At 38.1% G+C, this 222,077-nt stretch overlaps 10 protein-coding genes across 18 annotated transcripts; 1 reads left to right on the top strand and 9 right to left on the bottom strand.

Annotated features, from left to right (window-relative positions):
* Positions 1–2,941: 2,941 nt before the first annotated feature.
* On the bottom strand, positions 2,942–5,606 carry LOC137953669 (flavin-containing monooxygenase FMO GS-OX-like 9). Its single transcript, XM_068801131.1, has 7 exons — positions 4,978–5,606; positions 4,528–4,598; positions 4,203–4,361; positions 4,036–4,118; positions 3,787–3,922; positions 3,450–3,620; positions 2,942–3,364 (listed from the first exon to the last, which is right to left on the bottom strand). Exons 1-7 carry the CDS (start codon positions 5,528–5,530, stop codon positions 3,188–3,190), a joined length of 1,350 nt encoding a protein of 449 aa, XP_068657232.1. The 5' UTR covers positions 5,531–5,606; the 3' UTR covers positions 2,942–3,187.
* Positions 5,607–24,938: 19,332 nt separating this feature from the next.
* Positions 24,939–59,371, bottom strand: LOC137953403 (crossover junction endonuclease EME1B). The gene is made up of 11 exons (XM_068800789.1): positions 58,950–59,371; positions 50,666–51,060; positions 48,981–49,139; positions 45,790–45,943; positions 45,592–45,701; positions 36,573–36,748; positions 30,748–30,811; positions 30,529–30,647; positions 29,910–29,999; positions 25,468–25,582; positions 24,939–25,395 (listed from the first exon to the last, which is right to left on the bottom strand). The coding sequence occupies exons 1-11, from the start codon at positions 59,218–59,220 to the stop codon at positions 25,222–25,224; spliced, it is 1,827 nt and encodes a 608-aa protein (XP_068656890.1). The 5' UTR covers positions 59,221–59,371; the 3' UTR covers positions 24,939–25,221.
* A 6,130-nt stretch (positions 59,372–65,501) lies between these two features.
* Positions 65,502–91,606, bottom strand: LOC137952985 (nuclear pore complex protein NUP85). Its single transcript, XM_068800145.1, has 19 exons — positions 91,155–91,606; positions 90,752–90,854; positions 90,381–90,491; positions 90,192–90,275; positions 89,306–89,377; positions 89,159–89,215; positions 76,550–76,669; positions 76,263–76,463; positions 72,655–72,765; positions 72,496–72,533; positions 72,246–72,402; positions 72,014–72,115; positions 71,856–71,912; positions 70,587–70,733; positions 70,369–70,439; positions 70,088–70,175; positions 69,069–69,125; positions 65,901–66,121; positions 65,502–65,789 (listed from the first exon to the last, which is right to left on the bottom strand). The coding sequence occupies exons 1-18, from the start codon at positions 91,517–91,519 to the stop codon at positions 65,921–65,923; spliced, it is 2,142 nt and encodes a 713-aa protein (XP_068656246.1). The 5' UTR covers positions 91,520–91,606; the 3' UTR covers positions 65,502–65,789; positions 65,901–65,920.
* A 2,488-nt stretch (positions 91,607–94,094) lies between these two features.
* Positions 94,095–145,664, bottom strand: LOC137953189 (ATP-dependent DNA helicase SRS2-like protein At4g25120). Of its 3 annotated transcripts, none has more exons than XM_068800453.1 (30): positions 145,598–145,664; positions 145,332–145,513; positions 144,473–145,121; positions 144,330–144,371; positions 144,086–144,249; positions 143,425–143,626; positions 142,747–142,803; positions 142,486–142,591; positions 142,220–142,353; positions 142,037–142,111; positions 141,756–141,881; positions 141,529–141,660; positions 141,357–141,440; positions 134,327–134,440; positions 134,016–134,116; positions 124,586–124,652; positions 123,666–123,716; positions 116,896–116,973; positions 109,797–110,003; positions 109,681–109,719; positions 109,460–109,528; positions 109,281–109,367; positions 109,097–109,153; positions 106,279–106,463; positions 105,903–105,996; positions 102,872–102,922; positions 101,744–101,806; positions 101,489–101,548; positions 94,439–94,501; positions 94,095–94,324 (listed from the first exon to the last, which is right to left on the bottom strand). In XM_068800453.1, exons 2-30 carry the CDS (start codon positions 145,475–145,477, stop codon positions 94,235–94,237), a joined length of 3,393 nt encoding a protein of 1,130 aa, XP_068656554.1. In that variant the 5' UTR covers positions 145,478–145,513; positions 145,598–145,664; the 3' UTR covers positions 94,095–94,234. The 3 variants fall into 3 exon arrangements, with proteins under 3 accessions (XP_068656554.1, XP_068656555.1, XP_068656556.1); XM_068800454.1 differs by having other exon boundaries at positions 94,095–94,309; XM_068800455.1 differs by lacking the exon at positions 116,896–116,973.
* Positions 145,665–147,335: 1,671 nt separating this feature from the next.
* Positions 147,336–148,738, bottom strand: LOC137953850 (probable WRKY transcription factor 7). The gene is made up of 3 exons (XM_068801376.1): positions 147,975–148,738; positions 147,759–147,884; positions 147,336–147,641 (listed from the first exon to the last, which is right to left on the bottom strand). The coding sequence occupies exons 1-3, from the start codon at positions 148,568–148,570 to the stop codon at positions 147,482–147,484; spliced, it is 882 nt and encodes a 293-aa protein (XP_068657477.1). The 5' UTR covers positions 148,571–148,738; the 3' UTR covers positions 147,336–147,481.
* Positions 148,739–151,593: 2,855 nt separating this feature from the next.
* LOC137953849 (uncharacterized) lies at positions 151,594–166,921 on the bottom strand. 5 transcript variants are annotated; one of them, XM_068801373.1, is made up of 17 exons: positions 166,804–166,921; positions 166,224–166,286; positions 165,958–166,034; positions 156,230–156,528; positions 155,435–155,609; positions 154,539–154,622; positions 154,168–154,409; positions 153,837–154,065; positions 153,564–153,643; positions 153,401–153,485; positions 153,177–153,308; positions 152,832–152,945; positions 152,631–152,678; positions 152,409–152,493; positions 152,250–152,306; positions 151,982–152,170; positions 151,594–151,682 (listed from the first exon to the last, which is right to left on the bottom strand). In XM_068801373.1, exons 4-16 carry the CDS (start codon positions 156,454–156,456, stop codon positions 152,031–152,033), a joined length of 1,698 nt encoding a protein of 565 aa, XP_068657474.1. In that variant the 5' UTR covers positions 156,457–156,528; positions 165,958–166,034; positions 166,224–166,286; positions 166,804–166,921; the 3' UTR covers positions 151,594–151,682; positions 151,982–152,030. The 5 variants fall into 5 exon arrangements, 4 of the variants coding, with proteins under 4 accessions (XP_068657474.1, XP_068657473.1, XP_068657475.1 ...); XM_068801372.1 differs by having other exon boundaries at positions 156,230–156,478; XM_068801375.1 differs by lacking the exon at positions 151,594–151,682 and having other exon boundaries at positions 151,687–152,170; positions 156,230–156,478.
* Positions 166,922–176,282: 9,361 nt separating this feature from the next.
* On the bottom strand, positions 176,283–185,331 carry LOC137953261 (uncharacterized). Of its 2 annotated transcripts, none has more exons than XM_068800571.1 (4): positions 185,165–185,331; positions 184,661–184,758; positions 184,424–184,581; positions 176,283–177,218 (listed from the first exon to the last, which is right to left on the bottom strand). In XM_068800571.1, the coding sequence occupies exons 2-4, from the start codon at positions 184,733–184,735 to the stop codon at positions 177,122–177,124; spliced, it is 330 nt and encodes a 109-aa protein (XP_068656672.1). In that variant the 5' UTR covers positions 184,736–184,758; positions 185,165–185,331; the 3' UTR covers positions 176,283–177,121. The 2 variants fall into 2 exon arrangements, with proteins under 2 accessions (XP_068656672.1, XP_068656673.1); XM_068800572.1 differs by having other exon boundaries at positions 184,661–184,742.
* Positions 185,332–188,452: 3,121 nt separating this feature from the next.
* Positions 188,453–191,239, top strand: LOC137953800 (uncharacterized). The gene is made up of 5 exons (XM_068801313.1): positions 188,453–189,141; positions 189,256–189,313; positions 189,396–189,479; positions 189,616–189,751; positions 190,362–191,239. Exons 1-5 carry the CDS (start codon positions 188,559–188,561, stop codon positions 190,638–190,640), a joined length of 1,140 nt encoding a protein of 379 aa, XP_068657414.1. The 5' UTR covers positions 188,453–188,558; the 3' UTR covers positions 190,641–191,239.
* Positions 191,240–202,134: 10,895 nt separating this feature from the next.
* On the bottom strand, positions 202,135–208,378 carry LOC137953165 (homeotic protein knotted-1-like). Of its 2 annotated transcripts, none has more exons than XM_068800420.1 (6): positions 208,080–208,378; positions 207,562–207,990; positions 207,335–207,454; positions 207,071–207,206; positions 203,036–203,292; positions 202,135–202,878 (listed from the first exon to the last, which is right to left on the bottom strand). In XM_068800420.1, exons 2-6 carry the CDS (start codon positions 207,928–207,930, stop codon positions 202,675–202,677), a joined length of 1,086 nt encoding a protein of 361 aa, XP_068656521.1. In that variant the 5' UTR covers positions 207,931–207,990; positions 208,080–208,378; the 3' UTR covers positions 202,135–202,674. The 2 variants fall into 2 exon arrangements, with proteins under 2 accessions (XP_068656521.1, XP_068656523.1); XM_068800422.1 differs by having other exon boundaries at positions 207,562–207,981.
* Positions 208,379–214,006: 5,628 nt separating this feature from the next.
* LOC137953034 (probable serine/threonine-protein kinase At1g54610) lies at positions 214,007–222,071 on the bottom strand. The gene is made up of 7 exons (XM_068800218.1): positions 221,353–222,071; positions 220,502–220,786; positions 219,954–220,271; positions 216,401–216,622; positions 215,704–215,801; positions 215,236–215,335; positions 214,007–214,475 (listed from the first exon to the last, which is right to left on the bottom strand). Exons 1-7 carry the CDS (start codon positions 221,773–221,775, stop codon positions 214,116–214,118), a joined length of 1,806 nt encoding a protein of 601 aa, XP_068656319.1. The 5' UTR covers positions 221,776–222,071; the 3' UTR covers positions 214,007–214,115.
* Positions 222,072–222,077: the final 6 nt, after the last annotated feature.

Genomic DNA, 222,077 nt, shown 5'->3' with positions numbered 1-222,077 from the left:
ATTTGATCAAGCTTCTCATAGAATTCTTCTTGTTGATGAAGCAATTTTTTTTCTTGAAGTTGCACCAAGATAAGTTTTTTTCTTATGAGAGTATTGTTGATAGTTTTTTATCTCTAAAAGATGGTTTATGAGTGGATTTCTCTTCTAATCTAAATGAGATGTTGATGATTATATTCTTGGCTTTGAAAGTGGTTCGCCCATGGTGATTTTGCTCAGTTTTTATTCTCCATCCAAGCCCGATTGTGTTATTTCTCTTTTGCATATTAGGCTAATGTTTGTGACTAAAATTTGCATATGATTCAAGGTTCACTATATCTGTTATTGGTTTCCAAGTTTGCTATGATTTAAGCTTGTTTTTCTACCTTTTTTTGAGTTATTATATCAATTATCTGTTGTTCCTCTTGTTTCTTCCCAAAGAGCTCAGAAAAAGACTGTTTGAGAGGGTGCCAAGGAGATTTTTTTTTATAAGGTTGCTGGTATTTGCAATGTTTTTTTATCTTTCATTAGCTGTCTATCCTCTCTGGAAACTTACCTAAAATATTTTAGGAAAAAAGAGCAGAAAAAGATTTTATAATTAGAGAAGAAAAGTTTCCTTCTTGAAGCCAACCGAGAGTTGCTCTTTTAAGAAAAGAAAGTGCCACTGTTTTGGTTGATTTGGAGCTTTCCTTTATTAAAAGATTCAATGGTATTTCTTAATCAGTTTAAGGAAAGAAGAAGCAGAGATTGTGATATTTTTCACTTGCTAGGTGGCACATTTGACAAAGAAAGCAACCTTTTTGAAAGATTTGATTTGATTCGATTCAAGTTTAATTCCATATCTGATTTGATTTGAGATAATCTCTTAATTGATGAAGATTGTAATCCCCTCTAATTGGCATGTGCAACACGTGATTAGTATTCAATTCTTGTGTAAGTGCTTGTTTAAAACAAGATAATAACTTACCTATTCTCTTGTAGTTGAAGATCCTCTCTTATCCGATTTTGAGTTCATGTGTGATAAAAGTATGAGATCTACCTTCTATGATATAGCATGTGGACTTCTATTTGATAGAAGATTTATGATGTATACTATTTGAGTTCGAGTTGCTCCTCTCTACGCAAATTGATTTATATATTTGCCTAGGTTTGCTTCTGAAGCTACTTCTTGGATTGCAATATTGCGCATAAGAAGTTGTTTACTTGTTGATTATAATGGTTGAATACTATATGGAAAGCAAGAGTAATCTTCTTAAAATTATCACTATACCTTTTAGACGGTTACCTAATTATCTAACCAAACCAGCTCCATCAATTGATGAAGAAGATGGTTCTTATGTGAAATGGCTCAAAAATGACACCTTAGTCATTAGTTGGCTTATTAATAGCATGAAAGAGCATGTGGCCAACAATGTTGTTCACCTTAAAACTGCAAAAAAAATTTGGGACACATGTTAAGTTGTACACTAGTACAGAAAACTTACAGAATTTGTATGATGTGTTCCAAATCATGTTCAATACAAAGCAATGGGACAATCTCCATGAATACTGGGCTCCATTTAGATGACTGATTCAAGAGTTGAAGATTGTTCAACCCTACTCCACTAACATCTTATTTCAAGACAAGCAGTGGGAAACCTTAGTAGTTGCTATTTGTCCGTCAAACATCAAGCCATATTTTGAAGTGGATGAGACTCAACTTCTCAACTCCTATGCACCTCCATCATTTGTTGACATAAGTGAAAACATTACTTCGAATACCAGATCCTTCCTCCGCCTCTCATACTGATGTATCATCTGCTATGTACTCAAGAAATAGTAGTCGAGGACCTTGTCATGAGATCCTAAATTCAACATTATTTTTCGGAGAAGCCACTAGTTTTTAGACCCTTTGATCACACCTATTCAAATGACTTTGCACGGTATACTATTATTTAAAGCCTGCTATAGTGAAAAACAGAGCTCTCTTTGCATCCTTAGCCCTTTGTGATTTCAAATCATTTCAAAAGTGTCAAAATAAGGAAAAAATCTTTCAAAAGAGTTGAGTGCTTGAGTATATGCTTTTAAAATTCAATGTGTACTTGGTGTTTTTTGTGTTGAACTTTATTGTATTATTTTGAAATTGATCAGTTGATTTGAGTTAAATATTGTTATAGTTGTGAGTCTTTCATATTAGATCTTACTTTTAGGCCATTCTGCAACCTTTTAAATTCTCATTTGTAATTTTTACAAATCTCATTGAGCATATACTTGGAAATCTTTTATTTGACATTAAGCTGAGTTATTAATTATTATGGTAGAATCATCTAGAATGGGTCCACTTTTCTTATTCTTTATTATTATAGTATATTGAATCTCAATGTTGATATCCAAGGTACCGAGTTTAAAATCGGTATTAATGATATCAACTTTAGCAAAAAATAAAAAAAATTTGATGGAGATTGTGCCACATCGTCGATATGGTGCGAATGTGGTTGTCGATCGATGGTGTAGTGCAATGACCCTTTAGTTTTGTAAAAACCTTGTGTGGACCATAATTTTTTTTTAAAAAAAGTCATTAATTGAAAAAAGCCAAAAATATAATACATAAATGCTAAGTAGACTTGTGCATGATATGTCTATTTCTTTTTTGTCACCTAATTTTGTTGAGGCATATTTTTACATGACAACTCTTATCTGTGTTTCTCCTTTTCTTGCCAAATCGTTAACATGGCAACAAGTTTAGAGTTATTACAAGCATTTTGGTCAAACTTCTAGTTGTTGGCTTGAACAGCCATACAATTGAAATATGAACAATAAAAGTAGCCTAATGTAACTAAGTTATCCTAACAAGTTAAAAATTCCAAAAATCAAAGTAGACCCTTCCTAAGTTAGTCCCTTGGTCTAGGTCAGCTTATATAAAAGACTCAGAATCATGTCAAAACCTGGTTGACCAGAATGGATGATTGGATCATGTGCATGGGGATAACATATTAAACCGACAAAGAGAAGAAGAAGAAGAAGAAGAAAGAAATAACATATTAAACTGACATTCACATGAATTTCTACTTTGATTTACCAAATTCATCTTCCCGGAGTGATTCAGCTCTTATACCTTAATATGAATCAGCAATAGTGGCTTATAAGGTTTTCGCGAAGATAACTTAATAGGAGAAGAGAAGCCAAATAAGAAAAGAGAAGTAAAAGGGAGAATTGTTTCACGGCCTCGTGTTCAAAAGTGGTTGAAGTGAGGGCTCTCAAGAGCTTCTTGAAGCCACTCGTGATCGTCCCATGCCTCCCGGTAACTTTCGAGGTCGGCGTCTGCGTTCTTCAAAGTTGCCCACACAATCTCCTTCTTCCACTGCTCGATAGGTGGGTAGTCGCAGTACTCTCCATACTTGTTGCAGTACTGCAGCAGATATTATACATTAACTGAGCTTAGTTGAGAATCAGTATCTGGGAATGCAGTCAAAGGCGGAAGGAATGTAGATTACCTCAAAACTGGCAATTTCATGGGTCTTGTGCTTCGGTACGCCTGCTGCATCCATTGATTGATACAAGTCTTTGATGGACTTCATCATCTCATCCCATGATGGTAGAGCTCGTTTCTTGGAGAGTACTTGAGCAATCCATCTTGCTTGTACTTCAAAGAAAGAAAACAAGATCTGCTCTACGTATCATAGATTAGTTTAATTAGTTTTCTGGTTCATGGCCTACAAACCTCTTTCTGGATAAACTTGAGAATCTCTTTGGAAATGAATAGGATCCACCAACCAGGGGATCTCTCCCCTTGGGAAATGTTTCATGCAAGAAAAAGGAGCAAAAGTTTACCTTTCTGGGAATGCCTACAAAAGAAAGAGATGGGGCGAGTGATGGAGGGAAGGTGTGCTCGAACAAGGGTCCCACCCTATCATCATCCACCACAACTATTCCTTTGGTGTCAAGAAATGGGAATGTGTAGGAATACCTATCCAGCAAAGAAACAAAGCATTCAATCATATTCACTTTCTGACCAGTCGTTCGTAAGAATGTCGCAGAAGCAAACATTTTGTTTCAGAAAAAGATGTCGAGAGCAATTACCCTGTGCAATAAATAATGGTGTCAGCAGTGACCCAAGACCCATCGCTGAATGAAACGCGTCCATCTTCATGAAGACTCTCAATCTGCATTTTCATATTTATACTTTACTGTCAGTGTTCTTCACGTCTAATGCTCAGAAATCCATTTCCAAGGATGATTAAAGGCACCTGCGGATGAATGTGAAAGCTGGGAGTCTTTGAAATGATTTTCGATAAACCCTCAGATATTTCTGTGGACTTGGCGCTGAGGTGCACTTCTTTGGCCACACCAACAAGCTCCATTGATATGTCTTGCCCACTAAGAGAGTTGCCAACAACCACCACCATCTGCTTTCAGAGGACCAGTAACTCATCAGAATAGTTCACTTAGGCTTCTATCAATGTGAATAACTTTGATATCATAGCTTTTAATTCCTTGATAATATGATTTGCTTTGATATCTAAGTGTCATATGTTAAAGGGTATTTAATGTTATCACCATAGTTTGGCATACCTCACCCAAGAATGGTTCAGGGACCCTGTAAATGTGGCTGTGAAGTTGCTTCCTCGTCCATGTATCCATGCCTGTGCATTAGAAAAAGGAAATAAAATGAGATGGATAATCACTAAAGGGAAAGAAGATAAACGAGATACGAGAAAGAATATGGAACCGGGGATGAACATGAGAAGCTTCCTATATAGTATAGAACAAGAAAATGAATAATTTTCCGATGTTTTACATTCATCAATACAAGTATTCATAGGTTACGAAGAGATAAAGATTTTACATGATAAGTATTATCACTAAAAGAGTTAACATTGCTTTAGAGTTACAATTTGAGGCAATTTCAAATCTCTATCATATAGTTTTTATCTGTTTTTGTTTTCAACTGCTACAAAAATGCAAACCTGGATTGAATCTATAGACAGAGAGAGACGGAAGAACAGGAAAAAGTAGTAATACCTCTAATGATCGGGAATCTAGGCTCCGAATAATGACCGGTGGCGACAACAACAGCATCAAAAACCTCTTCTATCACCTTCCCACTCTTCTTCTCCACAGATCTGACTACCCATTTCAAATCTGAGCCGAATTCATCTGAATTCACCATGCCCACATACTCCACCTTTGTGTTAAACCTTATCAACTCCCTCAAACCAAACCAATCGCAGTAGTCCCGGAGGTACAAATACAGCTCCCTGTGCCCAGGGAACCTTCTCATGTCTCTACCCTTCTTGGCTCTAAAGGGGAAGTCACTGAACCCCATTATCTCCCTAGAGGAAGTGAGTCTGAGCGAGGCATAGACGCTGCTATGAACTTTGGTGGAGCTACCTTCCCCTAAAACCTCTTCAACCTCCGTCACTGGTTCATACAGCCACTGTCCTCCGACGTCGTTTCTATGCTCAAACACCACCACGGAATGACCTTCCTTCTTCAGCTCCCTGGCGCTTACCAGCCCGGACGGTCCTCCTCCGATGACACAGACATAACTGCATTGGCTTGTATCTGAAACCATGGAGGGCGGCTCTGTTCGCGACAAGTTGAAAAATCTTGTAGATAGATAAAAACGAGGAAGAACGGAAGGGCTTCTGTCAGTGGTGGAAGGAGCTGAACTAGCCATGGAAGCCACATGGCTAATATAGGTGGTTGAAGCCTTAAAGGAGCAGAACTGACCATGAAAGCCACATGCAAGAAAAGGAAATGATGTCTAACGAAGAAGGGAGACAGTTTCACAGCAAGGAGGCTCCACTCCAACTAGAAGATTACAAAACAAATTCCCATTTCCCATTTCCCATTTCCCATGATTGATAATATTGTATTATAACTGGTAATTCAGTAGCAATCACACTAATAGATTACAATCTAATCAATCATCAGTATAGCTTTCTTTGCACAATTATCAGTTAATTTTCTCTAATCCTGAGATTAAAACCTCATTTACCATCAATTAAGACGAACACAGTAACAGGGAGATCATCATTGAATATCATTGTACAGGGTAAAAGCTAGCAAAAAGAAAGATGGAGAAGAGTCCATGTCAGTGCATGTGATGACAGTGAAGGAAACGTATCCCTGTGAAGTGGGGTTTTGTTGTCTCCTTTGTTTCATTTTCTCTCAGAAATCCCCGTCTTTATAGTGCTATTATCTATTAACTGTTGGCGTGAGCTGTCTTCCAGAGGAGGAAGTCTTCCGTAAAATCAAAGGAGGATACGATCCCAGAGATCAGAGAAGAAAAACTGTAAATTCCCTCTCTATTTGTTGCCTTGGACACTAATTCTACCAAATACCCTTAGCTTAAACTGCAATTTGACAAAGTAAAATAAAGAAGTTTCGTCCCCACATTCGAATGTCCCTTCTTCAAGACATGAAAACATGCATGCAAAGATGAAGTAAAAGGACAAGAGACCAGCAATCATGTCTGTGGGGATTGTTACCATTTTCTTGCTTCTAAACCACAACTGTTGCAAATTGCACAGTTTTTATATGAAAAAGATTAGAACATGAGGGGCCTGAGATCTACACGCACTCATATTTCAAAGCATGGGGATATTATTTTAATGGTGAAACTACGTTAGATCTAAGCCTTATAATGTCTTCATGAGATTGGTTCGAGGAAGCTTGCACGTCAACTTTTCCGATTTTTTTTTTTTTTTTTTCACTTTTGGTTCTGTTCAAACGAAAAGGCCACAAAAGCCACCTTCTTAAAGCTTCAGTAACAATAACAAATGATGGTTTAAGACTTGATTCAAGGAGTTTTTAAGACAAAGAAGACTGGAAGGCTTCATTCTTGAGGCAGCGAATGAATTATTTTACTGCTTTACTAATAATTCAAGTAGAGCTAATTATACTTCATTGAGGATTTATAATAGGATGGAACCACGACCTGAGGCTAGCTCATGCTGTGTAGATAGATACTTTGGAGAACAACTGAAGCCAGCATCCAGAAGTACTTCAGAAGAGGCAATAATATTTTCTTCTACAGCAAGGCCTCTCAAGCTTAATTGCTCCCTAAGCTAAATACGTCCCATCTTCTCAGATTTTAATTATCAGCTTGCTGATTCGCACAATCAACTTTAATATTCTATGACACTGCACGACATTAGATTGTCTTGGTTTTTTTCTTTTTTGCTCTCTAGTCAAGTAGAATGGTTGTCTGCTTGAGATCATGTGTATGGCTTTTTGACCAAAAAAAGAAAAAAAATGAAGGAAAGAAAATGAAAGAAAGAAAGAAAGTAAGAAAGAAATGAAGGAAGATTACTAGTTGTGAGGGATTTTTTTTTTTCTTATTGAAACTAATAATCAAACAAGTGATATCATATCATATGTTTACCAATTCTTTCGATTTGATTCAACAAAAGAGTGTTTGTGAATGTCTCCGCGAGATTGCTATACTTTTGTTGACAAAAGCTCGGATTTCATCGTCAGAAGTCAAAACCTCTACAAGTGAAAATTCAAAATAGGATAGAGAGAAGTTTGAAACCTCTACTAGTGAAAGTTGAATTTTTCCAGAGTCGTTTGGACTTCTACCTGTGAAATTTGAATTTTTGACAAATGTTTGTATTTACTAAACTTTTTTTTCCATTATAAAAATTTTTAAAAATGCAAAGGTAATGTAAAAGTTACAAATGTTTAAATTGTAATTGAAAGTACATTTTTTTATTAAATAAAAAATAAATTGAGTTAACATTTGTGGAATGTAGATAAAAATGCAATTTAAAGTCTTATAAAGGTAGATCTTATGAGCATCTATCTCCTCATGCAAAAAATTCTCAAGGCAAGCATTCATCTTGGTGATCTAAGAGATCAGAAGCTCATATTGTTGTATGCTCTCTACATCTATCTTCCTCATTTGCATCAATTCAACCCAAGTCTCTTGTAGCTCCATTATTGTTTGGGTTAACTCTTTTATGATGGTTGGATTTCTTGAAGTTGAACCCCCAAGACCTAGGAGAAGGAAACTGAGCTTTGCCCATCCCCTACGTGTAGCCAAATTTGGTACCCAAAACCCGAGAGACAATCTCTACAAGGTCCACAAGACCTTGGGCATCAGTGACTTTGTTGCATATCTTGCTATGAAAATTGAACTATAGTTAATGTGCAACCCACCATCTTCTGAAGACCATTGTGTGTCTCAACCCAACTCATGCCTTCAAGTTTAACATAAAAGAATTAGTTTAACTATAGTCAGTATATACATAAAAGTATAAAAAATCCACATATTATCTAATGAAGAACATGCGCAAAGGACTTCTAACCACTAGATGTCCATTTGTTTTTGTCTCTAATGTTTTCAACCTTTAAAGGTATAATGTTGAAAACATTAGAGACAAATTTTTTTCCTGAAAATGCTCACCCATGAAACCCTAGATAGGGTTTTCTCCTCCCTTTAGTTCACCCTTGTATTTCTTGAACCAATTACGCATTTTGCATTGGTAAACCCAAAACACATCCCCCCATATGGCTAACACACATTGTCAAGAATTCTCATAATTTCATAGATCTACTTGAAATTTATCCTTTGCAAGACAAATACCAAGAAATATTAAGAATAAAATTAGCAATAAAGGCAAATGATATACGACAAAAAAAATACTTACCATGACTAAGGGGTGAAGGTATATGATTTGTGTACTCCTCAATTTTGAAGATACCAAAAAAAAAAAAAGCTTTGACTAATCCATGTCGTTATTTGGAAATAAAAAAAAAATCAGTCAATTTGCCGTGCTTCTTGGAGACACTAAGAACAAAATTGTGGTTACTTCCCTCATTGCCCAAAGACGCCAAACACGAGCTTCTATTGATCCTCATAATATCACAAAAAAACTACAACATGCTTTGGCTATTCCGTCAAGGTGTTGCAATGCATCAAGAACGAGAGAATTGAACTCTAGCAAAGAGATTGACTTTGACGTGAACAATAAGCAGACATAACTCTTGCAAATTATAGCGGTTGCATCGAATTTAGTGAATGATATCATATGTTAGGTCCTACAAGGATAGACCTCGAGGAGGAAGGAGGGTGAATACGTTTTATCAAATTTTAATGGCTATTTTAGCTTTAAACTTTTGTCATAATGCGCTCAAGCAAACAATATGATCAGGCAATCATTCAACCACGATGAACACCAAAATTTATAATGGGTCACAATCACTATTTCAGATTGCCACTCCACACTTAGGGATCTCTTACACTAAATGCTCCACTATAAGCAGTAGACCTCAAAGGTCCAATTTACAACACCTACCCAACACTTGACTTATGGCCAACAACAACTAGGTACAGGCACCAAGACACTTAAAGGAATTTTTTCAACGTTAGCAACAACAACTATCAATTAGCTTATCCAAGTCTTATTTGCTTTTATAGTTTAGCAAGGTTTACCTACTTTTCAATTAAAACCAAGACCTCTTAATAAACAAATATAACACTCAAAGGCTCAAATAACAGTACAACCATTCTCTATGATATAGCATAATAGTTAGCATCTCAAGTCAAATCTCAACTATGAATTTCAAAGTATGGCAGGATGAAATTAAGAAAACTCAATTCATAGAGTTTGAAAGCAATGGACTTGTAAAGCTGAGCTCAAAACTATTTGATTTCAAAATAAGCATTGTAGGTTCAAAAAAAAAAAAAAACCACTAAGCACAAATTTTATTTTAAATTTAAGAGCATATGTATTTAGTTCTTTTAAAAATACTATGTTTTTAAGGGACTAAACAATTGTCTTTAAAATCTCATGGCACAAGTACACTTTAGAGATTCAAAATTCATTGTAGCAGCCATCTCCTTCATTGCAAGGCATGAAATAACTTATATGGCCTTGACTAAAATAGTAAAAAAAATTCATTTGAGTCTTGTTTAACCCAAAAAATGACACTTTATCATTTTTTTTTAAAGTCAGTCCTCAATCTTTAAAGTCATGAAACAATACTGCAAATGCATGATATGAGCTACTAAACACAATGATAAATCACTTACAAGTTATCATTACTTGTGTTGGCCAAATTGACCAACTAAATGATCTTTACATAGTACAAGAAAATATCACTTTTCTCGATGAAACTTTTGCTAAGAAAGGCCTACTTTTTCACTGAGAAAAGTATTCTTGACAAAAAATTTCATTGAGAAATTTCATAAAAAATAACTCAAAGAAAAAGTAATTATTGACAAAAAATGAATTTCATTGAAAATAATTAACCAATCTCTGTGAAACTATTTCATCAAAAAATGTTTTATGGTAAATATTTTCATTAAGATTTTTTTTGAAAATATTTTGTATAAAAATTTTTAAAAATAATTCTCGACCACTTTCATTGAGAGTTTATATTAAAAGTTTTTTTGGTGAAAAACATCACCAATTTTTTTAAAATTTGACAATTTTTTTAAAATTTGACACATGGCATAGTTGCAATGGGCCTATGTGTAGTGCGACCAGTGCGTGACACCTTCATGCGGTGTGACCAACACGCCACTTGGAAATTTTGTCCCTTTCTAAGCTCTATAACTAGATTTTTTTAACATTGAGAACATCTCACGAAGAAAAAACAAAGACTCCTACGGGCAGTCATACTTTGAAATCAAATTCAGAGGTTGAAGTTGTAATTTGAAAATCATCATATGAAAGAGTTGAGTACTTCTTGTGCTTTTATTTTGAAATCTTATATGCTTAGTTTGAGTCTTGTGTCATTACTTTGAAATCATATAATTTGTTTTAGAAATTAGATTTGAAGTAGTTGTAAATTGATTTGAAGTTTTTTGAGGCATTTGTAGTGGTTGTTGCATATAATTGATTGATAGATGAATATTTTTCTAAATTCAAGTTTCATTACACTCATACTTTGAGATCTTTTAATTGAACTTGGCCTTGCAAATCTCAATACTCAAATTTGAATCCCTAACTAGTGTGCTTGAATTGAACGATCATATTTGAGTTGAGTTGCTTTAATTGTGTTGCCTGTTTGTAAAACCAATCCATTTTATTGAGCTTCAATTGTGATTTTTTTTTTTAATTAAGGGCCTTTGAGAAATTATTTACATTGAATAGGTACCTAGGTTTGGTTGCCTATTTGTAGTGCATGAATTGTGAAATCTATCTATTTATAGATATTATATTTGGGCTGAAGTTAAAGCAAGCAACCCTTGCTCATTTCCTTAGTAAGGCAAGACCATTTCCCCACCTCAAGTGAACTGAGAAAAGCCATTGGAGCTATGGGAAGAGGTTGGTAAACCTTGTTTGTTGTGTTTTAAACCATAAGTCCTTGTGTAAGCATGCATTGTTGAAAATCCAATTGTAAATCTAGGCCAATGTGTTTAGTGAGTTGGTACTATAAACCTCATGAGTGGGTCTAGTTTGAATTGCCCAATGTCCTGTTGAAAATCCCTTTATTTGGTAAAGGCTAGAAGCCTAGTGTACTACTACATACTAAGTGGGGGTGTCCTATGCTAAGTTGCCTATTGTGATCAATTAAAAGACAATAAGTTCATGTGTGAGTAACATTATAATTGGCTGTATAGGGTGATTTATGCTATAGGACAACCAAAACTTAGTGGAACTCCAAAGTGCAAAAACACTTCGGGAGTGGATTAGCAATCCGTAAAAGGATTGTGAACTACAATAAATGTTGTATTTACTTTTATTGGTTTCACGCTTAGTTTGATTATACATGTTTGTCCTTTGATTATAAAATCACATGTGCACATTGTATTAATTGAATAAATAATTATGCACATATGATTATGTTTAAAAAAATCAACAAACCAATTTATCCCCCCTCTAGGTTTTGTTCTTCACACGAACTAATAGTATTTGGATTTGACACCAGAACCCAAAGGGTCTTGGTTTAATTGATGAAATGAGCAAAAACTAGACCAAAAAGGTTAGGTACAATAAATTTAAATTAGACCAGACATTTTCTCTCTCTTTTTTTTACTACAAATAAATTTTATTTAGTTTAAGTTTAGTTAATTATATATTTTTTTCCATATTTTATGTTTATTTTATTTTGTAAATATTTGAATGGTTAACAAGAACCTGACTAAACATAAAGGGGTCGGATAGAGGTCTACATTTTTACACCCGTTTAGTAAATGAGTAGGCTTGAGGTCAACCTATTTAACAATAGATTTAAATTGACTAAACCCCAACATGAGAATTGCAACCTCTAGTTCCAAATCCAAGGGCATGTAGAAAATTAGGCTGCATTTTCAGGGTTATGTAGCCAAATAAGCTTTATAAGTATAAATGTATAACAAATATGGATGTTACCAAATAAACTCACTTAATTCCACAAAAACCCTCATTATCTTAGACTTTGAAGTTGATTAGAACCATCTTCAAAAGTTTAGTTTTCGACTTCAAGGCGCTAAGTTTTGTTAAATTGGATCGAGACCCACCCTATTACTTGTGAGTTTTTGGGTGCTTGAACTTTTTGTATAACTTATTATTGTCTATTTTGTCATACTGACTCTATGATTACGATTATCTTGATGTAATTTGACACTTTTCCATTCCCACTTTTATTGTTACTTTAAGAAAAACACTTAGTTATAAATCAAGTTACTCTTGTTGATGGGACGAATGGCTGAAATATTTTATCGATTCAAAAGAAAGGCTACTCACTGGTATTTCGGGTTAGGCATAGAAGTAGTACAACTTTTTTCTAATAGAACTTGCCAATTTGCACTCTATTTAATTTTTTTTTCCCTTTTTCTTTAAAATTTTTACTCATTGTTGTGATAGGTACTATTTTTTTTTTTATATTCAACAGGTCACAATATCTAACCAGAAACGGTATGTCGGTTACTAGTCTAAAATATTATCATTTATGAAGGATAAACCTAATCTACCACCTAATGTAAACTTACATAAACCAAGTCTTAGAGAACTATTAACATTAACTCAGTCTGCTTTGTGGTATCAAAGCTCCTATAAGTAAGCCTTAGTGTTTCATTGCAATAGTTTAATGAGGAAGAAGACCGGCTATATTTTTACTATAGAATCTGAGCATACTTTGTTTTTTTAAACAAATTCCTCATTTATTTCCGTTGGCAGAAAGTCGGGGATCGAGAGGGATCGAGAAGGGGGAAGAGAGTGGGCGGCGAGAGGATAAACAGAGGGGAACGGAGAAGATGGTTAGTGGGCCAACTACTTTAGTTGGACCTTAGTGGGCTAGATACTTGACTTGGACCTTCCCCTGCGCCCAACATAAAATCCTAATGTGAGCGGTGAGACGATAACGGTAAAGACTGAAAATGTCGATGTCTGCTTCAGTATCAGGAAAGAGTTTCGGCTTCCTCGGTCCTCCTCTGCATCCCCTTTGGAGACCGAGGAAGTTTCTCAGAAAATTCACGACCACATTGGCCAAAAAAGAGAGTTTCGACGAAAAGGTAGAGACCCAAAAGCCCTTCTTCCCTCTCAGACTATCCAAAGCCTTTCTGATTCAGTCTGCCGCTGCGCTCTTTGGACTGGGATTTATCGACGCAGGGTATCCCTTTTTTACTCGTATCTACAGATTCCAGAATTATAGAAGTATGACGGAGACGGAGTGGCTTCATTAGTTTTTTTTTTTAACCTGATTTCTTCTTGGTATTTTGTTTTACCGAAAATGATTTTGCATCTGGATAATTTAGTACTTTAAGGATTGACTGAGGAAGGCTCCTGAGGCCAACAATGTCGATATAGGCAGGACTCCTGAGGTCAGGAACTAAGACTTGATGTAATTCTAGCATCTTATTTGTAAACTATACACTTTAATGGATTGTCCTGCAGAATGAGAGTGGCCTGAAGTTCGTTTCCTAACCTTCTAGTATCAAGTTATTTTAATCTTATTGTCTTTCCTCTCTTTAATTGCCCGCCTCTGAAATTTTCATTTCTTTATGCAAGTAGTTAATTTCCAAAACAAAAAAAATGTAGACCCAGTTTGAATACCAATTTATCAAGATTTTGACACTTTCTTCTGTGAAATTTTTTCATATCTTCATGCATATGATTCTTCATTCTATCACACATTCTTTTGCCCATATGATTCTTCCATGATTCATAAATTGGAGATACCGGAGCTTTTGGTGTTTCCTACTAAATTTCTCAAAGAACACTTTATCTTTCCTAGGCATTTAACTGCTTTTGATCAAGTATGCGCTGATAAACTTAAAGTTTACCAACACGAAGGAGCTGACCAGCTGGTAACCTATCGAGATAGATATAGAATTCCTTTACAGAATTTAAATCAATTAACTGATTGATCTTTGTCTGTATTAATTCTGTTTATATGCACCTTATCTAACGCTTGACTCTGTGCAGTTATAGTGGAGACTGGAGTCGGATAGGTGTAATTTCAAAAGAGACTGAAGAGTTGCTGAAGACTGGAGCATACTTGGTAACACCTCTCTGTATCTTTCTCATTTTCTTTTTTTCGAAAGAAAAGGTGGATTAAAGAAAGATGGGTTTTGCTGTAAGTTTATGGTTTTGATTGTAAAACAATAAATCATCAAAACTTCTCTGTGAAATCCTGTGGAATTAATCAGCTACATACATCTACATTTTCTTGTTGTTGCAAGTTTCTAATGTTCAAATGAAATTGCAAATAGAGCTCAAATCTATTGCTTTGATTGAACCGAGATTAGCAGTAGCCTGTTGATATCAGCACTAAGCACTAATAAATAGTTTTTGTTTAACCTAATTGAAAAGAATTGTGAATGGGGCTTTTGTTTCAATGGGCAGACTAAGGTGTCAAGTATCGGATTCAAATCTCACCAGGTTTCAAGGATTTTCAAACTTCTTTAAAGTTAAAAACTCAAAGAACTTGAGGGTTACAGACTAATCTTGCATTTCTAGTTTGAGGATTTTGGTCAGGAGGATGAAGTAACGGGCATTGCAGAAATCCTATGTGATTTAAATCAGTGCACTTGGAATAATTGACACCATGGTTTGGTTACTTGGCAGGTCGACTCACAACTCGGGTGAGTCAACTGGATTTTTAGGGTATCGAGTTGAGTCGGCAGAGCGAAGGTGCCCTGCATACCCGAATCGCCCGAATCTCATTACTTGAACTGCCCTCGAAAATGCGATTTGGGCAATTCGGATATGTGAGCAGGGGCGAATGGCTGACTCGTTGCCCTGACTTGTCACCTCTCCCCTCTTTTCTGCCCTAAATGGTCAAACCCTAATTTCTCGCCCCCAAACCCTAAATTCCTGCTCCTTGTGTGGTTTCTGCATTGTATTTGCACCATATATGGCATATATATTTACAAAATTATAGATTAAAGCACTTGTACTATTTACTACATTACATATTAGCTACATTTATTTGAATTTGTTTAGCCGAATAAGTACTAATAAAATAATAATAATTATTACTAATATAGATATAAATAATTGCTAGTTAGAGCAATAATCTTTGATAATAACAGTTAATAACTTAATATTAGACAAATAATTATTGATAAAAATAGTTAATAATAATAAATAATTAAAATATCTATAATTTATAGAAATATATGAAGTATAATAATTAATAATTAATACTACTAATATAGATAAAAAATAATTATTAGTTATTAATTTATTTATAATTGATAATTTAGTGCATGATTATTGTAAATAGTTAATAATAGAATAGTGGATCAATAATTATTGATGACAATAATAATATTAGATCAATAATTATAATTGATTATAATTAATAATCATATGAAAATTTCTTCCTCTTAGGGAGGGGACCACTTACCCTAACTTAAACTTGTAAGTTTGGCCAATGTAATATGATAATTATTAAGTTATTACTTATTACAATTAATAGATTAATTATGAAAATATTATAAAATTTAAAATAATCTATTATATAAACAAAGAGGATTAGTCGATATTGTGGACCAAAAATTATGGACAATAATAGTTAATAATAATAATAATAACAAATAATTATAATAAATCTATAATTATTAACTTAATACTTATTACGTACTATTAATTTAATAGAAATTATTAAGTATGACAATTATTATTACATAATATTAGTAATATATATTTAAACACACTTACTAATTATTAATTTAATATTAATCAATAATTTAGAGAAATAATGATTGATAATAATAGTTAATAATAATAATACAAAGTAAATAACTAATATTATTAATGATTAATAATAGAAAGTTCTAAATTAAAAATGAATAATACGATGTTGACCATAGGTTGACTCCCTTTTTACTTTTGATGATAACAAAACTTAACAGAACGAAAAATTTGCAAATGAATTATTTCAAATATTTTACCTACAAAAGACATTCATTTCAAGGTCTAAAACTTCCAAATGAATCAAGCCTACTTAAGACCTCAAGCATTATAGAAAGTCTACTCTTGAAGAAGCACTATTGAAGAAGAAGACAAAGTGAAGACTAAAGTTTAGGATTCATTTATATATGTCAAAACTTAGTCCATGTAGAAGAGAGTTGTCCGAACTCCTTCGATTTGAGGTATAATGCTAAACATGGAGTTTTAGGTCATACATTGCCTTTAAACTTATCATACACATATTTTCAAACATTTTAGAGCATTTAGGATTATTCATTCTCATGTTTTTGATCAATCATCTAGAAATGCATAGGCCAAGTTTATAAAATATGATCGATCAACCTAAGTCAATTGCTCAATCATCTAGAACATGGTCAATTATGCTATAAAGCATAATCGATCATCTCACTTTGACTAATCAATCAATACTATCCAGACAAGTAAATTTTACATTGAATATCAATTATCCCACATGATCGATCGATCAGACAAAATCTTGCTAGTAAGGGACATAAAACATGCTCAATCATAGAAAGTTTATTGATTGATCATACTTACATTATACTGCTAGAGGAAAGTTTGATTGATCGATCATACCTTTGCAATGATCGATCAATTGAAAATATAAGATCCAACGGAAATATATTAATCGATCATACCATCGATCAATCAAAACTAACTTTTGCAAATAGGCAAAAAAAAGTTTGACTTAGGAAAATTATAAATACCCCATCGAACCTCACAAATTGAATTTGATGAGCATTTATTGGCAAATCTTCAAGACTTTATTTTCAAAGTGTTGCAAATACTTCTCAAAGTGCTCTTGAGTGAAAGAGAGTTATTCCCTTACAAAATATTCTCCACCTTTCCTTGCATTTGCATTAGACAAGCTCACATATTCACATTGTGCTGCAATGATTGGATACTTGGATCTCTCAAGGAGAAGGTATTCTCCAAGTAAAAGGGTGTAAGTGATTTTTACAGTTCTTCTGATTTTTCCTTTTGTGAAAGTTTCATCTAGGGCCTATTTATTGTAATCTAGATAGAAAGGGACTAGCTAGAGTTAAAATCTAGCCAATCTCTTGGGGAGATTGTATTTTTAAAAGCATGTACTTGAGCTACACATAGTTTAAAGAGAGTCATAATCACTTTGATATAAATTCTAGCTATTAGAGCTTGCATAGTAGAATCTCCCAAGCAAGGGTTCTTGACAATTAGGGGAACGTAGATAACAAAAAATCTTCTATCTCTCTAAGGTGTGTGATTAAATTTTACTTTGAAATTGCTTAATTGCATGTTTTAAATTCTACGCCTTAGTTAAAATTTTAACTTGTATATCTCAATTCACCCCCTCTTAAGAAGCCACATGGGCCAACAATTGGTGTCAGAGCAAACCAAACATTTAACTTGAGTCAATATCTTCTTGATTTTGAATCGATTAAATGACATCTCAAGATAAATTGCTCATTCCCAAAGGACAATTTGCCAACAATTATCCTTTGTTCAATGGAACAAACTATGGCTATTGGAAAGTAAGAATAGAATTCCTCCAATCCATGGATTAGGACATATGGCATGTGACCAAGAATGGTCTATTTGAGCCTCAAAAACTTGAAAATGGCATTCTAGTCATCAAGCAATTCATAGACTTAACTTAGCTCAAAACGAACTCTAAGGCCATTAACCTTTTGTTATGTGCCTTATGACCCAATGAGTTCAATCGGGTCTCTACATGCAAGACCACTAAGAAAATATGGGAAAAACTAGATGTCATGCATGAGGGAACTACTAGAGTCAAGAACTCTAGAATTAGTTTATTGATAGCCCAATATAATGAGTTTAAGATAAAGATGGGCAAATAAATAGTTGAGATGAATGCTAGGTTCACTCATATTATTAATGACTTGAATATCTTATGAGAAGAGATTTCCTTGAATAGGCAAAACAATAAGCTTCTCAAGGCACTTCCAACATTCATGAGAATGTGAATTTTATAAAAAAATGAGCTCAGAAGAGCTACTTGGAATCCTTCTCACATGTGAGAAGAAACCTCAAGAAGTTGAGGAAGAGCAGCCCAAAAGAAAGACCATTGTTCTTAAGGCCTTGAAAACATCTCTAGTGCAGAAAGCTCCGATGAGGGGAGTTTCATCACTAGACATTTATAAAGGATTTATAGGAAAAAGAAAAACTTTACGAAAGGCCAAAACAAAACTCAAAATGATTTTTTTATAGAAAAATTGATGTTTATTTTGAGTGTGAAAAATAGGGATGGCAAAAATGCCCAACCTTGAAGGAAGAACCTCATTTGCAAGCAAAGATCCCAAGAAGAAGAAGAAGAAGGAGGTCTTTATCTCAGCTTGGGATGTTATGGATGAAGAATCTAACCACTTGGAATAAGGAGAAAGTGATGTTGGACTCATGGCAATTGAAGATGATGATTAGTCTACATCTTCCAAAGAGGTAAATGACCCGGACTATGAAACTGAGCTTGAATAATTATTAGAAGGATCAATTCATAGTCTTAACAAATATAAGGAAAAATGCAATGTTCAATTACATGAAATTGCAAAGCTCAAGGAAGAGTTTAGTGTCTTGAAGGAAGCAAATGAGAGCCTTATCGCTAATGCTTCAAGGCAAAATGGATTGATAAACATGTTATCTTGTCATAGACTTGCATTTCAAATGAAGAGTTTAGACTTAGAACAACAAGTCAAAATTCTATCTCGAAAATCCACACCCAAGAGAAAAGTTGAGAAAAACCAAAAGAAACAAATCAAGAAGTTCTCTCCCATTCTTCAAATTTGATGCCACTATTGCAATGAGGTGAGTTACTTCGCCCACATCTACCAAGTTAAGAATGCAAATGACATCAAACAAACATGGGTACCCAAAATAACCGAAAGGGTTGTGATAACCCAAATAAATGGGCAAACAAATTTAGAAGCCCAAATCACCTAGTGCATCAAATGTTATCCCAAACTGACCCAACTTAAAATGGATCTCTAAGGGTAAAATTTTCATGATGTAGGTTTGTCTCTGAGCCAAGGCATCGAAGAATGTTTAGAATGGATACTAGTTGTTTGAGGCATATGACCGATGATAAGAAGAAGCTCGTTGAACTCTAACTTAAAGTGGTGGTCATGTAACATTTGGAGGGAATTGGTAAAATTGGTACCTCAACCTCTTTCATATCTGATGTATGCTATGTTGAAGGGTTGATGCATTATTTACTTAGCATTAGTCAATTTAGTGTCAAAGGTAACAAAATATCATTTGAAAAGGACAAGTGCTTAGTAAAGAACGAAAACGATGAACTAGTTCTAAAGGGACATAGAAATAGGAACGTCTATGTTGCTAATAAATTAGTCCTTGAACAAATTTGTAAAGAAAAACCTATTGAGAGGTCTACTGGATCAAAAATGGCAAGAGAGAGATCTATTGATGTTTTCCAACTCGGAAAACAACACAATTTCTTTCAAATCCAAGAATGTAGTTTCAACCTCTCGTCCTCTTCAACTAATCCACATGGATTTAGTTGAACTTACTCGAACCTTAAGCCTAATTGTGAAGTATCTCCCCTTAGTGGTGGTAAATGACTATTCAAGGTTTACATGGGTAGATTTTGTAACCCATAAGGATGATGCTTTTTTGGCCTTTGCCAAACTATGTGAAAATTTTCAAAAAGAGCAAGACTATAATATTGTCAAAATTAAGAGTGACCATGGAGGAGAATTTGAAAATTCATACTTCGAGGAACATTGCACAAAACATGGTATAGACCATACATTCTCAACTCCTCTAACTCCTCAACAAAATGGTGTTGTTGAGAGAAAAAAATAAAACCTTAATTGAAATGGGTAGAGCTATGCTTCATCCATACAACATACCATATAGGTTTTTGGTCGCTTCTCATAAACCAAGTTAGCATAAGGCCGCTTCTCAACAAAACTCCATATAAGTTATATATGGACACCATTCCCGACATTACGTCTATAGAACCATTGGGGTGCAAAGCATTCATATTGAAAGAACCAAGGAAAAACTAGCGAAGTTTGACTCTAGGGCTAATAGAGGAATTTTATTGGGTTATTACACCCATAGAAAAACATATGGAGTTTATAATAAGACATCTCTGAGAGTCAAGGAGTCGATACATGTTGAATTTAACGAATTTGATTTGCCAAATCCAACCCCAACCCCAATTTTTTATGACGAAGAGGGAAACCCCTTAAATTCGTCCCTGAGATCTCAACCTCAAGATCAAAATCTCGAAGAGAAATCAAATGACCCGGATAATCGGAAGAACCACCTAGCGAGCCAAAGAACTATAGGTTCATGGTTGATTATAACTTAGAACAAATCATTGGTAATCCTCAAAGCAAAATTGCAGCTAGAAGAACAACTTATGAAACCATGGCAAATAGTGCCTTCGTTTCTCAAATTGAGCCCAAAAACTTTTTTGAAGCAAAAAAAGATGACCTTTAGATCATCACAATGCAAGAAGAATTGTATCAATTTGAATGAAATAAAGTTTGGACTCTCTTACCCAGACCAAAAATTAACAAGTCATAGGAACTAAATGGGTCTTTAGGTACAAAGCAATTAAAGAAAATCAAGTAGTGAGAAACAAAGCTAGCTTAGTTGTCAACAGTTATAACCAAGAAGAAGGTATTGATTTCAAAAAACTTTTGTGCTCATGGCAAGACTAAAGGCAATTCGAATCCTTCTAGCCTATGCTAGTCACATGAAGTTTAAATTGTACCAAATGGACATAAATAGTTCATTCTTAAATGGGTACATTCAAGAAAAAATCTGTATTGAACAACTCGAAGGTTTTGAAGACTTGAACAAACTTGACCATGTATACAAATTACATGAAGCTTTATATGGGTTAAAGCAAGCTCCTAGAGGATGGTATGAAAGATTAAGCAAATTTTTAGAAAAGATTGGCCATAAGAGAGGTAGTGTAAATAAGACTCTATTTACAAAGAATCATGATCAAAACTTGATTATCATTCAAATTTATGTGGATGATATTATATTTGGTTCTTTAAACCCCTCTCAATGTCAAGAATTTTCTAGTGTGATAAAGAATGAGTTTGAAATGAGTTTAATGGGTGAACTCACATTCTTCCTTGGACTTCAAGTAATGCAAATCAATAATGGTACATTCATAAATCAGTCCATATTCACTAAGGGGTTGTTTAAAAGCTTTAACATTGAAAATCTTAAGACAATTAGCACACCCATAAGTTCTTCCTTGAAACTTGACTCGGACAACTCTAGTAGGGTCGTAGGTCAAAAATTATACTGAAGCATTACAGGATCCTTACTTTAAAAAGAATTTTTAGTTATCTACTTGGAACACCAAACTTAGGTTTTTGGTACTCAAACTCTCAGTCATTGATCTAATATGTTACTCCAATGCCAATTTTTCTGGATGCAAAATTGATAGAAAGAGTACGAGTGGTAGTTTCCATTAGGATTTGATCGATTCTCAAAGTTTTGAGAAGAACTAAGCATGAGCAACCTACATTGATCCACATATGCTAAGAAGTATAAGCTTAAAGAACACTTCCCACCTTAGTAGTGCCATATGAGTGAAGTAGAAATCAAAAGATTATATTTTTGTCACTCTGCATCGGTCATTGATTGATCCATGCATGTTGATTGATCGATCAACTTAAGTGATTGATTGATCAATCGACACAGAATGATCGATCATTCATGGTGAAAAATGAGAAGTTGAAGTGTTTGAAATGATTTTTAATCTAATCATTTCACTCAAAATCATTTCCAAACCCTATTCCAACGATTTCTCATAGCTCCAACACCCCATTTCCTCTTCCACTTCGATTTTTGAAGTGTTCCTCACTGAAATCTGAGGTTAAAACCCTCTATTTCACTAATTTTATGTCAAATTGAACTCTTCACCATGCTTAGAACAAAAGTGATGGCAAAGAAAAAAACCCCACCAGGGAGAGCGAAATATGTGAAGAAATGCTTAATTGGCACAAGCATTTCCACAATAGGCAACCAAGGAGTAATTATTTCTAAAGCTTTTCCTCTAAGAGCATAGGGGAGCCAATTAAGGACAATGTGACTTTTTTTAAGAGAGAAATTGAAGGGTTTGAGGACATGTTCTCACTCTATGAGGGACTTCTTGGAAGAGGAGATGAGTCAGTGTACCCACTACTTGTCAAAGTCTTCTACTACAACCTTGGGGTCCAAGAACTTGGGTCAAACAATTTGAAGATATCTTCTGACGTGAAGATGACTAGCATTGCCATTCTGTCCATGGAACAGAATGACCTCCTCGACACGACCTTCATGGGGATGACCCGGTACATCAAGGAGAACTAGCCAGTCAATCTTCTCTTTGATCACCCTCAAAACATTTAAGACGCTATCTTACTCATCTTCATGCAACAAGCAGGAGATTCTCACCCACGTCCTCAATTCGAGGAAGGAGACTTACTTGCGCCTCACCACCATCAATTTTTTTTGGATGTTGGTGATCACTCAGAAGATGAGACTCAATTTTGGATATTTTATGGCATGCCAAATGATGGACATAGCCTTGAGCTCGAGAGCGGATGGTCTTCCTTTTGCTCAAGAGATTACAACTATCCTCCGACGATGCGGAGTTGATCTTATCAATGAGGATTCAGTGGATATCATGAAGAAGATGTTCCTCGACAAGACATAAGTTTTAAAGTTTGGCTTCTCCAAATGGTGAGGTCAATGGGTGCAAAAGGACAATATTTAGAAAGAGTCACCACAAATTGTTTGCTCCAGAGATGAGATGAGTCCAAAACTTCAAGTAGAACAGTACGAGTTCGCAAAAAGAAAGAGAACAAGTGACACTCTAAAAGCCGCATCATCCTCCACCGACCGACTCATAGCTCTCGAGGTTGCAGTGGACAATGTCTGGGCCACCCAAGCAATGATTCTTGCCACATAAGAGCAGTTGAAGTCTTGCTAGATAGAGCTTAGAGCGTGTCAATAGTGAATTGAGAGCATGCACGAGATTAAATGCTATAACAAGAGAGTATGGAGTCTTAAATAATCATTTTGTAATTAATTCTAGGCCATTTTCTCCTAGTCTCCCAATTGGTAGTTTAGTCAATATGTCGTTGTAACATAAGCTTTTATAGCCGAAATCTTTCTTAATCTACTATCTATTTCTCATGGCTAACATACTCTCTTTAAACATATTAATAGAAGATTTTAAAAAATTTTAACGTTCTAAAATTGACCCTTTGAGGTGAAAATGTAACATTTTGTCTTTTTGTAAAACTTGTTGAAATCTCAATAAAAATTATGAGAAAATACTCAAAAAAATTCTTCAGCTTATGAATACATGATTAAGTAACTTACAATTTTTTAGACACATGGAAATTACATCAAAGCTTCAAAGATTGCTCTATGATAGTTCAAAGTTGACTTGTTCGATGAAGAAATGTGTCTTGATCAAGTTATTCAGCTTCTAAAGGCTTTCATTCAAATCTTGTTCAAACAATCTGATCTTGTTCAAGCACATCTTCACCTGAGGCTTCATCTCTACAAATATTGTTTGAACAAAAAACGTTGCTTGACCACTTTTTGTTTTTCCAAGTTGATTCCCTCTTTCTGTGCAAGACTTATTCAAATACTTTAAAAATGATCGATCGATTTTCTGCCAATAGATTTATGGTACTGAAAACTTTTTGTTGCCAAAACTTGCTTGAACAATGAATGTTGTTCAAACATCTTTTTTCTATTATGGAATCTATTCGAACAAAAAATCACAAAGTCTTTTCATAATTTAAAATATTTGTTTCAAATTTTTTCAAGACACATTAAGTTTCAAATATTTGTAATCATCAAAATCATACTAAAGAAAGTCTTGACACCAACATACATAACTCCAGCTAACCTACATTTCTCTTGATATGTATCAAAAAACAAGTATTGAATGTCTAACATCACACTAAATGTTCATTATCTCTTACTCGGAGGAAGCATGCTTTTTTACAAAAAAAATTTTTAGAACGGATGGCAATGACTTCCCTTCCAAGACACTGTACAAGTTCAAATTGGATCCACCCATCGATGGACAACTAAATGGAAATTTTGATGGCTCTTTGCAGAGCCACAATGGATCATCAAGAGTCGTCATTATAATATACAGCTTAGGCCACCTTTTAATTTGTATTTCGCGTACTGAAAGGCAGAACAAACCTTGCCAAACTGCAATGCTTTGCAATTATGTTTAATTGCTTTACATGTATTGCAAGCACAATGTGGCAATTCTACTAATTGCAAATGCTACGCATGGGAGCAGATTATAAGCTTCCTTCTATACAAACTTCGATTATAATCTTTATTGTTTCACCTCTCTCACTTTCTCTCTTTCATCAAGGATCTTGATTCAATAGAACCATGTAAACTTTAAATCAAGAGAAGACCCGAATTTTAATGTTCAGACTGTCTTTACAATTTAAAAATATAATATGAACCTCAGAACAAATCTTGCATATAACAATCGGTGGCATAATAGAACCACAACCATATTAGCAGATGCATGATTGCCGAAACTTCTCCAAGATCTTAATACTTTCATGTTCATATGCACATTGGCCAGTCTCTTTCATTAAAAACTTATGGGTCTCATAAACTTTGGGAGAGTATTTTTGTGCCTTCCATGCAATCACTTTTTTTTTTTCTTCATTACCATTGAAAACACAAAAAGCAGTATTTCAAGTTGAACCAAAGTTTTTCGCTGACTCCATTGATTGAGAACGTCATAATATACGAATGAGTGATGCAAGATAAGAAGTAAAGATACAGGAACCGGCAGTTTCAAGTGTGCCTGTACTGTCATGTCTCATTCTTGTGAGCTCAAGAAGAGCTCCTTCAAAGGGATATATCAGTTGTGAAAGAAGTCAGCTCCATCTTCAACATCGTCTGTAATGATGTTTCCAGATTGAGCCATGAGTATTCTGTAAATACGCTTGGAACAAATTTCACCCACTCTCCTTTCTTCCTGACCCAATGCACCTTCTGTTAGTAAATCCTTCAGCAAGAACTCCTTTTCATGGACCTGAAATAACATCAGAAGTGAATAGCTAGAAACTTGTAAAATTGTTTTAACTTTTTCCAAGTCTTTACTCACTGATTTTGAAGGATCCAAGTACGTATTCAAAAGAGATCGCATGGTTGGATACTTCCTCCAAATAGCAACCGCAAATCTTGGTTGCACCTTTGGGATTGCTATAAGAACTTTCAACCTTGCATCCAAACGGTCACTTATAAGAACAATGAGACGAGAGGATCTCTGATTAAAACAAGTATTTCATAGACCAGTATGAGAAACATAAAAAAAAAATGCTGTTAATTCATCAGAAGCCATGTTCTATGACAATGTGAAAATTATACACATTAGAATGGTGTATCTGTCATGACATAGAAAGTGCCCCGAATTCTTACAATTAAAAGAACCATAACGCATCAGATGGGCCAATAGATAGTTTCTTAAAACCTCTGGCTCCAAACTGAGTTGCGCACAGTGAAATAAGATCATCCAAAACCTCTTGCTACTATATCAGACTCAATGACGCATAGTGAAACAAGAAATCAGCCAATGCATGCTTTTGGTACATTCTATGTAAGAGTCTTGTTAAAATTGGGTTGGCTCCTCCAAAAAAAACTCTCCAAAGTTAGGAGGCCTCCCAAAACAACAAAAGAGTGGAAGCTTTTTACCTTCTTACATGTTTCTTTTATGAAGTACTAACATCAACTAATTCTAATAACTAGAACTTGGTTGTAAGACCAAATTGAACAGCATATGGAATGCACTTCTCTTCTTGACTTAGCAAATGAACACCGGGATATTGTAAATTCAGGATTTAGGAAATGCAATCTTTTCTTCGAGAAAAAAGAACACAAGGAGCCATCTAAAGTGCTTCACTTTCACTTTTGGAATTGAATTTTAAGTTTTATGGACTTTTGTGCAACTAGGGGCATTTTAGTTATTTTTTAAATCTTTTACTTAAGTCCTTAATTAAAGAGGGGTGCTCGTGCGTTTTTAGCACAGAACTCCAATGCAGAATTGCTGCTTTTCCCCTTCTCTCTTTTCTCTATTTTTCTCACTTATTTGTCTACCAAATCTCTTCTATTGTATAAATCTTCATGGTAACAGAGCGTTAGACGATCATCTTGGGGATCCTTTCCACAGATCTGAGTTCTCTTTTCAAGCCCTGTGGAGGCTGATCAAGAAATTTCTGGATTGGTAGGTTCAACTCGTTTTTTTTTTCTTTTCTTCCTGCTGCCCTAAAATGGCTTCTACCTGTGCAGCTCTTCCAGGGATTCCGTCAACCAATCTTTTACTGCATCATCATTGACTTTGCAATGGAATTGACTTCTCTTAAAGTGACAAGTTGATTTAGATATTGATTGCGAAGAAGTGATTGTTGTGTGTGCTGGAAGTGAAGTTGACACCCAATTTAAGATTTGTGGGGCCCACTTCACCTGTGCAAGACAAATTAGGGTGGAGGAAGTGTTCTTTAGGTTAATTACAGCCTAATTTGCAGTGAACTGTGATAGTATTGGAAAAATTTCATGAATAAGTCTAGCAAACAAGTTGCTGCCCTCAAACCTATTGAGAATTTAGATATAAAAAATTCTCAGCATGTTCAGATTACAACTATTAGACTCATTGATCCAATTATGTGAATTGGTCAAGTTCTATACTTATCTTTTTGAAGGCCAAGAGGATGGTTAAGTATATCAGAGATGATCCCCTTGTTCCCATGGATGATGATTGGGAGGTAGAAGATAACCAAGTCACATCTTCATTGGTAAACAACATGGAGTCACGATTCAGTGACCAGATTTTGAGCTGTGGCTTAGGCAAATAGATGTGGACCACATTGGCATCTATTTCATCTCATATCTATGAATTATAGGTGCAGTATTTTAATAAGCAGAGAGGTGACAAATCGGTCACGGATTATTTTACAGATTTGAGAGGTGTGCTTCAAAAGATTAGTACTTTTCACCCCTTCACTACCAATGCAGATGAATAGAGTTGTTTAAATAGACTATTTTAATAGAGTTGTTTGAGCAGAGGGAGCAGTGACTGGTAAGTTTGGGAAGGATATCAGAATGCTTGATGCTACTGCCCTTAATCTACAATCCTCAGTTGGTAGACCTGAATGAGAGGTAGAGGTTCCAGTGGTAGAGGTTGAGGGAGAGATTACTCCACTCGAGACCATGGTCGAGAAGAGAGAGGGGATCGAAAGTGCATTCATTGTGGACGCATAAACTACTTTTTTGACAAGTATTGGAAAAAATTCAGTAAGCCTGCAAGGGCAAACTCTACCGTGACTGAGAGTCCACCCTCTCTTTTGGTCTACATCATGAAGTCCTACAACATTTACTTCAGAGACTTGGTCAATTGGCCACTACATCTGCCACCTCTCCTACTGTTGAACCTGTTCCTTCTTCCTTAGCTAGTGCTACGATGGTAAGTACAGGTATGTCTGCACTGCATTCTCCTTCCAGGATTATTTAGAAGCCTCTGCTTATATTTCAGGTATGTCTTCTTTGTTTCAGTCTATTCATCTATCTCACTCATATCCTCATGTTACTTTAGCTGAAGGATCCACCTCACATATTCAAGGGGAGGGTACTATATTTACCACCCTCAGATGTCCCTCAATTGTGTTCTTTTTGTCCCAAACTTTCTCTCTTACCTTTTATCTGTGAGTCATATTACGAAGTCTTTAAATTGTCTAGTCACCTTTTCTCCTACTTGTGTTTTTTAGGACTTGCAGATGAAGATGGCGATTGGTTCCAGATGTGAAAATGGAGGACTCTGTTTGCTTGATGATGTTTTTGTTCCCAAGGCTGTAGCTCTCGCTACTATAGATTCTTCATACTTATGTCACCTTCGCTTGGGACATCCATCTCCAATTTAAGTAGCGTCAGCCTTTTCCATCTTCATCACCTGATATGTCTTTTGATTGTGAGTCTTGTCAATTGGGGAAGCATCGCCGATCTAGTTTTCCTATTAGTACTAGTTGTAGTTCCCATTTGTTTGTGAAAAATATGTGATTTGAGGAGAAAATAGAAGAGGAAAAAGAATTCTAGAAGAGGAGCAGCTTTGCTGCTTTGGAATCTGAGCCAAAAAGGCCCGTCCAGCTTCTTTATAATCAGGATTTAAGTGAAAATTTACAAAAGGACAAAAATGCCCCTCAATACTCAAAATTACATATCTCCTAAAATACATGTCTAAATTGAATGAATATTTAACTAGGGGTAAAATAAGACATTCTCTATCTAATAGATATACTATAAGAGAAAAATGTAATGTGGAAAATATGGGAAATGACCAAAATACGCGTGGACTTGTATTTTAATAGTTTGAGCTAGTTCATTCTGATGTATGGAGTCAATGTCAGATCCTTAGTCGATTTGGCTTTAAATACTTTGGTTCATTTATAGATGACTATAGTCGAGTCACTTGGATGTATCTCCTACTGAAGAAATCCGAAGTATTTGATGTATTTCAAAAGTTTTTTAATGAAATAAATGATCAGTTTGATGCCTGCGTTCACATTTTCCACACTGAAAATGGATTAGAGTATCTGAACCATAAATTTTCATCTTTCTATATTACTCATCAGACGTTTAGGGTTTATACACCCCCCAACAAAATAAAGTTGCAGAATAAAAAAACAAACATCCTTTGGCACCTTAATGTTACACATGAATGTTCCTAAGTCGTTTTGGATTGATGTTGTATTGACTCCATGTTACTTAATCAATCACATGCCATGATCTGTTTTGAGTGGTTAGGTTCCCTTACATGCTTTAATTGTAAGTTGTTTGATGTGGTGCCTTGTATTTTTGGCTGCACCTGTTTTGTGCATGTTTTTGGTAGTTTTTTAGATAAGTTGTCTCATCGATCTATTAAATGCGATTTTTGGGGATATTTGCGCAATCATAAAGGTTATAAATGTTATGATCCCATTCGATGGAAAACTTATGTGTCAGCCGATTTTACATTTTTTAGCACATTCCCTATTTTCCATCTACTATTGAGTGTCCATCCTTTCTTGGTCCTTCTACAGAGAATCCCGTTCCCATCGATGTACAATAACCTTGAAACCCTAAACCTTGATATGATACCATGTTGAAGTTTTAGGGTCTCATATTCTACTAGATTCTGGTAAAAAATAAAAGGAAGAGAAAAGCTTTTGTTTAAGACGTTAGATACTAGAGAGAAGAAAGAGAATGGAAGGCTGAGAGAAAGGAGTTAAGAGAGAGAGCAAAACACAAGAGAGGAAAAGAAGAGAATTAGCACGCATAATCTATAACTGCTCGGCCCCTAATGCTTTTATTAGGTTTCTGTCACATAATGATAAAACCACCCTTCACTTAATAACTTAAAGTAAGAGCTTTTGGACACTTAAACAACTTACAAAAAACACAGAATAAAAGAGACTCTTAACTTTTTGTTCTCTAGCATAAATGAATTGAAAGACAATTCTTTGAATCTTCATGGTTTCAAAATCTGTGCAAATCCAAAAGAAAAGAGGTGAAGTGACTCACCAAGTACTTTGTCTGATTAAGTGTTTGTCAATAAAATTCTTAGGAATAAAAGATCCATTAGCATTTACAGAAAGCTTAGTCAACTTTTTCCTGCAAATAAACAAAAATATTATCAGAAGGTTTAGTGCAGATAGGAAACAAGAAAATCCACACAATACTTACAATGAGGCATTATCAATAGCCACCTAATGATTCTTGGCAATCACATTTTCAATGAGATTGACCCAATTAAATTTGATTGACCCAAGAAGGCCTCTACCTCTCTTGATGAATATCATGATATCGCAATTTTCAGTCACATAAAATATACAATTGTTAACCAATTCATATTTAAGGCCATTAGTCTAGTATTAGAGCATACTAAGCCTAATTGTTGGCTTCTTGAACAGTCAGATCGGAAATATGATGGCCAGGGTTCCAATTGGCATCAGAATTAAAAACTTGGGTTTCTTTTCTTTTTTAATTGGATGCAATTGGACTGTTGAAATATGTATTGTGGGACATTTTGAATATTTCAAAAAGGAGCTTAACAAGTGAACGTAAAAGCATCTGATCATTCAGAATCTTATATGTTCGTGATCTCTAACATTCTAACAACAAATCAATTGAAAACATCCACCTGAAGTGACAAGTAGCAAGGGCACATGTTAAACCAACTACATGATCTGCAACTTCAGCTTCATCTACACACTGCCTCGAATGTACCCTCTCATAGTGAGTTGCTATTTTTGATAACACCTGGGAGATTGACAAACGTCAAAAACATCTATAGATTAAATAGTTCTATTTTAATCTTTCTAATCCCAAGTATACAAGATATTTTGCTTTAATTTCAAACCTCTTCAACTGGTGGCCGTCTCCAGCTGTTAAATTTTAATGGGTTTTTGTAGTGGATTTGTTCCCTGAAATGATGAAAAAGAATTTTTCAGAGAAACTATTGCTGGTTGTAAATTAATTAAAATGAACATAATAAGGGTTGGCAATAACAGTAATGTCAAGATATAGATAAGGGAAGAAAATGAAGGACAAACCAGCAGAAGGATTGAGTTAAGTAAAGAACAAGAATGAAGTTTCATGACATTGCTGCAAAGGAGAATGGGGTATGATAAGATTAATTTGACCCCTCCTCACTTACATTAAGAGTTCAAACAGACAATCACCATTATACCCTTCATTAAGATAACCATGCAGAAAAGCCCTAAATTTATTGAACTAAACTACCTACAAAATCAAACTTACTCTCCATTCCTACCATTGCTACTTAAGGTATATCTATTCTCTATATGACCTAGAGTGGTATATGGGTGATTGATTCTGATGCATCTATGCACATGTTGGGTATGTCCTCTCTTTTTTCATCTATGTCAATCTTCATCCTTTAAATCTGTCAGGGGATGCTTGTCGCTGATTTCATTGGCACAACAGAACCCTTCCCTTTCTCTCTTGGCCGATCTTTGTGCCCGATTTTGGCCCACCCAATACCAAGATTTGGCTTCGCTTCTTGCTAAATTGAGGCAAACCAGTTCTATCAAGGAGTATCAAGCAGAATTTGAATGCATTTTGAATCACAATCAATGGCCGAAGCATATCCAAGTTGGAAGCTTTATTGGGGACCTGAGGCCAGAACTGGCTGTTAAGGTAAGAGTATTTCAACCCAAATCGTTGGTCAAGGCCATCTACCATGCCTGAGTGCAAGAGGAAAAAATGGTGCTGCTAGGTCTTCATCCTCGAGGCTCGTACCCCAACCCACACCGTTGCATCCTCTGTTCATAAGCCTACAACCACAGATGTTGTCCCTATGCAGCCCTTCAAGAGACTCACTCTAGAGAACATGGAAAAAAGCCGTAGCATGGGACTGTATTTCAATTGTGATGAGAAGTTTGTACCCAAGAATAGGTGCAAACAATTTCAGATTGTTGGAGGACGATGACGAGGAGGTTGATTGTATGTCTCGTACTATGCTATTGGATAGTGAGGTCAAAGGGCATGTTGTGCGAATTTTGATTGACAGTGGCAGCACCCATAACTTATCTGTGGCAAAGTTGCCAAAAGATTGGCACTTCCACTCTTCAAGATTTTTGTCTTCACAATTATGGTTGGGGAAGGAACGAGAATTCAGTGTTCCTCTAAGGTTGTAGACGTGTCAATTATAATTCAAGACGCCAATGTGGTCGCAGATTTTTATGTCTTACCCATCAAAGGTGTCGCATTGTTCTTGGTATGCAGTGGCTACATACTCTAGAGGAAGTCAAGTGAAACTTTAACAAAATGACAATGGAGTTTTCTCAAGGACAATAATTCGTGAAATGGGATGCCAATTCTACCAGAGAATTACATTCTGTTTCTACGATTCCATCCAAGGAAGAGACAACCATCTTGCTACAATTGGTTGATCTTATGTTGCCTTCTACTATTGAGCTCCATCCCTAACCATCAGATGTCACTGTGCTTGACTCCTACTCCTACGTGCACGATAACTCCCAGTGGATTTACCTCTGAGCCGTGCCCAAGGCCGTTGGATTCCTATTCAGCCTAGGGTCTCTCCCCTCAGTACTCGGCCTTATAGGTATCTGTATCTTCAGAAGGAGGAAGTTGAACAATAAGTTCATCAAATGCTCCAGAATGGGATTATTTGGCCCAACTACAGTTCTTATTCCTCTTTTGTTTTGTTGGTGAAGAAGAAAGACAAAACTTGGCGGTTTTGCATGGACTATCAGGTCCTCGATGTTATTAATGTCAAAGATAAGTATGCCATTCTGATTATTGATGAGTTGTTCAATGAATTGCATGGCATGGTTATTTCTTCCAAATTAGATCTTCGTTTTGGGTATCATCAAATTCTTGTACCTACACAAGATGTGGAAAAGACTTCCTTCCACACCCATGACGGACATTATTAATTTCTTGTCAGGCCTTTTGGCTTGACCAAAGCTCCCGCCTCTTTTTAGTGCCTTATAAACTATCAGAGCTAGGTGGTTCCGTCCACCACTGATGGGGTAGGTACTTGGCTTTCCACACTTAACAGACCGGTCTTTTGGGTTGTATTGGCTGGACGTTTGACATGGTATCAAAGTTGGGCACCACGTTCTGCGTTCGAATCCCGGGTGAAGCGGTAGGGAACGGGAACGGTGGGTGTCAGAGCTAGGTGGTTTCGTCCACCACTAATGGGTTAGGTACTTGGCTTTCCGCACTTAACAGACCAATCTTTTGGGTTGTATTGGCTAGGCGTTTGACATAAACGACATTTTCTGGTACTATTTACAAAAATTTGTATTGGTGTTCTTCGATGATATTATGGTCTACAACCTCTCCTGGGAGGATCATTTGCGCCATCTACATGCCATCCTTCGAGCCCTCCACCAAACACTCCAAATGTGTATTTGCTGTCAAATCAATGCATTACTTGGATCATTTGATCTCCAAGGGGTTTTTGTAGAAGCTGATAAAATTCAAGCCATACAAGAGAGGCTGCGACCCACCGCTATAAAACAATTGAGGGGATTCTTAGGCTATTACCGCCGCTTCATCAAGAACTATGCCACCATTGCACTCCCACTTACCTTTCACTAAAAAAGGGGTATTCAATTGGACCGACGACACAACTCGTGCCTTTGATCAGCAAAAGTGCAAAGTGAGTTCCACTCCAATAGTTTCTCTCCCTAACTTTTCCAAACCATTTATTGTTGAGCTTATGCAACCAGTTCGAGAATAGGTGCTGTATTGATGCAGGCAGATGAGGCAATTGCCTTCTTTAGTCGTCCTCTTAAAAGAAGGATGTTGAATTGGTCCGCATACGTAAGGGAACTATATACTTTATAATTGTTTATAACAAAAGGAGTGGATAGTGAATCTGATGGGATATGATTTTAAAAGTGCTTATAAGAAAAGGGTGGAAAATAGAGCAGCAAATAGCATTTCCCAACGGTTGATTTTTCTTTAGCCATCTTACAAGAGGCCCCACTCCCTACTTTATTTGACGAGATTAAGGCAACTTATGAGGAGTATAATTGCTGAAGTTGCCAGTAATGGCAAGAGGAACGTCCACCCTTGCCGAGGTCTATCAGACCTTGAAGCTTTGGAAGCCAATCGCCTTTAGGAAGCCATACAGCCGACCATGATTCAGGCCAGCAGATCTAATAAGCTAATTTGGTGGCCAGATAAGAGTAGCTCTTTTTCAGTATTATCCGCCTATCTTGTTATTCAAGGTTGGCTCGCTCCAAGCTCTAGGCATGCAATGGAGTTCAACTAGTGTCTCAGTGCCCCCCAAAAGTAAAATTCTTCACGTGGAGCATCTGCCTCAACAAAATCTTCTCTATTGACAATCTCAAAAAGCGTGTCCAGCTTAGGGTGGACCCCATTTGTCCTTTTTGCCATGTCATTGAGGAAACTGTTAGCCACCTGCTCATCCTATGCCTTTTCTCGTGGGAGATCAGCTGAATTGGGTTACAATTCTGCTTTCCTACGGATCTGACCGCAGCCTGTCGGATGCTAGCAAGGACTACCGTCCCCGGTCTTGGGAGAATGATGATCTCGGCTTGCTCGGCTTTCATTCCTTGGGGTCTCTGGTTAGAGCGCAATCAAAGGAGATTCAGAGCCAAGTTCAATTCCCAAGAAAGAGTTGTTGATACTATCTCAAGAAATATTGCCACATGGCTCCACTCTCGGAAAAATTTCTCCCCCTTTTCGGGATCTTCTATCAAAGACAATTGGAGTTGTCTTGCCCAACTCTATATGTCTTCAAAGCCCCCAGTTATTTCTGAGTGGACCCCACTGCCTACCGGTGTCCTTAAATTAAACTTTGATAGTTCCACTTTCGGCAACCCTGGTTTAGCTGGTTTTGGCGGAGTCGTTCATCTCCTTCACCGGCCCACTAGATATTGCGGATTCCACGATAGTCGAGGTCCATAACCTGCTTAATGGGCTCCGTGTTTTCAGCGATCACTTCACCAAACCCATTCACTCGAGGGAGATTCTAAGGTGATGATCGGCTTGTGTGAGCATTCCTCAGCGCCTTTGTGGCGTCATTAGGACACGTTTTTTGAAATTATGGAAATTGTCAGCTTGTTTGACTGTTTTTTGTCTCACATATCGAGAGCAACAAATTTTGTGGCCAATGTTTTGGCCAAGCAGAGAGCTTCCTTGCAATCTCTTGTTGTTTGGGGATAACTCCTTTTTTTCTCTGGTTCTCGTAATAAAATCACCTTTCATCAAACAAAAAAAAACTCTCGTTGACCTTCCTTACCTATACCTGACCATGTGAGGGAAGACATATCCGTGGATTTCATCGAAGGGTTTCCTCCTTCAAAGGGTCAAATTATGATTTTTGTGATTGTGGATCATCTTAGCAACTATGCGCATTTTTGTGGTGTGAAGCACCCTTTTACAACCCGCACGATTGCTGAATCTATGTCAATCATGTGGCCAAACTCCATAGCATACCCCGCTTTATAGTCTCGGATAGAGATTAATTTTTCAGCTCCTTTTGGGGAGAATTTTTCCTTTTGCAAGGCAAAATGTCGAAGATGAGTACTACCTATCACCTCCAAACAGATGGTCAAACCAAGGTTGTGAACTACTACCTTGAAACTTATTTGCAAGAGTTTGCCAGAGAGAAACAACATACCTGGCTGTCATACCTTCCATAGGCTGAATTTTCGTATAACATCTTACCACTCATCTTTGCGCACAACCTTATTTTAAGTTGTATATGTCGGCCTCCTCCCACTCTTCTTTTGTATATTGCGGGTACTACCACTCTTGTAGATTTGGATGAAGTGCTCATAGACCATGACACTCTAAAGATTATCAAGCATCATCTTGTACTTGCCCATCAACACATGGTGCTTCAATATGACAAGAAGCATCGTTAAGCCAACTTCGCCGTTGGTGATCTGGGTTATCTAAAACTCCAAACCATACCGCAAACTCTTCTTAGCCATCCACTACAACCAGAAGCTGGCACCTCGCTTCTTTGGCCCATATCATGTGCTAAAATGCATCGACAAGGTCGCCTGTAAGTTGCAACTACCAGAAGGCCATGCCATACATCCCTCTTTCATGTTTCCTAGTTCAAACAACATTTGGGTATCGGAAAAGTCATTTCATCCACACTTCCAATTTTTGTTGTTGAACGACACTCCTATGCCCTTAGCCGTTCTCAAGAAACGGCGTATCTCCCACATGTCCCACCTCTACACTGAGCTCTTGATCCAGTGCGATTGTCAATCCCCCAATGACGCAACTTGGGAACTTGAAGATGATTCCAACCTTGAGGACAAAGTGGCTCACTCCTATGCCCATAGCCATTCTCAAGAAACGGCATATCCGCCACAGGTCCCACCTCTACACCGTGTTGTTGATCCAATGGGATCCGATGAAGCAACTTGGGAACTTGAAGATGAATCCAATCTTGAGGACAAGGTGACACTCAGGGTGCCTTGATACAACACAATTTTACAAAGGATGATCAATCATATAGAAAGTCCGTCCCTCTCTCTCTCAAAAAAAAAAAAAAGGGGATAGTGGAAAAGTGTAAATGATGGTAATTTTCAAGAAAAGCACATGAAACAAATTCACTATATCATTAAACTTATCAATATATAGTATTTTATAATAACTAACGGTCAGTAAAGTTGCAAGAAAAAGCAAAAAATACATGCTCACCTCTTATTAATATAGGCCATCAGTTTACTTGTAAGACAGCAAATAGTGTAAGATGGATAGCAACTTTGGACACGTGTAATTTGATCAAGAAGTGCATTATTATTGACAAGATCACAGAATTCTTCTGCAGCATATACAAGGAGTATATATTGAACTTCTAGCCCAGTGGACGAAGACTGTGAAAGTGCACTACCAGATCAGTTCCACGTTCAAGATACCTTAGTTATTATAAAAACCAATATGATGCCAAGAATAACAGAAATTTTGCAAATATTACGTATTGTAAAGCCTAGTTCATTTTAACCTACTCTCAAGGCAACAAACTTCACTAATTCGGTGATGGAAACAGCAAAATTGAATGAACACATGAAACCAGCTGGGCCATAAATGAACAAGCTTAAAACACAGTCAAATCATCGCATTCAATGTTGAAGACAGCCAAGATGATTAAGTGCAAATTGCCTGCTGCATCACATGTTGACAAAACTCCCGACATGTAAAACATACTACAACTAAACCCAGTCTCCTTTATAAGCCACAATCTCCTTTTGTCATTCCAATACTATCTATATAATAATATTTTTGTCTCTGAAAATACACATCCATTTTGCTACAGATGTGATTTAATAAATAAGAATCTATGACAATGACACTAAAATTTGCTTGGGTGAATGGTTGCTCAAGGGAAACTGCCTACACTCTCTGAGTCTTGACAGGGATGATTGTCCACATGTAGCTTATGCAATAGGTCATGAACAAGTAACTTTACAAAAAAATCAACAAGGGTGCAAGCTATGTGATCACTATTCATAGTTAGAATTACATTAATGGTTCTATGCTCTAAATCGATTCAAAGAAAAGATTTTGTATTAGCATCCCCTCCTTAAGGCATCTTAGACAAGCTCATTGATTCCTGTAGATGTCATTGTTGATGATGGCTTCTACACCGACAAATTATAAAAATAAAGCTTGTAGAAAAGGTGGAATAAAGAAACCCAACCACTCGATTTTTGTGTCAATCTGAGTAGGCCAACAGTCAGATCCCGCACAGTTCAGAACCAAGCCACAAACATTTGCATATAGCCTCAACCAATGCCTAGTGGCAAAAGAAACGGTCAAGCTTCAAGAGGATAGGCACTCTTTGCTCATTGGACCAAGTAAAACTTTTGACAGAAAAGTTAATCTCCTCCAATTCAAACCTTCCAATAGAATCAGCAAACTACGCATGGAGGAAGAGATTCTAGAAGCAGGGGGGACTTATCACTGCAAAATCTTATAGCATTAAAGTCACCAGCGAGAAGCTAAGGAATAGGTCACTGAGGAAGAAGGTCGGAGAGCTCTTTCCATAGAAAGTGACGTTCAAACACCAGCAAGGCCCCAAGTAAGCCAATACATCTGTCCCGCACTTTAATTCCGATAGAAAAAATGCCACTGATATGGTCCATTACATCAACTAAGGATGAGTTCCAAAGAAGGAAAATTCCGCTAGAAAAGCCAATAGCGTTAATAGCCAAACATTCCAAATTAGGGCATCCCCACAAGTCGTATACAATGGAGTCAAACAAGCTTTGACATTTAGTTTCTTGTAGAGGCCACGAACATTCCAGGAAATTATAATCATTTGTGTTCTTTTTTGTTAACTCCAGGGGAGGGCATATCACCCGGCAAATGCCCCTTGTAAGTCACTCCCATTTTTCGAAGAGTTCCATCATCAAATTTACTCTGCTCTGATTGTAATGCCGTGAAGAATTGTTGTGTGCGATCATCGGGCGGGGGGAAACAGAGTTCTCCCGTGAGAGGGAAGCCAAGGTTATCAGGGGCAACATCCATCGAGGTGGGGGTGCCCTGCTGGATTCCCCATGGTGGATCACTGCAGCGGCAGTGCTGATAAGTGGACAGGGGAATTGGTGAACGGCACCGACTGGGGTGAGAACTAGGTTCGCCTGCTGAGAGGAGTCTAGGTCAACTGGTGACCGAAGAGGTAGACTCGTAGTCAAAGTTCGGTGAGTGGAAATCAGAACTGGGGGGGTTGAATCGGTGTTGGGAGGGGGTCCATCGGACGGCTGCTGACAAGGTGAGCAAGTGTGACTGGCAGGATAGGGGTAATGGTTGGGTCGTGGGGAGGCCAGCTGCGAAAGGAGGAGACTCTGGGTTCTGGCTGGGATAAGGAGGAATTTTGCTGGTTAAATAAGAGCGGGAGAGTAGGCAGGGGCAGTTGATAGGGGTAATGGGGGAGGTGGGTTGGAAGTAAACTAGAGGGGATTTCTGGTTGGGGGGCCTCCAGGTGGGAGAAAAAGGAACTAAATAAAACTTTCTTATCTAGAACATAATAAAAACTAGGAAACTAATAAAAGAAAAAATATGCTAACTTTTCCTATACAGAAAGTTCCAAAATAGAGTATTTTCCTAAAACAACAACTTTCTAAAAATAGAAAAAAGTTGTATTTGAGACTTCTTCTTTCTTTTTTTTTTTTTTTTTGCTAAAGATGTATTTATATATATAGTTTTTTTGAAATGAGATGAGTAAGCTGTATTAAAAGAAAAAATAAAAAAGAAAGAATTACAATACTTTGCTAAACAAGGCCTCCTTCCACAACAAAGTGTTGGAGAGAGACGCCTAGTTTAGCCTGAGCATCAACTAAATGATTTGCAGATCTAGGAATATAATTCCATTTATAATTTAAAACAGAAGTTAAACTACATATATCGTAAAACATATCCCAATGCCGCCACGGAGGACGTTCATTATTTGCGCACCAATTGATAACAACTTTTGAGTCACCTTCAATACAAAAGGGCCCAGAAGTACGACTTTTGAAAATCCGAAGTCCGTTAAATAATCCGGCAAATTCAACAGTTATAGAGTCCGAATTTCCAATTGGCCCGACATAGGAAAAGAGAAGAACTTCATTTTCATCATGAACAACAGCCCCGAAACTTGCAGGGCCCGGACAACCATATGCGCTACCATCAAAGTTCAATTTAAAATGGCCAATAGGGGGGAGAGGACCAAATCGCCATACGAGGGGGACCTTGCAGGATAGGACATTCTGGCAATTATTCGCAAGTTTTCTCAGAAGTTTGATCCACGAAGATCACAGAATTCCTTACGCAATAAAATCCACGAAGTAACTTGACCGATAATTTTTTCAACCAATATTTCTCTCGAAATAAACTTTAGGTTGAATTTTCGATTATTCCTTTCTTTCCATAATGCCCATATAAGATGCCACACACAACAAGATATTAGTAATTTTTCGAGTTTTGGAAGGCTGGTATTTGTAATTGAGAGGATGGTTGAAGGGAGATTTTGAGAGGAATAAAATTGGAGATCGATTTTGTTTAAAAGGCTAGTCCACACAAAAAAGGCATACTCGCAATGTAGAAGGATGTGGGTGGTTGTCTCCATAGAAGTTTGGCAAATGGGGCAAAGAGGGTCTGGGACATGGGCACCTCTTTGAATTAGGGTGTCTGAAGTGAAGACTTTGTTCCAATATGCAGTCCAAATAAAAAATTTAGCACGTGGGGGAGCATGCAGAGTCCATGCAATGGCAGATGGATGGTTGATTTGTGGATGGTTGGTACAACTTAGGAAGCAATAAGCAGTAGAAGTTGAAAAATTACCTTTTGAGTTAGGCATCCAAATAAGAGTATCTGGCGAATTTTTTAGACTTACCGAAGAGAGCATGGTAATGAGGTCAGAAGCTACCAAGGCCTAAGAGTCCAACAATGATCTTCGGAGATTTAGGTTCCACCCTCTTGAATCAGTTCGCAGGTCCGAAATAGAAGCTTCAATATTTCTTGCCAAATTTGAAAACAAGTTGTGGCTGTTGTTGAATCTATGTGCACCAGTCCACCAATCGGTTCAAAATCTTGTAAACCCGTGCCCGAGTAACATTTTACAACAGATTTGAAAGCAGGTAATAACTTTACAATTTTTTTCCATACGGGAGACAACTTATTACAACGCCCACCCTCAATCCACCAACCCAACAATTTATTTTCTTTTGCCGCAACAAATTTTCTCCAAATTAATTTAGAAGATAAGTTAAACTTCCAAATCCATTTAAGTAACAAAGCTGAATTTGTAGTGACAGTATCCCAGATCCCAAGCCCACCAAAAGATTTTGATTTACATACCTCAGCCCATTTCACCAGAGAGTATTTCCTTTCCCCATTCGGTCCTCCCCACAAGAATTTTCTTTTGAGCAATTCAATTCTTTGGCAAACAGAGGCAAGACATCGATAAAGGGAAAGAAAATAGGAAGGAATTCCATGCATACAGAACCTAATGAAAACCAATTTACCAGCCTTGGATAAAAATCTTCCTCTCCAAGTGGCCAGACGTCCTTCCAAACGCTCAATAATGGGATACCAAGAGCTTTTGGAGGGTAATGTAGGCGATAAAGGCAATCCCAAATATGAACATGGAGGCATTGCAATTTTACATCCCAAGTATTGAGCCATGGAATTTAACACAGTAGGATCAATATTAAAGCCAGTAATTGAGGATTTTGACTAGCTAACTTTCTTACCAGAGGAGAGTTCAAATAAATTTAACATAGCTTTAATATGAGAAATTTCTGCTAACGTACCTTCGCCAAAGAGAATAGTATTGTCAGCATATTGAAACAGGGAGATATCTTGAGTTGGATCATCCAAGATTGATTTCAGCCACCCAGATTTTTTTGCAAGATGGACCATAGAGGCAAGATGTTCAGCAATGAGAGTGAGGATGAACAGAGACAAAGGGTCCCCTTGCCGAATACCTCTTGTGGCATTAAAATACCCACAAGGTTTACCATTAACTAACACAGAATATGATACATTCGAAATGCAGCTCCTCATCAAAAAATTCCAACGTGTCCCAAATCCCATTTATGAAATAGTTGGTTAACAAGTTTCCAGTTCACACGATCAAATGCTTTTTCAAAATCAAGTTTCAGGACAAATCTGGGCTTTTTCGAATTTTTGAATGAATCCAGTAGTTCATGTGCAGCCATGGCAGGATCAAGGATATTTCAGTCACGTATAAAGGCACTTTGACAAGGGTTGATGATCTTTGGAAGAAGGAATCTCAAACGATTGGCAAGAATTCGTCCAATGATTTTGTAAAAACTTTGGTGAGACTAATGGGCCGAAAATCTTGAGGTAAAGAAGAGTTAGCTTTTTTTGGAATAAGGGCTACAAAAGAAGCACACAAAGCCTTGTCAGTGATCCCCATTTGGTGAAAATTTCGAACAAAAGCAAAAACATCATTTTTTATGACCTCCCAAAATTTTTTATAGAACTCACCATTGAAGCCGTCTAGACCAAGGGCTTTATCTTTCGAGAGGCCAAGAGTAGCAGCCTCGATTTCCTAAGTACTCAATGGCCGTTCTAGGAAGTCGGCATCCGAAGAGGAAATACTGTTATAATCAAGTTGGTAAAGGGTAGGACGGTTGAAGCACTCCTCAGAGTAAAGATTTGTGAAAAACTTCACAAGAATGTTAGCCATCTCAAGGCTATCCGTGATCACCTGGTCCCCCTGACGGAGAGAGGTGATACAGTTAAACCTTCTTCTAACCGAGGCAATAGCATGGAAAAATTTAGTGTTTCCATCCCCCTCGGCCAGCCAACGAAATCTAGCTTGCTACTTCCAGTACATGATATCATTTCGGAAAATACTTGGCAGCTCAAGATTTAATTTATTTCAAAGAGACACATCAAGGGAAGAAAGGGACCTTTGTTCTTCGAGGAGATCCAACTCAGATAAGCGCCGGCAGATCCAATTTTTTTGAGAAACAGCAGCAGAGAGTTGGTTGAGAGACCATTGGCGGATTTTTGTCTTCAAAGCTTTGAGCTTCAAAGGGAGCGTCCAACCCGGGTTAGGGTGATGAGAGAGCTCTTGCCACCATCCAGCAAGATTGGAGGTGAAGCTGTCAGAGAGGATCCAAGAATTCTCGAATCGAAACAGAGATCTACCCCATGCAGGAGGATGGGTGTTGATTTGGATCGGCCAGTGATCAGACCCTATCTTGTTGAGAACTTGACCAGTAGAGTTGGGAAAATTTTGGAGCCATTCATTATTGGCAAGAAAACGATCTTGTTTGGAGATGACAGGGGGGTTCTGGCCATTTGACCATGTGAATTTTTTTCCAGAGAGGTATTTCGGACAATTCTAGATTGCACACGAGATCAGAGAAGGCTCGCATATTGGAGGCGGTTCGAATGGCAGGAGGGCTTTTTTCGGAATGTTGGAGGATGGCGTTGAAATCCCCAGCCAGGAGCCAGGGTAGGTCCCAGAGTTGGGTGAGGAGGAGGATTTCTTCCCAAAAAGATACACAAAGGCAGTAACGAGTTGGCCCATATATGCCAATAAGAGCCCAAGAAACCCCCAGAGAACGGTCTCGAAATTGAATTCCAATGGAAAAAAGACCAGGATGAGAAATAACAGCTTCAACAGATTTCGGGTTCCAGAGGACAAGAATACCTCCAGATTGCCCAACAGCATCAACTTTTGCCCATTCAGGGTGAGGATCTTACCATAATTCCCAGGCAACAAAATTATCAAAAGATTGTAGTTTGGTTTCAACCAAAATTACAATACTAGGCTTAGATTCAAAAAGGGTTACCTTGATGATTGCACGTTTAGAACGTGGTCCAATTCCTCTGACGTTCTAGGAAAGAACAATCATTTCGGGGCAGCTGGGGAGATATCCTCATCTAGGCTTAGGAGACTGTCATGGAAATATTTGCAGAATTCCCACGCTAATTTGGTAATTTCCTCGAACTCCTGCGGAGGAAACTCTTGCTCTTGCTCTTTGACGAATCGGATGAAGTCCATTTGGGGGTCAGTCTGAGCTATTTGAGCGAAGTTGGCCAAATAATCAGTTTTTGGAGGGGGAGCGGTAGACAAAGGGCTAGTCGGAATGTTAGGCTTTGGCAACAGGCGCTTTTCTTTTTTTTCTTTTTTTGTCTTCCTCCTTCTAGAGTAAGTGTGAGTGAACGGAGTAATGGGAGGTTTCTTCTTCAGACTTTTTTTGTGGGAGAATGGGACAGTTGAAGGGGGGATGGAGATGCAGTAAGGGATTCATGATTGCAGGCTGGATTTTTTGGGGAGTGTACGTTGTCAAGTCGAATGATAGTCGGTTAATTGAAAAGGGGCCTGACGGCCGGCGAATGGAAGGGGGGTGATGTGAAGATGGGTGCACTTTCCGAGGAAGGGGGGTTATCTCCTGTTTGGAAGAAAATTGCCAAATTTTTACCAACTTTCAAGTCAGCCGTCAAATGCTACATCGGGTGCGGAAAAGAAACTCTATTTTGGACGGATTGGTGGATAGGCTCAAGCTATTTGAAGGATAGTCATCAACGTCTTTATCAATTATCAAGATCTCATAACACGATGGTTTCTGACCATTGGCAGCCTTCGGGTGGCTGGAATCTACATTTAAGGCGAGCATTGAATGATTCTGAAGCACTGGAAGCCACTAGCCTGGTCAAATTGCTCTCAAAAGTGACATTAAAAAGCTCTACTGACACACTCATCTAGGTGCCAAACAAACAAGGTATGTTCTCCACTGCTTCTGCGTACCACCATATGATTTCATATCTGACTCCCCAAGCAGCACATCTTGCTGCCTTTGCATGGTCCCTACCTATTCCTCCTCGAGTTAAGTTCTTTATCTGGACGATATGCCGCAAGAAAATCTTAACCTCTAACGCTTTACAAAGACGTGGCATTAATGTTCCAAACCCAGAATGCCCGTTTTGTAATTCATCTCCTAAAATAGCAGATCACACGCTTCTGCACTGTGCATATGCTCATAAGATCTGGACCGAATTGATGGATAAAATCGGTATATCATACTGCCCATCTCAAGATTTACATAACACCATCCTAACTTTGGTTAGCTCTCGTCTCCCAAAATTGGGAAAAATTTTAATCTCTTGTTGTGTTGGACACATTGCATGGAATTTATGGAAAGAAAGAAATAATCGAAAATTCAATCAGGAAGCCCTCCCACGGAAAATTCTTTGTGATCAGATTATCGGTCAAGTAACCTCTTGGGTTCTCCAACGCAAAGAATTCTATAACTTGAAAGGGACAAACATGCGAGGAAATTGGCGAAATGTGGCAGGTATGTCTATTCCGACAAGAGCCCCTGAAATGGTTGAATAGTCCAACCCCCCTCCTGGGCACTTTAAACTAAATTTTGATGGAAGTGCTCTTGGATGTCCGGGACCGGCTGGTTTTGGCGGAGTTATTCACGATGAACAAGCCAATCTTATCTTCACATATGCGGGTCCAATTGGTGTATCTGAGTCTACTAGCGCGGAATTATATGGGCTATACAACAGTCTAAAACTTTTCAAGCAAAAAAAGGATGATGCTCTCTTAGTTGAAGGAGATTCTCAAGTCATTATCAACTGGTGCACAAAGCCATCCAAAACTCCTTGGCATCATTGGGAGTTATTTGAGGAAATCTATAAGTTAATTTTTGTCTTACATTGTACTTGGAAACATGTTCCAAGATCAGCTAATCACTTAGCCGATGCTCAAGCTAAAAAAGACGTTTCCCTCCAACACCTTGTTGTGGAGGAAATGTCTCTTTAGCTTTAAGGGTTGTAATCTTTTTTCTTCAGTAATACATTTACACTTACTTCTCAAAAAAAGTTTCCTAGTTTGAATAAATCTCTAATAGTGAAACATATTAGAACTCGTACAAGGAGTCTGCTTCACTATTATACTCAAATTACTATGAGATTCCCATTATTGACCACAAGTTCCACAAAAGAAGAAGAATATAGTATATACTACGACATTTTTGGGTAAGAACTCAATGACGATAACACATTCAAGGTGAAACCAGACTCAATATCAGCACATTTAAGTTGATAATAATCACCTATATTAAAAAACATTGATAAAGAAAACATTATATACATCTAAAAAGATGTCTAAGAAAATTGAAAAGAAATATGAGTTCAGATATGATGCCCTCACATTCTTTTTAAGGAAAATTTCAAATTCAAGTACCTGAAAAATTTGGTCAGGAACATGCATCTTCCACAAAACTGTCCTTTCAATTGGATTTGTAGTCACGCGGAAAGTGATACCTTTTTCAGCAAACCTAGTAAGGAGATAACCTTATAAAGAAAGTCAAGCAATCCATCAGCATACTAGCATATTCACAGGTACAATAGTGAAAGATAATCAAGCGAGAATTGAGTTTACCTCCAACAGATCCTGCTTCAACAACTTTTGTGTCAATCTCTGCTACTATAGATTCCAGTGCAAACTTCCCCTTTTCCCACTTTTCCTGTTCCTTCTGCAGTTTCTTCATTTTTGCTGCTTCAGCCTTTAGAGCTTCTCGTTGCAACATCTCTTGCTGCCACACAGAAAGTCATTTATTGAAGAGGTGGCAATGGGTACTGTCCGAATCGGGTCAACCTGATAGGTAAACTGGTTGACCCATGCCTGACTAATAATCAGGTCAGAAACACAGACAATAAAACATCTATATATATGAAAGGAAAAACAAAGATGTACCTTTTACCCAAAAAATATTTCACAGATTCATAATTTACACACTTGTGTTTCACTGTTCGCCACCATAACTCGAAAAGATGACATTGTTGTCGGAATGAGGTCAACGCTCTTGGCAACTTTCCTATAGATGAAATTATGTGTGCTGTCACTATCCAACAGCACCACCAACAGAGTCTTTTTTATGGCTCCCATCAATTCCAAAGTGGTTGGGTATAAGGTCCCTACCATAGCCTGAAGGGGCATCATGGAGAACGTAAAAGAGTGAACTTAGGGTTTTGGAGGGAGAGAGAGAGAGAGAGAGAGAGAGAGAAAGAAAGAAAAGAGGAGAAGATTCAAAGTTCTGGAACGACTCAGGTTGGGGGTCGAGCTCGACCACCCAGGTCTTTTATAGAGTTCTGAAATAAAAATTACAGAAATGCCACTTTTCACTTAAAAACACTTGTTCAAATTACACACTTGTTGAAATAAAAACCATTATATCTCCCCGCATACTTGTTCAAATTACATGAAAATTGGAAGTAAAGATAAAACTAAATACATAGAACAAGATAGTGTACCATTATAGTCTCTCCTCTTTTCGGCACTTTCCAGATGGTATTGGGGACACATTTGCGAAGAATTGGCAAGTTGCTTCTCTCTGTATATCTTGCCCATATCCTGTGGTGTATTTGGCAAGAGCGAAACAATTGGAGGTTTAATCTCATGCATTTGGCAAGAGCGAAACAATTGGAGGTTTAATCTCAAATTCAGCAACCTGGAAAGTACTATCTCTTGCACAATTGGAATGACCTCTAGCTGGTTGCATACTAGGAAGGAATTTGCCCCTCAAGCAGGAATATCCCTTCACTGGAATTGGAGTCTTCTGGCTCATATGGCGGGTTCTCAAAAGGTGCCAGCCATGGCCGAATGAGAGCCTCTCCCTTGCGACTGCATAAAGTTAAATTTTGATGGAAGTGCTTTGGGGTGCCCAGGACCAGCCGATGCAGGTAGAATCTTCATAAATCACAGAGGAGAGACTATTCTTTCATATGTAGGGCCGGATGGTATTGCTAACTCCAATACCACAGAAGTGACTACCCTTCTCCATGGATTGGAAATTTTCAAGGACCGTCTTCATGGAAAGCCGATGATTGAAGGGCATTCTAAAGTTGCCATTAGTTGGTGCTCCAGCACGGCCTCCCCCCTGTGGCGACAGTGGCCCACCATTTCTTCCATAGCAGACATTGTATATTCTATTTCTTGTACATGGAATCACATTCCTAGGTCAGCCACCCTTGTACGCTCGGTTGCGATCGGCAATGATGTGGCTCGATTTTTACAATCCATGAACACTGGTTTGAAGCCATTCGAACCCAAATACCTTTGTAACAATGATAATCACACGTTTGAAGAAACATGTGCTTGAGATTTTCAAGTTGAGCCAGCAATTAAAGTGGGAGCTAATCAAGTAATCAAGAGTGAAAATCAGCATTAGTCACCAATCCCACTCAAGGTTCTCCCAAACAAGATGGTCGGAGTAGAAGAAGAGGTCGTAATGGAAGTGGCCGGGGCAAAGGCCATGGAGAAAGGAAACGTGTCCATTGTGGATATACTAATTTCAAACTATAAAAAATTAATGAGAAAAGGAGGAAAGAGAAGGAAAAATAGAAGAGAAGAAGTGGAAGCAGCATTGAATAGAGCGGCAACCATTATGGTCTGGGATCAACCCTCAATTAACTTATATATCACTTATGAAAAAAGATACAGTGACAAATGTGCCCCTTTGCACGTAAACCTTGAAATCTCTCTAATTACACCACAAAATGAAACAAAAATTTAAACATATAATGTAAAAAAGAGAAATATGAAGATTGTAGAAACTGTTCAAATGTTGTGTAATTTGAATATGTATATTGGGAGATATAAGGGTTTAAATGAAATGTTAAGTAAATAGGGGCATATTTATAATTGTCATCATCTTCCAAGACCATCTCGTTGGGCCCCTCATCATTGAAGGAGATTCTAAGGTTGTCATCAATTGGTGTGCAAAAGGAATTCGCCCTCCCTAGAGACATTGGGACATTTATTTCAAAATTTGTAACATAATTTCTCTTCTAAATGGTACATGAACACACACCCCAAGATCTGTCAATCATTTGGCAGACTTATACGCTAAACGGGGATCTTCCTTCTAACACCTTTTTGTGAAGGTTGGCCCACCCCAATAGGTTGTATTTCTCTCTCTGATTTATTGAATATTCACACACTTTCCTTCAAAAAAAAAAGTGTTCATGGAGTTTATAGATTAACCCATTACCAAGAGCTCATTTTCAAATGGCATAGAATTATCTGAGATGTTTCAAGATAAATCTTGTGAGGATTTTCCATAAATTGACTCACTACACTGACTGAAAATGAGATATCTGACCTGATCATAGTTGCATAAATCAACTAACCAACTAGTGTAGTGTACACTGTCTTGTCTGTTACAAAGGGATTCCTTTCATCAAAAATATTATGACCCACAGCCATAGGTGTTTCTATTGGTTTAGCTCAATTGTGATTCGATTGTTTGACTAGATTATTGTGATTTGCTTGAGGCTGAGTTTCGTGCCCTTCGTACCCTTTAAGAAGAGTCCTAAAGTAAGCTTTAAAATTTTTTTGAAATGATGATGATTTTATTACGAAGGAAAGCAAAAGAGTACATTAAGGGAGGCCTCACCTAACAACAAGAAAGCTTTAAACTTTAAACATAGTTATTTATTACTACCCTCTAAAGTTTTCAAAATCAAAAAACTTTAAAACTCAATGATACTATTTTGCATGTTTTACAGGCCAATAGTATAGTAGTATATCAATTAAACAGTGTGGTAAACAAATTGAGAAAAAAAACTAACCTCTCTTTTATCTTTCTTTTCCATTCTTTGTTGTTCCTTTCTTGCTGCTTGCTCTACTTTTCGTCTTTTCTTCTCAATATTGATTGCTTTAGTCACATCTTTCTGCTTTGCTGCATCACCTAATTGCTCCACAATGACTTTTTCATGCATAGTCTGAACCTATTATAGAAGCATGAAAAAGATGAGATTAAAAGAGCCTTCTTTTGCGAACTCACACACCATAATTTTTTTATTTAAAGTTTGAACCCAAGACCTAGTACAAACCCTCCACATGGGCATTGAGCCAATGACTCAAATCCAATCCTTTGCCTAGATACACACCATATTTATAATCACAGTGCAAGATATGCAAAGCATATTCTTGAAATACAGCTAAAGTTGGACATGAAATCTGACTTCATGAACCACGATTAACATAAGAGTCCTTACTGAAGGATTTTTTTTCAAAAAAGAATTATATTGAGCAGAGGGAAGCCTGGGAGTAAAAACAGTTAAATAAACATGAAAAAAAAAAATGCTTAGATACCACTTGTCATCTTCCCATTTAACTTCTTCTCTTTTTATGAAATCTTCCCATTTAACTTAAACAACAAGAACAAAATGACATAAATGCCACGTCTATGATAGTAATCATCTCCCCGTATAACATGCCTTATTGAGACGGCAACTCATCAATGGTGACCTGAATCATTCATGATGGGTTGTTCAAATGTCAACGGGCTAATCCATGGGTCTCACAAGATGAAACAGGCCCCACATGAAGATACGGAAAATATGTTGACATTAAAGAGAAGGCAATGTACCTACGCTTTTAAGCATTTTTCATTATATATCTAAATCATGGTTTAATTAACTGAGGTAAAAGTGAAGAGAACACAGTAACATTTTTTTTCCTACCGGCTCATGACTAGCTACTTTACTACTGCAGGGGTTTAAATATCACTTTGGATGAGCCAAAAAGAGAAACACTGATCTATTAAATCTCAATAGAACAGCTTAATCTGGGTGTTATTAGTGGGAGGTGTTGAGTTCAAGACCCAGCCTTGATACTAATGTAACTTATCTTGCAACTTAGAATAAAAAAATAGTATACAAATTCACATGCTACCTACTGTAAAAGAACATTTCAGAAACCAATTATAACTATATAAATGCACACCATTCATAAAGTATAAGATCATTAGTGCTCATCACATAAATCAAGAAAAAGACGTACTAAAAACAAAAACAAAAAAAAACTGTAAAACTACGGATAAATAAATCTTCTAACAAAGGCAAATGCAAGTGCTAATTTTTCCCTAACCTATCGGAAAAGTTCTAACAAGCATTGGTTAAATTAGATAGTAGATTCATGGCACTAGCATTCATTGAAAATGTGGAAAAATATTGGAACACTTACATTCAAGTCACATCTAATGAAAAAAACATGATAAGTGGAGCTTTAGGGATCTAATGGGTTTGCTTATCTCCTCTATTAATCAACATGACAACAAAACTTTCCTATCTGAACACAGCAGAAGGGTCATTGCCAAATAAGAATCATGTCACCAGACACCTTTAGAAGAGGTTATGACATAGAGAAAAAGTTCCGTTAATTATAGGAAAGCAGACCATGGACCAAATGGCTTAGCAGTGTATCCAGATATATAACTTTTTCTTAGCTGGCTCAAGGAAGAAAAGATTACCATGGAAAGAGTCGTATCAAAGGAGCAGCTATTATGAGTTGGATTGTCCTCAATAATTTGAAGAACAGTTTGCTGGTTACTATCACCAAAACAAAGCTTGGACTTGGATTCTGCATCATTGTCACCATAGGAAACAGATTTGAGAATGCTGGAGGAAACTTTATTCTCTGCATCAGTCTTATGATCAGCAAACAAAAGAGAGTCCCAGTCATTAGTGCTTCTCTTTGCTTCTTTCTCCCCAAGCATCACTAACCCAATATAGTCATTTTGAGAACCCTTACTGAGAGAACTTGCCGAAGTAGAGAGGCTCACAGTATCATTTTCCTTTGAACAATCACGGTGAGAAGTACCTTCAGACTCATTATCAGACTCCAAACAAATCAGACCAGCAATTCCTGTCAAATAAAATACATGCCATAGCTCCAAACGTAAGTATATACTCCTTATATAAATATCATTAGATCAATTATAGTCTGCACACTCAACTAGAAACAATATACAAGAGCCTCAAAGAGGCAAGGTGCATCCCACACAAAATTATTGCCAATTGAGGCTACCTTAGAATTGAGAATTTGTTATGAGCTGATATGACAGAAGTATTTCTTGTTATCTCTTGAATCTTATCATAATAAAGAAGGAGATGCCAACATGGGCAGTTATGATCTAGAACCTGCTAATAACCACTCTTACAGTTACTTTCCACGATCACAAAAATCAAAAGCCACTCGGATTGATATACAACCAATGAAGAACACCTAAGAACTCTACTTTAGTGAAGAGAAATGGGCACAAATATGCTCTAAACACAGACCCATCAGGACTATGAATATTACCCACGAACCAGCAGGCCCTTGATCTGGCATGAGCAGATCTCCTTATTCAGCTTTAAAAATTTTGAATCTGCAAGAAAAAGGTGAAAACAAAAAAAAAAAAAAACTTCTATTTGGCATACAATAGGTTTGGAACAGCTATATTCTCTTTCATTAGATGAAATACATTTAACTTTGCTAATTGCATAAAACCCCTACGATATAAAAGAAGAAGAATCACTTAAAAATGACTGGACAAAAACATCCTTTTTACTTAAAACTCTTTCTACTTTTTTTTTTTTTATGAAAGTGCATATATTAATAACAAGAGGGGAAAATACAAACCTAGAGTGTTGGAGAGACACACCCTCCTTAGCTTGAGAGTCTGCTAGGTGATTAGCAGAGCGAGGAATGTGGTTCCATATACAGTTTAAACCAGAAAGTAAATTACAAATTTCATTGAACATATCCCAATGACGCAACGGGGGGTGACCATGGTTAGCACACCAATTGATGACTACTTTTGAATCGCCTTCAATAAAAAGGTGGCTAGAGATGTGGCTAGAAAAGACCTTGAGCCCATGCAAAAGGCCAGAGAGTTCTACAGTAGTAGAATCTGAGTTGCCGAGGGGACCTGCATATGAGAAGAGGAGATCGCCATTTCCATTGTGGATAACACCACCGAATCCTGCAGGACCCGGGCAGCCTAAAGCACTGCCATCAAAGTTGAGTTTTGTGTACCCAAGTAGAGGGGGGATTCATGTGGCCATAGTAGGGGGGCAAGAGGGCAGGGACATCCCAGCAAAAAATTGCCAATTTCCTCTAAAGTTAGAGTCACTGAATTTTTTGAATTCTTTTCTGTTTAAGAGCCAGACAGAGACTTCACTAGAGATTTGCTCAGTCAAAACCTCAATAGGACAAGATTTGAGTTTGAATTTCCTTCTATTGCGCTCTTTCCAGAGAGCTCAAATATTATGACCAATACAGCAAGATAAGATCATTTTCCCTAATTTTGGGAGCTTCGTACTGACTAGGGAGAGACAGTGTCAGCAATGTTTCCAAAGGCACAAAATTGAAGGTCAACTTTGTTTAAAAGGGAAGTCCAGACTAGGTAGGCAAACTAACATGAAAGAAGGACATGTGTTGCTGTTTCTGGGGTATTTATGCAAAAGGGGTAGTGAGGGTCCAAGACAGAGGTGCCCCGACGAATTAAAGCATCAGAGGTTAAGATTTTGTTTCTGCAGGCAGACCAAATGAAGAGCTTAGCACGTGGGGGGGCGAGCAGATCCCAGGCATACGAAGCAGGGTGTTTTGGGTGGGCTGAGAGGTTATTTAAGTATGTATAGGCAGAAGATGTGGAGAAAGACCCCTTGGGACAAGGAGTCCAGATTAGAGTATCATTGGAGGTATTTGGTTATCTGGTTGGAAGAGTGAGAAGGAGTTGGGATGCAAGGAAGGTTTCAGTATCAGTGAGATGTCTTCTAAGGTTTAGATTCCAGTCCCCATTTCTGACCAGCTATCCGAGATATTGATCTTTGAGTTACCTAAGAGGTCAAAGCTATTTTTTAGGGGGGATTAGCCAACCCACCAGTCATTCCAGAATTTTGATGTATTTCCATTTGCAATGTAACATGTTGTAGCCATTTTGAATTTGGGGAGGAGTTGAGCTATTTTTCTCCAAGCGGGTGAGAAAGAGCGAATTCGTCCTCCTTTTGTCCACTAGCCAAATGGGAGATTTGCCTTCTCCCTTACAAAAGCTCTCCAAATCAAATGATGATTCATATTAAATTTCCAAATCCATTTAAGCAACAAAGCAGAGTTTGTTGTGGATGTATCTCGGATTCCCAATCCACCTAATACTTTTAGCTTGTGAACCTCCTCCCATTTAACCAAATGACATTTTTTTCCATCGTTTGGACCGCCCCAAAGGAAACGTCTCTTTAGAAGCTCAATTATGTTTCTGATTGACGCTAGGCAATGGAACATAGACAAATAATAGTTAGGGATTCCTTGTAAACATGATTTGATGAGAGTTAACTTGTCTACTTTTGAGAGAAATTTCCCCCGCCAGGTGGCAAGTCTTAGAGGGGAGACGTGGGGTTAGAGGAAGCCCCAAATAGGTTCCAGAGGATGATTCAATACGGCAACCAAGATAGCTGGCCATAGAGTTGAGAAGACCAAGCTCAAAATTGTAACTAGATATAGAAATTTTCTCCCAGCTGATTTTGTCCAGATGAGATTTCAAATAAGCTCAGCAAAGCACTTAAATTATGAATTTGATTGAGGGTGCCATCACAGAAAAATATAGTGTCATCTGCATATTGGAGGAGGCTAATATCGAGAACAGGGTTAAGAGAGACAGGGCTTAGCCATTCAGATGTTTTAGCCAGACGGATCATTGCGGCTAATTGTTCTCCAATGAGAGTAAACAAAAGTGGGATAGGGGATCCCCCTACCTGAGTCCCCTAGAGCCTTTGAAGTATCCACAAGGTTTGCCATTTATTGGGACAGAGTAGGAGACGTTAGAGATATAGCTTCTCATCCAGAATCTCCAACCAATGGGGAAACCCATCTTATTGAGGAGGTGGTCAACTAATTTCCAATTAACTCTGTCAAAGGCTTTTTCAAAGTCAAGTTTGATAACCACTCTTGGGTTTGTTCAATTTCTTGTAGGAGTGAAGGATTTCATGGGCGGCCATAGATTGATAAGCTTCAAATAACCAACCAAAGGAGGAGATTGATGCAGTACATTAATGATGTTGAAGAATTAGCTCAATAGTACTTTTTTTTTATAAAAATGATAATATATAAAATAAGAGAAAAACAAGCTACATTAAAGCGGGCCTCCAATTACAACTAGAGATTGAAGGGAGGTCCCATGCTTAGCCGAACCATCAGCCAAAGAGTTGGTTGAGTGGGGAACATGGAACCAGTTACAAGTAAGGTTGGAGACGAGGTCAGCAATACAATGGTAAACGTGCCAATGCCGCCAAGGGGGAGTTGCAGTGGAAGAGCACCATTGGAAGAGCCGATTCCTTTCCCTTATCCAAGAAGCACACCTCTTTATTTAGCCACCGAGAACCTAAATGTTGTTGAAAAGAAAATATGGGAGTCTTATATAACTCTCACAGTAAGAAGTCTCATAGAGCCAGAATTAATATGGTGGAGTCTTACGAGAGTCTCATAGGAGAAGGTCTCATAGAAAAGTTTTTGTTAAGTGTTTCAGTTATGTTAGTTTTCTATTTATGTTCAATTGTTCTAGAACTTATCCTTTAGTATTTAAATTTTGGGTATAACTGGGATAAAAGCAATTTAATTGTAATTGGATTCTACTTGTTTCCCTATAATAAATAGAGGCTCATTGTACATAAATTACATCAAGTCAATAAAGTTTTTCACTTTTCCCGAAATTCAACATGGTATCAGAACAGGTTTTGTGAGTTGACTCGATCAACCCACAAAAATATTGTGATATTTTTCTGATCTATCATCTCTAGTAGTTTAGGTTTTTATTTTATCTTTTTTTCTTTCATTCCTGTTCTAGTACCCGTTGTTTTCTTGGCGTTCGCACCTCCATACTAAACTTTTCATATTGAAAATTATATATTGACGAAAAAATCTTGGAGTCTAATTTCAAACTCAAAAAGAAGTTTAGCAATCAGAGGTTTCTACAAAGAGAAATTGATATTTCAAGCAGCAAAGCTTAGACTGCAAGAGAGGTTTGAGCAACAACAAAAAACTTCAACTTTTTAGTTGTTTCATACCATCAAGAACGAGACTTTATATGGAGAATTATACATCAAAAGAAAGATTTATAAGTCTATTTTCTTACTTATCCAACCAATTCTCAATCTGAGTTTTCTCAAGGGAGATATCGATCTCGAAAGATTCAATAGACATGTTGGCCAAAGAAGAAAGAGTACTCAATTTGGCCAGATTAAAGAGTCCAAAATTTATCAAATTCTTTCTCTCAAAAGAAGTATATTTTATGAAGAAAAGTTATACTTGGAGAGAGAGGAATAATCACCGCTTCAATTGCAAATCTAGCACGATTGAGGAGGGCATTTGCACTACCACTGTCTAATTTCTACTTGGCTCCATATCCAGAGGGAATTTGACAACCTATACAATGTTCCTCTCCGCACTAACTAGAATGTGATTGCCAGGATGGCTGTCCCTTCTAGAGCGCCTGTGTTAGTGGAATGGTAGCCCCCCCTCCCCCAGATTCATTAAGCTCAATTTTGACGGTAGTGCCCTTGGTTGTCCTAGAATTGCGGATTATGGGGGTGAGTTTCGTATTGCGGATGGGACCGCTCTTCTATCCTACTCCAGACCTCTTGGTGTGACAGATTCCACAACTGTTGAGCTCTCCGGACTCCTACATGGTCTTATTCTCTTCCGAGGCCGTTTCAATGGCCCTCTCATCATTGAAGGAGACTCAAAGTTGTGATTGGATGGTTTTCTACACCTTGGGACCCTCTGTGGCAGCATTGGGATATTTTTTTGGACATTTCAGAAATTGTATCTTCTATCTCTTGTACTTGGTCAGTAAATTTTTTTGTTGATACTTGTGTTAAGAGATTTTTTTTTCATCAAAAAAAAAAAATCTCTTGTACTTGGTCTCATGTACCCGGATCAACAAATTCTGTTGTTGATACTTGTGTTAAGCTTGGAACTTCCCTGCAATCTCTTGTTGTAAGGGGAGCACTTCCTTAGTTCTGTTGTTGTTTTCCTTTGCTCTCAATAAAATCATCACTTTTTCAAAAAAAAAAAAAAAAAATTGCTTTGTTGTTAAAGTAAGAACATCGATCAAAATAAAACATGGAAATGTGGGATGAGGGAACTGGTTGGTCATCAGAATAATCACTAACACCATAAATCATGTAAAAGCAATCCTTCTCATAGGAGCTCAACAGTGCTCCCAAAACAATGCAAGAGATCAACATGTTTCTAACAATTCTACCAGATAGCAAGAAATAGTTTACGGATTTGACTGTTTAAGATCCTTAAGCTCCCACTTTGCATCTTCACAGACCAGATTCAAACTTAGAAGAAATGAGACGCAAGGTGAGTTAGACAGAGTAAAAGCAGGAGAGCAGTAGCCTGGGCTGCAAAAAAGACAATACTTGGACCAAGACGAACATGACAGCCTTACCAGCCTCTTAAGCTCAGCCTCAACATTCCACACCCACATAAATACAAGGAGACAAGGCTTTCATTGGAGACTTTCACGCAGAACAAAGACTTCATTCTTTCACTAGAAACAAGGAGATACAGTTATTGCCTTTTCTTAAGTGCGAACTAAGGAAGCAATGGTAGTGTTGCCTATGACAGCAGTTGGGCACGGACGCTGAAATCCAATATGAACTGAAACAGCCAAAAGGAGTGGAAAAGAGAGAAAGAGATGCTTTGGCTTTACCAATGGAAGTGCATGCATAGAGCAGTAGACCAAAATACCCCTAGACAATACTTCTCAATATTCTCCTTCCAACTAAGGAATATATATCAAATAGCCCAAGCTTGTCAAAAAATGCCTCAAATTCCTTTGTATCACGGGTCTTAATGAAGAATTCTTCAAGTTGATCAGTTAATCGAATTTATGAATTCACTATCTTCCCACTCATAAGAGCATTCTTGATAAAGTCGCAGTCTCCTTTAGTATGTTTGGCTCTCTTGCAAAACACTATGTTACAAGCAATAAAGATAATTGTTTGATTATCACATCCCATCACTATAAGTTATTCAACTATAAACCCAAATTTAAGAATAAGAGACTTAATCTACATAATTCACATACAATGTGGGTCATAGCTTAATAGTAGGCTTAATCATTAGACCAAACTACCACAATCTGTTTCTTGCTCTTCAAGCAACCACCTTACTTCTTATTGTTAGAAGATATAATTCGAGTTTATTTAATTTTCTTAACTATCTAGGAAAGTGTTTTCCTGTACAAACAAGATTCCTAGTATTTAAGGAACATCATGGTAAATTTGAATAGTATTAAATTTATATATAGGGAAGAAGGGTCTCTAAAACCTAATCTCTCAAAAACTTCCATTTTCTATAAATTTCATATGGTATCAAAGCAGATTATGGAGTACAATCCATGAGTTGGCTAGGTCAACTCACAAATTGTATTGTGTTCTTTAAGGTTTTTACTTGCATTATGTTCTCAAATAAGTTGTCCATTAGGTTCCAACAAATTAATCACAAAATTCCTCTTATTGCCAAAGTCACCTTCATCTTCTTAAACCAATCTCTCTTCCAATATTCTCTGAAGCTTAGTCCAAATTTGTCATATGGGTTCACCAAATGCCTATTACGCCAGTGTTCCACTTATCATCATCATGGACGAAGAAAGGAGTTGACCAGTTAATTCAATCAGAAACCTAATTTGAGAAAAAAGTAAAAATCGCTTCAAGGGATCTTCCAAACACAATGAATTTGAGAACCTTTGTGATTTTATTTTATTTTTAAATAGTGCTGAGTTATATTAACAATTTCAAAAGAGCAATATTACAAGGAGGGAAAACCGTCCCAAACAATGAGAGATTGTTGGGATGTTCCAAATTTAGCTAGCCTATCAACCAAGGAATTGGCTAATCTAGGAATGTGATTCCAATGTAAAAGAAATTGAGGATACAATGTCTACAATAAAGGAAATGATTGGCCAATGGCTCCAAGGAGGGGAAGCAGTTAGAGCAACAACTAATGATAACTTTAGAATCCCCTTCAATCAACAACTTTCTATGAAGAGGGTCCTTGAAAATTTTCAATTCATGATCAGGGCAATCACTTCAGCGGTGTTGGACTCAGTAATACAAATCGACCCCTTATAGGAAAGACCAGTCTCTCCTTTGTGGTTTCTGAAGACTCCCGCCGGCCCGGGGCATCCCAAAGCACTCCCATTGAAATTTAACTTAATGCAGTCGCTAGGGGGAGGCTCGCACAAGAGACAGTACTTTCCAGGTTGTTGAATTTGGAGGGCCTTTGTAATTGATTTCCTTTTAGTTAGAACTTAACATAAATGCAAACACTTAGTGGCAGATGGACAACATGGATGAAGACTTGCCCACGTCCAAGTAAATTACAGAGAAACAGAAGTACTGAAACAAACAATAGAGGATGAGATTAGAAGTAAGCCAAGGTGGACCAAACTGCATGAACTTATTCTACAACCACAATAGTTAGAAACTCGGACAATGGGACATTATAACGATTTATTTCATTCATTATGCTTAAATATCAACCTCCATACAGAATGAGGAAAATAATTAAATTTCAACGAAGAAATCCAAATGTTTCGAAAAATAACCCAGGATGTACCAGTAAATATCCAAAATCTTAATAAGCAAACTCCACAAGAAAAATCAACAACATAAGCTGTTAACATCAACACGACCACCACTCACAAGATTGCCTATTTTTTAACTAGGAGAAAACGACTGACTAAGCGAAGGATTATCATTTACCAGAGAATTTTTGCTCGGTACTGGTTCCAGGGGCAGCGCATCCAGTGGTGCATTTTACAAAAGATGAGTTGAGTTCTACCAGATTCGAGAGAGGCGTGTCTGAGACAAAAGAAGGCGTCGATTTGTAAGGAGTAAGGTCGTCGTCATCGATAATTAAAAGGGGGGCTTCTATGCATTCCACACTTTTCCTTTTCGGGCTTCCGGGCGACAAAAGAGTGACATCTTGATCTTCGCTAGACAGGACTCCTACAGGCCTAATTTCCGCCATCATAGAGCTACAATACCAGATACCGAACTAGGAAGCAGCGAGTTCGAAAAGCGCTAATTTTGTTCCTCGAGGTCGCTCGGGCACGCAGAATACTCGATTTCGAAATCCGCCGTACTGTCAAACGAGCGGGAATCGTTTTCATTATTCTCGTCGAATTTGTCTTATTTGATCTATCTACAGAGAAATGCTTAGCGCACTTGCTGCCGCATGAAAAATTTTCGCGTTTTTTTGTCAGATTTGATTTACCAACTGTCCACAAAAATATTTACAAAATTCCTGGCTCAATGTACCGTATCATCAGTCCATAACCACCGTCACTTCGAAAATGTGACATGGCAAAATTCCTATCAAATTTTTTAAGGTTTTTTTTTTAAGTTGTTGGTATCAGTCATACCGATTTCAAACTTGGTAACAAAGGATACTTTACTTCAACATTTATTTCAAACTCGATATTGATGATATCAAGTTTGAAATTTAATTTGAAACTCAATACAGGGATACAGACTTTCAAGTCGATATTGATGCAAATTTTAGGGCTCCATGTAAGGCGTGTGCTTCTAACGCATTGGAGTAAAAAATCCGTGTTTAAATAAGGATGGATGGATGATTGTTTGAGAGGAGGATTATTGGGTATACAACTAAAGTCTCACATTGACTAAAAGTGGGGAAGATCGTGGATATATAAGTGTGGACATTATCTCTATTGGTATGAGGTTTTTTTGTGTAAAGCCCAAGAGCAAATCCATGAGGGTTTAGGCCCAAAGTAGACAATATCATATCAATGTAGAGAAAGGTAGTATCCTTAGTCCTTACAGATTGCGTGTCGGTAATTTTTGTTGAAACTCAATAAAGGGAATACCAACACTAAAGGTGGATTTGTGGATATCGACGTTAAAGTTAGGTTTCATAATACCGAGTTTAAAATCTATTTTGCGCCTTTGGTGACACCGACTTTAAAGTCGGTAGTGTTGATATCGACTTCAATGTTTTTTCGGGTTTAGGCTTTTTAAAAATAACCACTTATCTTTTTCAAATGTGTTACTTATGCCCTCACAAGAAAATAAAATATATATCAAACTTTTAGTTCTTGTACCTAATACGCCATATAAAGAATCTTTTAATTCCTATTTAAAAAAATATTATGTAAAATCTATATGTAAAAACCCAATGATATAAATATAAAAGATAAAATATATTAATATAATTTCTAAGTAGCCAAATGAAGGAGTTTATATAGGGCAATTATATAAGATTTTATACTCATGAGTTGCAAAAAAACACTATAAAATCACAATTTTTGTATTGTCAAGCCATGTTAACCAATATTGATTTAGTCTATGCGAGTAATTGTTGGTTGTTATATGTCACCTTCTTACCTTGTCATTGGCAAAATTTAAAGAAAAAAATTTCTTATGTGAGCCCTATATTCACTCTTAAATATGACTATTGAAATGGTATTTTTCAAACTTTAGTTATCTTGGTAATGAAAATAAAATCATGCGATTGGAAAAGTATTTGTGCTCTCAATGACGACATATGTGGGTCCTACACAGCTGTTGAATGCAACAATGGAGATTGAGTTGCTCAACATGAAGTACTTTTGATCTCAAAGATGGATGAATAAGATTGTTTGTTAGGTAGACTTGAATTGTATCCATCGAAACCTATATATAGCCAAATCCATGCAATATTGAACTTGGTATTTCAAGTACAATGTCAATTTCACAAGAGTTGCAAATGTTCAAACACAAACACACATACCACACATATAGAATTTGCACTGTGTTGATAGTCAATGACTTAATTTTAAATGTCTTTGTTGAAATGTTAAACTTAGCTTTTCATTCAAACTATAAAAAATTTGGTGTTTAATTTCATAATAGAATCTCACACTCAATTATTTTTAAACCTACACATTTAGAGTTTGCTCTTATTCTCTATGACCCACATGCACATAATTATAAGTCAAAAGCTTCTCTTGTCTGTACATGATGCTATTATGTAGTATCCTAATTAAGTCTCACATATAAAGTTCTAAATATATACATGTTAAACATATAGGATTATTAACTATGAGAAATTACACTATAAGAAATATTTCAATTGAGTAATTGTCTTTATATGGTTCAAGGGGAAAAAAACTACAACTCATGTCATGCACGAGCCATTACATGACCAATAGGATTTCCACATCCTTGTGCACTTGGAGGTAAGCCTGCTACCGGTGGAGATGATAGAGGTGGTAGAGATCAAGCTGGAGCTGGTTGATTTGGAGCATCAAACAACCTTTCATGCAACAAAGCTTCATGTTGTCTAGTATAAATGTGTGGACGTACAGGTGACATTTGAAGGTGGAAAGAAGTTATTTGCTGATGGAGAGAACTCACTAACCAAATGATCTACCTCATATGGTGATTGTGGTGGTACCTCTGTCACTTGTCATGTCCTTGGTGTAAGTAAGTCAACATTCGGAATAGAGCTTTGAGGAGCGGGGTGGACTGTATAACATGGCTAACAAGTAAGACTCATGGTATGTCCCTATTTCATACATGTGTGACCCACTAGTTATGTGTTAATGTACATTTGTGAGTAGATGTTGAATTACTTTTAAGTGTCACATAGAAGAAAAACACATTAACAAAACTTATAGTTTGTACAATAAAAAAAACAACAAATAAACTTATTAACACTTCTTTTTTACCACTTCTAGGGTGATAAATTATTTCACATGTATTTGTAAGTGGTAACACTAGCCTACGAGTAATCTACAAGCACCATTGCATGTAGGCACTTGGTTGGTGATAGATGGGGCACTTGAAATAACTCTCTATGTCACTAATCCCATTGTCAAATAAAGTCTACATGATAAAGTCTCCAATCTACATGAGATCTACCTTGGAGGCTAACACATGATGTGCACTTAACATTCAGAGGGATATGCTGCCCTAATATAAACTGTAAGAGTACATGATTTGGAACATGCATTTCCACAATATTGAAGCACATTAATGGGACACTAGATAACCAAAGATCTCATCCCTTTGAGCATATACCCAACAACCTTTCTAACAACTCAATTGTGTAAGGTTGCCAAATAACCTACATGAAAAAGAAAAAAAACTATTAATCTCTAATAGATGTACAAAATGCATTGCCTAATAAAATCTCCAATGGTGTAATTCTACTCAATAGATGCAGAGAACACCTTGTAGATTTTTATTAATCTTCCTTTTTGCATTCCAACTAAAACTTTATAGTTGTTAGTACAAATGATTGGTCAATAAAAACTCAAATATCATCCAAACATGATGCTTTAAAGTTCTTAAGCTTTTCAATCCTCCGTAGGGTGAGGGCGTTTGATATGAAGGAGGAAGAAGAAGCTCAAAGATTCCTCTAAGTACCCAAACATTAATGATAACAATTATAAACAATTTAATCACTTTGCAATTATGTGGGTAAAATTTGGTTATGAGTTGAAAATATAAAAAAAGTCAACTCCATATCATAAGAGTCGAGCACATATGCAAGAAAATTCCAATCGAATTAAAAAATTCAATAATTATCAATTCAAGAAGTAAAAGGAGACAAGCACAATTCATAAGGAATCCAACACACTGTATTAGAGTCGAGCACAAAGTGAAAAAACAAGAAAAGGAGTCGAACACATGCACATGGAGTCGAGCCCAAGAAACAAAATTTCAATGCAACACAAAAAGGAGTCGGTCCCATAGGGAAGGCGTTGACTCATATAGCTAGCAACAAAGAATAAGGAGTCGAACCCTAGATACAATAAGTTTTGAATTATTTAAGGAGTCCCTTGCAGGAAAGAATAGTGTATAGGAGTTAACTACATCTAGAGTATTAGACATCAATTTAAAATTAGTAGAATTTAATAAGTGTTTTTTTCATAATTTGTATATTAGTTTTTCACTAATTGTTTTCACAAGAACTAGGAGCATGGCTGATTTTAAGCAACAACTAGTTTTTTGAACTAAGACTTTTTCCTATAAATACCTAAATCTTTTCTAGCCTAAAAATCCACTTCAACACAAAATTTTCAATGCACTCTTGTCATCTTTAGTGGTTTCTAAGTGTTGGATTTTGAAATTCAAGATTTGTAGTTTCCCACTCAAGGTTTAGTCCCATATTCTATGTTTCATTTTTGTATATGTTGAATACTTTTTACAATGATAGAAGCATTGATTACATTATGTATTTAAACTATTGTTTTCAAAATTAAACTTATATTTAGTTAGCATCACAAGAATTAATTTTGATATATATATATATATGGTACAAAAGTCGTTCATAATTTTCCTTCATGAACTGAGGAAGGAGAAAAATAGTTGTAAGAACTACTCCCAAAATATTTCATATTCATGCATATGAAATATAAGACTTCTAGTAGTATCCATAATATGTCTATTCTTCTATTCAACTATACCATTTTGTTGTGGAGTGTAAATACATGAGGTCTGATGTACTTTACCATGTGAAACAAAAAATTTCTAAAAAGACGAACTCAAATACTCTTTAACATTATCCAAACAAAGAGTAGATATGGAAAACCCAAACTGGTTTCTTAGTTCATTATAAAAATTTCAGAATGTATCAAAGACCGCACTTCTACATTTCAATAAATACCACCATGTTACTTGAGTGTAATCATCTATGAAAGTAAAAAAAAAAAAATAACAATGACCAAGTAGGATAAGACACTCTATGTTGTTTTCCCAACTGACAAACTCCACAGAGATGGCAATACCTTTTTTAATTTTTCTAAATGAGGATATCCAAGCCATAAATGTCATTCATAAGCCGAGGATGAACTATGGTAAGCAATTGGAGTCTCTTCCTTTCTCTCTTGAAAATAGTAAAGTCCACTCTTCTCTAGGCCTCATCCAATCTTTTCTTCTTGTAGAAGTCCTAAACTACAAACATATGAGAAAAGAAAAGGTGATTGATCAGTTCAAGCCTTGAATAAGCTCACTAATAGAAAGTAAATTAACCAAAAAATTAAGTATGTGTAACACATCGGAGAGAAACATAGAGGAAGTCATGATATTGCCTGTGCCTTTTACGAGGCAAGGAATTTTGTCAACTAACTTTGACTGAAGCCAGATGATCATTATGTGACACTTTTGTAAAGGAAGACAATTGACCAGACATATGTGTAGAATTCCTGAATCAATTACCCAAGATGATGAGGAGAAACTAAGTAAAGCCAACATGCTTGATTGAGTTAAAGTAGCCACATTGGATGTTGAATGGTGGGAGGTAGAAGTCTTGGATATAGATGAACCTTTTGACAAATAATTTTCAACAAACCTATGTAACTCATCTTTACTCATTGTCAAAACTTTTGAAGCATTATTAATACTCTATGCACCACTTGATTAGTCTAAGTTGGTTCCCAAAATTTTTCCCAACAATTCTTGAAGTAATGGTTTTTTTTCTACCATGCATACAAGGGACTCTTATCATTTCTAATCTCCTTATGTCTTTGAACCTTTGAGTTTATTTTTCTATTTCTTGAATATTTTTTCTACCATGATGCAAATTAGGGCAACGATAAATAACAAATCAAGACAAGAAGTAGAATCAAGAAAAAGAAATTTGAAGAGAAGAAAAGATAAGTTCCACAAGCAAAACCCCAAAACCTAGGGTCCCTCACTCGAGCTCCTTTTTTTTTTTTTTTTAATAAGTAAGAAGCTATTACATAATTATAAAAATGTCCGTAAGTCTCTCACTAAGAAGAAACACCACATATCATATGCTTGAATACAAACTTATAACTTTCTCTCATGTCTGACTATGTTTTCTGCAACCATATTTTAAAATCTCATATAAATGTTTTAGAAACAATAAATCCCTTAGTTTTGGCCTATTTCATGCTTAGAACTTAATTGCATGTATTACCAACAAGTATATTCAATCATCCAAAATGTAACAAACCTTCCAACATAATGCTCGATCATCCTTATAGTACAAGATCAATCATCTAGAATCCTACAAAGCAAGAATTATAATCCATGACAAGTCATCCTTTTATGAAGCCAAACAAATCTATAAAGCATAATCCCTCATTGCTTATAAAACATGATCAATCATTAAAATTTGCCAAACTTTATAAAATGTATAATCGATGGCAGAATTTGGCCAACAAGATAATGTTCCATGACCTTTTTTTTTCCTACACTTTCCGGTTGGCACAAACACTCACATGCTCTGTATACCAAGTATCAAATACCCACCTACAAGCCCCTTAAACGTTTCCAATCATTTTCTGGTAAATAAATTTTGATATTATAGATAACATTACAAATTCAACCTACATTTTCTGTCACGTTACGCCCTAATGATTCTCCAAGATTACAACCGCTAAATTGCTAAATATAACAAGAAAAATTAAGAGTGCAATCTAAGCGGGTTCAAGTGTGCATGTCTGCCTACAGCAACCATCAGTATGATAGTTCTGCAATCAAGAACACTATCTGAAAGAACAATGCTAGTGCTCATACAAGCTGTGCCTCTGGAATGCCAATGTCCAGATTCCAGCTAAAACAGTGATCCTGCAATACGAGTAGACTAAATGTTAGTTCAACATCTCATGAATCCAGTCAGGTTGATGTCCAAAGATGTCCCAGTTTGTAGAAGGGGAGAAATAGCATGTGAATACTTACAAGAGAAATAATTACAGGGTTCATGACTTGTCTTCAAGAATCGTGCGGCCAAGGTTTCTGGCAAGTGCCAACCTCACAGAACTTAGCGCATGAGGTGGCAACTTACTCTCGCAGAAATCAGGCCGAAGCCTTGCAAAGGACAACTCTTGTAGTTTGCTCAACAATAGGTTGGTTTCAGAGACATTAAGCAGAGGTTGATCTGGCCAATATAGCAACTTCAACTGCGCATGAAATGTAAATCATTTAGCAAGAGAAAAAAGCAGGTTTTACATAAACATGTCAGTCACTACTGGACTTATGGTGCTGTTTGAAAAGGAGTTTTAAAAAAGCATCCAGGCATTATTAGAGGAGATGAAATTTAAGATGCCTTCGAGACAGTATGTGCAGTCAAGTACAAGCATATGTAACACTCCAAATTTATAGCAAAGACAAGTATTTCCAAAAAGGCTGTACCTCTTGTTTATCAACCAATAGACATAGTACTAATTATTTACGACTTAGGCTAGATACAGGATATACCATAGACATTTGGAAAGTCAAACCAATAACAGACATCCATCCAATATTAATTGGTTTATACATCTGGAGAATGGTCTAAAACTTTACATTCTTTGAGACAAATTTGCAACCCACATTAGATTGGCAGCCACAAAGTTATCTTAAAAGTTGGATCTAGAGTAAGCATTCAATAATTTAAATTAGACTTTCGTTGATTATATCATGAAGAAATGGATTTTGATGGACAAAAAGTTGCACATCAGCAAGCAAATTCTCTACTTTTCTAAATGTGACAACAAAGGGCCTGAAGAGGAATTTGGTCTTTTTGCTTTGGGGTATTTGGGTACTATTTTATCCAGAAGGCGGTTCATACACTTTCCAACCAAAGGGACAGTAGAGGAGAACATGGGAGACACACTCATTAGCAAACCAGCAAAAGGAACTAGAGAAAGTAGGGCCCAACGGCAACCAAGGCAGGACCCCTGCTGAGCCTGAAGAGAAAAGGATAAAGACTCCTAGAGCGGCAGTGGACCAGTCCACCAATCACTCCAGAAATCAACATTCTGACCACTGTCAATGAAGAGGCTGACAACAGACTGGAATGTGGGGAGGTGAGGAAATAAACAGTGCCAGAGGGGGGAGAGTCTATGTCGAGGGTCACTCGATGTCCACCAGGGGGAGATGTTGTGGAGCTTGGCAGCAATCATATTTCTCCAAATAGTGGAAGGGAGGAGCTTTATATCTCCAAAAATTCATGTCTTTGATCGGGCAAATACAAAGACCACCAAGATGTTTTGGTTTGCAAACATCCTTGCAACCAACCAAATGGTATTTGAAATCGTCCTCAGCACCATGCCAAAGAAAAAAATTGTAGTAATAGTTGTGAGTCAATATATAGAGACCCACGAAAAACTTTATCTGGAGGTAGCACAGAAGATTTTGAGATACTTAAAAGGAGTTCCTGGCAAAGGCTTGTTGTATAAGTCTCATGGGCAAATGGATATTATGGCTACACTAGTACAAACTATGCATGAACAAAATTAGATATGATGTCAACCACTGGTTATTGCACTTTTATAGGAGATAATTTGATGAGTTGGATAAGTAATAAACAAAATGTGGTGGCTCAATCTAGCATAGAGGCTGAATACAGAACTATGGCATACAAGGCAAATTAACTTATTTAGGTGAAATCTGTACTTGGAGAATTCGTCTTTGACATTGAAGGCCGTATGGTTGTGAAGTGTGACAACTAGGAAAGTATCTTTATTGCAAAAAATCAAGTGTTCCGTGAGAACGAAACATATTAAAGAAGATTTCTATTTCATTTGAGATGCTATAATGAGTGGAAAGATTGTTACCCCTTATGTGGAGTCGTCATATCAGCTTAGAGATGTACTTGCAAAGGCTCTTGGGAAGTATAAGCTTATCAATTTTTGTAACAACCTGGAGCTTTTGGACATGTACCCTCCAACTTGAGGGGGAACGTTTGAAAATGTGGTGTTAAGGACATTTATGTTATTTTTCATTATGTATTTATGTTCCTCATAGGTCTTGAAGTATTCCCTGGTCTTGTTATATGTTGGGATGGAGTGTATAGTATATATAAATTTTCTATATCAATTTCTCTCTACCACTGATTGTAGAGGGCGAATCACAGGTGGTAATTACTGCATAAGGTGAGGTGACCCACATGAAGATTTGATCAACACTTTCTACAAATTGCAGATTTTTAGTGTGCACAAAGCACAAACTGTGGACTCATGTACAGTGCTCAGCAAATTCTTTAACCGATTCATTAGTTAAAGCTAAGAATTCTCATCATCACAACAGCTTGTTGTAAGCATATCCAGATGTTGCAATATCCTGTTTTTGTCTATTATTTTATTATTAAAATATTCACCACATTCAAAAGAAAAGTTTGCAACCTACAAAAGAGCTCCAATATGAATGGTATAGCAGCAGATGAATATTAATAAAATCCTAAAATTAGTGAATATAGTCGGACTAAGTGTCAGTTTATTCACAAACTGACTGTATGCGGTCAAAAACCATCTTGACTTGAGCAAAAAATTTGTTGATCACATGTGACCAAACCTAGAAAATTTGAGAACTCTCAAAACTTTCATATTCTTTATCATTCCAGACTTTGCAAGCCCATTTCAAGTGTTGAGTTGTGATTTTTAAAACAAATATTAGACATAGTTAATGTTGGGTCTGTGTCTATCCCAAAATAACTAGCAAAGTTAGGAGATCACTTCCCGAGAATCAAGCTCAGGATCTTTCAAATTTTGGACCAGTTAGAACTATCCTAATCAGGTAGCACGGTTAACTTTATCTAACATATAACTATATTATTGCCATGTCAGGTTCATATTTGTCCACAAAACTTAAAGTTGACAATTTAATCTTCCAAAATGCAATAATCTTCAGTTGCCAAAATACAAGTGATAACTAAAGAGACAACAGAAATCTTATCAGTTGTCTAGTCTTGATAATAGTAAACAATCGACAACAAAGATTCAGGTAATATATATATATATATATATATATATATATATCAATTCCCCCAAACTCCTTTGTCTTAAAGTGTGATAACACAGAGAACTTAGTCTTAGTTATTTTTTGAACTTCATAGTCACAAATGCGAAAAGGTCAGAAGTAACTTACAGAATCATGAAGGAGAGGCAGCCAAAAACGCTCTGGTGTTGATGGATTTTTCATAAGCTGAAAAGACAAAATTTCCATATCATTTACGAAGCTGTAAGATTATAACTGCAACAAAAGAGCCAAGATGGGGATTCTGCCATTGTCGCAGGGTGGTTTTCTACAGGCCGTTGGCCTCCTTGGCAGTTTTGGCGGTTGCATGATGAAGCTCTTGATTAATGTGATGGGCTCAGTTGCCGTGGTTACATACAGTGAAAAGTGCTAATGGCATTGCTGAAATGCTTGCTCAGAAGGGTGCTACATTTCATGGGATTGTTGAAAGTGTTATTTATCCTCTTGATCCTGGCTGATTTCTTTTTCTTTCTGTGGTTTTCATTTGTTTTTTTGACCACTTAGCTTGTGGTTTTGTAATTTATGTATTTGGCCTATTGGTTATGGGCTATTATCTTGTAGTCTCTGATTTTCCCTCTTAATATCATTCTCATTTTTTTTCAAAATAAATAAATAAATAAATATCCCTGGATGAATAAAACAAAGATCAAGAACAAATTTGTAAACCTTTAGGAAAAAATCAAAGTCCACATTCACTCCCAAATGAAGAAGAGAAAGTGAACTGATGATAAGCATATTGCATTGAAAGATTGATCTAAAAAAGAAACATGAATGATACTATTAGATTTGTTGCACTTGGCTGGTATGACTAGTCAAAATTAGAAGACCTCTTCCCAATAATAAGGACAGGATCTTCCAAGGCCAACTGACGTGAGATTATTCTCCTCGAACAATTTCCTTCTCTTACACAACTAGCCTAAGACATGACGCAAAACATACAGCTGCAGAAACCACCAATATTCCCTCTTCCTAGCCAACAAGTATAGAATCTTCCAATGTAGAAATATTCCCCCACAGCAACCTCTTCCACTCTTAAGCAACTCAAATGAAATACCAGTATGTACAACCACAAAACGGAAGGGCATTCACACACCAAAAGAACTATATTGACAGGTTTTAGAGGCAAATACCAGTATAAGGGATTCTGTCGCTTGTCTAGCAGCATTGGTCGCCTTTTCATCTCGAACCTGCTGTAAGGATTTCTTGAAATCCCTATACCTGTCAATAGTTCATAAAAAAATGAAGATCTTTTATTTTTTTTTCTTAATCTTTTTTTTTTTTTTTTTTTTTTTTTTTTTTTGTGGGGAGGGTGGGGGGCAATGGGAGTAAATGAAGCAAAATTTATATGCAAGAAATTTTTTTATTTTGAGATATGTGAAGACAAACAAAGTGAAAGGATTGAAGGTAATACTTGTAGAGAAAATCAAGACCGCCAGCGGTACCTGCTTCTGAACCCAATAACTCAATCAACCCTTCCCATTGCTGACAAGAGTGGGCAGACAAAACAAATCAGTCACTGTTGCCACGTTTAATTGAGGTGAATTAATCTTTATATCTTTCTTGACACAGGTAGAGATCTTCGTAAGATACTTAAAAGCCAGAGAAATTTTCATTTCAAGAAAGGAGGACCTTGAAACCGTCATCAGAAATTGACTTCCCAATAAAGTAAAACAACTGTTGAGCAATTCTACTAAGCCGATGACCGTCACGAGCTTGCTGAAGCCAGTATACTCCCGATCCTTTCCTGCCATGCTTCCAATGGTGAATACCAGCAATCTGTTTAAAAAGAAAAATAAACTGTGACAAAAGATTTAAGGAAATCTCTTTCCAGGATGACTGGCTTCCTCCACAGAGGCATGCATAAAAATGTTAAGACTTATATGACCAGTAAAATTTCAAAGAAAGACCTAAGCATTTGGCATTGCGATGGACATACACTAAACAATAAGAGACAAAAAGTAGCTGAAAAAGATGAAAAACTTTGAGAGAGAAAGAAAGAGAATGAAACGAGAAGAAGAGAGCTGAAGAACTCTGAATGAGCTGTTTTGCAATTTATTGAGTTTTTTTTTTTTGAAATGACAATTTATTGAGTTGGATCTGATGAATTACAAAAATGCCCCTACTTACATGAAATCACTTGTACCCTTATATCTTCCACTCTATACTTCCTATGAATATAAAAATTGGTACATAGACTAAATCAAATATGCAAAATATGATAACACGTCAATATAAAATAACTGATCATGTAAAATGACCAAAATGTCTTTGAGCTGATTTTACAACAGTAGCAATAGCCAATTATGATTCAACAATCTTGAGAATATGTCACAAAAAAATATAATATAATTTGATAGACAAGAATGAAGAAATAGGATCAATAGCATCAGTGGAAGGAGAAAACTAGTTCAAGTGCGTCAAAAAGAATAAAAGTAAGCGTGGAACTCAGAAGAACTGAGGACTGCAGTCCAAATCATAACAGTCATACTTGATAGGGTACCTTAAAAAGGAAAACATTATCATTACTTAGATAATTATAATCTAATAATATTTCATGTGGATATCAGAATTGACAGACAAATATACCTTTAACTAAATTAATAAAAACAAAGTACTTCAATTTTTTTTGCCAATAGTGGCTCCATGAGATTGCTCAAGCAATAACACTAAAGCAACTGACAGTGGTGTGAAATCAAAACAGAAGTATCCCAAGCCGGTTGCTCAAAAGAAAAAAAAATTAAATTGAAAATATTCTAATGGATAATAATGAGCTTGATTCATCCTTGCTCAATGTGTACTGGTATCTGATAGAACTCCACCACATCGTTGTTAAAAGTTGAGAAAGCAGGTACTAAGCATTGCTTACTCCCATCATGAGACAATGTTAGATTACTATACCTTCATTATGCTTGAGCTTATATCATCAAGATCATACAGGCGGCATATTTCCAGACTCTGCTTCAAGTGTATTAAAGGACGTAGTCTGTTAAACAGATCTTGAAACCAAATATCATCCAAAATCTGAGAGAAGAAAATGAATGATAACACAAATTCACCTTAAGTATCATCTGGTTATGCCATATGGGTTGCTTGCACAGTAAAATCTCCAACAAACCCAAACCATGCTTTGGACATGACAACAGATAAGCTGGAGCAATCTGATAAAAGGAATGACAATAGCAGAGTAGAACATAATTGCGTGAACATGATAAAGGCAAAACTTATCCAACTTAAAAACTTAACTATTGTAAGAAAGAGGACAGTCATAACAAAAAAAAAATCACTTACTTGCCACGTTAAAGCATGGGAAGATAGAACCTGTGCATAGACCAGTCGATGAAGCTCTTCTATGCTTATTCCTCCCAGATCATACCGCCCTTCATGTAAGACATCTTCAGCCTTGGTATTCTCTGCTGTCAACAACTCAACTGCATGCACCACCATCCTTATGGAGAAAAAAGAATGAATAAAACAGAAACAGATTTGGTCATGCAATAGATTTAGTAACCTCAGCTGTAAATAAAATTTAGTTGCTCACCATGGTCCAAATGCAATTGAGCACTCTGCCAAGACTACCTAATGAAATATAATTCAGACACCTCAGCCTAGCTAAATAATACGACAGTTAAAGATTCATAAATAAAATGCCAAATAAAGCCTTTATAATAAACCACATAACTTCAAATCCTTATCTCACCTCTGTATTGTCATTTAGGCTACCAAGAAGAAGACCCATCAACCCATGGGAACTGGGTATTTGTTTTAGCTGCATGCATTTTTTAGCTAATTCATGCATTCCTCCCAGACCCTACAGCAAGACCAGAAAGTGCAGGCCATAAACAAAACTGAATCAGAAAGGTTACAAGAAGGCAGGACATCATCAATTAATATCTAATGTCATCAAAACACAGAAAAATCATATTGTTTTCATTAAGGCTGGGGGTAAAAGACCATAACAATTATATATAAAAAAAATAGTTGGCTAAGGTCAGAATCTGGAGATTGTTAGAAATATATTCTTAGGGGTACTGATGTCATTTAACTTACGTAATTACGTACCTTATTAGTCTAGGAGTGTCATTGCTCTTATAGTTATGTGTCTGTTCTATTTAAGAAAATTTTGAGGCCTAAGAATCTATTGAAATACGTATAAAGGGTAGTTTGGTGATTCACTATTGACAAATGGCCCTCATAGGCTAGCAGTAAGCTTACTTTCATATTGGAGTTATGTGGTTCTTTTTCACATTTGATTATGATATGTATATAGCAAGTTATGATAGTTTATGTGTGGAGATGCGTTATTGTCACTTTGTTTGCTTATCACTTAAATGATTATATAATAGAAAAGGATAATAGAAAAGGAGACCGTTTTCTGATCCTAACAAGTGTAGGAAATAGCCACACTTTTCTTCTCTTTCTTCTTAACCTTGAAATTCTACTTGCTATCAGAGCATTGATCCAGTTGTTGCGAGTTTAAAGACTCACTTCCTACTTACTCTATGACTACTCCAGGAAGGGAAAATTCAGAATTCTCTACTGATTGAAGTTCAAGGTTAGATTTTTTTCTTTACTCTTTTGTGCCATAACCCTGGGGTTAATGGTTTGTATTGTCAATTGAACAAATTTAATAAAATATCTGTGCCTCTAGAGGCTTGTTATCTAGGTTTTCCCCGAATCCTAATCTGCCCAAGTCCCCACACCTATGCCTACTGCATGTGTCAGCAATCTGGTATACTGACGTAATCCATGTACTCAGTGATTCTTGCTGGTTTACAAGGAATTACACTTATTAAAAGGATATCTTAGAAGTGATTCAGTTAATAGTTTTGGGGCCCTAATTCTATCCATTGTGCAAGCAATATATTGTGGTTTTGGGTGTGTTTTTTATGCTGGTTGGTGTTATAGTGAGTTCCACTTGATTATTGTTTGGATTACTGGTTTTTTGGTGGTAGACTATGGCTGATTCAGGTGAAGTTATTACCCCAGCTGAGAAGTCTGGAAATTCCAAAAGAACTATTGTGATTACCATTGAGAAGTTGAATGGACAAAATTATCTGGGTTGGTCCAAGTCAGTCCAGATTTATATTAAGGCCAAGCAGAAAATTAAATACTTGAGGAATGACCCTTCGAAACCAATAACAGATGATTTGGAAGCAGAGGCCAATCAAATCATAATAAAGTTACTCAATAGCATAGAGTTTAATTTTTTTATTTATTTTTAAATGATACTGATTTTTATTAAGACAAAAGCTCAAAAGAGTAATTTACAAATGAGGGAATCCTTCCCATACAATGAGAGATTGTTGGGAAGTTCCAAATTTTGCCAATTTATCAGTCAAAGAGTTGGCTGATCTAGGAATGAGATTCCAATTACAATGCGTAAAAGATACAATGTCAGCAATACTATCAGTGATGGGCTAGTGGCGCCAAGGGGGAAGGTTGTCTTTGGAACACCAACTAATAACCGTCTTCGAGTCGCCTTCAATGATTAACTTGCCATGGAGACGATCCCTGAAGATTTGGAGGCCGAACAGCAGAGCACTAACTTCAGCAGTATTAGAATCGGCAATGCCCACCGGACCAGCATAAGAAAGAATGGGGTCTCCATTGTGCCCTCTGAATACACCACTTGCTCTTGCTGAACCAAGACATCCAATAGCACTACCATCAAAATTCAGTTTTATGCAGTTGTAAGGGGGAGGATCCCAGATAGCCATTCTAGGAGCTCTGCTAGGGCCAGACATGTGAGCGATCAAATTCCAATTTTCCTAAAGGGAAATCCCCGATAGAGTGGTAAAATCCTTCTTTGTATGAAGCCAACTCGAGATGAGGTTGATGGCATGAGAAGCCGTGTTGTCTGGGGTGCTAGCTTTGGAGTTAAATCTCCAGTTGTTCCGCTCGAGCCAAATGCACCATGGAACATGCGCTAGACAGGCCGAAAGAATTAACTTGCCTAGCCAAGGAAGGAGAATCCCTCGAACCATCTCAAAGGTGCCAAAGAGGTCCTGATGTAGCCCCAGTCGGAGCCCGAATTTCTGAAAGATCTTCATCCAAACTTGCCACGAAAATCCACAGTGTAAGAGGACATGCTGGACTGTCTCTTCGCACTCACCGCAAAGGGGACAAGAAAGATCGGGAGCAGTGAAGCCTCTTCTATGAAGGTTGTCTGAAGTAAGAATCTGTTCTCTGATGGCTGACCACACGAAGAATTTGATTTTGCTTGGTGCTGAGAGTTTCCAAGCCAGATTTGCCTTGTGCTCATGAGGACTGTAGTCTTACTTTCTGATATGAGAGTAAGCCGAAGTGACAGTGAATTGACCATTATTACTGGGCTTCCAAATCAGCTTATCAACTGAGTGCTCTCGGATAATAGTATTACTGAGTTTAGTACGCAGAGAGCAAAAAGCCAACGATTCCTCATCATTTAATCCCCGACGGAATGGAAGACTCCACGAGTGATCACTCCATGAATCAGCCACGGAGCAAGAGAGGTCGCTTGCCACCCTATGCAACCCCGAGAAGTCCTCTGAGAGAGATCGGGGGCCACACCATTCGTCCGACCAGAAGAGAAGGGTCCTTCCATTGCCTGTGTGAATGCGGTAGCATCTCTGAATACTGGAAGAAGCTTGAAAGCTGATTTCCATATCAGGGATAGGAGGTGAGCAGCGCCACCCTCTCTCCACCATGCACCCGAAAACTGAAGGTAGAATTTCACCATATTCTTCCATAACCCGTTATGGTTGTTGTTGATTTAGAGTTGAAATTTAGAAGTCAGGTTATGAATTGTGAGATAGCCGAGGAAATATGGACATCTCTAGAGTCTTTGTATGATCAAGAGAGCAATCTGCCTAGGATATATGAATTGTATGCCAAGTTTTTTGGCTTAAAGAAGGGAGGTAGACCAATGATTGATTATTTCAATGAGTTGCAAAGCATAGTACAGGAAATTGGGATTTATCACTCCTTTACCACTGATGACACTGAACTGTGGAAGCAGTAAGGACAGATCTATGTGGTGAAACTTATTGATGGTTTAGGCCCTAAATATAATGCCCATTGAAAGTGAAACAGAATAAGAGATACACTGACATTCTAACATTTATCATCTAATACACCAAATACAAAACTTCTCTCTGTGATAAGACTTAAAAGACTTCTATTTGAATGATGATTCTTTGACAATACAATCATCTATATCTCTATCAAGGACTTCAGATAAATCATCAGAAATCAGTCATCTATAACAGACAGTCAAAGAGTATTAAAACCTTAAAAACATGGGATTGAATGCCCTTTTGCACTAACCGTTGTAAAGGGCCTAATGTAAAGCAAGTGAGATATAAACAGCTCCATCCAATGGCAGGTTGCACTCATAAGATTGCTAGTATTGCCCAGCATAATCTGCAACAGACTCCTCAAGCCTTCCTTTGTGAGGTGGTGACCACATTGAACCCAAAATGCACTGCACTCCAGCTTAGCTATTTGGGCCCGCCACTTCTCCCATGCCTGTGAAATCACAAATATAAATGAGTTGCAAAACCAGAGATGAGCCACTGTTTAATAAAAGAACAATAAAATGGCCTATATCTAACCTTCATAAAATCTGGCTTGCTTCTAAAGCATTGGCCAAGATTTCCAGCTCGTAACTCTGGCCGCATACGCGGCATTGTTGACACAAGAACAGCAACTGCTTCTACAAGACCATTTTCTGTCTGCAGCACTAAATGAAATCAGCACAGCCTGAACTTTTTTTTTTTTTTTTTAGGAACTGAACCTGAACTTCTTATATACCCCAAGAATAACATCATGGAGAAGTCTGACATGAAAGAAAAGAAGTTCAACATTCATAAAAGAAACGTCTTGGTGCAAGCATGCAACTATATCATAAAATCAAGGAATCTTGCATCCACTTTAACTTTAGTATTAGATCTATACTGAGATTAAAAATTTCTCTCGTCATCTTCTTGATGTTTGAAAATCCAGTCCTCAGGATACATAGCTGGTCTTTTGTGGCCTTGCATGAATTTTGTTACTCTGTACATGCTTGCTTTATTGGGCTCCTTTGTTCTGATTTATAGAATCACTATAGAAATTGAAGATTAAGAAGTGGAAGAGAGAGGAAGAAGACAGAAGACAAAAGGAAGATGGGAGAAAGCAGTTCATACAACAGCATCAGTCGTAGGGCTTCGAATTCAACCCCAACCTTTTTTTTTTTTTTTGAGAATAGTGAGAATCTCATTGAGAGAGAGGAAGAATGAATACAAGTTACAGAAAGAAGAAATTTAAGAAGTAGGCTGCTTACAAAAAGGCCATAATAAAAAAAAAAGATAAAAAAACCTGTAGCCTAGAAAAAGAACACAATAATAAAAACTACTTATCCTACTGTTACTACATCCGTTAAAGATAATCACATGAAAAGACAGAAATACTCCTCATTCCTACACACCTTATAGCCAATGTTTTAAATATTGACATGTATCGGCCAGCATCGGCCGATATATGTCCGTTTCCATGGGAAAAAAATTGATATTAGAGGGAAGTTTAGGAAACTATCCAAGTTTCCTATTTCTTTGTTAAGTTTCCTTGTGTATCCTACAATATGTTCCAATATATGAGGAAACTTGACAGGATCAGGATTTGGAAACATGTAGATATTACTTACCCACTCTGATTTTAAGATTTCCATTTACAACTTTTTTTTTTTTTTTTGAGAAAAGGATAAATATATTACCAAAGAAAAACGAAACTAAATACAAAAATCAGTGGAGCAAACCCCCAAACAACAAGGATTTGGAGGGTTGCTCCCTATTTGGCAAGCACAACGGTTGCCGACTTGGCGAATCTCGGAAAGTGAGACCAAATACAACTAAAGTGGGAAGCAATATCCATAAACGCCAAGAAAACATCCCAGTGGCACCACGAGGGGGCGGAGGCACGATAACACCAGCCAATAACCACCTTGGAATCTCCAATGTGCAGAGGGTCCCCACATTTGTCCCTAAAAATACGAAGCCCATTAAGGAGACCATGTAATTCAGTTGTCGTTGAATCCGAAATCCCCAAGGGGCCCGCATAGGAGAAACACTAATTACCCGAGGAGTCAGTTATAACTCCACCGAAGTCGGCAATCCCAGGATTACCAAACGAAGAGCCATAAAAATTTAGCTTGAGGAGCCCGAGTCTTGATCGGGTCCATTCCTTCACAATAGAGGATTTGGTTCTAATATGTAATAGAGCCAAACAGTTCCAATTATCTCGTATAGAAGAGCCACGAAAGGGGAAAAAGCCTTCTTGGTAAGAGGAAATGTGCCTCGAGATACAATCAACAACTCTCTCCGAGGATTCACACTTAGCATTGAAGCATCTGCGGTTATGTTCATTGCACAAACCCCACTGAATGAAGGCAGTACAGGCAGATAGAATCAACTTTTCCATCCCGAGAAGAGTAGCATCAATGAACATTCTACTGAAAGCAATCAAATCCTCCGGCAGACAAAATTGGATTATGACCTTGTAAAGAATGGAGGTCCATACGAGCCACGAGAAGGAGCACTGCAGGAGGATATGGCTAGTCAATTCCTCCTCCGAATTGCAGAAAGGACAAAGGAGATAAATAGAGGGGTGGCCTCTCCATCTAAGCATATCTGTAGTGAGGATTTTATTGAGGCATGCACTCATAAAGAATTTCATTTTGGGTGGGGCGCAAAGCGCCATGTAAAAGTTACAGTGTGTTCCACTTGATGGGAGTGCCATCCTCTAATGTATTCGTAAGCAAAAACCACTAAGAAGACACCGCTCTTATCAGGCCACCAAATAAGCTTATCCAGCGATAGAGACCGCAATCGAAAAGATTGAATAGATTCCATCAGATGACATGCATCCAAGGCCTCAGTATCGAACAAACCCCTCCGAGAGTGGACGTTCCACCCACTGCCTTCAAAAGCCTCAACCACCGAAATCTCATGACGCAAAGAAAGCCGAAATAGATTGCTGAAAGAACTCTGGAAAAGCTCCATCCCCGCCGACCAATCTCCCCAGAATTTTAAGGACCGCCCATTACCCACATGGAATCTGATGGCTAAGGAGAAGGTCGGAAAAAGAAGGTAGAGGGATCTCCAAATCGGCGATAGGCATCTTCTGTTACCTCCTGAAATCCACCAAGGAGAGGAGCATCCAAGTTTGGCGATGACCATTTCCTTCCAGAGATTGGAAGAGATGGTGTTGAACTTCTAAATCCACTTCAAAAGCAATACCTGATTCATGTCCTTTGATTTTCAGATACCCAAACCCCCCAAATACTTAGGGATACAAACTTCATCCCAACATACCAGATGGTATTTAAAGGTATCACATGAGCCCCTCAAAAGGAACATTCTTTTGATTTTGTCCATGGCTTTACAAATGGAGGCAGGGCGTGGCAGGAATGATAGGAAGTAATTTGGAATATTGGGTAAGTCTACCTACTTTGCTAAGAAATCAACCTTTCCAAGTGGCAAGGCGAACTTCAAGCTTCTCTACCAACAAAGTCCAAAGGCCCTTATTGATGCACCCGTTGAATAGATGGAGCCCGAGGTAGGTGGTTGGAATGCTGGAGGCAGAACAGCCAAAAAGACTCGCCATATTAGAAAGCAGCTCAGAGTTAATGTTTTTTTTTTTAAATGATGCTGATTTTTATTAAGACAAAAGTTCAAAAGAGCAAATTACAAAGGAGGGAATCCTTCCCATATAATGAGAGACTACTGGGAAGTTCCGAATTTAGCCAATTTATCAACCAAAGAGTTGGCTGATCTAGGAATGAGATTCCAATTACAATGCAAAGATGATACAATGTCAACAATACTATCAGTGATGGGCCAGTGGTGCCAAAGGGGGAGGCTGTCTTTGGAACACCAACTAATAACCGTCTTCAAGTCGCCTTCAATGATTAACTTGCCATGGAGATGATCTCTGAAGATTTGGAGGCCGAACAGTAGAGCACTAACTTCAGCAGTATTAGAATCGGCAATGTCCACCGGACTAGCATAAGAAAGAATGGGGTCTCCATTGTGACCTCTGAATATACGACCTGCTCCTGCTAGACCAGGACATCCAATAGCACTACCATCAAAATTCAGCTTTATGCAGTCACAAGGGGGAGGATCCCAGATAGCCATTCTAGGAGCTCTGCTAGGGCCAGACATGTGAGTGATCAAATTCCAATTTTCCCGAAGGGAAACCCTTGAAAGAGTGGCAAAATCCTTCTTTGTATGAAGCTAGCTCGAGATGAGGCCGACGGCATGAGAAGCCGTGCTGTCTGGGGTACTAGTTTTGGAGTTGAATCTTCGGTTGTTCTGCTCAAGCCAAATGCACCATAGAACATGCACAAGATAGGCTGAAAGAATTAACTTGCCCAGCTGAGGAATGAGAATCCCTCGAACCATCTCAAAGGTCTCAAAGAGGTCCTAATGTAGCCCCAGTTGGAGCCCGATTTTCTGAAATATCTTCATCCAAACTTGCCACGAAAATCCAGTGTAATAGGACATGCTGGACTGTCTCTTCACACTCACCAGAAAGGGGACAAGAAAGATCGATGGCAGTGAAGCCTCTTCTGTGAAGGTTGTCTGAAGTAAGAATATGTTCCCTGATGGCTGACCACACGAAGAACTTGATTTTGCTTGGCGCTGAGAGTTTCCAAGCCAGATTTGCCTTATGCTCTTGAGGACTTAAGTCTTGCTTTCTGATATGAGAATAAGCCGAAGTGACAGTGAATCGGCCATTGTTACTGGGCTTCCAAATCATCTTATCAACTGAGTACTCCCGAATAATAGTACTGCTGAGTTTAGTAAGGAGAGAACAAAAAGCCAACGACTCCTCATCATATAATTCCCAACGAAACTGAAGACTCCACGAGTGATCACTCTATGAATCAGCCGCAGAGTAAGAGAGGTTGTTTGCCACCCTATGCTCGGAGTTAATGTTGAAACCCATCAAAGAAATTTTTCCCCAATTAACTTTCTGCCCAGATGCTAATTCAAAAAGACCCAAAACGGCTTTGATCCTTCTAGCTTCTTCCATGTTGCCAATCCCAAAGATGACATCGTCCGCATACTGGAGGATGGGAACATCAAAAGCTGGTAAGTGACTAGTAGGGGTCAGCCAGCCAAGCTCCATGGCTGAATCAAAAATGGAGGATAGGAATTCCTCCATAATGTTGAAAAGAAGTGGGGATAAAAGTCTCATTGTCTAAAAGCCCTCTAGTCCCTTCGAAATAACCGCATACTGTGTCATTGAGGATGAGCAAGTAGGTAGCCGAGCCCACACAACTCTTGATCCAAAATCTTCATTTCTCACCAAAACCCATACGATCCATCAGCTCGTCCAACAGGAGCCAGATTAATCAATCAAAGCTTTTTCCAAGTCAAGCTTGAGGGCAATTCTCGGATCATTAGAGCAGCTAAAGTGGTTGATGAGTTCATAAGCAGCCATAGTGGAATCGAGAATATTCCTACAATTGAGGAAAGCACCATGCCCCCAGTGTATGACAGTCGGAAAGAAAGCCTTGAGCCTATGTGTCAAAATTCTAGCAACAATCATGTACGTACTTGTGATGAGACTAATAGGCCAAAAATCTTCCGGTTTCTCAACATTGGTCTTTTTTGAGACCAACATGATGAACGAAGCCCCAATGCTACGAAATGTGATGAATTTCTCATAGAAGCCATGGATCATGGCAGTAATATCCTCCTTAATTATTGGCCAGAACCTTTTGAAGAAACCCCCATTGAAACCATTAGGGCCCAGGGCCCTATCACTTTCCATGCCTAACACCGCCCACTCGACTTCACCAGCGGGGAAAGGGGATTCCAAGAGGGATGCAAGTGCTAGAGAGAGGCCGGAGAAGTGAAGGTGCTGAATTTTATGTCGATTGAAACATTTCTCTAAATACAAGTCTGTGAAAAACTAAATCAACACATTAGTAATAGAGTTTCGATAATGTTACCTCATTATTGATACATAAAGAGGCATTTCGGTTGGATCTCCTTCTTACCGTAGCAAAGGCATGAAAAAACTTTGCATTTGCATCCTCATCTTTCAGTCATTTGAATCTAGCTCTTTGCTTCCACCGAATTCATTCTTGATGCAATATTAAATTCAAGTCGGTAGTGAGAGAAATGAGAGATGAAAATTCCGAAGGGGATAAATACCTTTATTCCTCAACCAAGTCTAGATCAGCAATCTGCGAGAGAAGAGAAGCCTTCTCGGCACCCAGCGAGGCACAAGCTCGAGGTCCACTCCTTAAGTTTTCCTTTTAGGAACCAGAGTTTCAGAGGAAAGGCCCACTCCATTCTACCATAGGTTCGGCCCTCTGACCACCAATCATTAATGAGAGGATCAAAAATTTTGTCCAGGACCCACGAATTCTCAAAACCGAAAAGAGAGGGTCCCCATCTACCAAAGGAAGTGGAGAGCAAAATAAGCTAGTGATTAGACACCACCTTATTGAGCACCCTTCCAGAAACGTTTTCAAATATTTGCAACCATTCCGAACAAGCAAGAAAACGGTCCAGCTTAGATAAAATTGGATGTTGCTAGCCATTTGACCAAGTATAGGTTTTCCCCAACAGAGGGATCTCGTCCAAACCGCAGCCATCGATGAAGTCCACAAAGCCCCTCATAGAGGAGGTGATGCAGGGAGTCAAAGGCTTCTTCTCGTTACAGAAGAGAATAGCGTTGAAATCCCCCACATAAAGCTAGGGTGAAACCCAGATCTGATTTAGCTCTGAGAACTCATCCAAAAAACAGCATCTCTCCCGATATCTCGGGGGACCATACACTCCATCCAAGCACCAAAGCCTACCAGAAGCGTGATCCCGAAGGCGGATGCCCAAGGAAAAGCAACCCTCCCTAACATCAAGAGCATCAAAACCAGCGGAATCCCAGGCATCAAAGATGCCACCGGAGTGGCCAATGGCATTAACAGCCGCCCACTTCATCGACGAACAACCCCATAACTCCCTTGCGATAGGATCAATCATCTTCTGACACTTTGTCTCTTGAAGCACCACAATTGAGGGTTAAATTGAGAGAAGAAATGGGAGATTACCCCACACTTCCAGTCAACACCAACTCTTCTAAGATTCCATGAGATTAAAATCATTTGTTACCCCTTTTCTGGACTCTCAGAGTGTTGTTGTCCCCCCGCAGCTGACTGCCATAAATTACTCCGATGAGACGCTCTAAGTTCATCATTTGTTGCCACGTCTCCTCATCGTATCTATGTTGCTTGGCTTGAAGCCCCTCCACAAGGTGGGACAACCTTTCATTTGGGGCAGGGAAGGAGATTTGGCTGAGGTTTGCCTCAGGTGGCTGTGGGGCAACAGTGCTGGATTCACTCCACAAAGTTTGACTATTCTGGTGGTGTCTTCTTCGCTGGTAGGTAACCAGAACAGGGGGTGAAACAGTATGAGGAAAAGGCGCAACTTCAGTTGTGGACTCCGATTAAGAGTGATCGATTCTTTTGGCCTCAACCGGTGATTGAAGTGGGGAGGTAGGCGGTGAAGCCATTTCTTCCATGAGAGGGGAAAAACCAGCAAGAATCCCAGCTTGTTTGGAGAATTGGGTTTGGCCGTGGGAGGGTGTAGGGATTTTCGGAGGGTTGTGCCAGCCAGGCGTTGAGAGAAGCGGAAACCAAAAAAGGGGAGAAAATAGACCCTTCCCCATTTTCAAGATCCTCATCCCGCTGGATTCGAAAGGGGCCAGCAGTCGAGGTCAGTGACAAAGGGAACCACACTGGGTTCTCTAGGGAAGGCTGTTGCGTGGCTTCGGGAGACGGGCTGGCAGAGAGGACTGCCTCGGTTGCGGGTCCATTAGCTGGAAATGGCATCACCAGCAGTCAAGGCCATCGACATAGGGAACCGAACTGGGTTCCCTAGGAAAGGCTGACGTGTGGCTTCGGGAGAAGGGCTGGCAGAGAGGATAGCCTCAGTTGCACGTCATTAGCTGGAAAGGCATCTGCCGAAAGGGGAAGAGACCTTTTCCCCTTATTCAGACCTCCTCCGTGCAAGGACCAAGATGTCTTGGCAGGTGAGGCAGGCAACATTGGGAGTTGTGTGGGGGCTTTTGAAATGGGGATGAGTGGGTGTAGGTGTTGCGTGGTGAGAGGGGTTGAAAAGAGGGGTCTGCAAAGGGTATGCAATAGGTTCATAGGATTTTTCTTATGTGGGTTGTATTTCGGGAGTCGGCCTGGCAGAGAGGGTGTCCTTGGTATCTGAAAAAGTTGTTGTGAAGGTAGATCGAGCAGAGCATGTCAGTTTAAGAAAAATCGAATTTGAAAACAAGTTTGGTAGGGAAGTTGAAGAGTCCGAATCAGTACCAAAGGTGCCAAGTTGGCCGAGCTGACTCGGCTATTCAATAACTTGGCCTAGGGATGAACCGATGGTCCTCTGTAATCAGCTCCCCGAAAGAGGCTTTGATCCAAATGAAGTCTGTTCCAAAAACAAGCTTTAGAAAAAGGCGTCCCAACCACCGAGAGGTTGGAACGACGAAAGCCATGGCTACGTCCAGCTTTCTTCTTCCAGTAGTATTGTTATGCACGCAATAACATTATTATTTTAGTTTTTTTATTTAATTTATTTAATTTATTTCAGTTTTAGACCACAAGGATATTTTTGGAATATTTTATTTATAGGGGTATTTTTGTAATATTTTATCTTAAACCCTAACATGGTGAACCCTATTTAAGGGGTATGAGTAATGAGAAAGACAAGCATTGAAGCATTGAGAATTAAGTTAAATCTAGAGTAAACAGGCTTGAGATCACCTTCTTGATCTCGAGGTTAGGGTTTTCCTCAAAAACCCACGTATTCTCTCATCCTCCATTGATCTTCGTCTTCCCCATGTCTTCCTACTATCCCTATAGTAATGCATGGCAGACCCGTAACCCGTGGCAGATCCAAGATCCTCCCAACGAATCCTTGTGTCAGATTCGGGACCGTAACAACTGGTATCAGAGCGGGAACACGATAAGCCAAGAAGATGAAATAGTGGCGATGCACAGAAATGGCGTGCAGCCTGGGTGAAGTATTTTTTATCAACGGAGCAACGAGAGGCAGTCGCTCGAGAAGAAGCTCTCTCGAACGGACAGAACGACCAATGGCCAGCAACATCAAAAATTTCATCTTCGTTACCGGCCGGAGTCCCTGTAGAAGAGGTGGGCGCTGTTTTAGACGAGCAAAAAGGCGTCAATTTCGGCGCCTCAACATTTCTGAAATCACACCTCCGAAATAGACGTCGATTTCGGCCTCAACATTTCCACAATCAGCCGGCGGGACCTCCGTTTTTGGGATCTCTGAAGGGTATTATGCCCCATCCTCAAGCAATCCTCATCTCATTGCTGCGGTAGACGCTCTCTCGGACGAACAGAAGACGCAAGAACTCAAAGAGTTCTCTGTATCTCCGGCGGCGGCAACATCCGACGGTGGGGATTCAGAAAATCGGGAATGGGAAAAGCTCCCTGCACTCTCGCAATCAGACGGAAAATCGGAGGGGAACAGGAGATTCTGTCGGCGCCGTAGGCGAAATTTCCGCAAGGGGTCTCTGTTCCGGGGGGCTGAGAAACATAGATTCACACGTTTCCGAGAGCCATCTGTCTCGGCAACTCTACCAGCGGCAATGCCCCAACGGGCTGCTCTTCGCCACCGGAGAAGCAGGAGATTCCGTCAGCAACATTTCCGCAGAAGACCCGTCGGCGACATTTTAGCAGAGGACCCGTTGGCGACATTCCAGCAGAAGACCTGTCAGCGACATTTCAGCAGAAGACCCATCAGCGACATTCCAGCAGAAGGCCCGTCGGCGAGATTTCAGCAGAAGACCAGTCGGCGACGCTTCCGCAATTACCGCCGCCCGCCCTGTTCGGGATTTGCTGCAGGAGGAAGAAGGGTCCGATTAAATTTTCCTTAGGAAAATTTAATCGGCGTAGTCCGCTGAGTCTCGCGCGGGACTGGGCGGACTGCACCGAGTCAACTCAGGCCAACTCGGTCATAGCCAACTTAAAAAAAAAAATTAAAAAAAAAAAAAAACCTAGAGGGCATGCTCCAGTTTTTGGGCATTTAGCGGGCGAACATAGCGATCGCGGATGCTACTTGGGCACAGGTGGAGACATCGGCATACAGACACTACTTCCGAGCTTGAGGACAAGCTCGTCTTCCAGGAGGGGTGTAATGTTATGCACGCAATAACATTATTATTTTAGTTGTTTTCTTTAATTTAATTTATTTATTTCAGTTTTAGGCCACATGGGTATTTTTGGAATATTTTATTTATAGGGGTATTTTTGTAATATTTTATCTTAAACCCTAATAGGGTGAACCCTATTTAAGGAGTATGAGTAATGAGAAAGACAAGTATTAAAGCATTGAGAATTAGGTTAAATCTAGCGTAAACAGGCTTGAGATCACCTTCTTGATCTCGAGGTTAGGGTTTTCCTCAAAAACCCATGTATTCTCTCATCTTCCATTGATCTTCGTCTTCCCCATGTCTTCCTACTATCCCTACAGTAATGCATGGTAAACCTGTAACCCGTGGCAGATCCAAGATCCTCCCAATGAATCCTTGTGTCAGATCCGGGACCGTAACACATATCCTCGGCCCACTTGATTGGCGTTCTAAAGGAGTGCACAATCCGACTCAGCACTTTGTCCAACCAAAGCTCCGCCAACAAACCCCAAATTTAGATCCATTGCCCAAGGGGGCTGCAGAGAAGGGTTTTCGACCATTTTGAGATCGAGACAATCTTGTCATGTTCCAGAATCGTGACTGAGAGTGCAGCCTCCACTTCCACTCGAGAATGAAGATATATCATCCATTTTTGGGGACTAAGCATAGAAATTTTGGGCCTATAGTCAATTTGAAGTCGATCGTGGATCCACAAGTCGAGGCCCACTTGATTAGTGTTTTGAAGGAGTGCGTGATCTGATTGAGCACTTCGTCTGACCAAAACTCCGCCGGCAAACCCCAAATCGAGATCCATTGCCTAAGGGGCTGCAGGAGGGTGATTTGGGGTCACCATATGTGAGTCTCCATGTCCCTGTGCGAGGGAGAGGATGCTACCGCGCAGAGCTTCCCAGCGGAAAGATGGACCGAAACTCTCTGGGAGGTAGATCAGGGCCATGATGAGGCTACCCCTGCTTTGAACAATCTTGCACTCCCGAAATCCATTTTTCCGGAACATCGAGAAAGAGAAAGAAATTGCCCCAACTTCTAGCTCCCGCAATCTTAGTGAGGCCGCGTTCGAATTCGTTGTGTCGCTGAAGCATCGGAGAAATTCCAAGACAGCAGCCATCGGAATCGAGATCTTCTCATCCCGTGTCTAATCGTGATTCGAATAACAGTCCAGTACCTTTCCGAGACCGGTTCCAGCGTTAGTTCCGTGCTTCTGAAATTTAGTGGTCTTTGAAAACATCCTCTTCTCCTTCCTTTCCACCTTTTGATTTCGAGCTGTCTTCCACTATCCATTCTCCTTCCTTTCCGCCTTTCGATTTCGAGCTGTCTTCCAAAGTCCATTCTCCTCCGTCGCATTTGTCGTTTCCCCATCGTCGTGCCCCAGCTGTGCCGCCAATGAAGCCTCCTTCTCTCCCACGGAAGAGACCATCTGGATTTTGTCGGAACAAAAGGGAGGTGGGCACACCTCCATTGTCGCAAACTGCTGGAGAACAACATCTTCACTCTCCCCATGGCAGCAAGAGATCTTGTAGGGATTTCCATCCTCTCGTCGCCCGGACTCTATCATCCTTTCCTCCTTCCATTTACAACTTCTTGAAATGAAGGCAGCAACTTCTGTTTTGTTCATGTTTTTTTTGAAATGGTGCTGAGATTTATTAGAAAGAAGAAAGAGTTACATCGGGGGGCTTGGTTAGCTAGCTATCGGCAAACGAGTTTGGCAACCTATAAACATGATACCAGCCCCTTTTAACCTTTATGACCTTGAGCTCCTCTTTTCTAGGAGGTGGAGCCACTTTCAAAAAAAATTCTATTTTTCTTACTTCTTTTCTTCCTATTCTTTGCTTCTTCTCTTCTTCCTTTCTTTTTCCTCCATTCTCTATTTTTCTTACTTCTTCTTTTCTTCCTATTCTTTGCTTCTTCTCTTCTTCCTTGCTTTTTCCTTGGAGTCAATTTTTAGGTCTCTATCAAATCCATAGACTACAAATTGTCATAGGAATTTGTAGGCATAACAATTTCACGAGTATCAGCCATTGTAACCACAAAGGTACTTAAGCAAGACAAGAAACAACTCAGAAACAATCCAAAAAATCAAAACAGCACAGACTCCTTATCGTTGCCTACATAGATGAGACAGACCCCACACAACTCAGAATTAGAACACAAACTTCATTTGATAGACAAAAGCAAACAATCAATCTCTAAAACACAGAAATTCAACTCAGATCAAGGAGAAGTGACCAAAGATAGATGATGGTAGGGAAGAGGAGAGATGAAGCAAGCAAAAAGAGCAAGCCTAGAATACTTGCACAGGCACAGGTTTAGACAAACAGCACCAAACAACCCCTAAGGGCGAAAAAAAAAAACTCCTGAGGCCGTTTGGTCTAGTGGTGTTCTCTTTACACCAGGTACGTCAGGTCGCGAGTTCAAATCGCACCACACCCCTCTAAAATAAAGGGCACAAAAAACATATCAAACCGTTCAACTGGCAGCAAAAGTCATCAACCATAGAGTTATGGCTTTGGAGAAATCGCAGATTGGTAGAAAGACTAGAAGTGGCTGAAACTCCTCTGCAGCAGAATCTCATTGCTCTTATACCATATAGAAGTTGAAGATTAAGAAGTGGAGAAGAGAGGAAGAAGAGAGAAGAAGAAAGGATGATGGGAGAAAGCTGCTTGTACAACAGCAGCAGTCATTGGGGTCAGAATTTGACCCCATCTGTCTTTTATTTAATCACTTAAAAATATAATTACATGAAAGGACAAAACTACCCCTCACTCCTAACAACTCATAAATTATCTGAATTAACAGAAATAGTACCACTCTGTGTCAAATAAAAGCATAAGGACATCTAACCTATGAGAGGAAACACATATAAAGTAAAAAGACCATAATTCCCCTGGATTTATATTTCAATAATCACCATTGTTAAAAGCAAATGACCTAGACAAACTACTTTGAGAAGAGTAATCTTATACATCAATTATTTATAGAACTTCACCAACCTCACGATTTCCTAGTTGATCCAGCTGATAAGACCCATGCAATCTTAATAGTTTCACCTGCACAAAGCACATGTCACATGTATGAATTTTCTTAAGTCCTCCAAAAAGTATTTGATGGAACACAAGAAGCAAGACACAATCTCTTACCACAATGTCATGCCAACCAACAGCTAATGCTGAAGATATACCATCCCAGTATGCCGCATCATTCTCGATGATCTGAGATAAATAAGCAAGGAGAAAATCAATTGCACTCAATATACAGACAACCATGAATAAGGATATAAAATGGTTTGTGGTCCCAGATAAACAAAACATTAGGTCAGCATATCAAGATTCAACAACCAACAAGTTGAGCAATACAGGACTAAAATGTATTTTAGGTTACATGTATAAAATTATCATTATGACCAGAACATAGATATTTTTTGTTTTAAAGAAATTGAAGAGCCTTTATTAAAAGAGTAGAAATAATATACAAAGGAGAGAGAGGACAGGCCTCAAGCCTCAGGATACAAGAGGAAGTTACCCATAGAAAAGTACTAACAGGTAATCCATTCATGGCTAAGCACTAAGAGAATGCAGCCACTTAATAAAAAGAAGACAACAAACATGTAGGACTAATCCAATGACACAGTACAGTTACTTGCAGAGCAGAAAATGAAGCACATTAAAATTCACTTTTACAATTTGGAGTATCAAACCCAATAACAAAAGGATTGCAGGAATCAGTGAGTTGCACATGAAATAAAATAGCCTGTTCAAGAAAAGAAGAATGAAAGAGTTGCATTAACTAAATGAACTTTCAGTACAACCGTCAAAGGGAATTTGAAGTTTGAGCGCCAAATTGCACTAGAAGCAAAACTTCTGGCATCCACCTCCTATGGTTATGAGTATACTGTTATACACAACAGCTTTTATAGAACAAAGTGCAAGACAATATTAAGAAGCTGCAGACTCTAAATGCTGACCAAAATTTAGGCTTTTGTTACTGCCACCAAACAGGAGGAGACAAAGAAGGTTAAATACTGACCTCTAAGTCAAAAAGTTTCTTCTGCAGGTCCACAAGCTTTGAGTGGACTGTTGCCTCAGACTTTGAAAGGAGACAATCATAGTCCTGTGAGAGTTATCTCAGCACTTATGATGAAATTAAAAAAGACATACACTGTATTGTTCTAAACATAATAAAGCAATGAATATAAGAAGGAGAAAGAGCATTTACAGCTAACCAATCAACCAGACGCTCATTAAGCCATGTTCGCAACTGTTTATCCACATAAAAAAATTCAATAAGTTCCCAGGCGGCCTTCAATGGATTTGGTTTCATAGCCACCTGGAATAGGAAAACACCTTTTGTAAGAACAATGCCATGAACTTTTCTTTTAGAAAAAATGAGAATGATCTTTTGTCAAACAAGATCAACCAGCATGCAGCATCCCTGTATCAGAAGGTAGTTGAGCTTCATTTATTTTCCACAATGGTTGCAAGAAATAAACCATAGAGCAAAAACAAGTTCACCACAAGATGGTTATCTCTTATGAAACATCCGCTGAAAAAGATAAAGATAAATGAAAACGTAAAAAATAACGCCACCTTTATCAGTGACTTTGGATCTTCAAGCACAGAGCTATGAGGTTGCTCCGGGATTCCAAGAAGAGCACTTATGAGTTTGCTGTACTCCAAAACGTGTTGCCACCTACATTGATTCGAGGAACAGTTATTTAAAGAAGTGAGAAAACAGTAACGAAAGTGAATCGCTGGTTGAAGATCTCAGATGTTACAGACAACAGGAAAGAATAGAAGAAAATTTTGCAATCAACATAAAAGGAAGAGCAATGCTATAGCTATGTTTAAGTACTAGTATCTTCTGTTTTGTCCGCAATGTCATAAACTCACTCTTCTCTGCGTTGATTCTGTAACATTTTTTTCCCTCAACCACATTAAGATGGATAGAATTACAGAGTCAACAATAGTAAAATCACTGATTTTGGTTTACCAGTCTTCTTGATAAGAGGACATTTTTGACAGCGCCAACATCGAATGTCTCCTGTTCTGCAGCATGGCAAAAGCCGGCAAAGAACTGTAAGCAACTCTCCGCGTCTGGGCATCGGTTACGTCATGGTCACCGGCATTGAGCTGGACTTCCACCACTTTCCCGCCGACATCGTCATCTACAGTAGATTCCTGCGACGTTTGGCGGAAATAGGTGACAGTGAGCAAGTTCCCTCGACACCAGGAGATGGAGAGGCGAGCGACAGGTGGTTTGAGACCGTGGCGGACAGGGTAGACTACGGATTGGCCTGTGGTTTGAGGTGACAATGGGACGATAGAGTCGGCTGGATCAATCATATGGGCGGGCATTTGGCCGGCGAGAGAATCGGCCAACCGGTGGTCCAGCCAGCAATGGAGTATTCGGGTGTTTGCGCAGTTAGGCGAGCATAGCGGGAACTGTGGAGTTTTCCTTTTCGTAAAGGCAGACGACGGGGGTGGGCAAGTCGGGTTCCGGATACGTATCGGGTACATATAAACCAGATACGTATCGGGTACATACAAACCAGATACGTAGCAGGCGTATCGGGTGATGTATCTGGTGTATGAGTGACGTATAGAGAAGATTTATTCACCCTAATTTAAGGTATAAAAGAGAGACAACTCACTTTTTAAGGGTAACTCAGAACAAATCACCACTTGGGTGAATAAAAAGACTTGACTCACACTAAATATCAGGTGCACTCCTATACTTTGCTCCAAAGTCATGTCAAAATAAAAAAAAAATGATAAATTGAAGAAATATTAGAGAAACACAAAGATTAGCACTTATAAAAGGTGACAATGCAACATTCATACTTCTAAAAAAGGAGGCACTCATCAAATAAATAGATTTATGAAAGTGACCGGTCTTGACAAAAAGAAAAGGATAAAACAAATTAGAAGACCTTTGAAATTTTCTTGAATGCATGAAATAAATTAAGAGGCAGGAAAAAGTTTACTACAATTAACCAAAAAATAGAAAATTCCGGGAAAATATCAATGACACATAATGGTAGTAAAGGGAATTGAATAAGAGAACTTGCTTAACCTAAAAGTTAATGACAACAAGTTAGTAAAATAAAATCGAAAAGTGTAAAAAAAACATGACAATTAGGCCTTTCTTCTTTTTTCCTTCTCTTTTGAAAGAACCACAAACCATAATTCACAGTTTAATGTAAAAGACAAGTTAATTTTATCAACAATTTTTTTCTTAAAGATGAAATTCTAAGGATTTTTCATCTTTATAGGAGTTAATTTATGGCATACAAACTGATAGTAATGGCATGAGAGAAAGCAAAAAAGAGTAAGCATGGCTACTATATGGTTCATGGAAAAAAAGATTTTGATAGAGAAGAAAAATCTACGATGTACATGCTTGCAAATTGATGAGACATACAATTAAAAAAAATTGGAGCGTATAATTTATGTATTCAAAGGATAAACAACGAGAATTGAAAACACATAGACTTATCGTTGAGGAAAGAACTTAAAATTCAAATTTCTCACAAGTAACTTACTTTTAGTATGACCTTTGAGTCTTTGGATATTAATATTTTTTCTCTAAAAATATTGAATTGAGAAACCATTTGTTAGCTTAGAAACTAGACTCATAGAGGTTTATTTCCAGATATAATTGTTCATAAAAATTCTCGTTCTTAATGGTATAAAACATATTGAAAAATGAAACTTTCAATTGTCACTCAAACTTTTCTTGCTGCTTGATTTTGCAGTTCAAATATTGATTTCTCTTTGTAGAAAGTGTCAAATTTCTTTTTGCATTGGAAAATAGATTCAAAAATCTTTCTTTAAATATATACTTTGTAATATGTAAAGTGTATTATGAAGGTACAAACTACAAAAAAACGTAATAAAATAGAAAAAGTAGAATACAAACCTATAAGGATCACATTATCTATATGAGTTAACCAAGTCAACTTATTCTGATACTATTTGCAAATCAACCATTTCAGATGCAGTTCCTTCAAGAGGCACAATCAAAAGGCCTATAAAGCTTCAACTTCACTTACCTTTTCTTCCACTGTTCTAGAAGTGTGTGACCACAAACCCTTCCCAACGATCTCTCTCTCAAAATCAAAATATTCATTTTTCATAAACTACCCATAACAATAAGGCAATCGAAAATAAAATATAAATGAAAACAATATGGGAACCATGGAAATTTTACGTGCTCTTTCATTAGTTGACAAGGCTATTATTAAAGCAATTTTCTCTCTCACATATCAGAAAATTCTCAAGATAGGGAATTACAACAGGGACTACTGGTCGTCATTGAAATTCCTCTAGTCTCGTTTCAATGTGGGGGGCAAAGTAATCCAACTTCGGTGATTTGGTCCTCTTGGCGGCATAAGATTTGTCAGCCGAGGTCTCCTCAGCAGCATATAGTTGCTTGACTTGGCCCATCTTCTCCTCAAATATAAAATAAAGAGGACTAGTAACAAAGCACACACACAACTGACAAGTCTTTGTAGGTGGAGCATTCGCTCGTAAGACTCAAGACAAATTCACTCTAAGCGAATAAATTTTTTAGTGGCAGCGAGAGAGATACTGCCATGAAAACCATAGTATCCTCATCTAATTGAGATGAAATCGGACCATAGGTTTTACTCACATTAACATACAAATAAACGGAATAACATATTTATATTTATATTTTATTTTGACGGGCAATAATATCACCTGAAGTCTGATGCAAGGACTTTTGTTTACACCCTTTACAGATGGACCTGAAGAACAACAAATCGTAATCGGGCAAAATGCAAATGAAAATTTGGATAAAGAAATTTACACATTAAGATTGTTTACTAGAAAGAGGGCAATATGTTCAAAGAAATTTCAATTTCAACATAAGAAAATATGATTTAATAGTTGAACATCCACGCACATAAGAAAGAGTAAGAATTTATAAGACCCACAAACACCACAACCAACAATTAAGCATGAAAAATCCCTCTTTTATTCCACAAATATTTAAATTATAAATTTATAGAGTAATCTATACAGTTATCTACATAAGTTTTAGGTTATTCACAAAGATTTGTACTGCTCAATTAGACGAGAAGCGTGAAGACGTGAAGTTGGGACAACAGTGCATCCCAGACCCTGGAGGAAAGCAATCTGCATGAGCATCACAGATAAGACAATGCATACAGAACAAAGCAGAGAAATGTAAGCAGCGTCAAATGATTTTATGGAAAACTCTCAAAACAGCTTTAAATCAGCTCACATTACCTGTTTGGATGTTGCTGCAGATGAGCTCATTGAACTCTCAATCCTCTGTTTCTGGAAATGCTCCTGAAAGATAAGAAAATGACCAACCCACTCATAATCTCATAGCTAGATTTCATTCTGAACTGATACTGAAATGTAAACAAGAAAAAGAACAAACTATTTTTTTCTCGCCTATCGTTTTCCTTAATGTAAATACGTAAGTGGATTCACCTCTAAATTCAAGTAATAGATTAAATCTTATTATAGGACAAACAACTTGCCTGCTTTTTTTCTTTAATATTTAATTATGGGTTATTATCTATGTTAAAATATCAGTTTATGGGTATTTTGATTATTTTATATATTATGTTTTTATTTTATATGATGTCTGTTAGGTAGGCAATATCTTCATATGCCTATGGTTCAATTTTCATTCGTTTTAGAAGTGTATTCTAGGATATATATATATATATATATATATATATATATATATATATATATATATATATATATATATATATATGTAAGTTTATACTTTGAGGGGCATTTTTGTCTTTTATGTAAAAATCACTTAAACCTTGACTAAAAGAAGAGGGGGCGTACTTTTTCATGCAAGCACTCTAAGGCAGCAGGTGCTACTCCTCTCCAGAGCTCTTCTTCACTTATGTCTTTTCTTTTCTCATCCAAATCACTGATTTTTCATGGTATCAGAGTGATAAAGCATTTCTTGGGCAGATTTCTATCATTTTTGTGGTTCTTCAATCTTCAGCAAGCTATTGGAGGATCTCCACAGATTTCTAGACTTGTAAGGTAAAAAAATAATTTTTTCTTTTTTATCTACCTGCCATTAGCCTCTTGGCTCATAGCTACTACTCCTAATTAAAAGATTATTGGGCTTTTGAGTCATTTAATGATCTCAATTTGAAGAATTTCTCCAATACTGCCAGCGTCACCCTCTACCTTGCTTGTGTCAATTGGATGCGTCACCCATATTTCATGAATTTCATGCAATTGAGTTGTTTATTCTTCAATTCCTGGTCTTGATTGCTGAGATTGATTGTTATTCATTGGAAATTGATTGGGATTACTATTGGATTGCCCCAAGCGGTTCAATTGTGAGACCCACTTAACAACGCATACATAGAATTTTGGGGAAAAGGTTCCCAATTGATTGGTTGATGCATTGTTACACTCAATTGAGGTAATTTGTGGTGTTTAATGGCTGAATCTAGCACGCAAGTTACTGTCTAGAGTATCAATGGGGGCTCCGATGTGAAATTCTCTCAACTTATTCAAATAACTACGAACCACTTGAATGGATTGAATTATGTCAACTGGTCACGGTCAGTTTTGAAGTATTTGAGGGCCAGAATGATGGCCGAATACATAACAAATGATCCCCCTATACCTATCACTGAGGATTGGTTAGCTGAAGTTAATTTAGTGATGACATGGTCAACAGTATGGAGTCACAATTTACTGAGTAAATTTTTGGTTGAAGTACTACTAAGACAATGTGGACTACCTTAGCATCTATTCTGTCTCCGAAAAGTAACTTTTCAAAAATCTGTGAGTGATATGTGAGATACTTTAACATAAGGCATGACACTAAATCAATGACAGATTACTTCACTGAGATGAGAGATGTACTACAAAAAATCAACACATTCCATCCATTTACTGCAAATGTTGAAGACATTCACAAGAAGGAAAATTAGATTCAAGTAGCCCAATTTCTAGACGGTTTGGGCTCTGAGAATGATGCCATTTAAGCACAACTACTGGCCAATGAAGATATTGTCACCCTAGATTAGGCCTTTAATAGGGTTCTTCGGGTTGAAGGTGCAATAGTGAGTAAAAATGACTTAGGTGGAAGTCTCTTAGATGCAACTGCTCTTAACCTCCAACTCTCTATTAGCATATTTGATGGTCAGTTTCATGGTGATAATAATAGAGATAGAGGTCGCTCCTTCTCTACCTATGGCCATGGTCAAAATGATAGAGGAGATCTGAAATGTGTTCACAAGGGTAGGTCAAACCATATTTCTAAAAAATGTTATGAGAAATTTGGTAAACCTGCCTAGGCCAACTCTATAATCATAGAAAAATACAACTCTACTCACACTGGCTCTTATGAAGAAATTCAGTAGTTAGTACAACGATTGGGCCAATTGATTACATCATCTATTACTTCTCCGACTATAGAGACTCATTCGTCCTGAGCAAGTGCCATCATGGTAAGTACATATATGACTGCATTGAATGTATTCCACTCTCCTTCCTAACTAATAGTCAAGAGCCTCTACCCACATGTCAGGTATGTCTTCCGTGCATTAGTCTATTAATCCTTCTTCTTCATATCAAAGAGTTACTTTGGTTGATGGGTCCACCTCTCCCATTCAGGGGGAAGGTACTGTTCACACTACCCCACAGATACCTTAGACTTTGTTCTATTTGTTCCCAAGTTTTCAATTAATCTCTTGTCTGTGAGTCACATTACAAAATCTTTAAATTGTTGCCTAACTTTTTATCCTACTACCTGTGTTTTCCAAGACTTATAGACGAAGAAGACGATTAGTTCCAAACATGAGAAGGGATGACTCTATATGCTGGATGATGTATCAGTTTCTCAAGTTGTGGGACCCTCTATTACAAATTCATCCTACTTATGGTATCTACTTTTGGGACATCCGCCACCAGTTAATCTGCATCAGTAGTTTCCTTCGTAGCCAGTAAATATCTCATTTGATTGCGAGTCTTGTCAGTTGGGAAAATGTCATCAGTCCAATTTCCTAGTTAGTTCTATTTGTAGCACCAAAATGTTGTGTTAATTCATTAAGATGTATGGGATCCATTTAATTTCATGTAATGGATAATTTTAGTCAAGTAACTTGGGTGCATCTCCGATGGGCGATCCAAAGTCTTTGATGTATTCCTAAATTTTTTAGCGAAATAAAAAATCAATTTGGTGCTTGTGTTCATGCTTTGTATTGATAATGGGTTGGAGTATCTTAATCATAAGTTTTCAACTTTTTGTGCCTCCCATAATATTAGCCATCATACCTCTTATCCTTACTCCTCAACAAAATTGGATAGTTGAACATAGAAACAAACGTCTTCTTGAGGCTACTCAAACATTATTACTACACATGAACATTCCTAAGACGTTTTGGGGGATGCTGTTTTAACTTCTTGTTTCCTAATTAATCACATGCCCTTCTCTGTTTTGAATGGGTAGGTTCTTTTCTAGGTTTTAAAACTGAATTGTAAACTATTTTATGATGTACCTCGTGTTTTTGGTTGTACTTGTTTTGTTCACATATTTGGAGCTTCAGTTGATAAGTTGTCACCTCAGTCAATAAAATATATCTTTCTAGGGTACTATTGTTGACAAAAAGGGTACAAATATGACCGTGTTCACCAAAAGACATGTGTTAGCTGATGGGCCTGTGCTTGTGCCTGAGCATACTCCATATTGAGTCCTCTAGTGAGATCCCTGTTTCTTCTATGCCTTCTTCAGATAGTTCAATTCCAGTTGCTGTTTTGGATGTCCCAACTCCATCAGGTTCCTCTTTGCCTCTTTGTGTTTATAGTAGCCATCCTTGTGCTCCTACAATGCCTCCAATAGATAACTCTACAGAGCTACCTTCTCATGCTCAATTGTTTTCTTCTTTGCCAGCATGTGCTGTTCTATCAGATTTGCACTTACTTATTAGTCTACGGAAATGTAAACGCTCTTGCACCTCCCATCCTATCTCTAAATATGTTTCTCATGACTTTTTATCTCATTCTTTTAAATCCTTCGCGCTGTCCTTGTCTACTTTTACTACACACCGTTAGTGCAGGAAGTTGTGTTCTCTAGAGTGGAAACGAGCTAGACTGATAAGATGAGTGTTTTTCTGTCTCGGGGAACTAGGCGTCTATGTGATCCTCCGACAATGGCCATTATTGTGGAGTGACGTTGGGTTTATACTATAAAATATAATGTTGATGGCTCTATTGAACGACACAAGGCCCAATTGGTAGCAAAGATATACGTAAACCTTTAGTGTTTATGTGTTTGAGGCACTCTTGTAGCCTGACTTACTTCGGTACATATGTTAATCTTTGTAGCTGCTAATAGAAGTTGGCCTTTTTTTCAGCTTGGTGTGAAAAATGTCTTCTTGTATGGAAATTTAAATGAAGAAGTTTATATGGAGCAACCTTGCTCAAGGGGAGATAGGGAAGGTAAGTAAGCTACAAAAGGTCATTTATGGGCTTAAACAGTCCCTGGGCATGGTTTGATAAATTTAGCACTATAGTAATGCAGTTTTGGTTCTACCAGAGCCAATGTAATTATTATATGTTCATACTCGGAAGACTGATGCAGTTATTTGGTGGTCTATGTAGGTGATATTGGACTGTCTGAGGATGATCTTGAAGGCATTACCGAAGTTAAACAATACTAGGCCACACATTTTCAAAAGAATGATTTGGGCCCCCTCAAGTACTTTTGTTGAAAAAACAAAAACAAGGGCATTTTGGTTGATTTTCTGTCATGCTTCGAATTTGCAGAGTCAGCATTAGAGAAAAATTCAATCCTCAAGTGATTATTAGGTTTGAAAATGAGACCTTTTCCTGATGCCCCCTTTAGATATTTCAAGATTCTCTGTATAGCCTCTAGGTGAATTTTACGTACATGCTCCATGAACTGACTCACCACACTCATTGCAAATAAAATATCTGGTCTAGTCATTGTAGCATTGATGAGTTTGCCTACTAGTCTTCGATACATTGTTTTATCTTTCAGTTATGGACTTTGATCATCATGAAGATCATAATCGCAAGTTTCACCGCCAAAAATCCATATTCTTGATGCATATCAGTGACATATTTCCCCTGAGTCAAAGTTATTCCTTCCTTGCTTCTTACAACCTCAATACCTAAAAAATATTTCAATTGACCCAGATCCTTAGTTTGAAAATGATTTTGCCAAATTGAATTTAACTTTTTCAATGCCTGATCTGTCACTCCCAAACAGGATGATATAATTGACATATACCAACAAGATAATAATTCTAGATGGTCGTTTCAGAATAAATAGTGAGTGATCACAATAGCTTACGAAATCCCAACGATATAACCACTTAACTAAATTTCTCAAACCATGCTCGCGGACTCTGTTTTCAACCATAAAGAGCCTTCTTGAGTCAACATACCTTATGTGTCTCCCCTTGAGCAACATACCCTAGAGGTTGCTCCATATAGACTTCCTCCTCAAAGTCAACATATGAGAAGGCATTTTTAATATCCAATTGGAACAAAGACCAACTTTGATGGACTGCAACAAAAATAAGTATACAAATAGAAGACAAGCAGGCAACCGGAGAAAAAGTTTCAAAAACATCTAAACCAAATGTTCGCATATACTTTTTGGCAACAAGACGAGCCTTGTATGGTTCAACAAATCCATCAGAGTTATATCTAACAGTATAGACCCACTGACATCCAACTCCAACAACACCCGGAGGTAGATCACATAACTCCTAAGTCCCCCTATCAATTAATGCTTCCATCTTAACATCCATTACTTTCTTCCAATGAGGAGTCAACAAAGCATCCTGTATTGAAGAAGGAATAGTGCAAGTGGAGATGGACAAAGCAAACTTACAATAATATCAGACAAAGAATTGAAGGAGACAAAATGAGATAGTTCATGGAAACTTCATAGAAAGTACACTTAGAAGCTGCTGAACGGATTTTAAAGTATTTGAAGGGTGCAATTGGAAAGGGTCTGTTGTATACTCAGAACAAACAGATTGATGTACTTGGACATTTTAATATTGATTATGTTAGGTATAAGATGGACAAACGGTCTACATCAGGCTACTGTTGTTTTGCTGGATGTAACTTGGTAAGCTGGAAAAGTAAAAAACAAATAGTCATGGCTAGATCTAGTGCAAAGGTCGAATATCGAGCAATGTCTCACACGGTTCATGAGCTTATGTGGATTATGTATGTTCTTCTTGAATTTGGTTTCTAGTTACCAGATCTTATAGTCATCAAGTGTGAAGGTCAAGCGACCATCTTCATTGCAAGCAACCCAATATTCCATGAGAGAATTAAACATATAGAGATTGATTACCATTTTATTAGAGATGCAGTTATGCGAGGAAAGGAGGTAACTCCATATGTGAAGTCTTTAGACCGGTTGTGAGATGTGTTTACAAGCCATTGAGAAGACTTGCACATGTATCCTTTTGTAACAAGTTGGGGTTATTCAATATCTACTCTCCAACTTGAAGGGGAGTATTAAAATATCAATTTATAGGTATTTTGGTCATTTCATATACTTTGTTTTTATCTTGTATGATGTCAGTTAGGTAGGCAATATCTTCATATGCCTATGGTTAATTTTTTATTCATTTTAGAGGTATATGCTAGAAGACATGTAAGTTTGTGTCTTGAGGGGCATTTTTCTGTCTTTTATGTAAAAATCACTTAAACCCTGATTAAAAGAGGGGGCGTGCTTTTTCAGTCACGCACTCCAAGGCAGCAGCTACTGCTCCTCTCTGAAGCTCTTCTTAACGTATTTCTCTTCTTGTCTCATCTAAATCTCTAATTTTTCATTCTAGTCATGAACAAATGTGAAGATTAAAAAACAATCACATTCTATAAAGTTAAAATTAAGAACAAGAAAGAGGGCAGAGAGCGAGATTGGAAACAGACAAAAGAGTTTGAGACTTGATAGGAAAGAAAAGGAAGGCATCAAACTGTTCCACTGGATCAGTTAATGTCTCTACTTATGGACACTGAAATACCTATCACAATAGAAATGGAAGGAGAGCTCAAACCTACTCAAACCAAGACTACATTCTACCAGTTAGCAAAGCGATTTAACTTCTTTTTAAATGACCTGACTTCATTAATTTAGAAATATATTTAAAAGAAACATAACTCTTCTATACATTCTACACATGCACACTCAGTAACTTTGACTTTAGAATACAAGTGTTAAAATATTGTAGGTCTTCATAATACCAACCAAAATCAAGACAAAGTAAGAAGGTTACAAGACAAGTGAAGCTTTACCTGTTTTTCTCTAATTAGGTGGGCACGCTTATCAGCAGGAATCTGCCCCCATCTCAGAACCTATCAAAAGAAAATTATCAGATGAAGGTATAAAAGCATAATAGCTAATTATAGGATACTATGAAATTCTCAGCTCTGCATAGCCATATTATGGAGCTTATTACTGTGGTATGCTAAATAATAGTAAAAAAAAAAAAAAGATAATATAACGTAATACTTAACAGAAACTGAACTATGCAAATACCAGTAACTTACATACTGAGCATATTGAAAAGCTTCATCGCAGTTCAAGGATCCCTTTAGTGCACGTAAAACACCCTAAGGTAACAAACAAGAAAATTAAAAGAACTCAAATATCTTGAAAGAATACAAAGACGGTTACCATGGACCGTTTTTTATTTTGTAATAAGCCATTCAATATACAGATAGGAATTTGGATCCTGAAAGAAGGAATAACGGTAATCTTCCATACTTAGAAAAATATGTGACTGTTGGACACAGGACCTCCACTACTAATAAACGTGATTTAAGTTAGGTCCAGTTTATTCCAAAATGACTAATTAAGTTTATATGTTTTTCGCAAACTATAACTTTCGTAAAATTATTCCTAATAACATTTTCCTTTACCACCAGACCTAACCAAACAGGCAATGGTATTGATATGTCATCAACATAAACAAGGCACAAACTAAGCCCCACAAAATAAGCATTGTGCTCTGGCACCGCATTAAAGTTAGGTATAATTCCACTCTAAAATGACTAGCCAATGTGAAAAAGTCTTTTCTGAACTAATACCCCAGGAGTTTTCCAAACTTAAACCTTTGTGGGATTAATCCTACTAAAACATATTGGACAGGGTTTGAAGCAAGTAAAAATAAACCTGAAAAATACAGGCATCACCAAACACAAAATAGAATAAAGAACAAGGAGCTGATACGTTGAGATCAGAGTGGCAAATAGGTTGATTGATGAATCATTTGAATAACAATAATATATGTAGTCAATAGTAAACATCTGACAGGATGGAACAAATAGCATTTCACACTACAGCTTTGTTATGAATTTACTCATCAATAACATGATGAAAACAGTAAAACCAAAAATGCCATTAATTCTAGTAGCAAAAAAAAAAAAAAAAGGCAAGTTAAAGAACAATATTCTCAAATAAGCATGTTGCATTACAAAACACTTGTCAGCAACCATAGGAGTCCAAATAAAACATAAAATTGAGCAAAAGCAAGAAAATTTATGCAACTAAAGACTCCAATTGTGTCTCCACCACCATGTAATGAATGATAGAAAGAAGATGAGCACAAAACACACTTTGGACTGAGAAATATCAGCAAAAAATATTGTTGAAATGTAATACAAACGCCATAATACCTTGTTTTTGCTTGTCTTCAGTCCAAGTCTTTCATCAATCACAAAGCCAACCTGAAGGTAAAGAGAAGCAAACCCAAGCATGAGCCCTGATTGGGTCCATAATTGCCCAAATTGGAATTGACAATGGGAAATGAAATGACAAAATGAAACATGAAATGCGACTAAAACATGTAGGAAGAGTAAAGGTAAGAAATGAACAGGAAAGGTTTGAGAAATGTGAAAGAAGCTGGTTTTGTGAAATCTAAGGCAAGTCTTATGAAGAGCAGGTCTTACAATTGGAGCAAGCTCAAAAAGAAGCTAGAATGAAGATGACGTGTACAAGAAGTTTCATAGTTGTGTTTTATGTCTCTTTATATTTAATTTAGCAAGTTCAATATGGGTGTAATTGGGATTTGGGAAGTTTAGTTTAATCTTGATTCTAATTGTAATAGTTATTATAGATAAAGTTTATGAGAGAGCAAACGTGCTTCTCTCGCTCCCTGTCTCAATTCACGTTCATGCTCCACCATCCTCACTCACACTTAAGTTTCTCTCACTGCTGTTTCATAAGAAACTTCATGAAAATTTAAGGAAGTGGGTACCAGTTTAGGAACTTGAATAAAAATGGATGAGAGTTGAAATGAAACTTGCTACATATTTGGTTACAAATGATATAGATAAAAAAATGATGTATTCATGTTGACTATAATCATCAAATAAAGTTAAATAATTCATTAGCAATAATATATTTTACTTTGTAAACAAAATTATTTAAAAAAAGCACTTTTAGTTTTTTCATTTTAACCTCCTATCATGAAGCAAGTATATGATGTAACAATCGAAGTCAACTCCTCTAAATTTAAGTAGCAGAAATTTAAAGGTCTCTTCCCATGCAATAAAGACAGATGTTTCTAAACCTAAATCCACACGGGTTTATATTCAATGCTTTGCCTCATATATGGATCCTCATTAGCTCCAACACAAGGATAGTTTTATATGGAGGTGACCTTACTAATTGTAATACCATATTATCATCATGAGAGCCACAAAAAAAAAAAAAAAAAAAACGAGAGATGAGTGAGAGAGAGAGGGAGCGACGGGATGCTGAAGGAAGACGTCATGAGAAAGCAAGACAGGAAAGGATTGAGAAAGGAAAAGAGGTATCAGGAGGATCCGTGTATCGAACTGGTAATCAAGGAAGGAGACGAAGCTCTACTCCAAACAATGAGGATCAATGAACCAGAGAGGAAAATCAGAAACGACATCAACAAAAAGAAAATGAGCTTTCATGTGTAGATGCAGATGCTATATGTGGACATCCAGAGAATGATGATAATTCCGATTGGCGAGTTGTACGTAACAACAAGAGATCAAGTTCTTCAATAGTGGAAGTTGCAAACAATTTTTTTGGGTACGATTCTTCATCCTTCAATATTCAAAGAGTCAATACTCGAAAAGGACCTATTATGAGGCTCACAGTGAGGAATGACATGAAAAGATCTTTTATTTCAATCCCAATGCATGCATGTCATTCTTTCACAAAGCAATTCGAAGTAGTCACGACTAAAAAATTTTCACAAAGGAGTTGTGGATTGACTCGGTTTTCTACTTCTCTGTTTTACAATATCGAGGAAGGGATTGTAAAATCACTGAAATTCGACAAAGTGTTATCATGGGATGTATTTATTTCCAAGAGTCTACCAATATTGGATTTGGATGGAAGACATTATTAGATCATCTCCATATCTTTGAACCTCCAAAATCAACAGAGAAAACATTTTCAAATCTAGGCCATCACTTTTCTCCTATGTTGTAGAAAGAGGTTCGTATCTCGAATGCTGCATTTGTGCAACCTGAACCTTCGAAAAACACTAGAAATATCTATTCCTGATCAAATTCTTGATGAAAATTGTGGAAAATTAGCATATTCTATTGTAGCTTAGGTTGATTGTGCTCTTGAGGAGGAATTCTAGATTTCAAGATGGTTTGTTGATCGTCTTCAATTACTATATGTTCCACATTTTTCATATTTAGGGAGTCACTCATGGCTAATCTCATTCCGAAGTTTAGAAGATAAAACATTCAGCTTTGGATATTCCTCTTGCTCAAGAACTCAAGGTTTCCCATCTTTACGTTTGGACTCCACCAAATGTTTCTAATGGCTAATGGATAAAAATCTATGGTCTTCCTCTAGAATATTAGCATGATGATACCTTTATTGCCATTGTAAATATTTTTGGCAAGCTTGAGAAGATAGATGAATCGACCCATATGCGGTATCGTCTAGATTATGCTCGGATATTAGTCATTCTAGAAAAATCATTAATTGAGAAAGAGATGGTGAAAATCTCCTCTAAAAATAGGTATGTTTGGATCCAGATTCTTTTTGAGAGCTTTAGAAGCAATAATTGTTAGCCAATAGGCTAAGATAACCAGGAAAAAGGGAAAAATTGGAATTTTTACCCTACCAGTCTAGAAATCTGGGAAAAATCTAAAAAGAGATTGCTGAAAATGGAGAGAAGATCAACAAAATCGAAAGAAACCTGCCCAAAACTTGCATTGTTACTTTGATACCATGAAAAAAAATGTAATTTGGGGAGAAAATAGAAGAGGAAAAAGAGTTCTGGAAGAGGAGCAACTTTGTTGCCTTGGAATGCGAACCAAAAAGGTCCTTCCAGCTTTTTTATAATCAGGGTTTAAGTAAAAGTTTACATAAGGACAAAAATGCCCCTCAATACTCAAAATTACATCTCCTAAAATACATGTATAAATTGAATGAAAATTTAACTAGAGATAAAATAAGACATTTTCTATCTAATCGCTATACTATAAGAGGAAAATGTAATGTGGAAAATAAAAATGACCAAAATATCCCTGGAATTGTATTTTAACAAGTCTAAATAAAAGGTCATCCTTAACACCTAAAAAATAGAGATCTATCTGCAGCAACTTCATATGCTTTCTTCACTCTCTCCTCTCTATTTCTCTCCCTTAATCACTTATTAAAAGAACTCAACAAGAATTTTATATTTCAAGTCAATGAATCCATGACCTTATCAAGTAATCGTTTAGGGTCCTGAAATGCTTGTTTTTTGGCCCATTGATGGAATATATGAGAAACCGTTGATCGATCATTAACACTAAACCTGCAAAAAGATGTGCATAAAGTAATCAGGAAGAAAGTAGGCAGATTTCAACTTTTTTATTTTTTATGAAAGTGTGTATATTGATAAACAAGGGGAAGAAAATACAAACCTAGCTTTGGGGGCCTGACTCCACAACAAAGTGTTGGAGAGACACACCCACAACAAAATGTTGGAAAATACGAACCTAGCTTCGGGGGCAGATTTCAACTTAATTTGTCTTAAATGATTTTATTCCATAAGCTAGTGAGACATCATGGATTCATAGGATGTATAATATTGTACCTCCTTAAGAACACATTTCCACTATTTGCCTCTGCGAGTTCCATTGAATCACTTGAAGCAATTTCATCAACTTTGATGTTGGCACCACATGCTACTATTGATGGTTCCTTTCTTGAAATTGAGTTAGGCGATTGAACAGCACAATTTGAAACACCAGCCTGATTCCCTCCCATGTACCTCACAGTCTTAAACCAGAACAAAAACTAAATAGTCAAAGGTGAATAATTCAAGAGCCTTTCATACAAAAAAATATAGTTTTGGCTGCCTTGAAAACCCTTAAAACTGACTTTAAACAGCATTTGTTTACTGTACCAAATGAATCAATACCCAATTCTCATTGAGACGGAGCAAGTACCAATCTCCAACAAAACTATTAAGAGTTATCCTCACATAATACTAAATAACTACAAGCTAAGCAATCAAAGAAAGTGCAAGTCCTGTATAAGATAACATGCCATGCATTATAAGTGCATTTTTTAATCATCCAGCTTGTTAAATTTGAGTCCAAGTCCATCCTAAAATGACCAGTTGAAGTTAGGCAGGTCTTCATTAACTAATAGCCAACGGGTATTTCTTGATATTAATTTATGTAGGATGAATCCTACTCACAGAACTCAAATCCTCCTCTTTGAGATACTGGTAGAAGACAGTAATGAAAGATTTAAATGAAATTTTAACAAGTAATAATAACATTGTTCATGTATGAGCTACAAATGTTTACAGGTGGACACACACCTGATGTGTCAAGGTTAAATGTAGAATCCTTTACTCCTTCACGGCCCATTGGGAATCTCCGATCTCCGACTCCACCATTGTAGAACTCTCCGGATTACTCAACGGGCTTCAAGTCTTCTAGGGTCATCTTGTGGGCCCCCTCCTTATTGAAGGCGACTCCAAGATTGTCATTGAGTAGTGCACAAAGGCAGACAATCCTCCTTGGCAGCATTGGGACATTTACGTTGAAGTATGTAATATAACTTCTCATTTGAATTGTACACATCCCTAGGTCTGCCAATCACTTGGCAGATTCTCAAGCTCAGCTGGGTGTTTCCCTCCAACACCTTGTTGTGGAGGAAGGCCCGCTTAGTTAAGTTTGTGTATATATATATATATATATATATTTTTTTTTTTTTTTTAAATGGTTAGTTTTGTATATTTCACTCCTTTTATAAAAGTTTTTACATCGTTCAAAAAAATAATAATAAATAAAAATAGTAATAGCTTATTTGAAATAGTTCACTCAAATGTATGGGGCCCCTAGTCTGTTTTCCACCTAGTATCTTTGGTCTCCAGTTTTTTGTTTCGTTTGTTGATTACTTTAATTGGTCGTCATGGGTGTATCTCCTTTTTTTGTTTTTGAAATGTTGATAATTTAATTTCAAAGAAAGAGAAGATACATCAAGAGAGACCTCCCCTAACAACGAGAGATTGAAGGGGGCCTAATTTAGCACACAAATCAGTAGCCGAATTAGCTGATCTAAGTACATGAGACCAAGTACAAGAAACGGTGGATACGATGTCCAAAATATCAAGAAAAATCTGCCAATGATGCCATGGGGGGAAGGATGAGGTGGAGCACCATCCAATGACAATCTTGGAGTCTCCCTCCACAATAAAAGAACCACTAAGCAGTTTTGAAAAATTCGCAAGCCATGAAGGAGACCGGAGAGCTCAGCAATGGTTGAGTCAACAATTCTGAAAGGGCCAGAGTAAGAGAGGATGGCAATGCCCCCTGGATAAAAAATCACCCCACCAAACCCGGGTTCCCAAAAGCGCTACCATCAAAGTTTTAACTTATAATATTCTGAGGGAGAAGGCTCCCCAATCAACAACTCGGTTGGGGGTAGTGGGGACAAACATTTGAGCAATAATCTTCCAATTGGTGCGGACTGGGGCACAAAAGAGGCAGGCAAACTCTTTCTGGGTGCAGATCCAGATAGATATGAGCCCAGTGGCAGTGAAGGAAACCTCAGCAGCAGAGCGGGAAGTATAGTCAAACCGTCTGGAGTTCCTTTCCTTCCAGAGGCTATCCCAATGGGTTAATTCCAGACCCTAATGGCTGCTCCAGTCTCCTCAATTTCTTCTCTTCTATTTTTCCTTCTCTTACCTTTATTTCTCCTTATTTTGTACATTTTTACAAAACTAATCATGAGTAAGAATGATCAAGCTATCCCAACTATCATAACCCAAGCCCTTGCTATTCTAACTACCACAAGTCATGCCCTCACAATCGCAGCTAGCATAAGTCAAACCCTCTAAAGTAATCATGAGCTAAAGAACAAGTTGACACACTAGCGTTGAATCACCCTAAAAAAGCATAATGCCTTTGCTACTTTCAGTATTCTAGCCCAAACAATGTCAAACATTGTGCCATTTATAGATTAAAAAGATAAAGAAAAGATAAACCGTGCAACTTCAACAATTTGTATCCTAAATGAAAGTAATTTTGTAGAAGTTTAGGAACCCCCATGTTTTTGGCCAATGCAGAATGATCTACGCACGAACCTCACTCACCCAAGTTACTAGCCTCAAACATGCAGCACACATAAAGGCCAGAAGCTAGTCCAATCCATCCCATGCAGAAGTTATTCCAATTCATCCCAAAATGACTAGACCAAGTTGAAAAGTATTTTTTCCAATACACTAAAGATCTTCCAAACCCATCTATTAATATTGAATATTAATCACCCACTAACAGCCACTGTCATGCACAGACAACTAGTCAAAAAGAGTATGAACTACAAAAAATTAGGGGTTTTAGAAGCAGTGCACCTGTGCTAAAACTAGACATAGTACAAGTACATGAAACAGTCAATACCTGGTGTTCAAGGAGATGACATGGGATTTCTTTCAGAAAACGTGATGGGAGTAGCAGCTGAAAAACAGATCACACAAAGCAAGATGAGCTGGAAGAGTAAAAGTCTTTCCTTTTCTTTCTTTTGTTTTCTTGTGTAATTAGGAAGAAGGGTAATTTGAAAACTAATCTTACAAGAAACCGTCACCTGCCAATATGAATCCAGAGTAACATACAAGATGAACAACCTTTTCCTAGCTCGAGTCATAGCCACATACATCAGCCGGCGCTCCTCCTATCATAGACTTTCAATAAGGCATCATAATGGTTATACTAAACTTGTATAAGAAAAGTATAAACCAGCAACTCATAGAAATGCAAACTGACCTCAAGATTGCTCCCACATTCCACGCCACCATTAAATTCATGCAGTAAAGGAATTTCAGTTTCATTTGCCTATCCTTAGAAGGAAAACCACATTAGGAACGAAACAAGAAGAACTAGCTAATTGCTGAGAGAGAACAGTGTTTATTACTCCCAGTTCCAGACAGATGCTTTATAGGGATCTTCCAACCATTTTAAAGGAATACATAACTGATACACCATACCTTCACAATGAAAACTGTGTCCCACTCTAAACCTTTGGACTGCAAACAAGGCAAATGATGAGTCTCATCAGCTTTAAAAAACTGAACAAACAATCTCCACGGTGATGAAAAAGAACCTGATGAATTGTGGTCAAGGTAACAGAATTTTCATTGTCACGTTTTCTGGCACGAAAGTTTTCATTCTCTCTTGCCAATACATAATCAATGAAAGCCTGAAGTACATCAATGCAACCCTCATTTAGTTCAAACTTTCTTGTTGCTTCTATAGACCCATAATGCATTGATAAGAAATCAGAGACATCCTCCAACAGGTACTGAAGAACCTGCATGGCATATCCAACACCCCTTATGTAAGATTTAATCCATGTGACTAGAACCAGTTTGACCATGTACAATTGTGTCAATTACGGAGAAAGAAGAGACAGTTTTGGGAGAATGGGTGCTGTTGCAAGAGAGAAGACAACTTGATTGGGGGTCAGCTTAGCACCTAATCTTCTCTATATTAACTATAATACAAGACCAATTACGAAAATTTCCCTCTTGTGAATTACAGATTTCGGCACTATTCTAAGCACAAAAGCACTACCCAAGGAGATAAGTAGGTACCCCAAGAGAGAGAGGGATGATTACCCAACTTACCCACAAGTAAAAGAACCAAATATCCCCTCAGGCCACATTATTCAAGGGAACATCAGGCCTTGATAATTAGATAACTATAAAGCTAAAAGATATCTGTTCAAAATACAGCCCTAACGGGCATTGGGTCATTTACGTAATGTAATTATTCCTCTCCTAAGTTGAGCTATAGGCCATTATGTATCGTGCTTATTATTTAACGAAGAATGTACTGTTTTCCATGTCTTAAAGACAGAGAGGCATTTGGAAGTATTTCTGTAATTTTTTTGTAAACTGACCTAGTTTTTTTTTTTTTTTTTTAAATGATGCTGATTTTTATTAAGACAAAAGCTCAAAAGAGCAATTTACAAAGGAGGGAAGCCTGTTACAAAGGAGGTAAAAATCTGATTTTTTGTTCATCTGAAGGAACTTCCATGTCAGATCCTCCTCACTTTTCATGATATAACCAATTGGTTAATGGCTGCCCGTGCTGTTTAATCTTTTTTCTAATATGTTTGTGTCCCTAAGTGAGTATTGAATCGACCTAGAGCATAAGTTTTTGGTGCAGACCTTCCAGGTCTTTATGGCTCTTTAAATTGATGCAACACTGATTGTACATGCTGCATGAATGAGAGTAGAGGTGTTGCTCTGTTGTTTTGACAGTGTTTAACCTAGTTCTTCATGCTGTTTGGATTGAAATTAGCCATTAGTTGAAGAAGATTGAAGTGATGTCAGCATTGATTGTCTGCGGTGCCATTACTCAATTGTTATTTGAATCAGGATTAATGGGTGCCAAACTAGTGGAGACTCATATGGAAGCTGATGTGAACTTGCATGATGAGCAGTCTTATCATAAGGGTGAAATAAATATAGGAGGCTTCTGGTAAGTTGATCTATGTCATAATGACCTGACTAGACATTTCCTCTGTAGTCAATGTTGTAAGTCAGTTGCAGAAAACCAACAGTTCATGTTATGAGTGGCCTAAGCAATGTTGAAAATGCTAGCTTTAGGAAATTTTAAAGATTACTTTATGAGGTTCAGCTGCTTCAAGGTTGTTGAGGTCGAGGATGCTCCTACCCCATCTAGGAGGAATGTCAAAGTGCCTAGCAGTTCTACAAGCCAAAGGAATGCATCCAAGGAGGTCAAGGGCAAGGGAGTGTCCAATGAAAGAAAAATATGCAAAATGGCACAAAGAATAGTCCTAGAGGTTAGCAGCACTTGAATGATGAGTATGAGGACTTGGTCAAGTTGCATGAAAAATGCCTCTAGTGTGAGGAGTACGTAGATGTTGAGAAATTGCATGATAGTTGCATTAGCTTTGAGAAGCATAAGACCTCGAAGGCCTCTCTTGAGAAAGAAAGTATCCTCTAAATAGAGATTTTAAAAATTCTCCTTGAGTTATATTCAATTCTACACAATGATCCAATCCCATAAGACAGCTCCTGATTTGAGCGGCCTAGGGTATGATGGGAATGCTAGCTTAAGAAATTTCAAAGATTATTTTTTGAAAACTAGTTCCACCAATGTTATTTTTTTTTTTTTTTTTGAAATGTTGCTGATTAGTTCCTCTAATGTTATTGATGTTGAGGATGTTCCTTCCCCTTCAAAAAAAGCTTATGAAGATGCCTAGTAGTTCTACCTCAAGGACACCAAAGCTATGGAATATCCAACAAAAATAAAAACGCAAGTGGGGACAATGACACAAAAAGTGTCCCCAAAGGCCCTAGAAATCAAGGAAACGTGAGTAGTATAGCTATAAGCAAGATGGTCACTTGCTCTTATTGTGGAAAGAGAGGCCATGCCAATAATGATTAGGTGCAGAAAAACAAATTGGCCAAAAAGTTTGGAAAAAAATGTGGCAAAGAACAAAGGATGAAGCTAACTTTAGAGAACCAAACACACAGGGTACCAGCAAACAACAGTTTTTGTGAATGCAGGTCAAAACTCAAGAAATATGTCTCAAAAGCTATGGGAAAGGAAGACATGATTCCCAGACAACGGTTATTTGAGGCATATGGTTAGGGACAAGAGCCTATTCATCCACTTAAAGCTCAAGGATGGATGGAGAAGGCTACATCAAAGGTATGAGTACTACAAGTATGTTCCTCTACCCTATTATATAAGACCTTGGACTATAGGTTTTCCAAATCAAATATGATTTTTATAGCAAAAGAAAAGGAAAGATGTGCTGAAAATGAATTATCTTGATAAGCAAAAGGTTGTGTATTTTGTGGCTAAAAAATGAAAGCACATCACTAGACATAGAAGACTAGAACATGTGGGCATGAAATTTTTTAAAAAGATTTCAAACCTTCAATTTTTTTTTTTTTTTTGAAATGGTGCTAAATTTTACGAAAACAAAAGCTCAAACGAGCAGATTATAAGGGGGGAAGCCTTTCCAAACAACGAAAGATTGCTAGGAGCTTCCGAATTTTTACAATTTATCAGCCAAGGAATTGGCTGATCTAGGAATGAAATTCCAATTACAAAGAATTGAGGACACAATGTCAACAATACAATCGATGATAGGCCAGTGGCGCCAAGGTGGAAAGTTATCTTTTGAACACCAACAAATGACAATCTTTGAGTCTCCATCAATAAGCAGCTTGCCATGGAGACAATCCTTAAAGATTTGGAGTCCATATAGAAGAGTACTCACTTCAGCTATATTTGAGTCAATCAATGCCCACCGGTCCAACATTAGAGAGAATAGAGTCTCCACAACTATCTCTGAAAACATCACCTGCTCCAACCGGCCCAGAACAACCTAAGGCACTGCCATCAAAATTGAGTTTGATGCAATCGTAAGGGGGAGGATCCCAGGTGGCCATAACCGGCATCCTGCGAGGGCCCGCCATATGAGGGATCAAGCTCCAATTTTCCCGAAGGAAACACCCAATAAAGAGGCAAATTCCTTCCTAGTATGTAACCAGCTGGAGATTAGGCTCACTGCATGCAAAATCGTATTGTCTAGGGTGCTAGCCTTGGAGTTGAATCTCCAATTATTTTGCTCAAGCCATAAGCACCAAGGGTTATGCGCAAGGCATGCCAAGAGAATTAGCTTGCCCAATCTAGGAAGGCGCATCCCCATAACCATCTCATAGATACCGAAGAGGTCCTGATGTAGCCCCATTTGGAGGCCAATCTTCTAAAAGATCTTCATCCAAACTTGCCAAGAAAACCCACAATGTAAGAGAACATGCTGCGTTGTCTCATCACTCACACCACAAAGGAGACAAGTACGATCCGGAGTGACAAAGTCTCTTTTGTGGAGGTTGTCAGAGGTAAGGATCTGGTCTCTAATGGTCGCCCACATGAAAATTTTGATTTTACTAGGCACTGAGAGCTTCCATGCAAGGTTTGCCTTGTGCTCAGGCATGCATGCAGTTATGATATGAGAGTAGGTGAAAGCAACTAAGAATCAACCATTTTTACTGGGCATCCATGTCGGTTTATAAACTGCATGCTCACAGATAGTAATGCTGCTAAGTCTGGAGAGCAGAGAGCAAAACTCTAAAGTTTCCTCATCATTAAGTCCCCGACATCAAACCTTTAATTTTTTTTTTAAATAATGTTGAATTTTATTAAGAGAGCACAAACGAGCAGATTGTTGAGAGGTTCCGAATTTTGCCAATTTATCAGCCAAAGAATTGGCTGATCTAGGAACGAGGTTCCAATTACAAATAATGGATGACAAAATATCAGTAATACAATCAGTGATTGGCCAGTGGCGCCAAGGGGGGAAGCTATTTTTTGAACACCAGCTGATGACAGTCTTTGAGTCTCCTTCGATAAGCAACTTGCCATGAAGCCACTCTTTAAAGATTTGGACGCCGAATAAAAGAGCACTCACTTCAACAATATTTGAATCAGCAATACCCACCGGCCCAACATAGGATAGAATAGGGTCTCCACTTCTGTCTCTGAAAACACCACCATCTCCAGCCGGCCCAGGACAGCCTAAAGCATTGCCATCAAAATTGAGTTTGATGCAATTGTAAGGGGGAAGATCCCAGGTGGCCATAACCGGATTCCTGCGGGGGCCCGCCATATGCGCGATCAAACCCCAATTTTCTCGAAGGGAAATGCCCGATAGATAGGCAAACTCCTTCCTAGTATGTAACCAACTCGAGATACAGCCCACTGCCTGAGAAGCTATATTATCTGAGGTGCTAGCCTTAGAGTTGAATCTCCAGTTATTTTGCTCGAGCCATAGGCACCATGGGACATGCGCAAGGCATGCCAAAAGAATTATCTTACCCAACCTAGGAAGGGGGATCCCCATAACCATCTCATAGGTGCCGAAAAGGTCCTGATGTAGCCCCATTTGTAGTCCAATCTTCTAAAATATCTTCATCCAGACTTGCCAAGAAAAATCACAATGTAAAAGAACATGTTGGACTGTCACGTCGCACACACCACAAGGGGACAAGTACGATCGGGGGCTATGTAACATCTTTTATGGAGGTTGTCAGAGGTGAGGATCTATTCCCTGATGGCCGTCCACACGAAGAATTTGATTTTACTAGGTGTTGAGAGCTTCCATTTCAGGTTTGCTTTGTGCTCATGCATGCTGTAATCTTGCTTTCTAATGTGAGAGTAGGCGGATGCAACTGGCCATTAATGTTGGCTTCCATGTCAGTTTATCAACTGCATGCTCACGAATAATAATGTTGTTGAGTCTGGAGAGGAGAGAGCAAAAAGCCAAAGTTTCCTCATCATTTAATCCTCGACGAAACGTGAGGCTCCATGAGCGATTTCTCCAAGAATCAGCCACTGAGCAAGAGAGGTCCCTCGCTGCCACCCTAGAGAGCCTGGGAAGTCCTAAGAGAGGGGGCGGGGGTTGCACCATTCATCCAACCAAAAGAGGAGGGTCCTTCCATTGCCTGTGTGCAAGGAAGTAGCATCTTTGAATATTAGGAGGAGTTTTTGAATTGATTTTCATATCGGGGATAGGAGGTGAGTAGCGCCATCCTCCCTCCACCAGGCACCCGAAGGTTGAAGATAGAACCTGACCATATCTCCCATAGGCTGTTATGCTTGATGTTGAAGTTCCAGATCCATTTGAGCATAAGGGCATTGTTCATCTCCTTCATAGGCCAAATGCCTAAACCACCCTGATTGTGGGGCATGCAAATATCCTTCCAACTCACCAAATGATATCTAATGGTGTCCTCTGATCCTTTCCAAAGAAAACGTCGATGGATGGCATCAATCCTGTTGCGAACGAAGGCCGGACAATGCATGAAGGATAATAAATAGTTTGGCAGATTGACGTCATCCGTCGACGTTTTCCAAACAAATAAGACATGAAGAGAGTGAGTCGCCCTGCAGTAAATAAAAACTTGCCCCTCCAAGTAGCTAGTCTCTTCTCAAATTTCTCAATAAGGGGGACCAAAGTTGCGCCGAAGGCCGAGAGTCAAAGAGTGGGAGTCCAAGATATGTAACTGGCAAATTTCCCACTGAGCACCCCAAATAGGCAGCCATTCCTTGAAGCACAGGTGAGTCGATATGATAGCCTAGGAAGGTGGTTTTCTTCCAGTTAATGTTTTGACCAGAAGCCAATTCAAATAGTCCCAATACAACACGCAGTTCTCGGATCTGATCCATAGTACCAACCCCAAAGTAAATGGTATCGTCTGCAAACTGAAGGATTGGCACATCAAAGGTTGCACAATCCGTCGTGGGGAGGAGCCAACCCAAGTTCTTGGCCGAATAGATCCAAGAGGATAGATATTCCTCTACCACATTGAAGAGCAAAGGGGAAAGGGGGTCTCCCTACCTGATTCTGCTGGATCCCTTAAAATACCCGCAGGTCGTTCCATTGAGAAGAATGGAGTAGCTTGTAGAGAAGATGCAACTTTGAATCCAGAAGCGCCATTTTTCCCTAAATCACATCTTCCCCAGGAGAGTGTCCAGAAACTTCCGATTAACTCTGTTAAAGGCTTTCTCAAAATCAAGCTTTAAGGATGAATCTGGGAAGCTTTAAAGTCTTATAATGGTGAATGAGCTCATGACATGACATGGTCGAATCTAATATATTTCTTCCCTTGATAAAAGCACTCTGGCCATGATGAATGGCAATAGGGAGAACCGCCCTGAGGCGATTGGCAAGAAGGCGCGCAAGCACCTTGTAGGCACTGGTGGTGAGTTTGATCGGCCGGAAGTCAGATGGAAGTTTTGCCACCTCGATGAGGGCAATAAACAAAGCTCTGATGTTCCTATATCTGATGCCATGCTGATAGAACGAGTGGACCATGCAGGCAATATCGTCTCAAATGAAGGGCCAACATCAACGATAGAATTCCCCGTTAAACCATCCGGGCCCGGAGCAATCAAACCTTTAATTTTGAAAATCAAGAATTATGTAGTTTTGGCATGAAGGGTAAAATTTGAAGAAAAAAAACTCATTTAAGCCCAAAAAGAATTTTCCACCAATAAGCAGCAACCACCAACGGACTGGGTTTTAAAATACTGCATAGAATTTGTCTTCTAGACTACATTGAAAATTATTTTGTCTTCTACATACCCAGCAAAAAAAATTAAAGGAGGCATACGAAAAACGTAGTATATTTATAACTTGATTGTCAAACACTTACAGATCTGAGGTCATCATCTTCATTCAATAACCTTCCCCCTTCTACATCAACAACTGCACGTTTTTCAAGAAGGTACTTCTGAAAAAATTCAGGCAAGTAGTGCAAAAAGCTATCTTAGTAAAGACATCCGATGCAGCCCAAGCCACGGTCTTTATAGATGATTGAAGACCAAAAAATAAAAATACTTTTAAAGAAAATAAGATAGATCTAAAAAATCAAGGGAAGTAATTAATGGGAGATTTGGCCGGACCAATTACAAGTGATCTGATTAAGATATTTAATAGAGATAATAGTACTTTTAAAGTCTATAACTTCAAAGGATTGCATTAAAGAAAGAAAAAGAGAGTTTGACAGTCTAGTCTGCTGGATTTCTAGAATGTGAGGCACTCATATTTACGGCAGCTTATTTCTTTCTTCCCTTTTAAACCATTCATGTCGATTAAAATTGTCAAGCTCCACACAGAAGTCATTTTAGATCAAATTTAAAATTTGTGATATCTGGTAGCTACATCAACAGTCATGACTTCATATGTGGAATTTTGTAATTAATTGGATGCACGTAAGGCCCTCAAAATTGGGATACACTAGTTATTGATGTAAGGCCTTCAAAATCACATTAGTCATTGTTTGTTAGTATAGACTGCTGTTTTGCAGAAATAATATTAACTATCAAAGACATGCTAGCTACATATCTTGGGCTCCCACTTTTTGATTCTCGGCCTTCGGCGTCACTATGGTCCCCCCTCATTGAGAAATTTTAAAAGAGGCTAGCCACTTGGAGGAGTAAACTTTTATCAATTGCGGGGCGTCTCACTCTCTTCAAGTCTTGTCTGGCTGGGCTGAGATATTATCTGTTATCATTCATGCACTGTCTGGCTTCCGTTTGCTTCAAAATTGATGTCATCCGTCGGCGATTTCTCTGGAGAAGTTCAGAAGACACCTTCAGATACCATTTGGTTAGTTGGAAGGATATTTGCATGCCTCATAATAGGGGAGGATTGGGCATCCGGCCTACAAGAGAAATGAAAAAAGCTCTTATGCTCAAATGGATTTTGAATTTCAACAACAAGCATAACAATTTATGGAGGAGGAATATGGTGAAATTCTACCTTCAGTTTTCGGGTGCCTAGTGGAATATGGTGAATTTCAAAATTGCGACAGACATTCCGAGGACCTCCGAAGAAGAAGAAGAGATCCCTGCTGAGTGGACCACGGTTAATAGAGGATCGTCACGACGATTACCACCAAGCGAGCCAACGTTGCTTCTCACAGCCCCCTTCCACCTCACTTTCAAACCTACTAGATTTTCGATCACTTGTGTGGCACTCGAGCCACTCCTTGCATTCATGTGACAATAAAGACTAGGTTGAAGAGGGACTTCATCATCATTTCGACAGCAGTGTGTGAGGCTTTCATGGAACATTTCTCGGAAGCCATCAGTCTCAACCCGGACACCTTGGTGTTTCTGCTTCCTTATTCGTGGATGATACACTTTATTTCGATGAGGGCACGCTCCATCAGGTCAAAAAGGTCAAAGCTTTGCTAGGATTATTCGAATTGTCTTTGGGTCAGAGAATAAACTAGAGAAAGACAACGATAATGGGCTATCACATTGACCTCGAAAAACTTCAGGCTACAGAGGATAACCCGGGTTGTACGCATACCTCCCTTCCTTCTGCTTATCTTTGTCTACCTCTCTTTAATCGGCGTCAAAAGAGCTTTTGGGAACCCTTAGTTGAGAAGACTGAGCAGCACATTAAAAATGGAGGGGAAGGCTACTTTCTAAAGCTGGGCAGCTCATCGTCCTCAATTCTTGCATTGTGGGGCTCCTGAATTATTATCAATCGTTTATGCCTTGTCATACCTCTATCTGCTAGCATATCCATGCAATCAAAAGGCGGTTTCTCTAGAGGGGATCCTGTGATACTTTCAAGTACCATATTGTGATCTGGACTAATGTTTGCTTGCCTAAAGCTAGGGGCGGGCTGGGGTTCGCCTTACAAAGGACATGAATACGGCGGTTCTCCCAAAATGGATTTGGAGGTTCAATTTTTCACCAAACTGCATTTGGAGACCTATGGTTGCTGAGAAACTAAAGTTGGGTGATTTTTGGTGGCTCTCGAGAGGAAGGAGCCAACTTTCGCCCATCTGGCAGTCCTTGTTCCTTCTCCTACCTCAGTTTCAATCCGCACTCAGATTCTTTGTTGGTAATGGCAAGAGGACACAATTTTGGAATGACTGGTGGGCGGGGAACGGGCCATTGTGCGATAATGTCAGCTCCCTTTTGCGGATCACTACACGTTGTGAGATCACTATTGTTGATGCTTAGGCTGGTTCCACTTGAAACTTTAATTTCTGGAGTGTTCTCAACAATTGCGAGTCATCTGATTTGTGTAGCCTCCCGGATGAAATAGATATGGTTAAAATCCAGAGGCACATTCAAGACAAAATTATTTGGATGCCCGTGAGGGATGGAAAATTCTCGGTCTCCTCCACTTTTCCTCACATCAAGGGCTGGCATGTGAATGTCTACTTCTTGGCGTCTATCCACCCCAACAAGATCTTGCTCTTCCTTTGGAGTGCTTGCCAAAACAGGATATTCACCTCTGACAATCTCAACAAGAGGGGCAATCCTCCATGCAGCCTTTGTCCCTTGGGCAACCGTGAAGATGAATGTGTCCCCCATCTCCTCCATTGCACCTTCACTCAGCAAGTATTGGCTTCCATCTTTCATCGCATCTGCCTTCAAATCTGTCTCCCTAGGGACCTCGCCACCATGTGTCGAATGCTTATGCGGACTGTGATCTCAAAGCTTGGGAAGCTTCTTCACTTTGCCTACATTGCGTATGTCCCTTGGTGTCATTGGATTCAAAGAAACAAGTGAAGGTTTAGCTGCAAGTTCGAAATCGTGGACAAAGTTATTATTCGCACTACCGTCTTGTCTCTTGCTCGCCTCATTTAAGAAAGGAATTCACATGTTTAACTGGTGTTCCCCTCCATATTATTTGGTGCATTGTGGCTCAAATGTCCGCCCCTTCCAAGGCCCCTCTCATGTAAGAATGGAAACCTCTCCCCATTGGTTCCTTTAAGCTCAACTTTGAAGGAGGCGCCTTGGGCAATCTGGAGATAGCTGGATTTGAGGGTGTCTTCTGTGGCTCAAGCGGCACTCCTATCATTACTTATGCAGTCCCTTAGGCATCTCGAACTCCACTTCTGCTGAGCTTCCTGTTCTCCTCCATGGCCTCACCACTTTTCAGGATCACCTCCACTGCCCATTGATCGTCGAAGGAGACTATAAAGTTGTCATTGGCTGGTGTGCCTCCACTAGGTGTCACTGAGATATTTTCCATGAGATTTTGGATATTTCTTCTATAATTTCTTGTTCTTGGAATCATGTCCCAAGATTAGCTAATTCTTATGCTGATAAGCTTGCTAAACATGGGGCCTCCCTCCAATCCCTTGCTGTTATGGGAGGGCCCCACAGATTTGTAATTCCTTTTGCTGAAATGTAAGCACACTCTTCTTCTTCAAAAAAGATCTAGTTAGGGGCTATTTTCTAGAATGAACTGTATGAGTTTCCTAATTTATTGGTTTGTATGGCTATAAAAGGCCTTCATATGCAACACAAAAATTAGCCTGTTACTAATTCATTAAAATTTTGGTTTTTGCTCTCTTGGATAAACTTATCCAATACATTTTTTTTTTGATAAAAGTGATAATGTATTAAACGAGAAAATGATTACAAAATTCGAGGGCCTCCAGAGACAACCATTGTGGGGAGAGAGGTCCCTTTTTTAGCAAGTCCATCTGCCAAAGAGTTGGCGGAACGGGGTACATGTGACCATGTACAAGTAAGGTTGGCAGCGAGGAGGCACCCCCCCCCCCCCCCCCAAAATTATAAAGAGAAAACTAGGGCAACCGCTTTACAAGAGTGAAATTTCCAAACTACCCTTAATGAAAGAACAGTCAATATATCGTGGAGAAAACCTTAATAGCGGCGCCCCCCAATTATAAAGAGAAAACTGGGGCAACCGCTTTACAAGAGTGATCCACGTACTGACTAAGCGTAAGGCATTGATTAGGCTCCACAACTTAACAATTTCGTCCTCTTAAGAGCATAGAGGACAGAGCCGACAAGGAGTGGCATTACCTCTTTTCCGAAGATTGTTAGCCGTGAGTATCTTACCATGGAGGGCACTCCACAAGAAGAATTGAATATTTGGAAGGACCAGAGTCTTCCAGGCAATAGAGCTGGATGTGAGGAAGTTAGGGTTCAAGCCTACCAGTGATGAGAAGATAGGCAAAGGAGACAGAGAAACTTCTATTGGGGTCGGCGCCCAGATGAGCTTATCCAGAGTAGTAGGCAGAATGTCAATATCTTGCAAGTCCGATAAAAGCTGAGAGGCAAGTATAGCCTCTAAATCATAAAGGCCCCATCAAAAAAGGCCAGCACCCAAGAGAGGTCCATAAATCAGCAACCATGGCATCTTGGAAGGAGCAAATGGGGAGGAGAGGAGCATAGGATCTGCCCAATTCCAAACCATTGCACCAGCGGTCAGACCAAAATCGAATAATTTCACCATTGCCAACATAAAAGTTCATCCCAGCACGAAAGCAAGTGATCAAAGGATAGAGAGAGCGCCAAAGAGGCACGAGGCGCCACTGGTCCCCTCCACTGACTCACCATCTTCTATCAAAACGAAGATTCCTAGCCACCAACAGAAGATTCCACTGACTCAAACCATTTTAAGAGGCAGATCAAATTCATATGTCTAGTTAGAGTAGACCAAGCTCCCCCGAAGCTTTGGGTTGACAGACATCCACCAATTTACAAGTTGGTACTTGAACACGTCTCTTGAGCCATGCCACAGGAATCTTCTACAGATCTGATCAATTCGGTTGCAGATTTCCACTGGGCAGCAGAAAAATGATAGGAAGATAGGAATTCCATCAATGGCACCCCGGAGGAGGGTAAGTTTCCCAACAGAAGATAGGAAACAACCCCTCCAAGTAGCCAATCATTGTTCCAGCTTCTCAATGACCGGGTTTCAGAGTTGCTTGAGTGGTTTTCCAATGAAGAGGGAGCCAATCTGACATCAGAGAAGATCGGCCATGCTCTGGAGGGTGTTTTCCTGAATATTGAAGCCAAATAAAGATGTTTTGCTCCAACTGACTTTCTGACCTGATGTCAGCTCAAAAAGACTGAGAAGGGATTTAATGCGCTGAGCCTCTTCAACAGTGCCAATGCCAAACAATATGGTATCATCCACAAATTGTAACAACGGTATGTCAAGGTCAACCTGAGAGGAGATCAGTTGGAGCCATCCAGCCGATTTAGCGGCACGAACTAACAGAGATAGGTATTCTGCCACTGAGTTGAAGAGTAAGGGAGAAGCTGCAAAAACCTACTTTCTGTCCTTATATTTTACCCATTAAATTTGAATTCATATTGTAGTTTTTTTGGTTGTTGCTGATATCTAGGTTAACCACATTCTAGAAGAAGCATTCATCTTGTCATTCCTTGATTCTAAACCATCATGTTGCATCACCAAGTCATACTAAAAGAACAATTTCAAATCAGGGACATGGGTCAGTCTACCTAGTTTGGTGTATGTGTATTTTGACTTTAGTGATGTAATGCTGCCCTTAAAAGGGGGTGATTTTTATGCTCTCGTTTGGTGGTTGTGGCTTAGTATGAGCTCTTATTGACCTAATCTAGGTTGTTTTTACTTGAAAGACATTATGTGGCTTTGATAGTTCCTACAAAGTGCATTCACATGTTTCCTACTTGGTGATTGTTACCACTAGTTTTGTGTTTGAAAACATATAGTGTCGGTTTCTAATTTTCTTATCTGTGTCATCTATATCTCTTCCAACCTTTCCTTGGGCTACACGTTCTAGTTAAGGTTGTTAAAGTCCTTGTCTTCACTAACTTTTTGTTCTGTGTTTTGTCTAATTGGATGTCTCAAGTGTTAAGTTGTGGAGCCTAATTAACACTCTACGCTGAGTTAGTACGAGGATCGACCTTTGGGGACTGGTATTATATTTCCCCTTGCCAGATCCATGATATATTGATTGTTGTTTTGTTAAGGAAGTTTGGGTATTTCATACTTGAGATCCAGTTGCCCTAATTTTCTCTTTATATTTGGGGGCACCACTATTAGGGTTTCATCATCCGAGGAGCATCAGGAGTTGCGGCCCGAGAGAGGTTAGAGAAAAACACCTATAAGTGTGCGCGATATCTATTGTAAACTATTTCATCTTTAGAGTGGATTACTGCAGCAGCGGAAGACAGGACGTAATCTCACCTTGAGGCGAACCTATATAAATCTTGTTTGTTCTCATGCTTACTTTTTTCTTTCTTCCGAGTTTATTATTATTGCTCTCGTTAGTTTGGAATTAGGGCGTCTAATTCTAAACATCGAGGTAGTCTGTTATTCATGGGATATGGAACAAATTAAATGTTGAAGGGATCAAAAGAGTTTCTTAAGTGAAACTTTCTAGAATTTCTAGTGCCAAGTCTTTTGAACTGCAAATTCAAACGCTGGGATTTCATTTTTCTGCTACATCTGCCTGAAAGGTCAACTATTTGCAATAAGAAAATTTTATTATACTTTTCATCAACTATCATCTTTTAGCAATACTATGAGAAAAGACACAAGTAACTTTGCTCTAGCAGAAAGGAGAAGCAAACAAACTGCACAAGTTTCAAGCTCACGCTTCCAATCAAATACTAAAATCTGCTTCACAGAGTGTAATAGAAAACAAACCTGATGCAGCATGTTTGTCACTGAGGTTACAACCTCTGAAATCGATTGTTCCTATAAACCAATAGGCATTACAAACTGTTTATAATTTTAACATGTAATTGCCACCCTTGAATAAATACAGAATAAATAAGTAACAAAAGGGTAAATGACTCACCCACAAGAAAACTGTTTACTACAAAAATCCCATGAAATATCAATAGAAGGACAACCCTTTTTTTTTTTAAATGGTGCTGAATTTTTGTTACAAAGGAAAGAGATTTACATCAGGGAGGGGGACCATTCCAAACAATGAGGGATTGTGAGATAATTCCTACTAACAATGAGAAAGAAGAAAAAACAAGAATGTTGGATGAACTAGCTACAAAAAACACTAGTTAAATGCTTAAAGTAATTCAAAATAGAAAATCATCACTTTTTTTTAATAATGATGTATAAACTATTAAAAAAGAGGGAGAAGAATACAAACCTAACTAAGTGGGCTTTCCTCCACAACAAGGTGTTGGAGTGAAAAATAGAAAAACATCACTGGATTGATATATAAGTTGAAATCTTGTTTAATTAAGGAAAGAAGAACAAATGTTTCAATAAACAAAAGAAGACCACAAAAAATAAACAATTCAACACAAGATTCAACATTAGACTTGGTGAAAACACATAGTGATACATGGAATCACATTCCTAGATCAGCCAATTCCTTGGCTGATAGGCTAGCTAAATTTAGAACATCCCAGCAAACTCTCATTGTTTGGGACGGTTCCCCCTCCTTGTAATCTTGCTCTTTTGAGCCTTTTAATATAACTCAGCACTATTTCAAAAAAAAAAAAAAAATAGTGATAATAGCCTAAGCCTCAACAAGATTTGCATTGAATAAAGAAGACAATAAAATTGCATAGCAACAGCAAGGTTTTCTATATTCTTACTCTCCGAACAAGCTTTGATATCATCTCTAGAGTAACTAAGACTTTACGTCCTTGACTAAGTTGGTTCCTGCACTCACATAAAAAAACTGCTTGAGATAGCATATTAAAGGAAATTTAGACGGAGGAAATAAGAGTGAAATGCAAATTATTTCTTGATTCATCCACATGTATGTAACAGATATCAACATTCAATAACAGATCATCTGTGAGGCGAGGCGATTTGGGCAAATTTTTTTCGCGTAACGCACATCGTGAGCGATCATATCGTGCGCCGAGCATTTTGAAATTGCTAATATGCGCCGAAAACCAAAATGCGAGAGAGAGCTCCCTCGACGGTCATCGTCCCCACGGCCGGCAATCGGACCACTCCCGACGGCCACCCACTCTAGAAGGGCCACCGAAAACATTTCCGACGCCAGTAGACGATGCTACAATGAGAAGAAAAGGAAGAAATGTCTCTCCACGGCGAGGAAGAAAAACTAACGGACGGTCGGATCCGTCCAACCACCCATCCGACGAGCCTTCTGAGGCTTCGACGGAGGACTACGAAGCTTGTTGGACAACGATCTCCTGACGAAAGAAGCGAAATAATCTTTTCTGCTTCAGCTACAAAAAATGCAGAGTTACCGTCGAGAGAGTCGTTCGGAAATCTGGTTTGGTGATCCGTATCTCCTCAGCCGACGGATCAAAACTTTCATTCATCTGCGTCCCAGTAGAAGCGATCCACAACTTTAGGCTTCAGTTCCAGAGAGCTACCACGGAAACTGAGAAATCCCGTGAACTCTGGTCACGAGACTCGATCTTCCTCTTCTCGGTGACTACCTTTAGTGGTCGCCGGGAATGTCGGGTCACCCACAGAAGAGGAACCTCCGTAATGGCCAGATTGTTCATCCCCGAGGCCACAAACTCGGGTTTTGGCTGGAATGAGCTAGTCGTAGCACTCCAGAGCCTCTCCTTGGCACTAGATCCAGCAGAAGCGCCAATCCTCCCCGTTGATGCCAGAGTAAGATTCATTCTCGTCCAAACATCCCCCGACGTCAACAAATCCAGCGTTCTTCACTGGCTGATTGACGAACTTCACCTCCCTTACACTCCCAGAATCTCCTATCTCGGTCCCCAAACTTGGCTTGTTCATTTTGGAACCCAGTAGGAGTCTTCTACGGTTGTTGCCCTCACACCCCACACCAGCTCAGGCATCATCGAGATCTCAAAGTGGCTCCCCTCGGCACCCTCCAACCAGTACGGCCAATGGGTCACTGTTACAAGGCTTCCTGTCGAGCTATGGCAAAACGCGGTCTTCTCAAGAGTCGTGTCTAAGTTTGGCTCATAATTGTTTTGGACCTGCTCACGGAGCACTGGCACCGTCTAGGTGAGGCCCAGATCCTCATCAATCCTCTTCACCCATGTGAAAGGCAATATTTCATATGTGTTATGGTGGATAAAGTGCGGTACTGGATCCGTATCAACATCACTGTGATGGATGATTTTAGAGATGTGGTCCCTTAAAGCACAATCAAGCCTCCGGAAATCACGCAACCAGTCAATACTCTAGGAATTGCATCTTGATTCAGTTTTCATTCAAGGCCATGGCAGGGATGTATCCATTTGGAACCTAGAATCTTCAGGTTTCTTTATTGTCACTTCGTATTACAAGGCCTTTACAAGCTCAAACGAAACTAGCAGATCCTAGATCTCTTACGTGGTGTGCTGCTCCGAAAATTCTTCATTCCTTGTAGTGTGCTGCTCATAGAAAAATATTAATTTGTGTTGAGCTAGAAAAAAGGAGTCAAGTGGTGATTGCTAAAGTTGAAAATTGTGTAGTGATAAGAGAATCATTGTGAGAAGAAAGAGAAAGATCTTTTTTGGATCGGGAGAGGCGATTTCGGCGAGAAAAATAACGTTACGCATTACGTGCGCTGGTCGACACGTATCGTGCGCTGTTAGCTACGAATGTGCTAATGTGCGCCGATTTTTGAAAATGATCAGAGACTTTTCTCTGGTCACCATCCCCGCGGCCGGTGACCGGAACCCTCGACGGCATACTTCCAGTAAAGAGGCAGACTCTTTCTCCGACGCCGATTGACGGTAGGAAGTTGACTTTCCGAGAAGACACAAAAATTCCGGACCAGAAGAAGGTCAATCCAGACGCTCGAAAACCCTGAACTTTCCCTCCGACGAGCCAACGAAACCTCCTACTGAAGGATTTGACGCCAGCTAGAAGACAATATCCCGGCGAAAAAAAAGGAATCCCCCTTTCCGTTTCAGTTACGGAAAACACAAAGTTACAATGGAGAAAGTCACCCGAAGCTCCGGATAGGTGATGCGCATCTCCTCTACCGTCGAATCGAAGATGTCCTTCATTTGTGTTCCAATAGAAGCCATTTCAAGCTTCATCCTTCAGTTCCAGCGAGTCACGAACGAAGCTAACCAAACCCGTGAACTTTGGACACAGGATTCGATTTTCTTCCTATCGGTGAGCTCCTTTCAGGGACAAACAGAGTGTCGTGTCGTCCATCGACGTGGCTCAACAGTGCTCGCGAAGATCTATATTCCCGAGGCCACCAACTCGGGATTTGGCTGGAAGGAGTTCGAAGAAGCCATCCGAAGCCTCTCACTGGCGCAAACTCTAATAGGGGAAGCCCCCAGATCTAGCGACACCACCCGAGCCTACCCCCCCCCCTTATAACCAAGCCCCACCAGCGACAAACCACTCCTTTAAGCTCATTTCTCCCCCCAACCAGCCCTCCCCTTCCTTCGAAATTCCCTAACCCCCTTAACCCAGCCCATATTCCTACACACTTTCCTTCAGAAAAATCCAAATCCATCCCAACTTACTCCATAAAGGGAGACAATCTCTGACCCGCTCTATCCTAGTCCACACCTCCTCCAGTATCGTCAAATCCAGCATCCTTTAATGGCTGGCTGATGAGCTTCACCTCCCCTACACACCCATAATTTCTTACCTCAACCCCCTTTCCTGGCTTGTTCACTTTGAAACCCAACAAGAGTCTTATGCGGCCCTTGCTCTCACATCCCACACCCCCTTGGGCATCATTGGGATATCAAAATGGCACCCCTCGACTCCTTCCAGTCAATTTGGGCAATGGGCTACAGTCCCCGGCCTCTCGACGGAACTATGGCACAATGAGGTCTTCACGAGCATCATCTCGGAGTTTGGTGACATAATTGCTCTGGACCCCCTTACTGAGCACTGGCATCGCCTTGATGACACCCGGATCCTCATCAATTCTATCCATCCTTACGAAGGACGATACTTCCGATGCATTATGGTGGACAATGCCCGATTCTGGATTTGTATCGAGTTGGCAGATATGCAAGATTCAGAAATGTGACCTCGAGTCCTACAACTAAATCCAGAGATTCTCCACAACCTGTCCACACATTAAGAGTAGCAACCCCGACCTCTTCTCCCCAGAAGAGGCGTCCTAAACCAGCTATTCTTACAGCTGGCGCTGACTCTATGCCTACTGCCTCCTTAGTTGTCCCCCCCTCCGGCCTGCCATACCACCCACCCACCAGTCCATCTCAACCCAACACAGATATTATCCCTGATAGAATCTATTCCAACCCCCAGATACCTATTGCTGCCATTCACCCTCCCACTCTACCCCCCGAAATAACTCCCCCCCCCCCCCCCCCCCCCCCCCCCCCATTAAAAACCCTGCAGGCCTCCCTATAACTCCATCCCACAGTCCTCACACCCCTCAAACCACCACCCAAATTATAAACTCTCCCCCTCCGCCACCTCCAAGATATTCCCACTCCAAAATTCCTCCTCCTCCACCCCTTGCCACCTACCAGCGCCAGAATAGAGGTCATCCGAGACAGCTTCTCCAGGAAGGTCCCAGTGCTACTACTAGATAGCCCTACAATCCAGAGATAGGGGACTTCATCCTTCCAGAAACAGGTGAAAGAGCTCAGAAGTATGTGGCTGCTCTTCAGATAGAACAGCAAAAATTCGACCCAGAAATTTGGGCATAGATAGTGGAACTTGCCAAGGTGATGGGTGTCATCTACACGGAGCCCCTCAAGAGAGATATACCTGTCTGAGATGTCCAAGAAGAAGACTAGTGATCAATGATCATTATCTCTTGGAATGTTCAAGGAATTGGATCCGTGCGTCGCCGTTCCGCAATTTGGGACCTCCTTGCCTCTACCAAGTCAAATGTTGCTATTTTTCAAGAAACCAAGGCGGCTTCTCTACCCCTTGGATATATCTGTGAGTTGTGGCCTCTTAAGGAGCCTGGATGGATTTCTGTGGATGCGATTGGATCGGTTGGTGGCATTCTGATTGTGAGGGACACTAATACCATTGAGGTGCTCGATCGTTGTTGTGACACTTACTCTCTCGGAACCAAATTAAGAGATAAAGGATCGGGGAACATTTGGGGCCTTGTGGGTGTGTAAGGTCCTACTAGACATCTCTTCTGGGATGACCTTGTGAGGACTTGTCAGAGGTAGCCCATTCCTCTGATGCTTGCGGGAGACTTCAATGTTACCCGCTTCTGCCATGAGAAATCCCCGTCCTCCCGGAGAATCACTACCTCCATGAGGCTATTTGCAGACTTTATTGGCAGTTGGGATCTTGATGAGGTTACCCTATCTGGGAAGACCTTCACTTGGTCAAACGACAGACAGACCCCCGTCCTCTCGAAGCTTGACCGCTTCTTAGCCAACAACGATTGGCTTCAATTATACAGCAATGCCATAGGCAAAGTCCTCAATAGGGTTGTTTCCGACCATTGGCTGATTATGGTAGATACCCACTTCGGCAATTACCCCCCCCCCCCCCCCCCCCCTTCAAATTCAACAATGCTTGGATGGCGGACCCCTCTTTTGACTCCTCTATCCAGTCCTTCTGGGAAAGGGTGGTGGTGGTGGGGCCGATCAGATGGAATTTCCCAGCCAAGCTCAAGATGCTGAAGCCGTTGTTGCGATCATGGGCCTCTGTGAGAAAGGCCTCTTCCTCAGTCGAGAGAGTTGTCGTCCTTTCTCAAATTTCCACTCTTGACTCTAAAGAGGAATCTATAAACCTTTCTTCGTCAGAAGTTACTCAGAGATACGCCCTCCAAGGGCAATGTAGTCCTTCGCTCATAGTGAACTCGTGCACTGGAAGCAGCGTGCAAGATTTAAATGGCTCGTTGAGGGGGATGCCAATACTAAATTCTTCCATAAAGTCACCTCTGCTCGGAGAAGAGCCAACCGCATCACCACGCTCAGTGTCAATGGTGAGAGTACCTCAAATCGTTCCCTTTTTTCAGACTCACTAGTGAACTTTTTTGCAAAATTATACTCTGATGGCCAGCTAGTTCGCCCGTTTTTTTGAAAGGGTTCATCTCCAGGCCATTCCCTCGACTGCAGCTAGACTCATTGAGCTCCCTTTCTCCAGTAAGGAAATTGAAAAAGCAGCATTGGGTCTTCCTTTGGATCGTGCTCCGGGCCCGGATGATTTCAATGGGGAATTCTATCGCCGATGTTGGCCTTTTATCAGAGACGATATTGCTTGCATGGTCAACTCGTTCTATCAGCATAGCATCAAATATAGGAGCATCGGAGCTTGGATTATTGGCCTCATCCCTAAAAAAGAAGGGGCAGAAATTCCCTCTGACTTTCGGCCAATCAGCCTCACCACTAGTGCCTACAAGGTGCTTGCGCGGTTCTTTGCCAATCGCCTCATGGCGGTACACCCTATTGCCATTCATCATGGCCAGAGTGCTTTTATCAAAGGAAGAAATATATTAGACTCAGCCATGGCATGTCACAAGCTCATCCACCATTTTAAGGCTTTAAAGCTTCCTAGATTCATCCTAAAGCTTGATTTTGAGAAAGCCTTTGACAGAGTTAACTGGAAGTTTTTGGACACTCTCTTGGGAAAGATGGGATTCGGGGAAAAATGACGTTTTTGGATTCAAAGTTGCATCTCCTTTGCAAGCTACTCCGTTCTTCTCAATGGAACGGCCTACGGCTATTTTAAGGGATCCAGGGGGATCAAACAGGGAGACCCCCTTTCCCCTTTGCTCTTCAATGTGGTAGCAGAATACCTATCATCTTTGATCTATTCGGCCAAAAATCTGGGTTGGCTCCTCCCCATGACAGACTATGCAGCCTTTGATGTGCCGATCCTTCAGTTTGCAGACAATACAATTTGCTTTGGGGTTGTTACTATGGATCAGATCTGAAAATTGCGTGTTGTACTGGAACTATTTGAAATGGCTTTTGGTCAGAATATTAACTGGAAGAAAACCACCCTTCTAGGCTATCATATCAACTCACCGGTGCTTCAGGGTATGGCCGACTATTTGGGGTGCTTAGTGGGAAATTTGTCAGCTACATATCTTGGACTACCACTCTTTAACTCTCAGCCTTCGGAGACGCTTTGGCCACCCCTCATTGAGAAATTTGAGAAGAGGCTAACTACTTGGAGGGGTAAACTTTTATCTACTGCTGGGCTACTCACTTTCCTCACGTCTTGTTTGACAGGACTGTCAAACTATTTATTGTCATTCATGCACTGTCCAGCCTTCGTTTGCAACAGGACTGACGCTATCTATCGACGTTTCCTCTAGAGAAGATCAGAGGACACCTTTAGATATCATTTGGTGAGTTGGAAGGATATTTGCATGCCCCGCAATCGGGGTGGTTTAGGCATTCGGTCTACAAAGGAGATGAACAATGCCCTTTTGCTAAAATGGATCTGGAACTTCAACATCAAGCATAACAGCCTATGGGGTGATATGGTCAGGTTCTATCTTCAACCTTCGGGTGCCTGGTGGAGGGAGGATGGCGCTACTCGCTTCCTATCACTGATATGGAAATCAATTCAAAAGCTCCTCCCAATATTCAGAGATGCAACTTCCTTTCACACAGGCAATGGAAGGACCCTCCTCTTTTGATCGGATGAATGGTACGGCCCCTCTCTGAGAATTTCTCGAGGCTCTCTAGGGTGGCGAGGGACCTCTCTTGCTCAGTGGCTGATTCTTGGATAGATCGCTCATGGAGTCTTACATTTCGCCGGGGATTAAATGATGAGGAAACTACGGTTTTTTGCTCTCTCCTCTCCAGACTCAGCAGCACTACTATTCGTGAGCATCCAGTTGATAAACTGACATGGAAGCCCAGCATTAATGGCCGATTCACAGTTACATCCACCTACTCTCACATTAGAAAACAAGATTACAGCATGCATGAGCACAAGGCAAACCTGGCATGGAAGCTCTCAGCGCCTAGTAAAATCAAATTCTTCGTGTGGACGGCCATCAAAGAACAGATCCTCACCTCTGACAACCTCCATAAAAGAGGTTACACAGCCCCCGATCGCACTTGTCCCCTTTGTGGTGTGTGCGACGAGACAGTCCAACATGTTCTCTTACATTGTGACTTTTCTTGGCAAGTCTGGATGAAGATATTTCAGAAGATTGGTCTCCAATTGGGCTACATTAGGACCTTTTCGGAACCATTGAGATGGTTATGGGGATATGCCTTCCTAAGTTGGGTAAGATAATTCTCTTGGCATGCCTTGTGCATGTCCCATGGTACATATGGCTAGAGCGAAACAACTGGAGATTCAACTCCAAGGCTAGCAACCCGGATAATATAGCTTCTGAGGCAGTGGGCCTTATCTCAAGTTGGCAACATTCTAGGAAGGAATTTGCTTCTCTATCGAGCGTCTCCCTTTGAGAAAATTGGGGCTTGATTGGGCACATAGCGGGCCCCTGTAGGAATCCGGTTATGGCCACCTGGGATCCTCCCCCTTACGACTACACAAAACTCAATTTTGATGGCAATGCTTGAGGTTGTCCTAGGCAGGTTGGAGCTGGTGGTGTTTTCAAAGACAGCAATGGAGACCCTATTCTATCCTATGCAGGGCCGGTGGGTATTTCTGATTCAAATACTGCTAAAGTGAGTGCTCTTCTATTCGGCCTCCAAATCTTTAAAGAGCGGCTTCATGGCAAGTTGATTATCGAAGGCGACTCAAAGACTGTCATCAGCTGGTGTTCAAAAGATAGCTCCCCTCCTTGGTGCCACTGGCCAATCACTGATTGAATTGCTGACATTGTGTCATCCATTCACTATAATTGGAACCTCGTTCCTAGATCAACCAATTCTTTGGCTGATAAATTGGCTAAATTCGGAACCGACCAACAATCTCTCATTGTTTGGGAAGGTTTCCCCTCTTATAATCTGCTCATTTGAGCTCTCATAATAAAATTCAGCATCATTTCAAAAAAAGAAAATTGTGTGGTGATGTAGAGGAAACAGCAAATCACCCTCTAATACGTTGTCCTTTCATCCACGAATTTGGAATTCTGTTTTGAAGAAGCTTGGAGTAGCTGGCTGGCTCCCTTCTTCGGTTGTAGACTTTGTTTTGCTAATGTCCTTTTTCTACTGAAGGAAGCTATTATGAGGTCAATTGCTGTTGCTTTGGCATGTACAGAAGAAGAGGAATGCAAGAACCGTTAAGAAGTCAGCATTTGGTTGGAGGTGTTATTGAGATGATCACTTGTTCAGTCCTTGCATGGCCCTCTGCTTTTGGGTTGTTTTCTCAGTATCCCAGTACAGTTATTAGGAAAAGTTGGTCAGATTTGATTCATTCTCGCACTTCTCCACTTCAATGATTCACAAAAATCCACCTCCACCTCCACCTGGTCATCATAAGTTGGATTTTGACAACAGCCCTCTCGGCAATCTGGGGCCCAGCAGGTAAAGAGGGTGTGATTCATGATCATGCTGTTTCGGTAAAGCAGTCCTTCTCAGGTCCTATTGGTAGAAGTGATTCAAGTAGAAGCCGAAATTAGAACTCCTATGGGCCTTAAGCTTTATATTCAGCATTTTGCTGGTCCTCTGATTATTGAAAGGACTCCTTTGTAGTTATTTCATGGCTTTCAGGTTCATCTATCCCTGCCTGGCGCCTTCGGCATATTTATGATGAAATCATTCATTTGGCATCAGGTATAGAAAGTTCCTCAGAATCATATCTTGCCAACAGCTAATGATCTTGCTGATGGGTTGGCTACTGCAGGTGTTTCAAGATCTTGTGATGCTATTGGGGATTCTTTCCCCTCGGCGCTTGAGGGGCTTCCTTTCGCCTGATTAATGTTGTATTCAGCTTATCATTTCTTTAATGAAAACTTCGCTATTTTCAGAATATAATATTGATAAGGATTTCCCCACTTTCATTGGCACCAAACCCACTATTCGACAAAGTAAAGAGTTCCAAGAAATCCAAATCCAAACACAAAAGCCCCATCAGCATAGACAGTCTGTTTCCGTCTCAAGTGTGCTTAACATAAACTGCTAAGAATATGAAACAATCAAACAAAGGCCATGAAACTTTAACTTTGATATAAATGAGGTTAAACAAATCAATTCAAAAAAAAAAAAAGAGGTTGAACAATGTTGCAAAAAAGACCTCTTAAAGGTGCCTGAGACCTTTGCACCAAAGATGTTAGAGGCGGCTGACACAAAGCTGCATTTCCCAGTAGTGGATATTTTATCAATGTAATCAATGACCTGCAACATTGTTCCCATCAGAATGGATGAAAATGATTAATGTAGCCCATCCAAAATGACTGGAATAAGATTTGAGAATGATGTGATGAATCACTGACCAAAAATCCAATCCACACATAAGCAAGAAAAGTGTTTATATAGAAGACAAATTAGAAATTAAGAAACAGACAAGCACAAAGCAGAATGCATGGCTAACAAAATAGCACAAACCCTTTTCTTTTCATCCTTTTCACAAGGTAATAGAGCCTTAAATGCCTGACGAAACGGGCCATCATCACAACAAGGTAATGCAGTTCTAAGCATGGCCATAATGGCTTTAATTACCTGTCAAAGTGCATGTAATTCTCAAATCAGTATCTTCATTATATTTGTCTGAAACAAATAAGATGAATTGCTCAAGAGAAGATAAATGTAAAAATAGTGGGAAATATAAAGTTGTAAAAGAGAGCGTATTTCAAGCTTCAGGAATTCCATTATCATAGTCAAGAGCAGATTCTTATTTAGTCAAGTCCATATCATTGGTTGAACCCCTTAGATATGAGTTTGGCCTTTGTACCTCTTAGAAGTAATTTTGTCATGTACTTCTTGGGCATTAGTACTTCGACCAGTTAAAGTTAGGTCCAAATCCATCCAAAAATAACTAGCCGAAGGTGGGATGCAATTTCTCAAGTCTTGACCATATGACTTTTCCTAATATTAATCATGTGGGAGTATTCCCAATAACACTTCCCATCACATGCTCCTCAAATAGACAATGGTGTTGAGGTGAATGACAGAAATAGGGTACAAACTAAACAAAGCACAAAATAGGGCGAACAAGGCAGACATCCTACTTTGCCACAATGTTAAAGTTAGGTCCAGGACCATACCAACATGCCTAACCGAACTTGGGTCTTTTCTTTACTAATAACCACATGATATTTTCTAATATTAACTAGTTAGATCCTACGTAGGTTAGACGAAAAAAAATGTTTGAGGAACTACTATAAAGTGGGAAAAAATTCTGACACTGAGAAGTGTTCAGAAAAATGATTAGGATATAAGATTAAGCAATAGGTTTCCTAAGTGACTAGTCATTTAGGAACAGAAATGGGTTCAACTCAACAGTAGTACCAAAGCAGGTTGTGTGTGTGGGCAGAGGCTCAGTGTGCACTCCCCAAGTTATTTGTGTTGTGTGGGCTCCATGAGGTGAGAACAAAGTTGTTTGAGTATTGTGGACACATCACATGCCCGTTATGTGTAAGTTTATATGTGAGGGGAAGTGTTAAGTGGGAAAATGTCCCACATTAAGAAGTGTTAAGAAAAATGATTGGGTTATAAGGTTGACAACCAAAGCAATCCTAACAGCCGGCAATCTTAGAAGGCATGGCAACACATCCATGTGCAGATTATACCCTTTTCTGCAATCAAAGCAATGAAACAGCCCCCACTTGCTAGCTTGTTTGGACCATCACCCTTCATCAGATTGGACTTCAATTCTGCATGCCTCGGGACCTTCTTAGTGCTGGCAGGTCCTTTTGGGCACCGCCTTGCCCAAGCTTGGGAGGATTTTACTCTTTACTTGCCTCGCCCATATTCCATGGGCCCTTTGAAAGAAGCAGAACAATCGGTGGTTCAATAAAAAATATTGCAATGCGAAGGAGGTCTCTAACATCATCATAGGTCATATCTTCTCATGGCTCCACACTAAGAAAGAGTTTACCAACCACCCAGGCACCTCCCTTCGCACAAATTGGCGCATCATTGCAAATATGGCTGCACCTCCTTGTCCTCCCGCTTGCATCCCTTGGAGACCCCCTTGGCCAGGATCAATAAAACTCAATTTCAATGGAAGTGCCCGTGGGAATCCAAGGATGGCTGGTTTTGGTAGAGTTTTCAGGGATGTGGATGGAAACACTCTCATCTCATATGCTGGTCCAATGGGGATTTCAGACTTGACTGCAACTGAACTTTTTGTTCACCTACAAGGCTCATCATTTTTCGTGATCACCTAATGGGCCCCCTCATCATTGGAGGTGACTCACCGGTGGTTATCAGCTGGTGCTCTTCTTTAATGACCCCGCCTTGGTGCCATTAGCCGATCTTCCACCACATATCTGTTGTTTCCCTTCTTCACTGATCGTGGATTCATATAGCTCATTCAACTAATTCCAAAGCTAACACTCTTGCCAAACAAAGAGTCTCCCTTCAATCCCTTGTTTAAAGGGTGGGCTCCTTTATCTGGCCTTGTATAGGTTGAGTAATAGGCCTTCAAAGTGGCTAGTTATCTTGGGATGGAATCGGGCTCAACCCAACAAACTACATTGGTAATTAGAAGAAACTCCTAGAAGATGGAGATGAGAATTGGTCAGCAAGAGAGAACATGTAATAGAGAGATAGACACAAGAGAAAACAAATAACATGAAAAAGAGTGAACTTTAGGATTTTGACGAAGGAGAGAGAGAAAAAAAAACCAAGTTCTAGAATGTCTCTGTGTGGGATCGAGTTTGACCCCCAAGACTTTTATAGTCCTAAAAACCAATTACAAAATTGCCCCTAGTCACTTAAAAACACTTAAACCCTTATATCTCCTTACATACTTGTTCAAATTACATGAAACTTGAACTAGAGATAAAAAAAAACACATAGAATAGGATAGTGTAGCTGCTGAACTTTGTAAAAAATTTAAAATGACGAAATTGCCCTTCAGTATATTTTCTAACACTACCCCTCAAGTTGGAGCATATATATCCATAAGGCCCAACTTACTGTAGAACACAATGAATTCACGTTTGCGTAGTACTTTAGTAAACATGTCTCCAATCTGATCACCAGATCACACGTAGGGGGTGATGACTTCATTTTTCATCACAGCATCTCAAATGAAGTGACAGTCAACTTCTATGTGTTTCGTCTGTTCATGAAACACAGGGTTTCCTGCAATGAATATGGCAACTTGATTGTCACAGTACATAGTCATTGGCCCTACCTATTTTAGTTTCAATTCTCTTACCACAGACCTCACCCACATTAGTTCACTGCCTATATGAGCCATGGCTCTATACTAAACTTCAACATTGGAATGAGTAACAACATTTTGTTACTTACTTTTCCAGCTAATCAAATTACCTCCAAGGAAGACACAGTATCCAATAGTTGATTTTCTGTCAAGTTTAGATCCAGTATAGTCAACATCTGAGAACGCCTCTATCTTCATGTGATTGTGAGGTTTAAAGAATAGTCCCTTTTCAGGTGTCCCTTTCAGATATCTCAAGATCCATTGGGCAGCTTCCAGATAAAACTTGTGTGGACACTCGATGAATTGACTAACAACACTTATAGCAAAGGATATGTCAGGACGGGTGACAATATCATATATGAGTTTTCCAACCAGTTGATGATACATTGTATTGTCTTAGAGTTCATCACTATGTTCATCATGAAAGTTGTGTCCAACCTCCATAGGAGTCTCCTCCGGTTTAGCCCCCAATAGTTCATGCTCATATAACATGTCGGTGACATACTTCCTCTAAGTCAGTACCAAACCTGCCTTGTTTTGAGCTGCTTCAATGCCGAGAAAGTATTTTAGAAAGCCCAAGTCTTTAGTCTAAAAGTGTTATGCCAATTGGGCTTTTGTCTTTATAATGCCTTGAACATCACTGTCAGATAAAATGATGTCGTCCACATATACTAGTATCACAACAATGCCAAACGACTTCTTCACAACAAATAGTGAATGGTCACAATGGCTTGACTAAACTTCTTAAACATACCCGAAGGCTTTGTTTGAGACCATACAGTCGGATACCTTATCATTCTCCCTCTGAGCAACATACCCAAGAGGTTACGCCATGTATACCTCCTTAGCCAAATCACTATACAAGAAAGCATTTTTAATATCCAATTGATACAATGGCCACCCCTGGCAAACAGCAACAAACATTACAATCTGAACCAAAGAGAGTCGTGCCATGGGAGAAAAAGTTTCAAAGACAACAATCCCATATGTTTGGGTGTAGCCTTTGGCAATCAGCCTAGCCTTGTACCTTTCAACAAAACCGTCAGGTTTATATTTCATTGTGTGTACCTATCTACAACCCCCAACCATGGCACCATCAGGTAGATCACGTAGCTGCCAAGTGCCTCCATCTCAACATCCATAACTTTCTTCCACTGAGGGGAGGAAAGACCATCCTGCACAGACGAAGGAACAGTATAGAAAGACAAGGACAAGGCAAATTGTTTGTACCAGTTAGAAAGAGACTCAAATGATACAAATTGAGACAATGGATAACATGTACTTTTCTAACACATTTCCGAAGAGCAATGGGCAGGTGTAGGTCGCTTACCTCAGGATTCGTAGACAAGGGGGTTCTTTGTCCAATGGGAGAGAGGGAACCGGTTCATCTTTATTAGCTTCCTGTCTATGATATACCTATAATGGCTTCTCTGCATTAGCATCAAGAAAAGGACTAGGGATATCATCCATAGGAATTGGAGCAACAACCTCAAGCATAGAGACAGGTGGGGGGACCTCAATGGGAAGACAAAGAGGACAAAGGAGTATCTTCAAAAAACATCACAACAACAGAGATAAACGTTTTCTTAGTAGACGGACAATAGCATTTATATTCTTTCTGTATACATGAGTAGCCCAAAAAAATACACTTGACAGCACAAGGTGACAACTTGTCTCTAGAAGCCCCAAATTCAGGTGCAAAACAAACATCCAAAGACTTGAAGTGTGACCAAAAACAAGGTGACCGATGGTAGTAATGTCTGGATAGGAATTTTTCATCAATAACAGAAGAAGGCATTCGATTAATAAGGAAAGAGGTAGTTAGGACAACATCGCCCCAATATGATTTTGGTACATGCATATGAAGAACCTTAGTATGAACCACCTCTAATAGATGGTGGTTTTTACTTTCAGCATGTCATTCTGTTGTGACCTTAAAACACATGAAGACTGGTGTATAATGTCATGATCTTTACAAAAGAAGTCTTAAGTTTTTTATTCATAAATTCAAGGTATTTATCAATGCAAAGTACACGTACAAAAGTATTCAACTGATTTTTTATTTCACTGTAAAAACATTTGAATATATCACATACTTCAAATTTCTCCCTATAAGAGATACACCCCAGTACATCAACTATAATCATCTATAAAAGACACAAAATACTTAAAACCAGAAATACTAAGCACTGGATGAGGCCCCCAAACATTGAAATGAACAATATCAAACGAGCAACTGATTCGTGTTAACTTGGAGAGAAGGATGTTCGACGATGCTTGCCCAACTAACACGAGTCACACTGGAAAGATAAACTTGACGGAAATGCAAGAAATAATTGAATCAACTTTGAAGGAGACAGGTGACTTAATCGTAGATGCCACTGTAGAAGAGAAACTGCAATGTGTAATGCTTGTGGAGAGTTTTGTGAATCGCCCTCCACAGTGTATAGTCCTCCACTCTCACGCGATGAACCAATCATCTTCCTCGTCATCAGATCCTAAAAAACTCAGTGTGAAGGATAGAAGGTTACACAACAATTCAGAGGAAATTTAGGGACAAAGAAAACTAGTTGCAATTACATAAAAGTGGGTGGGGTTAATGTACCCATTCCCCGTACTGGGGAAATGGATCCATCAACTAAGGTAACTTGTTTAATAGAAGTAGACTCCTTCAAATCAGAAAACAATGTGGACATACCTGACATGTGAGTGGACGCCTGGAGTCAAGAATCCAAGTGGCGGATGGACGCACATGAAAAGTTGACGTACCTAAATTGGTCAATGTGGTTGAAGGAGTGCAAGATTGAGTCACAAATGTTGATGAGGCAGCAGCATTTAAATATGCCATGCGCTGACTAAGCTATTGCATTTCATCAAAGGCGTCTATTACAACTTGTACAGGAGGTTCAATGGATGTGTCAGTACTCTCATGAACAAGAGAGTTGGCCCAAGCAAGTCTCCCAAACTACTTCCAGCATTTTTCAGAGAAGTAGTTTGTGCGGCCACAATGAATGCATTTTCTATTTGGCTTATTGTCACCTCTGCCTATTCCTCTTCCTTGAACATCTTTACCCTTTCCTTGATGTTTCCACTTCTGCCCTTAGATGATTCCAAGGAACTTTGAGAGTTTAGGGCTGATGTGGGGATGCTGGTCACATCAGAATTTCCAGGTGCTACTCTACATGCAACACTCGACTATATGCTGTGGAAAGTGATTGAACATCCTCTGATGGCAATAATTGAGCCCTAATAGAGTCAAATTCAGGTCCTAACACATCCAGGAACTTAGCAATGTGAATGTGTCCATTTTGTTTCCTCATTTTTCTTTCACTTGTGGGGATGGGATGGAAAACATTGATCTCCTGTAATATACCAACAAGCTCACTGTAGTATGCAATGACAGACCGCTAACCTCTCTTGAGGCTAAACATCTTGGCATATAATTCAAAAACACGAGACAAGTTACTCTCTTGTGCATAAACAGATTCTAAAGAATTCCACATTTCCTTAGCAATTCCACAATTCATAACCTGATTTCTCAAGTCAGGCTCAAGACCGTTATGTATCCAGGTCATAATCTGACTATCTTCAGCTTCCCAGTCTTCATTCAACGGGACAGTAGGGACTATTGTTGTTTCCCAACCATCCTAAAATGTTGTTTCCCAACCACTAATCATATAACTTTTCTTAACACTTACCTATGTGGGACTATTGCCACTAACAGAAAGCTTGAAAAAAATTGGTGCAAAACTGGCAAAAATGATGTTGCCCGCTACATGAGTAAAACGTCTCTTCGACAACATGGAACAATACAATTAAAAGTCGTTTTGTAGCCAATCAACCTGTAGAGAAAGCTAATTCTGCAATTTCAACACTTCCCAATTTGTTAAAGAAAAGAAATCCTCCTATATTTAGGATGACTTAATTTCCAATAATGTTAAATTGAAGATGACTTACTATATGTTTTAGTGAATTTTATTGGTTTTATGATTTTACTTATTATCTATTAAACCCTCAGCGGCTTACCTGCATATAATTGAGCAAGTAACCAGTGAATGATACACCACTTACAGATCCCAAAAGAAGTGGGTAGCTAAAAGGGTATCGAATAACAGGAACTGTTAAGGAATGAATTACTCTTACCCATGCCAACCACTACCACCTAAAGCCGTAATCAACACAAAAAAGTGCACAAGATTTAACCATACAAGCCACATATATAGAAGAAAGAAAATCTTCAACCTTCTTTCGGTAGAAGGCCACACCATGGACATTAAAAGGTATCTTTCTATCCCGAAAGGCTGTCTGGAAAGCTTTCCCAGAAACCTGCAGAATATTGAGTAAATGGTAACAAGCCAACATGAATGTAGATACAATTTAGATGTGCTAATATTTTGCGATTTAATGACCCTACCTGTCGCCTGTAAAGGACTGATATATTGCCAAAGGCACATTTGGTAGCTGAAACATCAGAAGTTAGTTCAATGATTTTGTCAACAACAAATGTGCACTGTGCTTCCTCATTATTGCATTCCTTAACAACAATCTGTACATGGTACAAAGCAAAATCACAGAGTTTTCAATCTTAAGAAACAAAATAACAAGCAGAGAAGTAGTAAATCATATCATTGATAAACGTACCTTACTACCCATGGAATTATCAGTAATAACTGCCTTTTGGTGACAACGTTTTACATTATGATGTATAAGAGATGATGCGGCCTCCACAATGCAGCGAGTTGAACGATAATTTTTAGTTAATCTGACCTAATTAATGACAGAAACAAGCAAAACCAAAAAGAAAAAGATAAATATGCAGAATAAATAAAGCAAGAAGAAACTGATTTGACTTCTGGAACATTGCAAGACAACAATCTCCCAGTTTGCAGCAATTTGAAAGTGCAAGAAGGAAGTAAGAAAACCTCTTTGTATGTAGGAAAATCCTTCCGAAATGAGTCAAATCCACAAATATTAGCCCCGTTGAAGCTGAAAATTGACTGCAGGAAGCACCCACTATATTTCAGGTCTTGAATACATGTGGCAATTGAACAAAGCAACTTGCTTTTGGGAAGGCGTAAAAAGGTAATGGAATACATTGAATTTACCTGGTCATCATCTCCAATGACTGTTATATGGTTATGTGATGCTAGAATCCTTAATAGGTTATACTGCATGCCACTTGTATCCTGAAATTCATCCACTACAATGGCTTTCCACTGATCCTGACACTCCTCATATACTGTGTTAAAAATATCACTAAATGGAGTTCTCATCATTTTTTAAAATAAATATATAAATAGATCTTCTTGAGGTTGTTATTTTTTGTTTAAAGATGCCAATGTAATGGTGACAGACATGAAGATAGACAAACCTTTGGAAAAGTTGGTCAATAACATTACAGAAGAACTTATAAAGTCATGGTAATCCAGGGCATTACATGACCTCAAAATGTTGTTATAATTTCCAAGAATTGAAGCCTGGAACACATTACGGCAGAAGTAATCATGTAAATTGCAGAGAGAGTAGTAAAAGTTGTCAGAATCTTCTCATTTATGACAACCTGTTTCCGAAAGGAAATCATATCCATCAAAATAAGGTACAAGAGGCAAAGTGGCAATAATATTCAGCTTACACTTATCTCATCGCCCACTTTTCTGAAATCTTCAGGAGTCTTTCCAGCTGCTTTAGCCTGAACAGAGAAAAGTTAATAAAATATGTTGTCAAACGATTTAAAGTAATTTGTCGAGCTGTATAATTAAAGGGTATATTGGTCATTCTTTATGCTCTGGTTTATATTTAGCTTAAGGGTAGTTTGGTCAAATAACTTGGCAGCATTTGTTTGAGTGTATAAGTGAAGGGTATTTCGGTAATTGTATGTGATCAAATCCAGAGCCCCACAATGTCAAGAAAAGAATGAGAATGGGAGGAGAAAGTGAGAGAGAAGAGAAGAGAATATAATTAGAGAGGAGAGAAGGAAGAAAAGAGAAGAGAAAATAAGGAGATCGAGCATAACTTCTTGTCACCATATCCATTAATTGATATATGATGTTACATTGAGATTATTTCCACTAGGACTCTGTATTACAGTTAAAACCCCAAGTTTCCAAGTATCCAAACTTCTTGATATACTTGAACAGTATGTTTAATCTCTTACGTGAAATACAGAGGTAGGGATTGACCAGACACTATTACAACTTGATGCGAGAACTGGTGCTGCTCGTTCTCTTCCTGTTTCTCCTATTTTCTTCTATTTTTGTTGCTGGATCCCAATTTACAGAAGTTAAATGAAGTAACACAGTCCTGAACTTACTTGCGTAACAAACTTCAGCCACTTCTTTGACTTGTCTTTGAAATTCTGAACATTTCCAATCATTCGACAAGAATCTTCAAGCTTGTATGGACCACAATTATGTTCACTCTTCTTCACATCCTCCATCAGACGAAGGGCCTCAATGACAGCTCGTCTCTGCTGTCCATGCCCATATATAAGAAAATCAGAAGTACGACCTAGCCTGCAGCATTTTCATCATCTAGCTTAGTTCTTGGACATTTGCATGACATGCACCAAAGAACATATGGTAACATCTAAAGAATGTAGCTTGTTATCTTTACTTTGTCCTTGAGGAAACAAAAGGAGAGCTCCATATTGTTGAAAGCATATATATGACACAGTTAACCAACAGTTCTTTATAAAATCTAGACTGATGCTTCATTGTGTATCTGAATGAATGAACCATATCAAAAATATGTAATTTTGACCTCATTCAACACAACATTGAACATGTTATGATACTTTGACAATTTTTCTTTCATGTAAGCTCTTCAATCACAACCCACATAATTCTCTTCCCTCATGGATTGCTTGTAAGAACAGATAACAAAAATGTCTACCTGAAAATGAATGACTAAAGAATTACTTCAACATATTACTTAATGATGTAGATGCAACTATAAATGAGAAGCCTCCGTACTTCTCAGCATGAGAACGGCAGAGTTGCAAACAGAACGAATGAAATGTGCTGATGATTAGTTCTTTAGCAATTGCTTTCCCTACAACTGATCCAATCCTTTCCTTCATCTCAGATGCACCAGCAGTTGTAAAGGTCATAGCAAGAATGCTGGCAGGACCAATACCCTAAAAAAATTATTCACCGGTAAGAAATTATTAAGAACAGAAATATAACATGAATATTGAGGAATCATTGGCGATAATACCTCTTTGAGCAATGTCAATATTCGCCCTACCATTGTTGAGGTCTGGAATAGAGTTTATAAAACAGAAAGTTTCGATCACCATACATGAACTAATCAGAGGGTAAAAGGAAGAAAAAAATTGTTTCATGATAACCAGAAATAACCTTTCCACTTCCAGGACCTGCAACAATCATTAGTGGGATAGAGATATCAGTACAAGCTGCCTCCTTCTGTTCCTCATTCAAGGACTGGATATAATTCAAGTACTCTTTAGACATGCAACCAACATCAGATTCTTGAGAAGAAGTTGAATTTCCTTGAGGTTTGACTACAGGTTCAGACCTTATTTCAACCTGGACCTTTATGTTAACAGTTTCCAATCTAGAATACTCTGTCCTCTCCTTAGGCGTGTTTTCCATTGAAAGATTGCTTGAAATATTTTGTGTTTCCTTCTTTGCAGTAGACTGCTGTTCACAAATGGCATCAATTTCTGTCAAGAGTGACTCATCAAAATCTTCTTCCACCAAACCAGGGTAATAAAACGATGTTGTGATTTTAGATTCTTCACATTCTTTTGGAAGCATGCCTACACGCTCTTTTGATGCTACTTCTGTCATCTCCAACCCAAATTGAACAGGCAAAGGACTGTCGGCTGTCCTAATTCGAGGACAAGATTTGTCATTGTAAGTGGACTCTATTACGCCTGCTTCGCTTGAAGATGGTGAACGCAAGTTCGTTTGGATCTCCCGAAGAGGAAACCTACTGATGGCCCACTTCGGGGCCCATGATCCCTCCATGTTTCCATCAGCGTTTCTGAAAGGAAAAGAAATATATACAAGATCTAAATACAAAACTGAATTGCATTATTTCATTTTTAACTCCGCCTAAGTACTTGAAGGAGAAACTGATCTTGCAGATCTTTGCGATAAATGTATTGAAATCAGAAATGATTAGCAATATAAAAGAAATCCGTCAAGTTAATGAAAATTAAATCAAATCCGAAAGATAGGGCAAAAAACGAACTTTGAAGGAACTCTAATAGTTTCGTAAGGTCTTTTGCCCGCAAGCAATGCCTTTGCAGCTCTGAAGTTCTTCGTTATTCGTGTACGCTGCTCATCCGTAAGGCCTTGAGAATCCGAATGAGACCCTGAGAAGACATTTTCCTTCATAGTATTAGCTAGAACATGAATACAGTCCTTAGCTATCTGCAAGAGAAAAACAAGATGAAAAAGAACAGCTTGAGATTCCGATCAACCATGAAGCAAGAATGGAGGTGAGATTGAACTTACTAGGATGCGAAAGGTCACGAGAGGCAATACACCATTGCACAAGGGAAACCCCGAAAAGCGGAGGAGGTTCTGGAGCGTTCCCGCTGCAAATTCAATTGAGCATACCCGCGAAGGAGTGGCAGCGGTAAAATCGTAATATTGGAGACTAAGTGGAGCCTTTTGCCCAAGAGGAGAGGTAAAATTCTAAGAACTGAAATTCGGTATTTAATGATATATATATATATATATATATTAAACATACTTTAATTATTAAAATTTAAGTTCAATTATTTAAATATATTTGTTAATTTAAATAGAAAATTAGGTTAAAATATTAAATAAATATTTATATAATTTAAATTGAAAATAGATTTCACTTTATTATAATTAAGATACCCACTTAATTACATATATTCATTTAATTAAATGTAATATATATATTCCAGTCTATTATAATTAAATAGCCATTTAATTTAATAAAATTTAATAATAATATTTTAGATTATTTTAAATAAGATTTTGCATATTATTTTAAAATATGGGCTCAAACTTTAATGTATTTCTCTTTATTTAAATTAACACATACATTTCACTTGAATTGAACAATAACGATAATTTTAATTTTAAATTTATAGAATTATTTCAAATAAATTGTAATATGATTATATATTACTTAGTTTATACTATTTAGATAATAATAATTCCAAATATTTTTAAATAAAACATTATTATTTTATTATTATAAATTATTTAAATTTATAATATTATTATAAAAATTATAATGTTTATTAATTTTACAATAATACTAATATATTAAATTTTTTTATTATATAATATTTAAATATCTTTTAATTACTAAAATATAGTAATCAATAATTTCAAGGGTTAAAAATTATTTCACTTTATTTAAATTTATAAAATAATTATTGTTGTTGTAATTATTTCACGTAAATATTTATAGAATTCATATTAAAATTTAGATATAATTTAATTTATAATATTTGTTAATTTTATACAATAATATATTATTATCTTTTTCTCTCTCCTTTCTTTATATTATCTCAAGGTCTCATTTCACAATCTCCTTCTTGATAGGGAAGAGTAAATAAAAAGATAAATAGTGATAGTTTGGAGACAACAATTTACATTGGAATACGGGGTAATTCACCCATCAAGAAATAGTTCCACAAATGTTATCTATGATTTACGAAAGTCATTTGGTGCAAAACATATAAAATAATTGAAATAACTGTTGATCATAATCAGATGGTTAAAATAACATTTTGCACCAAATAAGTTTTCGTTTTGGATAAGATGAATAAATGACTGAAATAATCGTTAATCAAACGGTTAAAGTAGTTATGGATCATGATTGAATGGTTGAGATAATGTTTTGCACCAAATGACTTTTCGGGCGAATTACTCTCACTTCTTAAGGTGAAATTGAATTTTTTAGGGTTTAAGGGGTCTTTGCAATGAATTTATTAAGGAGAAGATAGGGTGGGGTGTTGACGAAGACAGGGAAGGAAAGTCTAAAGTCCAGATGCACCGCCACTTTTGACTTCCCACCTCCAACTCCCTCCTTAATTACGAAATACAAAGCACACGTTATGCTTTTATTCGCATCGGAGACACGGAGGCATCGACAAATAACACGTGGCGCACTTAGCCTAATAAGAACTATTTAATGTTGAAAAATCAGAGGCAGAGAAGAGCGACGACATCCAAAATTTACAAAATTGCCCGAGTGGCTCCAAGCTGTCACAATAGATTCACATTGATTAAGATAAAGCCCAAAACGGAACGAAGCAAACAAAGGTTTCAAGTTCCGACTATCAACCGACAAATCTTTCAAGATAAAGGAATCCCCTAGTGAAAAAAGAAACCTTTTCGAGACTCACTGACTCAACACGAGTCGATGACGAGTCCCCCGCCTTCCGACACGCTGCGGCTGTGGTTGTGCTCGCCTTCGTAGGTGACGATCAGCATCGACGGATCGTCGGGTGCTCGTTCTACGTGTTTACGAGCTGGGCAACCTCTTACGCTTGAACATTTATAATAACCCCTGAAAAATGAATTTTCCAGCGATTAATTCAACCCCGATTTTGAACTCTTTTGGTTGAATCGATGTGAGCCCGATGCAAGAAACGGAGACGATGAATTTATGGAGGAGAAACGATACCTCGGATGTGGAGATCCTTTGATGGGTTTTTGCCCGTATTTTCTCCATGAGAACTCGTCCGGAGGAATATCAGCCATCTTCAAACTAATTGCGGGGACTCTTATCGTTCTCTTCACCTTCGATTTCCTACTCATCCAAAACAAATCCAAGTTAGGAATCAATCTAGCAAACGGGTACCTCCGATTAACAGATGAATGAAACAGACTAAGCATTCACCTTTTTTTTGAGCAATGGCAGCGGCTTCCGCTGGATGCACCGCCGCACTTGGCAGAAAAATCCTCCGATTTAGAGCTACACTTTCGCTTCAACGAAGAGCTCAACAGGGGAGGTCTTCCCGTCGAAAGATTCACAATCTGGAAAGCCGACTCCTCCGTGTCGCCGGTCAACGAGGACACGTGCGAGTTCGCCGCTGAAAGAGGCGGCGACGTGAAAGCCGGGGGCATCTCCTTGGGAGGAGGGATTCGCTGGATGGGAGTCGGACAGTAAACCTTACAAGGCATCTGCCGGGGCATTCCTCCCTCTTCTGCTTCCTGTAACGGTTCATTCACCTCATGGGAAGCAAGCGGGCCGCGCCGGAACCGTGCGTGGCCCGTCCTGGTCCGACCCAGCAACGAGATCATCTTCTTGAACTTGGTCACAGTATCCATCTCCATGGCCACCATCGCGTCCAACGTCGTCTGCTGCGAGAGCAACCTGAGGAGCTTCTCCATGCTCTGAATCCCGGCCGTCGCCGCTTCCTGCACGACACTCTCTTCCATCCCGGCCGTCTGATTCCCGCTCCTACAACCACCCATCATCAGATCTACCGCCATAAAACACCTCCTCTCTCTTCGACGACACTCACAACATGGATTACAAGCGAAGAGAAGAAGAGATTTCCTCGCAAAAGCAAAAGGTAAAGGGAAGAAAGAAAAGAGTGTGGAAGCGATGGTAAAAGGGATTCGAGTCAAAACTCTCTCGCTATACTAGGCATCGATGGACTGTCCTGTCGCTTCTGTCGACCTGCAGTCAAGAATCCGACCAATATATATTTGCCACGTGGATATTCATATCAAAGTCTAACGTCAGTTAGTTGACCCGAAGACCACAGAGCTTCTATTGGTACCGTTGGATGGTGGTATCCAGCTCGTCGGGTTTGACCTTCTGGCCGATGGGCCCTGGCCTTTAACGGAATTCGATGGGTCTATCAACCGGGAGTACTGGGTGGGAAGGTGGGAAGGTGGACTCCCTTATCAACTCAACCCTTCCAATGGCGGTCATAGATAAGCGACTCGTTACTCAGGCGAGTTGACCCAGATTTTAGAAGAGCCAAGTCGGCTCAGGGGGGCAAAAGCACCCCAATACCCGACCCACCCGTCGGATGGCAGAAGAGACGCCTGAGTTGACCCAGATTTTAGAAGAGCCAAGTCGGCTCAGGGGGGCAAAACCACCCCAATACCCGACCCACCCGTCGGATGGCAGAAGAGACGGTGAGACTAGGAGACGACTGCCCTCTACCGGCTGCAATAGACATCTTTATGAGTCACTGGCTAGAAAGGAAGGTGAGATGGAAGGATGGCAAGAAGTTTGTTGGAGGAGAGGTAATTGACGTTTTTCCATCTGCTATGGAAGGACATGGCTGACCATGGCTGACCATCGCAACAAGACATGGCGATAATCTCTGAGTCGGAATCGGAATCGGAATCGGAATCGGAGTCGGAAGCAGTGTTATGGTGCAGAACGGTGACAACGGCTCCGTCATCAGCATCCTTTGCAAGCTTTGGGACCAAACTCCGAAAGGCTCTGAACCGACAAACCTTTTTTTCTACCTTTCCACTTTTCCTAAGAGATTACTGTTACATTTTAGCTCTAGTTACGACTTCTATCTAGATTATAAGGTTATAAATGAATATTTCACAAATACATACAAGAAAGAGAAAATTTCCACCCTCATTTAGAGAAATATTTTTCCTTGCCTCCTCCTTTATAACACATTATGGAATGATCGAAGAACTTGCACTACGATGCATGCAAGTATGATTGAAAGAGAAGATTTTACGAAGATATGACTCTCTTTCTTTCTTTCTAAAGTAATTTTGGTGGGAATTTGTAAGGTAAAACTTTGTGACTTGAGAATATGTCAATTAATGCTTAATCACTTTTTTACTCACGGTTTGGTGGGGTAATTATAACTTCCCCAACTCAAACTAACTGTGATTTACCTATTGGCAAATATCAGACTACTGATTGATAGATGGACTGATTGAACCACTGGTCCAAAAAGTTAAGTTTAGAATACTCCCTTACAAATATTGATTGAATTTAAACGTATGTCTTTTATGCTTGAACTCGAGTTTTCTTGTTGCCTTCTTTCTTGTGGGTGTTTCTCAAAAATTGTTTTTCAATTTTCCTTGAGGTCTTGAGATGCTCTTAAAGGTTAAATATCTGAAATACTAGATTTGCAAGTTGTTAGCTCAATTAAGTTTTGTTATCATCAAAATCAATGTGGAAGTCAACCAACGGTTAACACTACTATCCCAAGAAAGTATTTGAGTAAACCAAGGTATTTTTTAACTTCTTAGTTAAAAAAAAGTTTAAATTTTACAATACTACACAAACCTCTTTACCATCCCTTGTTTATGGCACCTAACACCTTGATTTTCAAATCTATTATTTTATTGAGTTTCTCATAAAAAAAACTAAGTACAATGTAGCTTTTAATTTTAAACATTTGATTATACTTGTTTGATTTCATTTGAACTTGTGTCTTTTGAGTTTTAATTCACTCATTAGAGGTCACCAATCATCTCTCAGTCTTGATTTTCAAATTTACTATTTGATTGAGTTGTATTTACAAAAACCTAGTACTTAAAACTTATTTTCAAATCTCTGTTTGACTTGCTCAATTATGTACTAAACTTGGGCTATTTGACTTCATATCATCGATTAGAGTACAAAAAATCGTTCCAAAGTTTATAATTTTGAAGAGCGGATATGAAAGAAACTTATATGACTCTCACTTTAATAAGTCTCACAAAATTAGAATTAATATGATGGAGTCTTACAGGAGTCTCACAAAAGAGTATTAGTTAAAAGTGTTTTAGTTATACTAATATTCAATTATTCAATTATTCTATGACATATTTTAATCTTTTAAATCTAGGTATAATCGGAACAAAAATAGTTTAATTGTAATTAGATTCAACTCGTTTCCTCTATTATAAAAAAAAGTTCATATATTCACATTACATCGAGTCAATGAAATATTTCTCTTTTTTAAAAAATTCAACAAATTTCAACTCCGTCATTTTATTGAACTATTTTTTAAGGCTTTAATTTTCAAATTTTTGTATGGGTTTGCAAAAATGATTCAGAGTTTCAAACCTATCATATTTGCATTCCTTTGAGCTGCTCATCATATTTGTATGACACATTAGGTTTGGTTTGTATTTTATATTTTATTTTATATTGTATAAATTGTAATATCACCTTTGAAGAGGCATCTAGTGGGCTAGACATTATCAAAGCAAACATAGCTTGTGATTTGTTTTGGACGAGGTTAGTATATTCAAACATAGCTTGTGTAGGGCAGTTTTGGTACTGTAATAGCTACATACCCTTCAGTTTTTAGGCTTGTATAAGCTAACGTTGATACTGTTAAGTCCTTTGTGGGGTTTGATGTAATTGAAAATGGGTTTACAACTTAAGTTTAAGCTACAAACCACTATAAAAACCATTATATTTGATTGTAATTGCATAATTGATTGTGTTTAGTTGCATTTAAGTTTGAGCTTGTAGTTCTTGTTGAAAAATTCTTGAGAACTAAATTGAAAAAAGATTTTTCTAAACTCTGAGATCTGTGTACGAACCTATTCAGCCTGTCAAATCTTAACTTCCTTCCTCACTGGCCTTCGCAATAACAGCTACAAGCATCAACAGTACCTTCTGCTTCCAACAAATTTTTCAGATTGCTTATTAATCAAGACAGAAGAATGTTTATCATAATTAAACAACATGATGTCGTTGTTAACACTGGCTCATTGATACGACACGAGTCAATCCCGATCAAATTTACAACTGGGGAACAGATCCCAACTCTGCTTTCTGTTAGGGGTGATGGGCAGGAAAACAGATGAATTTTGAAATCCAGAAGAAGGTCCAGCCAAAATAATTTACTTAACAGACACACACACACACACACATAACACAGGAATCAACAAAAAAAGAAAAAGAAGAGGTTCTACTTGTTTTTGTATGCTTCAGCTATGGACAATTGCTGGTGAAGCAGTATGACTATCTACGTCGAGATTGAGGATATGGAGGTGGTCTGCCAGACTGGGGAGATGGCTCAGGGCTCTCAGCAACTTCATATTGTGTGGGCAGCAAGTTAAGAAAACTTCCTTGGGCAGGTTGTTGATCAAAAGTTGTTGTATCTGTGAGAAGCACATTAGGAGCATCATGTAAGCTTATGGACCTAGTGATTGGGGAAGGTAAATCAGTTCTCAATCATACCAAATAGTGATTTTATAGATGGTCGCTTTGGCTTGTTACTCTTTTTCTTCAACTCAGCTGTAGAAAAACAAGATCACAGATATGTCAAAAATGTCAGAACATGAAAATTAAAAAGCTTCCTAAATCCCTAAACTGTGAAATGATGTAAGGAGAGACAACCAATGCCAGGAATTTGATGATCATTGACTATTTCAAAGTTCTTGTATGTGTATCCCACAAAGTTTATGTCTTTCGATGAAAGCATCTGCAAGAATGAGCATGTTACCATATTACGCCCAACCATTATGTTTCCAGGACAAACGATCACTCGATAACAGAAATCGTGAATGTGCTAGGTCGGTGTAAGGAATAATCTGAGGGCTCAGAATATGAGAAACTCACCTTCCTCCATGGACCTGACTTAGATGAAGTTTGTATTGGAGGAGCAGACTGCATTGGAAACACTGGAGCATTTAATAAATATTGATCAATAAGAAACATAACAAGTTAAGACAATTTGAAGAGTAACAAATGCAGATAGACGTTACAATAATTAGCAAATTTAACAGACCAATTGCATTCCACCGGAAGAGCAAGAAATACCTCTTCAAACTTTTCAAAGTTTTGAGTATCCAGTTCATCATTGACTTCTGGAATAAAAGCAGCTTCCATCTGATATAGTTTATCCCACTGGATGCCTTTAAACCACGGATGCACCTAAAGACATTTTGATAATCAAACACTTTCACATGTCATTTGGGAAACTTAGTCAAATTTTAAAAAAATTCATTTAATTGTTTTATCTAAGGGGGCTACTTCACACCATTGTAGTCAACCAAGGAAGATCATTTTTTTAATTAGCATTTTATGCTTACGCTCATAAAAGCTGTTTTTAGCAACTGATAGAGCAGCTACCAATTTTTTAATTCATAAATGCACAAAGCAAACCTTGATTTCATGTGCTCCTTTAGTTCCAAGTCTCTGCTCTACATTGCACAACAGCCTACTGATAAGATCTTTCGCTTCAGCTGATAGTTTTGCTTCTTCGGGAAACTTCAAGTGAGTTCTCCAGTTCACAATCTAGATCATATTAAAAAAATATATATATGAAGTGATATGAACTGTGCTAGTAGAGCATTAATGCAGAGTGCTGACACGTATTCCAAAGATACCTTTCGGCAGGTCGACATGGGCTCTTCAGAATAAAAAGGTGGATAACCCACAAGCATCTCATACATGATAGCTCCAAGAGACCACCTGCAAGAAAAGGCCAACTTAGTCAATGGAATAGAACAAAGCAGCACCCGAATAAAAAGCGACGGAGACGTTACTAACCAGTCACATTCCATTCCATAACCTTTCTTTAGCAAAACTTCAGGAGCAATATAGTCAGGAGTCCCTACTGTTGAATAAGCCTGCAAAAGGAAGGAGATTAACAAAAAATTGTTTAAGAGTCCCCAGTACTGACAGAAATATTTGATTTTTAACCTACCTCATCGAAACCTTTTTTCTTTAATGTGAATCTACTTTTTACCAAAATAATGGCAATTGATATCCAAATAACTTAAGAAATGTGTCATACAAAAATCATATATAAAGCAAACTCACCAACATTCGCCTGTTCTTTTGCCAATGCAAAAGTTGTTCCTGCTGTGTACGCTTGGGTGCCGCTAAGCGCTTATCACTGTCTAATGAAGGTTTAAAATCTCTTCCCATGGCATTGTCAGGCTCACTAAGATTTGGAAAGTTACTACAATCCAAGGGCTTACACAATCCAAAATCTGAGAGCTTCATATGACCATAACGATCAAGTAACAGATTGTCAGGCTTGATATCCCTAAAAAGAAACCAGAATTTTCTAGTCAATGGAAATGCTAGATAGATACAACATTTTGTTTGATATTAAGTACACAAGATCACAAAGGAAAACGTGACATACCTGTGGATATAGTTATGCTTGTGAATAGATTCAATTGCCAATACTGTCTGCCCTACATAAAATCTAGCCTCATCTTCTGTTAAAGTATCTTTCCTCATAAGCAAGGTCATCATGTCCCCACCAGGAAGATATTCCATAATTAGATAGAGAAATTCCTCATCTTGGAAAGAGCAATAGAGTTTCACAATACAGTTACTGCCAACCTCAGCAAGGAGATTCCGTTCAGCTTTAACATGCTCCACCTAAATAAGATAAGCAGAAAACGGGCCTAAGGAACAAGCAACTCTTTAAAGAACGCATCCACTTAGTTTTTTTTGTTCCTTCATAAAGTTTGAAAAACAAAAAGGTAAAAAAGGGTCTCAGGATAACACCTGGCCTCGTCGAAGCATCTCTGCTTTCTTGAGTTTTTTCATTGCATAAACATGACCAGTGGTCTTCTCTCTACATAGCCTTACCTAAAAAAGAAAATGGGAACTGCAATCACATTTAATTAAAAGCAATTTGCAACTATCTAGGACTCTTAATGTATGGGAGTAAGCAGCGAGATGGATGTATTATGGGGTGTGTGTGTAATGAACCAAAATCTTGTGTGGCATTTTATAAGCACATGATGGACATTTTTGGTGTTTCTGATGAATTTGGGCAATAGCTACCCTATTCAAGGTGGGCAGCACCCCAAAGCTCTCTTTGAGGAGAGTTCCTCCTTTACCTGATATGAGATTGTTTTCAGTTGAAATAACTTCCGTAGAGTTCATGTGTTTCTACAGAGAACTACTGAAATTATAAAATTTACAAATTAATCCCTACATCACTACAAATACCCCCACTTTCCTAATGTATAGAGAAGAACACCTATATTCCCAATTACAAATTGTTAAAGTTCAAACAAAATCCATCCCAAAAATGACTAGCCTAATTAGGAAACCTCTTTCCCAACAAACAAATGCAAAATCTTTCTACTCATTCATCATGCAGGACTATTCTTTAACTCGCCCCTTCATAATTGAGCCCTCTTTGTGACTCCAGACGTGGACAGTTTGGATAAAGGCCCATGTATGAGTACTTGTTCTAATAACATGTTAAAGTTGGGTCTAGATTCAACCTAAAATGACTAGCTAAAGTGATGAATTTTTTTCTAACTAATAAACCCAAGATTTTTCTACTCATTAATCCATATGAGACTGTTCTTTAGCATATAAATACCATGTGTGTGTGTGTGTGTGTGTGTGAGAGAGAGAGAGAGAGAGAGAGAGAGAGAGAGAGAGACCTCTCCAAAGGCACCCCTTCCTATGATGGTCAACAATTCAAAGTCATCAACGCCCATTTTATGTCTTTGGAGGCGCATATATTCCGTCTCCTTTTTCTCCAAATATTTTAGGAGATTATTCTGCTCTTCCTCAGAAATTTCTGCATCAGCAAGTTTTCTCTCTAGGATCCACCGTCTAAAGTTATGCCAAATGAAAGTAAGAACGACAACAACATAGCCACCACAAGAAGTTTAAATGCTCTTTATACAAAGTGGTATAATACAAGATAATTCCAACAAAAGGACATGACTGGGAAAAAAAATAAAGTAGAACATGACCAAATAAAACAATTTGGATGCTATCCTAATCCACTTTTCATTTAGGAAAAATTAGCCTTGATTAGTTTGACTAGATTAATCTTCAGAATTAAATTAAGAGCTTACTCACACTTGGAAGATAACATTTCACAGGAACTGGATAGCATTTTTATTTTTTATTTTTTAAGTGAAGATGAGAGCTGGAAACCACAATAAAAAAATAGTATGTTCATGGTTAACTCAATTTAAATAATGCAAAAATTCATGCTTTTATTTCCCTACTTGACCACAGGTATATGAAATATTGAGCAAGAAAGAAATCTGGTGTACAAATACATGTCAAACAAGAATGAAAGAAATCTTGGCGCACTCATACATGTCAAACAAGAACTTCAAAGACAAATACTGGTATATAATAGAATTAGATAATGACATTGTAGTCTGCTATTCCTTAAACATAAAGAGTAATCAAGCACTTAGGAAGAAGGTCAGATCTACCTCTCTTTACGATCTTGCAAGCATTTCATCTGAGCCTTGTAATGGTTCTCAATGTATTGTTTGGCTGCAGCAACCTTTTGCTTAGTGATGTTTGAAGGTGCCTCATCACTGAGAGGAGGCTTCTGCCCATCTTTAACCTCATCTGCTTCGTTCTTCTTAGCAGGCCCAGATTTGAATTTTTCACCCCTAGCTTGGAATTTCTGAAACCAATTTCTTGCGGAATCCATTTCAGTATAACATCAACATTGCCTGCAATCCAATTTTATATGTAAACCCAATGTTGTGAACTGCGAAGAAAGCTGAAAAAAGAAAATACAAAATCTTATTAGATAGCATGATCTCACCAATCTATTGGTAGATGTCTCCAATTGGAGGCAGAACTAATTTAGATAACTGCTGAATTATATGAAAAAGGGTAGTTTCATTATTTCACATTTATCAGACTGTCCCTCTATGTTAGAAGTAAGTTTGTCTTGATGTAGTGTCATATGGTTCAAGTTGTAATTAGGAAGTTACAGTGAGTTTGTATAGAGGGGTATTTATGTACTTTTGCCTCATCATCACTTAAGTGTAAGAAGAGGTGTAAACTTCCAAACTTCTCAACGAGAGCTGAAGCTGCGTACTTTCCTCTCTCTCTCGTGCTCTCCTTTCTCTATTTTTTCTCTATTTCTTCTCAATTTTCTATGTTTACATTGTATCAGAGCATTAAGATCCACCCCAAAGGGTTTCCAGCAAGATTTTCTTCACTTCTAAGGGTGACTCAATAGGCTTTGCTCACATCAATCGATACCCTTGTAGCATATGTATAACATATTGCCTTTGTGTCAAAACAATCTCTGTGTTACTTGCTCCTTTTGGACTAATTCTAAGTTGGTTTGTGTGTGGATTGGTTCTTTGTAGTAAGACGAGGCTAATTCTAGTGAAGCTATTGCTCTAGTAAAAAATTCTGGAAATTTTGAATGCTAAGACACGATTCAGATCACCACAGAAAAGTTGAATGAACCAAATTATCTATGTTGGTCCAAATTTGTCCAAATGTATCCTAAAGCTAAAGAAAAACCAAGTATTTTAGGGATGACCCTCCTACTCCATGACTGATGACTAAAGATGGAAGATAACCAAGTTCTTACATGACTTGTAACAGCATGGAATTCTGATTATGAAGACAAGTTATGAATTGTGAGACAGCAAAGGAGATTCGGATTTGTATTGAGAATATCTATGATCAGGAAATCAAGCTATCAAGAGTTCATGAACTCTATGAAATTCTTTAGCTAAAAAGAGGGAATAGAATTTTGATTAATTATTTTAGTGAATTGCAAAGTGTACTAAATAATATTAGCATATACCATCCTTTTACAACAAATGAGGAGCTTTTGAAGCAATTCGAGTAAATTCATGTGACCAAGTTTCTTGATGGATTAGGTCCTGAATATGATGCAATTTAGGCCCAATTATTTGTCATTGATGATGTACCCTCATTGAAGAAGGCTTTTAACAAAGTGGTTCGAGTTGAGATAGTTGTGGCTCCATAGGGCAGCAAGGAAAATAAAGGGACAAAAGCTGCTGCCCCCAATATTCAATCCACACTGAGTTATTCAGAGGCACCCCGTGGATGTGGAGGAGGTAGTAGGGACGAGATCAAGATACTTCTAGCCGTGGTAGAGGTAGTGGTGATGGTAGAAGTGATAGAGGTATGTCTATTGTGGCACAGTAATCACTTCTCAGATACGTGTTGGGACAAGTTTGAAAAACCTACTTCGGCCTATTTTAGTGTTCCAAAAGGTGATGAGACTTCAATGGGCTATAGTAGGTATTATTCCTAGTGCTCTATATGAACTTCAGCAAATGGATCAAAGGATGGCACAGTTGACCTCGTCCACCACATCCATGAAGCTTAGTGATTCAACATCCTCCCTAGCTAAGTTACTTCAGATATTTCCACCTTTACCTTCTACTTTATCGTTTCAGTGCGAATCCTATCAACTCGAGAAGCATCATCGGGCATCATTTTCATCCAATCAAAGTCATAATATTAGTTTTTTAAGGTAGTCCATTCAAGTGTATGAGGTCCTTATCAGGTACCTAGTGTTTTGGTTACTATTATCATGTTTCCTTTAATTTAGTTAATCCATGATGTATCTCCTAATGGATAAATCTGAAATATTAGATTTTTTCTCAATTTTTATAGTGAAATAAAAAATCAGTTTGGTACATCTCCTAATGGATAAATCTGAAATATTAGATTTTTTTTCTCAATTTTTATAGTGAAATAAAAAATCAGTTTGGTACATCTCTTCATGTATTTCGCTCTGATAATGGGTTTGACTTATGAACTACATGTTTGATTCCTTTTGTCAAGCTAATAGTATTATTCCTCAACCTTCGTGTATATACCCCACAACAAAATGGGTAGTAGAAAGGAAAAATTGCCACTTGATTGAGGTTGCATAAACCAAGTTATTTCAAATGCAAGTTCCAAACTCTTATTAAGGTGACACTATCCTTATTGCTTGCTTTCTCATCAACAAGATGCCCTCTTTTACACTTGAAGGAAGAATTTCAGTATAAGTTCTTAGACCCAGCAATGAATTTTGAATTTTTTCCTATTTGCCTTCATGTTTTTGGATTTGCTTGTTTTGTTCATATTTTGATTTGTCACATGACAAGTCTCCAAGACCAGTTAAGTGTATCTTCCTTGGTTATTCTCGTATTAAAAAAGATACAAATGTTATTATGCTTCCACTAAAAAAACTTATATGTCCGGTTTTTTTTTTATGAAAGGATGTAAAATTCTTAAAAAAGAGGGAGAGAAATATACAAACTTGACTAAGCAGGCCTTCCTCCACAACAAGGTGTTGGAGAGAAACACCTCGCAAAGCTTGAGAATAGAAGGGGAGAGCACATGAGGCCCAACCAATGAGATTAATTGAGCCTAATTCTCCTCAAGTCATGTATTGCTGGCATTCCTAACTATGCTTTATCATTTATGCCTTGCCCATCTTCAGTATGCAAAGCCATAGATAAAATGAAAAGAAGATTCCTCTGGAGAGGATCAAGCGACTCTTTCAAATATCACTTGGTCAAATGGAATGAAGTATGCCTTCCTAAGAGATTGGGTGGATTAGGGATTCAGAAATCAAAAGAAATGAACAAAGCTCTATTGCTTAAATGGATTTGGAAGTTCAACACAAATTCTTCTAACCTTTGGAAGGATATGGTTCGTGCTAAGTTGGGTTGGAATCTATCATGGTGGATGTCTGGAAGAAACTGGAGAGGACTATCCTCAATATGGAGATCTATTTTTTTGCTTCTTCAGAATTTCTCAGCAGCCTGTAGATTTTTTGTCGAGCATGGCAGATCTCTTAAATTTTGGGATGACTGGTGGATAGGGCAGGAACCTTTACGGAATTCTTTTGGAACTCTTTTCCTTCTCTCCACTCAAAGGGAAATTTCAGTTGCAGATGCATTTGAGGGAGGGGGTGTGAACCTGCACCCTCGAAGGGGTCTATCAGACGCGGAGGCTATGGAAGCCAGCAGCCTTTTGGATTCATTGAATCATGTCAGAATTAAGCCTTCCAATGCAGACAAGCACATTTGGTGGCCTGACAAAAGCGGGAAATTCTCAGTTGCTTCGGCTTACAGATACATCAATGGTTGGGATCCGACGCAAAGTGAACATGATATCCACTTCGTCTGGAGACTGTGCCCCCCCTAAGGTAAAATTCTTCATGTGGAATGTTTGCCAAAGTAAAATCCTCACGGCTGATGTGCTCAGAAGAAGAGGTCACCCATCTATAGATCCACTATGTCCTTTCTGCCACAATGAAGCTGAATCCGCTAGCCATACTCTTCTCCAGTGTCATTACTCATGGAATGTGTGGACCTCTGTTTTATGCAAGTTGGAGATTCAATTCTGTATTGTTGCCGATTTGATAAGTTTCTGCAAGTCGATCGTTGGCTATCCCCTTCCTGGTCTCGACAAATTGATTATCTCAGCATGTGCTAGTTTTGTTCCATGGGAGCTTTGGAACGAACGAAATAGAAGGCGGTTTTATGCTAAAAGTGAGTCTAAGGCTAGAGTAGTCGATAGAGTGACAGGGCAAATATCCACCTGGCTACTAACTAAAAAGCCTTTTACCTCTTTTAAGGGCACTGCCATTCGAGACAACTGGAGCAATTTGGCGAAGATGCACATTGGAACCAAGGTCCAAGTTATGAAGGAATGGACTCCCCCGGAGAATGGTTACCTAAAATTGAATTTTGATGGCTCTTCTCTCGGCAATCCAGGGCTCGCTGGTTTTGGGGGGCGTGATTTCGGATTCAGCTGAAAATCAATGTTTTTCCTTTGCTGGTCCTTTAGGTATATTAGACTCTACGTTGGTAGAGTTACATGGCCTTCTTAATGGACTTCGGGTTTTCCAAGACAACTGCAGTGGGCCTATTCACATTGAAGGGAATTCCAAAGTTGTGATTGGTTGGTGCCAACACAATACCACTCCCCCATGGAGGCACTGGGACATATTCCAGGATATTGTATCATCTTTTTCATGTATTTGGTCTCACATTCCGAGATCTGCAAATTCGGCAACAGATGTGCTTGCCAAGGAGGGAGCTTCCCTGCAATCTTGTTGTAAGGGATTTGCTCCCTCCCCCTCTGTAAATATCTCTTGTTAATAGAAATACATCTTCATCCAAAATAAAATAAAATGAGATTAACTGAGCCAGAATGCCTAAATCTGATCAAAACACTAGTAAAACACCAAGGGGAGAGCACAAGAAGCCCAACCAATGAGAATAGAAGAATCTCCTTCAAGCACCAGCAGATTAAAGAGAGAACCATCATATAGTTCATGTCCTTGGATAACTCAGACAAAATCATGTCCAAATGACACATAACCATGTCCAAATGCCAAAAGAAACAAAGTAAATCAATAGGATTCTTCCCCAGCTGTCATGTAAGACATCCCCACCATCCACTGGCCCAGATTTGGCTCTTTTGCCATAAAAATTTAACTTAAGCCACACATAGTGAGGGGCAACAATATCCTAGAAAACTGCACCTAAGGGGATGGTGAAACTGAATTTTCATTAATGAGATTATCACCAGTCTTTCAGCTTCACATTGATCATAATTTAATCTTTAAAAAAAAAGGTTCATAATTCTAGCTCCAAAACAAGAATTAACTACAGGTATCAAATATAGAGATAAATCTGAATAATGCAAGTTGTCAAAACCTAGAATGCTCATTGTCATAGCTTAAAAACTCATTAAAATTAATGCAGAGATACACCCTTAAAAGTTCATGTCTACAATTGAGGGGGACTATGCACAATGAAAGAATATTCAATTCAAATATGTAGCTGGAAATCAAAATCATTTTGAATTAATAGGTCTTTTAACTATCTAAATTCTGAGAATAATGTAGGTTTTGAAAAACAAACAGGAAATCTACCAACAGGAACTGAAGAATATGACTTTCTAACATCTGTCTTGTAGGAGTTACCAACACAAAGACCACAATCTTTGCTAAGATAACAAAATATGTTTGAAATTATGCAAATTCCATCCACCATCCAGCTGTGGAGAGAGGTTTGTGGAGAGAAAATGAGCAAACAAAGCAATTACTACTACCTCTTGCGCAAGCAAGAAACTAGTGGCTCTCAAAATAAAAAGCAGTCCAGTGCAGATACATAATACTTGCGCAAACTTACCTCATTGCACATTGTTCAATATTTAAAACTATACTAAAACTCAGACATATGCCTTTAGTCATTAGACTTGGACAGAAATGTTTCCAGCAATAGTGCTTTATACCCAAGAAAGCCTATTTATTTCAGGTTCTAATCTTCTTTCACGATCATAAACAGAGTAAGAATGTCCAGTTTTGTTAATTAGCTGGTAAGAGTTTGTAGTTGAGCACAAAGTGAAAAAGATTACTGTCATATATAAATCAAAACATAATTAGACACCAGGAATGTGTTGAATTATGTGTTAAAGGGTATTATGGTCATTTCATTATGTTCGTATTTCCTCTCTAAGGTTGAGTGTTATGTTTTTGTTAGGGTAAAATTGGTCCAGTTTTTAGCACGATATACAGTGTATTATGGAGTGAACTAGTGTTTAGAGAGGAAGGATACTTTGGTGGATTTATAGTAATTGTGTTTAGAGAGGAAGGCACTTTGGTGTAAAGAGGATAAGGGATTGCATTCTGATCTCTAACAAGTGCTGCACAACTCCTGCAGCTCTCTCTCCCTTCTCTCTTCTTCTCTCTCACTCTACTCACTTGCACACATCAATCCCTAACTTCTGCATGATATCAAGCCATAAGGTCATACTACAGAGAAGTTTGAACTTCTTTATCTTCCTCTTTCAAGCCTGTGATTTCTCCATAAGGGAAACTTTCAATTTTTTTGCTGATTGGCCCCAAATGTTAGATCTTTCCCTCTTTTCTTGTGTCAAAACCTTTGGGTTGATGGCTTGTGCTGCAAATTAAGCAGCTTCATGTATTTATGTGCCTCAGAAGTATTGTTTAAGGTCTTCTCCTAAACCTGAGCCTATGCAACACGTTCTAAGTGCTGATACTGTTTGCATCATCATCCTATTGCATGCATCATCACCTAGTTGGCTGAGAATTGATCTCGGCTGAGATTTGTGTTGAGGTTTGAGTTACTTGCTGGTCCATTTTTCTGGTGTGTTATAGATTTGAGTTAATTGTGCTCTAATTGTGATACTGTGTGATGCCCACTAAATCTGTGCAGGCAAGAGTTTGCAACTGGTGTGATTATTTGAATTGTGGGATGTCCTTCCTACTAGATTTGTGCTGGTTAGAGTATCGTGTCGTCTAATGCCCAACTCTGGAGAGGTAGTTACACCTTCAAAGCCTTCTGAGAGTTTTGATATTAAGGTCTTGAATTCCATTCAGACTACTTCTGGGAATTAAATGGACAGAGCTATCTGAACTGATCTAGGTTTATTAAAAATGTTTCTTAAGGCCAAAAGGAAGGCAAAGTACCTCCAGGATGACCCCCTGTCTCCCATGACTAAAGATTGGCAAGCTTAAGATAGGAAATTTATGACCTTGTTAGTTAATAATATGGAGCATTAGATGAATAACCAAGTTATGAGCTGAAGAGAGTAATTTATCCAGATTATATGAGTTGTATGCCAAATACTTCAGTATGAATAGAGGTAATAGGACAGTCATTGAGTAGTTTAGCGAAATGAAAAGGGCTTTTCAAGAGATTAGTGTTTATCATCCCTCCACCAATGTAGAGTCTATGTAATATAGAAAGCCAACCATTAGACATTGTATCTTTGTTGGACAAAATTTAGATAGTCAAAAGAGTGTGGTGGCTCACTCAAGTGAGCAGGCAGAGTTCCGGGCAATGGTGCATACTGTTAACAAACTTCAATGGATGAGATTTGTTAAGAGTGAACATAGTTCTATCCCAAAATGACTAGCCACTTAGAAGCCCTACTGCCCAACCTTATAAACCAACAACACTAAACATTTATCAATGTGGAACTATTCCCACTAACAACAACCCCCCCTCATGTCTAGGCTTACACATACAGACAATGGGCTTGAAACGTGGACAACACAGATAAAGTACAAAATCATCAAGGCAAATATTGGGCCTAAGGCAAACGTGTTGCGCTGATAACATGTTAAGATTGAGCCCGTTTTACCACAAAACGACTAGCCACTTCAGAGGCCAATTGTTCAACCTTATAACTAACAACATTTTTTAACACTTACTATTATTGGACTATTCCCATTAACAAGATCTCTATTGACATTGGTTGTCCTACTAAGGGTCCTATTGTGATGAATTATGATAATCAAACAACCATCTTTATTGCAAGCAATCTAGTGTTCTATGATCAAATTAAACATTTTGAAGTGGACTACCATTTTGCTCGTGATGTTATGATGAGTTGTAGGTTACTCCGTATGTGAAATCTGTTGATTAGCTTGGAGAAGTTTCACTAAAAACATTGGAGAAGTGTGAGTTTGGTAAGTTTTATAACAAATTGATACTTCTTGATATTTACGTTCCATTTTGAAGAGGAGTGTTGAATTATGTGTTAAAGGGTATTTTGGTTATTTCATTATGTTTGTATTACCTCTTTAAGGTTAATAGAGTATTATGTTCTTGTTAGGGTTAAATTGGTCCATTTTTTTAGCAAGATATAGTGTGTATTTATGGAGTTTAGTGTATAGAGAAGAGGGGTAACTTTGGTCCTTCTATTTTAATTGGACTTAAGTGATTAATAAAGAGGGTTAGGGGTCAGGTTCAGACCCCTAGAGAGTGCTGTACAACTCGCACAGCTTTCTCTCCCTTCTCCGCTCTTCTCTTTCCCCTCTTCTCTATACACTAAACTCCATAAATACACATCAATCCCCAACTTCTACAAGATTCTTCAGTTATGCCTATGATTCTTGTAAAGATCCACCTGTACTTCTATATCTAACAATCGCCTAGAGCAATGCATGTTTCTTTATACAACAAAACCATAGTAATCTCGAGAACAGGCCACATGATCAAGATGAGGTAATAACAAGGCGACCATAGATTTAAATCAGGGTCAGTGTGGATAGTAATTTAAATAATGTATTAGAAGTAATGGAAGGTTACTGATAGCTTCAGGAAGGTTTGTCAAAAAATTTGAAGTTTCCCAATGGTCAAACTTCCGGTTGTACAACGATTTGCAGAAACATCATTGATGGGGACACTCCTTGTGTGCCACTGATTACACGAGTTTATACTTGAAGACACGGGACTACAACAAGACCCACCACGCTGTGGTTGAGGAGTGAAGCATTTAGGACATATTAGTTGTTATTTTATTTATTTATATTTTGTATTATCCTTAGAAGTAATTGTTTAATTTGTTCAGGGGTATTTTGTTTTTTAGGGGCATTTTTGCCATCAGGTGTATTTTGGTCATTTTGAAATATCCCAAGTCTTTTGTGTCTCTATTTAAACCTATGATGTTTGGAAATCAGGGCATTGAATGAAGTTTAAAATTTTCTCCCGACTGTTTATTTCCTTCCCTCTTCTTTCTTTCTTCCTCCTTTCTTCCACTTCTCCTTCTACTTTCTTTTTTCTCCTTCATGACAGCAGCACCCACATTGCACTCACAACGCTCGTCCCGCGTCAATCATGAGTTTAAGTTCTTGAATTACTACATCAGATCAAACTCCAGGGAATTATTAAATGATTTTGTCATTAATTTGCAGCCCCATAAAAGCCATTTGTTAAGGATTATAAAGTCAAACATAGAATGAACCTTCCTCTAATAAAGATAAGCCAATATCACGCTTTTATGGGTCATTAATCGCATCATTAATTATAGTCTTTAAAATTTTTGCTCCATCATCCAAACCCATAATATTTTATTAAATTACTAATTGGCAAAAGTTGCACTAAAAAGTTACACCCGGGTTGGTTATATCTTACAAAAGTGAAGAAAAGATAAAGGAACTAGTCATCAAATTGATCCAACTTCAAGCATGAGAAGAAAATGCATTAAGATTTAATTCCCAGAATGGGGAACTTAACTTGCCAAAAACGGCAACATATTATTACTCCCAAAAACGCAAAGCTATATTAACACTATATTGAAAGGTATAAATCAGCTCAGAGAATTCACCTTATGCTATTTAATGATATAACAAAAAAAAAAAAAAAAAGTGGAAGAAGTTGGACAAAATTAGTACCTTGAAACGAGCATCTCTGCCCAGAATTAACTGGTGTGTAGTAAAATAATATGATAATATCAACGATATCCACCAAGCTGCATAGAATACTGCTCAAATCAAAGGTAAATTCATTTCAATTAATAGAGAGAACAAAAAGTGCTCCACCAAAGAGAGGCATTTGTGTTTACGTAAATGAAGTCACACAACTGAATCCAAAACTGAGTTAGAAAAGCATCACAACAATGACACGAAATTAGGCATTCTTAAGATGAACAGGCTCAAACCTGCCAACGGAACAACTAGAATGGTTCCCTGGTTCCAGCAGGCAAAAACAAAGATTCTCACTCCTGGAAGAAATAAACAGAACCTTTAACTATACAATCAAAGGAAAAGAAATGCACGTAGTTAAACTAAAAAAAGTCCAAGAATAAAAATAACTGATAAAGTTTATGCTTTTAGAGTCACAATTGGAAAGTAGTCAAACTTGGCATCAGATCCAATATAACTCAATCCTGAAAAAAAGTCAGCAGAAAACGTCAACAAAATGAAATATAGAAACGGTCAACTCCATAAGATCTCCCATCGATACAACGGCCATAACAAAATTCTTAACCCAGTCCGATAAAATTCAATAAAGCCATAACAACAATTCTCGCCAACTCGAGCAAAATCAGAAAGGAAAAACCAAAGGAAACAAAAAAGTCGAAAGGTATCAGCTGCTAACGATCTACAAATCGACCTGTATCTTCACTAATCCTTTTTACGGCAAACTGTTACGTGGTGACTCAAAAACACAGAGTAAATCGGAAGAGAGAAGCCAAAATACCTTGGCGTAAATTTCTTACCTTGGCGTAAATTTCTTACCTTGGCGTAAATTTCAATCCCGAGGCGTTCTCTCTGAACCCGTTACAGCTTCGATCCACCTCTAGTTGACTACTAGAGACTGCTTGGGGGCAGGGGATGAGATGGTACTCTTTCCGTCTCCGGCCACTTTCATGTCGGACGTAAATGCCGTGTCCTACTTGGGCTATTTACACTCATTTTAAATGCAGAGAAGAAAATAGAAATAGTTGTCAAAATTTTCGATCTTTGCCACTCTATTAAAAAATTATTATATTTTTTTCTTTTCTATCACGCGTTCTATACCGCACAATGTTATTAAAAAGTCCAAACTACCCCGAAGTGATTTTTACTCAGCGTACTCGGAAATGAGTCAGAGACCGAGTAGAGACGGCGTCTTGGGTTAAGGGTTTCAACGGCGCCAGCTCTCGTACCTGTGGGATTTGGGGGTCATTTTCGCAATTCTCAGAGCCTTTTGATGGTTATCTTTTCATCCAGTGGGCCCACAATAGCTGCTGCACTGTGTGGCGAGTTTCACTCCCAGCTGGCCGGCAATTAGTTACTCCCGACGCGTTTTCTTGTTCTTACCCATCTCAGCCGTCCATCTGGCAAGAAAAAAGGTGCTAATTTTTTACTTTTTTATATTTCTTATTCTTGGCTGTGAGTGTGAGGGCGATGCTAACTAGAAACATTTCTCATTTAATTCATATAAATTAAATAATTTTATATGCATATATGTATAAATACATATTTATGATAATTTTTTTCTTATGAAAATTTTTATTTAGGTTTTTAGGCATACTTAATTTTCTGTGCATAATTTTGGTTGGCTTAAATATAAGGAATTAATAATTGGCATCAATTTAAGTCAATTATTTTGGTGTCATATTTTTGTTTACATTTGAATAATTGAGTAATACCATAACGTTCTTAATTATGTAAATGTCTAATGACATTAAGTTTAGTTACATAAAGTTAACGACATAAATTTTTTGATTAATTATGGAGATATAATAATTTAATCCCACAGGATAAATGTTATATTTAAGTAAATAATCAGGATGGAAAAGAAATATTTCAAAAAAAAATCTAATTGCCAACAAGACTAAAAAAAAAACTCATTTATGGACAAATTTTGATTCCATCATAGAGTGATATAAATCTCTTATGAAGCCTACATGAAAGATTATAATGACATGTTGATTTATTTGTTTGAATTTATTTATATGGGTAAATATTCAATATTTGGCTTCATTGCATGTTTAGTAAGCTTGTTGTTTATTTTGCAGTTGTTTAAACTTTATATGTTCCAATTTTTTATCTCTCTTATATTATTCCTCTTAAAGGAGACAATTATACTGTTTAGAAAGAGAAAATTCTCCTGTCAATGGGGTACATGAACCTTGACTTGACACTTCGAGTGGATGAACCTCTAAGGCCCAAGGAATCCAACACCCAAATTGTGACATTATTTTATGCAAAGTTTTAAATATAGGTTGGAACTCGAACCCCCCTCGATCTCGAGCTTAAAATTATTGGACTCAAGCTCGATTCCAATTTTAGGCTCGAGGCTGGACTTGGCTCAAACTCGAGTTCAAAGTATTTAAATCAAACCCATTTCGAACATATGCAAGTTTGACCTCTACTCGACTTGATGCCACCCCTGAGAAAGGGATTGTGCCGCCTCCCCCTTATCTCTTAAAATTTATTTTACAAAGAGGAGGGGGAGAGTGTTACCACCCCTCCCTTTTTTAATCATTAGATGGGAGACAAGGAAGGTGCTACCGCCCCTCCCCTTTTTAATCAATAGATGGGAGAGGGATCCTCCACCCCCGACTTTCTGGTTGCCCTGTTGTAACCCCTTCCCTTGATCAACCTTTTTTTAGTTTTTTAAATTTTATATGAAATGACATTAAAAAGTCATCACCAATTCAACTGGTGGCCAAACCCAGTTGAACCAGATTCAGTTACCTCTCCAAGTTACTGATCAAGTTAGGTTTAATAACATTGGTCCCTTCTAAGAAATATTGAAAATCTATTTCAAGTAAAAGAAATTAGGGAGCATCAGTGCACCTCTTTTAAATGGAAACGGGCAAATTGAGGGAGTTCATAATGCAAAAAAATTTGTTTGACAAGGGATACACAAATTTACTTCTCAATAGTCTTCATTGGTGTGCATACCTCACAAGGTGATGTTACTAAATTCGCATAGACCATTCCTCTCTACATTATCTCTTGAACTAGAAAATTGTCTCCATGCAACAACTACAATAGTAATTCAAGCCTATGGGTATGATTATGAGATTGGCGACAAAGAAGGCTCAAAAATACAACTACGGATGCGTCATAGGAAGGGTAGTTATTGTTCTTTTTCCCTTGGTCATGGGCACTCCTCACAACATGACTGACTGAGTCCAAGATGCATATAGCTTCAGTACTCACCTGTTGTCCTTGATTCATGATCTTTCAACTTAATTCTGATAGATATATCCATTGTTGCATGGTGCAAGATATCTATTGTTTTATAAAGGTCCATTTAGTTGTATCTTCAGGGCATGAAGGACAACTTAAGACATGCAAACAAGTTACAAATTTTTATTGGCCCAATAGGATGAAGGATGTAAAACACTTTGTCTCTTCTTGTGATACTTGTTAGTGTGTCGAGTACAACAATAACAACTGCTTCTTAGTCTAGACCAGGCATGGGAGGATCTATATATGGATTTTATTGATGGATTGCCACTATCAAAGGGATATCATATTATTTATGTTGTTGTAGGTAGACTCTTGAAATGTGCCCCTTTTGTCCCTTTGAAGCACCCTTATTCTATAAACCAACTGGTTGAAATATTCAAACATGACATTGTGTGCCTGCATGAGTACCTAGGAGGATGGTTTGTGAGAGATCTGGTCTTCCTTAATCTTGGAACAAATTCTTTATGATGCTAGGTATTGCATTACTCAAGTGTACTGCTTTTAGAAAAAATCCATTCATAGTCTAAAAAATTATAAGGAAAAATGCAATGCTCATAGATATAAGATTTCAAAGCTCATAAAAGAGCTCATTGCCTTGAAGGAACAAATGAAAGCTATATGGTTAATGCTTCAAGGAAAAGTGGGGTGATAGATAAACTATCATGTGATAAGCTTGTTTTTTAAAAGAAGAGCATTGAATTAGAACAACAAGTAAAAACTCTATCACAAAAATCCACACCAAGGAGGAAAATTAGGAAGAACAAGAAAAGACAAAACAAGAAGCTCACTCTCATTCCTCTCACCCGATGCCACTATTGCAATGAAGTGAGACACTATGCCCACATTTGCCAAATAAAAAATACAAAAGACATCAAACAATATTGGGTACCTAAAACAATCGAAAGGGTTATGGTAAACCACAAAACCTCGGGCAAACAAGTTTGGATGCCCAAATCACCTAGTGCTTGAATTATTATCTCAAAGGGAACCAACTTAAAATGGATCTCTAAGGGTTAAACTTCTTATGATATAGGTTTGTCTCCGAGCCAAGGCACAAAAAAATGTATAAATTTTAGATAGCGGGTGCTCGAGGCACATGACTGGTGATAAGGAGAATTTAGTATAACTCAAAACCAAAAGACAATGGTCATATAACATTTGGAGATAAAGCAAAGGTACCATCAAATGAATTGGTAAAATTGGTACCACAACCTCTTTGATATCTGACGTCTATTATGTAGAAGGGTTGATGTCTGTTTTACTTGGCATTAGTCAATTTTGTAACAAAGGTAACAGTCTCATTTTTAAAAGGACACATGTTTAGTAAAAAATAAAAATGGTGTACTAGTTCTAAAGGGCCATAGAAATATAAATATCTATGTTGTGAACATAGTTGATATACCCTCAACTAGCGTCATCTGTTTAGGTGAAAAAATTGATGAATCTTGGTTATGCCACAATAGGCTACGACACATACGAATAGATTCCTTGAACAAATTAGCTAAGAAAAACATAGTGAGAGGATTACTGGATAAAAAATTTGTGACAGAGAAACCTTGTGATGTTTTCCAACTTGGAAAATGACACAAAAGCCCCTTCAAATCAAAGAATGTAGTTTCAATCTCTTAACCTCTTCAACTAAACCACATAGACTTAGTTGGACCTACTTGAACCTTAAAGCCAAAATGGAAAGCATCTCACCTTACCATTGGTAAATGACTATCCTAGGTTCACATTAGTAGATTTCCTAGCACACAAGGATGATGTTTTTTCGGCCTTTGCAAAATTATGTGAAAAGGTCAAAAGGACCAAGACTATAACATTGTTAAGATTAAAAGTGACCATGGATGAGAATTTGAAAATTCATATTTCGAGGAATACTGCACGAAGCAGGGTATAGACCACATTCTTAGTTGTCAAACTCCTCAACAAAACAACATTGTTGAGAGAAAAGATAAAGCTTTAATTGAGATGTCATGGGTTATGCTACATGCATACAATTTGTCACATAAATTTTGGGCCGAAGTCATAAATATGACATGCTATATCATAAATTGAGTAAGCATAAGGCCTTTTCTCAACAAAACTCCTTATGAATTGTACACAAACACCCTTGCCAACATTACCTACTTTCGTACCTTTGGATGCAAAGTATTCATATTAAAATAACCAAAGGAAAATTTAGTGAAGTTTGACTTTGGGATTGATATAGTAATTTTCTTGGGTTATTCATCTCATAGAAAAACATAAAGAGTTTATAACAAGACATCCATGAGAGTTGAGGAGTTGGTACATGTTGAGTTTGACGAATCTGGTTCGCCAAATGCAACCCCAACTCCATTTTTTATGACGAAGAGAGAAACCCATTCGATTCATCCTTTTATGATGAAGAGAGAAACCCATTTGATTCATCCCCGAGATCTCAACCTCAAGATCAAAATCTTGAAGAGAACCCAAATGACCCAATAACCAAGAAGAGCAACCTATGGAGCCAAAGAACTATAGGTTCATGGTTGATCATCCCTTAGAACAAGTCATTTGTGATCCTCAAGACAAATTGTAACTAGAAGAACAACTAACAAAACTATGGTAAATAGTGCATTCGTTTATTAAATATAACTCAAAAGCTTTGTCGAAGCTAAAAAACATCACTTTTGGATCATGCCAATGCAAAAAGAACTAAACCAAATTGACAGAAACAAAGTTTGGACTCTAGTACCTACACCCTAAAATTAACAAGTTATAGAACAAAATGGGTTTTTGAGAACAAAGAAATGAGGAAAATTAGGTATTGAGAAAACAAAGCTAGGTTAGTTGCCAAAGAAGATAACAAAGAAGAACAAATTCATTTCAAAGAGGCTTACATACCTATGCCAAAACTTGAGGCAATTATAATCTTAATAGCCTATGCTTGTTACATGAAGTTCAAATTGTACCAAATGGATGTCAAGAGCGCATTCCTAAATGGGTACATTCAAGAGGAAATATATGTTGAACAACTTGAAGGATTTGAAGACATGAACAAGTTTTACAATGTATACAAATTGCATAAAGCATTATGTGGGTTTAAGCAAGTTCTTGGAGTTTGGTATAAAAGATTTGGTAAATTCTTAAAGAAGAAAGATTATAAGAGAGGTAACGTTGATAAGACTCTATTTGCTAAGAACCATGATTAAAGTTTAATTATCATTCAAATTTATGTGAATGATATCATACTTGGTTATAAAAACCCCTCTTAATGTCAAGAATTTGCTAGTGTAATGAAGAATAAATTTGAAATGAGTTTAATGGGTGAACTCACAGTATTCCTTGGACTTCAAGTAATGCAAACTAAAAACGGAATCCTTGTAAATCAGTCCAAATATACTAAAGGATTGCTTAAGAGATTCAACATTAAAAATCTTAAATCAATTAACACACCCATGAGTCCGTCCTTAAAGCTTGACTTGGTCAACTCAAGTAGGCCATTGATAAAAAAAAACTTTATAGAAGCATGATAGAATCCCTACTTTACCTATCAACCAATAAATTGGACATAATGTTTTTGGTATGTCTATGGACTAGATTTCAATTTGACCCTAAAGAATCTCACTTTGTGGTAGTGAAAATAATTTTCAGTTATCTATTAGGTCTTTGGTACTCAAACTCATCGGCTATTGATCTTGTAGGTTACTCCGATACTGATTTTTTCAGATGCAAAATCGACAAAAAGAGTACGAGTGGTAACTGCCAACTACTTGGAAATTTTATCGTCTCTAGGTTTTCCAAGAAACAACATTCAGTTGCCTTATCTACCACCGAGACTGAATACATGTCTTGTGGAGGTTGTTGTTCTCAACTTCTTGGATGAAACAACAACTAGATGATTATGGCTTAGATCAAAGTAAAATTCCAGTCTATTGTGACAATATGAGTGCCATATGTCTATTGTGAAATTCATAGAACTCAAACCTAAAGACGGTGGTCATGTAACTTTTAGAGACAATAACAAAGATACCATCAAAGCAATTAGTAAAATTGGTACCTCAACCTCTTCCATATACGATGTATATTAGGTTGAAGGGTTGATGCATGATTTACTTAGCATTAGTCAATTTTGTGATAAGGAAAAAAAATTATTTGAAAAGGACAAATGCTTAGTAAATAACGAAAATGATGAACTAGTTTTAGATGGACAAAGAAATAGGAACCTCTATGTTGTGAATAGAGTTAATCTACCCTCAACTAGTGTCATCTATTTGGGTGCAAAAATCAATGAATTTTGGTTATGGCATAAGAGACTAGGACATATAGGTATAGATTTCTTTAAAAAATAGCAAAGAAAAAACTAGTGAGACCTTGTTATGCTTGTCAACTTGGAAAACAACACAAAATTTCTTTCAAATAAAAAAAAAGTAGTTTCAACCTCTCCACCTCTTCAACTAATCCACATGGATTTAGTTGGACCTACTTGAACCTTTATCCTAAACAGGAAATGTCTCACCTAAGTGGTGGTAGATGACTATTATAGGTTCGCAGGGGTAAACTTCCTAGCTCATAAAGATGATGTTTTTCCGGCCTTTGCCAAACTATGTGAGAAAGTTAAAAAACAACAAGGATATAACATTGTCAAAATTAGGAAAGACCATGGAGGAGAATTTGACAATTCACACTTCTACGAATATTACACAAAATATGGTATAGATCATATATTCTCAACTCTTTGAACCCCTCAACAAAATGGTGTTGTTGAGAGAAGAAATAGACCCTTAATTGAGATGGCTAGAGCTATGCTACATGCATACAACATGCCAGATAGATTTTGGGCCAAAGCTGTAAACATCGCATGCTATATCATAAATCAAGAAAGTATAAGGTGTTGATTGTATGTTGACTCCCTTCTTGATTTTGATTATAACAAAACTTAATAAAGCTGACAATTATAAATTAAGTATTTCAGATACATTTCATTCAAGAGACATGCATTTCAAGGCCTAAAGCATCAAAACGAATCAAGCTTCTCAAACACCTCAAGAATCATGGAAAGTCAAATCTTGAAGAAACACCCTTGGAAAATGAAGACAAAGTGAAGATTAGAGTTTAGGATCTACTGAGATATATCAAAATCCAGCCTATGTAAAAGAGAGATATCCAACTCCTTCGATTTGAGGTACAATGTAAACTTGGAGCTTGAAGACATACTTTGCATTCATATATGTATGAAAATCATCGTATACATTCTTCAAGCATGTTAAAATCATTTAGGATCATTCATTCTCATGCTTTTAAAGTCAAATTAGTTGAACTAGCACTAGAATGATCAATAAACATCTGCCAATGATCGATCATCCATAAGTGCATAAGCCAAGATTATAAAGCATGATTGATCAACCTAAGTCGATTGATCGATCAAAACTGTCTAGGCAAGTAAAATTTACACTGATGATTGATTAACCTACATGATTGATCGATCATACAAAACTTTTCCAATCAGGGATATAAAACATGATCGATCATGGGAAGTTCACTAATCGATCATACTTGCAATACACTACTAGATGGAATTTTGATTGATCGATCATACCTTAGCATTGGTTGATCAACTTAAAATATCAAACCCAATGGGAACATATTGATCGATGGTATAAGACACATTTTGATAGAATTTATCGATTAATGTAAACACTGACTTTTGGAAACGGGTAAAAAATGGCTAGTTTGACTTGCATAATTTATAAATTCCCCATCAAACCTCTCATTGAGAAGTTAATGAACATTTATTATCATATTCATAAACATCTATTATCAAATCCTTGAATTGTTTTTCAAAGTGCTTTTGTGAAAAAGAGTGAGCCCATACTCTTGAAAATCCATCTCTCTTCTCAAAATCTCTCTTTTGTAGGCATTAGACGAACTCCTACATTTACATTGTTCTACAAAACTGGAGGCTTGGATATCTCAAGGAGAAGCTACTCTCTAAGTATCAAAAGATATAAGTTGTTTTATCCTTTTTTTGTATCTTTCTTTTGTGAAAGGTTCATCTAAAACCTATTGTAATCTAGACATGAAGGGCCTAGTTAGAACTAGAATTTAGCCAATCTCTTGGGGAGATTGATCGTAAAAAACGTGTATTTGAGTTACACCTGCCACTTCTCCAATTCTAAGTCAAGATGACTTGTTAATTCAGCTGCTTCATCATCCTCATTACAAAATTAGTTCCACAAACTTTAGAGAGAAATGAGGAAGAAGACTAAAGATAAAAGCCCCCTCCCTTGCATCTTTTCCCAAAATGATCTATACCATTCAATCCCCTTACCCAAGAATACATTAAAACTTTGTCCCCCCTAAATTAAAAGAGATCCTTGTATAACATTCAAAAGTTTCTTGAAGGTACCCTTTTCATAGACAAGGTACTAGGTTGTTCAGCCTCACACCTAGATTAATGAAAATTAGCAATCACATATAATCTTTGATGTAGTGATACAATGTCATGTTACCCATTTCACTGAAAACAGGTATTGGTGTATTGTTACTTATTTATTAGCCTAATTATTTAGTGGAGCAAAGAAATGTGCAAAGTGAAGGTTAAAAAAAAAATCCTTAAAAATGATAAAATACCAAATAATGTCAAAACTATAAAAAATTTAAGACATTAATTAAACATATATAAACTCTCATTAACTAATCAACCATGAACTAGACATCCAATTGTAACTCCTTTTTTGTACTAAACCGACACCACTGAAGTAACCATAAAGGCAGCTCGACTGGTGGCTGATATGACCAACCTCATTAAGTGCTTTTCTATCTCGTTTTTCTGTATATTTCATTAAGATTTTCACACTTTACCACTTCCGAAGTGGCATATAATTGGACGGGTAAAGTAACATCTCATATGACCCATAATCAACTGTAATTTCTATGACAGTGTCAATTGGAAAGTTATTGATGAACGACGACTTAAATGCCAATGGCGCACTTCACATCAAATCAGCCAGACCGGCGTCAATGTTTCACCAAACATCACATGCATGGTTGGTAGAAATTGGAAAAGAAAAAGCACCACGAATGTCAAGCACTCCAATATTATATAAACCTCATCACCTTTATCAGCAGTAAAAGGGAATCCTAATAATTGTGGAATTCTTTCACTGAACAAAAGAAACTAGATAATGATATCAACTGAGGCGGTTTTCCACAATGACGAGTGAATAAAGCAACCAAAACCCAGAGAGAAGAAGCATATATTTTGCCCGTGAATGGGTGCTGAAATGATGCAAAGAAATAACTGGAGAATCGATCTTTGTTTGAGATTTCAGCAAAAAAGAAGAATATTTCACCTCTTAGTCTTATTGCTGGCCAACCATGAAAGCTTTTCATCAAAGGAAACAATAACTTCTCAGAGTGGACAACTGGACCCACTTCTTACAGCTAGTTCCCTTTCCTACCAAGCCTACTTGGGCCTCTCCTTTTGAAAAGTGACAGGAATGGAATCCAAGGCATCTTCTATAATAACAAGCACAAATCATGAGGGAAACAAAGATTGAAATATACTGAGGGGCTTTCAGGCAAACATCCCCCGAGTCTACTGTCTAACAGAGCCATGAAGTTCTTGTTCCAGTGTCCCTGCTGTTCGTGTTTCTGCTTCATGAAGTCCAAGAAGAGCAAAGAAAAGGAGAAAGAAGCCAAGGGCGAATAAATGCAGGAGCTCTTACTTGGTCATTCTCATGCAGCTGTCATGTGTATGTTAGCATTTGAAAATGTCATTTCTTCTTTTGTTTTCCGAATGAATGTCAACTGTAAACATATTTCCCTTTGTCTAGTAATAAAATGGTCTGAGAGGCTATCCTTTTGATTTTCATTTGAGGAGGCTACAATGAGGCTGGTGCTAATTCTTCTTGCTTGATTCGTCTTGATCTTTGGCTGCCAATCCTATATCCTTCATTTGTGTTTCTACTGATACGAGGCCTGTTTGCGAGAGAAAGCTGCAGCAGAATTGAAATATCAGTTCGTAAGACAGATTTCCACAAGTTTGCAAGCTGTATAAATAATCCGCAGGCAGTATCAATTTTGTTCTGGTCCCCTTAGCATTATGGTTCTCAAAAGTATTAAACATATAACGCTTCAAATCCAAAAAATCTCTGTAGAAAGAACATGAGAAGGCAGGGGGGGCATCACCCAAAAAAAAAAAAAAAACTCCCATGTACTTGCCTTTCAAAGTGTTCACAAAGACCATGATAATGTCGCAGCTAAACTACATTGCAATGAGAGAAATTTTAGCTTCTTAAGAGCTGAACTTCCCACCATATAGCACTCAAACCCAAATTACTAAGCAGATGTAGAGGAACTATTCAATGCAAATATTTTTCATTCAATTCGACCAAATCCAACAAAGCAAATGTAGAACAGAAGCTGATTTCTTATTCTGCATAGCAAAGGGTTAGAAGTGTGTCATTTTCATTCTTTTCTTTTCCCCCTTTTTTCATGTACGTTTTTTTCCCCCCTTCAGATATGACAATTCCCAGTAGAGTTAGTGAAGACCCTACAATTATTTTCTCTAAAAGAATCTCTAAGAGACTGGGCAATGGGAAGAAAATTCAGACTAATAATGTGGTTTCCAATATCACCAATATGCCATTCGCAGAATAAAAATTATGCATTTAAAAGGCACATGTTCCAAATGCCCTTGATATGCCTTACTTGTCTGAAAACTATGCATTTCAGAACCACCTCTTCCATCATTTTCTAAAGTGAAAAAAACTTAAAATAATCATAATAGAATCTGAACAATATTTACTACACAGAAAACAAATGTGGCACAAGAAAGATCTGTCCTCTTCATTGGTAGAATCTCTTCTTACAATTTCTTTTTTGAGAATGTCTTCATAAAATTTCTTAAATGAACAGATAAACAATTTGCATCATAACTATTTGATTCTTGGCAAACTAAGGCATTGACAAATGCAACCACTAATGCTTCTAAGCCAAAGAGGATTTTGCATTCATGTTCAATACATAACCATGTGTAAAGACTTAGCAGACGATTGCTACATGGCTTAGAAGATATCTGACATTTAGTGAGGTCCAGGGAAGTAAACAGCTAACTCCATCCACACTACTATGATTTTGTACACATAGATAAAGCAAGCACAGACCCTAGGATAAGCAGGATTTGCAATAGGGAAAATGCACTCTGTTACAAGCTAATAAATGCATGAAGAATTAAATAGGTAAATATGAATCAAGTGGCAGGGCATTTAAGCAAAGGAGAGACTCCCTCATGCAGTGACTGCCACTGAGCAGCAGTACTGTCTTTATGATGTCAATTATATCCTTTGCATTTCTTATCCATAGCTAAGTGGTTTTTACCTACTAATCACTCAAATTGTAGTAGCTTGATGTCATTGACTGAAAATACTATCTCTGAAGCAAAGTAGACCAATGTAAACAATAAGCCATGGTTATTTAGCTAGAAGCCATAGCTATGAACATTTTCATGTTCAACTAACCAATGAGGGTGACAATCCTCACAAGGACAACTTAAATTCAAGACACATTCACTGAATTGGAAGTACAACATTGTTGATTCTATCCTTTAATAAACCAAATACAAGAGATTGCACTGCTAGCCTGGTTCTTTTACTGTTTTTTATTACAGCGAGAGAAAGTTTCATCATGAATGAGAAAGTTAAAAGTTGGCTCACAAAGAGGCCTACCAACAGAAATTAAGAGGAAAAAAGATTGTTGGGTGGGAAAAAGTCTCACATTGAAAAATGAGAATAAAGTTAATGGCTTATAAAGTTGAGCGATAAACCTCCTAAGTGGCTAGTCATTTTGGGATGGACCATGGGGGTAAAAAAGCAGGTGCTCCGACGTGGGCTTCCACCCCAAATTGTCCACATGTAGTAGGAGCCAGAAAAAAAATGGGCTCACACATGAGGGAAAATGTAGGAAAGAATTGTCCCATATGAAAAAATAAGTTTCAAACTGGGCTAGTCATTTTTGGATAGGCCTTGGGCCTAGCTTCACACAGTATCAAAGCAAGTTGTGTGCGTGGACTGAGGCCCAGTTTGTGCTCCCTAATCATTTGTGCGTTGTCATTAGATAGGAGCCTATGTATTGTGGGTGCCATGAAGTAGGAATTTTTGTGTTGTGGGCTCCATAAGTTTGTGTGCCTTGTTAGAGGGTTCGTGCACACGTTGCATGCCAGTTATATGTAAGCCTAGACCAAAAGGGGAGTGTTGAGTGGGAAAAATTCCCACATTGAAAAATGAGTAGAAAAATTAGTGGGTTATAAGGTTGAGCAAAATGCCTCCGGATGGGCCTTGGATCCAACCTCTAACATGGTAACATAACAAGTGCTCAAGCATGAGTCTCCACTCTAGATTGTCCACGTATAGTAGTAGCCATAAAAAAAAAGGCTCACACGTGAGGGGGGGAGGGGAGTGTTTGAATGAATTGTGCCACATGAAACAATGAGTTAAAAGATCTTGAGTTTATTAGTTGGGAAAGAGGGTTCCTAACTTGGCTAGTCATTTTGGGATGGGCCTTGGACCCAACGTCACAAAGATAAACAAAGAGAAAACATCAAAAACTGGTCAAATGCAAATCAAATAAAGATGAGAAATCTAATAATCAAACAAAGGGCATGAATAGCTTTGATTATTTTTATAATTTTAATATTAATTTGGTTTTTTAATTCTATTTCCAAGCCACTTGAAACTTTAAAATAATCATCATTCTAGTTCATGATTTTAACAATATGTTTCAGAAAATATTTGCAAGGGAACAGTTTCAAAAAGACAATTTCAAAGAGATCCTACAACATTTTCATTATTAAGATAACTATAAATCCATAATGAACATTGAAGCAATCATTGAACAAGAAAATAAAGTATATAAAGAACAATAACATTCTATAACAGAAAAATAAAGAAGATAAGAAGTTCATACCTCTACTTGAAAAATTTTAACAAAAAGACAAAGCTTTATGAAATAAATTCTGATGTTTCTTTATCTAGCCTTGTCTGGATTATTTTGTAAGTATCATCAATCATGTCTTTTCCTCATAATTTGCTAGAGAATTTTTTTATGAGCAAATGGGGGCTTTTAAATATTTAGATGTGCTTTGATTCTTGCCTTGGGAATGGGAGAGTTAGTGAATTTGTGGGTTCCAGAGTAAAGTAAGGCAACAAAGTTCAGCAAGGGAAGTTTTAGAAGTTTTTACTAAAAATAGGCAACTCATTTGTTGTCTTTTATCCAAAAAATAGGAGGGAACATCATAAATTAGGAGAAGAATTTTCCTAGAGATAGCAACTGCTTTGCCACAAAAAAAATAGGGGGACCAAGGTGGTGAAATAGGAGAGGAGAGAATTTTTGTCTAATAATAGCCAAGACAATAAAAAAAATAGTGCCCGCCTGCCTCTAGTTGAATCTTGGCACACGCTAGGGAGTCAGCCAACCGGTTGGCTTCCTAGGGAAGTGCTCCAAAGAGACAAAGCTGCGCCGCAATGTCAGCTATCTCATTCGAAAACCAAAAAGCCACCAAGGAGGCAAAGTTTGCTTGATATCTAACTTATTACCACCACAGAGTCACCTTCAACCCTATGAGGAATAGAGAAAGAAACACAAAAATATGCAAACCATGAAAGAAGGCCCACTACTCAGCTTCCATTGCATCAGCCACTCCAAAAGGGGCAGAGTATACAAGAATGATCATCCCAAAGCAATCCCTGATAGTTCCCACCCCATTTGCAGGATCCAGATTGCTTCTTGAGGATCCCACCTCCAAGTGAACCCACTCCTGCACTTAACAAAAAAGTGAACCAAAAAATGCCACAACAGTTCTCCATTTATCAATAATGATTGCACTAGAAAGATGATGAAAATCAGGTTAACTAGCACACCCAACAAAGAAAAATGACAAAGGGTTTTTTCAATGACGACTCCAATGGAAGTAATGACCTAACTTATTACCACCACAGAGTCACCTTCAACCCTACGAGGACTAGAGAAAGGCCTTGGGCCATGAAGGAAGGCCCACAACTCCGCCTCCATTGCATCAACCATTCCAACAGGGGCAAAGTATACAAGAATGATCATCCCTGAACAATTCCTGATAGTTCCCACCCCATTTGCAGGACCCAGATTGCCTCTTGAGGATAGCACCTTCAAGCGAACCCACTCCTGCATTTCACAAAAAAGTGACCAAAAATAGCCACCACAGTTCTCTATTTATCAAGAGTGATTGCACTAGAAAGATGATGGAAATCAGGTAACTAGCACACCCAACAAAGAAAATGATGATGGGTTTTTTCAATGATGACTCCAATGGAAGAAGAGCTGCCATCAAACAAGCAGGTATTATACAAAATTCCAATGCTTAGAGAAAATTACCTGATCTCAGCAAATGGAAACATTCTTGTAACCTCCAAAGCCCTACCATGTAATGCACAACAGAGTGTTAAACACCTAACCAATACTACCCAAAAGACCGGCCTGATAGGTAGCGGAAAGCCAAGTACTTAAGCCCTGGATCATAACAATACTCCCCCCATTATGAGCCGATGTCCTCGGCGGCCCACTCTAGCGACACTGGCCCGACCCACTTTTTTAGGTCTAGCAGTAATTTTAATCCGTCCTCTAGGTTGCCCCCTCTAGGTCGCCCCTTCCAGGTCGCCCCCTTCTGGATTCGAACCCGCAACGTGGTGCCTACTCTAATACCAAATGGTAAGCACCTAACCAATACTGCCCAAAAGACGGGCCTGATACGTAACAGAAAACCAAGTACTTAACCCCTGGATCATAACTCAAAGTTGACAGTTTTATCATGAAACAACACTTCCAACCTTTTCAACAACATCTTTTTCTTTAAGCCAGCCAATCCAGTCTAGATTCACAACTTTGATATCAACAAATGTAATTCAAAACATTTCAGCCTTTGGATCAATGATCACATGGGTTATGGACTGGCTCAGGTGTTTAAGTGAGGTATTGAGTTCATTTCCCACAGAGGATTGAAGTGAGGTCTGTGTGGAAAAAAGAAAATTTAGTATCAAGCTCCCTGATAACTTGAAAGTAAATTTTTGACAATTCCAGGCAGATTAGTGCAATGAATCAGTCAACTCAGAAGCTGAGCTTCTAGCAAAATGAGGGCATCACCAGGATGAACTGTAAAATGTTTCCACTAGTTTCATAACTTCTCTGCCTTCCGTAACTTCACCCAGTTCCCCATACAGTTCTGCAACTATTGCAGTTAAAAACTACATGTTTTTGAAAAATTCAAGAAAAATCTGCAAAAAATGGCATTGGAGGAGCAAAATATTTTTTAACTGCAGAATTTAAACTTTGGCTTTAAAAACGTACAAATGAGAAGGTCTTTTTATGACAGTGTTTACCAATTACAAGTTGAGATATGACCCGCATGGTCTGGAGACAGAATCACATCAGATGTGGCTCAAATAGCCATTATCCAACAATGATCTGGGATAAATTGCTATTCGGAATAAGCTCAACAACATAGTCAAGATCCACTTCTTCCTGCCTGGTTGATGGACCAACAAGAAGTAGAGAAAGTTTGAAAAAGCATGGATGGGAAAGACAATGAAAGACTCGAGAGAGTTCAATATTGCAGGAACAAGGCTCTGATGATAATGAAAGAAACCAGAGCATTCTGGATGTTGATTTAAACAACAATCCACACCCCCAGGCCCAATGTTGCGCATTGAGCCATAGTCTAGCACAACAAAAAAGAGAGACTTACAAAAGCAACAATGCCTCCCTTTTTACAGAGAGAGAGAGAGAGAGAGAGAGAGAGAAAATGAAACAACGCAAAGAATGGTATGCAAAAAAGCACAAGATGGATTAAATATTATATATATATATATTCTGAGAAAGAGTAAACAAGAACTTATACGGAAAAAAAATAACTTTTCAATTAAAATAGTCCCAATACTCAGAAACAATGGCGTCACTGGCCTATCCCTGATTGTATTGCTAACACTATATCATCCATTCATTGAAGTTGGAACCTAGTTCCTAGATCAACCAATTCTTTGGCTGATAAATTGGCAAAATTCGGAACCTCCCAACAATCTCTCATTGTTTGGAAAGGCTTTCCCCCCTTGTAATCTGCTCGTTTGAGCTTTCTCTTAATCAAATTCAGCATTATTTAAAAAAAAAATACTAAGAAACAATATCAGCCAGAAAATATTCAGCTTGCCTAACTCACACATCAATGACTCTAGATACTCCTGAAAGTTAAAAGACACTGATTGAAATCAGTACCATCTACCATAAAAAATTTCCCACAATTCTTGGTTAACAAAAATAAGTAGTTGTAAAGTGGTGGATAGATTGAGAGACAGATAAATAGCAAAATAGTTGTAGATGGGAAGGTACCATTGGTAAAGTTTCATTTATGTTTCTGAACTATACGCTCATATGCCAAACAGTGCAGGGCAGGTATTTAATCTTCACATCCATTGTGCAATTGCCAACCTTATGAAGACCAAAATTATTTCCATAGACGTCATAAATATTATGAAGTAGAAATTAGTTATGTCAAGATTAATAGTTAAGCTAAAAATACAGCTCTCTCAGCAACTTAAAGATGTTTCCAAAACTTTTCAGCTGGTATCAACCTTTTATCCATCTTACAACTAGGGCTAGAACAAGAAAACATCTGCTAACCTACTTGAATATTCTGGTAAGTGACAACCAAACTCAAAAGTTTTTGACAAAAAGGCAAACTGAAAAAGTTATAGATACAGAGAATGCAAGAACAAAGTTCACAAGAGACAGGAATGATGGCAAAAGGAGAGAAACTTATTAATACACATCTAGCCAGTTTACCAAAAAAATTTGTGGGCAATTTTTTAAGAGCAGGGTACCAGGTAATCTGAAATAGCTGGGGAATATCAATAATTTCCATAATAATATCCATAAGAGAAGCATTTGAATTCTAGGACCAGTTAATCCTGATAGCGGACTTAACCCACTCAATATTTCTGTTTTATCCTTCTGTTACCCTGCATTTAACTAGTACTCATCTCTAATAACTTAAAACATTGAACCAAGTGTTATCATCATCAGATATTTCCACCAGAACACATTTATATACTATAGAAGTAATTCAAAATTCAACAATGCAGCACCGTTAGGTTCAGAAACAGAAACGAGAACCACTTACTTGCTAAGTAGTAAAAGCAACACAGCACTTATAACAACTAACAAGATAACATGGATGGACATAGTGAAGTCACTGGATGAGAAAGCCAGACCCAGCATGGCAGCCAGACAAAGACCGAGTGTTAAAAATGTGATTTTGATAGCCATCCATGTTGGACCCTGACATCCATTAAAGAAAAATATGGTCAGCTTACTGAGGCCCGTGAAGAAAAGAATGTACAAGAAAACGTTAACTTACATTAACCCCTGGAGCCAATGCCCCTAAAAGCACAGCATTTGGAGCTGACACAGTCTGATTCGTTGGACTAGCCATTAGAAACCTTCACAAAGGAAAGCCTGATAATGAGGTTAGCATTCATTAACTTACCAAAAATGGGCACGGAAACGTGCTGAAAAATGAAACCATAGGCATTATCGAGATGGAACTAATTTTACTTTACAACTAGTCTACTACCATTCCAATACACCAAAATGATAGACAAAAATAAAAAGAAAGTTCATCAATTTAGCGCGGGCAGAAACAAAATTTAAGGGGGAACTTTTTTTGGAACAAGAGCAACTTTCTGAATTTCGAAACAACGTATAGATACAAGACATTTAATGTACATGCGAATTTCGCATAAAAGGGGTCAGAATTGTTGATACCAGTCTGTAAAAGTTTAGGAGAAATAAAAGGAAGCAATTGTGTCTAGAAACTAACAGTCCGTAGTTGCCATGACGAGAAGAAGCTGAATGAATATACCTGACGGCAGATATATTGATCAACGTTTAACCGGGAGAATCGATGCTTGGATGAAACCTGAAGGAAAGGCGACGAGTGGGAGTCTCCGGCGCAAGTGTATAAGCGGGCAATAGTCGGGTCGGATGATGTGAAAGAATTGAGGTCACAGTCCGCTGTCGGTCATCGGATCATTGATCTTTACCCTAGGACATGCAGCTTGTACGAGAACGAAGGAGTGTATCGGACAATGTGAGGGAACATATCGGCCGATACTATCATACTTTTCAGATTTTAGGGTGTAGATAAATAATAGAAAAGCAACAAGTCTGGCTTTTCCATTTTCACAAAGAAAAAGAAGAAAACATGAAAGAAAATAACAGAAAATAATTTTTTCCATTTTCTTTTCTTTTCTGTGGATTCCAAACAGGCGATAAGGGCATTAAAAATTTCAAATAAAACATTATTTGACAATATATTCGTATTAATATTGGGATTAGGGCTGTAAGAGTATTGATTTGAAACTCAAAACAATGCAAGAAACTAAGCCATAATCAATCACTTATAAAAAAAAATATATGATATGAAGCTTATCGACCCAACAAGCATGACCAAATTCCTATTATGAGTAATGAAATCCATTAGAATAGAGAGAGAGAGAGAGAGAGAGAGATATAAGAAAGGAAAAACTGCCCAAACTAGTCGATTTGAACTACTGTTTCGCCCCTCCACCGGTATGCATCCACTGGAGTTATTGGAATTGTCTCTCCACTTTGGATTTTAGCCGATTTGAACTACTGGGTAAACTAGAAAAAGAAAAAGAAACTTGCCAAACTAGTCGATTTGAACTACTCAATTGTCCCTCCACCTGTATCTAGTTGCTTCTGTTAGAACTGCAGAACACAGGATAAAAGAAGAACTAGTTAAACTTTTTTATTTGAACAACTGGGTTGTCCCTCCACCTGTGTATAAAGATGGGAGAGAAGCAAGGTGTAACCTCCTTTCATTCTCTATTTTAGTTCTGCCTTTGTCTTTACTTGAAACTAATTAAAAGATGCAATTTATGGGTTTTTCATTTTTTACATAATCCAGTCAATTCTCCTTCAACTTGATTGAACTGGTTGAGAGTGTAATCCAAATCCATGAATGCAAAGAAGAAACCGCTGTCTGTGTGAAAGAGTTTTCTATCCAGAAAACATGAAACAAGGAAACATTTGGGCATCATAAGTGACAAACTAAATGCAAAGACAAGGTTACCCTGCTGTCTCCGAAGAACAAAATAAAAACTGTTACAGAAGTCATCTCCTCCACTTACATCCGCAAGTTTCTGAGAAAAAAAAAAAAAAAGTTGGGCTCTAAAACCTCTGGCTCCACTTCATTGCAGGACATTAGACAAACATGTTTGAATGTCCCCCAAAACCATGAGCTGGATCTAAAGAGTCGCTTGCTCATAATAAATGCAAAATGTCATTTAGGCCATCGAGGGTCCGCCATTTGCACTTTTTTTTTATAATTGAAGGCATGTGTTTAGTTCACAAGAAAACGAAATGTTTCAGACTTGCAAATGATCTATTTTAGTTAAGACTTCACTTTCAATGGAGTTGTGTGAGCTAAGACTTACTACAAGTCTGGAAGTGGGTTTAGGACTGTGAAAGTAATGTCTATTGAATGATAGTTAAGGACTGTGAAAAGCAATTAATTATGAACTTAAGAGAGAAGTTGAGGTCTGTTAGTTCTCTTCTGGAATGCATCAAGGAGATGGGATGACTTCAATAAGAATTTAAGGAAGCTTTTAACTTGGTGTTCTTGACTCACTATTGAAATTTAACTTTCCTATTTTTGAAGGAAACTTTTTTACTGTTTAGAGTAGGTACTTAAAGCAAAGAAAATGAAAGATCAAAGACCAGGTCTGCTTCAATACTGAAAGTGTCTAATCACCTTTGGGTTTAGAGACCATTAACAAAGGACAATGTCCTTTGTCAGTGTCATGAGACTGGGTACTTTCCAGGATGGTCTGGTAACACAAGAATCCACCATCTGAAACTGTTATCGAAGGAAAGGGAAATAAATTAGGGTGGTAAAGATCATATCTGTAGTCTAGGATTCTTTCCCTATGTGACACTGTCAGTATTCTGCTACTTTGGATGCTCTAAGTTTTCAACAGTCTGGACATCTTGGAGAGGAAGAAGGACCCATGTTTCCGAGCTTCCGATGAGTCGCTTCAAATTCATCCAATCGTACAATGCTTGATTCACACGTGAAGACAATTATTTTTGGCACTGAAAAACATTTTCTTCAGCAATTATATGGGGACGCCGATGAAGAGAGAAGCTAGTTCTGCCAAAACTTGTTCTCTCCGTACAGTTTTCAATCCACACGCCTGGTGAAGATCAAAACAACACGAGAGCTTGGCCATTTCCTCTGCAATCAGAAACCCACTGCAGAGCTCTTCGTTCTTTTCTTTTTCTTTTCTCTTCTTGAAGGAACACGAAAAGAGGCTCTGAAACTGACTTTTTCAGTCTTTTAAATGTGTCATGTTCTCCAAACTTGCTTTAAAAGTTCAGTCTCGTGTTGTGGTTGATGGGAGTTGGTTGAAAACTTCAATTAAGGGAAACGAGAAGAACCTAAACATATGTGCTGTCTTCTTAGTGTTTCAGTCCATAATTCCCCTTTTAGACCCACTTTGATTTGATAAGTTGGTTAAAAATCCTGATCACTCTTTTAATGAAGGATTTACAGAAGCAGCAGGTGCTGCAAGGCAGACAAAAAGAACCTAAAGCCACCCAGATTACCTTTTCAAGAGCTGATCACCCTTCAACCACCTTTTTAGACCCATTTCACTCCCTCCCTCAGAGATGAAACAAGGGGGATAAGCCCAGCACATGCTTGTGTATATGTTTTAGAGAAACAAAAGGTGGGCATACTCTTGGCAGCTGGAAAGAGGTGAAGTTGGCAATGATTGGTACATGCCTCTTACCTTCCTTATCCACCACTCCAGCAATAAAGGCAATTGCAGGGTAATAGTAGGGGAATGGGAAGAACACTTTGTTGTCTATTATATTCTCTCTAATCCCTGTCTTAGTCACCCTCGTGCCTGCTCCAAGCTTTTGTATGGCAGACCCCAACCCCTCCATGTTACGGCTCCCATCACCTGTCCCTACCTGCCCTGGCAATTGGAAATTTGGAATACTATCGCAGCCCATTGAGTTGCTTATTTTTACTACGTCACCATTTAATAATGCTATTCCTTGAAACTAACTCTCCCCTTTAAATACCCCTGCATTCCCTCCATCTCCTCCCCCACCACCACCACCACCACCACCATTACCATTCCGTTCCCCTTCCCCTTCCCCTTCTTGCATTTCCTCGCTCGCTCTCTGTTTCTCATTACATTGACAACCACAACTAGCAGGCAAGCATGTGCACCACCAAAGTGAAGGCACCTCAGATTGATGGCAGGGCTGTGCTGCAGCCTGCCTGCAATCGTATTCCTTTCCCTTTACCTCTCAAGAAGAAGGTTGTTGCAGCCTCCCCACCAACACCACTATCACCACCATCTCCTTCCAGGACTCCTCCAGCCTCGAACAAGGGCTCTCCACCCATTTCACCAAAATCAAGGCCTGCAAGGCCCGGGATCAAGCGAGGGAACGACCCTAATGGGCTCAATTTCAGCTCAGAGAATCCTCTTACCGTGAGGTCACCGGCGGCAAAGGCTTCACCATTGGTTAAGAAAAAGTCAAAGAAATCTAACGTTGGAGGGTTGGGTTTCCATGAAATTTCGCCCAACTGCTATGATTCTTCTTTGATTTTGGAAGCCCCTGGTAGCATAGCAGCTGCGAGGCGGCAGCAGGTGAACCTCTTACAGGCACAGAGAAAAATGAAAATAGCCCATTACGGAAGAACTACGGCCAAGCTGAGAGAGAAGGGAGTCGCTGTTGATTCCTCTGCTCCTAATACTGCTCACGAGGAGAAGAGATGCAGCTTTATTACACCCAATTCAGGTTTAGTAATTCATAATCATTTTCTGTTTTTTTTTTTTTTTTTTTTTGGTTCCCAATTACAATTCATTTGATCGGTAATCGGCTAAACCTGCTCTGACTTTTGTTGGTTTATAGACCCACTTTTTGTGGCTTACCATGATGAGGAATGGGGAGTGCCAGTTCACGATGATAAGTGAGTGCCTCTCTGTCTGCTGCTCTCTATATCAAATCTAATTTGAATCAAGAGACTGAATTAGACTATTTGCCTATGGCAGAATGCTGTTTGAGTTGTTGATCTTAACGGGTGCTCAAGTTGGGTCTGATTGGACTTCTATCTTGAAGAAAAGGAACGACTTCAGGTATATTTAAACGAGTTTTTTTTTTTTCCAGTTTAAATACAATGTCACAGGTTCTGGTTTTCCCCTTACATAGGTCGAAAGCAAAAAAACCTGAAAGAGATGTGATTGATTAACGAGAACATTTCACTGTTTACAGGGCTGCTTTTGCTGATTTTGATGTAGAAATTGTTGCCAAGTTTAATGAAAAGCAAATCACATCCGTTGTTGCGGAATATGGCATGGATTTGAGCAGAGTTCGCGGAGCAGTAGACAATGCTAACAGAATCGTACAGGTTAGATTAGACTCCTCCTCTACTTTCTTCAATATAATGACCTCAAAAAGGGTAACTTTTTTATTCGGAAGGAGATCAAGTAAGACCCTCATGCAGTCTCAAACAAGAGAACCAAGGGGCAGTGATTAGAAGACTTAAATTAAGTGCATAAGAATATTAAAATTTGACAACCCCACTCTTGGATCAAAAGTATAAATATCATTTACAAAGCCAAAAGTTAAACAACTAGCATTAGCTGGATACAACTGCTAAAAGCCAAACGACAGGTAAATTTTTAGTGTTTCTTTTGGGTAAGGCTTGCTTAACTTTACTCCCATTACTGTGATCACTTTCCTGTTTTATGGCCTACCATACACTTCCTCATGTTCTGGAGCTGTACTCAGGAGATAGTACTAATCCTCTTTCCTAAAGAAATTTGTTAGGATCTCATCTAAGTGTGATCAGACAATACTAAAGACACTTTTAAGTTGGTCTAAGAGACTTGAGGGCCCTGACCTCCCCTCTCAGCCACTAATTGTCTACTTGCTTGGTTTACAACTTTTAGCTTTCCTCCTATCTTTGATCCCATATTGTGTTACTGATAATAATTGTTACCATTCTGTGCTTGCAGTTAAAGAAGGAGTTTGGATCATTTGAGGCATACTTGTGGGGATTTGTTAACAACAAGCCCATTGGGACACAGTATAAATCATGCAGAAAGATCCCAGTCAAGACTTCAAAATCAGAAACCATGAGCAAAGATATGGTCCGGAGGGGCTTCCGCTTGGTAGGACCTACTGTTATGCATTCATTCATGCAAGCTGCAGGGCTCACCAACGATCATCTTATCTCGTGTCCCCGGCACACCCAATGCGCAGAGCAGGCTTCGACCGCGCCCTCCGCTGTATAGACGAATGGGAAGGCTTAGAAGACTTAGCAAAGTGGAGGGAAGAAGGAGAGAGTAATAACAAGCAAGAACATAACATCTGAAGCAGCAACAACTAAGCTAATGTGATACAGGATTTTCTAACTATATGTCACTTTCTTTTTACTGTGTGACTTTGTGTATACTGTTAGTATGAGAAGATGAAAAAGGTTTGTGTAAGGTGCTTGTGAGGTTCTTCTATGAGTGATAGATTAATTGGATTGACGATGAGAAGATGAAAGGTGGGAGACAGACAGCATGTGCAGTGACAGCCAATGCATGTGTGAGTGTCAGAGGCTTTGGTACCATGTGACCACTACAGCTAATTATTCTCTCCCTTTGGGACATGTTGTGGAAGGCCCCTCCCCCCCCTTCTCTAGTTACTTTAGGGTAGCAATGGACAAAGTTGTGGTCTTCTAACTCCATTAGAGTGAGAGAAAAGAAAATAATTGAGGGAGGAAATGGAACCTCCTCTGAGATTTGAGTGATGTTATTTTATACTTTTTGCCCATTTCAGGCTTGTGTTGATTCTCATGTATGACTTTGGATTTCAAGATATTTATCTAAGTTGTTCATGTGCCCAACTCTTTTCTCTTTTGACATTTCATGTGAGACCTGTCTTTTCTTCCCAGTTTTGCTCAAGGATTCCCACTGATTTACCAAACTCTGTCGTGTCCCTAACTACTTTCTTTTCTCTCTCATCTGTGATTGAATTTGGCTCATGTGGGAGGTCATAGATACCTTCCCCTTTACTTATTGGATGTACACATGCTCGATTGGTGTGAAAATAATTGAAGAGGAAACCCACATTTCACACTTCAAGGATCCTTTTCTGAAACTCTTCCTTCTTGTGAGCCTCTTGGTTTCTTGTTAGCTATAACTTTTTTATAATTTGAGGCCTGCCACACTTACCTGGATTCTTCATACAATTACTCTTTTCTTTAACATTTTAGCTTGCAGCCTACCCATTCAATGGCTTTAAAAACTTGCAAAAAGATCAATCTTGGAGCACACCTTAAATTGATAACCCACAAAATAAGTTTTCAAAAGCAAAAAGTTAGTTCTATACAAAGTAGGAGATTACTGGGTATCTTCTAAATGTCAACTTAGGCTGACCTTAAAACAAGATTTTTATGAAGCTGTTCTTCCAAAAGCAGTTCTTAACAATTTAAAAAGGACTATTATTCCAGAATCCAGAATACTTCCCATGTACTTGGGGCTGGGGCTGGGGCTGGGGCTGCATTAACTGTGTATGAATTAATTGAGAAGAGAATTACAAATTCAGAGCCTCTTTAAAAAGTCTTTGGGTATTAATTGATGACATTTAAGTCTATATCTTTTATTGATTAAAAAATTTCAGTAGAATTACGTCTTGTTTTCATCCTCTAAAAGTCCTCCATTAGAGAACCTAATTAAAAAATACTTTTATGATCGTCAAGGGTGGGTATTTTCACGAAAAAGAGAACCCAAATAAAAGTGTTGAACGTTTCAAAACTTGAAAATAAATCATGCACATGCATGACAGTTCAAAATTCGTTCATTTAGGACCGATGTGGGTGGCAAAATACCAATTAGATGAAGGCTCAAGTCCGAAAGACACCAGTCATCAAAAGCTTTATTCATATCTGAACTAAGAACATTATGATGGAAAATTTCGTCAAAGCAAAACAAATCTAAATCTAAATCTAAATCTAAGCAGATACAGACAGTGATGATGGAAATCAAGAACAGAGACTGATGATGAAAGAAACCAAAACTTGGTGCCACGTCTGTCATCTCACGAGAGGTCTTGCCTTTGAAAAAAAGGGAGGAGAAAATTAAGAACAAACATTAGCACATGAGAAGTAGGTCTTGATTCTCCTCAAACATGACCTGTCTCGTTGTCTTGATTCTCATATCGTTTTCTTTCTTTTCTCATGCGTAATTCGTCTATGAAATTTCTACCTAATGGCGGTGCGGCCGTCCAATCATACAAACTTGCAGAGATACGAGGAAAATGCATCTTCCGATTTTCAGTTGCAGAACAGGAAGTCCAGGCCCCTGCATGTGCCTGAGATTCTCACCCCGTGTTCAGAGCAGCTACAGAGAATATGAGTATGATTTCTCCACGAAGCAACGGTTGCTTCAGAGATTCGATTCCAGAAAACGCGTTTTGCAGCCTTCATCTGATCGTGTTATTATTCTCGTCCTGGTTCAGGTTATTGTGTTAAAATGGTGAAATCTCTACTGATTGAGAAGGGGAAGAAACTAGAAAGAGTTATGTTTTACAGTCGTGGGAAGTAACGGGTTAGAAATCCCATTTCTGGTTTCTTGAGTAAGCTCCATTGTGCAGGATTCTCGACGGAGAACTGGAAGAAAAATAATAACAAAAACCGAGAAGACGGCCATTAAACTTGTGTTAAACGCAAGGTGTCTGGATAACCATTGCTTCCGCAGAAAGGAGCAGGTGAATTTGCTCGTCTTTGAGAACTTCCTCGGAATTGAAAATCAAAATTGATAAGTAACTGCAAACGCGTGGGTGGCGACGGAGAGAAGTTGAAAATCACAATTGATAAGCCATCTTTTATTTCGGTATTTGCCTTGATTATTAAAATGAAAAATTCTTATTTTTTTTAAATATTTTTATCTTTCCTATGCTTTTTTATTGTAAGTTACTTCTGGAACTTCCTCCAGAAGTTTGTGTTAATGATGTGGAAGAAGCTAGAACAAGCCCGACCTTTAGGGCGGATTAGTCAACAATGAAGTTGAAATATAGAACAAGCCCCACGAAATGACCGTTAGGGTGGATTAGTCAACAATGAAGTTGAAATATAGAACAAGCCCTACGAAATGACCCTTAGGGTGGATTAGTCAACAATGAAGTTGAAATAAAGTTCACGCCCATTACGTATTTTATTCGATTAGGCCGTTTGTGGTAAATGAGCGTCAACATCATCTGAAAAATGTAGGTAATCGTCTCAAGCTAAAATTGTGGAATCGTGATTCAACCCAAATTTTGCGAATCATTCACTTGAAGTGTTGCTCGGAACGCATCGTTCCCTCCCCCAACAATTTTTTTTTCTCTGGCGCTCTCTTCTCCCACTTGGCCTTCCTCCCCTAATTTTTTTTTTCTTCCGCTCTCTTCCTCCTCTCGTCTTCGCACTCCCTTCGTCTCTTCTCCTTCTTGGCCTTTGTCGCAGTTGCCTGCCACCGCTCTGTCGCAGAGCCTCTCAGCCTCTCTCTCTTCTCCCTCTTACCGTACCGTTGTCTCCCTGCTATTATGGGCACAGTGAGGAAAACGATGTTGTTGATTTAATTTTTCCTAAGTTAGGAAAAATTAAACCAACGTTATTTTAATAATTTCATTAATTAATATAATATACTATTTCATTAATTAGTATAATATAGTATTTCATTAATTAGTATATTATTTTATAGTCACACGTAATTATTATGTTATTTTATAATAAACTATAATAATTAATTAATATAATATAGTATTTAGTATATTAATATATTTTAATACTACACTAAATTACTTATTAGTATAATAACCATGTTTATCTTGGTTAATTATCTGTTTCGGTATATGTTTTATTTAAGTATATTATAAAAAGTTACTCATTCTCTTGTTTACATCATATTTTTTATTTTGGGGCACTAACATTGGAATCTGTTTTTTAGTGCACTTGAACTCGTCTATACAAACACCCAAGGAAGAGTTGAAGTTGAGTCAAATCATTGCCTTGAATTTGAAGTCTAACTTCAACTTCAATGTTGACCAACCCCCGCTTAAAACTTGGAAATCACATTAGCAACCATTAATTATTTTTAACTATTGTGTTATAAATAAAAAGTTATATGGAATCCATTTTATGGTCTTGATTTACAAATAAATTGGTAACAAAATACTCTTTACTCATTCGAGAAGGAGGATAACCAAAAAAAGAAAAAAGACGAAGCAAGCCTTATCTCTTTGCAACATTATTCATTTAAGTAATGCTAGGTGGTTTAAGAAGAATTGAAGAACCTAATATGACTTATAAAAAGAGAAGGAAAATTCATAAATATAATAAGGTAAAATTTGTCTTTGTTAGTCTATACTTGAAAATCATGATTAGCTATGGAATTGGGACATCCAAACTTGAGTCGTGGTGTTTTCATTTATATTAATTTAATTTTATTGAAATGAATTAGTGGCATTGTTTAACTGATTAAGTTTCATGATGGATTTCTTCGCCCTAAACTTCTATTCAAGATGTCAACAATAAAGTTCTATCGCACACATAGATGAGCTACTGTTTCAAAACTTTGGCAAAATATTCACAATGACATTGCTCACTACTAACAAAGGTATTTAGGTCATTTTAACTACTACACAAGTTTTTATTGGCCAAATAGAGGCACTTTCTTTTATCTTCCTTTGGCAAATATGAGTCTTTAGATTGAGATTTATAATTCTTGCAAATTGAAGCAAACCCAAAATGATGAATATAGTGTATATTCTTCAAAAGCTAGTTTTGTTTACAAAAAGGTTGAGTATTTTGTTCAAGACTGTGCATATGTGGCTCCCTTTCACTTGTATGAAGAAACAGAGGAAGCGGTAAGATTCAAAGCTGGAAGAAGTTGGTCTAAAAACCTACTTGGTGTGTCAATTGCTGGAGATTGTGGTCATACCCCAGGGATTTAAACAAGTGAACCTTGAATCAACTAAAGTCAAAGGTTGGAGGTTTTTAAGGACGGGAGGATATTTTAGCCAAAAAAGCAGATATGTTTAATGTCAAAGAAGTACAAGCTATTTTTTTGTTCATGAACTTTGTTGTGTATCTTAGGTTCTTAGCACTTCATCGAAAAAATAATTTTTAAAAATTTCAGGTCTATTATAGTGAAGAAAGCCTTAAACTCTTCAGTGGAGATGCTAGAAGGAAAGTGTGATGTTCGGATAAAGCATGAAGTTCCATCTTTTGATGGCCCTATTGCCTTTGATCGTATTTTCTCTTGTGAATATCCCTATGATTCTTCAAATGGATCACTTAAGTAGGTGAACTCACTTTTTGCAATTCTTTTCTAGTGTCTCTTAGCATTTTTTTATTTTATAATAATTTTTTAGTTGTGCAAACTTCGGTGAATGTTCTTCTTGGAACAATTGCCTACAAATATGAGACAGAGGACCTCGGTAGGGAAGGTGATTCATGGGGTGCCATCAAGGGAAAGCAAAGGGAAATCCAAAGTGGGAGAAGATGATTGGGACAATTTCGACCAAGTTGAAGGTGGTTCACACATGGCCATACTAGACACTTAGTACAATTCTTTAACTTGTCCATATCTTTGCAATAACGTTTTGGAGATACAGAAGCTCAACATCTTCTCTTTCAAATTGCTAGGACTTTCTGTGGCAGAGTGGGCAATTGAATATGATGAACCCGCTACAAAGAAAGAGGTATTTTGTTCCACATGTTGGGGTTATTTTTGTTTGACCAAAATATTCAAGAAAGGGGAAGAACAAAAGATGAACAATTTTGCAACTATGAAGAATATTTTTCAGCAAAAGGAGATTGAAAACCAAAAATATTTTTCCTTGCAAGCTAAAATTAAAAACTCTAGCTTGAGGGGGAGTATTGAATAGCAAGTATGAAAAAGTTTTACATAACTTCCACAACAAGAAGTCTTACAAAGCCAAAATTATTATAATGGAGTCTTAAAGGAGTTTCACAGTAGGAGGTATCACATAAGAGTTTCAATTAAAGGTGTTTTAGTTATGTTAGTCTTCTATTTATATTCAGTTATTCAATTGTTCCAGGACTTATCTTTTAGTTTTTAACTTTGGGTGTAATTGGGACAATGATGTATAATTATAATTGGGTTCTATTAATTTCCTCTATTGTAAATAGAGACTCATTGTACTCAAATTACAACAAATCAGTGAAGTTTTTTTTTTCCAGAAATTCAACAGAAATCAACGTGGTATCAAAGTAGGCGAAGATCTGACATGGAAAAAGGGGAGAAGATGGAGAAGAAAGGGAGGAGGAAGAAAAAGAAGAAGAAGAAAAAGAAAAAGAAAAAAAAGGGTAGTTTCTCCTTTTTTATTTTTTTATTTTTTCTAATTCTTATTTTTTATTGGATGTTTTACTCTCTTACTGTATGTTTCAAATAGAAAATTATATACCGTTGGAAATATCTTTGCATCTAGCTTCCAACTAAAAAAGAATCGTTGAAATCAGATTTTTTTAGAAAGAGAAATCGACATATAAAGCTATGAAGATCAAGTGGCAAAAAAGTTACATGTAGTAGCAAAAAGCCTCAATTTTTGAAGGATTTTTACCAACATGACAGAGAAATAATATTCAGAATTATATCTCAAAAGAAATATATACGAGTCTACTTGCTATCCCAATAATCCGTTTCTCCATTTGATCATTCTAGAGAGAGATATCTACATTGCAAGAATCAAAGGTCAGGTTGGTATCTTGTTGGATGTAATAATCAAAATTTAAGCCAACTTTTTTGCTTCACTTTGGAGTTGCTATAGTTGATTAAGTTTCTTATTTGTTTTAAAAATCAAGTAATGATTTTATAAACTTGAGTATCTTTCCTTCCTTAAAAATTTCTTTTGTTTGATCTCACACTATATTAGTTTCCACAAGAGAAGATTTTCCCTATATGAGTTTAGTTTCCTTTTTAACAAAGTCTAATTTTTTTGAATATTAGTATCCTAAATCTTCCTTATTCTAAATTCCAAATATTAGTATCCTAAATCTCCCTTATTCAAGAATTTATCTCTTGAATATTTTCTTTAAAAATTGGTCAAATTGTGTTAAAAAGTAATTGATTTATATGAGAAGTCTATGTTTAAAAAGTTTCCATTATTATGTTCCATCTCAAAAGTTTCTTATTAGATATTCTTTTAAATTTCCTCATTTATCATATTTATAGAGGGATTATTTTTCTCTCTCTCTTGGGTTATACTTGGTCAAATTTGTTAAGTTATTTCAATACTACCATTACAATCTCCTTCTTATTACAGTGGTGTTTATTTTCTCTTCCTTTAATCCCTCGATACCATTTTACTTGGTTGCCTTTCTCCTACCGTTCTTTTTTTACTCTTGTTTACCCTCTTTGGCCAACCCCTTGGTGTATTGCTTTGGTTGCTCCTCTTTTTATATATGGGTGGTTTTATGTCTATTGAGATTATTTTATTGGTACCTTTTGGGTTTTTATCACCATTTTTTGAGTGACATGCATTACCCAATTTAGTGATTATTATCACTATTTTTGTTCGTAATCCTTTGAGGTTGGTTTTGACTCCTGCTTTATCACCCATGTTTTTTACTTTTTTGATAGTATGTGTTTGATTGAGTAGTTATCCTTGGGACACCTTGATGGAGGAGATGATTATTGCAACTTTTTTTTTTGTTTCAAACTGGAAGGTAGGACACCTTGATGAAGGGGGTGATTACTACAACTTTTTTTTTTTTTTTCAATTTGGGATTACAACCATTACCTTCTAGCTTGAGGGGAAGAATAGAAGGAGAAGTATGAAAGATGGAGTAGGTGATAAAATCATCCATGATGGATTCTACAAGATGAATCAAGTCGGGTCACATTCATTGCTCTATTGATTTGATGTAGTCGTCTTCTTATTTTCTTTAAATGTAAGAATTTAGATTGGAAGTTGAGTATTGTAGTGACTGTGCCTCCTTTCAAATTCCATGTTTGAAAAGAAGAAAAAGTATAATCTACAAAGAAGAATTTCACGTATTACGGTAATCAAATTTTATGTGACTAGAATATCCAAGTAAGGGGGAGAACAAGATGAAGACTACAAGCAAGATGTGAACAAGAAGAAAATGAATCAAAACAAGGCAATCAAAATTTCTTTTTCAAGCACAAAAGTTTCTTGACCAATATTATTTGCAAGTGAACTTACAAACACTAACTTGATGGGGAGTGTTAAAAGACACTCATGTGTGTAGGGGTGGCATGATTGGTAAATAAGGAGAACTTCCCTAGAGATGGCATAAAATTGTAATTATGCAAGATGGTATATGTCTTCTTATGTCTTTTTTTAGAAGCATGTAGCCCTAAGGGCATTCTATTAATATAAATATCTTTACACAACTATAAATATAGCCTCAGGCATGAGGTAGAGTATTCAAACCTCTTCCTCTTGGTTCAAGTTCGTCTTCTTTCTCTCCTCTCTCCCAAGAGCTAAAGTTACTCTCCTCACTCCTTCCCTTGAGATCTCTTGGCCCCTAGTTACTCTCCTCTTTCCTTCCCAAGGGCATGGAGTATGTCAATAGGGTGACATGGAGATGCATTGTTGTCCATCCCCTACCTTTGACCCATAACCTGGTCAACTAGATGGGACTAGTAGTGGAAATGACAATGACAACAATAGTGAGGAACAATGTCAAGATATTTGAATGAAGAAAATTATTTCTCTTCTTCACAAAGCCGCTATCGACAAGTTTCAGACTCAGACTCCTTCTAAGGTACACATGGTGAGGATGCTTACTTAGCTCATGACTAAGTTTAGATAGTTTTGAGACTCTACCCAGAAAGTAGTCTCTAGAGTCTTCGGTGACTTCTATTCAACAATACTTTAAGCTTGTTCTAAAGACAAAGGAGGCCCCATATCATCCTCATGTAGAAGACCAATCGGGTGAGACTAAACATTCACCATAGCATGAGTCAAATAGGCTTGCAAATCCTACACCCATGGATGAAGATAGCCACACCTTTTAGACTATCTTTGAGGAGCTTGGCTTAGAGATCAATCAGCTACCATCTAATATTCCTCCTATCGGTCCTCCAGAGTAGTTGTGCCATTTTAGCCAGGATCATTTTATTTTATCTTAATGTATGAAGAGCTTGTTGGCTATACCTCTATTATATTTTGGTCATATCATTTTAATGAAAACATCAATTTACTCTCTTCACTCACTTTGCCTCGAGACGTTGTTATGTTTGAATTTTGATGATGCCAAAAGGGGAAGAGAATTATAGGGCGTTAAATTAACTTACGACTACAAAGAACAAAGTTTTTAACAAAGGACTTTTCTCATCGAGGGGAAGCAAACTCATAGTTGAAACATAAAATAGAAAGTGAAGGAAGTTAAAACACATTGAAACATATAAGTATAAACTCCCAGGGAGTTAGTTTCAAAACATATGAACTTTTAAAACCTAGTTTGCATTGCATTTGCATTTATCAATTGATTTGTATTTGTCATCAACATAAATGAGGAGAATGTGGAAAATGAGGCTCAATACACCTCTAAGTACTAGAATTTTGATGATAATAAACTCAACTATTTTACATTAACTCTTGAATGAAAATTTAGCAAAAAAAAAAAACCTCTATAAATCTTTGAAAAGGAATTGAACTCGTGCATGGATTTGCACCCATAAACACAAAGAAAAGAAAAAAAAAGAGTCGAACTCCACTTACAGTAAGTTTTAGAATTAAAAGTGGTGTTCAATTCTTCATAGGATTTGATTTCAACAGGGAGCAAGACTCGAATCCATGGAGTAAATGGACTGTGAAAAAAAAAAAGATTCAACCCTTAGGAAAGGAGTTAAACCCATAAGGCAAAGAAAAGAGAAAAAAGGTTGAACCCTAGTTATAGAAACTTTTGGAATTAAAAATGAATCTGACCCTCGTACTGAAAAAACACATTGTAGGAGTCGAACACATGAGAGGATTCAACCCCATCTAAGTGAAAAAGCAACAAAAAGGAAGTGTACCAACTAATAGAAAGTTTTGACAAAAACAAAGGATTCAAACCCTATGGAAGTAGAAGGAAGAAAAGGAGATGAATCCATGGCACAATATTCGAATTCATGCTGCAGAAATTCAAAAATTTTAAATGTTAGACCCAAATCCGGATATTTTAGGTCTTAAAATTTTGTAAGTGACCTACCAACATATTTAACAATAAAAAATCGGATTTGTTAATATTTTCATAATTTTTTACCTAGTTTTCACCTATTTTGTAAAATGTAAAAAATAACCATTATCCATTCATAAAAGCTAGTGTTTAGAACTTTGGGAGTTGTTCTATATACATCAAACTCGTCACAAACTTCACGATATCCTTGCCTACACAAATTTCAAAGCACCTTAATACTCTCATATTGATTTGTAAGTGTTAATACCATTAAACAATAAGAAGCGTTTTTAATAGGGTTTTTCATTCAAAGCCAAGTATTTAAGTGCATATATTTTAATATCAGTTTAAAATACTAGGTTTTTTATTGGCGGAAGTTTAGTCATGAATTTTTACATCATAATAAGCCCTGATTTTCACATCAATTGTTTAGTTTGAATGCATTTATTTTAAGATTAAATATGTTAGAGTTGTTGAATTACTGGTAGATTCACCTTATGATTGCGTGTAATCTTATTCATATGCTCAGTTGTAATTTATGCCTATACAGAGGCTCTATTTTGCTATAACTGGTTAAGTATATCATACATTTGTAAACCAATCAATACTTGTATAAACTGATTGGGAGCTATTGAAAAATCCCTTAACTAAGCCTAATAGCTGATTACTATAAGTCTCAAGTGTTGGGCAAGTGTTGTAAACATTTAGTGTTTTTTAACTGTAGATGTCATTTAGTTGATTTTTCGGTGGAGAATTTAATTCTAGCGCAAAAGTTCTTTCAAAGTGGAGTTGCAATTTGAAATATTGATTGTAAACTACTACAAAAATTTGTTAATTTTGCTTATGTAATTGTTGATAAGATAGAAAAATCGAAATTGATATTGGAAGTTTGATTTCATTAGACCCAACAACGTTAAGCATATGGTTTGGGACTTCCACAGCCTTTGACCAAAGCATGTAAACGTTGGATGCTTTTGAACATTGGAGAGGATTTCAAAAAGTCTAGAACAAACCCCAACGTTTCTTATTTTTCTTTATATATAAAACAAATGTAATCTACTTGAGCAATAAAATGAAAAAGATTTCCATTTAAAAATCAAACTCTCTTTGTTATTGCATATCTCAGTTCGATCTTTCCATCAAGAATAAAGTCCCACCTGAATCTCTCATCAAAATGTTTTCTTCGCGTTTTATTTGCGCTAGATTAATCACAATATCAGCATACCGTTCAAACTTATTATAGGTTACTTCAGTTCTAGACAAACCTACTATAACTTTTTCTTTCTGTCGAGAACCACCATTTTCACAGCTTTTATTTTCTGGGAAGATAAAACTAGTCCAGTGCATTGATTATTACTCTTTGTTGAATCCCAATGGTATGATCAACGTGAAGAACTGATTTAGTAGCAGCATAATCCCTCACTGCTAATCAGAGGACTTTCGATACGTAAACTAATTTCTGCCTGATCTTTCTTTTGGGTTCTCTTCAAGCTCTGAAAGTAGTTTCTTTCAGATACCAAGAATTCCTAGATCATGTCCAGAAACTTTTGTTAAATCTCATGGAGAATACGCCGTCTAAAATATCCCTGGCAGATGAGGCTCATTACACAAAAGTAAAATGAGACAGTTTCTCATGACATCAAACGAAAGATGAACCAGTTCCAACAATGGCTATCATTGACATCACCTGGACAAGAACAAACCTGGTGAAATCGATATCTAAGTTGATTTGGATCACCTCAGCAAGTTGCTGGAGACATACGAATCAAGCAGAAGAGATCAGTCTGAATCAGAGTGGCTGCTGCATAAAGAAACCGCAACTCTTTTCAGTTGTTCCACTGATGCTATTCAACACACTAAGGATACACTTGCAAGCAAGTCTCCATCCTCGACAAACAGAAAGGATATACAATTACTGCCCAGCCACTGCCCCCGCCACTATTATCCAAGAACTAACAACTGAAAACGACTAAAGTAGGAACATCATCAACAACGCCGAAACAACAATAATAATGGGCAATGAGAATGACAAGCACCCACCCTGTGTTCTACATCACAAGCCAGAGGTTACATCTTTCATTCTCTACCAACAATACCCATCACATCCTTAGCATCACTAGATCATGGTCTAGAGAAGTGTAACTTTGTACTTAAGGGCCAAAGCGATAGGAGTTGTCACCCATGAAGTGGCCATCCATGTAGAGCGCAGTATTTTGTGTGTGAAGTCCATCCATCACCACAAACTGCATGTCTTCCGATGGTTTCCAATGCCGCTTTCTCTGGTTAATAAACCAATTATTGATCTGTTTCTGATCAAGACCAGTTGATTCTGCAAGAGCAACCTTCTCTGACTCCTGTCCATTTTCACATAGAATCTAAACAATCAGCCAAAACATAAAAAAGCATGCGACATTCTTGTAGTTATATTAAGTTCATTTTCATTAGGCCTAAAGATCTTAGCCCGTTCTGTTTGATTTCAAGTTCCTAAACTCATTAACAGTGAAGACTTACAGATGGATAAGGCCATTTATAGTGCAGCTCCCACCAGCTGAGCAGCTTCTGCCTTGCTTCCTTCGGTAGCTTACCTTTCTTCTTTTTCTTGGAAAGCTCTTGTTTAAGGCTACTCAAATAACCACTATACTTCTTTAGTAGGTGATGCTTCAATTCTCTCTCTTCAGCACGGGGATCTATTTCTGGTAGTTCTGTTTCTCCCCCACTGCCGTCTTGGTCCTCTTCAGATGAACCAACACCTTCTTCGCATTTTTCATCTGCATTGTCGGTTGGAAAGTATTATGCATATTGAAATGAATACAGAGTAGGATAGCTGCCAGACATCATGCATTCAAAAGACTTGATGTCACTGTAATTCTAGTTTCGGTTGGCTACTACAGTTGTCTGCAGTTTCATCTACACTCCTACCAACTGGTGGAACCAGGAAAAGAATATATCGGTTAATTGTCTTTCACAAGACATCAGACAAGAATTTGAGGCAGACAAGGGTGGTGTCAAGAAGAACTTTTCTAATCAGAAAATAAGACAAAAGCAGACAGTATAGATACAAAGGGTGTGTCACATAAGTTAACATGCTAACTAGCTGTACAGCTCTTTGTCTCTTCCTTTGCATTCCTGTTTGTTTTTAAGTATATAATGCATTCCTTTGAATTACCTCAGTAATGACAGATAAGTAGAAAAAGCTCGACTATAAGTTACTTCTACAGAAAAAAAAGAATAAAAAAAAACATAAGCAAACCGACAAAAAAAAAAAACTATAAAAAATAGAAGAGTCTATATGAGCCAATATTTACAAACTAAAGAACAAAAGAATTTCAAGCATCTTTCATGAATCATCAGCATAGTGATGCTTAGTATGATGAAATCACATTAAAAAAGTTCAAGTTTAGAGTGGAGAGGCATTTCCCTAGTTCTTGTACAATGTCATAAACAGTCTTGATCACAAATGTGGGTTTGTTCCCAACACTCCCACTCACATGTAGGATCTCTCTATATATGGCTATTAGTATGTGGATAATTTTGGGTGAAGGCACTTCTTGAGCTACCAAGAAAGACATCATACTGAAAAAGCTCAGGTTTCATAGTAGAGAAGCTCAAGCCTATTTCATCTAGTAGGTAGAAAATCACTCCAAATGTTATGCAGGAATGTTCTTAATGAAACACAACACAATGGTAAAATATAGAAAGGAAGAACATTATGGTTGAATAATAGCTTCATTTAAAATACTATACTTTCTATGTAATTAGTTATAACCCAAATTTGAAGGAATTTAACAAGCTGCAAAGATCTTTCAAATTGTTTTCTGCATCATGAAACAACATTATCTTCCATGAGGCATTGAATTTATCCAAAATGCTCCTAAGACAATCAAATCAGCAAGATAGATTGGCAGTCATATCGCAATCTTCTAAAGCATATATATATGTACATTTATTGGATCTTCTCATGCTCTTAAACAAACAAACCAAAACCAAGATAACAGTTTTCACTCTCTTGAGCTTCTCACACAGTTCTTGCAATATTATGAATTGCTAAGTTCTTTCCTTAACACTTTATACAATTGTACTTTTTTCAGATAATCATGTATGTCAAATGATAGTCTACTGGTTAAGTATATGATCAGACATCTGTGGTCCTCATATCTGCTTAATCAAGGAAACGGATGCGAAGTTGCATCAGATCCAAATCCTAAATTTGACAAGTGAGTGTATCAAAATGGAGCACAAATGCAGTTATTCATACAACATTGAGCCTTGCAGCCCATTTGGTTTACTTCATGTCCTATATACTGCAGAGTATTAACATACCTAACTTCTAACGTTTGCCACAGGTTTGTGCCTCTCCTCAAGTGTAGTTTAAATTCTACAGAATACACTAAATTTTAAACTGATGTCTATAACATGCCAATATCTTCATTGTTCCATTTTCAACATTAATACTAGTATCACTTTTCTATAAGTATTTTCTCTTTTTTTCTTCTTCTTAGAAACGTAACACTGAATGAAAAGTCCATGTACATCAGTAACTTGCCACTCAGAGATTTTCTGCAGTGCCATTTCATATATCTATCACTAGCATCAAATACCAAAGTGTTACCTACTGATGATCTTAATCACCTTCTCATACACATTACATAACATCGAGCTCAACCCTCATTTTAATGGAACATTCAACTCATTTCCCACTTCAGTCATTTTTAAGCAAATCACATACTTGAGAAAGTATGGGAACCATACTTGTCAAAGTTATTGCCTAAAAAATGCAGTTTTACAGCTTTAATTGGTTCTAAACAATCAATCAACAGGAAACATATTTACAGAAGGTCCAAATAGAAAGTTTTCGGATAACACAACGAGGATAATGTAATAAACATGTCAAGTATAGAAAGCATATTGCTGCTCATTTGCAGGAGAGATTTAAATTCTTCTTCTTATTTGAATTTCCAAATGGCATCATTCAATCTATTTTTTTCTTTAATGAGTTTAGTTGCCATGGTTTCCATATGCAAACATATTGGCATTTATAACTACTGGAATATGTTAAAACACAAAAAAGCTTCTCCTTTGAGGCAAACCACCCACTTTACTTCAGAAAACAAATCCAATTGTGAAGCATCTTGTCCAAGGAGATGCTCATAAGAAATGCCTCCCATAGAGAAAGGATAAAATGAATTCAAGATGGATAAAGTGGCTTCCAAAATCTGATTCCATGATGACAATCTCAACTTCTTTAAGAGAAAATGGGTTTTGCTTCAAGTCCTGTAACACCAAACCTTGCATTGTTTCCATTCTAACCATTCTGCAAATAGCACTAAAACAATACTCCCCATCTGAAAGTTTTGCCCTTTATCATCCCACTAAATTCCAGTATGAATATCCTAGCAAAAAAATTATCGGTTTCAAGTATACAACAAACGTTCAAATAGGTTCTTGCTCCTACATATAATCTAGTCATTCCTTAGTACTTACTCTTACTGAGTTCTAACTAGCTAGCTCTTAAATGCAGAAGATACCGAAATAACAATTAAATGTACCACAACATCTTTATAAACGAAAGCCTTAGCATGTAACAAAAAGTATATCTCTTCTTCCCAAAGGCCAGCCCAAAGTTTACTTCCATCGACTGACATGAAAGGTCTTACGAGAAAACAAACTAACATTTCGTTTCAGCCATGAACAAATGGATGAATAAGAAGGTTGAAGGGACTGCTGTTGAAGCTGTTCTTCCCAAGACTGGTTTTACAGCCATAACCAGCAAGGTAATATAGATCCTGGAAATACCAGAAAAAAGCTGCCTTCCCAAGACACGAGACTGGTTTTCCCAAGACTGGTTCTTGGATTCTTCTTCATTCGTTTTTTACCTAAAAATAATAGATGACATGACAAAAAGTAGCGTAAGTTTATAATAACTTTTTACTGGCCTTGTAACTTGAGAAAGCAAAAAGCCGTGAACATTTGGAGATGAATTGTTATTACAGAGGTAGGTGAGCTTTGATCACCATAGACTAATGCACTCAGTCTGCCGTAGAAGGAAGTTGCCAGAAAACCCTAATAGACGCCAACGTGTGTTTTCAATTCCAGATAAGATCTCACATAAGATCGTTTTGTCTTTGTTCTGTTCTGTAAGAGAGAAAGAGAGAGAGGAGAGTACTCTAGCGTCGTAAAGGGTTGTCATCCGTATCGGGAACTCGCAGTCGCAGTATTCAGTCAAAGTCTCCTCGCAAGAAACGCGGGGGCGTGAAGTCAGGAGAGAGAAAGAGGGAGCAGAGGCTTTCACTGCAGTGCAACAACAGGTGTACGGCTACGGTCACTGGAAGTATTGAAATCCGCAGTTTTTTGAATCTCTGGGAATTTCTTTCAATGGGTTTTCTTTTTAAAAGAGATGAGAGAGAAGAAAGCCTTCTCTCGATCTCTCCTTATGCAGTCGCTTCTTTGTCTTTCTTCTTCACAGTTTGTGTTCTTTGGTTTTCTTTCTTTCTCTTTTCCTTCAGATCTTAGAGCTGTAAAAGAGAGATTTTTTTTTTTTTTTTTTACCTGTAGAAAAATTGAGTACGGTGCCATTACTCAAGCAATTCAGCTGTGACTCGATCCTCCTCATGAAATCCATGGCTTCCTGCAAGGGCCTTGTCAGCTCTTTTCTATATTTCACCAACATGTCGTAGTAGGCTTCCTGGAGTTGAACAAAAAGAGGAAATGCGTCATGGATTTCATTATTAATTAGCAGAAGTGCAGCACTGACGATCGAAGTGGGAGATGAATTTCTTTAACAAGAGAAAATTTGTGTCAACCGAATCACACCATAAACTGATCGAGCTCAGGGTCTCCAACCGTCTCTCGACAAATGATAGATCGCGGTCGTGATTGGAACTCTCTTCCGATGGCTGTGAGGCGTTCCTCGACTTCCGGTGGAGCTCCCACCTACATAAACGAAGAAATTAAGTAGGAAAAGCTGGAATTCCTTTATCTGCTTCTGATCATTTCTGCTCACAAGTGAAGTTGCGTTTCCCTGATCTGCTGTTCTATACCTTTTGACAGTTCATGTAAGCTTCCAACAAATTAAAGTACTGGGGATGAGCCACAATTTTGGCCTTGATTGCGTCAACCTCGGTGAGACTTCCGTTCTCTTGAGGTTGCACTGACCCCCCACCACCGCCACCCCCTCTTCCCGTAATAAAAGAGTACTGAAATTCCTGCAGATGCTGTGAAAACGCTCCTTCCGTCTTCACAGCGAAGGAGTCCCCACGATAAGAGGTTGGAGGGAGAACCTGCTGAGGTTGCATGGCGGAGCTGTCGCTGCCTCTGCCATACACGGACCCGTTCGGTGGAACTGCTGCACAATATACAAAACTCCCTCTAACTGTACCATTCTCGCTTACATGTGTGTAATCCTCCATTTCCAGCAAGCAAGACCCAGGTGAGAGTGTTGGAGAGAAAATCCAATCAAGCTGAAAACCCTAAAAGGAAACGAAAGATGTAAATCCCAGAGAGAGAGAGAGAGAGAGAGAGGTAGAATGGGTACTACTAGTTTTTCATGAACAAAAACCTAGAAAGGAAATCCGAAAGCCATGGCCTTCCTATCTCATCATGTTAAATCGAAGAAATGGATGCGATCGCAGTGGCGGTGGAAGTGAGGCAGAGACTGCTGCATGTGCTTAACACCCCAAGAGATATATCACCCGAGATATATCCGTCGGAAACCACCACAACCCTGTAGTAAATTCTGATGGAGACGAAGGGGAAGAGCGCGCAAAGGTGGACGACAGAAAACCGTGGGTTGTTTGAGATAAGAAGGTGAGGATTTTTTCACGGGTTCCCTTCGATTCTCACCGTTTTCTTAGCATACTTTCATCTAAACTATTACGTATTTACTGCGCATATTCGATCATAAATATCAAAATACCCTGGCTCGCCTCCTCTACGTTTAATTTTCCCAAAAGACATTGGACGACTGGTCTAAGGAAAAGGATCCTCTCATTAAACATCAAATCAACGGTTCTGAATCCCAATTACTGCTGATCTATCCAGGACAGTTACCACACGTTTGGTGGCGGATTCACTTCATTACAGACTGCACACGGCAGCCGTTGTGGTTTTTTTTTCTTTTTTTTCCTTGAACTGAAAAAAAAAAGGGATTGATTAATTTCCTCAGTTTTTTTTGTCGATCTTCTGGGTTTTTTTCTGTAGAAGATTTTTCATAAAGCCTAACAGTAGCTGCATGGCTTATCAGTACCTTTCATATATGGCTGGCCCCTTGGTTGTGTGTTTTTGAAAAGCCGAAGAATTAAATAACACAAAAAAGTAATTTTGAGGACGCAATAATAATCGTGTAGGTGGCTCTCCTCTGCAACTTTGGGAGCAGAGAGGAGTACGAATCTTTTTCAACGGTAAACAGTTTTGAGACTCGGAGTTTTCTGTGCGAGACTCTGAGTAATGCATATCCGAGTCAGAGCCACAGGTGGAGAGAGAGAGAGAGATGATAACCAGAACTAGAACTGAAGAGGAGAAATCAGGAAAAGAGATGGCGGAAGGGAACCGAGGATGAGGAAGCGCCGAAAGCTGAAAGGCTGAGACTGCAACTGTGAGAGAGGGAGAGAGACCTGGCGCCTGGCGGCGACGATCCATCACCCCCGACAAAAAGGGACCCCACCTCCTTAATACTCCCGAGACTCCCGCGCTCCTCCGGGGGCCCCTCAACGTCTCCTTTCTTTTCTCCTTTCTTTTCTTCTTTCTTTTCTTTAACCTTTTCCCTTCTCTCTCCTCTCGCCATTGCTGTTTCTCGCCTTTTTAAAGGGATTTGACGTCTCTACACGACATCAGCCCACGAACCCGACATCCTATTCCCTATGTAACCCTAATAATGCATCTTAGGTGCTGTTTCAAGATGATTACGCCTCTGCTTACTCTTAACAGAAGATCAAATTTTACATCTGTTAAAGTCTTTCTCTTTCCTTTTCAAGTGGCAAAGCAAAGAGATCAAAGAATGATTGGGGATGAGAACCATATCTTTATCTTCCTCCTGTCTCTCGAATATTTCTCTAAATGGGTCTCCTCAGACTGGACTCATTACTCCATTAATGCATCTGCTTTACGAGGACAACCTTTGTTTGAGAGGAATATGGAAAGAAGACGGAAGAGGAACATCTTCCCCATTAAATATGGGTCTGAAGTTGAAGGATCGCCATGAATCAACTGAATTTGACCTACCGTGTTCCGATTCTCACTTGTTATATTAAAAATTTCAATCCACGAACACAAAGGAATTAAAGCAAATAAAATAATGGAGAAGCCTTCACCTCTTTTTCTTTATGATGCTGTGGCTGGTTATCCTTTTCCTGGCAAGCCAGGAAGAGTTTAAACCAGATGAGAATTTCAGTGACGGATATGAACAAGACTACTTACAGTATAGACTAGATTACTTGCAGCATTATCCTGATTACGTAGGCCCGTTCTGTTAGCGTCGGATTCCCAGTTTCTCTAAGCTTGTTTGTTTTCAATAAAGTTGTTTGTCTATTAGGGCTTTGATTGAGTTGTTTATACGTAACTTTCTGATCAACTTGTAGTCTAGATCTAGTAGCCACTTATCTTGGATTCAATTTAAGGATATGAAGCTTGGATCTTGTGGGTGGACTCTTGCAGAACTAATCCTAGTTTTTTTTTTAATGGAGTTCCAGCAATAGTTTAATAATTCATGTGGAATATTAACTCAATTCCTCATTAGATCATGAACACCATTATATCATACAGTTCATGCACAATAAGAATTGTGATGATATCCATCATTCAAGTCGATACAACTCGATTTGTAACCAAAGAGACATCTCGTATGTAGCACTCTTGGGGAGGAAAACAAATACTTTGAGCATGGCCATGATCCCTAGGGGTGTACATTGAGTCGGGTTTTGTGGACACTCTGACCCAACCTGATCCAAAAACATTGTTGGTTTTCCATCAAGGACAAGTTTTGAGATTTTTATATTTTTCAGATAGTTTATAGATTTTTTAATGAGCTATATGTCCGAGGCAAGGTGGGGATAGGCCGCGGATTGGCTAGGGATTAATCGAGGATGCGGGGTTGAAGGATAGGGGAAAGGGGTGGAAGACCGGGGTGGTTTCCCAACCCTATTTGAGTTTTTTTGGGCTTGAAGTTGTTAGAATGACTTATCTTTAATATGTATGTTGTGTCTTCGCTAACAAACAGGTCTTTTGGCGTAATGGTTAGTAACAGAAGTTTGAATTTTGCGAAATTGGTCCCTAACCTAACCCATGCCCACCCCCTATAAGCATCTTTTAAACTGAATGATGAGTGCTTTTAATTCCACATTTTGATCTTCAAATGTGTGTTTCAACCTGAGCGTGATTATATCCCACTCTTCCATGGCCATTCAAATAAGAGAAAAACCTTTTGTTTTCTTCTTCTCACTGTTTTTGTTTCAAACTCAACCTAAAAGTCTTCATAGAATGCTTCTCTTTGCTTAACAATGGGTTGGTAGTGGATGCATTAGCTGGCTGCTGGGGGTGGGTTGCAAGTGTTCATTTGATAAAAAATGGAAGACACTGAGGGAACATTAACCCCGAGCAGGAAACATGGATGCTTTTACCAGACGAGCAATCATGCTTCTGCTTTTAGCCTGGAGATGCAGTCTTCCTCATCAGGAGGAGTGGACGTCAAATCTGATGAATGCTTCATCACCATTGTAAAATCAGCTGGAAAGTAGACGGCGCTGTTACTTCAGATTTGAAAGATCCATTAAATACAGCTTCACATTGTTTACTCAGATCAGCCTCCTGACCTGACTTTACTCTATATATGAATTTATATTATATCAGGGCAAGCGTTAAGCCTGTGATTAATATTATATCACGGTAAGCTTCACATTGTTCATTTGATATGGTCCATGCTTGGATTAAATTTTTTGTTAGGTCCTATGTGGAATCAAACTGGGGAGAGGAAGGGAGAAAATGGAGGTTTTTATGCTAATTTTTACTATTTTTTTTTAATTTATGTGTATTCATACTTTTAGATGATTCAATGAGCAAATCTATTTTCACCATAAAAGTATATTGAATTGTTAATTTACTCCTAAAGTATTTGCACCTCAAAGTTAATTTACTATGTTCAATAAACTACATCTGCATTGTTATCGACAAGAGGATTCTTGCCACTTAATTGACCACAATAGTTAACTTACAATGCACATTCTCATAGAGATTTACAATAACAAATTATACACAACTTAGACCCACAAATGGATTTTGTAACAACTAACTGAGGGATTTCCAACAAGTCACTACACATTGTAAGTGTGGGTCCTAGGTCCCACTTAATAGGTTAACCTTTTAAGGTGCGGAAGACTAGGTCATAACACAGATCACCAACATATTCCAACACTCCCCCGCAAACCAAACCCCCGGGTTAAACCCAGAACAAATTCCAAATACAAATGCAAATGCAAAGTCCCCGCGCCAAATATGTGAACGCACGGGGATTTGAAAGCGGGACTTGTGACTCACACAAAACAAAGAAAGAGTATCAGCCTTTACTCCTCAACCACATAGGTTCTTCTCAAACAATTTGAGATAAGGACGGTCTTACCAATATGAGGGAAGACAGATGTTTAAAAGGGTTACTTAATGTGTAGTTCAATCCTTTACAAAACCTTGCAAATAGGTAGATTTAATAGTACAAGTAGATAGGTACACTAACCTAAGTACATTTTTTTATGTAATTAGTAGCTCAATCGGCCTTAAATGACCAAATTTTAAAATCAATGCTCAAAATCGATCACATTAATTTTTCAAATAGGGTAAAAAATCATAAAAACCAGCTCAATATAAATAATAATTTAAAAATATAAACCCACAAGTAGTAATCTAAACTTAATAAATTTCAGCTTAGAAGTACAAGTTCATTATATATGACCAAGTTCAATCTGAATATTTTTAAAACAAAAGAACTTAGAAACTTGGATTTGAATTACAACTCCCAAATTCTAAAATTATGCAAAAGCCCCATTAAATGCCTTGATAAATCAGTATGTTAGAATATATAAATGATTTCAATGTGTGTGAACAAAGATTCTAGTGCAAAAGATGTTAAATCAATAAGCTCGGATGTATTTAGGAGATTACATTTTCAATTGCCCAAATCAATCTCCAAATCTAATTTCAAAGAAAATGTGCATCTTGGAGTGGTTGTGGAGGCCTTAGGAGTCAACAAAGATGTTGTTTTAGAGTGAAAACAACTTAAATAGACCAATTCTCGACATTCAACAATTGAGCCGATGAAGTGGGAAAAATACCTCTTTTGTAGAAGTCAATGAAATCTTAACTAAAATTCTTGAGAAAATACTTAAATTTTGTGAGTTGTTGATCATAACTTCAAAGATTTTAAGGACCTATTATGGTAGCATTGAGGCTTTCGATCTCGTTTCTGGGACTGTTGTCCCTGATGAATTCTCAAGAAGGGGGTTAATTGAGAATAAAAAATAAAATTGAAGTGCCAATTGTAAAAATAAAAAGGAAAGATATAAGCAAAAATTCACACACCACATGGAGGACAAGATTTTTTGTTCTCGATGTTCCTGTACCAATAATCACTGCCCAAGAACCCATACTCAAAAAACTTTCACTCATATCCTCTATTAGCTAAAATTATAAAAAAAAAATGTTAACTCTGTTTAAGCCAAGTGTAATACCCTATTACATTCGCAATCTCTCGCACGCCTTTTGACCAAGACTTGTTGTTGAACTTCTGGTATGTAGATGAAATAAACCCAGAATTTATGTGGCTCATGCAAAAAAAAAAATCATAATCCTTCAAACACTCAAGACCATATCAACTTAACTTCTTAAAGATCAATCTTTCAAGAGAATCCAGCAACAAGAAGCACAAAGCATGTTATGAGTCGAAGCTACCAGTAATGGAAGGAAACCAAGTTTTTCCATACAATCGGTATGCTTTGTTTTTTTTTTTTTTTTTGTAGAGCTATAATATATAAATTTCATGCACAAATTGGACATAAAGCAAGCACCTTCCAGCTTTCATTCAAACGCATAATATTCAGTCATTAATCTCAGAGAACAAACTTTATCTCAATAGGAATCGAACCACTCCAAGAGCATCAAAGCTTATCATGACAAGCAATCAAGAGGAAGAAGATACCTTGGACACAGAATCCTGAAAATACTGCTCCGATACCATGTTATATTCACGATTCCATGGTGTTTATGCCTTTAACATGAGGTATTGAAAGAAAGAAAAAGGAGAAGAGAAGAGAAGAAGAGGAGAGGAAGAGAAAAGGGACAGCTGAATTAGGAAAAGAGAGAGAGAGAGAGAGAGAGAGAGAGAGAGCTCCTCGGAAGAGAAGAGAGGATTAGGGTTGTGAGCTTTTTACTAATCCTCCTTTATGTATTATTTATAGAGTTCAAAGAGTAAACGTATATAGCACATGAAGGGATCTGAATTACGCATGAATAACTTTGAAGACCTGGATACGGTTCATTTGTACATACGACGGACAAAAGCAAGTGCAAATGAAAAGAGAACGAAAATGCAGAATTTTTTTACAGTATAACACGTTTAATCCTCCAAAACACTATAATATTTCTGCAACCTGGCTTCATCTAGTTTTCGGAAATCTGAAGTGGAATTTGACCTCTGACTCAATCCAAATCGAAATACTTTCTCATCTTCTTTGTTGCCACCTTTGTTCAGTTTGGATATGGGTAATAAAGGAGGAGGCAAGTTCTTAATATTCTTGCGGGCCAAAGGATGGCCTTCTGTTCTTGGAGCTGATTTCTTCAAAAAATGGGGTTGTATGATGGGTGAAAGGAACTGAGTTGAGCCACTGTTTTCACGCTTGACAGGCTTAGAGAAAGATGCACTTCCAGTACTGCTTCCTGTCTCTTGGCTGGAGTTTGCTTCTCCACTCTTCTTCTCCTGTATCATGTATCATATACCATAATCAGATGCTGCAATAACCACCCAAAATTATGACCCTTTTGGGAAGCTCAGGACATGCAGACTTTTCAAAACTTACTACGAGCAAATCAGAGGATTCAGTTCGGTCACCTCAAACTCTAAGCTGTGTACGTAACTTTGAGTAATAAGTTGGTTTAGTTGAGTCACGTCAAACACTAATCTGTCTAGGTGTTTCCTCAGGGCCGGACAACTAGGTGAATTGAGAGAGCAAGTGTTTCTTCCGGGACCATCAACCAATGTTTTCTCGAGGCACTTCACTGCTTTGCTTCTAAAGGCAATAGAAATTATTTAATCATGTAATTTATTAAGACAACTGCGTGGGAAGACAATTACCATGCAAAATGCCTGATATGTCCATTACTTCTGGATAGTTTACTTTGTGATTGGATGACTCTGTAAATGACATGGCAATTTAGCTGCTGCATTATACTTCCAAATATAATGTCTCTGGCATCACTCAGTAATTTAACCTTTTACTTCAGAAATAGAGACAAAACTAATATGATTGTGGGGATTTCCACAAGCCCACCTAAAAAGGAAACTGCTACTTCAGTAACAGGACCTTTCCGAAACAGTACTGGTTCAACTGGTAAGCACAAAAGTTGTGATTGATACCTAGCTAACCTTTGTAGTTATGGGATCATAACAACAAGTTCTGAACATCTGACTGATAAACCTCAAATAAACCAAAGTTTATATAGTGAGATTGTTTTTTTACCTCTTTGAAAGATCCAGAATCCCCTTTCTGGTTTTCCACAACTTGATCCTTCGGCCTTTGCTCTGAATGTCGTTTACGAGACCACTTGTGCTTTTTGCTCCTATTAGACCATCCAATAAATATTAGCAAACTCCAGCAGTAATCAGTTCCAACCATCAAATACATGACAAACTCTGGCACTTTGTGATTGTGCTCATCTCTAACATGTTTTTAACATTTGATGCATTAATTCAACTAGAGAAATTCATGGGTGATGAAGAAAAGCATTCAGCTTCATACAAAACTTAACTGCAGGCATATGTGACATGGGCTGCAATAGAATTCCTATTGCTATTTGACAAATTTCAGCTAAAGTCCTGAAAGTTTAATTAAAATTGTTGCAGACATATATAAATCATGTAGCATCATGGTACATCACTCACATCAAGACAAATTATATTAATGAGTGAATTTCAATGAGAAACTCACTTTCTTCTCACATAGGGCACAACTGTTGTGTCATCTTCCTCCTTGTAAATGACAGGAAGACCCGAAAGGTCACATGCCAATGGACTTGTGCTGAAGAACTGTAAGCGACATACAAATTCATTAGGATAAAAGAGTATAGAACACTTGACTTTCAAAAATCATTACCAGTCTTCACTCAAAAAAAAAAAAAAATACCAGTCAAAGATTTGCTTGGGGCATTCTAATGACATCGACATAACAATCTTACCTCCTAAAGATCTACTCCCCCTTGGTAATAATGTAGTTGGCACTATTTATATGCTTCAGAGAAATGCTTATGGCCGTTATTTTCTTTTATGACAAAAATATTATGAAAATATCCAAAAGGAAAGAGGAAGGCAATGAGAAAATTTCATGAGGGTTACTGAAATATAAGTGATTTTGTTCACTACGCCAACAGTCATATGCCTCCCTAGTGTAGTTCAGCTGTTTGTTTTATCCTGTAAAGAAATCTGCATCATAATTGGGTAACATGAGCTTCGACTTGTTTTAACCTATCTAGGACATCTCTCTTGTAAATGACAGTGTTGACCAGTCACATGTATTGATCGCATAAATTTAATAACTTTAAAATAGAAGTAATTCCACAGTTAATTTTTCGATATTCCACTCTCTCAATAAAAAGAAAAAAAAAGAGCACTTGCTGAGTGAAACATACTTCATTTTGAAGGGCAGAAGATGCAGAGCCACGATATACCGGATCGAGAGCTAGGAGAGTGGATAAAAGTCCCAAGGAAGAGGAAGGAAACTCTTTAAAAGCCTCTTGAATACTAGGTTTGTACGGTTGTGGTTGTCGAAAGCTTGTACTTAGCTTCAATTTCTTCCAGTAATCCTCTGATGGTGATCCACACAGCTTAAAGATTCGATGGAGTTGCTCCACCTGAATGCATAAAATATAAAGAAAGATTTAGGAGCTGATTATTTGATTCATGGATACAAACTCTGTAATAAGCACATATTCAACCATGGATTAATGCATCATAAATTCAAATGTGCAGAAAATATTTGAAAAGCAAAAAATGGATGCACATCATGTAAACTCATGACCCAAAAAATCAAATTTCCAGGAATATTCCTAATTCAATAACTAACAAACTTGCAAAACCCCTTGATGATTACAATGAATCCCTTCAACTTTGGTGCTTTTTTAGGGTAACCAAATTTCCAGGAATATTCCTAATTCAACAAGTATAAGTTGAACTTCAACAACTAACAAAGTTGCATAAATCCCTTGATGTTTTCAGAAGAATTTCTTCAGCTCTGGTGCTTTTTGTGCACAATGTTGTTATCACATGATAAAAAACTTTTGTTGTGCACACTCCAAGTTTCTTTGCAAATTTGATGTTTTGCCAAATTCTGTCTGTTTTATTATAACAAGGGATCAGTGACGTTGTCATGTCTTTGGTAGATTTCCATGGGTATTTAGGCCACATGTCTTTATTTCCTGTGTTAAAATTAATGAAGTCAGTCTATTTTTATAACTTAATTTAGAAGTTGATTCCTACATAATAAAACCTACATTGAAAAGGTCCTATCTTTTCAGCCAAGTGCAAAAGAAGATTGAAAGAGGGTGATTAAGAGGGCTCAAAAAGGGTAAAGGTAAATCTAGAAAAAAAGTAAAGATAAGAGAAGGGAAGAAGGAAGGGAAAGAGAGAGATAGAGAGGTCTCATGGGAGGAGAAGAGAAGGAAGAGAGAGGGAGAGCCCATTTGGAGAAAGGAGAATACAGAATGGAAAGAGAGAGCAATAGGGCAAGAGTAGAGAGAAAGAAGACAGAAACAAGGCAAAAAAGAAATAACACCTCCAAACTTTCAAATTTTTTTACTCTTCTCCAAACTTTCTAATTCTTTGATTCCCCTAGCTCCTCCCTTGCATGACTTGTGTGAGACTACTTTAAGAAATATGACTTCTATCATTCCAACCCCCCTGGAAGACCAAACTGGCCCTCAATGTTGAACACTAGGGAACTGTTGGAAGGAGTCTTCTACTGTAACAACGGTTTGAGGTAATGATTTCTTCTCCTCCTTGAGAAGATACATCTGAAGTCTTTTGTACCTGTAACCTGGAATAAACTTCCCCTTGCAATGAAAATATAAACCCTTGCTTTGTCTCTTTTCCATCTCTTCAAGAGTGAGGTTGTTGAATGGTCTCTGAGGTAAACTCCCTTCAGTTAGGGCAGTTGTGTTGGATGTTGTTGGAAAAGGGAAATGAAATGGCAGGAAAGGGTCCTGTGTAGGGACTGTAGGAGTGACAATCTTTTTTCCTGAACTCTAGCATGGTGAATTGTCTGAATCAGAATTTTGGGGTGAAACACTCACTTTGGCTGCCAACATAAGCTTAAGTCCTCAATGAAACTTCCAACCCAGATGTGTTTCGGCCATTGAACTCTGTTTGCAATTCTTTCAAACTCAGCTTGGTAGTCCTTAACTGAATCTGTCTGCTTGAGCTTGGTTCAGAGAGAATCAAAGTCTTGATACTGAGCTGGTCTAAAACAAACACAAAGGGCTTGCACAAACACTTACCAAGAGAGGAAAGGGTTGGCCTTATTGTGCCACTGGAACCATCTTTGAACATCCTCTACCAAGTGAAAGGATGCTAGGAGTGTTTTGTGATCTTCAGTTGCATGGAAAGCAAAGGATTTTTCAGCCATGTAGGCCCAATCAACTGGGTCATCATCTATGTTGTACATATAAAAAACAAGTGTAGCTACCCTTAGTTGTGAGGAGTTAGAACGTGAGGGAAATTGATCAATGGAGGGTGGTTGTGCTGAGTGTGAGGGCTTAGTTGGTAATATGGGTGAAGGTGTACTCAGGGGAAGTTTTAGTGTTTGTGGTGAAAGTCAAGTTTAGGTTGGCTTGGGAGATAGAGTGGTAATATGGGAGGGGATTGACATAGACGTGAATGGTTGGAAATGGGCATGTAGTATGGTGGTCCATGGGCTGGTGGTGCATTTCATGGTTTTAGGGGTGAGAAATACGAGGATTTAGGTGTGGAGGAAAGAGAGCTGTTGAGATGGATAAAAAGTAGGAGGCGGGCTGGTGAGAGGCAGAGGAGAAGCTTGGCTTGGTGCGAATGTGGGTTGAGAAAGGTGAGTGAGGTTTAGGATCCGAAAAAAAATTCTTATGAGGATAGGAGTTGAGGATGGTTGACATGGACAACAAGGGTGGTGGCGGAGAAGCTTAAGAGGCTATGGTAGGTATTAACTTGGAAAAAGCTTCTTTGTCAGGAGGCTGATGAGAGGGGGAAGGTCTTAAGAGTTTTTCTTCCATGGGAACCCATTCAAAGTTTGAGCTTTTCACCTTGGGTTGTTAAAGAATACAGTTTTACCCCTATAGTTGATATCTGCTCTCTCCAAGTTGACATCTTTTCCAGCTTAGCACGAATTACAGCCAGATCATCATTGCTAGGGCCAGCAGCATCCTCTATCTCTTTGTCCAAACTTCTTGTGATCAGCATGATTAGAAAAGGACCCTAGGAAGGCTTGCTCTGATACCATTTTGATAGGACCCTCCTTAAAAAGGTCCAAGCTTTTCAACCGAATGCAAGAGAAAATTGATCTAGAGGAGCATGGACAAATCTAGAGAAGAAGTAAATGTAAGAGAACGGAAGAAGGAAGGAAGAGAGAGAGAGAGAGAGAGAGAGAGAGAGAGAGAGAGAGAGAGAGCGAAGAATAGATAAGGGAGAGAGAGTAAAATAGCACATGCGTAGAAAAAGAGAGAAGAGAAGAAACAAAGGAAAAAAGAAACAAGGCTTAGGTCTTTCTTGCCCTTGCCGAGCTTCCTTCATTTATAATTTGTCTAAGACATCAAATAGGAAACTCCTACTTTAACTAAGATTTTCAATCTAAATATTACATCAAATAGGAACTCTAGAACTCCTAAGACTCACACCCTTTTTGCTTAAGATTCCTTCCCCCTTTTGTTTTTTTAATCTCCTAGCTTCCCCCATGCATGGCCAATGTGAGACTATTTAAGAAATAAGACTTCTATCACTATGCTTGGTTGTTAATTCTAACAGAATCGTTTAAACTGGTTAGAATGTGTCCACTTCTAGAAATAGGTGGTGATACTTATGTCCTCTTATGGAAAACACCAAAACATAGAAATTTTCACTTGGGGGAAAAATAAAAATAAAACTATCCTTATTAAATCTATCATCTGGTGTGCAGTCTAAGTTAAGTCTCATACTTATATCCCTACTATTTTGTCATACCTCAGTCCTCCCTGGCATTATTGGCCTCCCTGCAAACATCTCTGCAAGAAGGCATCCTGCACTCCAAAGATCAATTCCAACTCCATAATCGGTGGCACCTAAGAGCAGCTCAGGTGCTCTGTACCATAAAGTCACAACTCTACATGTGAGAGGACGTTTTTGGTTGGGATTAAAATAATTTGCAAGGCCAAAATCTCCAATTTTCAGCATGCCGTTTTTATCAATTAGGAGATTAGATCCCTTAATGTCTCTGTGTAGGATTCCTCTCTCATGGCAATGCTGCAAACCTGCCAGCAACTGTTGCATGTAGCATTTGACCTGCAAGTAAATAACAGTAGTAAGTTTCATTAATCAAATTTTAGAATCTACTAAGATGATTTATGCCATGCCATTTCCATAGGTAATACCCTTTATCTCTCAAGTCAATCAGATTCAAGTCCTGTTATTGGATACCATTACTGTTCCCGATGAAACAATGCATAGTACCTGCCGGTCCTTGTATTTTCATCTATTAGAATTCATTGTTTAAAATAAAACCGTCTACAAACCTGAGGTTCAGTGAGTCTCTCATCTGGACGAGAAATAACTCTAGCCAAGTCAGACTGCATGAAATCAAAAACCAAGTAAAGACTGTATTGCATTCTAGAGGTGGCCAGTCCTTCAAGCTTGACCACATTGGGATGATTGAGTTTCTGTAATATCATGATCTCTCTCGCCATAAATTTCACACTTTCAGCATCAGATGTATCAAAGCGGACCTTCTTCAGAGCAACAATCTTGCCAGTTTCTCGATCTCTAGCTTTATACACATTGCTGTAGGTTCCCTGGCCTACCTGCAGCACAATGTATGAAGAAGATACGGTTCAGATAGTCAGTCATCGCTATCCCAACAGGAATTAATAAACCTTGAAAATTCTAGTCAAAGAAAATGACATGAAGACAGAATTATAACTGAAAAAATTACTAACTCATATGATAAGCTCTTTCATATGACAGGCTCTGAAGGACTTACTCTGGAAGTTAAGAAAATAAATTTCAAAAGGAGAATTTTATAGTTTCCCCGTCCAAGTAGAGATATACCAACCTATATTAATATTGGATAGGAGAGATCACTGTTCTTACTCTGTTGAGAGCTAGAGCATCATAAATAACATTTCCTTTTTCTCGATCAAAATTTAGTTGAGATGCAAGAAACCTCTTGAACCATGATTCTAATCAATGTAATACTTAATTTACAACCACATAAGTATAAACTCGCTTTCTTCAGTTACAACGTGTAAATGACACCTCAACCAATTTCCAGTGGCTTTTTACCTCTGATCTCTTCATATAACAGAAAGGTTCGGTGATGCACACTCAAAAAGATAAAGCAACAAATTGCGGTACGAGTGTAAATTACCTTATCGAGCTTATCATAGGCTTCGGCACTCTTTGGAATCAATCCAACAAGAGCTTCCCGTGGGACATTATCGGTAAGCCAGCGCGGCCAGCCGTCCACCATCTCGTCTATTCCTCCCGACGGCCTTTTCGATTGAATCCTACGTGAAACATTACCACCAACGCCACTAGAAGAACGGCTATTGGCAACCTTTTCGTCCTCTCTGGTCAACAATCTCCTCCCACTGCCACCTACATCAGAGGAGAGTACAACAGTAGGATGAACCAACTCTTCTTGCCGGGCAATCCTGTCAGAAATTCGTGTGGGTTCTTTACCGATGGTCCTACGGCCACCACCACTGCCCACATACCCGTTTTGGACTTTCATCTTCTCTAGACTAGAAGGCGGGGAGTTCATCGACGGCTTGGCTAGGACACAACCCATGACGGAAGTGCAGCTGCAATAGACGGGTCTGCCTGTGGAGAGGTTTCGCCCCGCAGTAGAGAGGGAGAAGCGTGGGAGACAGTGACATGTGTATTGGGACTGGGCGGAGGAACAACATGACAAAAGAAAAGAGCCGGCACGGCCGGCATTTGGACTGAGGTGATCATTGGATACGGATCTTCTTCGGTCGCACCGTCAGGAAGAGGGTGAATGATATTTTGCCTGCAACAGATTTTCGCGGGGATGATCTTCTGCCGTGAAGGCCTGTTTCCCAGTTACCTACGGCAGCTACAAGGCTACAA

Source organism: Aristolochia californica, unplaced genomic scaffold, assembly GCF_029961685.1.
Source record: "Aristolochia californica isolate CCGP_79_NKW_82.1479 unplaced genomic scaffold, dmAriCali1.0.hap1 SCAF_16, whole genome shotgun sequence".
Lineage (NCBI taxonomy): Eukaryota > Viridiplantae > Streptophyta > Magnoliopsida > Piperales > Aristolochiaceae > Aristolochia > Aristolochia californica.
This window is presented reverse-complemented; position numbering and strand designations above follow the sequence as displayed.

What these genes read in the sequence shown, in the direction of transcription:
- LOC137953669 (XM_068801131.1), bottom strand. Translation starts at nt 5,530, where the DNA reads ATGGTTTCAGATACAAGCCAATGCAGTTATGTCTGTGTCATCGGAGGA. An exon ending in GCTTTCACATTCATCCGCAG is followed by an intron (nt 4,119 to 4,202) that starts GTGCCTTTAATC and finishes ATGAAAATGCAG; the next exon opens with ATTGAGAGTCTTCATGAAGA. An exon ending in ACCATTATTTATTGCACAGG is followed by an intron (nt 3,923 to 4,035) that starts GTAATTGCTCTC and finishes TTTGCTGGATAG; the next exon opens with GTATTCCTACACATTCCCAT.
- LOC137953403 (XM_068800789.1), bottom strand. Translation starts at nt 59,220, where the DNA reads ATGATGGCGGAAATTAGGCCTGTAGGAGTCCTGTCTAGCGAAGATCAA. An exon ending in TTCCTGACCAAATTTTTCAG is followed by an intron (nt 36,749 to 45,591) that starts GTACTTGAATTT and finishes GCACTTTCACAG; the next exon opens with TCTTCGTCCACTGGGCTAGA. An exon ending in CTTGCTACTTGTCACTTCAG is followed by an intron (nt 30,000 to 30,528) that starts GTGGATGTTTTC and finishes GTTTATTTGCAG; the next exon opens with GAAAAAGTTGACTAAGCTTT.
- LOC137952985 (XM_068800145.1), bottom strand. Translation starts at nt 91,519, where the DNA reads ATGCCCGCCCATATGATTGATCCAGCCGACTCTATCGTCCCATTGTCA. An exon ending in TCCTCTTATCAAGAAGACTG is followed by an intron (nt 90,855 to 91,154) that starts GTAAACCAAAAT and finishes GAATCAATGTAG; the next exon opens with GTGGCAACACGTTTTGGAGT. An exon ending in GCAAGCCAGATTTTATGAAG is followed by an intron (nt 76,464 to 76,549) that starts GTTAGATATAGG and finishes GTGATTTCACAG; the next exon opens with GCATGGGAGAAGTGGCGGGC.
- LOC137953189 (XM_068800453.1), bottom strand. Translation starts at nt 145,477, where the DNA reads ATGAAGGAAAATGTCTTCTCAGGGTCTCATTCGGATTCTCAAGGCCTT. An exon ending in TGCCGTTCTCATGCTGAGAA is followed by an intron (nt 143,627 to 144,085) that starts GTACGGAGGCTT and finishes AAAATGCTGCAG; the next exon opens with GCTAGGTCGTACTTCTGATT. An exon ending in ATTGACCAACTTTTCCAAAG is followed by an intron (nt 142,354 to 142,485) that starts GTTTGTCTATCT and finishes TTTTTAACACAG; the next exon opens with TATATGAGGAGTGTCAGGAT.
- LOC137953850 (XM_068801376.1), bottom strand. Translation starts at nt 148,570, where the DNA reads ATGGCGGTAGATCTGATGATGGGTGGTTGTAGGAGCGGGAATCAGACG. An exon ending in TGCCATTGCTCAAAAAAAAG is followed by an intron (nt 147,885 to 147,974) that starts GTGAATGCTTAG and finishes TTGGATGAGTAG; the next exon opens with GAAATCGAAGGTGAAGAGAA. An exon ending in AAAGGATCTCCACATCCGAG is followed by an intron (nt 147,642 to 147,758) that starts GTATCGTTTCTC and finishes TTCATTTTTCAG; the next exon opens with GGGTTATTATAAATGTTCAA.
- LOC137953849 (XM_068801373.1), bottom strand. Translation starts at nt 156,456, where the DNA reads ATGGATTCCGCAAGAAATTGGTTTCAGAAATTCCAAGCTAGGGGTGAA. An exon ending in AAAAGAACAGGCGAATGTTG is followed by an intron (nt 153,644 to 153,836) that starts GTGAGTTTGCTT and finishes TTCCTTTTGCAG; the next exon opens with GCTTATTCAACAGTAGGGAC. An exon ending in ACTTTGAAAAGTTTGAAGAG is followed by an intron (nt 152,679 to 152,831) that starts GTATTTCTTGCT and finishes TTTCCAATGCAG; the next exon opens with TCTGCTCCTCCAATACAAAC.
- LOC137953261 (XM_068800571.1), bottom strand. Translation starts at nt 184,735, where the DNA reads ATGGCTAGTCCAACGAATCAGACTGTGTCAGCTCCAAATGCTGTGCTT. An exon ending in CATTGGCTCCAGGGGTTAAT is followed by an intron (nt 184,582 to 184,660) that starts GTAAGTTAACGT and finishes AATGGATGTCAG; the next exon opens with GGTCCAACATGGATGGCTAT. An exon ending in TTGCTTTTACTACTTAGCAA is followed by an intron (nt 177,219 to 184,423) that starts GTAAGTGGTTCT and finishes ATTCTGCTGCAG; the next exon opens with CTTTCTCTCGCAAACAGGCC.
- LOC137953800 (XM_068801313.1), top strand. Translation starts at nt 188,559, where the DNA reads ATGTGCACCACCAAAGTGAAGGCACCTCAGATTGATGGCAGGGCTGTG. An exon ending in GTGCCAGTTCACGATGATAA is followed by an intron (nt 189,314 to 189,395) that starts GTGAGTGCCTCT and finishes TGCCTATGGCAG; the next exon opens with AATGCTGTTTGAGTTGTTGA. An exon ending in AAGAAAAGGAACGACTTCAG is followed by an intron (nt 189,480 to 189,615) that starts GTATATTTAAAC and finishes CACTGTTTACAG; the next exon opens with GGCTGCTTTTGCTGATTTTG.
- LOC137953165 (XM_068800420.1), bottom strand. Translation starts at nt 207,930, where the DNA reads ATGGAGGATTACACACATGTAAGCGAGAATGGTACAGTTAGAGGGAGT. An exon ending in CGTACTCAATTTTTCTACAG is followed by an intron (nt 203,293 to 207,070) that starts GTAAAAAAAAAA and finishes CCGACAATGCAG; the next exon opens with ATGAAAAATGCGAAGAAGGT. An exon ending in ATAAATGGCCTTATCCATCT is followed by an intron (nt 202,879 to 203,035) that starts GTAAGTCTTCAC and finishes GAAAATGGACAG; the next exon opens with GAGTCAGAGAAGGTTGCTCT.
- LOC137953034 (XM_068800218.1), bottom strand. Translation starts at nt 221,775, where the DNA reads ATGGGTTGTGTCCTAGCCAAGCCGTCGATGAACTCCCCGCCTTCTAGT. An exon ending in AGAGACTCACTGAACCTCAG is followed by an intron (nt 220,272 to 220,501) that starts GTTTGTAGACGG and finishes ATTTACTTGCAG; the next exon opens with GTCAAATGCTACATGCAACA. An exon ending in GTGCCCTATGTGAGAAGAAA is followed by an intron (nt 215,336 to 215,703) that starts GTGAGTTTCTCA and finishes ATGGTCTAATAG; the next exon opens with GAGCAAAAAGCACAAGTGGT.